At 33.2% G+C, this 285,407-nt stretch overlaps 3 protein-coding genes across 8 annotated transcripts; 1 reads left to right on the plus strand and 2 right to left on the minus strand.

The window, feature by feature from the left end:
- The first annotated feature begins 1,493 nt into the window (after window positions 1-1,493).
- On the plus strand, window positions 1,494-35,750 carry Ipk2 (Inositol phosphate kinase 2). 5 transcript variants are annotated; one of them, XR_015042599.1, is made up of 6 exons: window positions 1,494-2,029; window positions 11,464-11,637; window positions 15,299-15,474; window positions 22,537-22,618; window positions 23,853-23,982; window positions 35,089-35,228. XR_015042599.1 is itself a non-coding variant. In XM_085821970.1 (6 exons), the coding sequence occupies exons 2-6, from the start codon at window positions 1,915-1,917 to the stop codon at window positions 35,586-35,588; spliced, it is 1,047 nt and encodes a 348-aa protein (XP_085678096.1). In that variant the 5' UTR covers window positions 1,507-1,641; window positions 1,891-1,914; the 3' UTR covers window positions 35,589-35,750. The 5 variants fall into 5 exon arrangements, 3 of the variants coding, with proteins under 3 accessions (XP_085678097.1, XP_085678095.1, XP_085678096.1); XR_015042600.1 differs by lacking the exon at window positions 35,089-35,228 and adding an exon at window positions 30,715-30,975; XM_085821970.1 differs by lacking the exon at window positions 23,853-23,982 and having other exon boundaries at window positions 1,507-1,641; window positions 1,891-2,029; window positions 35,089-35,750.
- A 9,812-nt stretch (window positions 35,751-45,562) lies between these two features.
- On the minus strand, window positions 45,563-77,395 carry LOC118205247 (uncharacterized). 2 transcript variants are annotated; one of them, XM_085821973.1, is made up of 7 exons: window positions 77,239-77,350; window positions 66,936-67,177; window positions 65,702-66,193; window positions 59,641-59,729; window positions 52,428-52,649; window positions 51,917-51,986; window positions 45,563-45,911 (listed from the first exon to the last, which is right to left on the minus strand). In XM_085821973.1, the coding sequence occupies exons 2-7, from the start codon at window positions 66,936-66,938 to the stop codon at window positions 45,747-45,749; spliced, it is 1,041 nt and encodes a 346-aa protein (XP_085678099.1). In that variant the 5' UTR covers window positions 66,939-67,177; window positions 77,239-77,350; the 3' UTR covers window positions 45,563-45,746. The 2 variants fall into 2 exon arrangements, with proteins under 2 accessions (XP_085678099.1, XP_085678098.1); XM_085821972.1 differs by lacking the exon at window positions 66,936-67,177 and having other exon boundaries at window positions 77,239-77,395.
- A 7,290-nt stretch (window positions 77,396-84,685) lies between these two features.
- LOC118201125 (CDAN1-interacting nuclease 1) lies at window positions 84,686-183,006 on the minus strand. Its single transcript, XM_085822996.1, has 12 exons — window positions 182,989-183,006; window positions 182,871-182,886; window positions 175,744-175,825; window positions 175,292-175,337; window positions 159,030-159,088; window positions 158,799-158,929; window positions 140,693-140,775; window positions 116,202-116,251; window positions 107,051-107,118; window positions 101,698-101,763; window positions 99,161-99,266; window positions 84,686-85,017 (listed from the first exon to the last, which is right to left on the minus strand). The coding sequence occupies exons 1-12, from the start codon at window positions 183,004-183,006 to the stop codon at window positions 84,870-84,872; spliced, it is 873 nt and encodes a 290-aa protein (XP_085679122.1). The 3' UTR covers window positions 84,686-84,869.
- Window positions 183,007-285,407: the final 102,401 nt, after the last annotated feature.

Below are 285,407 nucleotides of genomic sequence, written 5' to 3' on the forward strand. Positions count from 1 at the left end.
TGTAGTCAAAGTTGTTATCATTTACATTAAATACAGTCTTCCAGGTGTGTGTAATGAATGTGTTTTGTAAAGCTGAATAGATGTAAAGATGGGGGAAAATTAATAATAAAATAATAAATATTGGGGGTCCAGTCACATAACAGTATAAGTCAAGTTTAGAAGCTAATTTTTGCTACAACAGGGAAACTAAAATTTAAAAATTTTTAAATTTAAACTTTTATTTTTTAACATGGAAACCAATATTAGCCTCTACCTTGAGACACAGTAGCAGAAGACACATAAGATCAAGATACATATAATATCATGCAAAGTTATACATTAAACTAAGTAACATCATCTACTGCGGTTTCCAACATATTTATATACTCAGAAAACACCATCAGATAAAATCATAAATCCAAAACAAGGCGAGAACATATCAGCAAAAATAAATAAGTAAATAAATTACGGAGGGTTTTTTTTATTAATTAATTTTTTTTTAAATAAGCATTTTATTTATTTATTAAGTTAATGGTCATAATTTATTATATGTGTACTATTTTATCAATTTGAGACACACTGTATTAATATATGCTTTTAATTTAAATAAATAGGAAATATAGATTAAAGGAGCAAAAACTACAACTCTGTACATTCATTGAGGCCCGAGATCGTGTTTTTCCCTCTCGAGAAATTCCTCAAAGGGGCCCCAATGGGTAGGGCTAACACTACTGATAAGGGCTACTGATAAGGATAGCTTTCCTACGAGATGGTAACCAAAAAAGAACCACATGATTTAAAGCAATTACTAAGTATTCAATGCCAGAACATTATAAAATGAGCATAATAATAATGATCATAATAAATAAATGAATTTAAAGGTACTTTAGTGACAGATATTTGATTTAGCTTAGAGAAAAGAAGTTCTACTTATCTGAACGCTCCGTCTTAGTGCTGCAAAAGATTGCAAGGAAGACAAGACCCCCCCCCCAGGTACAGGAGAACTCCCGGCCTTGAGAACGAGACAATGGAGAGGATATTCGCGAAAAATTTCTGAAATAAATGAAGATTTTCCGGAAAACACCTTTGAAAATTCAGGAGCTCTTCCAAGATCCTGCCTCCATCGTACGTGATCCGAATATTTTCACACTGGCAGGACTTATTCGCACCGTCGGTGCGGTTAGCCACTGCGGCGGATAAGCCTGTCGAACTATGCCTTTCTTTTCTGTCGTATGCCCACCAGCGGCCGAGCGGTAAAGTCGCTGAACACTGGTAGTTCGGTCCGAGGTTCGAATCCCGCGAACGGGCTGGCTGCATGGGTGTTTTCGTGGTTTTCCCCATGTGTAACGTGTATACGAGCCAGTTTCCCTTAGAAAGTCCCCCACGAAAGGCATCCCTCCTCTTAGGCAGATAGCCCTAGTGTGCTTTTCCATAATTAAATACACCACCACCAACACACACCTTTTCTGTCGTACATAAACTTCACTTTTTGCCTACAGAAAGACTTTAAAGTGCTGCAAAACAGGACATCTTGACTTTTGTAAACAAGGAAGGAGTGGTGTAATGGGAACGGGAGAATTGGAGAAGGGAAAAAATTCGTCGTTCTTTTAATTATCCTTGAATTAGATCAGTTGTATTCGTTTTCTTCATATTACATTAGAAGTGTGTTTTAATAATTTTTATTCTAGTACTTCTCTGAGTGTAACTGCAATCCATGTTAACAGCATTTCCTTAACTTACATTTACTCTTGGGCTGTTGTTATTCACAGGAAAACAGCAATTCCTTCTTAGAATGAATCAAAACTTTAAATAATCATTAATAAATTTATTATAATTATCAAATACAGTGAATTTTCTCTTGTGTGAATGCAATTGTATTCATATGCTTTAATTGCTAAAATCTTGTTTAAGAATTTATTGTAATGGAGTGATATAATGGAACAAAACGGACAGGCACTAAACAATACGTTACCAGATTTGCCTCCAGATGTCTATCTGTTTCCCTTACAAATAGCTGGTCATAAACATGGAGAAGGAAAATCCAAATTAGGTTAGTATTATTAAGTGGAACATTGAGAATAGAACATTATTTTTTAATTCGGTTGTGTATTAGAGTAAATAAAGCATATTGCTTAACTAACATAGAAATTGCTTTCAGATTTTGAAATGCCGGATGTGTAAGCTCAAAATTTCCCAGTATGTAACAAACATGCAAAATTGTAATGAATAGAAACCTAAGATGTATTAGGATGTATTAGAAAAAGAAAGTGCATTTTTGGAGAGAAAATTTTTAAATTTGTCATTTCAAGACATTATTTGAATTCTGTTTCTAATCCGTATTGTATGTATAATTCAAATATCCATATTTTAAATTTTTGAATAAATGTAATATTTCCTAAAATTGACATTGAGTATAAAATTTTGAACCACAGTATAAAGTCACTGATTATAACATATACTATACTGCAGTGTAATAAGGTAAGAGAAATAGTATTTTTTTTGGGGGGCGGTGCCTTAACTCTATTGATGGATGAAATTAATTATTATGGTCATAGTTGTAAGTAAGGCAAATAATAATAATTGATTATTTTTATATCTGTCTTTCTGGATTAAAACAATCCGGTTATTTTATTTTGCTTAAATAGTTTTCTTTTAGAAAACAGTCACTGCACAAAATTACATAAATCTGATTTTTTTCAGCTAAACATGCAATTAACAAGTAAATCTCAGAATGTATCTTTAAAAATAAAATGGGGTTAGTAATAGCATGTCATCGGAAGTAAGTAGAAAGTATTAACAATGATAATTAACCCTACAGTGCTCGCGTGGTGTCCAACAGACACCAGCAATGTTTCTTTTTTGAATGGCTTTATAAATGGATGCACAATCAAGCTTGTACTGCCATCTACTTTTCTGTCAACTATACACGAAGAAGTAGAAATCATCGAAACGCCATTTTCATTTTAGTGCTGAGAGGAAGAGGTTATAAACCAATATGCACTATCGGAGTCTAGGAGACGCCATGCGACCGCTTTTGATTCTAAATGTAAATACAGTCAAAAGTCGTTAATCCGGACTCGTCAGGACTTTGGCGATTCTGGATTATAGATCATCAGTTTAAATCTGGTAAGATGGCAAGCAGAAATTATAAAATTAAAAATATGAAACCGTAATTTATGAAATAAAGAACAATTATGATCTAAAGGGTATCAAAATTTACAAAAAGAAAAAGCTTAATATTTATTTATTTACTTTATTAAACATTTCTTTCAATGCAAGTTGTTTAAGTTACTTCGTTTTTTGTGTGTTCAGTTACAAAGTTCCACTGTTCAAGTCCTCTAATTGCTGTGCCGAGAATGCCGACTAACTTGTCAATTGAATTTTTTCATTTTCACTAAACTCTATGTCACTTTCTTCATGCCTTTATCCATTTTTTGCAGCAATTCCACTTTTTGTTTGATGGACATTGAAACATGCTTTCGCTTTATAGATCCTTTGGCAGCTCCAGAATCGGAAATTCTATTTGACATAATCGAAAGTTCAAGCTTACTTTTATAAAATTGCTCTAACAGTCTGCAAAAAATAATAAGCCGGATCCAATTCGAAGATTAAGGAACAACGCAATCTGCAACATTAACTGAATTAGATAATTTTAGCTTAGCTTATACCATCCGTTATACATTAAACGCGTATGCGTAAACGTATTATGCGCATGCACACATGCATATTCGCAGCCGTAAAGGTCTTACGCGTATGCGTAAAAAGTTTGTAGCTTTAAGGTCCGGATTATAGATCATTCCGGATTATGGGTGTCCGAAAAAACAACTTTTGACTGTATTTTAAAATGTATATACAGTACAAAGTCCATAATCTGGACTCGTCGAGACTTCGGCGATTCCGGATTAGGGGTTTTTCTGGATTATAGATCATCATTTTAAATCTGGTAAGATGGCATGCAGAAATTATACTACAAGGTGTGGCTATTAATTTCCAGGACTGCTCTAATAAAATCAGAACAGATGATGTGAAAAACGTAACCTTTTCTATGTTTTGAAGTAATTCCCATCTGTCATAATACGCTTCTGTGCTCTGCTGTATAAGTTGTGGAAACATTTTTAAAGTCCTCTTTCGGAAGGCTCTTCAATGTCAACACCACATTCTTCATGATGTCTTCAACATCCACAAAGACATCCTTTGATCACAGTTTTGAGTTTGGGAATGTTAGATCGTACTCTCCTGACTTGGTCCCCACAGACTTCTTTTTGTTTCCCCAACCCAAAACTGTGATCAAAGGAATACACTTTGTGGATGTTGAAGATATCAAGAAGAATGTGACGTCGACATTGAAGAGCCTTCTGAAAGAGGACTTTAAAAGTTGTTCCCACAACTTACACAGACGAGCACAGAAGTGTATTACAACCAATGGGGATTATTTCGAAACATAGTAAAAGGTTAAGTTTTCCACATCATCTGTTCTGGTGTTATTGGAGCAATTCTGAAAATTAATAGCCACACCTTGTATTAAAAATATGAAACAGTTATTTATGAAATAAAAAGCAGTTATGATCTAAAAGGTATCAAATTTTACAAAAAAAAAGCTTAATATTTATTTGTTTACTTCATTAAACATTTCTTTCAATGTGCGCATGCATAAAGCATATGTGTGAAATGTATACGCGTTCTTTAGGTGCATGCGTAATGTATGCACATTTTCTACGTGCATGTGTAAAGTTTGTGGCTTCGAGGTCTGGATTATAGATCATTCCCTATAATAGACGTCCGGATTACGGACTTATGCACAAAATGTATGTGTATTCTTTACGCGCATGCATAATGTATGCGCATTCTCTATGCGCATGCGTAAAGTTTGTGGCTTTGAGGTCCGGATTAAAGATCATTCCGGATATTGGACATCCAGATTACGGACTTTGTACTGTATTCTAGTATTTTAAATTTTTAAATTATCAACAGCTGTCCTTAGTAGTGTTTTTTTTTTTTTTTTTTTTTACCATTTTAGTGATAATTAAAAGAAACTGTTTGTGAATATTTTTAATTCTAAATGTAAAAAGAATGTATTTCTTCTGGTATTTATAATTTTTATGCGCAACAATTGTTTTTATTAGTTATTTTCTTATCTTTAGAGTCAAGATGACTTCTCAGAAAAAATTCAATATGGCAAATGAACGTGATAGAGAAATAGTACTATGTATGCTGATGGAAGACGATGAATCAGGTGATGAGTTTGATGATTATAGTGATATAGAAGAAGATAAGAGTGGAAACAAGAGAAGAAAACACAGACACTGAGCAAGAATTAGACTCCAATGATAGCGATAGTGATGATTATATTGCAAATAAGTATTTCCGAGATCGCAATAAATCATCAAAATGGTCAAAAGTTTGCCCACCTAAAAATATACTTACTCGGCAACATAATATTATCACTCATTTACCAGGGTGAAAGGTGTCGCAAAGAATGCTCGAACGCCGGAGCAATGTTGGGCAGGTTTTTTTTCGACAAAGGCATGCTATTTAATATAGTTATATTCACAAATGCAAAGATATCCACAGTACAAGAAAATTATTCTCAGGAAAGGGATTCCCATTTGAATGACATAATTGAAATAAAAGTGCTTCTAGGCATATTATACATTTGTGCTTCTAGAAAAGACAATCATGCGAATACCAAAGAGGTATGATCCTCTGACAAAATGGGTATTGAGCTATGCTGTCTAATAATAATGTCTGTAAAACAATTTAGGTTTCTTTTATATTGTTTGAGGTTCGGCAATAAGGACACACGAGACTTAAGGAAGATAACTGATAATTTAGGACCTATACATGATACGGTTTCTTCATTTGTTGCAAATTGTAAAAAGGCTTATTCTGTTGGAGAGTATTCTACGATTGCTGAAAAGTTAGAAGCTTTTAGTGGTAAATGTTTCTTCAGGCAGTACATCCCTAGTAAGCCAAATAAGTATGGGATAAAATTATTTGCATTAGTAGATGCTAGAATGTACTACACTGTAAACCTAGAAATATATGCTGGCAAGCAGCCTGCAGGTCCGAAATTATCAACAAACCAGCAGATGTTGTGAAACGGCTAAGTTCTGTAATCTCAGGAACAGGTCGCAATATAACAATTGGATTACCTCGTTAGATTTAGCTAGCTTTTTGCTTCAGAATAATTGTACTTTGGTTGGAACCATGAGGAAGAATAAGAGTGAAATTTCTCTAGAGTTTATGCAAACAAAGAATCAGGAAGTAGGAACATCATTGTTTGGGTTTCAGAATGACTCAATTCTAATGTCTTATGTAACTAAGAAAAACAAGGTGGTTCTGATTCTCTGCACTATGCATCATGATGATGCAATTGATGAATCATCTGAAACAAATAAGCCACAGATGATAACCTTTTATAACGCAACTAAATCGGGAGTTGATACTGTTGACCAGTTGTGTAGCACTTATAATGTCGCTAGGAAAACGAACAGATGGCCTCTGGTCACATTTTATAGTATGATGAATGTAGCTGCTATAAATGCTCAAATAACATATCATGCAAATAATTTATCAATCAGCACCAAACGCAGTGAGATTTTAAAACTTTTGGCTCGTAATCTAGCTGATCATTCCTTGCGTAGACTTTCTCAGTGTTCATCATTACCTAGAAACCTCAAGCAGGATATTCAGAGCCTTTTCCCAGATGAGGGTACAGTTCAACTTGCAGAAGAGGCTCGAGCTAGTAAAAGGCAGAGATGTCATGAATGTGGCCGTTCCAAGAATAGGTACACTAAGTGCAAATGCCGCAGTTGTAAAACATTTCTATGTTTAGAACACGCTCAGCAAATATGCGCTGATTGCTAATTTGTGCAACTAACTAAATGAGATAATTTCATTTGTATTTGCTTAAGTTGAATAAAATTAAGTTTCACTGTAAACTGAAGTTTTGTTAATTTTTGTTTGTAATATGATGCCACAAATATGCATGTGTTACTTCAATAATTCCTTTGCATTCATAAATTTGAACTAAATGACCTAAATATATACTATTACAGCAAAAATATACCTCGAGTCTGTGAGATGCCGCACGACCTTTAACATAACAATATGCCACGTGAGCACTGCAGGGTGAATGAACTTCAGCCAGGTAATAAACTTTTGTTAGCAAAGGCTGCAGATTTGGCATTGTCTCTTAAAACATTTCATATTGCCTATAATTTGGATTTAACTATGGCTAAGTTAGATTATTAGTTTCATAAGTTATTACAGTAAAATATGTGTGAGCTATTTGGCTAGAGTAGAGAGAAGGGTACTTCTTATATTATCGCGAAGTTGTTTCATTTATGTAGCTTGAGTAGTTGAATGTTATGGAAACCCTAATATGATATAATCAGTTGCATGATTGCGGTAAATTCTTAAGGGCTTGTGGTGTGTGTTGGTTAGGAAGTATATTGCTTGTTTTGTGGTTTAGACGGTAAAATGGCTGAATTAATTTGAAGTTTCTGTACGATTTGGAAAGGAAGAGGAAAAGGGCATTATGTGACTTGTGTGTAAATGAAGGTTTGCTTAGTAGCCATTATTAAGTGTCCTGTTTGTAGAAAGGAAATGCGTATAGTCGAATGTCAGAAATGCATACAGTCAAACGTCATTATGGAGGATATTTTTTACTCTTATTTTGTGAATTTATGTGGTGATGCCAGTATACAGATTCTAGTTCAGATAATTTTATAAAGTTTTTGGATGCTGTTAAGGAATTTTGTTTGACTGAAGATGTGTTAATTCATAAATAAGGAAAGTGGATATTTCCTTTGTGTAGTGGAAAGATGAATTTCCTTTTTTAAGTTATTTCATTGTTTGATTTAAAAAGTATTATTTTATTGAGATTATATATTTTTTTGTTGGCTGCTCCTTTGACTTCTTAAGTGAATATACCTCAATGTGAACGTGGACAAAGTCTTGTGCAATTCTCTGATTTTTTTTAAGTGAAAAATGCATTCTTCCATGTCAGGTTTTTTTTTTTTTTTTTTTTTTTTTTCTCCTGTGTACAGTAAATTTCACCTAATCCCCAGAAGAAAAAGTTACATTGGATGAGATCAGGATGTCTTGCTGGCCATATATGTGGACATATTATCTTGATAATTGGATATTGCATAATTTGTAAAGTGTACGTACAAAATGAAAAGAAGCACTATCTTGCAGGCATTTTCTATACTCCTTGAATATCCTCCTGTCTAGGTATCGAAGTCTCACTGATTGGTTTAGTTGTGAATGATACTGGCTGCCATATCACTGGGCCCACATTTGAATCCCGGAGAAGGTATGGATGTTTGTAAGTGCATAATATTTGTGCGAAATGGGGATAGTTAAAATATGCCAAAAGTCCTCTCAAATAGTTTAATAGTAAGAAAAGATGGGTGGGAGATCCTTTGTTCTTTGGCTGGGCTGCATAAGAACTGGGGCAAAGCTGCACAGTAGTGAGGTGGGATACCTGTCTACAAATGAATTCTAAGAGCATCTGATCTGTTTTGAAACTTTATTCGAGATGTAAAATTGCTTTCAGTGAATATTCATATGCAGTAAAAATGAATAATTACAGACTCGGAAAAGAAAAAGGCCTATTCACAAAATCGTACCATTATGAAAAATACAATAATAAGTAACGTAACGGGACTGAGTTGGCATTTCATAGAGTTGTCTGTGAAAAATAAACACTTGAGCATCCTGAGGAAACTTTATCTGCATATAATTGCTGAAACTGATCTAAATTACTCTTGAAATCTAATCCTGATCAATTACATGATAATTTTCAAGTTCCAAAGAGGCAGTTTGGGATATTGAAAGATAAATTAGATCAGGATATAGAAGTACATCAAGAATGTACAAAAATAATTGAAGAACAGCTATAAGATAGAATTGTTGAAATGTATCAAAATGAAAATCTTGAATTTGGTCATTATATTCCCCACAGGGCAGTGGTGTGGCTGGATGAAGAAAGAATTGTTGAATAAAGATAAAATTGTTTTCAATGCTTCATTTAAAGGAGAAAATTCTAAATCCTTATAAAATTTGTTAGAAGTGTGATCTAATTTTAAATCCTAACATATTAGATATAATTCTTAAATTCCAAGAACACAGTATCATTTTTTCAGGATCAGACTGAGAAATGGATGTATTTATTCATTTTATATGTATGTGTGTATGCACATACACATTTACACGCATACACTTGTGCTTTCATACACACATTTCTGAATTCAGTTCCAATAACAGAAGAATAGCAATTTATTTCTCGTGATAAGTATTACCTAGAGAGAATCATAAATGTTAAAAAAAGTATCATTATAAAATATATCAGAAAAGAACCTGAAAATTATGAAACATTGAATTCATCTTTATATGTTGATGATTTATATTTTGGTTCAGGTGCAGTAGAAAATGCATATTGTCTGTCATCTGATAAGGTAACTATTTTAAAGCATGCCTGTTTGAATTCACATAAATTTAATTCAGATTCTACGGAGTTAAAAAAATGTGCTTAAAAATGTCTTATCAATGAATAATGTTCTTGTTCAAGGTAAGGTTTTAGACCTTCACTGAGATACAGAAAATGACACTGTCAAACTAAAGGTAAAATGGTACTTTTCCGTTTCGCCGGCGCAAATCTCGCCAAGCAGACTTTATTGGCGACAACATACAGTATACACATAAAAAATATTTAAAAAAATGTTAGTTTTAAGAATTCTTTTTTTAAAGGCATAAACATTTTAATATCGCTTAAAATTTTTTAAAAAACCGATAAATAAAGACAATAAATTTGTAAAAAGACATTAATTTAGGAATTTACTACGCTTTCATGGTTCAGCATCCTGATTCGCCAGTTCATATCACGTAACCCCAAGCGATCTCATCTCACGTAAACTACTCTCTACAAAAATCTAATGCTCTCAGTAATTACCTACATTAATTTCAAGTTAAATCTTAATTTGGAACACAAGTTTAAATGCAAGAAATATTTCAATTCGTACGAATAGCTTACTCAGAAATTATGTAAAACTGCAGTACTTTACTTCGCTAATGCATTCTTATTAGAATTGATGAATTTAACTCTTGACTTTACCTTTTCTATATTTTCGGCTTCGGGTAAGCACTGTGATTGCATCCTAATTGACTTAATTACCGAAAATGGCCTTGGACATAAAACTGAACTATCTGATAAAAATTCTATGTAATTATATGTCAGTATTGAAAGAAACAATCAATCTGATAAGAAAATGCTGCGACTTGTTTTGAAAATGAGGCGTAAAAGGTTACCAGCGAGAATATTCCGTTTGGCATCGGTTGCACCATTATTAGCGACTTTATCGCTTGCGCCGGCAAAACGGAAAAGTACCGGTAAAATTTTGATGTCCCGCCTACTTCTACTACATCAGTTTGGATGTTGAGTGAAGACTTCTGCAAGTATCTCCTTCAGATTCTGCAGTCATGAGTTTGGCAGGATGATTCTTGATATTCTTAACATAAGTTCATCTGTGAAGTCCCCTGAATGCAGTGTCATCATCTCTGTACCTTCATGAAAAACTTAAACACTTCATAATGGATGCAGTCTTGATACTGTTTTACTACATCAAATATTGGGTCATTATGAGCTGCTCATATCACTCTAAACCAATTGCTTTTTTCAGAGTACAAAGAATATTATTCCTTTATTTTAAGGTGAATTTACATATTCAGTTCTTGCAGTTGAGTTTCTAGGTCAGGTCCATCGTCAGAATCAGAATGTCCGTTTTCCGTAACATTCATAGGATCATCAGGGAAGTCATCTGTAGGCACACTCAAATTGGAAAAGCATTTTTGTTTGGCAGAAGAGCATCGCAAATCGACTTAGGATCATGAGAGCAACGATAGAGCGACCTTCACCCATGAGGGCTGAAGGCAGAATACTAAGTAAACCTTCATTTACACACAGTCAATTAATTACTTTCAGCCAGTTTACCATATAAACCACAAAATAAGCATTGTACTTCCTAACCAACATCCAACACATACTAGTCCTTAAAAATCTTTTCCCATCATTCAAATTCACCACAATTGAGCAACAAATTATGTCATAATATGGTTTCCATAACATTTAACTACTCAAGTTACCATAAATGAAACAGCGACTTCGAGATAATCCAAAGGGCACCCTTCAATATACTCTAACGAAAGCCAGTGAAGGGCACCTTGATATAATGAAGTTTAACCTCATGGATCCCAGATGAAGTAGTCTTCTCAAATGATGTAAACCCAGATTTTCTTGGCCGTATTTGATTTCCTGTTTGCAAAATGAGTTAGTAGTGGGCAATCATATTCTCCTGCCATTTTGTCCCATATTTTGTTTGTGTTCATTTATTCATGATTGAAACTATTATTTCTTGAATTGGGCTTATGTCACTTTGATATATTATATTTTTCCTTCTGAATTCTTTTCTTTACTTCTAGGTGTACTTAAACATAAAAATGGAAATCTCTTGAAACCTTTAGCACAAGGAGATGCAAGAGCTAGTAGAGAATTATCATTTTATGAGAATGTTTATAGAAATTGTGATCATGACTCTGATTTAAATGAACTAGTGAAGTATTTACCTGCATTTCATGGTACATTGGAAACAAAAGGTAGTAGCAAGTATGGAAATGTAATGTGTTTTTGTAATGAACATATTAAAGTAACATTTTAATTTTTGCTATTATCTCTGTTATGCAAAATGATGTAGAACTATTAGAAATATTGATCAAAGTATTTCACTGATAAGTTAAGACTTCAAATTTAGTTGCCATTGATAAAAAATATGGCTAATCTTTACTGTACAGTACCTCTTGGTTTTTTTTCTGAAAATTCGCCAAGCAGTATTGGTTGTTTGTGAAATCTGGAATTCCGCTGCACTTTTTTGTAATAGTAACCCTTTTGTATGGACCCAGGTTTTTGGTTCTTACTATTCTTTTCAGTTGCTGTGTGTGCTTGCATGTGCGTGGTATTTGAACTTGCTATTATTTTGCTGGATTATGATGAAATTGTGAATTTGAGGTTTTTTATGGGTTGAATGATGGACAAATGACTTTTAATTTTTGCATGAAAGCTGGTTTAATTGCTGATAGATATGAATGAGCCGAAACGACGAAAAATTAAATTGAATTGCTTACCTGGAAGATGGAGAAGATGGTGGTGGGAAGTCTAAACATATGCACGGGAAAAAAAAAGGTATGTTAAAAAATTGATGTTTCATTTATTTATTCACCTGTGTGTGTTAATTTTTGTTAAAAGATTTGTTGTTGAATGTTTTTATGTTAGGAAATATGTATTTTTGGTTATTTATTCCTCTCTGTGTATTTTTGTTCATCTCTGTGTGTTAAGACAGCGGCGAATTTTTTCTGGTTACCATCATAGTTTTAGCTTTCTGATTTTAAGTGAAAACACATTGATGTGTACATGGACAAAGGCAGTGTGCAATGCCTAGATTGGGCAATTCTCTGATGTTTTTTTAAGTGAAAATAAGTCGATGTGTACATGAACACTAAGTTTGTGTAAGTCTGATTTCTTATTTTGTTTTTATGTAGTGGCCATCTTGAAATTGCCGCCAATCTTGGCATAAAAAAAGAAACAATTCACCAAGGGGTACCGTAGAGCAAATTTTTACCGAAAATACTAATATTTTTTTTTTCTGATAGTTTTAATTTTTTTTTAATTATTGTACTGGAAAAGTAAATGCATCTTATCCAATATAAGATGTGCCAAACTCTTTTCTAAAGAAAGATGCACATGCTATCGTTGCATATTGGCCACCATTAAATTAAAGGAACTGTGATATCTTGTTATAGTATTCTGGTCTTCTGTCTAAGTACTGTTAATAAAAACTTTCTTAAATATTTTATTCTATTTTGTTCTTTGCTTGTTGAAATAATTGACCTAAAAGATATATTTCTTTGTGTTTAGTAAAATTTTACCACAATTGAAATTGCCGATGACGAAAGTATATTTTTTCTCTGAAAGTGTCAAATTCAAAAATTGGTACCTTGTCATCGGTAGACTAAAAAAACTAGCTATTTCCCAACCATTTTTACTAACAATACTTCCCAACAAAATTTTATCTATCATTTAAACATATTAAATGTTCCCTGAACGTGTCCCATATTTGAATGTAATTAGTTGTTCATTCATGCTGAATGAGATCATGTTACTTGAGCTATATTCATAAATCAGACTAACAAGTTTTCATTGATGTGCAAACTTGGAGCATTTCTACCTGTTTTAAGTGGAGTTGTTCAGATCGCATTAAGTCCATAAGAAGGAGACAACAGCTAGCTTCCGACTGTTTCTTCCATTGGAAAAGCATATCAATAACTAGTGGCAATTTACACATAAGAAATAACAAAGATAAGAAAAGTGTATTTAGTTTAACTGTGGCCAATAGGCAACATTGGTGCCTAGCTTCCCCCCATCCCATTAAAGCCCTCCATTTGCATTTCTTATATTTTGCCATATTTCCTTGGTGCCAAGTGTCACCAGTTTGGTTTGGCTTTCATGGTAATAATTACCTTTATAACAATCATCTACACAGGCATATTTTTTTATCTAATTATAGTTGTTTTTTGCATTTGAATTTACTATTTGGAACATTCCACAATTCCAAATTCTTATCATCTCATTGATAAGAATAATAAATGACATACTAATGCCAGGTCTGTTGTGTGCTTGTGGAGTACTGCAAAATGGTACATTAAATATCAAGAAGGGTGGGGGCTTTCCATCAATGTTTAAACTCTGATTTCATTTATTTTGTGAATATATCTATTATTATTTTTGTATTTCATATATTTATATTGTGTTGATATGTTCCAAAGAAGAAATGCTCCCTGGTATACTAAATACCGTTTTTTATTTTATACTTGCTGTTTAATCTTATATGATTCTTTTTTTAATGCAGTGTTTAATAATTACTGTTACTTTACTGTTTATTTTAGTTTTGCATATTTTATTTAGTCATTTAAGAAGCAATAATTATAACTACTTTTTTCTCTATATTTTTCTTTCTAATTCTTTCTTCTTTTCCCTCTTCCCTCCCCCTAAAAAAGAGAGCTTAGGAATGCAATTAAACAGAATTAAGGGAAAAAATTACCAACAGAAGAGGAGGGCAAACTTCAAGAAATAAAATGACAAAGCTCTGACATGGTTGCCAACACTCCGGGTTTTACCCTGAAACTCCCAGTTTTTATTCATGACATCTGGTCTCTCAGTTTTTAATTTTTAGCATGTACTAAGTAAAGTGTTTTTCAGTGTTGAAATAATTTAACTTAAAATGTGCAAATTCTATTCATTCCCCCTTAGTGATTTTCAGCAGAGTTTTTATTCTTAAATTTTATGATCTGAATTGTGTTAATGCACTGTATTTTGTAGAACATTTGTAGAGCTGTGTAGACATTTTTTTTAACTGTATATGAAAATTCAATGATGTTTAATTAGATAATTTTTTCATTAATTTTGTTTTACATCAATATATTGTACATTACTAGGTTTATCCACACAATAATGTGTACATTAATTGCTAATTTTATTTTCATCATGCTTAAAAGTACTCTAATGAATTAAAGTTTCCTACCCAATTCAGGATTACAAAATGAAATTAACCTAAGTACATAAAATTTAGAACATCTAATTAAATATTGATATATTTTACATCAGAATCATATAATAAATAGTTGAATAATTTGAATCATGCATTTTAAAATGAATTTAAGTTAATTTCAATTTTTTTTGGGGGGGGAACAGTGCTGTTGCACAGCATGTAAACTTCTCCGAAATTCTCAGTTTTTAACAAAAGAACCTCTCAATTTTTCATTTTCAAAATTAGCAACTATGTTATGTAAAAATACATCTAGTGTCAAGCCAAAATGCACCAGTAATAGCCTCTGCAATCCCAAGTTTTTTTATGATTATTTATTTATTTACATTCAGAAATGAAAATTATGTTTGAAAATTCTTATAAAATGCTTCCTTTTATTATTGTTTATGAACAAAAGAACATATAAGTTGTAAAGGCAACCAAACAAATGATTTTTTTGCTAATTCACGGAGTCGCTAATGAGTTGGAAACTTTTTGAGTAATTAAAAATTATCTATGATTTTATTTTTTTATTTTTACATTTTTTCAACTCTGTTCTTACGAATAAAATTATTAAATAATTTTTCATAAAATTTTGTTGTTATGCCTATTTTTGTAACTAAGTCTTGTACACATTTCTGTGCTGTTAATTTTCAAGAATTTTATTTTCTTCTGCATAGATATGACATACTTATGCCTAGAAGACGTTTGTCAAAATTTCCAGAAGCCATCAGTGCTAGATATTAAAATAGGTCTTGTGACCCACGATCCAACTGCTACAAACGAAAAAGTTCGTTTAGAAAAAGAAAAATATCCACCTGCAAAAATTTTAGGATTTCGAATTCTAGGAATGAAAGTAAAATATTTTTTTTTCTTTCAATCTCTAGATATATATTTTTTTTTAATTGTGCCTTAAAATAATGTATCAAAAAAGTTTAATAGTTTTCAAGCACTATCAATTCTATGTTTTTCAAATGTGAGTAGGCTTTATGAGACTAGAGAAAATAATGAAAGTATGTGTTCTTATAACGAAAATCTTAATAACATGTTTACAAATTTGTGATTTATTTTGTGTGATATTTTAATATATAAATGAGGTAGGAAATCAGCTTCTGTTACTTGTGATCAAAATTTTAAAAACATACAGTGCATTTACAATTTTTTTTTTGGGGGGGGGGGTTGAATTTATAAAAATTTTGAGATTTGGTAGAAGAGACTTAAGTGTTAGTCTTTACACAGATATTTCTGCTTGTACTATGTAATTCTCAGCATTTTCATAAAGTTTCTGGATCCATTTATAGAACCATTTGTTTGAGTATTCTTTAATTTATTCAGCTTTTCTTTGAATTTTTGCTGTAATCTGAAAATAGTGTTCTTTAATGTAAATTTGACTTTAATATAGAAATATGGTTGTGTCTTTGCATAACAAATGAACACATAGAATAAATAATAACACACATGACAAGCTGAGTCCAGTATGCCTATACATCTTTTAACATTGTTTAAACACAGAAAAATATTTTGTGCAGAAGAACAGGCAAATAAAGGTATTTTTTAATATTCTTTTATCTTTTAACAATTGGAAGTTCACTGTAACAAGGACTCAAGTAAATCCAGAAGAAACGTTCTTCTTGTAAGGTGGAGGAAAGCACAATGGATTCATGCCCAAATGCAACTATGAAAGACCATCTAAAGAAGTGGTTAGAAGTTAAACTGATTCTACATTTATTAAAGCAAAAATTATTTTAATTTAAAACAGGAATAAGTCCAGGTCATAGCCTATCAGCAACATCCTAATAAGCTGAGATAAACAGAGTGGCTATCTGTTCAGTGACATTGTTATCGATTCCTTCAAGCCTATCATGAAGAGGATGGAGCGAATTTTGCATAACTTCATGAACCCTGAGTCTTCTGAGGAGGTAAAGGACATAAAATTAGTAACAGAACAACCTCAGTCGATTTGAGGGCAAACAGGTACAGGTCCATCTTCATCAAGAGCAAAGAAATCTGCCAGACTGGAAAGCAGTGGGCATTATAGTCATATATATGCTCTACAGTTAAGCTGCACAAGAAGGCCGCCTCATCTCTCAGCAAAAATATTAATGAAATTCAAAAATTAAGTGAATAGCATTTTAAAAGTATTAGGAAGGACTGGATTGGACTTATTAACCAAACAAGATAAATCTTTGTGAATGTGAAAAGCCTCAAGAAAATCCAATTCAGCAACTGAAGAAACTTTCTGAATGGTTTTTGCAGACCCAATGTCAAAATTATGTTTAAATTTCGAACAATGATTAGCTTTAGGAGATTTGTTAATTTCGCTTTTTTGGACATAGGACTCGTGTTCTTTGATACGAAAATTTAACCCTTTTTTTATTTTGGCCCAATGTATACTTACATGATATACTATAAATTCCCCCAATACTTTAAGAGTTGAACCATGAAATTTATTGATAGATAAGAAAATACCTGAAAATTGGAACTTCTTAAGAATCCGTGCAATTTTATAACTGACGGAAGGATTTAATGGAAGCACGACAGGATTATTAATGTTATTTCTAATAGGGGAATGTGTTCTTTCATGGCACTTTTTAAAGGCTTTATCAATTTTCATGGAAGAAAATCCTTGATCACTGACAACTAATCTCAAATAATTGAGTTCATTAGTAAGCAGAGGCTCTTAGAAACAAACTTTGAGAGCATGAAATACATAATAGTAAAAAGAAGCCAATTTTTGCTTAGCCAGGTAACATGACTGAGCATGGGGCAGTAAACAAACAGAAAAGGGTTTACAGTAAATAGTAATACTGAAATCAGATTCATTGCAAATTATAAGAAAATCAAGGAATCTGATTCAGTTTCAATGAACTGGATGTCTAGATCAATCGAATTCATAATAGATAAAATTTGGGATAAATCTTCTTGATTCCCATCAAAAAGTGCATAAATATCATCTATGCAGTGAATCCAGAGACAAAAAGAAAGTTGAAGTCAAATTATCAAATAATTTGACCTCAAAATAGTGCATGTAAATGTCAGCAAGTACAGGACTGAGGCGATTACCCATAACTAATCCTACAATTTATCAATAATATTCATTTTGGTAAACAAAGTATGTTTGACTCATAGAGATTTTAGTAAGAGAAATTAACTCTTCAATTTCAGTATGTGTTAAATGGAATTCTCAAAGCATAATTTCAAGGCAGTTTAGGGTTCCCTTTAACTGGAACATTAGCAAACATTGATTTCACATCCAAAGAAACCATAATGGAACACAGGGAAGAAAAATCTTTGTTTGTCAGCTACTTAAAAAGAATTTCTTAGAGTGTGAATATTGATAGAAAGTAAAGGAGAAAATCTGGAAACTAAATACTTGGGCTAAAGATATGATGCTGTTCCTAATTTGGAAACTATGGGTCAAAATGGAATTTTGTAAGATGAGGAGTTGAAGAATCTTTAGGGAAGTAGTATGGGCCTTCATTTATCAGTTTTGAGATTACTTCAACATATATATGTTTGCCCATAATAATGATCTGTCCGCCCTTATCAGCTTTGGAAATTATAATACTAGTATTAAAATGAATTTCACATAAGGCCTCTCTTTCCTTTTGGTTAAATTTGAAACAAATCTGCTATTAGACTAGAAGAGAAACACGCTAATATGACAATCAAAATCGTAAAAAACAACCTTATATTTAGCGTAGGTATAATGAAATACTCAATCGATTTCGAGGGCAGCTAAAGGTCCCTCCTCATCAGGAGAAAGAAATACATAGAAAGAAGAAAATAGGAATCACAGAAACACGTGGTGCTTATCAGCACTGCACGTGGTTATAACTAGATTTTTAATCAGAGTTGCACTGGCCGCCTACTTTTACTGAGCCAGGCTGTCTGATCAAGCATAAAGGAATATTAGCGAAGTTAAAATAGGGAGCGAGGGGCAAATGCACATTACGCTCAAAATCTGAACTTCAAATAATGGAAAGCAACCACTGAACGGATTTTTATACCCTCTGGTAGTACCAAGTGCGAGGAGGTAACGCCATCTATCGGCAAAAATAATTGAATTAAGACAGTAGAATTTTAAAGGCATTAGGAAGGACTGGATTGGACTTCAAATCATTAACTAAACTTTCTAAATCTTTGTGAATGTGAAAAGCCTCAAGAAAATCCAATTCGCCTATGGAAGAAGCCTTTTGGATGATTTTTGCAGACCCAAAATCAAAATTATGGTTAAAAGTCCAGCTATGATACGCTATTGAAGACTTGTTAATTTCCCCTTTTTTGACATAAGATTCATGTTCCTTGATACGAAACTTCAACGCTCTTTTTGTTTGGCCAATATATCTTAAACCACACTGACATGATATACTATAAATTCCCCAAGAATTCAAGACAGAACCGCAATCTTTTAGAATCGAAGGGTGAATTTTATTAATAGGGGAGAAACCGACTTGAAAATTGAATTTCTGGAGAATCCGTGCAATTTTATAGCTAACAGAAGGATAAAATGGAAGCACGACAAGGTCATTGATATTATTTCTAACAGTAGAATGTCTTCTTTGATGGGAATCTGAAAATTTTTTGACGGCTTTATCAATAATCACGGGAGAAAATCCACGGTCAATCGCAACTGCTCTCAAATAATTAAGTTCATTGGTAAGCAAAGATTCAGAGGAACAAACTTTTAGCGCGCGGAAAACATAATAGTAAAAAGAAGCCATTTTTTGCTTAACAGGGTGGCATGACTTGGCATGGGGTGGTAAACAAACTGCAAAGGGTTTACGGTACACAGTGGTGCTAAAATCGGTTTCATTGCGGATTATAAGAATATCGAGGAAGGGGAGGGAATTGTTGGATTCAACTTCAAGAGTGAATTGGATGGCTGGATCAATTGAATTCATAATAGATAAATCCTCGTTATAACCGTCAAAAAGTGCGAAAGTGTCGTCATTATAAATTATCTTTTCGTCTTTGGATTCGGTATGTTGACGACACTTTCGCACTTTTTGACGGTTATAAAGAGGATTTATCCGAGATTCTATCTATTATGAATTCAATTGATCCAGCCATCCAATTCACTCTTGAAATTGAATCCAACAATTCCCTCCCCTTCCTCGATATTCTTATAATCCGCAATGAAACCGATTTTAGCACCACTGTGTACCGTAAACCCTTTGCAGTTTGTTTACCACCCCATGCCAAGTCATGCCACCCTGTTAAGCAAAAAATGGCTTCTTTTTACTATTATGTTTTCCGCGCGCTAAAAGTTTGTTCCTCTGAATCTTTGCTTACCAATGAACTTAATTATTTGAGAGCAGTTGCGATTGACCGTGGATTTTCTCCCGTGATTATTGATAAAGCCGTCAAAAAATTTTCAGATTCCCATCAAAGAAGACATTCTACTGTTAGAAATAATATCAATGACCTTGTCGTGCTTCCATTTTATCCTTCTGTTAGCTATAAAATTGCACGGATTCTCCAGAAATTCAATTTTCAAGTCGGTTTCTCCCCTATTAATAAAATTCACCCTTCGATTCTAAAAGATTGCGGTTCTGTCTTGAATTCTTGGGGAATTTATAGTATATCATGTCAGTGTGGTTTAAGATATATTGGCCAAACAAAAAGAGCGTTGAAGTTTCGTATCAAGGAACATGAATCTTATGTCAAAAAAGGGGAAATTAACAAGTCTTCAATAGCGTATCATAGCTGGACTTTTAACCATAATTTTGATTTTGGGTCTGCAAAAATCATCCAAAAGGCTTCTTCCATAGGCGAATTGGATTTTCTTGAGGCTTTTCACATTCACAAAGATTTAGAAAGTTTAGTTAATGATTTGAAGTCCAATCCAGTCCTTCCTAATGCCTTTAAAATTCTACTGTCTTAATTCAATTATTTTTGCCGATAGATGGCGTTACCTCCTCGCACTTGGTACTACCAGAGGGTATAAAAATCCGTTCAGTGGTTGCTTTCCATTATTTGAAGTTCAGATTTTGAGCGTAATGTGCATTTGCCCCTCGCTCCCTATTTTAACTTCGCTAATATTCCTTTATGCTTGATCAGACAGCCTGGCTCAGTAAAAGTAGGCGGCCAGTGCAACTCTGATTAAAAATCTAGTTATAACCACATGCAGTGCTGATAAGCACCACGTGTTTCTGTGATTCCTATTTTCTTCTTTCTATGTATTTCTTTCTCCTGATGAGGAGGGACCTTTAGCTGCCCTCGAAATCGATTGAGTATTTCATTATACCTACGCTAAATATAAGGTTGTTTTTTACGATTTTGAAATCTGCTATTGTTAAAATCCACGTTGCGTGTAACTAAATGTCGGAATGTGTCCTGCATTTCTGAAATTTTAGGGAATTTAAAAGCTTTTTCAATAGGGTCGATAATTTGGGGAAGCTGGGACTGGTCGTTTGAGGTGTAAGCTTTTGAAATTTAGAAACAAGAACTTTTTTATGGTGTTAACAAGCAGTATTGGTTCTAGACGAAGACTTATGATTGAAAGAGGAAAATTTTATGGTAGTTGTAGGAGGATTGGTAATTTTTAAATGAAGGTATCATAATTCATATTCAGTTTTAGACAAACGTGTGTTTCATGTGACGAAGAAGTGGCAACTTGAATTTATGCATAATTTTTTAAATCTGAACAGAAGATTCAAAACTACATTTGAGTTCTATAAGTCTGGGAATGACATTGTGGTGTTTGCATTTAATCAAAAACTGGAGATGGTTCAAGAATTTCATGTGCTTAAGGAGTAACTTAAAAAATTGGTTACTGTCTGTTGACATGATGCTAAAGGGGAACAAACACAAAAAAATTGGAGTAAAAAAAATAAATACAATTAGAAAAGCTCAATACAGTAAAAAAATGCACTAAAATATGATAAAAATGGACCAAGAGAATATAGACAAAAAAAAAAAAAAAAACTATACACAAAATAAATAGAAACTTATCCACATCCAAAAAGGAGAGAATGAAGAAAAGTGGAGAAATAATATATGAGAATAATATAGCAGTTTTCCATTGTGCTGGCAATCATTAATTTATTAAAGGGTAGTGAAATCTTTAGTAGTTTTAAATACAGAAAACATCATTACCAGTAGTGAGAAAATGACAAATAGGTTTAAAAATGAAAAAATTTTGGCATACAATTTAGTGTGAATTCTTGACTTAAAAATTATTGGATTTGAACTATTGAACTTTGTAACTGAACAAGAAATTAGATCTGACCTGTCTATAAAATTAAAGAAAATATATTAGTGCACACACACACACATACAAAAAATAAAAGAACTTAAAGAAATGTTAAATAAATAAATATTGAACCCCCCTTTTTGTAAATTTTGATTCTCTTAAGTCATAAGTGCTTCATTATTTCTTAACAACAATTATTTAACAACAATTTATAATTTCTACATGTCATCTTATTAGATTTAAATTTTGTAATCTACAATTCATCTTACTAGATATGAAATTGCCAAAGTCCTGGCAATTCTAAGTCTTGGACTTTGTATTGTGTGTTATATATGAATCTTATATAAATTGAAATAAAATTCATAGTTTTAAGAACCTATTTCTGTTTTGAAATATGAATTTGTATTATATAAACAAAAAAGAAATTTTTTTTAATGTTTTTGTATGTGTGTATGCAATGCATATTTGTGTGAATTTTTATCCATGTGGGTAATTTTTGTGTAGGCAGTCGTGACTGCAGAGTTTCTTTTTTGCGGTTCATTATATAGACTTTTATTTTCTCATTGAAAAAACTATATATGATGGTGATGAAAAATTAATAGCATTTTTGATTTAATTCATGAAAGAATGCTCATATTAGAAATTTAATTTCATTCTTGATGAAGAAAAGTTTTTTTTTCCCATTGACAAGTAATGCTTTATAATATTAACATATTTTAGGTTTATCTTGATACAGAAAACACATATATTTCTAAGGATAAAATATTTGGCAGGCAGCTGGCTCCTGAGGACATTATTTCTGGTAAATTATTGTTTTTGTATTCCTATAATATGAATAATTAAGTTATAATTTTATAACAATAAGTTTATTACCAGTGATCTCATGTGGTATATAGTTGTTACGGTGAAAGACCGAAATCTGGAGAAAGTCGACTTTCACCAGTGAATGTCAACATTCACATAGTCTCTTGGTGTATGTCCGAAATATTTTCCAAATACTCTTATTTCTGACTTACACCGGTCAATGTCGACATTCACCATGTACTAATGGTGAATGTTGAACATATAGCAATATTATATTTTCTTTACCGTAATTCATTTGCAAATAAACGCACTTGAGACTTGAAATAAGAACTTAAAAACATGAGAACCTAAAACGCACAATACGTTCAAAATGAGAAAGGAAAATAATAGAAGTTAAAAACTTACTTAATTATACAGTACGTTTTGAATGAGAAAATAAAATAACAGTAATAAAAACTTACTAAATTATGTGATTCAAATCTTATTTATTGCAACAACTTAAACTATTATGGCACTTTATGACCTCTCTTTTCGACTTACACCAGAGCATATCTGTGATTGTCGACATACACCAGTGAGGGTCCGAATATACAAGAATGTAGTGCAATATTCGATCTTTCACCAACATATTTGGTGAATGTTAACATTCTCCGGTGAAAGTCGACATTCTCCAACTTTGGTCTTTCACGGTAACATAGTTACTGCACTCTTTCAAAATACTTTATTGAATATCTGCACTATGTTGAATCTTTATGGTACAGTTAACTTTCTATCAGTGGCAATATCCGATTTTGTTATTGTTTAAATTCTACATCAATTGTGTTTTATTAGCTCTCTGTGTTTATGATTTTTATATATAAATATTAAGTTTAATGCACTGAAATATGTGAGCTGTATTTAAAATAAACAGATGCTTACATAGTTCTAGTTGTTCATCAGTCAACATATGTAGATTTATGTCTCAACAATAAAGAAATGTTATAAAAAAACTATTTTAAAAAGCCTTTCATCATTGTTTAACTGCTTTAAGTCATGAAGAGTTGTCAAATTTAATTTCCCTGAAAGCTTAATCTTTTCGGGATCCAGTTTAGACAATTATTCTATATTTTTCCCTTCTTTGTGAAATAACACCCCTCTAGGGATGAGTTCAGTTGCTAAGACTATTATTGCAGATAGGAAGTGGTTTCTTAAATGATGGAGAAACTAGATACGAGAACCATTCTTTTTTTTAGGTGCTTTAAAGGTATGCCAGGACAGGACCAAACTGAAAATATTGATATTTGTTGACTGATAGACTAATACGGTAATGTTGGCTGAAGAAGAGTGATGAAAAAGTGGTGATATATGGTGTCTCCACTTCAAGTTAGTTTTGTTTTAGTGAAGACACTGTTAGCATTGAAATATATTTTCAAAAATATATCATTTTAAAATCAAAATGCATTAAGCACCAAATTTAGATCGTTTATTATCAAAAAAAATTTTTTTTGCTGTTAATAAGTTGTAATACTTCCAACATAATGCCTCCACAGCCAGTTAAGTTATGAATTTTTAATTTAAAAAGCAGTTCCATCATTAAGAGCAAACTGTTCCAGCATATTTTAGAATATAGCATTAGCGTTTTTTTTTTTTTTTTTTTTTTTTTTTTTTTATTATTATTTCAATAAGTATATATTTTGATGAAATGGCATTTTTAGTTGGAGTATGTTTAGATATCGTAATAATTTTTCAAATTTTCTTAATTAGGAAGCAATCCTTTGTTAATTAATATTTCAACCTTGTTACTATCCTTGTTCATATTTAAATAAGGTACAAGAATATTATTATTTTCTTTCTTATCTTTCTTCGAAAGTAGAATCAGAAGTTTCTAAATCCAGAGTATTTGCTTTTCCTGCTCTAAATTTTTTTGATATAATATATTGATTACCCCAAGTTGAATTCCATGAGCATTTTTATTATTTTGATACACTTTCGGTCTTCAGCTTTGGTGCTCGTAGCTTGTTCGTAATGAGCAGCAACACCAAAGAGTTCCTGCCTTAAGGCAACTGCCTAAGGCAGACTACTGTGTGAATGAGAGCATCACTACAGAGATCGATGCTAACTGTGAGACTTCCTTTGGAGTTGTCAATACTGCTAAGGCTTTTGAGACTAATACCCAAGAATATATGATGGAAAGATTTTAAGATCTGGATACATAGACTGAAGCTTCCAACATGCATCTTAAATTATATCAACAGAGACAATGAGCCGCAGACAAGGATTCAGCTACCAAACCAACAGTCAAACTGATCCAGGAAGGCATGAAGCAAATATTCTGAGAGGTAAGTGTAATTTGACTTGCTCTTCAGGCATTGTTTTACCCAAAGGTAAAGTAGATGAAGAGAATTCTAGTGTAGATAGTGATTGATTTAAAATTGCAAAACAGATTAAAATTGATAATTCAGCCAATAGAAACTGTTAATCAATTTAATGTACTGAATGCAGAAAATGTAGATGCTAAGAATAATGAAACCCCAGAGGTTCAAGTTATACAGCAGCAATCAAGTACTTGTCCTCCCCAGGCTATTCCTCCAGTCGTGGTTAACCTGGGTAATCTCTCACGTGAAGAATTCTTGATAAAGCGGGCTAATACTACTGAAGCTAAGTTCCTTAGGAAACTAAATGGAGAACTTCTAAAAATCCTACCACATGCTGAAAACAACCGTCATACCTCAAGTGCCCTTTTCAGAAAACATAATATTGAACACTATGTTTTGAAGGCTAAATATGCCCGTCCTATTAAGGTCGTGATTCGTGTCTTGGCCACTAGTATTAAAAAAGAAAATATCATTGATACACTGACTCAACGAAGTTTTTCTGTCAGCAAACTTGCAACTGATGAGAAGATAGACTAAGGTTCCAATGCCATTATTCATGACTGATCTTGTTAGAAATGAGAATACTGATAAAATATACAAACTAAAAAATGTATTATTTTTTTCGGTTTTGGCTGAAAAATATGTGTCCAAGAATCGGGTGCCAGAGTGCTATAATTGCTAACAATGGCACCATTTGTCAGACAACTGCTATTTCCAACCACAATGTATTAAGTGCTCACTCCTACATAAAATGACAGATTGTTCCCATAAAGGAAGGATCAGTGAACCAAAGTGCAGTACTATCAGGGTCCTCGTTGCTTCTTACTGTGAGTGTGTGAAGTGCCCCAAAAATAAACCCATCCAAAGCAAAAATACCAATACAGTTAGACCAGGCATATCACACTCTTGAAATGGCCAAAAAGCAGAATGCCAACTCTAATTCTAGCTCCGTTGAAAATTTCTTGACTTGGCTACTGCTGTATCTGCTCATCAGGACAATAAGTCTAAAAAATTATAGTAATTCATTAAAAAGTATTCCTTGTGTTAGCAGTTCAAATTCAAATAGCAAAAATCAACTCTCTGAATTTTTAACTCTACTTAAATACAGGACCGAACTTAAATTTTTGGATAAAATAAAATAGCAGTCATAAATAATGTTTTTAAAACACCTGCATTAACTGTAAATATTTTTCTTGGACTATCTAAATTTTTGCTTTAGTTTTCCTGCCCTTATTTTTATCACTCCATTTCTCTCAAAAATTATTTGCCCAGTCCTTTTCCCATTATTCGGCCAGTTTTTCTAAAATTGTATGGTATCTGATTAGAGTCCCACCCCCTAACCAATGCCTGAAGTGCTTGTCCTTATACTTCTCTTTGTAGCCATTCCTGTTACTTCAAGCCTGCATGTGACCGCTAACCAAACCTCCCTACACTCTTGGTTCCACCACCTCCAAGCCACGATCTTCAGTTTAGCACTGAACGACTGTTACAATGTACAATTGCCACTATGCTCTTTCTTTGGACTGTTTACACTCCTGCATTATTCTCTATTGCTAATTACTATTGATACACTAGAATTTTTCTGACAAATACTGGACTGAAATGCAATTGCTTCAGTTTTCAACTACTGGTTGTTCCTCTTGAAAGTATATCGTCGATTTAACTGACTGCTTGGCTAGGGAATGGCTTAGGCTTTTCTCCCACTCCTTCAGCTTCACCTATGTTAGTAATAGGAAAAGCTGTGTTGTTCCACACGGGATATGGCACTTGCTCAGGAACCAGACCTCTGTGTGTTCATTTCATAAGCATAGCATAATTGCTGATTTCCATCAATGAACTTCCCAGCTTTTTTTCGTCAGTAGTTTTGCTGACAATATCACCTTTCAGATGTAATCCATGTTCCTAAGTTTGCAGTTAACTAATTCTATACATATTGTAGGTAGCATACTTCCTAAAATATGTGCAGATCCTATTTTCTTTTCTGAATTAATATTTATTGCAGATCCTATGTTCCAAATTTTCTTTTCTGAATTTATATTTAAGTAATGTCTATTTCTTACACTTATCCATTTATTAAATGTGAGATTAAATTTTGTACCATTTAAATTTTAATTCTGTTAATTCCTTTTTGTTTTCATAAAATTGTTAATATAGTTTATAACAGTTCTTATAGTATTAACAAATTTTGGTATATTTTGGAAACCTCTTGCAATTAATGTCTTTCTTAATTCAATTGAACTACAAAAGACTCACACGCAAACTTGAATTCTGGATAAAAACTTTATTGAAACATTAATTTTTTTCAATTGAAAAAATCCGTAATTTGTTACGTAATATTATGTAAGTTGGTTTAGTAATATTATTTTTAGATGAGTTAGAATTTGCCTTGGATACTTTTCTTTTCAATAAATAACTGTTATAATATATTTTTAAATGTTCATGTAGTTCACTTGTACTTAAAAACTTTAATAATCCTTGTATATGTTTTGCATCTTGCCAACACATTTTTTTCATCATATAAATAGTAAAACCTAACTGAAGTACACTCATTGCCATAAAAATTTGCACACCTAGAAAGAGTTGTCAGAATGAAACAAAATTTTACGTATGTAAGTACTACTTTAATATAAGTTAGTGATTAGAAAATCAAAGAAAAGAGGATAATTTATTGCAGAAGAAAGTGCGCATGAATGGAAGTCTTAGTACTCTGTTGGACCACCTCTAGCGGGAATGCACGATGCGATACGAGCAGGCATTGAGGTGTACAAGTTCCGGAGACATCTCATTCCACAGTTGCTGTAAACATGCCTCTAGTTTGGTCATCTCGTAGGCTGTGCAACTTGCTGTCTCAAATAATCCCAGATATGCTCAATTGGTGACAAATCTGGGGACTACCAAGTCGCTTTGTTTTGTGAACATCAGTGAGCATTTTTGGAACCCATCAGGAACACAGTTTGCGATAATTCAAGCGGTCAGACACAATTTCGAACAAAACAGTACGTGAAATTTGTGGAAATGCCTCTGAAAGAGTTGTCATTGTGAAGCGTCTGTTCTCATGAATTGCTTCATCAACTTTCCTTACCAAATCATCGGTGACAACAGAAGGCCGACCACTCCGAGCCTCAGCGTGGACATTTGTTCGACCTGCATTAAACATTCTTACCCACTTTCTCACCATTCCATCACTTATCGCGTATTCACCGTAAACTTCTGTCACTTGACGATAAATTTCGGCCGGTTTAACATTTCTCACATTCAAAAATTTAATCACGGCACGAATCTCACAGTCAGCGGGAGAACTAATTGTCTTAAACATTTTGAATGTGCACAGCAAACTGAAAACACAACATAGAGCAACCAAAATGGCGACAATTGAAAGTCAGTGAACAAGAAAGACTAGTGCGCATGCGCGGGATGCCTACCACAGCGCTAAAATGAAACGGTACTTAGTTTCCGAATACGCTACGTATTTCTGACTGAAGACTCCTGGGTGGTACTGCCTATCCCTAGCAAATGCAGAAGTCATTTTTCGAATGTTAGCGTAGCATTATTCAGGAAAAGTGATAAGCTTGAAGATCATCATGTAGTAATAGCTATGAGGCTAATGTGAGGCTCTGGTGAAGAAATTGTGGTCTGAATATGCCGGTAAAAGCTGGTTGGAGAAGTTGAGTCACATGATGTGAGGTTAGATTTTATACATGCTTCATATTTGACCCTGACATTATGCAGACAGAGAGAGTAGAACAGGACAGACGTCAGACAGCAAATATTGACTTTGATACTATCACACAGATTTAAAAAAATGTGTATTTCAAATAAGAGTAGATGCCCAGTAAGTTAAACTAAACCCTTTAATTAAAAAAAAATTATTATTTGTAGCTAATACTGAAAATACTGGTATTTTACCTCAGCAAATACGAGTTTAACGAAATTAAAAAATAGCACAAAGTATTGGTATTTGGTCTACCTGTGTACCGGTATTGCAGTCACTAGCCTCCGATATATTAGCACTTTGTTGAAGAGGATACATCTACTTACATGTCTTCATGACTGATAGTATGTGTACGTGATAGTGTCGTTGTCGTTACAACAATGAAGTAGGTGAGACGAGCATTTTCCTGTACATATACATTGGCCAGTTTTTCGTGCATCACCTTGTAGTAAAAGAAAATTTAGCTGCCAGTATTCTATAAAGGCACTTAAAATAATGTAAAATATAACAAAATTTGGAAAGTAGTAAAATGTTCAAATAAATGAAGACAGAGAATGTGTAGTGTGTGTATTAAAGAAAACTAAAAACTTAACATTGGGGAACAACCCTGGTTAAAGTCAAATACAAATGTACGAGGCCAATCCCAAAAAATAAGATCTCCTATATTTTTAGATATACAAAGAACTGTTTATTTTTTACAATTGCTACATCAATTTAAAGATTGAAGAATGCTTTATTTTTCAACATAATCGCCATTTTGGTCGATGCATTTTTGTAGACGCTGTGGCAGTTTTACAATGCGCATGTCATACCAGCTTGACGCCATGCCCTTCAGGAAGTGTTGAACCTCATTTTTCACCTCATCATCGAAGCAGAACCGCCGTCCAGACAATCAAGAATCAAACCGTTGCCATTTGTGGTCTTCTGTCAGCATATGCGGTACCCATCTTGCACACACCTTCCGATATTGCAACTTTTCCGTTAAAATCCTGTGGATGGTGCTTCTGGAAACCTCAGTAACCAAAATGCAGAAAGCATCCAGAGTGATCCTCTGATCTCTATGCATGAGTTCCTCAACTTTCGCGATTGTCTCGTCGGCAATTGACGGCCTCCCGCTCCTTTCTTCGTCATTAATTTCAGTACGATTGGCTGTAAACTCTGTACACCACTTGCGAATGTTTTTGACATCCATGTATGACTGTCCATACACTTCCGTCAATAGGCAGTGAATTTCAACCGGTTTAACGCCTTTTGCGTTCAAAAATCGAATAACTGCACGCACTTCGCACTTGGCGGTAACGTTTATCGGGAGCTCCATTTCGAATGGCTGCCAAGCCAAGACTGAGCATCCGAGCGAAGCGCCTGCATGCTTATGTGGTAGCAGAGAAGGCACCACTCACAACAGTGTTGCCAACAACCGTATTAAAACTTTCTCTACGTCCCGAAAAAATAGGAGACTTTTTTTTTGGGATTGCCCTCGTATGTATTCTCAGCTTCCCATTAGATGTAGGCAGCAGTGTTTATTTGTAAAAGGAACTGTGACATCATATTTTTGCATACGTAGTAGTTCATCTTTGATGTTCATGAATAAACCTTGTACAGAAAAACATTCTCTGTTTATTATTATTATTACTTTGATCTAGTTTATTTAATAGAGACTTATACCTTTTTCTTCAGTTAACAAGAGTGTATAAGACAAGAGAGAGACTGGAAACAAATAACTGATTTAATTAAATCAAACTACATAATGTATTTTCTAATTGTATAATTTTAAATAGATAAAAAAAATTAACAAACATTGCACTGAAAGACTATTATTTGGTAAGCTGTTATTTGCATGAATACTATAATTTACGGCCACATGAAAAAGTATTATTTTCAAAAATTGCTTATTTTAACCATCCGAAGTTCGAACAACTTACTGCCAGCTGTTCACATTGAGGCGAAAAGTTTAAAGTTCTTGAATAATTGATAGGAATTTAGATGAAGGAAAACTCATGAAAAATTTTGTAAACTACATATCTGCAGATTCTCTTGACTGGTGTTGAAGCAGTCTTCCCCCTTGTAAAGCTGTAAGTCTCGGCAGTCTGTTCCTCAGATGGGAATGCACTGGTGAAGACTGATTTCTCACTGAAGAGGACGTCCATCCATCTGATGTTTTCTTAGGAGGTAGTTGAATGGGCCCACATTCTATAGGCCAATGAGTAAACCTAGACAGGACATCGCTGGAGCTTTCCTGGAATATTCCATCTTGTGAATCTAGTGTTTCAGAAGTCACTAACCCGAAGCCATGGTAGATTGCAGGAAAGTGGTATCAACCCTATTGGTTCTAACGGGCACATACGTCCTAAAGATTAGATTTCATTACTTATTCAGTAAGTAGAACTCGCTTTTAAACAGGTTTTTACGTTTGCAGTGTTTTTAAGGAATTAGAAAACAAATATATGTCTAAAGAAACCTGGCCTATTTGCCAAATGTGTCAGGTTGCACTTTGTAAAGACTGCTTTATGTCATCTTATACTTAACTTGTACTGTAAAAATAAAATATTCGGTACATTTCATTTAACTTTAGTATTTATTCACATACAGTATAAGGTTACTATCACAATATCCTAGACAATTACGGCAAATAGTCCCAGTTGACAATATGATTGGGACATATTGTTGTACGAAATTTCCAGGAAATGGGAAAAGTTAAAAACTTTAAACTCATATTACACTTCTTTTAGTATGTTAACATTAAATTAAATTACTTTTCATAGTTAAATTTTGGCTATGCAAAAGTCAGGTCGAAAGGGTTAACAGGATAAACCCGCTTGATAGTTGGTCAGTGCCAACATAATGTAGTGGGATCGGTGTTCGCCGAAAACATCGCGGGCGAAAACAATGCAGGGCAAAAAGATCGTGGTACAAACATCTTGGGAGAAAAGAGAAAATATTGCAGTTCTAAAACATCCTGGTACAAAATATTGCGGTCGAAAATAAAGTTGTTCAGAAACTTCGCAATTTAAAAACATCATCGTCGAAAATATCGTGGTAAAAATGAAATACCTACAAGTTATCGCATGACGATAACATTGCACACATGCATTTTCAGGTTTTAAAAGTTGTAAATGCATTTTCATATAATGATTTGGAATGAAGTAATAAATTTTTGCTAAAAAAATAAGGAAACTTGAGCACTTAAAAATTAAATAACATAGTTAATTAACAATGGTCATTAATAAATTAACCCTTTTTTTATAAAATTTTATTGATAATTTTTTATGAAAAATATAGTCTGAAAATGCTCAGAAAAAGGAAGATAAATAACTGCATGAGGTTACCTCTATAAAAATTGCTTAGTTAGTTATCAAATTATTTTCTTTTACATTTGTTAATCTGATATTGTTTCTGTTTATTTTTGTGTTTTTAACATTTTCATGTATAGCTTCCAATCAATTTTTTGGATGTCGATTTGTTAGCTATGTCGAAAGTCAATTACATAATATATCAGTATGGGATTTTATCGTCATGTGATGATTTGTATGTACTTTATTTTTCACCGCAATATTTTCAATGATGATGTTTTTAAACTGCAAAGTTTTTGAACAGCTTTATTTCCGACCACAATGTTTTAGAACTGCAATATTTTCTCTTTGCTTTCTTTTCTCCTGCGATGTTTTGTACCACGACGTTTTCGCCCTGCACTGTTTTCTCTGCAACGTTTTCGTCCGCGATGTTTTCAGCTGTAACCAATGGGATTACTATATACCTTAACACACCTAACACATTAGGCATACTTCAGAGAATTGGAGATTATTTCCGTGCACATGTTGAAAATATGCTTTTTCGAGCATACATTCTCTTTTAAAGGGTGGAGGCTGCAACATTCAACCCCAGAAAGGGTGAGAAATTTTGGCATTTTTGCCAATAGCAAAACAATATGAACCCCCCTTCAATTCAGCACATTCCATCTTTAATGCTAACCATGCCCCCTACCCAAAAAAAAACTATTTTTGCACCAAAATTTCTTGAGATTGACTGGAAGAGTGGGCATAAAAAACCATAAAATCTTAAAACAGCATCATAAAGTTGATTTTTAAAGTTGACTCAGTTCAGTTTGTGAAATGCAGCTCAAATAAAACAGATTACTGCTCTGATTATATTTTTATTGTACTTCATGTGCTATATATTCAGTCAGTAGTCAGCATATTTACTATTATATAAAGTTCTATTTGTTTTGCTCTAAAGTTATGAGACATCTTTCTACCATAAAATACATGATTTCCAGAAATTCTTATATTCTGGCCTAATTTTTTTTTTTTTTTTTTTCATTCTTCATTTTTTTAAAAATTCGTCTGGACTCTTAAGAATTCTTTTGGCTTTCTAAAATGCCATTGAGCTTTCCACTGCCACCATATTGACATTTTGTTTTGTATTTACAGTTTTTAAACTTTTATATTTGTATATAAGTACATTATTTACTATTTTTAAGAATGTTTTTGGTTTGTTTTAAGCAAGATTCAAGCAATAACATATGCTTTTTTTAATATACAAATAAAAATAGTATTTTTCATATTATTTGTCTATATTTGGCTGTCGCTGATATTTTTAATGCTTTATGTAGCTGGCTTTATTTATTCATTATAGTTATGTAATTATATGTTGGCACTGTTCATTCTAGCAGATTTGGAGCCTTTATATTTCAAGAATGAATCTTAGATTTTAATTATTAAAATAAATAATAAAAAATAAAACAATTTATTTACCTAATCTTGAAAAGCTTTTTTTTTTTTTTTTTTTTTTTATCTTTCATAATTGGCAGGATGCAAATGACAACATTTTAAAGAAAAAAATTAATTAAAAAAAAGAGGAGGATCATGCAAAATTGTAGCTCTTTAGGAAGTAGATACAATTTCACCTGCAGGTGACTGTGTGTATATTGTTCATGAATAGCACTGACCTACAGTGCTACAAATCATCAGCAACTACATCAGCATGCAAGGTAATATTTAACAGCACATCAAACATTTCTGTGTATGGAGCTTCTTGGCCTCTGATGTAATCAGATCTCAGTGCTAACTGCACTAGCTTAATAACAGTTCATATCCAGGGTACACCAGTAGTGATACATTGAGATGTGGATGATTCAAATGCATCACCTATTTTGACAAATCCAAACTGTTAATGCATGATATAAACATTTGAGCATATTATATGCTGAATACTATCGGTGGTATGGCACTTGCATACCTAAAATATAGGCAGGTCTCTAACGCTGTGATTTTCTAGAGGGCATCGGCTAAGTGATCCCCACAAACAAATATAGTGTATTTTATTTTATGTTGTTATATGTTATGTGTTTACTTTATATAGAATGACAACTATACTGATAGCCTATAGGGCTGAAGCCATGCCTGTCAGTTGAAGAATATATGATGTTGTGGGTGATGTTTTTATGGGAATGAAGCCTATTAACCAAGTGGAACAAACTCTAATAACTGTCAGACATTTGAACTAATTACTCATTAATGTCAATTGTGCTGTTTGTGGACAATCATATCAGACTTCATATGCTATGGTCATCATCATGAATGCTGCAAGGATCATCAGAGTGTGGTCCGATGATCATGATAGTTAATTTCATTAAATGCCATGGCTTTCAGTTCTATCAGTCATGAATTTAATCAAATATTTAATTCATATTGGGGAAATAGTTTTCCCTGCACCATCATCTCTTTCCCAAACTCTATAGAAACTGGAAGACCTGCTTTTAAGACATTAGTACCACATTACTAAGATAGCTATTTTGTTTTCACGGCTGCTGTTTTTGGGCCGAAAGAGGCTCAGTACCTGAGGTAAATAGCCATCATATAATTATTCTTTGGTGTATATGAAACTTAAGTGTATGTGGTATAAAAAGGAGCAAATTTCCCATACCAAAAACCACTTTCTCGTAGTAATTCGAGAAATCATAACTTTAATTGATGATGATGTATGTAATTAATCAGAGTAGTGGAAAGTTGAGTGTCATTTATTTCAAATACATATAAAATAAGGACTCAGTATTGAAAATAATTTTTTATGGATATACATATAGCAGTCCCCCTTTTTCTGTGCACATACATGTGTGTGGATGTAGGCAGACAGGTAGGTAGATACATAGGCTACATCTAAATTTGTGGATAAACATAACTGATATTTTATTGCAGCAGGAAGTGTCATTGCAGCGGGAAGTGTCTTAAGTTTAACCTCTGGTTTAGATATATTAAATGTTTTAGTAATATGAATGTGGAATACATTATGCCCCTTTTAAATCTACTGTATATGTATATTTTATATGGCAGTATTATGTTTTAGGTACATTAATAAAAGTATACTATATATATATATATATATATATATATTTTTTTTTTTTAGCTTTGGGAATATTTTTAACAGAAAATGAGCTACTAAATTGTTTGATATTAAGTGGATTTGTTCACAAGTTAGTGCTACTTTCTCAGTGGTTTTCAAAGGAACGAAAATTTGCTTTTTACGGTAGTTCATTATTATTTGTGTATGAAGGCATTACATCATCTTGGACCAAGTGGATTCAAAGTAATATAAGGAACATTCATAGTCCCCAATGCGATAAAGCAAATTTAGAAACATCTATATCAGATGTGGAGAAAAATAAAGTTTATCTTCTACCTAAATGCTTCTGTATGGAAGTTTCAGATATTTGTGATGTATGCAATTTGAGCAAAAATGTGTGTTTAAAAATTCAGTCTACTTGTTCTTTGTTCCGCATTGTAATGATTGATTTTGCTCATACTTTTTCATGTTCTGAAGAGGATTCAAACTATATTTTTGGTCTCAATAATCTTATTCAAAAACTTAAGGATCTACTGAAGCTCAATATTAATTCAATCTTGTAAGCAGTTTTTGAAATTTGTAAAAATATGAATTTTTACTCTTCAGGATTTATACTTAAATGTAAAAATAATTTTAAGTAAAATTTATGTATGAATAAATATTTCTATATATGTATATATATATAATTTTTACTTTTTGGATTTAATAAATTACTATTAAACTTGTGTTTTAAAATCTTCAATTTTGTGTTGTTGATAATACAGAATGGATAGGCACTTCTTTCATGCGAGTTGAAATAGATAATAAAATTAGTATCATTAATATTTCTTATAATAGCCAAATTCAAATCATAAAGATACCTTTTTTGCAGACTATATATACCAGATAAGTCAAAATGAATATAGCGATTACAAATGGCTACTTTAAAATTTTGCATACATACATCATAGATGTTCTATGTGACTTCCCTTGGTCACATGGACAACATCTAGGCGGTAGTCCATTTCACGCCATACATTCTGAAGCATTTGTTCAATCACCAATGCAAGCGCATTATTATGCATACTTTGAGTTCTTCAGTTGTTTGGGGCATGAGAGGCTAAACACCCTGTCTTTCACATAACCTCATAGAAAAAAATTGCAGGGTGTCAAGTCTGGAGATCTCATGGCCAAGAGTAGAAGACATCGTCAGCAGCTCCACTTCAACCGATCCAACACTATGGAAGATGTTGATTTAAAAATCTATGAACCTTTGTACTCCAGTGTGGGGTGCTCCATCTTGCTGAAAGGTGTAATCTGTGGAACAGAGTCTAGCTGTGGCATTAACCATACCTCAAGCATGTCTAGGTAAACATTTGATGTCACTCTTCGCTCACTGAAGAAAAAAGGACCGTATAATTTACATGATGAGATTGCGCAGAACACATTAACTTTCGCTGAGTCGCATTTCATGTTCAATTAAAGTGGAAGGCTTCTCCGTACCCCATATTCGACTGCTGTACCAGTTAATCTTCCCACTTATTTGGAAGGAGAATTCATCGCTAAAAATGAGATGATCAGCCCCATTGTTTTATCTTCGATGCTTTCCAGCATAAACGTAGCGTAATTCATACGATTGCCATAGTCTTCCTGTTTCAATTGCTGCACAAATTGAATAATGCAATTGTTTTATTTGCAGCATCTTTCTGAGAACATACCATACTGTTTTTTGTGGCATTTGTAACTCCCTACTGCCTTTGTACGCCGATTTCCATGGCCTTCGTTCATATGTGCGGTGAATTCTTTTTACATTATCTGCTGAAACACATGGCCTTCCGCTACTTTTCCCTTTGCACAGACATCCTGTTTCTTTAAACATCTGATGCCATCTGCGCGTGTTATTCACATTTGGAGGTCCTTGTTTGTAGCACTGATGAAATCTTCTCTGCACTTTTATAACAGAATGGCATTTTTCAAATTCTAACACGCAGAATGCTTTCTGCATGGGACTTGCTATTTTTACTAATGAGACGCCCGCAATAAACAGGTTTCTTGTCGTCGCAAAGTTTTAACTCGCATGCATAGGCTTCTGCTTCACTGCACCTGCACTTAAAGAAATTTTGTAGTTTTGCGTACATTCTGTGTTACTCTTATCGATATCTTTTCCATTAAATAGTTATAGCCATTTGTAGCCACTATATTCATTTTGACTTGCCCTGCATTATCTGGGTGCAGATTATTCATTCATTGTGGTGCCCATGCACACACACTCAACAGTATACTTAAGAGTGTGTAAAAAAAAAACATGTGCGAGTCTCAGCATGTACTAAAAACTGCTGAATTTTGTCTTTATGTTTAGTTTCAACAAGTACCTCATACAATTTTTTTGCATAATCAAAGGCTTCATTTTGGCTAATCTCTAGGATTTTTTTTTTTTTATATGTGCTTTCATATTTTTTTAAAACTTGATTTAAAATTTTACAACAACAAAAAAAAAAAAAAAAAAAAAAAAAAAAAAAGAATTAAGAACACACCATAAGTACTAAGCACAAAGCTGTGTTAAAATTAAAATATAAATTTACGTTAATCAAAAGGTTTGAACATGCAAATCAACAGTAAAATTCACCAAAAAATATGGAATTGGCATGCAAAATGTTTATGATATAACCAAATGTCAGAAGAGGCACAGAGTGATATTGAAAATACAAGTGAAGAAGGATACTGATAATAATATGTTCCGAGATATCAATGACTTATGTTGAAACTCTCTTGGACATTCGCAACCAAAGGGAATTCGAATACGACAGAATAGCACTTTGAAAAATATGCAGTGACATTCAACAAATATTTAAATGTTTTTAAAAAAATGCAATATTACTGATTTGTTTAAGATATAAACACATACAATATGCATGAAAATTAATAGTTTGGATTATTCATGTTTTTCAGTTATCCACGATCTGCTTCCTCAGCATTAGCCTGGATAATCAAGAGTGCAGTGTGTGTGTGTGTATATGCATATATAGTACCACATTTTTTTTAATTTAAATACATAATTATTCTAAGTATTTTCACAAAATATGCTGCTGAAAATTGATCAGATAGACAAAAAGTAAGAAATTTAGAACCTACTTTACACAAAGACCCAGAAAAGTGAAATTCCTTACTAATAAATTTCAAAATATCCTATAAATATACAAAATAAGTATTAAAGAAATGTGAAATTAAAGCCTAAAAATTTAAAAAAAAAAAAAAAAAAAAAAAACTTGAAAATTTATACAAAAACCACAAAAATAAATAAAGAGGAACTCAATTAAATCTGATGTAACATTATCAAGAGGAGGATACCAAATTTCTTTAATTCTTATGTTGTATATTTATTGGCTATTTTAAAATTTATTAGTATTGAATTGCACTTTTTTGGGTCTTTGTTTAAAATAGGTTCTTAATTTCTTACTTTCTGTATATGTGCAGTTATTAACATTATGCACATCCACTACTCTTAGCCATAGCTAGTAAAGCAATTTTTCCATACCAATTTTGACTTTTACTAAAAGAATGTTCTAAACCTTTAAAAAATTTTAATATTTCTTAAAAATTAATTTGTAAATTGAAATTTACTTACACTTCAAATTGTAATTCTTTTACTTTCTTAGCTCTCTTAATTTAATGTGAAATATAAGAATTTTAATAGGTGTAATTCCCTTTAATTATATATACATATATTGATTGAAAATGAAATTCAAACACCAAAAAGGAGCAGCGCTATATAAATAAAATTTAGGAGGCATGTTTGCATATCTGAAAGATGACATCTATTCGTGTTTCTCATTAGATAAATAAGTGTACCATTAAGTAGCACTTTAAAGAACATGCAAATCACATTTGCTTTAAATATGCTATGTAAATTCTGTGTGTTTTGTTTACCTTCTAGACTGGGCATTGTGAGGAAGATTTGAGCCAACAATATCTTTAAGGAAACAAAGAATTAGTATTAGCAGCTTACCGAGTTTGAATGAGACCATGTTGTAAGACTAAAAGGAGGTGAATTTTCTTTTTGTGATACTGCAGAAAGACTTGGCAAGAATGTATAAACCGTGCATGTGTATTGGCAGCAGTGGGTCATTGGAAGGTACTGTCTGAAGAAGGCTGCAGTCTGGCTACACACATGCTACCATTCAAATGAAAAACCACTGTTATTCACTGTATAGCTGTAGCACATTGCACTGCATCTGCAGCAGACATTCAAGCTTTTGTTGGTACCACATTGGCAGATCAAACTGTAAGTAATCAATTACTTGAGAGACAGCTCCAAGCCTGTAACAGTTATACCACTAACTCCAAATCACCACCATTTGTGACTTTGATGGTGTAAAGCTAGAGCTCAGAGAAGGACAAAATGAATACCTGTTGTATTCTCAGATGTCTGTTATGGTGCTAGTGATGAGGCAAGGTGAGCACTTAGACACAAGCTGTGTACAGTGTAAATACATACAATCTACACCAGACCATACCAGGAGCGATTTTCTGTGACAGCACTTTCCCATACACCTTGACAGCAAATTTGTACCTCAAATTGGTGACTGCACCAGTTGGGCTGCCATTCTTCAGCAACATTCCAAGGGGCATTTTATAACCAGAATAACACTTGTCTCCATATTGGTGCTATCACCCAAAAATGCTGTTCAGAGTGTCAGCATGTTGCTATGGCCTGCAAGATCCTCCAATATTTTTTCCATCGAGCACACATGGGACATGATTGGTTGACAAATTCCAATGTCATCTGCAAACAGCATGAACTGTTGCTGATTGCACTGACCAAGTGCAACAGGTATGGAACTTCATCCCACAAAATAACAAATAGCACGTGTGCAACACAATGCATGTGCATTTGCATTAAACATCATGGTAACTATAATGGTTATTAACATGCCACCATTTCACATATAAAATGGCAGTTCTTTTCTTTGACCTTGAAACAATTCAAATATATATGTTACGTAGACAAACAGTTTGTCTACATTTCATTCCTCTAAACTGATTTCTTTGTATTGGGATTTCATTTTCCATCAGTGTATACAAGCAGCCTTCTGTAAAAATTTATCAAAATATATTAAGTAAAAAAATTATGTATCCACCAGCAAAAGTACATTTTAGATAAATTTTATTCTTTTAAATGAAAGAAAAAAAAATGCATATACATCCAAATGCACTGTGTATAAGTCTCAACAGTACAGTTTTAACTAACTTGGCCCACACTGAGACTTCTCTGAAGTAATGGAGTCAATTCAGTGTATCAGCTTGCTCTGCTATATGTTTTTTTTTTTTTTTTTTTCCCAACACTGTGGAACTTTGTTGGCCAGATGTCTCCATTAGCTCAGCTAAACCCTAGCATGAATGGTCCTTAATAGTATATGTGAAGTTCAGGTCAATTGAAAAAAAAAAAAAAAAAAAAAAAAAAAATCTCTTCCCCCCCCCCAAACATTGTGGAACTCTGTTGGCCAGGTATCTCCATTAGCTCAGCTAAACCCTAGCGTGAACAGTCCTTAATGGTGGATTTAATAACACCACTATTTTTATGAATCTATTCCTATTTTATAAGAATGTAAAAAATACTGCATTCATTACATAGCATGTAAACAAACCAACTCTGAGGAGCATTTCATGTGAAATTCAAATTCTTAAATGCTGTGGATAAATAAATTCTTTACACATCTTAACCACATAAAATCAACAGAATGTACAGTCAGAAGTAATGATTTATCTAAAATGAAAAATTTGGAAAATCGTTATCTGTAAATACAATAAAAAAAGAGTTATGCAGAAAATATTAAATCGCTGAATATGAAATAAATTGGCTTCTTATATAGAGTATTTTTTGTTGAAAAAATATTTATATCGGGAAAACATTCCTGTTACATCATCTGCCATGCTGAATTTTCTAAAAATCAAAATTTTATTTGCATACATCCAAAAATGAGCTTGAAATTTGCAGATTATCAGAATTCTAATGTACAATGGCCGGAATTTCATAAGATTGCAACGATTTTCTTCCTCTCTTCTGTTAACACAAAGATCTAAAGCTTTCAAATTATATCAACCTTAATTTTTCACAAAGAAATCTTTCACACACACATACCAAAAAAAAAAAAAAACTACAAAAGCATTTTGCTATCTATAAGTCATCATCATCATCATAATGGTACAGCCTGATCCTTCTAGCTGGCCATGTGATCAAAAAGTGGGACTGGCCAGAAAAAAACATAAAGTCCAAAATCCGAGTCTTGGTGCTGAATTCCGAAACCCAACTCTTGGTATAATTATGACCAGCTACCCTTTATTAGATTTGCCTTCTTCAGGGAAGGCAAGGAAATAAGCTCTGGGGATTTCAGGTAACTAGTCTGCTAAAGCAGTTATGAATAAGTTAAATAAAAATTTCTTATTTTGGCAATACGAAAAACAAAACACTTTTCTCAACAAAGATAAATAACTCAATTTTTACTTGCTTAAATCCTTTACATCTCAGCTGAAATACATATTTAAAAAAATTTAATTTTGTGTTGCTTTTCAATAGGTAAATGTATAATACAAATACATGATGCAACCAAATCAGGATTTACTCTACAAAAATATGTAAATTAGCCATTTGATGAAAGAAATGCGTTTCTGAAGATTTTGGATAAATGTAACTGCTATTAAAAATCTTTTGAAAGATGATTCTGGTTATTTTTAATAAAATCCGTTATGTCTCAAAGACATCTGAATAATTCTCACTGTAGGATGGCTTAAAATATGACAGTTGATTATAATGATGTTATTGTTTCCTTGGTGTTGACCACTTGTAATTTTTGTGCCTTTCGAAACAATTTCCATAATCCGGAGATTTGTTTGCGTCATCTGTGTATTCTGATGGCTCTATTAGCTGAACACAACTGAGGAACAGCCACATCAAATTTAAAAGCAATGTTTATTACATTAGAAAGTGATTAAATTGTATTAATATGAAGGAAATACTACATATGAAATCACACGTGTTAATTCTTCAATCATCAAAACCAGAAGAGCATAGTTGTTTAGACTTACCAGCACACAAACTGAAAAGTAGCTGAATGGTTCAGTGCACTCTTTACAGATGAGGATTTGAGGTGAAATCTAATGCTAAGCCTGCAAAGACTTAGAAAGATAAAATAACACTAATGGTCCAGCAAAATATCATGAATACCATGCCTTCAATGCTGGTGTGGGCTGGATTTCCCTAGAAGTATAATACAATTCTGAACATCTTTTAGAGAGCTGTAATTGCTCAAAATTATTGGCACAATGAGCGAGTATACTACAGTAGTTAGTATTCCATTTATTCTTATGAGGAATAATAAGAATAAATGTATGTAAGAGCTTTATGCAAATAATTCACATAAAGCAAATCTGGTGAATAAATACCTCTAGAGCTAATGATTACTTGTATAGAGCAGCCTCCATATTCTCTTGACCTCTGCCCTTTTGTATTCCAAGTGGCTGCTTGTGTACACCCTTCACATACTTTCAAGAAGCTGGAAATTGCTTGCTTAGTGTAATGGCAATTCTTTTCCTCTTATTTAGTCAACCACTTAACTGAAGGAATAAGGCGAGTTGCATTTATGCGTAATTTACGCTTTCTTTTAATTATACTGTACATACATGAACAATTGCAATTGTATTTAATTTCCTCTAGTTTTTAAACATGAATATATAATTAAATTCCCTCCTTTGTGCAAAATTTTGAGTCAATTGAGCTTAACTTTTTCAGTTATGTTGAATTTACTGTCACATGCTTTATGTTTACTCTTACTCTGTTCAGTTACATGTGGGCAAATTTATTGGAAAGACGATTGGAAGATATACATATTATTCAGATACTCTCAAGAAGTTCATAAGTTTTAAGCATAAAAATTGTTTTATTTCATACACTGGTAACATTTATGTTAGAAGATACCAAACAGTTAAAAGTTTCAATACTTTTGGAAAATCTTAATCTTCATTCATTTCTTATATATATATACACACTCACATATGCTATTGATGAGCTTCTGTCTCAGGTATATTTGTGAGGAAAAGTTTCCCCCCCCCCACTAGTTAGATGTGCCCATGTATTTAAACATGTTCATTACTTTTTTAAAAACTTTTCTTTCAATATATCATTATTTATGAATTACTCTTGCCCCTGAAAAATCCAGCTGCTTAAAATAGAGGTCTCCAAATTTTTGGTCTCTGATACACTGTTAAAAAAAAAAAAAAAAAAAAAAAAAATTTAAAAAGTAATTGAATAAAGTATATTTTAAGATTATATATTTTCAGTCTCATCACAATCTTCGATAAAAAGATAAGTGTCCAAAGTTTTGAACATTCCATTCATAAGTTATGTTCTTTAGCTACATTATTCTTTATTTTACTAGATATCTATTTCATGTAAAAAATAATATAATTGAACATTTTCCCGTGATAAAAATTAGTGACAAAAGATTTAAATTCCAGGACTGTATTTAATGTGTATATTTATTTAGTTAGTTTTAATTTGGGGACATATATAAAGAAGGGGATGGAGATAGAAGACAATGATGAAGCAGTGTAAAAAAATAATATCAAACAAAGCCAACTTGAATAGTGACAGATAAAAAAAACACCTAACGTTATTTACTAGTTTTTTACCATTATAATGATACATTTTTGTGTAGAAGATGCATTGATCCCTTTTCATGACTTTGTCTTTCACATTATGTTTTTCCCTCAAAACCAACCAAAAGTGAGCATAGTAAGTATCCAAACACATTACACATTTTGTACTTATTGTTATGAATTTTGTATTTTGGTAGCTGTTGTTAATAGAACTATAATTAAAATGTTTTATTTCCCCATGCAATACAGCATGAGACGAGTTGTAAGAGAAAGCTATGCCGGAAAAGTAAAAATACAGACGCATGTGCATTTTAAACATTGAATAAAAGTTTATCTCGGTAATTTATATTTAATTTGAATAAATGTAATTGACTACTATGTTAGATGTAACCAAAAATATACTCTTGTTGTTTCCCAGAAATCTCGAGAAGCAAAAATTACTAGAAATTCCTCGCGACCAATTTAAAGCTATAAAAAAAAGCCAGACAGAGAACATTTCAGCTCAGTTGTTTAGTTAGCTGCTGTTGTTATTTTTGTGAGTTCAGATGGGATTAGCTTTCTGTTTGCATTGTGTTGTATTATAATGTTTTCAGTAGTTTAAAGAATAACTACTGATTATACTGCTGGATATTTTGAACACTTGTACGAATACTGAGAAAAATTCAAGCATTATGTTATATTTCTTTTGATAAGAATAAATTTTATTAACCTTTTATCGGACTTGTGTATTCAATTTATTACGAACCTGTACGTATATATATATATGCAAGATAAAAAATATATATAAACACAAATTATAATTTCAATTAGCAATAGCCCTTAAATGCTTCATTTTATTTCCCCTGCATCATTTTGAGACTAATCCATGTCATATGACTCTTACACTGGTGATATAAATTGAACTAAAACTCAAACAGCCAATAATAATTTTGCAGCAAAATTAATTATTCAATCAAATGCATTGAGAACTGAAATTAATTCATTCTGAACACAAATTACTAGTTTTTTGTACTTCAGCCTAAATAAACTGCTGCACTGCTCTCTTCTTACTGCAAAGCTATCAAAATTATAAATGTTTTGGAAATAGGTAGAAGTAGTATGCCAATTTATTTGTGGCTGCAAAATTTCCCAAAATAAAAATGAATATTCTGCCTTGGGTGCCAAGTTGCTCTATCATTACAGATCAACTTTCTACAGCATCAATATTTCTACAATTTCATTACAGCTACGTTTGCTTCATTACATATCTGTAATATCTAGTCTCACATTTCTTAACATATGCCTTTTAACAGCCTTTTGTTAGCCTCTTCTTCCATATTTTTTTTATATCACCCCCACCTTTTTTTTCCTTTATATCATTAATTTATCTACTAATAATGAGATAAATCATCTGGTTCTCATAAAATTATAGAAGCTATCAAAGTCCTTTAAGACACATATATCACTCTTTCTACAGTCCAGCACAATGTTATAGTGTACATTGTCCAGTACAATGTTAAAAATCTTCTGAGTAAAATGAATATATAGAATGTTTAATTCTCCATATGTTTTAATTTACTTTTCTATACATAAAAAAAAACTTCAGTCTTACATATGTTTTATTTGTGTAAAAAAATATGGGATTCCACTTTTATCGAATAGAAAAAGACTATCTGTATTATATGAGTTAAAGTCAAAATATGTTAAATGCCAAATAACAATTATTGTAGGCACTAAGGCAACAAGAATTCGTGCAATATTCATAAACTTGTAGGACTAGTTTTGAAGGTTCCATATTCAAGCCTTTGAAACTAGTCCTCAAAGTTTATGAACATTGCACTGATTCTTGCTGATTAAGCTCTTCCAGTAACCTTCTGTATTATCACTGAGATCTCAAAAGTAAATTATAAAAAGAATAGTTCCAATATATTGCATATTAAGATATTTATTTTTATCCTTTGCTTTTACAGCATAAGTGCTTCTATAATCTTTAATTAAAATTTATGAGATATATAACAGAATGTGATCTCTAATGATATTTACAGTATTCTACAAGTAAAGCTTGAGAACCTAGATTAATTTAACAACTGAAACTAAAAAATTACATGTTGTCATGTAAGTTTTTTGGAAGACATAATTTCTTGGTTATAAGAACAAGGAATTAATGCATTCAAATTTCCAGTGGCTGGTCCTCTTGGTGTTAGTCCAAGAAGCCCTAATAACCTTGACTTTAGATCCACTTGTTTCAAAACAGATAACTCATCATCAGGAATCATCTGCAAAAAAAATTCCAAATCACACAGTTTAAATATTTTACTGAAATACTTAAAATGCATGTAATAATATAACCAGAAAAATCACAAAGCATATTTTTTATAAATATTGCTGTAATATAGTATTATTCTACATGCAATGTAATTTGGTATGTTTTGCTTTCTGAAGGCTGAAGAAAAGTATAATACATGCAAAACTATATACTTCAAGATTTAATTCACAAAGGATATTTAATGGAAACTGTCTCCGATATTAAACACATGGAAAAACTATGAAAAATACTCTTGCATAGCTAGTTGTTCTCCTAAAATATAAATCCAAAATGAAATTACTAAAGAATAGTGGTCTTATTTACATGGCCACTCATGAATTAACAATGTAAAAGGCGGTGAAAAATAAATGTAAAACATGGTATATAAGAATCATTGTTTTTAATCATCTTTTTAAAAAATTTAAATTGACTTTTTATTTTTAAATAAATGTTTTCTTAAAACTTTATAGTTCAAGTCAATATATTACAGCATTTAGTTACATTAATCTGTAATTAAAGCTTGTAATGCAATACGTCTAACAGAACATTAAATACATAATGTAGCTTTTGATTCTGAAACTCGATGATTTAAAGCAGTAAAGAAATAAACAGGAAAAAAATCAACTGAACATTCATTTTATATATACAGAGGTTGAACAAAAATATGGAAACACTTTTAAAAAAAACATGTTTCTTTGCTTAATATGGTGTACGAAACCCGTTGGCATTCAAAACAGCTTGCAGTCTTCTCGGAATGGATAAATACAGTTCCTGTATGTTTGCCAAGGGAATATTATAGCATTCTTCCTGCAAAACGGTGGCAAGTTCAGATAACGATGTTGGCGGTGGATAACGAGAACGCACTTTCCGTTCCAATGTAGACCCCAAAGGTTCGATAATATTCAGGTCTGGTGACTGTGGTGGCCAGGGGAGATAGGACAACTCATCCTCGTGCTCAGAAAACCAGTCCTCGACAATGTGAGCTGTGTGAACAGGGGCTTTGTCGTCTTGGAAGGCACCATCACCATCGGGGAACAAAGTTTGTACCATGGGATGAACTTGATCGGCCAAAATGTTCACATAAGTCTTGGCAGTCATGCGCCCTGACACAGTTATCATGGGGCTAGCAGAGAACCACGATATGGCTGCCCAAACCATAACAGAACCCCTGCCATGTTTCACTCTTGGCAACAAGCAGTCTGTATTATAGGCTTGAGATGGCGTTCTCCAGACGTAAACTCGGCCAGAAGTGGGAAACAATGTGAAAGAAGACTCGTCAGACCATATTACTCGCTTCCACTGCTCTATAGTCCAGGCTTTATGACTTAAACACCACCTTTTCCTGTTACAGGCATTAGCATCACTGATGAGTGGCTTCTCAATTGCAGCACGGCCAGCAATTCCCTGTTTATGAAGCTCCCTTCTAATTGTTTTGGTACTCACAGGGTTCGGTAACACAACATTCATTTCAGCAGTAACTTTTGCAGCTATGGTCTTCTTATTTTTCGTCACAATTGCCCTTAATGATCGTTTGTCACGATCAATCAGGACACACTTTCGTCCACACTGTGATTTAGCAGATGATGTTTTTCCGCTTTTCAAATATGCAGAATAAATCTTCGATACAGTACCTCTTGAAACACTAAACACCTCGGCTACCTTCCTTACGGAAGCACCTACCATACGTGCTCCAACAATTTGCCCATGTTCGAAGTCTGTTAACTCTGACATAATGCAATGACAACCTCACATAACAGTACTCCGACAACAACTGAACTGTTTAGCACATTTACGAAGTTGTATAGGTGGCGTCAGTAGTCAAAAACGCCAGCGCCACCTACATATTTCATTAAAATCAATCTTTCTTTTCAAACATGCATTTCACAAGGTGTTTCCATATTTTTGTCCATCCACTGTAGATATATATTGGTATGGCAAAGAAATGTTATTTTCATTCTTAATTCATGTATTAAATGCTAATGATGAGCATTACCAATTACCAATTTGATAAAAAAAATGTAAGCTTTGGAATTTTTTTAAGTCTTGATTTACTTCTCAATTTGTGCCATACCAAATTTAGAAAATTTTCAATCAATAACAACAGATGTTATCTCAGCTATGAATAATGTTTCAACACTTACTTCTTTTGCTCTTGTACACTCTTTTAGCATAGCTATGAATAACTAATACTGCAGTTCAGACACTTCTTATAAAGTTCTTCAACAGTGAAAGGAAGGTGATACTGATATTATTAACTTCATTAGCATTCTAAAGAAATTAATATCTGGCTATATTTCTTGTAAAAACATTATAGTCTTTTCGTTTTTCCCTTCCCACTAAATAAATAATATGAAGTATTTTATTCCTGAATGTTTAATATTTTAATTATAATTGGGACTCCAGACTTTAATGATCTCATCAATGCTCAAATACAAATAATAAAATTATAATTATAGTATATTGCACTGTTCTCTCAATCTTATTACAAGAATATTAACTTAATTTCAGCAAAAAATTTGCAAATAGTTCTTCATTTTCCTCATCTGACATCCAACTATTTTCTGTGACTGCCATTGCACAAAATAACATTTTGGATGAACAGAGACTTCAAATCGCACTGCTCATAACAAAGCCATCGCAAATTTATCTTACAAATTAGGAACAATCAGCAACTCTGAAAACAAAAGCTTCAGGTTGCCTGATTAGTTGTTTAGCCAACATTTTAAAACTGATGTTATAAGCAAAAATACTATGTGTGCTTGAAAAAATTTCTTGGATTTGGACCTTGATCTTAAGCTATACTTCAACTTACTGTGATAGAAATGAACTTCAAGAAAGTGAGGTCGAATTTCAGAAAGGTTTTGCTTCAATTTACTGTTATCAATGAATCCAGTAATTATTGAAGGATATGGTAAAAAGATATGAATAAATCACTTAAAAATAGGAAATATATTCTGAAAAAATTTGCAGTTATTAGAACAATCAAAATTTTGGAAGGGTTACATATTTATGTAGAAATTTCAGCTGCCCCTGCTCCAGTGCCTACTAGGAATATTTACAAATCATCTACAACATTCATTGGGAGAAGAAAAGATCACTGAAATTAAAAAATAAATAAATAAATAATAATAAATAAAAAAATAACTAAAAAAAACTGATGAAGGTGATTGACTTTTGAGGCAATTTTTTTTTCTTGGACTATCAGTTCTAGTAAGATTTATAGACCTACAATTACCATATATGTATCTGCTAACTTTCATGATTTTTGCAGTTTTTATGAAAGTTTAGAGTTTTAAAATTTTATATCCAACTCCCCCTCACAAATTTTGTAATTTTTTTGCTAAGAATTATGCTAATTTGGTAATTTATCATCAGATTTGTATTTAAAGTGAATATTTTTAGCAGCAATTAAGTTTACCATTTAAATTCAGTCTCTTTACTGCACAAAAAAACATTTTCCTTTCCTGAGATTTTTCATTGCCAGGTTTCAACATTTTTATGATTTTAAAAACAATTTATGTACAAAAATTTCGATTTGGTAGTTTGAAAACTTGATGACAATTCTTTAACAAACATAGTAAAAGGATAAAAACTTATTAAAATTACATTTTGATTTGCATCTCTCACGTTTTAAAAAATGTCTTTACCTTTCATATTAGCAATTTTCAAATACTTCGCGAAAATGAACATATTGGTGATTTCGCGAGCTGAAAATTTCGTGAATTTTATACAAACAGAACCGAAAGTTGAAAAATTCTAAAATTACATCTTTTGCATAAAGCATTTTAAGAAACTTCCTTTTATCCGAAACGTTCATTCCCCCTCCCCCATCGCTCTCAAAACAACCCCATGATACAACCCACGGTACGGTGATTGACAAAAATGTTGTTCCCCCTGAGATGTTTGTTAACTTTGATCAGACAAATGCAAAGTTTGTGCCTACATCTAATTACACATTGGAAGAACATGGTTCAAAACAAGTGTCTGTAATCAGCATGAAAGATAAAAGAGAGATGACTGTTTTGTTAGCATGTTCCCTTGCTGGAAACCTACTTCCACCACAATTGCTGTTCGCTGGAAAAACAACAAATTGTCATCCAAAGTTTACATTTTCCGCGGATTGGGACGTGTGGCACATCGATTTGATACATCAAAAATATTCTTGTATCTTATTACGACAAGCAGAGAGAGCTTCTTGGGATAGTTCTGCCTCACATTGCATTGCCAGTGAAGAGGTTTTGGGCCAAGCATGAGGTCGAGGAGCTACATCATCTGCCATACTCCCCTGACTTCACCCCCCAGAATTTTTTTATTTCCCAAACTCAAAACTGTAATTAAAGGAACACACTTTATGGATGTTGAAGACATCAAGAAGAACGTGACGTCAACATTGAAGAGCCTTCCAAAAAGAGGACTTTAAAAGTTGTTTCCACAACTTATACAGTCAAGCACAATAGTGTATTACGGCAGATGGGGATTACTTCGAAACATATTAAAAGGTTATGTTTTTCACATCATATGATCTGGTGTTATTAGAGCAATTCTGGAAATTAATAGCCACACAATGTAGAATAAACATGCTTTACAATAAGATTGTGATGACCTTCTCAAATTAAAAAATTATTCTAATCTTGTCACATGGGCATGTATAGAAAGAAATTTCTCCATAAATAAAGATTTTAAAAACTGACAATTTAAAAGATTCATCTCATATTTTTAACATGTATCATTTCATAAAGTTTTCTGGAGTTCAAAGATGAAGAGAAATGACTGAGGGGAAAAAAAAAAAAAAGAGTTTTACAAAAAGAAAATAAAATTTTTCTTCCGAGGGATGTTGCTGAAGTCATGAACAAATTAGCAGATACTTTAGCAGGTATTTAACCCGTTGAGAGCTATGCATATTTCTTACGCAATCCCAGTCAGGCCATGCATGCCGCTTAAAAGTGCTGGTATTGTAGGGCCAGTGATTTTTATCGCAGTAGAAGATAGTTTACGTTTGGAACGTGATTCCTATAGGCATTCATTCAATACGTTACATGCCAAGTCTGTTTTGTTTTCTTTACCGTTTGCCCAACTAGATAAGATTGTATCGAAATGGATTCGTGGCCAGTGTTCCCTTTACAACATACCAGTTCTTGGTTCCAGTTTCATTGCAGTTCTTGGCCCCTTACAGACAAAAATTTTCTTTAGCCTTGAGGGTCAAAATGTTAGTCCGAGACTGTGAAAGCGATAGCAGCAGTGAAATTATTCTTGCTAGTGTCAGCCACAGATGGCTCACGTGGCACTCGAGGTGTTAAAGACTAGCAAGAATATTGATTTACTTTTTAAAGCAAATGAACTTAAAGTAGTTAAAGAAAAGGAAATAAGCATCCATAAGTTAAAACATCCTTAAAATTTTCAGATTAAAAAGATGAAAATATTTTGTAATGTTTTCGATGTTCTTTATATGTTAATGTATAATTGTTCCAATAGCTTAAAGCCAATACAATAAATTACATACGTAAATTAGCTGTTAGTTTAAAGAGTAAAATACCCTTAGAATATAACTTTTAATAACACTTTTTAATGAATATTTTTAAAAAGTAAACCATTTTTTTAGAAGTGACCATTTAAATCTACTTTAAAATATGTACAGCTGTGATGTGTTTCAAGAATGTTTTTCATAATTTAACTACTTGAAAACTTTTAAAGAGTTGATTTCATTCTCAAACTTATGTTAAATATTAGATCATACTTAAAAATCATGCATCCTGAATACTTCTGCTTTATTCTTAAAAAAATATTACAGGAATGAAGGCATTTGCATAAACAACTGCTTTAATTTATTCAGTTTTGTTTAAGGATGTGTTCTTCCTTTTTTTTTTTCAGTGCCCTTAAATGTCCTTAAAAGTTCTTAATGTCCATTTTAAGACAGATGCGTGTAAGAACCACATGTCAAATAATAGGGTAAGAAATAAATAATGAAACAGGGATTACCTTATCACAAACATGTTTGAATATTAGACCATCTGGTCCTACACTAAATACCGAAAATCCATCCAACCATCTGTAAATGAAAAGAATACACAAATATATTTGCAAATTTAAAATACAATAGTATAACTTACAGCTGCATATACTTCCTAAAAAAAAAGTGCCATGAAATTAATACAAAGTAAATATTAGGCATTTGCAGTAATAATATTCCACAAACTGTATAAAAGTATTTTTATTCTAAAATTTTAGATTTCAGTATCACTAGTAAATAAATCCCAAAAATTTTAAATTTCTACTGGCTAAAGGATTCATTTATCTATATCGAATTTCTCACTGATTATTATCAGTCATTAATTATGCTTTTAATTTTTTCCTGTAAATGTATTTTACTTCAACATGAATCAAGTTTACATTTTAAAAATACAAGTAAAAAAAACATTATGATATAGGGGAAAAACAGAATCAAAATTAGAGACATAACAAATATTCAAATTTTTTAAAATATACTTACTCTGTCTCTTCTTCAGAATATTCTTTCCAACGAAGAGAATTCGTTTTCCACAACCTCATCAGGACTTTCGTACGAGTTACACCATTAACACGCCACCTAACCCTGACAGTTCCATCTTCTATGTGATGAGTTATTTTTAAAATTTCTACTTTTACTTTGGCATAATGTATGTATCCATACAACTTTATTAAGTACATATTTTGAACATAAGCTGGTAGACCCCTGAAAAATTACAAATATTTAAGTTTTTGATAGTTAAATGACATTCCTAAGATTGCTTCTATTCCAGAATACTGCAGTCTACTTTATACACTGGAGTGCAAAACTTAAGCAACAGGTGTTCTTTAGGCCATAACTCCACAAATAATCATCTGAGGACATGAAATTCAGAAATGAGAGACAGCATTTTGTATTTAAACGATAACAAAAGAATAGAAGCGCAAAAATGAATACAATGCATACAGTATGGAATCAAACAAAAAAAGGCTTTATTGAACTCATAGTATCGTTACAGATGATTGTCTGCACAAGAGGAAGAACAACAAGCAGATGGTCTTTAGTATGGGATATGCCCTCCTGTTACTGAAATGGTTGCTTTGCACTGTCGCTTCATACCCAGCATCATATTGTCCAACAAATCATGAGGTAAGAGTGTCCATTCCTCAATCAGCATCTGTTCAGTTGTTGGGTGTTCCCCGGAGGATGTAATCATGCCACAAGGAGTCTCCCTAAAGCATCCCACACATGTTCTATGGGATTTAAATCAGGGGAGTATGGTAGCCGATCCATTCTTCACTTTCCAGTAGCTTCTGAAAAACAGGAGTCCGATGTGGCCATGTATTGTCATCCATAAAAACGAAATCTGCTCCAATGGCACCTCAGAACTGATGCACATGGGAAAGGATTACCTCCTGACAATAGCGATCTCCGGTTACAGAACCTCTGTCGAAAACGTGGAGCTATGTCCGCCCGTGCAGCATAATGCTTCTCCAGATGAGAACTCCAGGACCACCGTAACGGTCTCTTTCCATGATGTTGCTGGGATGAAACCATGTCCCGACCTCTCTCCAAATCAACTGGAATTGAGAATCTCTTGTAGCACTAAAATGACTCTCAACCGTAAAGAGGACAAAACTCCATTGATGAGATGTTCAAGTTTGTGCTCCTTGCATCACTCTAAACGGTGGCGCCGATGGCCAACTTTCAAACGGATGCAGTGTTGAAAACGGCAGACCTTCTGCAAAAGGCTACCTTCAGCGTCTGGATATGGAGTCGTTTGGTCACAGTTAACCACGAAACTTGTCGCCCCGTTGCTGTACACACTTATTGAGCTACGACGCTTGCTGACTGGTTTCGGGCTCTTTTTGCCTTCTGGACGATATATCGGTCATCCACAGCAGTTGCTTTCCTGCGGCATCAACCACCAACCTTTCTAAAAACTGTAATTATTGTTTGTAAGGCTTTCCAAGTACGCAAAATGACACTTTTGTTGATTCCAAACTCTTGAGCTACACTAGTGACACTATGCTCCTCCTCCAGCTTTCCAATCATTCTTCCACGTGTGAAGTCATCCAGGTGATTTCTTCTAGCCATATTTCACGAAAGAACTCATTTGTACTTGCATCGAATGTCTTTAATTGCGTCTCCGTCCTTCCTTTTATTGTAGTCTCAAGTTGAGTGCGCCGACTGCACGTGTTTTGTGTATACTCACATTGCCTATGATGTTTTGTTACTGACATTTGCATACGCATGACCGTTCTACTGAATTGCGTATTCATTGTACTGATCGAAAGAACCCCTTCTCTGCAATTTTATGGCTATCTGATTAAAATTTACATTGTTGCTTAAGTTTTGCACAACAGTGTATGATGATTATTTAATTTTTGGGGTAATATACTTAAAATCTAAAAAAATTAATTATGCATTATATAAATTAAATGACAACAAATTAAAATCTTAGTAATTGTCTTTGTATCAGATGCTACCCTCTAATATCCGATTCTCAATGAAAAATGAAGATTTGTTGGCTGTGCAAATGAAGTTAAAATGATTCCTATTTTATTTAAATATTTCTACAGCATCTGTCACATGAATCTGCCTATAAAAGATACAAAAACTCTTTACAAATAAATATAAGACAGACAACTAAAAATTAGCAAATAATGCACACAAAAAAAAAAAAAAAAAAAAAAAAAAAAAAAAGCCTAGTAAATAAATCATTTGTATTTTAAAGCTGAATCTGAAAATGCATCCATGCTCTAATATTTTCAACATCCTAGGTGGTCAACACAGTTGGCATCCCACATAAATGAAATATATTAGTAATTCAAAGCGAAATATAAACATTAAATGAATTTCAAAAAAGTATAAACATTAAATAAATTTCAAAGTGATGTATGGTAATAAACTCTTATAATTTAGTAATTAAACTGAACAACAAAAAAATTATATATATATGTCGTTCGGTTTAATTACTAATTTATAGGAATTCATTACATGCATCAATGTTAAATTCATTTTATTGTTTCATGGGGATGTTAATTTTTTTTTAAATTTTAATATATATATATGCATGCATAGTACAAATAACAAGGCAAGCAAATTTGAGTGCTCAATAATAATTAAAAAAAAAACTTTAATAAATTAAATGAACTGAATTTAGATGAAAGTTATAAAAATATACTGCTGGCCATTAAAATTGCAACACCAGGAAGGAATGATCTGATAAATGTCAAAATCGCATGAATGAAAGAAGAGGTTGGGATATGTAAATGATTAGTATTTCAGAGCAAGTACACAATGCAGGAGGAAGAAATGACATCTGAAGCACTGCACAAAAGAAAAGTTGTGTAGTGGATTTCTCATTCCAAAAGCGCTTTGTAAGGTCAGAGTTTGCTCAGTATATCGTGTTATGCCTCAAATAAGATGAAGAAATGCTTATCAGCAAGTGTCGAAATTTGATATTGGCAGGATCTTTGCCCATCGAGAGTGTAGATTATCGCTCTGCGATATCACCTGCCACACTGGTCGACATCCAAGCATTGTCATATAAATATGGAATTAGTGGATTGCAGAGGGTTATGGTGAACGGCATGCAGGATATCAACGCCCAAGAGGACAGAAATATTGTGAGGTCAAAACCGTAAAGAGGACACAACTGCATTGATGAGATGTTCAAGTTTGTGCTTCTTGCATCACTCTAAACGGTGGCGCCGATGGCCAACTTTCAAACGGATGCAGTGTTGAAAACGGCAGACCTTCTGCAAAAGGCTACCTTCAGCGTCTGGATATGGAGTCGTTTGGTCACAGTTAACCACGAAACTTGTCGCCCCGTTGCTGTACACACTTGTTGAGCTACGACGCTTGCTAACTGGTTTCGGGCTCTTTTTGCCTTCTGGACGATATATCGGTCATCCACAGCAGTTGCTTTCCTGCGGCATCAACCACCAACCTTTCTAAAAACTGTAATTATTGTTTGTAAGGCTTTCCAAGTACGCAAAACAACACTTTTGTTGATTCCAAACTCTTGAGCTACACTAGTGACACTATGCTCCTCCTCCAGCTTTCCAATCATTCTTCCACGTGTGAAGTCATCCAGGTGATTTCTTCTAGCCATATTTCACGAAAGAACTCATTTGTACTTGCATCGAATGTCTTTAATTGCGTCTCCGTCCTTCCTTTTATTGTAGTCTCAAGTTGAGTGCGCCGACTGCACGTGTTTTGTGTATACTCACATTGCCTATGATGTTTTGTTACTGACATTTGCATACGCATGACCGTTCTACTGAATTGCGTATTCATTGTACTGATCGAAAGAACCCCTTCTCTGCAATTTTATGGCTATCTGATTAAAATTTACATTGTTGCTTAAGTTTTGCACAACAGTGTATGATGATTATTTAATTTTTGGGGTAATATACTTAAAATCTAAAAAAATTAATTATGCATTATATAAATTAAATGACAACAAATTAAAATCTTAGTAATTGTCTTTGTATCAGATGCTACCCTCTAATATCCGATTCTCAATGAAAAATGAAGATTTGTTGGCTGTGCAAATGAAGTTAAAATGATTCCTATTTTATTTAAATATTTCTACAGCATCTGTCACATGAATCTGCCTATAAAAGATACAAAAACTCTTTACAAATAAATATAAGACAGACAACTAAAAATTAGCAAATAATGCACAAAAAAAAAAAAAAAAGCCTAGTAAATAAATCATTTGTATTTTAAAGCTGAATCTGAAAATGCATCCATGCTCTAATATTTTCAACATCCTAGGTGGTCAACACAGTTGGCATCCCACATAAATGAAATATATTAGTAATTCAAAGCGAAATATAAACATTAAATGAATTTCAAAAAAGTATAAACATTAAATAAATTTCAAAGTGATGTATGGTAATAAACTCTTATAATTTAGTAATTAAACTGAACAACAAAAAAATTATATATATATGTCGTTCGGTTTAATTACTAATTTATAGGAATTCATTACATGCATCAATGTTAAATTCATTTTATTGTTTCATGGGGATGTTAATTTTTTTTTAAATTTTAATATATATATATATGCATGCATAGTACAAATAACAAGGCAAGCAGATTTGAGTGCTCAATAATAGTTAATTAAAAAAAACTTTAATAAATTAAATGAACTGAATTTAGATGAAAGTTATAAAAATATACTGCTGGCCATTAAAATTGCAACACCAGGAAGGAATGATCTGATAAATGTCAAAATCGCATGAACGAAAGAAGAGGTTGGGATATGTAAATGATTAGTATTTCAGAGCAAGTACACAATGCAGGAGGAAGAAATGACATCTGAAGCACTGCACAAAGAAAAGTTGTGTAGTGGATTTCTCATTCCAAAAGCGCTTTGTAAGATGAGAGTTTGCTCAGTATATCGTGTTATGCCTCAAATAAGATGAAGAAATGCTTATCAGCAAGTGTCGAAATTCGATATTGGCAGGATCTTTGCCCATCGAGAGTGTAGATTATCGCCCTGCGATATCACCTGCCACACTGGTCGACATCCAACCACTGTCATATAAATATGGAATTAGTGGATTGCAGAGGGTTATGGTGAACGGCATGCAGGATATCAACGCCCAAGAGGACAGACATATTGTGAGGTCAAAACCATACAATCACATAACGTAACCATTAGTCAGGAAATGAGCATGTTTGCAGGATACAGAGTATCTGCTCATACAGTGTGTTGACGTTCCCAGCAGCATGAACTATCAATACAGCGACCATTACTTCAAGTTCCCTTGACAATGCAGCATATAGAGAGACAGCGACTCTGGTGTGGCAAACGACAAAGCGGGATACAGGAGTGGCAATGTCGTTTTTTCAGTTCCAGTTCTGTGTTAAGTATTCTGATGGCTGTTTATGTATATGGAGGCCCCGAGGAGACTGCACATCCTCTGCTTGCATTTGATATCGGCATAGGGACCCTGCACCTGGCGTGATGGTTTGGGTAGCCATTGGGTACATTACATGCACATCTCTAGTTCGGATTGACAGTAATTTGAACACAGATAGGTACATTTCTGGCATCTTTCATCCAATGGTTGTGCCCTATATTAGAGGCCTGCCAAATGCCATCTTCCAGCAAGATAATACAAGACCATATATTCCACGTCGTGTTTGGACCTTTCTCAATACACAGGGTATTCGATTGTTTCTCTGGCCTGCACGATCTTCAGATCTGTCACCCATTAAAAACATCTGCCCATGGGGTGCTGAGAGACTGGTCCGCCATCCCTCTTCAGCTAATAATATGGTTGATGAAGTGTGGCAGACTCGAAGCAGCATGAAATGAGTTGCCCATTTCTGTCATCGAAACCCAGTTTGACTCCATGCATAACCAGGTAAGAGCCGTTTTAGCTGCCAGGGGTAGTAGCTGTTTCTATTGATTTCGCACCCCTGTAAACCCCGACACTGCTTACAAAGTTAATCATTTTATCTTCATTCCATACTGTTTACATACAATAAATCTCCTTTTTATATTTGCTTTCCTTCATGGTGTAGCAATTTTAATGGCCAGCAGTGTAGAAAGTAAATTTTGTATCACAAATTGCTTTCTACAATTAATTTTTATTATTTTCAGACACACATGAAATAAATAAATTTATACATGAAACACCATTTACATTTTATTTAAGTAATTTTATTCACATATATTGTACTATGACAAGGACTACAGAATTTCTTTAGTTAATAACTTGCATTACACATCATTTTGAAATAAGTCTAAAATGCAATGTGAACATTGATGTCAACACTGTTCTGATGTTCTTAATGTCTTTTATTATAGTCTTCACTGCTGTTTGCATTTTTTTTTCTTCTGCATTTCTGCAGCCTTGCAGGCAGGACTGACACCAGGCATAGATAAATTATACAGCTCCTTGGAGCACCAGTTAAGCTTTTTTTATGAATGATAACTAAATGAAAGTACACGTCCTTTTGATTAATTATGTTTAATTTACTGCAAATAAATTCCAACTGCACTGATTGCTTAGGAGGTCGAAAATACCAGAGCCAAGCCTGTTTGCAGACATTAAGTCTTTTATTTTCATACACTTTTATAAACATACTCAGGATCTGTTCTGTTCAAGGAATGAACATCATACTAACATTCAGCCATTTTTAAAATAGTCAATTAGAGTCTCTTCAAAAACTTGCTGAAGTATTCTGTGAATTGTGGTATCTTTTACCAAATTTATACTGAAATGTGATGCATCTATACTATTTTTCCTCGCTATAATTTTCTCACTTGAACAAAAATATACCAAATACAGCACTGTAAACAATTCATGCAGAAAGGGGGATTTCCTATGCATCTGGCAATGCAGTTTAACTTAGCATATAAAGCATCATCTAGCTGAGTAAATAGAAAAATATGAGTGAATGGACAGCTTTTTCACACTTTCAAAAAATTGTAGCACTTCATATGTATGAATTTATATCAAATTAATATGTTGGTAAAGATATTAAATGAGAAACGGTCTAAGCACAAAAATACATATATAATCTTCCATATTTCAATATTTATGCTTATTTTTATTTGAAAGCATGCTTTTATTCCAGTTTTTAAAACATTAAATAAAAGTATTATTATTTACATTTTCATTTAACAAATTACACTAATTATTTTTGCTAACAAAATTAATGCAACAATACAGTATTTTGAACTTACTTTGTTGTTACTCCTTTGATGTTATTTTGAAAAATGATATTCTTGTGATATATTGAATAATCATGAGGTTTTTCAAAAAAGTTCAGCAGCTGTAAAAGAATGAATCTGGCTGTGTATAAAAAACACAAAAATTAATTTCTAGAGAAAATGCATAACTACCACTGTTTAAAACTCATAACGGCATTTAACTCTCTAAGCACTACAGCAAAATTAGATTATGAGATCAGATGACTAAATTTAATCTAGTATTAGCTAGTTTTCTAGTATGTTTCTCTAGTGGTTTCATGCAGGAAATCAGTGTATACAGCTAATTAAGCTCTGACTTCTTTTTCTTTCAGTTTTTTCACTAATATATTTATTTTATAGAAATGCTTTAATAAACATAAAAAATTTAAATGACGAATAAAAATGTGTATCTTTCAATTTCAAACTTTTGACAAATTTTATCCAAATTTTAATTTTAGAATTTCAAATTTAATTTATCACTTTATGCAAATAAAAGTATTTAAAAAATTGTACTTTCACATTAACCACATGCGAATGATTAATTACCAGTACGAAGTGAAGAGATTAAAGGCATTTAATTGTTTTGCAAAACTTTTTTAAAACCACAGTTCAGTGTGTAATTGCATTAGAATACTCATGTTCTAGTTTCTCTGTTTGTATGCCAAAATAAAAAGTAATTTTTCCAAAGCAAAGTAAATTTTTACATAACGCTTGATCATTATGAATCTGTGGAACTTATTTCAAAATGAATAAGTCTGTCTGCTATTTCCAAAAATATAGCATACTACTGGAAAATTGATACTGCAGTCTTTCACATCCAGTAAAGTTATATTTCAACAAAGAACAAATTTATTGGTAGTTATATCTATTTTTTTAACATCCCAAACAATTTTTTTTCCCTGGATGTATTTTTGCCTCAGCTTGGTTAGAAGGGTTTTTTTGATCAATTTTAAGAAATGAAGCAATGTATTCCACACTGTGAATCCACCACTGGGCGAGTGATAAGAATGCTAAACATTGGTAATTCAACCTGTGTTCAGATATTTACATCTAACAAATCAGCTGGTCTAGCAATTTCCGGTAATGCACCAGTATGTAAATATATAGATAACAGGGGGGGGGAATCTTAACACTTTTTATAGTGTCTTAGAAAGGGGGAAAAGTAGGGGGTTTTCCGGATTATAGATCATCAATTTAAATCTGGTAAGATGGCATGCAGAAATTATACAATTAAAAAGATGAAACCATAATTTATGAAATAAAGAGCAATTACGATCTAAAGAGTATCAAAATTTACAAAAAAAAAAAAAAAAAAAAAAAAAAGCTTAATAATTATTTGCTTACTTTAGTAAACATTTCTTTCAATGTAAGTTGTTTAAGTTGCTTCGTTTTTTGTGCTAATACTTTCTCTTTAATTCTATAAACAGACATAATTTCTTGTTCAGTTACAAAGTTCCACTCTAAGTCCTGTAATTGCTGTGTCGAGAATACTGACTAACTTGTCAATCGAAATTTTTTCGTTTTCAATAATGCTCTCTGTTACTTTCTTCACTATCGTAAGAGCGCATGAGTAAACACTTTACTGGCTTTACACACATGCGTAGCGGACGCACGCATCAAACGTGCATGCGTAAGTTTGTGGCTTTGAGGTCCGGATAATGGACTTTGTACTGTATACAGTTTTTCTACAGAAAAAGCTACATAAATATTTTAAATACCTTACCTTGACATAAAATTAAACACGAGTTTTTATTTAACATAAAATCTTAAGTGATAAATAAATGCAAAGTTACAGTGTATATGTAAGACAGAAACAGGTTTTAGTACGGCATGATATTAAAATGAAAAAAATCTGTTTTTCAAACTAATGCAAAATAAAACTGATCATGAAACTTATTCTAAATAACAAACTATGAAATATTATTTCATCTGCAAATCACAGAAATTCAGATATATCTTAAGTCTTCAGAACTTTCTACAGTATTCCAAAATTTAAGAATTTTTGATTTACATGTTAAAAATAATAGTGTACTACATAGTAAATCAGCACTCAGGGCAAGGATAATCTGAAAAAGCACCAGTAGTATTAATGTGCATGCATCAAGAAATACATTCCATAAATATACAGGGTGATTATAATTAAAGTTACGATTTCAAAACGCTCTAACTTTAACCTGGCGGAAGGCACACCAAGAAAAGTTACTAGAACGGGTATCACATACCCCAATATTTAAAATACAATAAAAATAGTATTATTTAGTTTTAAAACTTTTTTTTTTTTTTTTTTTTTTTTTTTTTTTGTTCTTGTGTATTATAAATAAGTGAATAATAATTGGGTTTCAAAAAATTAATTTCCAAAATAATCTTAGAGTTAAAATTAAGATAAATAAAAATAATAAACATCATGCCTCTAAGTTTCATTGCATCTCTAATACACCATGCTTTTTTTATTTCTTCACACTTTGAACAAAATACATTCATGTGTTCTTGGCACAGAATGTTTTCCCATTTTAAACATTGCATTCACGTTCTTCCGTCCTTGGCGCGAGGGCAAAAAATTTAACACATCTTTCATACTTAGTTGTTTCTAATTTCATGTATTCGTTTTAATTCTCCATTGAAACTTCTGCTTTTGTTTTGCATGCAGTACGTCAATTTCTTGGAAAAGTATTAATCTCTGATCTTTGTTCAATACCTTTTTCATTAATTGTAATGCTAAGTCCTTCAAAAACAGACTTCTGTTTCTTGTTGGTGGATTAGCAGTTGAATGTAATATAATTCAAGCATTTATTACAGCAACATTCAGTGCAGGAAAGAAAATTACCATTGGCCACCTTCTTGTTATTCTGGCAATTGAATAATTGGTTGATATTTTATCCCCCATATCCACTGCTCCTTTAGTCATATTATTAAAACATATAAATCCTAACGTTTTATTTTCTCCAATAGTATCATCTATAGTATGATCATTATATAATGTTATAATGATCGTTATATAAAGCATAAGAACAGTTTTTCCTTTTTTAGGAACATCAGGAATTAATGTTTTATCTTTTTCGAAACCAAAACATTGTAGAAAATATTCTTAGTTTCATCTTCAGTTTCTGAAATGCAATCTTCATCACTTTCAAATATTTCTAATAAATCTCGCATGCTTTCCATCTCCAGTTCATAGGGACTCATTCTTTTTACCATAATGCAGTTAGAAATTTTTAAGAATTTAATGTCAAGTACTTTAAAATCACTTTCAAGTAGAAATATTTACTGTTACACTCTAGAAATAAATTTCTGAACTAAATATTCAGTCAGAAAAACACTTACACAGACAGGCGCATGTGGTGTGTCATACCCAGTTCCAACAAAATATCGATAAATCTTTTTCTGAAACACACAGGCAAAGAAAAAGCGGTTCTGAAAGTCAAACACAACTAGAAACTCAGCTGCTGACAGCAGCACAGAATTTCAGTTTCACAAGTTAGGAATATTCCACTTTTATGTAGGGTTGGGGTATGATACACCCCACGCGCCTTCCCGCGGGTTAAAACTACTTGTCAGAATGATTTGATATTTTACTAGAACAATCATGAGGCAGTGGAATTTTGTTTGGAGAAAGAAAAAAAAAATAGTTTCAAAATATGCTGATAGATGGTGCTGTCATGGTTCACATTGCTGTTGGTATGCAAATTACTAAGACGTAACATGCGCACTGCAGATATGGCCAAGATAAAAAAAATACAGAGTATTAACAACACACATAACATTTTGCCCGAGTACTTCATCATGACTCTGACGAAGAAGGATTGTGCTCTTCTTGTGAAATGTTTCAGGCCTTAATAGCTACCAGGAAGTTTCGGTCATTAAAAGATATGAAATCTGGCCCAATGGGACATATACGGCCTGTAGAAAATGACAATAAATTCGAAGAGACCGGTTCATTTGATGTGAAATGAGGTAGAGGACGAAAACCAGTTTTGGCTGCGGCAATAGAAAATGTGGCCACAACGTTATAAGAATAGACAAACAGTGATACAGGAATCAGCAACGCACAGGGTATTGGTCAAAAGTTGGATATGCCCATCAGCACGATGTGTTAAGTCCTACGGAACATCTTGCACTGTTACCCATATAAGATAACTCACGTACAACAGCTGCTACCTGCTCACCTGGAAATACGTGAATCGTTTGCACTACAATTTCTTTCCCGGATGGACGCGGATAATGAATGGCCTTGGAATATTCTGCGGTCTAACAAAGCTCATTTCCATTTGCAAGGTTCTGTAAATAGGCAAAATTGCAGGATGTGGGCGATCAAGAATGAGTTCCAGCTACAGCCATTATCTTTTTACTCTGAAAAGGTCACTGCGTGGTGCGGAATAACGGCAGCGCTAATCGCCGGTCCGTTCTTCTTCAAAAAGATTGCACCTGCGTGTCCCATTACCTGCGCTGTTACTGGCAAGCGGTATGAAACACTTTTGTGTAAGCATGTCCTTCCGGTACTTCAGCAACGTCAGTGTGTGGATCGCACAATATTCAGGCAAGATGGCACTCCTCTGCCCATTGCTACTGGTGTGAAGCAACTGCTGATCACTCATTTCGGAGATGAAAGTATCATAAGCTGCCATTTTCTAACAGCATGGCCATCACGCTCTGCTAACTTAAAGCTGCGTGACTTTTGGGATATCTGAAGAATGCTGTTCACAGTGGGTGGACAGCGAATCTGGTTGACTTGAAGGCAAGCATCACACACTACATTCATAGTATCAGCACAGATACCCTCCGATCTGTTGTGGAACATGCAGTTTCGCACTTCCAATTAGCAGCGGAACAAGGAGGAGAGCATATCAAACAACTTAAGTGTTAATCATCCATAAGGTGCTTGTTTCGTGAAGCTTCTCTTGCCACTATCGCTGTTTTCTCTGTAAATATGTATTCTTGTCTTTTCACTAATTAAATTGTCGTAAACCTTTGGAGACTATTGTTTCCTTTCGACTATACACCCACGGCAGCAATGTGAAGACTGACGGCACCATCTATTGACAAATTTTGGAACTGTTTTTTTTTCTTCTTCAAACAAAATTCCACTACCTCAGAATTGTTCTGGTAAAATATCAAGTCATTCTGAGTCAGCAGTCAAGTAGTTTTAAAGTTAAAGCGTTTTGAAATTGCAATTTTAATTATAATCACCCTGTATTTTAGCAAAATATTTCAGTTACTATAAATCATTTAAAAACTGACTGAAAGATGAAAACAAAGCATAACTTTCTATTTGTTGAATTTTATACATTTCTTTAATAACTCTACTTTGATATCAAAAGAATTCCCCATCCCGCATGAACTATTTTACTTCTTTTGGCAATAACTTAAAAAGAATAACTTTACAAACAAAAAAACAAAAAAAAAAAAAAACTTTTTTCTGTTAATTCAAACTCTTTTGAACTTTTTTTTAAAAAATTCCACCATTATAAATTATCTGTCTAATTTTATATTTTAAGCCTTTCATAACTGAAACAAAATCGAAAAAGCAAGCAATCATAAAGCACAAAGTTTGCAGATATTTGCCTATCATTCCCTTGCAGCCGGATAAAGAAGTAGGTGATCGTAAAGAGATAAAATAAAAAGGACTGACAATTTTAAGCTGATATGAATAAAACAGCAAAAAAATTACAAAAAGTGACACATTGATTTCCAAAATAACGTTCTCTGCAAAGAAATTAAAAAAAAGAAGAAAGTAAAACAATCACTTTGACTTTCCTAGAGCTATCAGATTATCTTAACCTAAATTACAAGATTTTAATTACATTATAAACTAAATATTATGGAAAAAATTAATTAAATAAACATTAAAGTAGTTCTATATACTTTTGAACACTGTAGAACTCTTTCAAAATAACTTAATACATTTTTAATTAATGACAAACGTAATTTTTTACTTATATGTATCTTTTTCCTTCGTGTTTAACAAAACAAAAAAAATTGTCAGAAAGCAGACTACATATTCAAAATTAAACACTTTGTAGTTTCTACATTTAGATACATAGACAGAATTTATACTTACAATATTAGTTAATCTATTAATAATAATCATAAGTTGTTGCTCAGTTGGTTTGTTGATTTCATTTTCTTTTACTTCAGAACTGCCGTTTGATAGCAACAAGTGGTTTGATAATTCAGATTTAGTATCTACAGAGCTATTAATAATATCTTCTACTGAAGGTTGTTGTGAAGTTGAATATAGCAGAAGACTTTGGGAACTATTTGCAAAATTGACATCATAACAGAAAGACGATCGAGATAAAATATCTTTAAACTCTTTAGTCCGTAGTAATTCATCCAAATAATTACATTCATTAGGAGTAGTAACTAATCTAAAGTATCGAGCATCTATTATGTTAAAATTATCCTTTAGAAATGCCTCGCAGTGATACAGAGTTTCCAATTCTGGAGACTTATTTTGGTCCATCACCTGAATTTCATATCTGTGGCATCCCTGAAGTTGAGAATTTGTGCAGATTATTCTGGATATTAAGCAGTAGGGAGGATTTATCACCTATAAAAAGAGATAAGTACCTTAATTTCCAAAAATAAATTCTATAGCAAGCATACACTCAAGATTAAAAGTTGAAACTCACAGTTTTAAATGTTTTTTCCTTACCATTAAAGCCGTAAAAAATATCTCGCAAACTCATGATTTTAAAATCAGATCAGACGATGAAAGCCATTACAACCAAAAATAAAATTTCTAAATGCAAATGTTTTATTTAAATTTAGAAAATTATAAATAATTCAATGTTGAAGTAAGGTACTACTAATACCAAACTGTTTAAATTGACACCCAGCCCATTAAGAAAACACAAAAACTAAGAAACTAGAACAATAGTCTCAATAGTTTAATTCGTTTAATCCTTGTATACGGTGCATGAGATTTAGCGACTTTTGGCAACATTATGATGAGCAGTAAATGAGTCATTTTGGTGTTGCTGACAATTTTCAAAATCGTGCCAAGGCCGTACTGTATACTAGGATTTTACCGCTTAGTTGCTATTAAAAACTACAATGAATGCAATTTCAATAATTAAAAAAAAAATAAATAAATAAACTGGTTATTCATTTATGAAAATGAAACCTTAAATGTTTACCTTTCATATAAAATTATTTCATAATTTTTTCTAATGATGTATGTATTCTTTATTTAATCATGTTGAAATAAAATTTAATATATTTTATAATTAAGATTTTTACATTTGTTAAATTCTGCTAATGAATGGTAAAATTTATACCATATGAATTACCATTTACTATATTCCAGGGGTTTTCAAACTTTGTCGACTCGTAGAATCTTTAGAAATATTATGTTTTGGTACGCTTCTGTTATCGGGACCAGACCCAGAATGGGGGTAAGTGCAGAATCACCCACTGCTTGGCACGTTTTTAAGAATTGCATATACAGTCAAAAATCTTTAATCCGGACTCGTCAGGACTTCGGCGATTTCGGATTATCGGTTCTTCCAGATTATAGATCATCAGTTTAAACCTGGTAAGATGGCATGCAGAAATTATAAAATTAAAAATATGAAACCGTAATTTATGAAATAAAGAGCAATTATGATCTAAAGGGTATCAGAATTTACCAAAAAAAAAGCTTAATATTTATTTGTTTACCTTATTAAGCATTTCTTTCAATGCGCGCATGCGTAAAGCACACACTACGCATAGTCAAAACTAGAAAATTGCAACCAGAAAACTATTTGATGTGTATTCGTGATATTTATAATGACGAGGAATTTGATTTAAATCATATCAAAGACGGAGTACATCGAGATGAAATACTACATTTAGTAAAGAATTATAAGCCGAATAAAATAAAAACATCTGCTTTGAAGATATGGATAGTGCTGATAGATCAACTCTCAGTTAATTGCGCGCCGTGATGCCCCCCCCCCCCTGCAGAGCAGCGTGAAATTGATAAACAAATTTCGGAATGGTTAGACAAACAAAGGATCTGCTTTTACCCATTTTTTGCAGCCACTTTTTGTTTGATGGACATCAAAACATGCTTTCGCTTTGTAGATCTTTTGGCAGCTCCAGAATCGGAAATTCTTTTTGACATAATCGAAAGTTCAAGCTTACTTTTATAAAATTGCTCTAACAGTCTCCAAAAAATAATAAGCCGGATCCAATTAGAAGATTAAGGAACAACACAATCTGCAACATTAACTGAAATAGATAATAAGATAATTTTAGCTTAGCTTATACCATCCGTTATACATTAGACGCGCATGCGTAAAGGTACTATACTCATGCATAAATGCATATGCACATGCATGAATGATACACATGCGCAGAAAGTCTGTAGCTTCGAGGTCCAGATTATAGATCATTCCGGATTATGGACGTCCGGATTAAAGACTTTTGACTGTACTTGTTATCCATGTACACATCGACCTATTTTCACTTAAAAAAAATCTCAGGATTGCACATAAATGGCATTGCGCACTCTTTTGAATTTATCCATGTACATATCGACCTATTTTCATTTAAAAAGTCGAAGAAAATTGACAAAAATCCAATTCTTCCTACTCTTGTAACAAGCGTGAAACAAGTAAGTGGGCGATTATTCACTTTACCCCCAGAATGTATGTACATATGTGCATATATGTATATGTGTGTATTCACACATCTGTATATGTACATACATAGATACATGCATACGTGATCACATCCATCCATGCATACATACAATTCTAAATCATGTCCCGATAACAGAAGAGTACCTTTAGTGGCTGGGGTCTGCTTGCATTTTTTCAGACAAACTGTCAAGGCATAATTCTACTGATGCTATCTGAAGTCAGATTTCATTTTGCATTTAATATGTTTCTATATTTTATTTTTGTATCCAAATACATTCGGACAGATTTTTCACTTATGCTACCCCAAATGGTATTAAAATGCTTATAACTGTTTGAGAAACTTCTGAGTATTATGCAAGAATCTAGAACCAAAAACGTTGCTGCTGATATCGTGTTTCAGGGCAACCCACACTCCGAAATTTCTGATTAATTTTCAAAGGTAACTAAATATAGCCTTAATTTTTTTGTTGATAAACATTAGTCAATTGGTATGAGTACTTTATAATTATCTTTTCAACTTTTCGTTTTGATTTAAGGAAACTTGAAACATGAAGACCACTGCTGTATTCATAAATCGTTTTTATGCTAATCTTCCAGGAAAGATAAAAAAAATAAATGCTAAAATAATAAATTACACCTAGATCAGTTAGAATAGTTTAACCCTCTGAGCGGCCAGTGTTTTCACTAAGAAAGCACAAATTTTCCAAAACTACTATGAGAACAAATTATTTTTTTAGTTTTAATGCAAAAACTTTGCTGGTATTTCATACTTGGATTTTTGATATATTGTCTTTGACATGTTTTAATATGCACGTATATATACGTTCTTACAGATATCACAAAAATATTCTTGCCGCCTAGAAGGTTAATATGTTTCACCTAGATAAATAGCTAGAATTCCTTTAACTGAAGAAAACATTAACAAGAATCATTTGAAAAATTTCAGTTCTCTTTTTATCAGCATAAATTTTATGATGACAATCAAAATGACTCTTATAATTTTGGAAAAAAACATATCTCAGTTAAGTAACTGAAAATCATAAATAGTCCATCACATTTTTTTTACTAGGTATCTTCTTAGGAATCTCATTTTCACATCCCATTTGCTTGTTGTCTGTTCAATTTCAAAAAGAACATTGTCATTTTTTTAAATTCACATTTATTAAATTCCTTAAGCTATTTTGCACTTATAAACACCATCTGCAACAATCTGTTCCACTGGACAGGAGACATTATCCAAAACTTGCAGGTTTCTGCATTGTAAATTCAAAGACGCAATAAATAAAAATTCTACTGTTTATGTACACACAATTTTGCAACATTCTTCCACTAAGCATTAGATGCCTCTATTTGCTCACTCAAGTTAGAAATAGTCAAGAATTATAACTTTTTCTTATAAGAAGTAAATATATGGAAACTTATTTTCTGAAATGAGACTAAACAATGGAGGAAATTTTTATGTTCCCATATAAACATAAAACACAGGATATATCAATATATATACACTGCTGGCCACCGTGAATGCAACACCCTGAAGGAAGCATGCAAATAAAATGAAATTTACAACATGCATTAGTGGAGGTGAGATATGCCAATGATTAAAATTTCAGCACAGACACACATCACGTGTGCCTATGGCACCACTTCAAAGCGCTATAAGGCTTGGAGTTTTCGACGATATCAAGTTCGGCAATAGTGTTTTTTTCAAACAAAACAATCAATTATGCCTCATAGTAAACAGCGATCATCATTTGATAGTGGCCTACCGAGAGTGTGAAATATCTTTTAGGGAAATCGGTAGATGTGTTAGATGAAACCAAACAACTGTAATACGGATATGTAACCGTTGGATGCAGGAGGGTACGACGGACCGACGTGTTCACCTCACACTTGCGATCACCTCAGTGCACCACTTCACGTGATGACAGGAACATTGTGCCCACGGCAATGACGGATTGCTCAGTCACACCACAAACCATAGCACAGCACATTCAGTCTGTAACACATCATCTAGTGTCTGCATGTACCATTCGACAGCGTTTACAGCAGAGAGGTCTATCCGCAAGACGTCCATTGCTTCGTCTACCCTTGACGCAGAACCACAGGCATCTCCGCCGCCAATGGTGCAATGAAAGAAGGATGTGGACGGCAGAATTGAATGAAATTGTCTTTACTGACAAGTCACGCTTCTGTGACCGGAGAGCCGGCTCGCTCTCCGGATCTTTCGCCGATAGAAAGCACGTGGTTCGAAAAAGCATTCATTCATGGTAAGTGCATTTTTTTAATTCTTGTTCTTATTTTGTAAAATATTATGTTAATTGTTTTTTAGTATGAATATCTGTCCTTATTGTTGTTGTTTTGAATTGTTTGAAATTTATTTTAGTTTATTTTGTTGATTAGTGCATAGTGCCTAGATTGTGCAATTCGTAGATGTTTTTTTAAAGTTGAAACAGAATGCTGCGTACATGGTATTCTTTGAAATTTATTGATGTTATGTTAATTTATTAAAGCGAGGTGTGCTTAGTTCGTAATTCTTTCGCTGCCTAGATTGCAATTCGTAGATATTTTTTTAAAGTTGAAACAGAACATTGTGTACATGGTATTCTTTGAAATTTATTGTTGTTGTGTTAATTTATTAGAGCGAGGTGTGCGTAGTTCGTAGATTCTTTCGCTGCCTAGATTGTGCAATTCATAGATTTTTTTTTTTTTTTAAGTTAAAACATATTGCTGTGTATATGGATTCTTGTGAAATTTTTTTGGTTAGAAATTTTACGTTTTTGTTATCTAAATTTTTTGTTTTTGTTTCGGATTTTTAGCTCAAATTGTGTGTTCAAAACGTGGTTTTTGCATGTGTGAAAACCGAATTTTTGAAGACATTTTAGGCTTAAAGTTCAAATTTCATTTAAAATTTAGATAGTAATATGGCACCATGGAGTTTCTGGCCAAAAATGTTTGGCGCGAAATTCGGCAACTTGAGGGTGCATATAAGAGTAGTTCAGTTTTTTTTTTAAGTGAAAATAGTAAAAAAATGTGTACATGGATACCAAGTCTGTGCAATTCTTTTTGTCTTGTTATTTTGTTTTTGTGTAGTGGCGATTTTTCGCGCAAAAATCACCGCTACACAAGCCAAAATAACAAGCCAAAGAATTGCACAAACTCGGTATCCATGTACTGCCAAAAGTCACCAAAGGGTTACCCATAAATTTTACTGAAGTTTTTTCTTCCCCCATCGACCTATTTTCACTTAAAAACACATCAGAAATTTGCACAAACTTGGCATTGGGCACTCCCTTGTCTTTGTCCATGTACATATCGATCTATTTTCACTTAAAAAGTCAAGGGAGCAACCAATTCTACAGTAGACAAACAAAAAATACATAATCTCAATAAACTACATTTTAAATCAAACAACATGAAAAAGGAAATTCATCTCATGCATCTAAGCACTACACAAAGCAAATATCCACCTATCTTATTTAGAAATATCTGCATCTTTAGTCTGTCGCACACAAAATTGATTAACAGCATCCAAAAACTTCCTAAAATTATCTGAACTAGAATCCATATATCGGCGGCGCCACATAAATTCACAAAAATAAGAATAAAAAATATCCTACAACTTTCAACCATATGCATTTTCTTCCTACAAACAGGGCACTTATAATGGCTATTACGTAAACCTTCATTTACACAACAGTCAATTAATGCTTGTTTCCCCTTTCATTCCAAATCATACAGAAACTTCAAATTAATCTTACCACAATCAGCCATTCTACTGTCTAAATTAACGGTCACTAACCAGTGGTCAGTGAAAACTTTTTGATGATCCACAGAAAAATTGGGACGTTAATTACATTTTTTGAAGATTCAGTTTAAAAACTGATGAGTAACAAAACCTATTATGGAATATGGATTATACTTTTTTTTTTTTTTTTTTTTTTTTTTTATTTTAGCTATTACGTTTAGCGAAATTCCTTCTGAATTTAGCAACTGTTTAGCTACTTTTGCAGGTGTATCTAGCAACATTTGAAAGTGAGAGTTGGGACCCATGGATATGCTGCTGTTATCAATAATAGCGTGAACTGAAATTCTCTTTCCTTTTGAATTACAAACATATGCTATTGTAATCGTTAATAACACCGTTTTTGGCTCTAGTGTAGAATTGGGTGCCCCTTTGATTAGCGACAATTTTTTTTTTAAATTTTGGCGATGAAACCTCACTTCTGGTTACCATGATAGTTTCAACTTTGTTTTAGCTTCCTGAATTTAAATTAAGACACATTTTAAATTTCCTGATTTTATTTAAATGAAAATAGATTGATGTGTACATAAACAAATTTAAGACAGTGCACAATGCCTAGTTTGTGCAATTCTAAGATGTTTTTTTAAGTGAAAACAGATTGATGTGTACATAGAGACAGAGTTTGTGCAGTTCTTTGACTTCTTATTTTGGTTTTGTGTAGCGGCCATCTTGAAATTGTGCCTTCCTGGCGCTGATCTTGAAGTCAAAAAAGAATTGCCAAGAAACAAGGGGCACCCAATTGTAAACTTTTACCCAGTTTTCCTCTGTGGCAATTGGCAACTTGATAGATTTTTATGAGGACCATCTGCATTCTTATTTATAACTGGATCACTGAAAGTTTCGGCTAATCTTTGGAATATGGTAACAGGTAGTTTGGCGACATTTTGGTAGGCGATAAAGGTTACTACCTAGGACTTTGGGAATAATGTGAGCAGTACTCAGTTCCGATTACGCATTATTTTGTGTGAGGGAAATGAGAGATCATGGGATATGTCATGTGATATTAATGGACGAATTACGGTTCTTTAATCGGAAACGGGGAAAATCGGGAAAAAATCTGGAAATTTTGTATTTAGCTTTATTTTGTGTTGTGTGAAACAGTGTTCATTAATTTTTGGATCCCATGGCCCTAACTAAAGTGAATTCGAAATGGGTATTTAGTGAGATTGAAAGGGATAAGTGTTTCTTTAACGTTGTGCGAGATAGAAGCAAAGATGTTTTATTAAGTTATTTATTTTACCTGGTACCTTGCTGTGAACTATAAGAATGATTTTAAAGATCCTGCAACAGGCGCACATACGCTTGCTTTTTATTTAGCAGAGGAAATAAGAAAAGTTTATTGGACACGTAATCAAGATTCTGAAGAAGATTAGGTAAGTTAGTATTTTTAATTATTTGAGGATATTATTTTTATGCATTGTTCTAAATGTAAGGAGTAAATAAAGTAATATGGTATTATTGGAAAATTGTTATTAGCAATAATTTAGTTTAAAGTAATTATGATTGTAAGCTAATTTTTATTAATTTAATGTATGTGCTTATTTATATTTTAAGTAGTGTTTTTTAATTTAATTATATTTTAATTAAATGATAGTTATTTTGTGAATTATATGTTTGTAGCAATTTGGTATACGTTTCAATGGAAGTAAACGTGCATGGAAATAATTTAAGTATTTGACACTAAGTATTTGCAACCATTTTTAATGTTTGCGTTATGAATTTGTTAGTGACATTTATAATAGATAATTTAGAGGTAAAAGTTTTTGGATATTTTATTTATTTTATATGTGCAAATGTTCATCCTTGGAAAGGGTATATACTTTTTCGCGATCAGGTAATTTCATGTATGTCCTTTTTATCGGATTTAAAGATTCACAAAATTTTCATGCATTTACGTGAAATTTTTCTAATTTATGAGAAAAAAGCAGTGTACATGGATATAGTGAAGAGTGTGCGCAATGCCATTTTTGTGCAATTCTGGGATGTTTTTTTAAGTAAAAATAAGTCGACGTGTATATGGTTTAGTTATATTTTAATTAAATGATAGTTATTTTGTGAATTTTATGTTTGTAGCAATTTGGTATACGTTTCAGTTGAAGTAAATGTGCATGGAAATAATTTAAATATTTGACACTAAGTATTTGTAACCATTTTTAATGTTTATTTTATACGTGGAAATGTTCATCCTTGGAAAGGGTATATACTTTTTCGCGATCAAGTAATTTCATATATGTGCTTTTTACCGAGTTTTAAGATTCACAAAATTTTCCTGCATTTTCGTGCAAATTTTTGTAATTTATGAGAAAATAGCAGTGTAGATGGATAAAGTTAAGAGTGTGTGCAATGCCATTTTTGTGCAATTCTGAGATGTTTTTTTTAAGTAAAAATAAGTCGACGTGTACATGGTTTATGTGTATGTGCGATTCTGAAAAACGCAGCAAGGAGTTTGCGATTCTGCACTTTTTCCCAATTTTGCAGTTAATATTTGTCATGATTAAGCAGTTTTGTTCCATAAAATTTCTAGCATAAGTGTAATTTGGATAGCAGATTGTTGGAAAAAGTGTTTAGTAAATAAAAAGAAAAGAAATATGTCTTTACTTCGTGAAGACAAAATGGCGGCGAAAAAAAAATAGAGGGTTGCTGTAGCAGAGTTGGTCGCCAAAAAATCACCAAGTTACCATAATCCAAAGATTAATCAGTTTCCATTTTTGCTTTGTCTAACAGTTACCCCCTGGGGTGCAACTGGCTGGATCCTATATCCTGACAGACTACTCTGGGAGAAAAGCATTTTGAGCTTGGCAGTTCCAGAACCGGAGGGAAGGTCGTTTTATACGGCCGGACCAAAGGGGATTGCAGAAGTCCCTGAACCGGAGGATCTGGTAGCGTAGTCAATCTGCATATTCCGGGTAATGACCTCCGGTGACGGGCAGCCATGTAGTACTGGCAGGTGCGCATCAACGGCCGGTCAGATCGCCAAATCGAGAAAGGTCTGTAGAGGTCCTCCCTCCGGGGTGGTCTCCGAGACCCGTGGTGTGAAAGCATCCGGTGGCTCGGTTTAGCCCCGGAGGATTTGAGAGTTTTATAAAAAGCCTGCGCAGGGATTTGAGGCACACCGGCATAGCAAGAGTACTAGTTTAATCTCTTTAAGAGGTCTTGTGGACATGTCCGGCCCTCCCGCCTGATACGGAGGTTGATTTTGGGTGTCACCCTAGTTGCATTTAGTTGCAGGAGGGGTTTGCAAATATTGATTGATTGTCTAACAGTTGATTGATGGTGCAATTACTGAGTAAGTGATGATTATTATGTTTACAATAATTAAAAATTGGCAGCAAAACACTTTCAGTTTACTGATATTGCTGTGTGTTTGCCGGTTTGTTCTTGCTCTTCATGAAGTTCCTTTTCAATGATATGGAAATGTACAAGAAGGTAAGATTTTTGTACTTTCCATATAATTTTTCAATGTAAATGAAATATGTGTATCAGTGAGATGTTAATAGTGTTTTAATTATTACTTTTAATCAGGGACGTATTCTGAATTTCCATAAAGGCATGCTGCTGAACACTAAATGTTTTGAAAATTATATTAACAAATGAAAACTAGAATTACATGTATTGGAAAGTTGATTACTTTTTTCATATTAATATGTTGTTTTTAAGTTCTGATTTAAGGGTTTTTTTTTAACTCATATTAGTGGTTCAGCCAATATAAATTTATATATGTAGTGGCCCGTGAAGTTCTAAGTGTTCACGACAGTTGGTCTAAGCCACTAACAAACAATGTACTAAACAAGCAATGTACTTTCTAACCAACACACACCACAAGCACTTACAAATCTTCTCCCATCATTTAAAATTTACCTTAATCTCACAACTAATTACATCATAATAGGGTTTCCAAAACATTCAACTACTCAGGTTACCATAAAAGAAAAAACAATAATAACAACTTCACGATAATACAAGTGGCACCCTTCAGTCTACTCTAACCGAAAATTGTAGATAGAAATAAAGAATTTTACAATTATTTACTTAAAAATATATATAGTTTTCATGTAGGCATCAAAGATAAATTTAATGAATAAAAGAGAAAAAACAGGTAGTCATTATTTACTCTCAAATTTTGGTCCCACTTTGAAAGTTTTTATATTTTGTTAATTTTTAATTTAAATTATTTGTGGTTTATGCAAACTATTTTAATTATTTGAAATAAACATCAGTATGAAAATTTACCATTTATTTGTTAATACATTTGATTTACAAAGTGTAACCATCAGAAATTTCTTACAGATCTTTTAGATCTCGGAGATAAATATAAATTGGAATATATGCCTTTACATCAATCTTATTACTGTTCATGTATGTTTTAATAAATACTTACTATGTAAAATTTACAATTTAGTAAAAAAAAAAGAGGTTCTATTAAAAATGTTTTTATTATGGGGAGAAATACATTTTGGTTCTTTAGCTGCCGATTTTAGACTGTACATTTGCCCCAAATTTAGTTTTAGTTTGAGACTAATTACTAATACATTAACTTTCCCCCCTTCCACTTTTTATTGGTTTCAGTTGAATCAACCATTTTAAATATATTTCAACAAAATAACAGTAAATAAATAAACCACTGAGGACACACATCACATCATACTATTTAATTAAATTGTAAATTACCTAAACCTAAATTCTAAAACCTAAGAACTGTCGGCAAAGGAATAGCCACTAATTTAAACAGCTCATATTTTTAACTAATGAGAAATTTTCAAAATATGGGTTATATAAACTTTGGGAAAGGTTCATGACAAAGAAATCATACACTAAATCCAAAAATTCTTAATAAAGATTACTGCTGTACAAAGAAGCACTGTATTGTGAATTACTGAACTACATAAGGTGTAAAGGAACATTAACTTCAGCAATCCACAGCAAAGCGGGTAAGGATAACTAGTTATCTAAACATGTTTAGGTCTACAATTAAATGAAAACAAACGGCGCAACAAATTACGCCATTACATTTGCGGATCACAGAGCACAACAAAACCATAACATTATGATCCCAATGCTGACAATGAACCCCAATGCTTACAGGGTTATGAGTTAAATAGACTAATACAATAAATTATGCGCATTTTGATTTACCAATAGAATCTCAATCTTTTATTTCCTTACCTCTTTCTTCCATGCAATATTAAAATAATTTGTAAATCGCCATTTCAATCTTTGTGTTTGACAAAATATGCGCGGTGTCCACGCACTACAAGAAATAGAATGTATATTCATAACTACATGTGATTGCGGTTCATAGACAGAAACAAAAATAAAAATCGAACCGCGTTACAGTCACAGTGATAATAATAGACAGATAGACAGACGAAAACAGACAGATGTCTTGTTTTGCACTTGCTCGGAATGAGCTTAGGAAAAATCGCGAAGGAAAAGTACATAAGACGACAATTTCGTATTTCAGGGGAAAAGTTTCGTATATTTTAATATGGAGCAAGGTTTCTAAAATATTCTAAGAAGTATTTTACTGATCTTGATGGCCAAGATATTACTTTCGTAGTGACATCTATTGATGGAAAACGAAAGCGCGAATAACTACTACTACTTTCAGTTCATCCATCGCATAACAACAAATAAAAAGAAAAGAAAAACATAAATACAGTACAAAGTCCTAATCAGGACTCGTCAGATCAATAGACTGCAATAACAATTCTAAAGGCTCATGGTATTTTATGCAACAAAAAAGTGCATTAATACAAAAACAGTGATTTTTTTTGTCACCCCTTCAAATTTGGTACACGGTGCAGGCCGCTCATCCGTCTTCCTACACCACTTCATTACTCTCTTAAAATTAATAAATATACACACAAATATATTAGTAAGTTAACTTTTATTTGGGAAAGTGCAGAATCACCCACTGCTTGGCGAGTTTTTAAAAATTGCATATATTCGTTATCCATCTGCACATCGACCTATTTTCACTTAAAAAAAAAACCGAGAATTGAACCAAAATGGCATCGCGCACTCCCTTGATTTTATCCATGTAAACATCGACTTATTTTCACTTAAAAAGTAAAAAGAAAATTGACAAAATCCATTCCTTCTTACTCTTGTAAAAAGCGCTAAACAAAGAGGTGAGCGATTCTGTTTTCTTTACCCCTTTTATCTTATGCATAATGATATATTTGAATAAAAATTGCGCACAAAACCATTTTATGCATCATTTTAAAAGTTTTAACATGAGGACAGTGGTGTAGCTAGGGTGGGGCAAGGAAGGGACATCTGTCACCGGGCGCAGCATCCAGGAGACGCAAAACCGATGTTACGAAATTTTAAAATGAAATGTTTTCCATTCTTGGCACACAGAAAGAAGCAGAAATTCTTTAGCTGTCCCAGAGCGCTCAAACCCTAGCTACGCGTCTGAATGAGGAACTTGCCGAAATGTAAACGTTAATTTACCATCTGGTTCCTTAAATGAGAAAAGTTTAGAAAGTTGTTTTACTGTAACTTTGGTTGCAGAGAAAACTTTTGCATTCGATTGTTTTAAAACGCTTGCAAGATAAAAATTATACAAAACAATGCCCTTTAAGTATTATTTTAAAAATGGTCGATTTATTTTAAGATCTCAAAATAAAATATTTCATTTTTATTATAATGTTGCATTATATTTTGTTTAACTTTATTATTATGCTTTATTTCATTGTTATATATCACTTTTTAATTATATATTTTAATTCATTTTAATTATGAATGTTTCTAATTATTGATTTAATTTAACTGAATATCGCATATCATTAATGAATTTATTATTTTAGAAAATTTTAGTAATTCTAGATCTGTTTCATTACAAAAGCTTTTTACTTTCTTGTATGAAGTAAAGGAAGTATTGAAATAGTGAAAATTTTCGAGTATCGTATTTAAACGAAAATATTCATTTTGATCGCTTTTGAATGCAATTTAACGATGTCTTTGAGTGACATCTATACGCAAGTACACAATAAAGGGCTCTTTTTCTCCAAATGAATTATAAAACTGATTTAAAATGGATTCAGAAGAAACCTTTTTCGTGGCATCTGTACGTAGGTACGTATTTCGCATAACTCAAAAACAAGTAGCCTCAGAACATTCAAATTTTGTATAATAGGACTGCTTATAACATGTGTGCATCTCTCTTTTTGGTTGCAATCGGCAACACTAAAAGTATATAAATATATATTCCCACTCTCTTACTTGGTACAGTCAAAAGTCGTTAATCCGGACCTCAAAGCTACAAACTTTCAACGCATAATAAGTTCACGCATGCGCATATGCGTGTATGCATGCGCGTTTAATGTATAACGGACGGTATAAGCTGAGCTAAAATTATCAAATTATCTATTTCAGTTAATGTTGCAGATTGCGTTGTTCCTTAATCTTTGAATTGGATCCGGCTTATTATTTTTTGCAGACTGTTAGAGCAATTTTATAAAAGTAAGCTTGAACTTTCGATTATGTCAAATAGAATTTCCAATGCTAGATACTGCCAAAGGATCTACAAAGCGAAAGCATGTTTCGATGTCCATCAAACAAAAAGTGGAATTGCTGCAAAAAATGGATAAAGGCATGTCCTTTGTTTCTCTAACCATTCCGAAATCTGATTATCAATTTCACGCTGCTCTGAGGAGGGAAACGTCGTGGCGCGCAATGAACTGGAAGTTGATCTGTAAGCACTACCCTTATCTTCAGGGCAGATGTTTTTATTTTATTCTGCTTATAGTTCATTACTAAATGTAGTATTTCATTTTGATGTACTCTGTCTTTCTCTGGTTGCAATTTTCTAATTTTGACTATGCGTAATGTATGCTTTACGCATGCGCGCATTGAAAGAAATGTTTAATAAAGTAAACAAATAAATATTAAGCTTTTTTTTGTAAATTTTGATACCCTTTAGATCATAATTGTTCTTTATTTCATAAATTACGGTTTCATATTTTTAATTTTATAATATCTGCATGCCATCTTACCAGATTTAAACTGAAGATCTATAATCCGGAATCACCAAAGTCCTGATGAGTCCAGATTAAAGACTTTTGACTGTATTTCTTTGTTATAGTGTCTCCCAAGATTGAATCATCAGTCAACCGAGATATCTTGACAAAATCTGGCTGTGTGTTTTTATAACTTGTTTTGTGATCATATACTGTACTGCAAATGGAAAGTCAAGAACAAAATGTTTCAGACGGCAATTTATCTTACCGAGATCTTGAGTCCCTAGTATTTAGTCAGAACTTCAGAATAGCTCTACTGAAGACCAATTTGGTGTAACAAAGACACTCTATAAAGTTCTTTAAGGTTAGTTCAAAGCAGATGTAGAGAAATGATACAAATCCTATGATGCTTATGACACTATATAAAGTTCATTAACATTCATTAAGCTAATGCTCAAAGAAGATGTAGAGAAATAATACAAATCCTATGATGTGTATGAACAAGGCATGTAGCCATGGCGGTTGCTCTGGGCACCCTAAAGTCGCTGAATTATGAAAAAATAAATAGCAATTTTAAAAACTTCTGAAGCATAAAACTATACATATATTTTTAATTAGAAACAAATTTTAAATTTTTCTACAAATCACAGAAAACATTTCATTTTTTGGCACAATTTTCACTGACTAGCAAGAATTTTATTTAAGCTCACTGATTTTGTTCTTAGTTATAAAGTCTGAAAATGAGAACTATGAGCAAGTAAGGCATAAATCCTATGAAGCCAGAAAATATGAACTTGGGAAGATGGGCATCTCTTTCAAGTCCATGAAGCTTAGGGTCAGAAAATATAATCACCTTTTTAATTCTTAGGGGTCCTAAAACTTTCTTTCCTCTTCATTATATTAGTATGTACTTCGTTATACTCTTGTACAAGTTAAAAGAATATTTTAGATGTAAAAGGGAAATCGTATTTGGCATAAGCTTCGGTTATTATTATTTCTTGCATTAAATCTTTCTTCAATTTGAATTATAAGCATAGCAAACCTATTAAAAGCTGCTTTTTGATAAAGAAGACAATGTATTTATTTTATAACCAAATTTCACAAAATATTTATTTCTCACTTATTCAAGAATCTTTTTTTCGGCCACAAATTTTTAAAGTATCCATTAATTTCAAATTTATGTATAGGGCCATAAAGCTTCTCTTAGGTTCACATATGTTTCATTTTAGCATTTTACAGCAAATCCATGCCCATTGTGGGAGTTGCATTATTAGCATTGCATGTATGTCAAAACTGCATTTCTTTAAGTTTCTGTGGGAAAAGTGAGTGAAGGTAGAGTTGAGATTAAGAAAATACATATAATTTATACAAACTTAAATATTATTGTAAATGAAAGGCAAAAACAAATACAAAAAAATTAACTGGACGGATTTCTGTTACTGCTTAGTAAATAGATACATGAAAGAATTAATTTTTTAAATAGCTGGTGATTTTTGCTTGAAATGTTCCAAGGAAAGGAACAAAGTTTTTCAATACCTCTCATAAAGTGTCTTCTTCTTTATTTGGCTCAATCTCCGTTACAAAAAATCAGATACTTGTGCCTTTTTTTAACAATTTGCTTCACTTATTGTTTCTAGAGTTTCTTCATCTTCTTCACTATTGTTGCTTTCACTGTCGGCTGGTGTAATAAAAGCATAGAGTTCTTCATTTACTTTCACAATCATCATTATTAACTAATTTTTTATATTCTAAACATGAAAATCTTTCACAGCCTATTACTTTTGCAATTCGTATGACTTCTTTGGCTTCATTTTCAATCAAGGGAAATCCTTTACAATTGTTGACATTTTGCTGATGCTGATGCAAGCATTCATTGATGATGAATTCATTTTTATCCATATGAGTTTAATAATTTCTAGACATCTTATGCTGAATTGCTTCTAAGATGCCATTAGCGCACCATGCTTTCCTCCATCTAGTATTTTAACTGCAGAGATGTAAACATGAATATAACATGGCTTTAAATGTTTTTATAATTTCTTGATCCATCAGTTGAGATTAAGGAGGTGGTGTTCGGTGGAAGGAATAAAACCTTTACATTTGGATGGATTGTTATGAGGACTTAACTACCGTGTTCTGAAACATTATCGAGAACTAAAAGAATTTTAAAACTCAAGTTATGCTATTCTAACTTGTATTTGACTTTTTAATGAATGAATTTTCAAACAAGTCATTACAGAGGTCTATCACAATGCAGTCGACATTCTGCAGTGTCCTGCATCTAATTGAAACAGTTAAGTTGGATAAATTAAAAAGACAATTAAGATCTAATATTTTTAAAACAACCCTTATATTTTATTTTATTACTTTTAAATTCCCCAACATTACATGGATGTAAGTATCCTGCATTCAGAAATAAATATTTAGTTGATGAAAGAAACCTCTGAATTCAGCAACAAAAATTTTTCTTCCAAAAATAATTTATTTGATACATAAGAATATTCAAATTTTTTCTAATTTTCTCTATTTGCACAAAAAATAAATTATATATATATATATATATATATATATATATATATACAGTCACACAAGTCTACATACACCCATTAAAACAAAGATTTCTCAAACAATATTTGAATTTGAACTGTTGAATTATATTAATTGTCAAAACACTCATAAAAGTATTTCCCTCAAAATAACAGCTTAAATAAGGTAAACACAGAAATTATATACAGATTTGTTGAAACCAGCACATCATAAAAATTAGCATACAGTTTATTAGTTCTTCAATAAATTTGCATATGTGACTGTTAACTTCCCTTTTAGATTTATAAGGACACCTTAATCACACGTGAAAATCAAAATCTTGATTCTGTTTTCCAAAGGCGAAATGAAAGCACGAAAAGAAATTTCTTTAGATGTGACAAATCTTATTATACTTATTATAAAATTAAGACTAGAAATTTTTTTTATCGTGAAATAGCTAAAATTAATGGAAAAAATGATGCAACTGTACAGACTATAATTAAAAATTACAAGTAAAGGGAAACATGCTCAACAGATCTTGAAGTGGTTATCCAAAGAAAGTTAGTCAACAAGAATCAAGAACTCATGTAAAAAAGATCTAAAAGTAAGCGTTTAAAAATCAATGAACATCTTCAAAGGAAAAAGGAAAAAAGGTCAATCCAGAAACTATCTGTAGAATTCTTCGATCAGTGAGATTTAATGTCAAAGCTCCCAGTAGAAACCACACCAGATACTGACTTTCAAACAGTGAAGTGAAGTGTATTCAAAATAGTTCTGCCGCAGTAAATTTAGATAAAAAGGGTTCTACTGCACATTGTTTACATTTTATTTTTAACTCTTTATTCAAATATAACCATCACAACTCTAAACGTAAAATAATCAAATTGAAATAAAACCAACATTCTTTACACAGGATGTTATGATATACTAAATGGCTTAGAAACAAAAAAGCAAATGAAATTTTTCATTAACAAAGAAATTTTAAATTTCTGAACCGTTTTTACTTTCCAAAAAAATCAATGAACATCTTCAATGGCAAAAGGAAATCTCAGAACACTCAAAAATTTCTGTAATAAGTAAAAAATTGTTAACCAAATGAAGGGGAAACAGTATTTAAATTTTAAGACAAATTGAAATCATGCATAATACATGCATGCAAGTTCTTTTCAAAAATAATGTTTTAATAAAAACAACTTTATGCAAAGAAAAAGAATATTATTTACTTCCAGTAAAGTTCTAGTTGCTTTCACTAATTTTATTTAATAACATAAAACAATATTTGTTACACACAAAAACTGGATAATTAAATACAGGAAAAGTTTGATCTTTGTCCATTACAGAAAAGCAAATGCTAAACAATTTTTGGTTGCGATGTAGTATGCAATCTATTATTTTTAGTTAGTTGGCTTTATAACTACAGATGAAACTGAGTTGAGATTTGTAAATGCTTCCATTTTTTTTTAAGTATTTTGTAAAATATAAATTGCTAGTTAAAAAAAAATAAATACTTTTTAGAATTAAAAGACTTGTAATAAGACTACCTTGGAAAATTGTTCAACTATTCTATTTATTATTAAGTACCATTATTCAAAGATTCATTTAAAACTTACATTATTTTAAGGGAAAATGGTTCAAGTTTCCTATAAAACCATTTTGGAGCATTTTACAAGCAACTCTTCAAATTACACATATTCTTAAAAGCAGTAGATTGCACACTACATCATTACCCAATTTGTTATAGTAAGGTATACATGCCAAAGATGCCTATTAGCCATCATTAAATTAAATGCGTTATTTTATTATCTCTTCTAATAGTATTCGTTTTTAAAATTAGTATTGTCAATAAGAAGTTTTCAAAGTGTGTCATACTATTTTGTTCTCTGTTTACTGAAATAACTATTAACTGTTTATTATACTAAGCTTACTGAATAGAAATTATACTATTAACTTAAGAGTTAGGAAAAATTTTACTACAATCAGAATAAGATGATAAAATTTCCAGATTTTTACTGTAAGATCAAGTTAGCATATATCTTCTATAGAAAAATGTTTGGCATATGTTGTTCTATAATATGAAAGATCCCAAAGCGATAAAAAACAACATTATGTTTTCCATAAAATATTTTCTTACATTTTTATTTCTTATTCACGCTTAATAACTATATTACAGTTTCATCTGAAAAGAAAGCAATTTTCATATTACATATAAAAGGCCTATCATCAAAAACTTATCAAGCCTGCTTTAACATCTCATTGAAATTATATTAATTTAAATATATTTTACACAAAAAATAATGAATAAACTTAAAGGGCATAATTTCTTTTTGTAAGAATTGATGGATTCATGTAATCGATTTGCATAGGAAATGAATCGCTCAGCAATATCCCTTGGTCCTTTGTATTCAGTTCGTCAACATAGCCAGCCCAGTAGATAACAAGCCCTGGCCCAAACCTATGAATAAATACAAATTGTTAAAAAAAAGTTCTTATTGCTTGTTCAGGTACCTACACAAAAAAAGTAATTTAAAAAACTCTCAATCGCAGATTAAGAACCATTTATAAATGTCAAATTAATTTGCAATTAGCTAGTTTTCTAATCTATTGTATTTTTCTTTTATATTAATTCTATGTTTTTAGAGTCTACACTGCTTTTTTGCAGTGTTTCTTTAATTCACATTTGTCCTTTCCTATTTCTTTTTTACTCTCCTTTTAGAGAAATATATTGTTACGAAATGTCCAGGTGCCATAAGAGAGCTTCTCCGTAAAGCAGGTTCAGGGTTGCAAGAAAATGGCAATGGAAGGCAGGGTTGCCATATTTGGCGAGAAATCACCCATTTGGAAACATAATTGGTGATATGCCATAGATGGATGGAGAACCTTCTGGAACAAATTCTTACTGGTTTAGCCAAGAATGTTCTTGAACAAAGCCAAAAGCTACATAAACCCTGCTGGTACGCGGAAGAGTTTGTCAGTGTCAAATCCATCGAGTTGATAGTCAGTCAGTGAGTGCCTAGTCGAGTCAGTTAACCACTTGCCTGATTATCCCGAGTTATCTCGGGTTCGTATATATTGCAGTTAATTATTATCCCGCGAAAACGCGGCAAAGCAGAATTTGTTAGTACGATTTGTTTTATCACGGTTTTACTCGGCCTGGAGGAAATGAAAGGAAATATTCAGCTTTCATTGGCAGTTTGCTAAATTTTGTTGGTTGCGTGGTTCTTTTGAAGGGACTGGTCACGTGTTTCCCTATTGTATAGTATACATCGGCTTGTGGATTAGTAATGTATAAAGAAGGATAGATGCACTGAAAAAAATAAAATAATGGTGATGATGCAAGAAACCAATGATTTTTCAGATAGTGATTATGAAGAGGTGGAAAAATTCTTTTTAAAAAAATCAAATTCAACGAGACAGTGTGCTCTGTGCTCCCGTAAAAGAGATTCCAGCGGTAAGCCAGTAAGAAAAGAGACCAGATAACAGTGTAGAATGTCAGATGTCACTTTGCGTTGTTTCTTGTTTCAAAAACTATCATACAAAGACTAATATTTAACTTTTTTTTGTTTGCCCGAGATAATTCGGGATAGTAAACTAATATTAAAACTAAATGCTTTTACACCTTCAAAAATTTAAAAATTCAACTTAAAACTTACATATTTTGATTTGTTTCATTCTGTGGTATTTAATAATAAAATAAAAAAATTTGATGATTTTTTGCAATTTTTTTCAAAAAAATTTAGAAGGGAAGTGGTTAAGAGTCAGCAAGCATCATGTAGTCTACTGCCGAGCTGGTAATCGAGTGCACCGAGAGTCTCTTAAGTGTATCACGAGTTAGTGCATCGTTGAGTTTTATCTTGGAGTGTGTTGAGCTCCGGAAATGACTGATCCGAGTCAGGAACTGTACTCTACTGTATCGTCGAGTGCATCGCAAATTGTAGCGTGGACAGTCTCGAGAGTACGTAGAGTTCTGAGAATGACCCAGCAGAGTCGGGTGCTGTACTCTGGTACTTCGCCGTGAAGCTATCTTCACTGTTATAGCCTGAAGGCTGTGTCATTGACTGTTTCAGCGTGTTTATAGTAAGGCTGAAAGGAAAGCCAGACTGGCCGAGATAAAAGCCAGGCGAGAAGAGATGAAAGCAGATCAAGAAGAAATAAAAGCCAGACAAGCAATCTACAAGAGCAACTGCAATGGATGGTAGTGAAGCAAAAGGAGATTAGAAGTGACATCGTGGAGTTTAGAAAGAAAATTGGAGCCAGAACAGAAGATGTGAAAATGACAGAAGTGGCATCTGAAGAATCAAAGGATGAAGAAATGAAGGAAGTAGCTGGTGAAGTGTCCGAAAAAGATAGAGAAATAAAGGATGAAACATCTTACGAGATTGAAGAAAGAGATCGAAAAGATGAAGATAAAGACGGGAAAGACGCTTCTCATCCTCAGGTGTCTGAAGTTGAACTGGAAGAAAGATAATACTGGGCTTGTAAAGCTTCTGAAAGAGGTGAAGAAATATTTCATGGAAATAAAGTTCTAAATTCTCAAGTGCCTGAAATAGAGGTGGAAGAAAGTGAAAATGCGACTGTTAAGTTGGTAGAAACTAATAGTGAAGTTATGAAGTCACAGTTAGCAAGTATTGAACCATCTGAAAATTAATGTGATGCAGAGATGGGAGAAGCTAATATACAGCTTAAGCAGTGTTTGAGTATTGCTAGAAGATACAGCCATATTTCAAGCTACGTGTGTGCCTCATAATGCAATTTGTACGAACACAAACTTGATTCTAAACCAGGATACTTCTGTTTGTAAAGAATCGGATTTTATCCATAACTATAATGCCAAATTTGGAACTGCTTCCCACGAAATAGAGGTAAATAAGCATGTACCATCTGCTAAAAATACTGAGGTGAACTGTATACATGATATACATGATGCGAATAAACTACAGAGAGATGAATGAACTATTTTAGATCTTCCTGTGAATGGAAAGTCTGAAATGACTGAGTCTTCAGACTGTGATATGCAAAACAAAAATACACCTGAGAATTGCAGTGGAAGAGTATTTGACCCGGGTATAACTTAATGAAAAGACCGAGACTGAAATTCATTCTAAACTTTGATTTGTATAGTTTAAAATTGTCATGTGGTTAATTTGTGTATATAACTCATACATAGTGTAAATATTTGTTTCTTTAGTTATTTATTTGTTTTATTACGTTTTCTTTGTATCGAATTTGGCTTCTGACCAAGGGTTGCACAGCCCAGGAATGTGCAGTCCTTGTGGGGGGCAGTGTTATGAAATGTCCAGGAGTGGTAAGATAGCTTCCCCGTATAGCAGGTTCAAGGTTGCCAGAAATGGCGAAGGAAGACAGGGTTGCCACATTTGGTGAGAAATCGCCCATTTGGCAACAAAATTGGCGATATGCCATAGATGAATGGACAACCTTCTGGAACGAATTCTTACTGGTTTAGCCCAGAATGTTCTCGAACACAAGCCAAAAGCTATATAAACCCTGCTGGAACGCGGAGAGTTAGTGTCAAGTCCATGAAGTTGATAGTCAGCGAGTGCTTAGTCGAGTCAGTTAAGAGTCAGCAAGCGAGTGTCTCGTAGTCTAGTACCAAGTTGGCCATCGAGTGTATCGAGAGTCTCTTAGTGTATCGCAAGTTAGTGCATCGAGTTTTATCTTAGTGTTGTGCTCCGGGAATGACCGAATGAATGGGAGTTGTACTCTAGTGTATCATCGAGTGCATCGCAAGTTGTAAAGTGGAGAGTCTCGAGAGTACATAGAGTTCCGAGAACGACTGAGCAGGGTTTTTGCCATGAAGCTGTCTCCACTTTTATAGCCTGGAGGCTATGTGGCTGATTGTTTCAGCATGTTTAAAGTAGTTCTTTGACAACTGTAAAACATGAGTCTTGAATAATATTGGCTAATAAAGTGTGTTTTGATACTTCATCAAGTGCCATCATTATTCACTCCAAATTCATGAATCCGTACATGTAGAAAAACATGTAACAATATTTTCAAAAATTTACTTTCACACTATAATTTACAAAATTTATTACTTGAAAATAATTAGGAAAGTAATAATTTTTAAAGAATTTAATTATATTTTGTTAGCTACTGAAATATACAAGTCCATGATGTCACTGTCTGTTGAAAATTGTTCATTAATGTCACCATTTTAAATAAATAGTTGCTGTTGGTGACTTTTTTGTTTCAGGTTAGAATAACTGACATGAACTAGTATTTTCACATTCTTTTATCAATATTAAGAAAATATTGTTATATTACATTAAATTTAAATCATGACATCACACATATTAACCTGGAATGTCAAAAGTTTTTGTTTTCTGGTTTGGGGAATAAAAAAAATTATTTCTGAATTGGCTGCTGCTTGGAAAGAATGAACTAATTTCTTTCCCACTGAAATGTTTTTAGACATTTTCATTTCAGGTATACATAGAACTTGTATATTTTGCTTTGGCCACAACCCGCTGATTATTATTATTTGCAAAATGCAACACATATTAGTCAATACATCGGTCTATATTTATGGAGACGTAAAATCATTAGATATAATGTCTGAATTAATCAAACTTCCCTTCAGCTAGCAGTCTTCAAATGCATGATTCACTTTTAAAAGTGAATCATGGATTTGAAAATATTTGGTAATAAAAACATTACCTCGTACTGCAATAATGATAGAATGGTATGCAAAATCATGTGAAAGAGGTGTAAACTATTATTAGCCTTTTACCCTATGAACGGCATCACCGCTTATTCAGTCACAGGATATTTTGTCACTTGGTATATATTAGTTCAGAATGTAAAATATTTTACTTCTTTTCTTTCTTTAATGATGTAAATATCATCTATGGAAAGAAAGTTTATAGTCTGTGGAAGGAATAGAAGTTTATAAATGCTGCTTAAATACAGTTCTTTATGACCAGATCCCAAAAGCCATGCCTAAGAAACAGTACATAACTCATATTTAATATAAAGATATTTTATGCAGTTATGAAACATATTGTAATGAACTATCAAACAATACAAATTATATAATCATTATAACATGAAATGCCCAACATATGCAATAACTATCTTAAAAAATTAATAGCCATCATAACCTATGTAATAATGTAATAATCAAATGAACTATGTAACCATGAAAAATCTAATTGATGTGCTAACCTCCAGTAAAATAATCATCACAAAATCACCTATGTAATAATCAAATGAACTATGTAACCATGAAAAATCTAATTGATGTGCTAACCTCCAGTAAAATAATCATCACAAAATCACCTATGTAATAATGTAATAATCAAATGAACTATGTAACCATGAAAAATCTAATTGATGTGCTAACCTCTAGTAAAATAACCATCACAAAATAAAATGTCTAGAGATTTTCATGCACTAGAAAACGACACAAGCATAACATTTTGAATGCTGAATAAAACATAATACAAAATGATAAACAGAAATGATATTTTAACACTGAACTACATGTCCCACACTGAACTACATCACATATGTAATAATGTAATAATCAAATGAACTATGTAACCATGAAAAATCTAACTGATGTGCTAACCTCCAGTAAAATAATCATCACAAAATAAAATGTCTAGAGATTTTCATGCACTAGAAAACGACACAAGCATAACATTTTGAATGCTGAATAAAACATAATACAAAATGATAAACAGAAATGATATTTTAACACTGAACTACATGTCCCTCCCATTAAAGTGAGATTTTTAACCCATATTAAGATCAATGAGGACTTCTTTTACTTACATTTTTTATGATTTTGTTTTCCTGATAAGAAAGACTATATAATTAACATTGTCATTTAAAATTTGTCATTTCTTTTTTATTAATACAGTACACCCCTTTAACATGAATTCGCTTAAGGTAAACACTTAATTAACGTAAACAAAATTCTGGTTCCGGCAACAAGGTATATATATATGATCTTATAGGAAGTTTTATCAGGTAGTGCAAATTTCAGTTAGCACATATTAAATTGTTTCCATTGCATAATTAAATTTTTTCATTTAATATGAATTTTAAATTTTGGTAAAAGTTTACTATTGGATGCCCCTTGTTTGTTGGTGATTCGTTTTTGACGCGAAGATTGGCGCCAGGAAGGCACAATTTCAAGATGGCTGCTACACAACACCAAAATAAGAAGTCAAAGAATTGCACAAACTCTGTGTCCATGTGCACATCGATCTGTTTTCACTTAAAAAAACATTCTAGAATTGCACAAACTACGCATTGTGCACTTCCTTAAATTTGTCTAAAAGATTAAGTCCAATTAAAATTTAAATAAACTGTATTTACAAAAAAATATTTACAGAGATTTACTGGGCAGTAATTTAGTTATATATGAATTTTCAGTGCAATCCAACATGTATTTACTCTCAAAAAGTTCTAACAGCACTGTTCAACAGTCCTGTAGATAGCACACTGGTAGCTGTCAGGACACAACAACTAATGTTAAGTTGCAAACAATAAGAGTGCGAGTCATAGCCAAGAGGAAGCAGACAGGCAAATACCTGCAAACAAAACTAAAAATCCTAGAGGAACTAGACTGTAGTACATTGAAGAAAAGTACAACTGCCGAAAAGTATGGACTTGCCAAATCTACCTTATCCACAATGCTTGAAGACTGCAGTACTTAAAGTGGAACCTTAATTCAGTTAAAAATAAAAGAGATTGAAAAAAAAATCAAAAAGGTTTCAGATTTTAAATTATGTCCAAAGGAGGATTTTTCATAACATCTTGTATGCTACCTTTATTTAATAAATACTATGTTCTTCGCACTTAAACCATAAAATTCAGTTCAACAGCACTATCGCAAAATAATTTTAAATCGAGCATATCTTTAGAATTTCCGATATACAGTCTCATGCCCTGGAGATATAAAAGTTTTTTTCTGTACTACACTGCCATTGCTCACTTTGAAATCCTTGAGTTTGTTAATCAAAAATTAATTAATGTTTTACAAAATATGAAATAGTTAATAAAACAAATTTCAAATTTCAAATTTGGGCTTCCAGATGCCCATATTCAGTAGGATTAGGCCATTCAAAATTTGATGGTTCTAGGTACCATTGTTTTATCACAATGTGAGAAACTTGCATATATTTATGCAGATTCTTCATTATTTAATTTCCTAAAATATAATACAGGGCGACAATATTTGGTGGCAAGAGCTTGAAAAGTAAAACTGACATTCAGAGTGATTCTTTGCAAAACAAAAACAATAGTCCCCCAGGGACAAAACCCCTTATAACAAAAATAAAAAGAAAAAAAGAAAAAAGAAAGAAACACATTTCAGTTGTCTGTTTGTACCAGTTGCAAAAGAGACACTCAATTTTATCATTAATGATTTTCGGTAAAGCAAAATTGATGAAGAAGGGGCAAACAACTGGTTGTATGAATTTGACAAAGTGAGAGAAAAGTATACCTCATGTGATGCTACAATATAGATGAAACTGTTCTTTTTTACAATCTTTTGTAAGTTGCACCTTCAGAATAAAAGGTGACAAACAATATTTAACAGTTATCTTTGCATTTAATGGAGATGGCAGTCATAAAATACCATCCTTGGATGATCAGTAAGTCTGAGAAACCATGCTGTTTTAAGAACATAAACAGTTCTTTACCTTGCATCAATATACTCTCATAACAAGAAAATTTTGATCGACAGTTCATCATAAGTGGCTTCTCCATTTTAATAGCCAAATGGCGACTCAGAATAGGCATGATCTTATGACACTGTACAGGTGTACAGCCCATAACATATGTAATCTGAACTTAACAAATGTAAAAGTTCACTCACCACCTTCAAATTCAACAAGTTGTCTTTAATTAAGACACAATAACACGCCGAATAAATACTAATTCAGAAGTCAAACAACAAAAATCAGCGTTATATTTACAAAATTTTCACAGGACTAGTTTCGATGGTTTTACCGAACCACCATCTTCAGCTGCAAAACCGCAAATGAACAAGATAGGAAATAATGATTAGATAAGATAAGAAAGCCTGGACAAGAATAAGCAAGTGGTGCCATCTGTTGGCGAAACCAGAACAAAACATAATTTCTCTAAAAGCCGAAGGCAAATTTGGATTGGAATTAGGATCGTTAACTACAACAGAAAGATTTTTATGAATGTGAAATGCCTCTAGAAAATCCAGTTCTCCAATGGAAGATGTTTTTTGAATAATTTTAGCAGCAGAAAAATTGAAAGTGTGATTTTTGGACCAACAATGTTGAGCAACAGAAGACTTCTGTGTTTCCTTTTTTCTAACATATGCCTCATGTTCTTTGACATGAAATTTTAAGGCTCTCTTAGTTTGGCCAATGTAAATTAAACCACACTGGCAAGGAATCCTATAAATACCCCAGGAATTCATATCCGGAATGGGGTCCTTGAGTATAGAAGTCCGAATTTTATTGATGGGAGAATAAACAACCCGAAAGTTAAATTTCTGCAAAATATGTGCAACTTTATAGCTAATTGATGGAAAGAAGGGAATGACAACAGAATTTTTATAATCTCCTAAAATAAGAGTGTGGCTTTTAGCGTTTTGAGATGAGAATTTTTTAACTGCTTGATTAATAATGTTGGGTGAAAAGCCCCTGTCAATAGCTATTGCTTTTAAATAATTTAGTTCTTCATCAAGGGCTAGTTTGGAGGAGCAAACTTGAAGAGCACGGAAAACATAGGAATAAAATGAAGCTAACTTTTGTTTAGTCGGATGACATGATTTAAAGTGTGGTGGAAGGCAAACCGATGAAGGTTTACGATAAACTGTAGTACTGAAGTTGGATGTGTTACGTGTGACCAGAATGTCGAGAAACGGAAGAGAATTGCAAGTCTCAAGTTCAAAGGTGAACTGAATAGCAGGATCAATAGAATTCATTGTTGAAAGAACTTTATTTAAATCATCTTTATTACCTTCAAACAGGGTAAAAGTATCGTCTACGTAGCGGAACCATGCCCGGAAGTTTAAAGTTTCAAACAATTTTGATTAGATAGGATAAGAAAGCCTGGACAAGAATAAGCAAGTGGCGCCATCTGTTGGCGAAACCAGAACAAAAACATAATTTCTCTAAAAGCCGAAGGCAAATTTGGATTGGAATTAGGATCGTTAACTACAACAGAAAGATTTTTATGAATGTGAAATGCCTCTAGAAAATCCAGTTCTCCAATGGAAGATGTTTTTTGAATAATTTTAGCAGCAGAAAAATTGAAAGTGTGATTTGATTGAATTGAAATTGTGATTGCTCCTATCGAAAAAGCTTTCAAGTTCAGTAAAGTTTCAGATTCACAGAAAGAAATGATTAGGCATCTTATCGCTCATAATGTGAAATTCAATAATAAACCTTTGAAACCAAATCTAACTGCGAGGGAAAGAGCTACAATGCGCGAAATTCATTCTAACCCGGATATTATCATTTCAAAGGCCGACAAAGGTGGCCAGATAGTCGTCATGGATAAGAACACTTACATCGATGGTGTCACTAAACTCTTAAACGAAGGACCATATAATTCGATCTCTAAAGATCCTTCACCTTCGGACTTGTCGAAAATAAAAACTGCGATCAAATCTTCGCAAATCATTTCAAGCAACTTAAAACATTCGCTTATCCCATCTATTGCGAATTGTGCCAGATTATATGCTCTTCCCAAAATTCATAAAAGTGGTGTTCCTTTCCGCCCTATTCTATCAAATTTAGGTACTGCCTCGTATCCATTAGCTAAATATTTAGTTTCTAGATTTTCCACTCTATTAGACAATAACATTTACACAAAAAATTCAATAGAGTTTGTAAAAAAGGTTAAAAACATTTCTCCTAGTAATTTACTCATGGTTTCTTTTGATGTAAAATCATTATTCACCAATGTCCCAGTGGAGGGTGCATTAAGATGTCTAGAAACCAGACTTCGCGAATTTCATTTCTCTTGCATCGAAATTGATGAGCTAATTTCTCTCACTCAACTCTGTTTGAAACAAACACATTTTGTTTTCCAAAATAAATATTACAAGCAAACTGAGGGATTAGCCATGGGATGCCCCCTCAGTCCCATCCTGGCTGATATCTACATGCATTATTATGAATCAAAATTGTTTGAAACTTTAAACTTCCCGGCATGGTTCCACTACGTAGACGATACTTTTACCCTGTTTGAAGGTAATAAAGATGATTTAAATAAAGTTCTTTCAACAATGAATTCTATTGATCCTGCTATTCAGTTCACATTTGAACTTGAGACTTGCAATTCTCTTCCGTTTCTCGACATTCTGGTCACACGTAACACATCCAACTTCAGTACTACAGTTTATCGTAAACCTTCATCGGTTTGCCTTCCACCACACTTTAAATCATGTCATCCGACTAAACAAAAGTTAGCTTCATTTTATTCCTATGTTTTCCGTGCTCTTCAAGTTTGCTCCTCCAAACTAGCCCTTGATGAAGAACTAAATTATTTAAAAGCAATAGCTATTGACAGGGGCTTTTCACCCAACATTATTAATCAAGCAGTTAAAAAATTCTCATCTCAACACACTAAAAGCCACACTCTTATTTTAGGAGATTATAAAAATTCTGTTGTCATTCCCTTCTTTCCATCAATTAGCTATAAAGTTGCACATATTTTGCAGAAATTTAACTTTCGGGTTGTTTACTCTCCCATCAATAAAATTCCAACTTCTATACTCAAGGACCCCATTCCGGATATGAATTCCTGGGGTATTTATAGGATTCCTTGCCAGTGCGGTTTAATTTACATTGGCCAAACTAAGAGAGCCTTAAAATTTCGCGTCAAAGAACATGAGGCATATGTTAGAAAAAAGGAAACACAGAAGTCTTCTGTTGCTCAACATTGTTGGTCCGAAAATCACACTTTCAATTTTTCTGCTGCCAAAATTATTCAAAAAACATCTTCCATTGGAGAACTGGATTTTCTAGAGGCATTTCACATTCATAAAAATCTTTCTGTTCTAGTTAACGATCCTAATTCCAATCCAAATTTGCCTTCGGCTCTTAGAGAAATAATGTTTTAGTTCTGGTTTCGCCAACAGATGGCGCCACTTGCTTATTCTTGTCCAGACTTTGTTATCTTATCTAAACATTATTTCCTATCTTGTTCATTTGCGGTTTTGCAGCTGAAGATGATGGTTCGGTAAAACCATCGAAACTAGTCCTGTGAAAATTTTGTAAATATAACGCTGATTTTTGTTGTTTGACTTCTGAATTAGTAAGTTGTCTTTAGCCTTTGAATCAAGACATGCTCGCATGAACCGGTCTCATTGCAAATAACCTGTGAGAACTGCAATTCACGCTGCTGAAAAGGATAAGAAAATGCCCAACTTGGAGTGTGATTGATGCAATGAAAGCTATCGCTGCATACTGGAAATCCATGTCATCACAATATATACAAAGCTGTTTTAGCAGAGCCTGGAAACATTAAGATGTTAATACTATTGATGAGTTAGATGGTGATAAGGATACCACTTCACCCAATGAATGGAATATTCCAGCAGATCTTGTGAAACCTGGTGCTAATTTTGAGGAGCTTGCTAGTGTAAATGACAATGTTTTCAAGTATGCTCCAGTGGAATCTGATGTACAAGCAGGTGCATTTGAAGTGCAAGAAATGTCACCGGAAAAAAGTGAGGAGGACAATCTCATTCTCCCGACCCCCCAGAAAGTGTTACAAGCCTTGAACAGTTTAGAACATTTTGCTGCAACATCCAGATGCTAGTTTTATGGAAGCCATGAGTACAGATGGCTGTGAAGTTACCAGGCATTTTCATTTCCACCTGCAGCAGCAAAGTATACATGAGTTTTCACCAGAAAATTGTCTATGAATACATTTTTATCAAGTTACAGTACAATAATTAATGTAGTACTGTAATGTTTTCTAACATGTGAAATATACTATAGTATGTACATAACCTGTATACTGCAAATGGTTAATGTGTAGAAAAAACCCATTTGAAAAATAAATCTGAGTCCCCAGTTAACATGAATTTTTTATATTTTGGTACCTTGAGATTCCATTAATGAGGGTTTAGGTATTTAGCTTAAATTTCTATCCAAACATTTTCGACATTTCAGATGTTTTTGAAACCTTATATTTTCTTGTTTACATATACATACACTTTTTTTATAACATTACATGAGTTTGTTTCCTCATTGTTGCAAAGAATTCAAGGTCTTTTTGCTTTAGATGAGAGGGATTTGTGCTGAACTTTTTAGGAAATTAAGCTCTTATTCATGTTATATATCAGGTTACCTGCCAAGCCAGCCAAATCTACCATTAGAAACAGAAATCAAGATAAATATCTGAATATAGTGCCTTATCCAGTATGCATACTTGATCGTACTTGGCGTACTTGATCTTCTACATGAAGTCATGACCAGACTAACTCAAGAAGCACACTACTACAATGGTAAATGTAAGGAACAAAAACTGGAAAAAATTATGTATGACCATGTTAGCCATTAGTATGCATTATAACATATGAAATAAGGCGATTAATTAATCAATAAAAAGAAAACTTGTTAATCAGTGTCTAAAAGATGCCTAGCAGTAGGTAGCCCAAGTGGCTATTTAGAAAAATAAGCAGACAAAAAGCTAAAAAATTAGCTCTGAAATGAAGTCCTATATACAGGGTGATTTACTATGAGTACAACAAACTTACAGGATTGTAGGGGCAAAAAGACGATTTGGAATAACATAGCACTACAGGGTACGAAATGCCTTCTACCCAAGTCCTGGTGCGTCTCGTATCTCCCCAGCAACTACAGAGATGCGAATAACAAGGTCTTCAACTGAAACAATGGGATCTCGCACACCAGTGCCTTCATTTAACCCCAGAAGTTCAGGTATGATGGGTCTGGCAATCTAGCAGGCCAATGAACAAGAGCACCACAATCTATCCAATACTGTCCAAACATAATGTTTAGGTGTTGGCCGATTCCATTGTAGTAGTGTGGGGTAGTCCATCATGATGGAACCACATTGAATAATGTAACAACTAAGAAACATGTGATTCTTAAATTAGTCTGGTCATGACTTCATGCAGAAGATCAAGTACGCCCTACCATCCAGACAAAGGTGAAAAAGGTATGGTCCAAGAAGGTAGTTTCCAACAATGTCGACTCAAATACTGACAGAGAAACGGCTTTGAGCTGCATGTATTCATGTACTACAGGGGATATCCAAAGCCCCAAAATGGGCATTATGTTGACTGAATGTTTCCTCTCTTGTGAAAAATGCCTCATCTATGAAAAATACCGACATAGCAAATGCGCCATTTGCCACACTCTCTTGAAGATACCAAAATGCAAAATTCCTTTGGAGTGGATAATCTGCAGACTCCAGTGCTAGGACATGTTGCAAATGATACAAATGCATTGATTTCCTGACAGTATCCTCCATACTATGGATTGGGACAAACTCAATAGTTGGGCTATCACTCAAGTACTCATACTCAGATCACCTTCTGCCAGACATAGGACACTCTTCTCACTGTTTGGCATCCTTGTCTTTCACTCTTGATTCATGGTTGGTCTCATGAAACAACCAGTGTCACATAAACTTCTAGGTAGATCGTATGACGCATGAGTGGGGAAACGTTCCTGGCACAGGCACAGAGCACAATGCCATACCTGAGGTCCATGACACCCAGTTAAACATTTGAATACTCATCCATCCTACTGACTTGCATACCAGTTTGCAAATGCTGGCTTCCAATATGATCGCTGGTCACGTGACTTCTCGTTAAATACCCTCCTACTGCATGACGAAGGTGTTTTGGACCCTGCAATGCTATGTGATTCCAAATAGTCTTTATGCCCCCCTACATCTGTAAGTTTGTCACACTGGTAGCGAATCACCCTGCACAGAGAGACGAGGGAGAAAGGAATTACAAAAAACTTTTTAATATATAAACGCTATCTAAGCCAAAGGAATAATTGTGCTTTAGCTGCAAAATTATATTATAATCAAATTATATTAAATACCAAAAATATAACCTTCCAAAGTATTACAAAAATGCAAAAGAAAATGTTGAGAGCCAGTAAAACACAAAAGCAAAGTAGTCTAGGCCAAAGCAAAAGTAACTCAATACGACTGTTCTAATATTTTGGTCATTTCGTCTAGACTACTTCAATTTCGTTAATATTCTCATTTTGTTTTTCACTGATTTTCAACTTTTTCGTTTGCATTTTTGTAATACTTCGGAAGGCTATAATTTTAGCATTTAACATAATTTAATTGTAATACACACATATATATATAATAAAATACTTGAGTTATATCCAATCTATTTATTTAACACTAGTTTAAAAAAATTCAAGGACATTTCGATTATTGGTTTCTTGGTACACATAGTACTTTGTGCTCGCTTAAGAGATGTGATTTAATTGAGAAGCACAAGGAAGCTAAACTGCTAAAAGTTCACAAGCAGAAGATGTTGAAATTTTATCATACATTTAAATATTCTTACATTTATATTTTAAATTAATATGTGCCAGTGTTGTAATAAAGTAAATCAAATATTCTCTAACCTATTACAGTAACTGCAGTACTGGTTTTTGAGATATTCCTTATGCCTTTCTTCATCACCAAATGATGCCTTGCTCTCAATCCAGTTGATAACATGTCCTTCAACAGCTGGAATAGTTAAGCATTAAAATATATGAATGCAGTTTATTAAAATAAGTCAAATGGAATTCATTACTATACACTGGAATAGGAAATATTGGAAAAAAGTTAGCAACATCAATAAAAACTAAAAAAGAAAGCTTTAGAAAACTTATTGCATTGAAGTTGAATGCAAATAAGCATGATCATTCATTATACAATAAAAGCTCAACTACCTGTAAAGCTCGGGAAATGTCCAATTCTAGATAAATAAGCATAAAAAAAATGCAGTTTATGGTAGAAAAGCCAAATAAATGTTTTAAAAAAATCCTGCCTAAAATTATTAACAAATTTATTTTATTTATCAACTTGAGCTATACAATTTGAGACAACAATCTGAATATCAACAGGTGACTGATATTCATGTTATCTACTGCATTTCAGACATAAACAACAAAGTAAAATATCACATTTGATTATGAAGCTCAATAGACAATGAAAACTGGCAGAGATCTCAGCAAACTTGCACCAGTCATTCTGGCAGAAGTTTGAAGCAACAGATTATTCTTTAGTTACACAATCAATACGTTACAAACATAATATATTAAACCTTAAATCATTTGTCATATTTTTTTACATTCACATCCAGTATTTATTCATTTTCACATAAATCACACTTTTTTAATACCAGGATCCCATAATTTAAAAAATACTCTATGCTGTTCCAATTCAAAAAAACAAATCCCAAATTTTAATCATTTTTCCAAAATGTGATTGAAAAACAGACATAGCAGTTACTTCATATCATTCTTTTATAAAAATCAAATTGGCTTATTGAGAATTAATTGGGTTTACACAAATACAAAGCATTATGTCATGCTTATCCATTATTGGCACTGCTTGGTAACAGCTTTTGTTTGATCTTGAATAGTAGTTCCATTTGTATTTTATAGTGGAGATATAAATTTCTTACTTTTTTAATTTTACATAAAACAAAAAATCAACAAATCTAGATGTCCAGTATCTGGAATGAACTAAAATCCAGAGTTCCCTAGCAACAACAATTTTTTTTTTTTTTTTTTTTTTTTTTTTTTTTTTTTTTTTTAAAGGAAGTTTTTTCCAAAATGAGAGAGAGAAAATTAGATTCCAATAGTTTCATAACTTATGCATGCTCAGTAGACATTTTTTCATAATAAAGCATATGTAGGGTTCTGATTCTTAACTTCACATCAGGACTAAATAAAAACATCTCTATGTTGAAAGAAACAAAATTTTTGAGTAGCATAAGTCTGTATGATCAATAATTTGGCTTTGTAGCCATCTTGCTGCTCACCATGCATCTCAAACCAAAAAACATTCTGTCAGTTTATTGCTGAATTTAAGCCTACTGATTATCACATAACCCTATGCAATCTGATGAATATTTTTTTTAAATTATTTTTTGCTTTTATCATCACATGATCATGAACTCATAGGAGCCTGAAAAATCACTCAAAAAGTGATGTTTAAAACAATTTTTGTTTTAATTTAATTTGTTTTTTGTTTGCTTTAATTTGAATACTTAACAAATATGGTAACCTATTACGATTGGCAAAGATTACAAACTTCTGCCAAATGCATTGTAAAGTGGGTTGACAAGGAGAAATTTTGAAAAATAGATTTCAAATTCATATGCCATTTAGTACAATTTTAAGAATAAGTGATTTGTTATTCTGATAAGCCCTTTCCATTATGCACCTGCCATGCCTTCTGGCATGTGCAGGTGATGATCAATTGACCATAACTTGTCACACACTGTGTGTGTTTGCTATCTATAAACTATTCTTATAACTAAAAATTCTTATTGCTTTATTAAAAAAAATAGATTTTTATATTACGTCCAAAGGAGTGTTTTTTTAATACTTTTTGTGCTACCTTTATTTATTAAATATCACGTTCTTTGCACTTAAATCAGGGAAATTCAGTTCAACAGCAATATCATAAAATAATTAAAAAAGAGCATATCTTTAGAATTTCTGATACACAGCCTGGCATGCTGGAGATAAAAATGTCCCCCCCCCTTGTACAGTGTTGCCATTGTTCACCTCAAAATCGTTGAATTTGTTAGTCAAAATTTCATTAAATGTCTACAAAATACGAAATAGATAATAAAACCAATTCCAATTTATTAAGGTATTAGATCATTCCAGATATTACGCATCCCAATTTTGGATTTTGTACTGAAAAATTCAGATGATCTTTAATAATAAAGAACAAGAATAATAAATATTAACTTTTTCAAGTTAATCTATGAAATATTATATAGCAAATATAACAAAATTCTGCAAATAAAATATTTAAAATATATGAGTATGATAAATGAGAAATATATGAAATATTCACAAGCTGTCAGGTGGTCAGATTGTAATATAAACATTTTTATAAATCAAGCAAGTCTAAAACTGATCTAAATATGGCTTACCTATTGGAACATCAAGTTTTATATCAGGAGTTTTATCATAACCTTTCTCCCGTAACTCTTTTTCCTCTGAAAACAGAATACGCAATTAAAAATTACCAAAGAAAAAAGAACTGATACTTAATAGTTACGCCGGTAACCAAGGTTAGTCAACAAATTGGCAATATGTAACATAAAAATTTGAAATGTTGTAAAAGGCTCGTGTAGAGACCACTTTAACAAGGAAGTACTGCAAAACTATATACACAACACATACTTTTCCTCTTATAAAAAATTATTATATATTTTTTTATTACAAAACAAAAGCTACTCAAAGGAAGCACCGAAGAATTATTCTCCGCACCTCTTTTGAGTTGCTACTCTGTTTCATCTGCAACCTCATAGATAAAATGCATGTTATTGAGCTCTGTGTTCATGAAATGATGCAGACTGCTCAAAATTTACATGGGGAATGATGATACGAGGTTGGATTCAAAAGTTCCTGGACTGAGTCTATAATGTTAAAAATATTATGAATTAAATTGCAGAAACACATGCTCCTTCGAAATAAGACCTTTGTGCAATAACACACTTGCCAGGGCTCGTAAAGTTCATCACCCCATGTCTGGAATTCATTTTTGGCCATGTCCGCTAATTCAGCGTGCAACGCACATTTAACTTCATTTGAAGATTGAAATTGAAGGTCCTGCAAGCATCTTACCAATTCAGGAAATAGGAAGAAATTGCAGGGTGCAAGATTAGCTGAGTAAGGAGGTTGAGGCAAAACAGGTGTTTTTGTTTTCGCAAGAAAGTCATTATCGAGCAGGGATTGGTGAGCAGGAGCATTGTCATGAAACAGCACCCATGACTGCTCAGCCCACATTTTTGGTCTCTTCTTCCGGATTGACTCGTGCAAATGACGCAGGATTTTGATGTAGAGATCTTTGTTCAGAAAGCATCCTTCAGGGATAAATTCTAGATGCACTAAGCCCTGGATATCAAAGATTACCTCTGGCATGACCTTTCCCTTAGAGCAATCTTGGTAGAATTTCTGCTTCGATGAAGATTGTGGTGATTTCCACGTTGCCGATGCTCTCTTTGTGGGTCATACAAACACACAATTTCTCGTCTCCAGTAACAATTCTGCAAAGAAGAGAAGGATCTTTATCAACAGCTGAGATTAAGTCTCCCACTATTTTCATTCAAATTCCTTTTTGATCCACTTTTAACATGCGGGGAACGATGTGTTGACACACCCTATGCATGCTAAGATCCTTAGTCAGTATCCGCTGACATATGGCCTCTGATATCCCAACTGATTCTGCTATTTATTTGGCCAATTGTTAGCTGCCTGTATGCACCTACCACCGCAGACATCTTTTTGATGTTTTCATCAGTGCGCAAAGTCACGGGAAAGCCACAGTGTTCGTTGTCTTTGAAACTTTCCATGCCTTCTCTGAAATGACAATGCCACTCGAAAGCTTGCATTCTCGGTAACGTTTTACTTCTGTACACATGTTTCAACATTTCGAAAGTCTCTGTAGCCCTCTTTCCCAAGTGAACAGAAAATTTGATATTGATTCTCTGCTCAACTGATGCCATTTCTTTCTATCACCAGTTACTAAACGCACCTGCCTACATACTTCGACCATGTGGTTTGAAACAAACCACTTTTAGAAAAGGGAGAGAACGTAGTAACACAAAAACATTCTCGTACTTGCACTACTGCAAAAAATTTTTAGACTCAGTCCGGGAACTTTTGAATCTTACAATGTATATGGTAACAAAACACTTTTACCAACTTCTCAACAGTGCCCTGTATAGCCTTTGCATGCAAATTTTATTAACAAAATCTGCTTCTTTCGGGCCTCTCTATCTGTACATTTTTGCTACATATTTTTTAATCAATCTCTCTCTTTATAAAATTATAAATTTATTATTCACTTTTTGCAATTTATTACGCATACATATATATAATGCTATTGAGCAAATTGAATTACTATTAATGCTAAAGGACACATTGAATTCATATTTTCTGATTTCAAATCTTTTGTTGCTCTAATGTTATAGATTTTATGAACTCTTCTTTTATGTTTTTTGGAATTGAATTTTCATTTATTACGTTTTCATATGTTATTCAAATTCTGTTTACACTTTTTTTTTTTATCTCAGTCTGCATAAATAAAAAGTAATTTTTATTAAGTTTTTAAGCTCTTTTAGCTTGTTTATGGATTTGATGCTATAATTTTGCAATTTTTTACTCCAGCCTTTCATGTCTTTGATTCCATTCAAATTCTTTGATAGAGTTATCAGACAGAGCCCAATTCAAGGCTGATACTAGGATGGAAATTTGAAATTTTCACTGTTTAGGAAAAGAGGAATTAGTGAATAGGTTATTACAGGCTTGAGCTATAAAAATGATTCACCATCTAAGAAATAATTTTTATTTTTTTTTTATTTTTTTTATTTTTGTCAGTTTGTTTCATTTGAGTATTTAAAATGCTTGGCAAGTTTCGTCTTCTAAATAGGAGGGGGTTGCAATCTTATTTTTTTGTAGGTTTTCAGTTATTGTTTGTAAGGGCTACTGCAGCTCGACTTTGCAGAAAACTGCACAAAAAAAAGGGGACAGTTCTATACTTCCTGTTCTACTGGGCCGATTGAGGGAATTCAACTTGAGTGTTTCATGTCTCAAAAGCGCAAATTAGGATGTGTATTAGACTTACATATATTATTGTTCTGATATCGGTATTTTGACACAAAATCGTACTTTATCTGAAATCACATGACAATTTTTTTCCATATTTCAATTTTACAACTCAAATTTGCCAAACTAAAAAGTTTTGCAAAAATCGCACGATTAGTTTTTAAAAAATTAGTTTTCAAAATTTTAGCACCTCAATGTTAATTAAGTTTGATATATATTTGTTAATATCTCTTTTTTTATTTTTATTAAACTTATTTGACTCTTCCTTTCAAATTTCAAAATTTAGGTTCATTCCAAATAAAATTCACCCATTTTTCGTAATTCATTTTTTAAATAATTTTTATAAATTTTTCTAAAAGAATTTTGAATTATAACCTATAAAATTATTGCCATCATCATAAAGTAGATGTATTTCTAAGCATACCTGCAAAAAAAAAAAAGATTTTTTTTATTCAAAATTCCTGATATACGTGAATTTACATTTTGGCACGTTTTGAAATTTGGCATATTTGTTGAAAGCGATAAAACATCAAATGTGGTTTAGACACTTTGCTAAAATTATTTGGAAGTAGAAACACACTTTTTTTCTGCTCATGCACAATGTAAAAAGGTAAAAACGAGGTTTTCCCCACTCCAGCATAATGGAAGGGAAAGGAAAATTGGTTGCCACATATTAAGAGGTTCGCCAAGTGCATTATGCTTGGCGCAAACTGAAAAAATTGTGCCAAAATAAATTTTTGAATACCTCCGTAAATTTTGCACCAAATTTTACAAAATTTAATATCTAGGCATAATTTGAGTCGTAGAATCAAAGTATGGAAAAAAATTGGTATGTTATTTGACAAAAAGTCCGATTTTGTGTCAAAATACCTATATTAGAACAATGCTATATATAAATCTAATATATATCCTAAGTTGTGCTTCCTAGACATGAAAGCGTGACTGCGATAATAACGAAAATTTGGTTTACACACTTTGTTAAAATTATTTGAAAGCATGAACAATAACTTTTCTTATGCTCGCAGACAATGAAAAAAAGGAAAGGAAAATAGGTTGCTATAAGAAATTCAACAAGTGAATTATTCTTGACTCAAACTGGAAAAAATGCACCAAGATAAATTTTTTAATTTCTCACCAAAAATTACAAAATTTAATATCTAGGCATAATCTGAGTCATAGAATCAAAATATGTAAAAAAATTGGTATGTTATTTCAGTAAAGTTGGATTTTGTGTCAAAATACCTATGCTAGAGCAATGCTGTATATAAACCTAATATATTTCCTAAGTCGCGCTTTAGTGACATGGAAAACGCAGTTTGAATTTTTTCAATCAGCCCAGTAGAACGAAAGATATAGAAGTGTCCCCCCTTTTTTTTGTGCAGTGTGTATGTATCGAGGGAAATTAAAACATTCTTACTGGACATTTTTACACAGATTAATGATAAAATTATCTTCACTTTTCATATTTACCAGAGAGAGGAAACTTTGTACATTCTTTTACTTGACTATTTTCATTCTGTACTGTGGAAATTTTTTGTGTCATGAATTGATCTGTAGGCCAAGTGGTAAAAATAAAGCTTTCTGTTTCAAGTTTACGTGAATATTATTTGAAAAGTGCAACTAAATAGATATAGACATGGAATACAGTTCCTGGCAAGTCAAATTTGCAGTTGTTAGCCCATGGGAAAATCAAAACTCCATAATTTTTATTCACTTAAAAAAAAAAAAAAAAAAAAAAAATATTTTTTAAAAAAGGAAAAAGTTTAAAAAGGCCAAGCATAAGGATGCTGAAGAAGTGTAGCTGAAACATCACTTTTCAAAGAAGTTACAATCTGTCATTGTCAGAACAATTGCTACTTATAAATATGGAGACTTGTAACTGGAAGAATGTATCTAAACCATGACTACTGCACTAATTTATTTATTGTGTAACATTATTAAAGTATTGTTTAAGTAAAATAGAAGTTTAGTAACTGTACATAGTGATTGTAATTATTTATTTTTCTCTGGAGATGTTAAAATGCTATTCAGCTCTGTTTTGTGGTTCATCAACTCAATTTTACACTATTTCATGAAATGACCCATTTTTTTGCTTATCAGATTGGATATGGTGAAACCAAATTTCTATTCCTTGAAGTTCGTTACAGGGTTCAATTGCATATCTATATCTATAATGAACTGAAATATTTTATCTCATATTTCCTTCAACAACCTAGATATTAATTACATAGTTTAAAATTATGAAATCAAACAATGAAGTATAGATTTTCATGCAAATGAAAGTAATAAATGCTGTATTGTTATAATACATCCAAAAAATATGGCATTTAAAAGATTCAAGAATTTCCTTTTAATTAAAAACAATTTTACATAAAAGAGTATAAATCTAATATTTAAGATTTTTATATTACAATCAAATATAACTGAAATAGATAAAGTAAAAAATATCTTATTTTTATCCAATTCCTTTATACTGCATTTCCGAACAAAAGAGATGTGAAATGAAAAGAGCAGTAACAGTTTCTGGAAACAATATTCAGTTAAATGAAGTAAGAAAGACTTCTTCCCATAGCATTTAAATTAGTGAATTTTCTTCTAAATTTAAGTTTTATTGGAGTAATTCAAACATTTAAAATGAGCAACAATTTATGATTTGAATTATATGCATGATACCTGTATATGAAATGCCAAGTTTTGCAAGTTCATCTTTTAATCTGAATTCAAATTCATCTCCAATACAACTAAAAGAGAAGAGGAAAAACTGAAAATATTAAATAAATAATTATCTAAATAATAAATATGCAATGAATAAAATAATTTTATTATGGCTAAAAACTGCAATTTCTATATATTTGCTTTTATACAAGGATAAGGGTTTCGTTAAATAATAAAATACTCTTTCTTTAACCCCTTAACTGCCGCGGGTGTATATATACGCCTTTGCTCAGCCGATGCGTTAACTGCCCCAGGCGTATATATACGTCCTTCCAAACTGCTATCATTTGCTTTACGCTGCTACCCGTAAAATTATTCGCAAAGCTTTGGAATGCAACACCACAATGACCTTGACAAAATATGCGAAGGAAAATACTATTTCAGAGAAGTGTGGGGAGAAATTGGAGAGAGAGGTGTGTCTAAAGCAGTGAAAGTAATGACTGCGTGGTATTGGCTAGTGTTGTTTGAGTAAAACGTTTTTTTTTTTTTTTTTTTTTTTTTTTTTTTTTTTTTTTTTTTTTTGTCCTGTGTCCTCCATTTTCGTTTACTTTTTGTAGTAGGTTCCAGGAATAAAGAAAGATATAACGGATGTTTCAAACCCATTTATCTTTTTTGAACTGCTCGTGCTTCATATTGTTACTGAAACTAACCGTTTTGTAGACGAGTATATGAACTAACACCTTGCAAACAAAAAATCAAGAATAAAATCGTGGCATTCAACCAGTTCAGAAGAAATATGTTTTTTTAGGCATACTTGATTTACCAAGGTATAACAATGAAACCTGATATTAGACTTTACTGGTCTAAAAATGAATTGATCGAAACTCCATTTAGGGACATTTTTTATTATAAAACCCTCATTTTTATTATACTTACATCTTTTTATTATACTTTTACTCAAATTTTGTGCATTCATTTTTTTCTTTTATTTTTTATTTTGTGAAAGTAAACAGTTTTTAGAAAGTAAAACTTGCATTTATTTTCCCCCTAATACAACGCATAACTGCGCGCGCCTGTGTGAAAAACCGTGGCACTGGGAAATGAATCTTGTACGTTTTCCGCGGCAGTTAAGGGGTTAAAACATAAAAGTCAAGCTTTCACAAAATTTCAAATCATTTAACGAGATAAACTTTATAACAGAAAAGTACAAAACATGCAGTTAATAATACTGCTTTAAATAAAATTCTTTTCCTATTTAGAATCAGTATTTCTTATTGATTCTACTCAGCTTTACACACCTCCATTTTATTTTTTCCACTCTATAACGAAACATCTGTAGAAAGTACTGATTCTTAATTTAACTTTAGCACTAAATACATACATCATTATTGAAGAAACAATCATTCCACCATAAATTTGTGTGAGCAATACCTTGGCTCCATAGCTAAATTATCTGATTGACATACATCTCAAACCGAAACATCGTTGATCACCTACTAATATTGCATATAACTGAAAACAACCTGGCGAATCATTATTTATCATATTTTGCTTTCATCACCACATGTTTATAAACACATGCCAACTTGAGTAATGACTCATGCAGTGATGCCTAAACAATTTCTTTTATACTAGTAATTGAATAACAAGTGAATAACATTTGCCTTTCTGATAAAAAAAAAAAAAAAAAAAAAGCACACACACACAAAATTTCCTAAATGACCAAATATAAACTTGCCTATAAAGTGACTGATTAACTAACAGTAAGAGATCTTTTAGCTCAAGAAACAAAGGTTTTTAACAAAAAGTTATGTAGTAATTGAGAACAGCATAGGAGATACAAAGACATGCAATTACTGAAAGAATATTTTCAATAATTCAAGTGCAGTTTTATAAATTAAAATAAAGATGCCTACCTATGTCACAGGAATGATTAGTTATCATTTCATAGGAAATCACATAGCAGAAACTTTTGATTGTGATAAGATGGTTAAAAAAATAAACTTGGAAATGATTTTCTTACATATTGTATAAACATGAGTTATCTTCTTTTACATTTTACGTTTCAATATTTAAAAAAAAAAAAAAAAAAAATTTAACCCAAGTCATAGCTGAACCTATTGATTAGAACCATACAGAATACAGTTTGACAAGAAATTTTATATAAAACAAACAATATAACTATTTCCGTAAAAAAATGAGAAAATAAATTTCCATACTTTCTGCTGTGCTTATATATAAAATGATAAAACAAGCAAATTCAAAAGTAACAAAATGTTAACTTCTAAAGAAACTACTTTTTTATGATACATATGGTACATATATATATATATATACAGTGGTGGCCAAAATTGTGGACACTTTTGCAAATTTTTATGTTTTTGAACTTTGTATGCTTATAGAAAACGTTACGTTTCACAAAATGCAAACTTGTATACATCATTTTAAAGAGAATTTATTACTGAATTCAATACAAAACACAAAATTCAATTATTTGCAATACAAAAAAGTTAAACGATAATAGCTATCGATATACATTAGATAGTGATGATTGCAGTGAGTTATCAGTACTTAGTAGGGTACCCTTTATTTTTTATTACAGCTTCACATCGACGTTTTGTTGAGCTGACAAGAGTTTTAAGCTCTTCTTTCGTTATTACATGATGCCAGGAAACAATTATAGCCTATATTAGTTCCCTTTTATTTGATGTGCGCCTCATTCGGACAAGAGTTTTCAAACGGTGCCACAAATTTTCGATAGGATTGAGGTCAGGACTGTTTCCTGGCCATGACAACAATTTAATGCTCTTTGTACGAAACCACTCATTTGATATTTTGGCCGTGTGGCAAGGAGCAGAATCCTGCTGAAAAATAAACGAAGCATTGTTGGGAAAGAGATCTCTGATGGAAGGTAAAAGTTTTGGTTCTAGAATAGTGTCAATGTATTTTCTGGCATTCAGTGTCCCATCGATGACATGAAGGCGACCAATACCATCTGCTGACATGCATGACCAAATCATAACACTAACTGGGTTCTTCACAGTTGCTTGAATGCAGTCAGGATGTAGCTCTTCTCCTATTCTATGTCTTACATATTTTCGCCCATCACTACCGAATAATGATACCTTAGTTTCATCACTCCATATAACTTGTGACCACTGATCATCTGTCCAATTAATATGTTCCTTTGCCCACTGTAGTCTTTTTTTTTTTTTTTTCGTTGCTGAAAATTAAGATAAGGCTTTTTTCGTGGAATTCTACCTCTCAGTCCAACATCTGTTAATCTTCTCCTGATTGTTCTTGAGCTGACAGAAACACCAGCATCATTCAGATCACTTCTGATGGCCGCTGATGACATTTTTCTATCTTGGAGACAAAGTCTTTTTATTTTCTGTCATCAATAGATGTGGTGCACCTTTTTCGGCCTTTTCCTTCTTTGTTTTTTTATTGAATTTGTCTTCTGATATTGTAAACAAAACTTTCGGACTCCAGATGTAGTCACTGAACCACCCACCTGTCTTGCAATTTCAGCATCGGAAAGACCACTTTCTCGTAACACAAAAATATTACATCTCTTTCTAGGTGTCCAATCTACTCTTTTATTTGATGTCATTTCTTCTTGACTAAATATTAAAAATTTTTACAAAAATTCCTATTTGTAATTGCTGTGTATAAGAAACAGGTCCTCCTTCTACAGAACAAAGAAAAATAATGAATTGTTTCAAGTGTAAACATGATGTCAGCTTCAACTGGCAGGTACTAACATTTGATTGGTTCTCAGAACAAGAACAGTGATTGGCCAGGAAAGCTAGACATTACAAACCACTTCATAACTGTGTTTTTTATTTATATTAAAGTACACATAACTTTTTTTGTATTGCAAATAATTTAATTTTGTGTTTTGTATTGAATTCAGTAATAAATTCTCTTTAAAATGATATATACAAGTTTGCATTTTGGGAAACGTAACATTTTCTATAAGCATACAAAGTTCAAAAACAAAAATTTCCAAAAGTGTCCACAATTTTGGCCACCACTGTATATATATTCACATGTACTAGATCCAAATTTATACACATTAAATAAGGCAAAGCCATTTTAGATAAGCCATAGTAACTACTTTTAACAATTAAAAGAAAAAAAAATATCTGAAGGCATACAGATTTTAATACTAAGCACAAAGGGGTGTTTTTTCAATGTTTTGTGTGTTACCTTTATTTATTAAATATTTCTTTTGCACTTAAAACACAAAATTCAGTTCAAGAGCAATATTGCAAACAATTTTAAAATTATTTTCCGATACACAGTCTCACATGCTGGAGATAGATTTTTTTTTTTTTTCACACATAGAGTGCTGCCATTGCTACCTTTGAAATCGTTGAGTTTATTAATCAAAAACTCATAAATGCTTTACAAAATGTGAAAAAGATAATAAAACAAATTCCAAATTTGGGCTTCCAAATGCCCATATTCAAGTGGAGATGTATGTTATTCAAAATTTTATGGCTCTAGGTACCCTTGTTTTATCACAACGCGAGAAGCACACATACATTTATGCAGATCTAATTATGCATTATCTAATTTCTTAAAATATCATACGGGGCTATGATATTTGGTGGCAATAATTTAAAAAGTGATTCATTGTTTATAGTGAATCAATGCAAAATGCCAAAACGAAATTAATAGTCCTTCTGGGCAAATTGCCTCTTTGGGCTATAAACACAGATAATGTTACTGAATTCTTCATTTCTTGTCAAACTGTATTCTGTATGGTTCTAATCAATATGTTCAGCTATGACTTGGTTAATTTTTTTTTTTAATATTGAAACGTAAAATGTAAAAGAAAATAACTCATGTTCACGCAATTTGTAAGAAAATCATTTCCAAGTTTAGTTTTTTTAACCATCTCATCACAATCAAAAGTTTCTGCTATGTGGTTTCCTATGAAATGATAACTAATCATTCCTGTGACATAGGTAGGCATCTTTATTTTAATTTATAAAACTGTACTTGAATTATTGAAAATATTACTTCAGTAATTGCATGTCTTTGTATCTCACATGCTGTTCTCAAAACTACATAACTCTTTTTTTTAAAAACCTTTGTTTCTTGAGCAAAAAGATCTCTTACTGTTAGTTAATCAGTCACTTTTATGGGCAAGTTTATATTTGGTCATCTAGGAAATTTTGTGCGTGTGTTTTTTTATCATAAAGGCAAATGTTATTCATTTGTTATTCAATTACTAGTATAAAAGAAATTGTTTAGGCATCACTGCATGAGTAATTACTCAAGTTGTCATGTGTTGATAAACATGTGATGATGAAAGCAAAATATAATAAATAATGATTCGCCAGGTTGGTACATATATACATATATTAATGTGATAAAGAAGTTTTAGAATGAGTAATCACTTCCAAATGCAATGCATCTATGCCAATATATATATTTTTCAATCCTAGAACATATTTTAAAGACATTTTTATGAGATCCCTTCAGAACTACTCCCAAAGTTTATTTTATTAAATCAACAGATTCAAAATGATGATCATAAAAGCAACAGTTTTAACTGGGAGAATAAGAAGAAGTTGCATAATGTCATATCAGTTAATACAGAGCCATATCTTCAATTTTTGGTCAAAAATTCTTAAGAAAATTATGAGCAAGTGCATTATTAATGTGCAAGATCCCCAGTTTCCCATCATAATTCAGATCTCTCTCTCTCTCTTTTTAACTTACAGAAACATTGCAAAACATTAAAACAATATTCTCTGTTAACAATTTGGTCAGTTGGCTGAAATTCAAAATGCAGATTAACACAACAGCCAAAGAAAATGGGCAACATTACATCTTTTTACCAATTTTGATATGATCTTGCTTTACCTTTCAAGTGTCATTCACTTGATTATTGAGCTACCTCTATATTAAAAGACAGATTTGCATTTACTCATGAGTAGTACAAAATTTTTAGAATGATATACTTAGAGAAATATTTCCTTAGCCACTCAAACACAATGTTTCTTGGAAAAATTCAATGCTTTTAAAACCAATTGGGAAATCAACATGCTACAAGTTCAACTAATCTTTTAAAAATTGCTTGACAGGATTCAAATAAAATAGCAACTTTTTCAATAATATCCTCGTACAAAATAACTGGTTGTAACAAAAGTTTTCTGCCAGAAAACATTCTTAATAAAGTTAGGAGGGAAAAAAACATGAAAGCAGTACCTTTAGTGTGGGTAGTAATGGCCATCTAAATCCGTGATTTTCTGCAAACGTTTTGGTAGTTTTTCAAGCCCAGAAACTTGGTGGCTGAAAGTGTCGGGGCTATATGGTGGGTGAGGCAAAGGATCCCATTCAAGTTCCGTACAGAGTCCAGACGTTAACTGCAGACACATGTGGTCTTGTATTATTTTGATGGAACATTACCTTTTTTACACTGGAACTCAGTTCAACATTTTTCCTTAATAGCAGTATTAACACCGATTAACATCTCGCTGTATACCTTACTGTTTAGGGTTTTACCTTTTCCCAGATACACTTTATGGATAATACCATGGTAATCCCTCAAATTGTGCTTTGCAACACTGCTGATGGCTCAATGGATGCAGACCAACCCCTTTTCGGTCTATGTTGTTGACGTAAATCCCCTTTTCATCACAATTGACAATCTGGTTAAGAATTTTGTCCTTGCCTTGATATTCGAGCAGATTTGTACAGAACATGTCTTTTCTTATCTGCCTGAGTTAGATCTTGCCACATCCAGTGACTGAACTTGTGTGTTGAGTTTATGCGATGCAGAGTGCGGCTAATGGATATGGCACTAATGTCTAACTCCTTAGCAAGCTCTTGAATGATTGCATACTGATCTTTTTCCACAGGTTCTCGCAGGTAGGCCTTATCAACATCAGTATGTTGGCCATAACATTCTGCCTCTTGAATATCATAGTCCTTGTTCTTGAACTTTCGGTACTAAACCTTTACAGTGTCATATGATGCAACATTAGTGCTTAACACATCATTTGGTGACATTCTCTAGCTCACTTTTTGCAACAGAACTTCAAGTACATGTTGGTTCTAATATGCTAGCATAACAGTTCCATTTCAGACACCTCGTACAAAATATTATTAAGTATGCCAAAGCTAACTGTTCGCACAGATGATATTTGTGGTGATGGCAAACTTTCATTAAATCTCTATAGTTAAACAATGATTGCTAAATACCAAACCTCTGACTTGGTCAAAGTATTGTTTATCAGCTGAAGTAGATGGTCTATCAAAGCAAGATTAATCTTTGGTTCATTCTCTGCTTTCAAACCTTTGATGCAACGAGTCAAAATTTGAAACATACATAATTTTTTTTTTCTTCTGCTCTGCATTGCTTATTTGATGGTTTAACTCTGAAAACATGTTTCTAACACTTAATGGAGGCTACAAATGGCAGCACTAATTGATTTATGTATAAATAAACTTCAGCTATATGCAAGTAAAAAATCTTAAATTTTCTCACTCAGTGTCCCAAAAATGCAAATAATCACTCTGGTATAACTTATGAATTTTTTATTTACACACTTTTTTAGTTTCAAAATTCCTAAAATCAAGAGAAATAAGTAGCAAATGTTGTATAATTTTTAATAATTGTAGAGCAAAACCATACTCGCTTAGAGTAAATAAGTGCATACATTTTTGTTGTTGTTGTTGTTATTAAGGGGTAATGTGATCTGCTTTTTACATAAGTTTTTGGAAAAGCTGGTGTCCTTTTTGAAGGGAATTAAAAAAAAAAAAAAAGAGGACAGGATTTTTATTCTTTTAGCATCTTTTTCTAAAGATTTCTGTGTCGCTGCATACTGTGTATATAACTCCTAAAAAAACGTTCATAAGCAATTTTTTCCATATGCATATTTTTAATGAATTATTCCCAATACTTTTTGATAATGGTAGTATCTTTGTCACATAGATTATTTCTTTCCTAGTAATGCATTCAAACATCTATGTAATGTTGCTATTTTTCATGTAATAAATAGCAGCATGATGATGATGCAGATCCACTTTGCTCAATAAAATATACGGTAACACAAATGACAAAGGCTAGTTTTCCTATCTGAGCTTTAAGTTTGCTGTTTAAAGTTTTTAAAAAATAATACCAAAGAAGCGCCTCTTTCGAACATGCTATTTCTACTCTCCTTCACAACTTAATTTTTCCTTTAAAGGTTTTTATATACATTTTAGTTTTAGTTAATTGAAGTTACCATAAATAGAAGTTTCATCACAGGGTTTTTAGTACAGGAATTATCTGAAATAAGGACATGACGTTGTAAGGATCTTAAGTTTTACTAACGTTTATTTTATTTTAAATCTTTACTATCACTTCTTATTTTCTACTTCCGGCCAGAGTTATAAGCGTGAAGGTTTTTATGCAAAGTTTGTCTGGCGAACGCCAAGTATTTAAGTGTGGCCTTTTTGCCAAGCGAAAGAGAGGAAGCAGTGAGTTCGAAGCAGGCCGCTTACCTTAGAAGTTACGCAGTTGCTATTTGCCTTCCAGGCCAGAGGTTTTAATCCTCTTAATAAATTAAACGTATTGTAGTGTTCACAGTCTCTGTGCTACATACGCTTCCTGTTATTATAAGGCCAATCTTCCACGTGTGTTATTCTAAAGTTAAATTAGAGTTTAGTTTTTTTTTATACCTTTTACGTTAGACCCCGAGTGGAGGGTCATTGTATTCCGAAATACGGAAGTCATTGTATATAAAGAAAAATAAAGGGTTTTGTATACCCTTCGTCTGTATCCTGTCTACTTACTACAATTAGTGAACATAGCTTTAGTAAGCTCTCTGTTCCTAGTCAGGTCATTGTATGTTTCCGAAGAAGGTTAGAAGAAACATTGAACCTGATAACGTCTATATGCTTATAGCCTCATTTCTGACTAAAAGTACCCAAAAGATCAAATCTGAAAGTTTTGTACATCTCTTCTTTTACCATTAACTGTTTAAGAAAAAATTTTAAGCTCCAATTTCACAGATAATATAGCCATAAACATCCATGTTTTATCTAAGATTTTGCTAAGGCACTGCAGAATCCTTAATAGCTGTAATTCATTATTATTTGTGATAAATATACTCATAAAAATAATTTCATGCAAGAAGCATTAATGAATTAATAGATAATACAATACCTCTTCCACATATCAGAAATAGGGCCATATACTTTATCATGCACATTACACTGAAATAAAACACATTTATTAAAAAAAGCATGCACATTGTACAAAGGTGAAAAGTAAAATACATATATAGTTCAAATGTGACAAATGCAACCTTGACTGAATTATTCTGCCAAATCACTTAAGATTCACTCAAAAGGAATGCTAATTATATGCCGCAGGGTAGGGAAGGTTACATCAGAATTAATTCTTCACCAGGAAAAGTTAATTTACTATCGAAGAAGAGAAAGTCCTGATGTCATCAGGAGACCTATTGTCAGTCGTCTTTCTTATTTTCAGCACCTTTGTTTCACATTCGCAGAAAAACTGCAAAGATTCGCAATGATTGCAAAAAATTTTGATTTTTTTCATACTTTATCAATTTTACCTGAAAAGTGCATATTTCATTTTTAACTTTTAAAAACACGATCACTAAAAATAATGGAACTATCTTTTCTAGTGGAAGCATTCTTTGCATAGATTAAAAAAAAGTCAACAGCTTTCCACCCCATTTAAGTGTGATCCGCCTTGATCACAATTGATTTAACAATTTAACAGAACTTTTGCCAATATTGCAATGTTTTATGCAAGAATACGTTTCGTTCTTCTTTCCTAAAATAAATTTCTTTTTTTCTTTCTTCCCCAAAATCAAAATATGTGTAATAATTGATATAGATTTTAGTGCAAAAATGAAATATAATAATTATTTATTATAATTAATTAACACTAACAACCAATTATTATCATATAATTATTAAAACTAATTATTAAGAAATATGTTTTTCCAATGTGTATTACCCCTTCAGAATGGATGTATCATATATGCATCAGTAGTTAATCCTCTTACAAGACGGCATGCCGCTTAGCACAACTCACCTTGGTGACAGTGTGTTGTTGCAGAAGTACGATCTCGCACGATGGGATATTTTGCATTGCTAAGTCTAACTTTATATCAAGAGATTCTGAAAATTTTTTAATTAAAACCTAAATGCAAAATAAAATATTTGACTCATTTTGATGAAATCTAAAAAACTTGCATAAATCTCTACCTAAACATACATAAAAAATAATAAAATATATGATCAAATATTATAGTATAAATGATTCAGAAAGGAGACAGTATGTAATAATTTAATCGCTATCATTTCATTCATCATCAAACACATTTTGAGGTCAAACTTTTTAATTATTCCATCCCAGCAGAATAATTAATCCTAGGAATCTCCTCATTTTAGGCACTTCTAGAAGAGCATGTCGATTTTGGATGAAGATGGAGTTTCACTCATTTTTTAGTTTATAGAAATTATTAGTTTCTTCAACTATTATGTTCATTAGATAATTGAAAAAAAAAATATGATGAATGAAAAAATGAAATCTTTAAATGAATTACCACACGACTTCCTTATAAGGAATATTGAATTAAATGCAATTTTTCCTGCATTTCATTTTAAAATATTGAATTAACAGTTAATGAATTTTGAATTAAATCTACTTCGTCGATAGCGCATAAACCACAATACAGTCAAAAGTCGTCAATTCGGACACCCATAATCAAAGCAAAAATCTTTCTGCGCATGTGCCGCATTGACGCATGCGCATAGGCATTTACGCGAGCGCGTAAGACCTTTACAACTGCGCATATGCGTGTGAGCAAGCGCAGAATACGTTTTCGCGTGCGCGTTTAATGTACAACGGACGGTATTAGCTAAAATTATCTAATTACCTATTTCAGTTAATGTTGATGATTGTGTTGTTCGTTAATCTTCGAATTGGATCCGACTTATTATATTTTACAGACTGTAAGAGCAATTTTATAAAAGTAAGCTTGAACTTTCGATTATGTCAAATAGAATTTCCGATGCTGGAGCTCCCAAAGGATCTACAAAACAAAAGTATGTTTCGATGTCCATCAAACAAAAAGTGGAATTGCTCCAAAAAATGGATAAAGGCATATCCTTTGTTTATCTAACCGTTCCGAAATCTCTTTATCAATTTCACGCTGCTCTGCGCGGGATGGGGGGGGGGGGGGCGTCGCGGCGCGCAATGAACTGGAAGTTGATCTGTCAGCACTATCATTATCTTCAGGGCAAATGTTTTTATTTTATTCGGCTTAGAATTACTTACTAAATGTAGTATTTCATCTCGATGTACTCCATCTTTGATATGATTTAAATCAAATTCCTCGTCAATATAAATATCACGAATACAAATCAAATAGTTTTCTGGTTGCAATTTTCTAATTTCGGCTATGCATAATGTATGCTTTATGCATGCGCGCGTAGAAAGAAATGTTTAATAAAGTAAACAAATAAATATTAAGCTTTTTTTTTTTTTTTTTTTTGTAAATTTTGATACCCTTTAGATCATAATTGCTTATTATTTTATAAATTATGGTTTCATATTTTTAATTTTATAATTTCTGCATGCCATCTTACCAGATTTAAACTGATGATCTATAATCCGGAAAAATCGATAATCCAGAATCGCCGAAGTCCCGACGAGTCCGGATTAAAGACTTTTGACTGTATTATAAATGCACTTTTTAAAGTTCACTATATTTATTTACCATAGTGAAACTTCGGCACTACGTTCACTTAACAACATTAACATTCATTTTATAACTCAGAGTGCACAAAAATTATATCATCTGAAGAATTACTACAAGTTCTATTCAAATACTATAACAAATCTAAAATGATGTATAACAGAAATTTAAAAACAAAGAAAAAAAAAAGAACAGTTTTTCACAGCCAATTCAGCGATGCTTACCTAATGTGCATGCACTATTAATTAATTCAGTTATCACTTCGCGACAAGTCAAAACTACATAAAAATTCAAAATATTTTCATTAAAATTTGAAAGCTATAGAAAAACATAAAATGCCAAATACAGTTAAAACAATTAAAAAGACAATTTTTACAACTAAAATTACAGTTTCTATGCCAAAACAAGCTAATAACTTAAATGTTAATTCCAGAATGAATTAAGCATAATTTAATTTGCAATAAGAATATGAATAAAAGAAGACATTTCTTTGTTGTTGCGAAGCTTAGTTTCTCTAGATTGACAACAAATCACTATTTTGCTGTTTCAAATGTAAACAAACATGGCTGCCATGGTAATCAGAAATTAGGCTTAGCCGCACTTAAAAAAACTTTTAAATTGTTGATAATTCCACAATTATTACATGCAGGTTAATTAAAGGCATAAAAATCTTAACCAGAACAACATAATTCAATCATTTTTAAAGCAAAAAATGCACAATTTACAAACATATGAGAATAAAGAAACTGAGCTCACTGAGTCGAGTTAACAGAGTGGATATATATATATATATATATATAATATATATTTATATACTTTTTGGTACCACCGATTGCAATCAAAATGGGAGGTGCGAATCTACATGTTATAGCAGTCCTATGTACAAAATTTAAATGTACTGAGGCTACTCACTTTTGAGTTATGCAAGATATGTACGTACATTTGTACGCACGTACAGATACCACGAAAAAATCTCTTCAGAATTCATTTTAAATCAGTTTTATAATTTTTTTGTGGGAAAAGAGTCCTTTATTCTGTCTTTACATACAGATGTCCCGCAAAAACTTCGTTAAATTACATACGATAGTGGTCAAATATTTTCTTTGATATTTTCTTTGAAATATGTTACCCGAAATTTTTTTACGATTACAATACTTCATTTTTACTTCATACAAGGAAGTAAAAAAATGGTATAAAAAAAAAAAAATTTCATTTTTATAACTTTGACTTACGTTTACTCTGCAATTCCCGTAAATTCATAAGGCTTCAATTACTTAACAGATCAATTTCATGATGGAGTAGCCAGTGTTCTGCTGGATTGTGATGTGAAAGTAAAACAAACTTCCAATTCAATCTTCAAGGAAATTTCGGTATTAAAAGAGACACTCATGGGCTTTACAATTCGAATATACTCTTCTTCCACTAAAAATGTCTGTCTCTTGGACATCACACTATTAGTTTAGCTCTATTACGAGTGCAAAAACTTATATCTGCAATCTAAAGATGATACAAACTGGAGTTTCTAAAACCATAGGTCCACTCCCAATCTTCCCATAGGAATAAAACAAATTTGAAGCATCGGAAACTGTTCAATGTTTATTATCACGTAAAGCCAACTGCATGTCAGCTGGGTATTGTTTACTTTATATCATCTGCTCGTATATCTAAACGAATCACCAGAATCAGAAAGTACTTTACGGACACAAGATCAACAATGTATATGTTCAAATAAACTAATCGTATTGAAGACAGAGTGCCATCTAGTGATTTAAACAAATTCTAAAGGAATGTGTATGTTTGAGAATGAATATATGAAACACCCATCTGGACAATCAATGTAAGCGTGATGTATCACCGCTGCTAGCAACATTTGGGACTGATGCATATGACATACCCATCTGCAGAGGGTTTTTTAGTTCAGCAACATGACATTGTGAAGGGGTTAATGCACATGTATTTTAGCTCAAAGATAAAAGATATATATTAATTCATTATTACAGCATAATCATAATTTTTTATTATTTTAAGTTTATAATCAATTACAATAACTATTATATTAGAATTCATTATAATGATAATATAATAAAAATAACACAATAAAATATATAATAATTAAAATAACCATTATTTTACAATAATAGTTGTTACATTTTATCATAAAATTACACATATACAGCATAATTAATATATTTACCAACAAATAAATGCACAAATTAAATGCAATGCAATTAAACTGTTATATTTATAAATTATGACCAGCTTATTTAAAAGTAAGTTTCTGCTTCCTTAATTCTATGCTCATTGACTCGCGCTTCAAACGCAGTGAAAAAAAGGAAAAAAATAATGGAAAAAATCCTTACTACATGATTAATGGATGTTCATTAACCCACCCTTTTTTGTGAATAACTGTCCGAATGGCACGTTTGCTTATGCTCATGGTAATGGCTCATGGCACAGTTAAACTATATTACTAAACATAAAAACATTATACAAGCATCAATGATAGAATACTAAAAAACAAAAACAAAAAAATTACATTAAAAGAAATATATAAATTCATTATCACTGCATCAAAAAATATTTAATAGAGATTGATGGCTCTGAACTTAATTTCCTTACAGACCAATCCTAGATATATACTTACAGTCCTAGATATATACTTACAGTCCTAGATATATCCTTATATATACTTACTAGATAATTTTATGAGAATAATTTTTATCCTTGAGGAAAGAACAGGTTTCAGAACACAAAATTTATCTTTTTATTGGACCCAAAGAGCAAAAAAACTACTCATAAATGCAAACTGTTTGTACTTTTATACATGAAATTCGTGGATATATTAGAAAATAAATTTACTAAGATCACTTTCTAACACATAATTGAATCGGAAGACATAAAAAGGGGGCATGTGACAAAGGTCAGATTTTACAGAAGCAACTAAAAACAAAAAGTATCCCAATCCTCACAAGAATGTCAGAAGTCAACAAAAAATTGCGAGATCAATATAACTAGGATCCATGTAATTCAGTGTTTTTCAAATATCTTCTGATTTTCTTGTGAGGAATGGAATCATTTACTGCTGCTTCTGTAAAATTTGGTTTTTGTCATGTAGCCCCTCTTTACATGAATTTCAACACAAATCTAACATTCTCCTAAAATTTCCCCTAAACTTTAAGGAATAATTTTAAAACAAAAACCATTCACATAGTAATTAATAGTTCCGTATTGAGCAGAACAAGAACTAGTAGTTGTAACTTCTATAGCAGGCCTTGAGCAAATGCTAATTTTTTATAAACAGTTTTCATAACATTACCTACTTTATTTTCAGAAACTTTATAATTCTGACTATTGATCCTAGTAAATGTCTGCGAACACAGCCAATAGCTTTCCACCCCCCCCGAAACTTATGTACAATAGAGGAGTAAATATCATACATGCATCATACACTACAAAGTTAACTTCTGTATGACTTTCCTTAAGCTGCACTGATTATTATAATTATACACAAAACACTTTCTATTAAAAATATTTAATTTATTTTGTGCCTTTTGGATCCCATAAAAAATAAAAACAGTGACTGCCCTGTGACAGCAAATTACGATAAAAAGTACATATACAGTCTGTCACAAAAAAAAATATATGCATCCAGAAGGAAACGAACTGCTATCACGAAACTTAATATGTATGCAGTGTATGAGAAGACAAACAGATGAATACAAATTCAGAAGAAAATATTTTATTAAGAAGTTATAGAATGAAAAAGGTTACAAATCAGTAAGTAGGATAGCCGCCACCTCTGACAGCTATACAAGCCAAAACATGGCATTGAATCAAGTAGGTCACCTATGACTCTCTGCCGAAGATCATGTCATAATCTCTGCAACTGGGAAGTTAATTAACCAATATTCCGGGACTGCTGCATTTGCCTTCCAAGCATGTCCTAAATATGCTCCATTGTGAGAGGTCTGGTGAACTGGCAGGCCATGGAAGTATGTCACATTCTTGAAGACATTGTTGGGAGAGTCGTGTAGTATGTGGACGAGCATTGCCTTACTAATAAATGACACCTGGGTGACTTGATAGCATAGGCAGTACAACCAGCATTAAAATGTTGTCCAAGTACCTGTGAGCTGTCATAGTGCCTTGAAGGACGACTAGATGTGATCATGTGTCCCAATTAATCGCTCCCCCAAACTGTCACACTTTGTGTAATCGCTATATGCCGCTCGACAAAAAATGGCAGACCAAACCACTAGCCTGACCGCCTCTACCCACGTGTGCATTGGTCATCAGCACTGAGACTGAATCGCGATTCATCGCTAAAGATCACACGCCTCTAGTCAGTCACACTCCAGCTTGCCCAAGTTTGGCAAAAATCCAGTTGGCACTTCCTGTGATGTGGGATAGTAGTAGGCATCTTAATGAACGTCGGTCAGTTGTCTCCAAATGGTTTCCCTTGATACCATCAGATGACAGGAAGGTTTTAAATGGCATTGAATCGATGCTAGCGGCGTTACTGGAGCAGAAATGGCCGCTCTCATGATTATGCAATCCTTGCACTTATTTGTGTTCCTGGGATGCTCTGACCCTCTGCGATGGTAGACTATCCCTTCCGTAATCCATTGTCACCAACACCAAGCAACTACTGTATCACTTGGATTAAGGTGGCAGCCAATATGCCTGTTCGACCAACGAGGCATCTTTAGTCACAATACCGTCTTCTAAATTTACAGATTCATTTCAATAGCACTATGGCGCAAGCAAGCATGCTTTTTAACTCTCCCAGTTGTGCATAGCACACTTACCCTTGTCTCTCATTGCTGCTGAAATTTAAATCATTTGCATATCTCTTATCGGACTACATTCCTGCGAGTTTCATGATTGTGGCTTGATTCCTTCTGGGTGCATATATTTTAGTGTGACAGAATGTATATAATACATACGAAGTGAGTCATAAAGAAGGAAGAACAGGTCTATATCTCTCATTACAGTTGGTCAATGGACAAACTCTAAATTGCATTTTCCAGCTTTCAAAAGCACAGTTTATTAGATTTATATAGAGCATTGATCTAACATTTTTTGGCATAAAATAGAAGCTTTTCTAGAAACAGCATGCCAAATTTTTTGCATAATTTAATTCTATGACTTAAAATATACATAAATATTAAATTTTTTAAAAATTATACAAAGCATTTTGGAGATATTTAAATTTAAAAGAGGGAGGGGCATTAAAATCTGATGAACTTAATACCAATTTTCTTTCTTTCTTCTTTTTTTTTTTTTTTTTTTTTTTTTTAATTTCTTCTGTGTATGACAATATGCTAAAATCTTTTAGAACTTAAAAACTCAAATTATTTATTTTGCATTTTAAACATGAAATTTTTATAAAAAATGTTATTCATTTGCATAAGCAGCATTTTGTTCGACGACTTTTTGTCATCTGTCCAGCAACTAAAAAATTACCTTTAAAAAAATTATTCATGTTTATTCGGAAAGACGTTACCAAGTACTGTTTGATGGCCTTCAAATAAGTACACTGGAGACCATTCAGAGAGTTTTTAAGCAACCTAAAGAGATGAAAATCCGAGGGGACAAGGTCTGTGAATATTGGGTGGGTAAACAAAAAACACCTCAGCTTTTTCAATAAATCTTTATCTGATAATCATCAAAATGTGATGCTGAATATTGAAATGAGAAGAAAATGCCTCAATGATTGGTCAGTTCTGGGTGCTTTGCTTCAATTTCTGCTTTTAAAACTGACATTTGGGAATAGTACTTTTCCGAATTTATTGCCTGAGCCTGATTTAGTGGCAAAATTCATACTACAGAATTTCTTTGTTGTCCCCACCATACTTTAAAGCATTACTTTTCTGGGGTGCAGCCTCATCTGATGTTACTAAAGGAGGTTCTTTTGCCTTACCCAGTGATCTTTTGCTTGTAACATTACTGTTCAGTATCCATGTCTCCAGTAACAAGTTGTATCAAAAAAAGGTTGGTTGTCCAGAGTAAGGATCACCTTTGAAACTGAAATTTCTTGGCTTAAACAACTCAAACAACCTTAAATTATGTCATCAGAAACAGCACTTTGTCCATACACAGCATAAATTTTATGAGCAATCTGACTAGCATTTTTTCCTTTTTTAAAATAAAAATAATATGACAAAAATGAACTTTTGAGTTCTCTATTCTTAGCACTGCATTGAAACAAAAATTATAACACTTGCTAGAAAAAAATCATATTTAAACATCTGCCTCGATTCGAGGCCACTTCTTGTCAGCAGTAGCAAAATAATTAAAAGAAAAGGCACTTAATTTAAATAACCGCAGAATTTTCTGGATGACCCAATACTTGCATATCAGGGCAACTACCTTAATGGAAGTTGTCATATTTTCAAAATACATGAAATCTGATGATTACACACATAACAGTTCTTCAGATTTAACAAACAATATTGCTATTTTCAGATGTTTTTGTCATACTCCAATTTGCAACAATTTTAATACACAAATGGAAAGACTTTTTGAGTTAAATTCAATTTTAAAATGTACAATTTTTATATCTGCCTGAGGTGAAAAGAATCAAAGTAAAATTTCAATACGAATATCACATTTTGCTGCAAATTCACTAAGAGCAACAGATGCTTTGAATCTATTCTTAAAGCAATAGTTGCAAATTTCTATCAGAATAAAAATTAAAAGTATCCATTTTTAAGTAGGTTTTTTAAGCATTTTCTCCTTTAGCACAGCACATCTGGTTGGCAATCAGAAGTTCGGTATTTGAATCTCGCTGAAGCAATGTGGATTTCTTCGATATCCTTGCTTTGAAAATTTTTAAACAACTTTACAAGTCACACCCAAACTAAAAGGTGTTGGACAATAATTTATAACCACCAGAATCTGGTGATTAGGCCCCTTCTTCCCAGCAACCCTTTAAAAGAAGGATAAAAGAGAGGTATCTTTAAAAGAGATATGTTCTCCTTCTTTACCAGTTTCCTTCGTTGTGTAACTGGACAGTATCTCCAGCTGGCAAGTGCAAGGTGTGGTGTTCAAATGCCAGGGCAGGCACAGCACATCATTACGTCACCTGCATTGATAAAACTAATGACGCTAAAAATTGATTTTTAGGATAAATTATAATACATATATTAACAATATATAATAATTTGTACACATTTCATAAATTTTTGTAATAATGCATCATTATTCTTTTTCTACCAAAAAAAAAAAATCCCACTCTGCCACAAGGGTTGCACTAATACAATAAAATCTCATCTATCTGGAAAGCTTGCAAAATGGCAAATATTGGATAAATGAAACTCATATAAAAAATGCTATTAATGTAGAAAAGCCCCATGACTGGAAAAAGAAATTTCAGGTCTAAAATTATAAACACAGCCATCATATTTGTCATCAGCTTCAACATCGAAAGCCTATATTTAAGCCTATATTGGGGGCGGGGGGAACTTATTCTTATGTGTATAAGCTACACCCTTAATTTTTACTGCTAAAATTCAAAAAGAAAAAAAATCTCGAGTGTGAATCATGGATAGCATGTCTACTATCTACTATATATATATATATATATTTTTTTTTTTTTTTTTTTTTTTTTAGGTGTGAAAGTTGCTAAAATGAAACAGTACCACACACGGAGACAAAATTTTTATTATTGGTCAAAAGAAATATGTTTCTGTGCTTAGTACCTCTTATTCAGTATCACTGTTGGTACCACTAGAATAGTTGCCTGCCCCACCTACACCCCTATTGTTGGTATTGATATACGACACTTATCCTCAGAGCCATCTAGAACATTGGATATTCCATACTTGAAAAATTTTTTAAAGAGTGTTTCAGGCTTGATACTTTCCCAGGCAGTGAGAATATATTCACAGATACACACTGCATATTTCTACATTTGATTCTTCTTTTTTATTAAAATCATGACTTCCTGGATTCATCCAATTATTATGAAGTCTATAGAATAATTTTTTTAAAGAGCAATTAACAGTAACATCAAGGCAATGGAGCATAAAAGTTAGGCTTCCAGGGACCACAGCTACATCAGTTTTTAATTCACTTGAAAAGTTAAGTGACATCACAAGTTGTCCCAAACTATGAGGCTAATAAGTTTCAGCAAGCCACTAGATCTTCCATTGCAAATCCAGTCCAATGTGAGATTCTCATGCAACTAGCTCTTTTCCCGTGCATGCACAAAAATACCTTGAATACAGTCTTGCTTCAACACAATGGACAGTGACATTCTTCTATCTGCCAGAACAGCCAGCATAACTGTACATCACTACTTCTCACCACTTGCAGTCTCCAATCTTAATATACGAGCTTCTTGTACAACTGTACCAGGCACAGGCTTGTCCCAGTATCTGTGTGACTGATTTCAGATAACGTACACCCATTAGCTTATTGTTTGCAAATAAAAAATCTCTGAAATTTAAAAGTTTCATCATCAAAGTCTGCCGGAAGACGTGCAGTTGTTATCCAGTGATGTGACAAACTATTCCCATGCATAAAACATGGATACCATCTTGCACTTGCTCTAAAATCATAGCTTATCTCTATCTAACCAGCTCCTTCAAGTGCTAGGAAACATATCGCATCAACAGTTACAGCATAACTACAACCTCTTTTGTCATTCACATACTCTCTTCCAGAGATATTTTTAACGCCTCTGACAGGGTATTTCACACATTGAAAATCGGAAATACACTTTAAAAAACTAGCCAGACATATTTTCATGCACTGAATTTTTAACAAAGGTTTAGCTTACAATATGCATAGCGCCCCATCGAAATCAATAAACAATATTTTTTTTCTATTCAAAACACCACCGAGACATTTTCACTTGACTTCTTTGCGACAAAGAATATAGGCGCGGCCCTGCACGGCATGGTGCTGACTCAGCGATCACGGCCAGAGGTTAGAAGAAAGAAGCTGACTAATGAAATTGAAGTTTCATTGTATATTTATGAGCACTGATTTCATCACACATTCCATGTTACTCAATGGTCATTCGAATAGTAGAATTGGTTATCGACACACATGGCATGGGAGTTCGGTGAAATTTCACATTACGAGCTGGAAAAGTCTTTTGCACTCTTTTCAGAAAATTGAAGGCGAAGTAAAAGCATATGTAAAGGTAATTAAGTTTTTTCAAACTTTTCTAGCATTGTTTCTAATATGCCTTTAAATTATTTTTATGCTTACAGTGTTTGCATTTTTAATTCTTTCATAATTCTGTGCTAGTCAGGAAAAAAGTCGAAATTTTACAGAGAACTACCAGTACAAAAATAAAATTTTAATTCCAAACTTCTTTTTAAAAAATCATGATCTTCACTAGTCTTACAGTGCAAATCTGGGTGTTTTATTGCTTTTTTCTTAAAAAAATTGCAATTTATCATGTTTTTCAGTACAAAAATTGGAACTGCATCGATAATTGTCGGCTGTGATAAAAAGACATCTTGCGATCTTCTAGTGGGCAAATCGGGACTTAACATCCTGGTTATACGAAATTAATTGTCTAAGAGTCCCCCCATGTGAAAATCGATATTTAGCTGACATCTATCTATTCAAAAATCAGTATTTTGCGTAAATTTTGAGATTTTTACCGATTTTTGGGCAAAAATAAGTACTTTTTCGGATTGTACAAACCCTGCTGTAATTTCTTTTTTCTTTTAATTTTCTGTGCGAGAGAAGTATAACTTTTATTATTATTATTATTTTAATTTGATGGCGCAAGATCGTCTAACTCATTACTGATTTTAAATATATGTCGCTCTTAAAACGATTGTAATTTGTATTCGTGCTTATAAGATAAATTCCTTTCATATAAAAATTCATATTTTAAGCGAAATTAAAATTGCATATGAAGAAAATTTTAAATTTAAGAAATTCCATACAGTCTGCAAAACGAAACAAAAATTTCTACAAGTGATAAGCTTTTAGGAGAAGCACATCAAAAATATTTTTTTGTTTCTAATTTTTTAAAACTATTTAATTTAATAGGGTGGTCCCCTTGAGACCGAAGCAATTATTCCAAGGAAAAAAATTAATTTAAATATTTAAATACGAGTTCTAAATCCATCAAGGTGTTTTTTATAAAAAAGCCGTCAAGCCAAGTGTCAACCAGCTCAGAACCATCAGCTAAGAAACCAAAGAGTCATGAGCAACCAGAAGGAACTACTTCTAAACATAAGTTTTTAAGTAAGTGGCTTAAAGAATTTTCTTGGGTCCTCTTCAATAAAGAGGAAAATATAATGTTTTGTAAAACATGTCGATCAGCCAATGGGAAGAATAGCGTGGGTGTAATGAGTTCATCATGTTTCCAAAGAAGTACTCAGTCTTGCCATGAAAAAAAACTACGGAACACACGCTTTCTTTAAATGCCAAGAAAGATGCTAAAGCTCTTGAAAATATCATCGAAAAGGAAAAATCTACAATAATAGATGGCGATTTGGCAGTGTTCAAAACTATTTACACTATTGGAAAAGAAGAACTTCCTTTAACGACATTTAAGCCTTTAATGATGCTTATGAAATCCTGTGGAAATGAGACTGTGAAAGACACTCACTTGAATTTATCTCAAAATTCAGTTACAGTCATAACTAGAGCTAATTCGAAAGTATTAGAATAAAATTTGGATGAGGATGTTTCACATAGCCCCTATATTTCTTTAATGTTAGATGAGTCAACAGATATTTCAGTTGATCATAAATTAATTATATATGTGAAATATTTGAAAAACAATGAAAGTCAGAACAGTCTTTGGACAAATTTAAAACTATTGGGTGAATGCAACGCAGATGCACTGAAAGAAATAATAATAAAGTTTCTCAATGAAAAAGTACCGTTATCAAATGTTGTTGGCCTTTCAACAGATGGTGCTGCTGTTATGATAGGAAAAAACAATGGACTTGGCAAAAAATTTCAGGATATGATACCTGGTTTATTGTACTATCACTGCATAGCTTACCGTTTAGCTTTAGCTGTTTCCCAAGCTGCTGATGGACTATCCTGATTTCAAAGCTGCCAGAGAATTTTAGGCTCATTGTATGCTTATTTTCACACGTCCAATATTAGGACTGTAAAGCTGAAATTGATGCAAGATGTGTTAAATGAGCCAAACATAACTCTCAAAGACATAAATGCTGTTCGGTGGTTGTCACTTGCGAATGCAATTGATCATATCAGTTATGATGCTGTGATCCTTGCCCTGACAGATATAATTGTAAACAGAAAAACAAGAAATCCTATGGAAAAGGGCTCAGGACTACTTAAACAATGCTCACAACTTTCATTTGCAGCCACCTTGTCATTTTTGAGAGATGTGTTACTGATTATGAACAAAGAATTTTTCAGAGCAATGATGTGGACTTCTCCGTATTGGTTAATAGTCTAGAATCAACTATTAATCGCATGCAGGAAATGAAAAAGGAGGAAGGTCATGGCACTCATCTAAAGGAAATTTTAGAGTCTGCTCTTAATAATGGGTATCATCGAGTTCAAGATATTAAATTATCTGTTTCTACTAAATCTTTAAATGATTTCATGAGTGCTAAAATGATTTTTGGAGTGCACTGATAGAGAATCTGGAAGAAAGATTTAATTTGCAGCAGATGCATCTTTTGCAGGATTTTGATGTTTTGTTGAATCCCTCTTGTGTTACAAAAACAGAATCATCAAGATTGAAGTCCCTAGATAATGTTATTAAACATTATGATAGGCCAGATTCTACTTCGTTTTGGGGTGTTTCAGGAGAAGAGTTAAAGCAAGAGCACCTCTTGAAATAGAGTGTTTTTATGCACGCTACAGAGAATTCAAATTTAAACAGTTTGCCAATTTGTTGTTCTCATCGAGTTTAGATGTTGAACTCTTATATCCAGGATTTACAGCCCTGGCACAAATAGTCATGACTATACCTTTGTCAACGGCTGTTTGTGAAAGACGGTTTTCTACTCAAAATAGGATCAAATCAAATAGCAGAAATAGATTGGAGGAAAAACAACTGGATAGTCTAAGGAGAATATCTGAGCAAAGCCCAGATTTCAAAGAACAAATAGGAAATGTTTTTGGTGATTTTAATTTTGAAGGAGCAGTAACCTTGTGAAAAAATCAGAGGAAAAGGAGATTAGAATTATAATGTAACCAAGGAAAAATGTTTTTTGTAACTTTAATTTTGAAAGAGTTTTGATATTGTAAGGAAATCAGCTGTAACATTGTGGAAAAATCAGAGGAAAGGGATATTAAATTTGTAATATTAAATAAATATTTCATTTAGAACATTTAATGCAAAATAAATTCTTTTTTTTACAATGTTTAATATTTTCTACTAATACTTAAAATCTGCTATAATTGTCAAAAACCAAAATAGCATCCTCCTTTTTTTCTATTTCATTTTGTCCATTAAAAAAAAGTGTTTTTTTATAGAAAATCTGTGTCTGTATATGTAGTTTATGCTATTTCCATATTTCACTCCTTCTAAAAAAGTCAAGTATTTTTACTCTTCCAAAAAAATTCTAGGAATAACACTGCTCTCTTCCAACTGCCAATACTCAGCTGCTATTCCATAAAACATCTTCTTATTGCTGCTGTTTCCTTGAAATCCATTCTTCTGCTTTTTTTTCACCATTGCGTGTTGGATTCATCTAATATGATGAAGCTCGGTTCCCATTTTCCTCAGAGAATTTGATAACTAGCAGTTAAAAATGTGCTTCCTAGATAAATCATTTGTCCAACATTTTTCTTCCAATGACCCGCAACCACAACTAAATTTGAACAACTCTATGTAATGTTCATCCAACAACAACAGATTTTATCCTCAGTCATTAAATTCATGTGACACTGTGTTCCCACACATTTGTAACTATCTGTTTCTAATCATTCATGTGCATATGCTGTACCACTAATTTTTGCCTGCTTTCTTGTGAAAAAAATAGTTTGGCTTATACATACAAGAATATAATGCATATTTAGGCACAAAAGCCAACATATTTTTGGAGGCTTTAAACAAACATATGAAAGAATAAACACAACTTATTATATGAACACAATGTATCCAAGATCTAATCAAATTTGCACCAATCATTCTGACTGAAATTTGAAAGAACTAATCAATCTTTATTTAGTTAAATAATCCCACTATGGATATTGCATATAAAAAAACTAAAACCGCTTGTCAGTTTTTCACATTACATCATCACTGTTTACTCAAACTATATGCAGACTGTGCACATTAAAGCACACGTTTCTTGATGTCAGGATCACGTAATTTAGTAAATACTCTTTTGTATGCTTTTCCATTAAGGATAGGTCTAAAATTTTAATCATTTTTTGAAAAGGTAAGGGAAAACCAGATAAAGTGCAATTAACTTATATCCTTCTTCACAAAAAACTAAATCAGCTTGTTGAGATTGAAGCAAGTTTTTTTAAAATAAGCTGAAGACCTTATGAATACGTGTGGTGCTCAATTATGCTATTTTGTAACAATTTTCATTTGTTCCAAGCCATAAGTCCACATAAATTTCTAAAATTATTTTTAGATATTCCAATTGAGCTTTCCAGCATTATTTAATGCTAGATAGTCAGGCATTTACTGCCCATAAGTATCGAAATCAATTAGTTAAATTTCATTGAAAATAAGGTGAAATGAAAAGTAAACCTGAGTGAAAGAAATTAAACAGTGTAAAATGGAACAGTACTTAATATTACTTTTAAGAATATGATAATTTTGAAATTATCAACAAAATTTAATATTTAAATTTACATATATCCCCTTAAAATCTTTTAATAAAAAATTCTAATTTTTGGAAAAAATTATAAAATATATTTGTTTTTAAATACAAAAATTAATTTTTTAAAGAAATCAGAAAAACTAAATTTTATCTGGATTAAACCTAAATTTCAGATTATAAAAGAATAAGAAAGTTAAAAAGCAATATTATCATACCAGATTCAATTAACATTACTAAGAAAAAACTTCGAGCACTAATTTGAAAAAGCCATTCATATGATTTTTACAAAGCTTAGCAGTTTGGCATGATCTGAGACACTGAAATATGAAGGAAAAAAATAAAAGCCATAATACTTCAGAAAAAGATCTGATTTTTTAATCAAAACACATATGTTAGATTCATATTCACTATATGTAAATCTAATATTTATTCTAAGTTGTGCATTCAAGGCATGAAAAACATAAGTTGAATTTTGTCAACTAGCCAAATAGAATGGGATATATATAGACTTCCCTCCACTTTTTCTGTTTCACTGTGTAATCAAACCTCCCTAAAATGATTTCCAACTTCTTCAAATAATGTTGTAGGGTTTATATTTATTTTAACTAGCATTTATTTTAAGTTTAAACTATCTTCCCTGTCAAGCCTTACTTTCCCCTGGAATTGCCAATGCCAGAGTATGTAAATTTTAGTAGAACGCGCAAAGTATTCAAATTGTCAGCGGAAGTAATTTGAGTTAAATAGAAGGGAAACGAGTTCGAATGTGTGCTTTCTTGCTTCACGAGCGTGAAGGTGGCTAGGTAGAAATTGAAGAACCGCGCGTTTCTGCTTGTGTGCTTGCCTCGGCAGATAGTTGAATCTTTCAACTTAATATTCAGAAGTTTGCTGAAATATCACCGGTATCTTAGAACGTGGTTAGGTTAGTTGCGTTTAGAGAGCCTCGTAGGTAGTAAGCCTCGTAGGTAGTAAGCCTCGTAGGTATTATTCATTTTTAGTTTCTTATTTTTATTTTACCGCCGGGTCGCGTAGTTTGTGAGCATCAAGTGCACGCATCTGTAACTTCTAAAGTAGAATAAAAAGGGAGTTAAACCCTTCTTAAGAGTTTTGTGTACTTTCCAGTTCATAGCAGTCACTATTATTGTTGCGTGTAGGTTGGGGCCGCACAACACCACAATGTTTATTTATGTTCCTAACAAATGCAGGTCACTTTCAAAAGTAATCATTAGAAAAAATTTTACTCAATTCAGCATTACAAAACTTAAATCCAGTAATTAATGAAATTTTTAAAAACCTACCATGATTCTTTTGACAACAAAATAATTAAACTATGAGCTGTTATATTAAAGATGAACTTGGAATAATTAAAAAAATTAAAGTCTGAAGATTTATATTACTTTTAAGATAAGTTATGTACTTATAAAGTCATTCCTGATCATCACTTTTTACAATCTAGTGCTGATTCTACAAAAGACGCTTCATCTCAGCATGGCTCGAGTCAATCACAAGAATATGCTGATGTTCCAGTACATAATTTACTTTTTACTTAGCATAAAATAACTACAATATTTATACTGCATAATGTTAAAATCTACTTTTCATATCAAAAGGCTGTTCTGAAAAAATCCATGTTGTCTTTCAAGAGAGGAAATTATTATGGTCCTTGTTTTTTAAATGCTAAGCTGGCACCAGAAGTATCACCAAGTTCATGTCATGTTTACTGCCACATACAATTTGTAGCCTCCATATTTTACTATATCGATGCATTTCCTCATCCCAAGGAGTTTCGTCACATGAACTCTGCAAAGTAAGACTCATGAAGATGGTGAACAATGCTTCATTGAATTTTATTCTGCTACCACCATATTCTTCCAAAATTTTGTGCTTAAGCAGCTGATGTTTGGTCATCAAAATGATATTTACAGTTCATAATAAAGTATCTCTAGCCTGCTTCCTCCAGTTCCTCTGTTTTATGCTCACTAACAGTCTTAAATAAATTGTTAATCCCTCTTGCGTATACAAGTTGATCAATTTGACCATTAGTATGGCTATTCAGAAACAAGATGAAAAAGAAATTCATCCTTTTCTCAGCATAAGCCAACAAATGTCAAATATTGCGGAAAAACCCTGCCTGCTTTGTCCCCCCCCCCCATGAACAGATTTTTATTTATGATCACATTTTTTTCCAAGACCACCACCTCATTTCCTGTTTCAGGGGTAAAAGCTCTATGAACTAGCCCTTCTCTTCTATGTCCTGGTTCAGGCACTAATGATGAAAGGAAGGAAGTTGCGCTACTGGCATCATCTATTGATGAAAAATGAAAATAACTATGAAATAATTTTCTTAAAATATGAGTGCAAAGATGGATTGGAACTGAAACTGTTAACTAGAATTGAAAATTTTTATGAATGTGAAATAGCTCTAGAAAGACTAATTTGATAACAGATGTTTTTTTGAATATATCAGCTGAAAATGGACAATGTGGTTTTCTGACCAACAATGCCGGGCAGCAGAAGTTTCATATGTTTCCTTTTCCTAACATGTCTCATGTTAACGAGACCTATTTCAGGACACATAATACAAGGCATATGTTAGGGGAAAAAGAAACATATAAATCCTTTGTTGCCTGACATTGAACAGTCCCGGATCTAGCGAGGGGCAAGCAGGGGTTCTTGCCCCGGGCGGCAACTCTCGTGGGCGGCAAATTCAAATATAACGCTGGATCGTATTTGGTATGTTGTTCGCTAAAACAGCTCTCTAATTTTAGTACAATGTTAATAGTTTTAAGACCAAGTTTAAAAACCTTTTTTAAGAAGGTTTATAATTAAATACTAAGAACCCTTTCAAAGAAACATGAGTTAAAATAAAGTACAGCCGATTACAACTATAAATATAAGATCAGAAAGATGCAAATAGAGGGACTCCAAGCGTCACCAATAGAATCAAACTGACCCTATCAGTAACGTCTGAAGTCTCTCTATCGTTTCCTGTCTGGTCGGGGTGTATTCAAATGAGAAATAGGACGATAGCTTGTTGAAGGAGTCGCCTGGTTTCCATAGCAAAGTCTGCTGGGAAACGGAGAAGCATTGTAACTATTTGCTAAGATCTAATCCAAAAAAATTAACCTTGGGCCATCCCGGACAAATGAAATAATTCAAATTAATATTCATCGAGTATACACAAGACACTATCATTATGTCTTCAAGATGAAGCAAGGCATTTAGATTTCTTTGCAGCCAGTTGGCAACATAGGCTCACCTTTGGTTTGACTCAGAACAGTGGAGTGTTATTTTTAAGGTTATTTTTTAGTTTTCAGGTCTCTTCTGTACTCTTTTTTTTCCTGTACTTCCTAAATAAATGGTCGCGTCTTGCACTATATTTAGTGAGACGTGACCATTTATTTAGGAATGTTCAGTGTAATTACATCAATTCTTAGTTATTCTTACTAAGGCAATTCTTAGTGAATTTTATTTAGATTAAAAGAAAACATCTGCGCTCTGAGGGGGAGAAAAGCGGAATATAGAAAACAAGACAAAGATAAAGCCAAACAGAGAAAACAAATTTCAGCTCAGATGAAAAAACAACTTTAAGGAAGAAGTAAACTGTCAGACACTGCCGCAATTCCGATTATGCTGAGATTCTACAGGGTATTAATATTTCTTTCAATTTGGACAACCAAACATGACTGCCTATATCATCCCCAAACAATCTACAAGTCAGCATTTGGAAAGAATAACCTTCTTCATCGACATCAAACGAATAGCTGGAGGACATGAAACCATGATATAAAGATCTCTTCATTTAGATGGGAGCGGGCAGCAGAAAGACGAAAAACTAAAAACCTTTCATTTGTTGGACCCATGCAGTTGGCTGGTCATAGAAAAAAATAAAAGATCACCAACAGTATTTCTTAAGCAGTCAATCAGTATTATTAGCCAGTAAACATCCAGAAAACACAAACCTCAGTCCCATTGAACGTGATGGCAGACATTTGACATGTAATACAGAACATTAATAAATAATGAAAATCTTAGGATATCTTGCTTCACATATTCTAAAAACAAGAATGCAATTTTTTGTACTCTCTGCAACATTTATCAGAAACATGGTGCTGCTGCTACACCATACTACAGGATTCATTAATTGGAAAAAAGTTTTGAGAAACTAAACTGAGCACGAAGAGTCTGGAATTCACAGAGGTGCATCATTAAGTGGAAAATTCGAGTACAACAAATGAAATCGTGCCAAGGCATCGATCACTACACTGAGCGACTCATTCACACAGAGAAAGAAAAATGGAGAGAAATTCTATATAGTCATGGATGCGGTACTGTATCTTTCAACAAACTGTCGTTCTTTTCTTGGGTCTGATGATATCCCAAGTAGCCTGTTCACAAAGTGTCTTCGATCTAGCGAAGAAAATTTTCTTAATTTAATCTATCTGCTTGATAAACATAATTCAACTTGCCAAACATAATTCATCAAGAACCAGTCAAAGCACCAAACAAAGGTAAAGGAATCATATTTATCAAAGATAATTCAAAATGAAGTTATTAACTTAAAGGCAAAACAGTCTGAAGTAGCATTTTAAACGATATTAAAGAAGCTAAATGCTACACAATAATGCTTGATTACACTCCATATCGGAAAAAAATGAACCAGGTGATTCAATACGTAAAAACGTGTGGTGATACATATCAGATAAAGGAAAATTTAACTGATTTCGTAGAAGTTGGTGGGAAGATAGGAGAATGTATTTCTTAATGCATTGTAGAAAATTAGTGTGTTAATTGACACTTGATCGTTTAGATATTGGACAATGTCGGTGTCAGTCTTACGACAACGGGTCTAATATGGCTGGCATTTCTAAAACAGTACAAGATAGGATTACAGAAACGAATAAGATGGAGGAATTTGTACCATATTTGGATCACTCATCGTATCTTGTCAGTGTGCATTCTACTTCTTCGTGTCCAGAAGCAGTTAATCTGTTTGGAATTACTCAGAAAATACTTCGCTTTTTTGTCAGATGCACTACTCGATGGTATAAAATGTACAAAATACAACTTAAAAGGAAGCAACCAGACAAGATGGTCAGCAAAATATGTGGCTGTGAAAGTCCTTCTAATGAATTTACCGGAAATATTAAAATATTTAAAAGAAATTAAAGATATTTCTCTTGATGCGGAATCAAACCACGAGGTAGGACATCTGGTACATGCTGTGAAAATTTTTCAATTTACTATCAACCTGAAAATTTGAGATATTTTTTCAGAATTCAATCGAGTAAATATAGAAATTCAAAAGGAATTCCTCTTCTGCGTTCTGTGTAGGTAATGAAAGAACTGACCAAAACTGAGGAATTATAAAAAATGAGAGAAAAATTCTATGGAATATCGGATACAAGAGTCTAAAACAGTAGCCGAAAAAATTGCATTTGAGTCTATTCTAACGAAGAAAAACTTCCACGGCACAAAAAGCAATCTGATTAAATGTTTGAGGACGAATCACGAACACTTCAACCTGCTCAGATCAAAGTTTCAGCAAATTAAAACGCATTAAAAAATATCTACGATCATCGGTGAGCCAGGACCGTTTATCAAGTCTCGCATTTCTGGCAACCGAAAATCAAACCGCAGATCAAATTATGACAATTCCATGCCCTTATTTGCAGAACAAAAGGCTTTCAAAGTAAAATTTTAATTTTCGTTACTAATTCTGTGATATTTTAATAGCGTTAATCCCTTAACTGCCGCGGGCGTATACATACGCCTTGCTCAACCTATGCGTTAACTGCCCCGGACGTATATATACGCCCTTCCAAAATACTATCATTTGCTTTGTGCTGCTACCCGCAAAATTATTCGCAAAGCTTTGGAATGCAACACCACAATGACCTTGACAAAGTATGCGAAGAATGATACTATTTCAGAGAAGTGTGGGGAGAAATTAAAGAGAAGGATGTGTCTAAAGAGGTGAAAGTAATGACTGCGCGGTATTGGCTGGTGTTGTTTGAGTAAAATGTATTTTTTTTATTCTGTGTCCTCCGTTTTCGTTTACTTTTTGCACTAGGTTGCAGGAATAAAGATATATATAACGGATGTTTCAAACCCATTTATCTTTTTTGATGAACTGTTCATGCTTCATATTGTTACTGTTCGTGCTTCATATTGTTACTTGATATTGTGCTTCATATTGTTCGTGCTTCATATTGTTTTGTAGGCGAGTATATGAGCCAACACCTTGCAAATGAAAAACCAAGAACAAAATCATGGCATTCAACCAGTTCGGAAGAAATATATGTTTTTTAGGCATACAGATTTCACAAGGAATAACACTGAAGCCTGATATTACACTATACTGGTCTAAAAATGACTTCATCGAAACTCTATTTTAGAGACCTTTTTTATTATAAAAACATCATTCTTATTATACTTACATCTTTTTATTATACTTTTACTTAAAACATTAAATTTTGTGCATTCATTGTTTTACTTTTATTCTTTATTTTGTGAAAGTAAACAGTTTTTAGAAAGTAAAATTTGCCCTTATTTTCCCCTAATACATCGCATAACTACGCGCGCCTGTGTGAAAAACCGTGGCACTGGGAAATGAATCTTGTACGTTTTCCGCGGCAGTTAAGGGGTTAAGGCAGGTAAGAACTTAAAACTGCTTATGGAATAGGAAGTATGAAAAACAAGACAGGAAGCACGAATACTCTGAGTTATAGCCCATATTCTGTATAATCTTTTCAGAATTTTTCCTTTCCGCAATAGCCGATATTTTGTATGCAATGGCCCCATTAGTAGCTGAGCAATAAAAGCCGCTGAGCACTAGCAGTTCGGTCCGAGGGTCAAGTATATGTGAATGTGATGGCTATATGAGCATTTCCGTTATTTTCCCCGTGTGTAACATACATAAGAGCTAGTTTCCCTTACAAATTTTTTTCCATGGGGCATTCCTCCTTTTCCATGCAGTGCCTAATGGCGAAACACATAGTAAATAATCAGACAAATGTCCTCAGCAGTGGCCGAGTTATTAAGACCGCTGAATACTGGTAGTTTGACCTTGCCTGGGTTCAAACCCAGACGAACAGGCTGGCAGCAAGGCTTGTTTTCATGGATTTCCTCATGTGGAACGTGAATACAAGCCAGTTTCCTTTAAAAAGTTTCTCCACGAAGGCACTCCTCTAAGCAGATAGCCCTCCTGTCTTTGCCATATTCATATAATCTAACCTAACGTAATTTAACCTACTGGTTAAATTACGTTAGGTTAGATTATATGAGCAGGTTGCAATAACACGGAATATTGAGAAGCTTAGATGCCCCTTCCCCTTAGAGAGGAAAAACGAATGGCTTCGAGGACTGAAGTGTTAGAAGCGCTTCAGGAGAGTTAGGATTAGGATTGAATCTGAAAGCAAGCTCACCAGAAAGGCGGTTCTCCTAGGAGGGGACGATTTTCTAATTATGTAACTTTGGTACGTATTTTTCCTTTATAACAAAAAAAAAAAAAAAAAAGAATGCACGTAAGGAATTTAGTATAAAATGGAGCTTAGATTTTTACCTCAAACCCTACCTATTTCTGTATTTATTAAACAAATTAAAACTTGTTAGAGAAACTTAAAGGATGATGGGTGAGGGCGGCAGTTTTAGCTTCTGCCCCACATCAGAAAAATCAAAGATCCGATGCTGCATTGGATCAGATTTGCCATTTTTCAGTAGTTAAAAAATAATAATAATAATAATTCTGAAAATCAGTTTTTGTAGAGGCATTTCACATTTATAAAAAACCTTTCAGTTCTAGTTAATGATCCAGTTCTAACTAATCTTTACCCTCAGCTTTTAAGGGGATTATTTCATCGTCTTCATTTTTCATCAACAGATGAGACCAGTAACTGGACTTCCTGTTGTTATTCTTTAAGCACAGGGCTTCTCTTTTATCATTTGCACTTTTGCACCTAAGGAAGGAAGATCTATTAAACCTCCGAAACTAGTCCTGAAATTTACGCTGATTTTTGTTGCCATAACTCCTCCAATAAGTGAAATTTATATGCTTTAGTATTATATTTTACAGTATTATTATTAAGGCCACAAATTTAAAAGAGTTGACAAAACAGTTGTTTGCATAAGCAATTATATTCTCTATAAAATTAAGAAATGTAAACTTTGACACTAACCATTGATATTTCAGCACCAAGATGCAAATCTTTTATTAATGATGTATTCTTTAGCATTTCAGAAATTTCATCCTTCGAGCATTCTGAAACAGTAATTATGATAGTTAATAGAAGCATATACCTGGTTAGCTAATTCACAGACATGAACATATACAGTATAATACAATTTATTTAAATAATTCTTAAAGTGTAAATTATTTTAACATTAAGCAAAGACAAATGATTTTATACATATTTTAATTAATTCTTAGGTTCCCTTAGTTTAATTTATTACAAACTTTGGCAATGGAAAATTTATGTAACATTAAAAAAAATTAGTCAATTATAAATTTTTAGCTTTACATGCATACTTCAAAATACTATCAACGGTTTAAACAATTACGTCTAAATGTACCTGTTTAAATTTCTTTATGCAAGTTATTGAAAATAAATTTCTGCAGAAATATTTTTTATTTTAAGTTAGAAATACAAGATATTCATCTTTTAAATGTTTTAAGCGATATTTGTTTTAAAATATAAACAAATATTTAGCTAAAATGAAAAAATTAAGGATCATTTTTACTTGATGATCAATAGCAACTTCCTGTGAAATTTTTTAGGAACTAGAAATTTTCTCAAACTTTGAAAAAAGCAATTCTTTGACATGGAATATTTGAAAGGAGAAGCAAATCTGATGACAAAAAGTAACTTCTCAGGCCTTCTTGTAATTATACATTTAGTCTTACAATTATCATCTAAAAAAACTGCAATTAATTTCATTTTTAATTATTTGAATGGTAAGCAATATTTTGTTATGGTAATGAGATATTATGACAAAAGATGTCCATTTTTATATTAAGCAGCAATTTAGCACAGATTTAAAAAAATTTAGGGAAGTTTTCAGCATTTTGCTTTGTTAGCAAGAGAATTATTTTATCTTTGTAATGTTGTTAAAGCATTAAGCTTCTTTTCAGCAAGAAAATATACTTCTCAGAGTCTTATTTAAATTTCAATATTTAGTGCAGTTAATTTGGAGAAAAAAATGAAGCGGAAAATCCTAATTATGAAGCTTCTTTAGGACAGAATTTCAAAATTTCATTTTTTATGATAGACTACTAAATTTTAAACTAATTTTATATATATAATAATATTGAGGGCTGCATGTTCAAGGCTATCTGTCTGAATAATCTCTCCAGATCAACAAGAACAAATAGACAATTTATTATGAATAATAATGATACGCAGCAAAATAAATAACAGCAAATATCTCAAAGAGAATGAGGATTTTAACACACCTTAAGCAGAGAATGATTAAACTTGTTCTGTGCATACTGTTGTATTAAAGCATGGGAAATGACTAAATTCATTTTGTGTAGATTGTTATTAAAAAACAGGAGACCATAAAATTTGTTTTCTACGAATTATTGTTATCAGTGGGCTTTTTAGTGACAAAGTAACAATTTCCTAATAACCTGCCTCTTTTACAGTAAATTCCTAAAAATGGATTACAACAGAATACAATGTGTGCAAATAGTTTGTCAAATTATTCCTACGAGAATGAGCTAACTGATGATGATTCTAGTAACAATGAAATTATATGATATCCTAGGACCTTTTTTGACGAAGAATTTCAAGCAGATTCTAAAGAAGAATGGTCATCATCAGTATACAATCCACCAGTCTGGGAAGAGTTTTTATGCTTCTCAGGAATAAACACAGATAAAGTTCTAAATAGTGTAAAGTTCTGAATAGTACAGTGCTACAATAAAATATGAAATTTATCACTGAAAAAGCATGACAGAAAAAGTAAACATGTGGCAGTATGTTAGCCAGTCATCAAATCCCAACTGCAAGCACATAAAGGGACATGCAGTCAATAATCATGATGCTGGCCCAAACCATGATACTGCATCTCATATATCGGTCCGTTTCATGGATATTTTTGGGATGATAAGCAGTACCACTCTCATGCCAGATCAGTTGCCGTCTACAAGCTGATGACAGACTGATGTTACTCTCATCTGAGAATATACCACAAGACCAGTTTTGTTCAGTTCAATTGCAATGCTCATGATATCAATGCAGATGGGGTGTACGGTGCTGCCTAAACAATGAAAACCAAACAATAGATCTACAAGTATATAGTAGGCCTCCTTCTTCTAAACATCTGGCTATGGTATTTTGGGAGATCTGTCATGCTGTAACAGAAAGAAAGTTGCTAAACTTGGCAACCATTTGGTGACATTTTGGTTTGTTCTCTGTATAACTGTAACTGATCCCTACATGCAATTGTAACCGCATCTGACCCTTATATGTAACTTGAACCGGATATACCTTCCAGTAATTTCAAGAAGTGGAAAGTACTAGAGATTTCTCAGCAACCAGGGAAAAACATATAAGACAAGAGAAAGCATCAGTTTCTCAGTTGTTTAGTTCAGCTTTGAGTACAGAGTATTTAGATATCTCCGCATGAGCTTGTCTTTCAGATGTGCTTTGCATTATGATATGTTTAGCGTTCTTAGCAGTTTGCAGCATAACTGCTGATTGTACTCTGTGATACTGAAAAGACCTGTAGAAGTATTTTTGCAGAAAATTCCAGAATTGTAAAATGTTTCTTTTGGTAAACTAAATTTTATCAAGCTATAATTGTTTTTGTGTGCATTTAATCTATTACAAACCTGTACGCATGTAACAATACATTAGAAACCTATGTAAAAACTATAAAAAATTTAAATACTTTGTGACAATGTCGTGTGTGCTCTGTCAAGTAAATATGCAGTGTAACATAGTATATGCGTAAATTTTGCAATGCACCCTTGCACAAGGGGAAGTGCTTTGAAAGATATCACGCTTTAAAACATAAAATTTTTTATTTTTGAAAAAGTGTTTTTATTTTGTTTAACCCTTTAATCCTTTAATGAGCAATGGTTTTGTCAAGAAGCAAAAATAATTTTGTACACTAAAAAATCCCCACTCTCTGATGAGAGTCTAATGATAAAATTACTGCTTAAGTTGAGTTAAGCAATTCTTGAATTACCCCATGAGAAATATCGTAAATTCCGAAAATTACTCACAGAATAAGCTGCAAAATCCAGTTCTGCTACCACTCATAGCAACTCATATTCAGCTACTATTCATGGCAAATGAGTTCTCTTAGCTCTTATAGATGTACAGTACAATGTCCGTAATCCGGACTCATCGGGACTTCGGTGATTCCGGATTATAGACCATCAATTTAAATCTAGTCAGATGGCATGCAGAAATTATACAATTAAAAATATAAAACCATAGTTTATGAAATAAAGAGCAATTATGATCTAAAGAGTATCAAAATTTACAAAAAAAAAAAGGCCTAATATTTATTTGTTTACTTTATTATACATTTCTTTCAATGTAAGTTGTTTAAGTTGCTTCGTTTTTTGTGCAAATACTTTCTATTTAATTCTATAAACAAGCATAATTTCTTGTCCTATTACAAAGTTCCACTGTTCAAGTCCTGTAATTGCTGTGTCGAAAATACTGACTAACTTGTCAATTGAAATTTTTCGTTTTCAATAGCCTCTCTGTCACTTTCTAATGGAAGCGTGCATGGATAAATGCTTTACGAGCATGCGAAGCGGACGCACACATTAAAACGTGCATGCGCGAGTTTGTGGCTTTGAGGTCCAGATTATAGATCATTCCGGATAATGGATGTCCGGATTACGGACTTTGCACTGTATTAATATGGTGTTACATACGCTTCATGAAAAATAAATAAAAAAAGCTTCCCAAATCTAAGCTGGCAAACTGGCAAAAAATTGCCAAATGCTACCAATTTATGGACACACCTTATTACCAAACCCATCAAGATGTCTTTACCCATACCTCTTGTTCTAGTTAGCTAACTGATGATGATTCTAGGCAACTATTTTGAATGTCAAAATACATTCTATTTTTACAATTTAAATGTTGTTGGATTTGGAAATGAATTATCTACAAGCCTTAAGAAATAAACACTTATATCCAAAACATGCCGTCATATCATCAATCACAGTGTAATAAATTACACAAAAATAAACCCTAACAGTAATAAATAAAACAATTTACAAAACATAAAATAGTATACAAAAACAATGCCATCAGATGAATTTAAGTATTTACAGATATTTACAACAATAAAGTCATGATTAGTCGATATAAACGGGCCACAGTTGGATGATTGACAAGGTCGGACGGGGCAGAATTTACAACAAATGCAACATTTAAAACTGTCAAAATATATTAACTTCAAAAATTACACAATAATAATTTGAATAAATTATAAATTTATAATATATCGATCAAACGAAAAACCTACAAACAACTACAAAAAGCAATCAGAGCTGATGAAAAGTGTTAATAATTGGGTTTTGTTTGCCAGCTGTTTAACCCCTTCGCGCCGACTGTCACGTACACGTGCCAGCAACGAACACACTTATCTACCGGCTGACACGCAGGCGTGCCAGAGCATTGTTGCATTTTCTACCTACTGTCACGTATTTGTGCCAGTACCTTGGAACGTTTTTCAAACTATAATTTCTGCCACAAGATGGCACTGTATGTCCATATGGTTTCAGATACGTGTACATTAGACTTTCTACTCGAAATGAGAGAGGCATGACTCACATACACATGTTTTTGATTATATAAACAAACGGGGAACTAAATGTTCCGAATGGCGTGATTTATGACGTCTCTTTAAATCGCACTTTATTCGCACGTGGTAGTTGTTTATTGTAAGTAGAAGTTTTATATGCGCTAAAGCGTTGAGTATTTCCGTTTACAGCTCAGTTTTTAGAAAATAATTAGATCTTGTTAGATGTGAATTCCTTCCGTTTTTACCGTTTCAATGTCGAAGCGTCAAAAATGTTTAACAGAGCATGAAATAGCAGAAATGATGCAAAATATTTCAGATATTGATTCTGAAATTCTGATATTCTGATATTGATTCTGAAAGATTAACTGAAAGACATTTTCCAAAACTTTGTTCAGAAGAAACTGATAAAAAAATGAGACAACGATGCTTCGTTCGTTCACATTCCCGGAAAAGTCCTCCAAAACGGCAAATGAGTTATTACGAGTTCAAGGAATGTAACATAGGACTGTGTGTAGATCCCTGTTTTAAAATTTTTCATACGAAAAGAGAATTTTAAGTAATATATTTAGTTTTCAGATGTATAATGTTAAAAGTCATAAAATGGTGAGTAATTAAAATAAAATGTGTAAAATATGCATTTAAACAAGAAATAAGGTAATTAAAGTATATATATAAAAATATCTATAAAGCATAAGCCCTTTAAATACTCTATAGAGCATTATTAAACAATGCGTTGATACTTCGGAAATTTCATGGATTTAGGCTTAGTAGCAAAAAAGCCCCCGGCCCTGGAGAGACGCTCGCGGAAGACACTGCCGGCCTCTGCGATAAGCACTTGTTTTCGCTACCCGGCTCGAAGGGGTTAATGTTTTCTCCAAATTAGATATCGCAGAAGTAAAATCTCTGTTGACGAAAATTCCTCCAACTGCTCCACTTATTTTAATGCTATCTCCAAGGCTTTGTGTGAAAAGGGCTCCAGGTTTTTGTGTGAGCTATCTCTAGAGCTTCAGTATCAGAAATTTTGCCTCCACTTTCTACCATTACTACTCCTTTCATTACCTTTTGCATCTTTCTTATTCAACACCTCAGTGAACTCCTCCAAGCACTTCTCTGGTCAAAATATTTGCCTGAAAAAACATTTTTAGACATATATAAAAAATTCTTGGATTTTTTTTTTTTTCTTCTTTTCACAATAACTTTAATCTTTCCACCTTATCACAGATTACCTGTGACCTTACCACAGACACGGATTGTTATTCGTTATTTATTTTGCTTGTAACCAGGTGCTGTAGTTTCAGACTTAGATGCAAATGTTTTAGTAGGCAGCATCTTGTAATTTAGTCTTGTCTCATTGCAGTTGAATATTTGGTTCAGGACAAGCTTCCCTTATCCAAACACTTATGAAACTTACCTCTGAAGCTTTCCACTGACTCATCATTTGCTGAAAGTTTTTCTCCACATGTCTCATGATTTTCTCAACATGCTGCCATATACCATATCTTTTTTGCTTAATGAGTCACCGAATAGCTGCAAAGTTAGGATCACCCTTAATTCCTTTTGAAATTTCAAGGCTTTTTCCTGCAAGATTGGTATTGGGATAACTTTATCTCTGTGTTTAATAAACCAAAGAAACAAAGCTTCAGTAATCTTTTTGTATTCACATTTTTTCATTGTTCTCTAGTGATAGCTGTCACTTGCTCAGAACACCATTTTGCTACTCCTTTCAGTTCCTTTTCCAGTCTTATGATCATTTTTCCTATGTTATAATCCTATGCCACTTTTAACAGTGTTTCATCTTTGTCCAATCTCTTCAAAACTTTCGGATTTCCTTCCACAGAAATAGATACTTTTTCCCTCTTTGAAGTGATCACAACACATCACAGAATGTGATATTGTTAATACAAGGTAAAAATACTATACTGTTAACAAATATTGTCACAGGAACAGAGAACAAACTAAACGTCAATTCATTGACAAATATAAACTGGTACAAAAAGCATGGTACCAAGGTAAACAAACTGACTGCAGTGTAGGGACTCATGCTAATGAAATGTAGATAAACAATGAAGCGTGAATGCTGTTTACTCGTGCATGCTCGACAACATGCAGTTTTTTATGGATTTATCTTTTTGCTAACTAGGTCAAATTAAATGGTGGACTGGAATTCTACTGTACTAATTTCAATAAATTGAAAAATATTATAATATTCTAAACTTTCCAATTTATATCCTGCCGATTTAACATCACAAAAAAATTATTAATTGCAACTCCATTCTTAACATATTCAAGTTTTAAACACGACCTTTTAATTTTAACAATATATGAACAGCAGGACATAATGATGCATGTGATGATTTCTCCTATAAGCAAATAGTTGTGGGTATTTGATATGTATTTTATTTTAGGCATAATGTTGCAGGTTTACATATATTGTATTCGTATGAACATAATACATATATATATATTGCTTTACTGTGTTTATATGACCACAATAAAGCAAAACTTACTGTGTTCATATGAGCGTGCATGAACGTTCGTATGAATGTTTATTTGTATGAATGTTTACTGTGTTCATATTTATAAAAAAAAATTCAGCATGCTAATTACTGAGATAGGTACCTCTGCTATTTAATAATTACAAGCATAGCTTTTACATACTGACAGCTGAATTAATAGCAAACTGAGAGGTGGCTTGCAAGACAGAAGCAAACATGAGAACGGTGATTTTAGGATAAAAAATCTGATGTGTACACCACATGACTTCCTTGTATGGAATATTAAATTATACGCATTTTTTTCTTGAATTTCATTTAAATTGAGTGGATTGAATTAAATCTACTTCGTCGACAACGCATAAACCACAATAGAATAAATGCACTCTTAAAATTCATTATATTTGTTTACTATAACGACACTCTGAATGCACAATATTTATATCATTTGAAGAATTATCATTGCCACATGTTCTATTCAAATACTATAATATGTTGTAATTAATAATAAGCTAAAACGATGTTGTAATAATAAGCTAAAACGATGTATGAAAGAAATTAAGCAAACAAAACAGAAAAGAAACAGTTTTTCACAGACTATTTAGTATTTCTCATTCAATTAATTCAGTTCTCACTTTGCGACAAGGCAAAAATACATAAAAACTCAAAATATCTGCATTAAAAATTACGAAGTAAATCTTAAACACTTATTTCCTCGAAAAAATTCCAGAAAGGATTAAGCATGATTTAAAAAATGAAGGCATTATTTTTGTGTTGCGAAGCTTAGTCTCTCTAGATTGGCAACAAATCTACAATTCTGCTGTTTCAAGTGTAAACAAATATGTCCACCAAGTTATTTAAAACTTAACCGCACTTAAACAGCTTTTAAATTGTTGATAATTGTACAAATATTGCTTCCAGAATTACGAAAGGCATAAAAAAACCTTAACCGGAAGATAAAAACAACATAATTCAATCATTTTTAAAGCAAAAAATATACAATTTACAAACATATAAGAGTAAAGAAACTGATATCACTAAGCCGGGTAACAGAGTGGATATATATATAAATATATTTATATACGTTTGGTGCGGCCGATTGCAACCAAAATACAAGGTGAACATCTACATGTTATAGCAGTCCTATATACAAAATTTCAACGTTCTGAGGCTACTCGTTTTTGAGTTATGCGAGATACGTACGTACATACATTCGTACAGATGCCATGAAAAATTCTCTTCAGAATTCATTTTAAAGCAGTTTTATAATTTTTTTGGAGGAAAAGAGTCTTTTATTCTGTCCTTACGTACAGATGTCACGCAAAAACATCGTTAAATTGCATTCGATAGCGGTCAAAATGGATATTTTCGTTGAAATATGCTGCTTGAAACTTTTCGCGATTACAATACTTTTTTACTTCATACAAGGAAGTAAAAAGGAAATAACTAAATAAAAAGAAGACCTATGGATCCATTAAATAGAATTTCATCTTACATATACTGAGTGGCTAAAATATTAGAGATACTCAAAGTAACATATTGGTCTACCTTTAATTTTAACGACGCCTTATATTTTTCGGGGCATGGACTGAAGAATGTACTGATTTCATTCATGAGAAATATTAGCCCAAGCTGATATAATGATAGTTCATTTAGATTAGAGGGTTGAGTTTTTAAACATTGAATCTTTCCATTTCACCCTACAAATGCTCAATAGCCTGAGGTCAGAAGACAATACTGACAATGAAAGCAATTTGAATCTGAAATCCTGCTTAATCATCTTCAATTTGAGACCAATCATACATTTCACAGTTCTGTGAGAAGCAACTATCAGAGAACAATGTAGCCATTAAAAGTGTACATAATAAATAACGATACTGAGATAAGCTGTGTTGAGAGTTAATTTCAGATATATCAAGAAAACCAATGTACTTCAGAAAAATAATCTCCAGACCATAATTCCAAAATCAACATTTTAAAGCATTATCATTAGACAAGAAAGATTCACAAACTTATTCTATTTTTGCTATTGTTACGAAATGTAAAGGCGCTGTAAGATAGCATCCACGCAATGCAGTTTTAGGGTTGCCTTAAAACGGCAAGGGAAGGCAGAATTGCTACATTTGGCGATATACCATGGACAGATGGAGAATCTTCTGGAACGAATTCTTACCGGTTTAGCCCAGAATGTTCTCGAACACAAGCCGAAAGCTATATAAACCATGCTGGTCTGCAGTCAGTTAGTATCGAGAGTGTGCTTCATCGAGAGAGCAAGTTAGAGTGCCTCGTCTCGCGAGCTGATAGTCAGTCATTGAGCGAGTGTCTCGAAGTCTAGCGCCAAGTTGGTCGTCTAGTGCATCGAGAGAGTCTTTTAGTGCATAGTCGAGTTTTGTCTTAGACTGTGCTGAGTCGAGAGCTATACTCTTGTGTATCGTGGAGTGCATCGCGTGGAGAGTCTCGAGAGTACATGGAGTTCCGAGAACGACCAAACAGAGTCGGAAACTGTACTCTGGTGCTTTGCAGTGAAGCTATCTCCACCATTATTGCCTGACAGTGTGAAGGCTGTGTCGTTGATTGTTCCAGCGTGTTTATAGTAGATTTTCAACGACTGTAAGAAGTGTTATTGGAGCTGTCCTGATTAATATTGGCTAAAGAAAGTGTTGTTACGTCCGTCTGAAGCCAGATGGCGCTGCCATCGCTACTGTTTACAAAAAGAGTGTTAATTACTTTAGGGTTGGCTTCAATGCCGAAGCAGAGAGTGATTGTGGTAGCCTGAGCGTCTTCCAAAAATTAATATAATAAAGATATGTTACAGAGTAGTTTGTTAATTAGTTTAATTAAGAGTTACAGTCCATTTAGAATTCGTCGGACCATTTGAGTGGTCCAGTAGAGCCGCAGCGATATCAGCTAAGTAAATATTCTAGTGTAAAACAGTGAGTTGCCATTTTGTTTCTATGGAATTTGTGTTTGTGAATTATAGCCAGTTGCTGAAAGAAAGGGGTAAATAAAAAATCCTTGACACTCTATTCATTATTAACTGTTGCATTTAGTAAATTCTGAATTAAGTTTGTGTGATAATTTGTTACTGATAAGTGTAGCCAAAATGGCTACGAAACTGAAAGATGTTCTCACTAAAAAGAGAACTCAAAAAACTATCTTATCGAAGTTGCAAAAGAAACTCTGTGAGCCAGATTTAAATGTTAGTGATTTAGAATTGTTAAAAACTAAATTTAACAATCTGCAAAATGAATTTGATAATATTTTTGATTCTATTATCAATTTAAGTAGTGAAGAAAATATCGAAAAAATCTTCAGTGAGCAAGATGTGTGTGTGTGTGTGATTATGGCAAAGCCTCGAGGGCTATCTGCCTAAGGGGAGGGATGCCTTCGTGGAGGACTTTCTAAGGGAAACTGGCTCGTATACACGTTACACATGGGGAAAACCACGAAAACGCCCATGCAGCCAGCCCGTTCGCAGGATTTGAACCTCGGACCGAACTACCAGTGTTCAGCGACTTTACCGCTCGGCCGCTGGTGGGCCCAGTGAGCAAGATGAAATCAATAGTAGTATTATTGATATAGAATTTGAAATAAATAATAGATTGTCGAACGTTGTTAAAGAAAATAAAGTAGAAAATGCAGTAATTTCTGAAAATACTGTTGTTTGTTTACCTAAGATTTCATTACCAATATTTTCAGGAGAAATGCATTTTTGGCTTTCCTTTAAGGATATTTTTAAAGCGAGTATTGATCAAAACCCAAATTTATCAGATGCTGTAAAATTGCAGTATTTGAAATCAGCACTGAAAGGAGATGCCTTTAAAATTATCCAAACGATAACTATAATGGATAATAATTATAAGTTAGCGTGGTCTCTTCTTGAAGAAAGATACTCGAATCCTAGAGAACAAGCTATGCTCATCTTAAAAGGTTTATGAGTATTCCCATTATTCATAACGAGTCAGCTTCTGCGATTCTAAATTTAATTGATGTTACAAGTGAAATTGCAAGATCGTTAGAATGTTTAGAACAAAAGTTAGATGGGGTTTCATCTGCTATATTTGCCTTTATTCTTAGCCAGAAACTTGATCAGATTACTAAGTTATGGTGGGAATGGAATTTAAAGAAAGAAAAAATACCGAACATTACAGAGTTATTAGAATTTCTAAAGGATCATGCGAGGACATTAAACGCTTCTAGAATTCCGGTAATGTCTAAATCAAAAGTTTCAGTAAGTCAACCAAAGGTTTCTTCAATGGTTTCATGTGTGACTGAGAAACGTGCTTTAATTTGTAAACTGTGTAATGTGGAACATAAATTATTTAAACGCCCTAAATTTCAAAAATTCAGCTTAAAGGATAGAGTCGAGTATGTTAAAAAGCGCAACTTATGTTTCTGCTGTTTTGGAAATCATGGAGTGAGAAATTGCCCTTCAAATTACTCTTGTAGGCTATGCAGAAAAAAGCACAATTCGTTACTGTGCTATGAGAGAGAAAAAGTTTCAATTTCCCAAAATACAGACAATTGCGAAATCGCGTCTCTGTCGGATCAAAAGTCAGACGCCAGTTCGCCTACGGAAGTAGCGAAACTGAACTGTCATGCAGAGCCATTTATAAATAAGGATATAGTGAGTGTTTTATGACAGCTAATGTAAATAAAAATTTTAATGCAGTCAATAGAGTCCTACTATCAACAGCGATTGTTTATATTAAGGGAAATGGAGGAGAAATATTTCCAGCCAGAACTTTGCTTGACAGTGGAAGTATGATTCATCTTTGTTCATCGGAATTAGCTGAAAAGCTTCATTTGCAAAGAGAAAATGTAAACGTATCAGTAGGATGTTTATCTGGGATTTCAACAACGGTGAAATCAAAAATAAGTGCAGTTATTTTAAATAGAGGAAACACATACAGTCGTAAACTAGATTTTTTCGTAATTCCGAAAATTTCTCATTTAATGCCTTCTAGACAAATTGAAGTCTGTAATATTGAGATTTCACAAGAAGTTACATTAGCTGATCCAGACTTTCACAAACCGGGTAAAATTCAGTTACTTCTAGGATCTGAAGTATTTTTCGATTTGATAAGATCCGGGCAAATTTATGTACCAAATACAAATTTAGTGTTACAAAATTCAGCATTTGGGTATTTGATAAGCGGTAGCATTGAAGATTTACCATATGAGAAACAATTAATGCATTGCGGGTTAATTTATGACAAAGTCGAAGCACAGTTGAAGAAGTTTTTTGATTTGGAATCAGTTCGTATTAGAGATGATCCCAATTCTTACGATGAAGAAAAAGCATTAGAGATATTCAACAAAACTGAAAGTTTCAAAGATGGTCGGTACATTGTTAACCTGCCTTGGAAGAAAAGGTGGGAACATCTAGGCGACAATTTTGGTGTCGCAGAAAAAAGAATAAAGATCCTGATGAGAAAATGCAGCATGATAATGCATTATACTTAAAATATAGAAAAACTTTAGAAGAGTACCTAAATCAATGGATAATAGAAAGAGTATTAGATTCTACTAAACAAGTAAACAAGCCAGTTTTTTATATGCCGCAATCAAGCAGTTTATAGAGAAGAAAGCATTACGACAAAAATGCATATTGTATTTGATGCGAGCTCACATGAAATAGGTAGTTTATCCTTAAATGATTGTTTGTGGCCAGGTATTGATCTGAATCAAAATATATTTCACTTGCTGATATTTTAGACTTAATAGAGTTGCAATCTTAGGAGATATCGAAAAGGCATTTTTACAGATCGTGTTAGCTGAGAAAGATGGAGATGCAGTTAGATTTTTATTTGTTAAGAATATTGATACACCTTTGCAGAATACCGAGGATCAGCTAGAGGTGTATAGATTTAAGCGTGTGCTCTTTGGTGTTAATTCCAGTCCTTTTTTGTTAGCGGCAACTATAAAGCTGCATATCCAAAAGTACAGAAATGTGTATCCCGATACCTTTCAAATTCTTGATACATGTATGTATGTTGATGATCTTGTTACAGGAGCAGATGATGTATCAGAAGCCTTAAAAACTTCAAGGGAAGCAAAGGCAATTATGCGTGGAGCTGGGATGAATTTACGCAAATGGGTGACGAATGATAATCATTTAGCTAAAAAATGGAAAGAAGAAAATTTTGACATTCATCCGCTAAGCTCAAATGAAAAGATACTGAAGGTATTAGGAATTCAATGGAACATTCAGAAAGATAGTTTGGGTATAGAGATTTCTTGTTTGACGGAAATTTCAAGGAGAAAGAAAAGTACCAAATGCTTCATCCTCCAAACAGCTGGAAAAATATATGATCCTCTTGGACTCATCACACCCTTCACTGTTAGAATAAAACTTTTACTACAAAAGCTATGGTTACGTAAATTACCATGGGATGAAGAGCTTCCTTCTGATTTGAACGACGAGTGGTCTCAATGGTGTAGCAAGCTTTCAGAACTTAGTAACATTAGTGTTCCAAGATTTGTTTTGGATTCTTGTGATCAAAATATAGAGATCCATGTTTTTTCTGACGCAAGTCAAAAGTTGTATGGTGCAGCCGTTTACGTAAAGGTACAGAATCAAGAAAAAATTTCTGTGAATTTGCTGGCTTCCAAGAGCAGAGTTTCACCTGTCAAAAAAGTTTCCTTGCCTAGACTTGAATTGATGGGTGCACTGATTGCTGCAAGATTGGGAACGGAAGTTTAAAAAGTTCTAGATCGTAAAGGTTCATCTAGTATCTTTTTTTTGGAGTGATTCTAAAGTCAAACTGTATTGGATCAAAGGATCAAGCAGAAGATGGAAGTCTTTCATTCAAAATCGCGTTGACGAGATTCAGAAGTTGACTAATCCAGATTCATGGTTTTATTGTTCAACCAAGGACAATCCAGCCGATCTTCTAACACGAGGAGTTAGTGCCTCTTCTCTAGAGAACAATTCTAAGTGGTGGACTTGTGCATAATTTTTTACAGAGACGCATCTTCCCTACAAGTGCTTACAACCAATAGTTCCAGAGGTTGAGAACCTAACACCAAGTGAATGGGAATCCTTTGTGCAAGAAAGCAAAAGTTCTAGTGACATTAATGACATTTCTGAGAGAACTATGTTGATTGACATGAACTCTAACGTTTTAGACGAACTCTTGAATATTAGTAGCAATTATTATAAAATTATTAATGTTCTTTCTTATATTAGGTTTATTTGTAATTGCAGGAAAGGTGGATCAAGAAAGGTAGGCCCTCTTCAACTAGAGGAGTAAGAATAGCTGAGGAAATGCTTATTAAGCATGAGCAGAGGGTCCTATTTTGTAAAAAGGACATAGCAGGTAACTTAAAAAATTTACATCCCTTTGTTGATCATAAAGGAATAATTCGTATTGGTGACCATCTTGAAAAAGCTTCTTTACCATTTTCTCAGAAATATCCTACAATCCTACCAAAAAATTATAAGCTAAGTAAGATTTATTTTTCTAGTGTCCACAGAAGATTATTACATGTTCGCCCCCAAGGATTATTGAATGCAGTACGTTTAAAATTTTGGCCATTAGGGTGGTAGAGATTTGGCGTGAAAAACAGTGCATCTTTGTGTGACATGCTTTAAATGCAAACCGATTTTGTCTTCACAGATTATGGGCAATTTACCATATGAGAGAGTTAATAGATCGCCCCCATTTAGTGTTTCGGATTGGGATCTATGCGGTCCCTTTTATGTGACTTACAAGCATCAGAGAAAGGGCGTGCTAAATAAAATTTACATTTGTGTATGTATATGTTTTGTGACACAAGCTATTCATCTTGAGCCTTTGTCAGATTTAACTTCTAGTGCTTTAATTGCCACTCTTAAGTGTTTCATGGCAAGACGTGGCAAATGTGCGAAAATATTCACTGATAATGCCCCTAATTTTGTAGGAGCAAATTCTCTGTTGAAGAAATTTTACAATGTAATTAATTTTCCTGATAAAACTTTGGCCTCATATTTCACGTCCGAAAGAATAGACTGGAATTTTATACCTCCCTATAAAGTATAATTTTATACCTCCCTATAAAGTACCCTCCCTATATATAAGTCCCCTCATTTCGGAAGGCTATGGGAAGCCGGTGTAAAATCCGTAAAGTATCACTTAAAGAGAACGATAGGAAATTTGCGTTTTACATATGAGGAGTTTGAAACTATAATTGTGCAGGTAGAGGGAATACTGAATTCGAGACCTCTTACACCTATTTCCAATAATTCTGATTGTTATGACGTTTTGACCCCAGGTCATTTCTTAATAGGGAGATCGATACAGGCGATTCCGGAGCCAATGATAATAGACATAAATGAAAATCGGTTAAGCCGATGGCAGAGAACAACAAAAGTAGTTCAGATTATTTGGAAAAAATGGTCAAATGACTATTTAGGAACTCTGCACCAGAGAACCAAATGGATGGTAGAGAAGGACAATATTTCTGTTGGTACAATGGTACTCGTCAAGGAGGATTATCTGCCAATTTGCAAATGGATATTAGGTCGGGTTATTAAAGTCTATCATGGATGTGACAATAAAGTAAGAACAGTTAAAATCAAAACAAAATCAGGAGAATTGAAAAGAGCGATAACAAAGATCACCGTTCTTCCGATAGAGAACTGAAATGATATTTTTGCATATGTATTGTATTGTTATAGTATTGTAATAGCTGTAGTTATAGTAATAGTATATTATGTTGTTTATAAGTATATTAACTTTGCTTAAGAATGTTTGTATAACTTCTTGAAATTACAAAATTTCAATCCAGAGGAGTGTTACATCCCTCTGAAGCCAGATGGCGCTGCCATCGCTACTGTTTACAAAAAGAGTGTTAATTACTTTAGGGTTGGCTTCAATGGCGAAGCAGAGAGTGATTGTGGGAGCCTGAGCGTCTTCCAAAAATTAATATAATGAAGATATGTTAGAGAGTAGTTTTTAAATTAGTTTAATTAAGAGTTACAGTCCATTTAGAATTCGCCGGACCAAGTGTGTTTCGATACTTCATCAAGTGTCATCGTTTTTCACTCCAAATCTACGAACCCCGTACGAACGTGAAGGAAGAAAATAACGTAACAACTGGTGTCAGGAAGAGAAAAACGTAACACTATATTATGATATACTAGGTACATGATGGAGAAGGAAGAAAATCTATTAAATAAAGCAATTTTTTTTAATTTGTCAGATGTCCAATTTTGGGGCTAACGGGCCCACAATAGACTGAAACAATTTCTGTTTTCAGTAACAGCACAGTCATTCTTGACTGATCTCTTACTATTAAAACACAACCATGGCAAAGGTTCATCGCACTGTGCATTATGATTTTTGCCAACAGCCATTTTCTAAATAACCAGGACAGTATTGCACTAAAAAAACATAAGTTATTTCAGAGATTCTGGAACGGTCTTCTTGCACCCATGAACATGTTGTTTCAAAGCCACTCAAGTCTTATCTAATTTTAACCCTAACCACAATGATTTTCTTCACCAGAAGTGAGTATCTTATATAAGCAGTTCCCGTTTGATGTTTAACTGACAGATTGTCCTTATTAAAGTTACGAGTGGCTCTAATACATTGACCACTCAGGCCACATTTAGAATATTTTGGCAATATTTTTGGTAATTACAATAGTTTGGCCACATTTAGAATTCACCTGTAATGCTACTAAAATGTGAAATTAAGAATTTAAAAACCTAGAAATCAAACTTCTCAGACAAAATATTACTAGAATAAATTATAGTTTAACTGAAATACATTATAAATATACTTCTCTGAAGAAAGAACTACAACCAATTTCTTTATAAAATAAAACATTTTCTAAACAATTTCAAACTTTTCCTTGTTTCTTATAATTTATTTAAATGCAAATCACAACTCAACTGCTCTTTTTTTTTTTTTGTTGTTGTTGTTGTTGTTGTTTGGTGTGTGTGTATGTGTGCATGTGATGTATTATTAAGCATTTTCAGTTTCTTGCAGATTAATTTTTGATAGCTTTCTGGGTTTTTCTACTCATTTTCTTGAGAGAATAATATAATTAATATAACATTGTTTGTAAGTAACGAAATGCACACTTTTAAACTAAATTACAACAATCAAACAAGAATATAAGTAAAAATAGCCTGTAATATTATACTGATTAGTTTACTCTTTTTATATTTTGTGGATATATATATATGTACGAAAAATAAAGAATACATAAAACATTAAATTAGCAACGTAAATTAATTTCCCTTCTCTATTTTAAAAATAGCTATATCTATTTGCACTGTGTCATTTCGAGAAAAATCTATGTCATATGACTCTTACGTTTTTTCTGGTGATGTAAATTGAACTAAAACTCAAGCAGCCAATAATAATTTTACAGCAATATTAACTATCCAATCAAAATGCTTTGAGAACCAAAACTAACTTGAGATTTCATCCTGAACATAAACACACTTGCTTTCCAAGGTTTGGCCTACCTAGACTGCTGTCTGTCTGCTGCTGTTTTCTTGCTACAAAGTTATCAAAAATGTAAGCCTTTTGGAACAGGCACATTTAATGTGCCGACGTGTGTGTAGCCGCAACATATTGCTGAAAATAAAATTGAAGATTTAATCTGCCTTTCCAATTTCCTAGTCATTATGGATCAACACTTCTACGCCATCAAAATTCCTCCTCCTGCTCTTCAGTTACTTCTGACTTTGTTTTTATTACATATATATATATACATACATACAAATAATAATGACTAAAAATATGTCAATATAATGGCACAAAGAAGAAGAAATAAAGAGATTGAAAAACTTACAAGAGGTTTAAATGGAATTAAAGTAACAGTAAAAATAATTCTCCTCCTCAGAAATAACTCAAAATGATACTAAGTATTGAAAGGCTGATATAATAAAGAAATAACAGAAATGGTACAATAAAAATAGAAATTTACTGTACATGCTAGAAAGATAAATTATCAGTTGTTAAAATTTAAAATGAATAGATAATGTATATAAATGAATAGGTAATTAATGAAATCAAACCTTTTCCATTAGATGTCATATGATGTTCAAAAATCATTTTTGCCATTAATGCAGGGCTAAAATCAATTTCATCAGCAAGTTTCAAAAGAAATCCACATTCTTTTCGGTTTTTGATGGTTTGTTCCAAATACCTACAGGTAATTTTTTAAAGTAAAGTAATTGAATAAAATTTTTAGAATGCGATCTGATAGAAAAGTTGCAATTATATTAGTAGGTATAAAAATATCTTACCAATGATAATACTGCTCTATATTGGATCGAATAACATGAAATTTAGCTTTAGTTTTCCTCTGAAATAAAAAAAATACAATAAATATTGCTGCTTTAAAATCATTCAACTAAACATTGGGAGAATTTATACACTGATGAGCCAAAACATTATGACCATTCCTATATTTTTCAATGAACTCGTTTTGATGACATGGAGAGCACATGATTAAGTAGAAATGGTATTTAACTGCCGCTGGAGAAGGTAAAGAATCATTCTTGCATTTCCGAGTGATGGGAAAGGCTGCTGATCTAAGTGAATTTGATAGTGGGCAGATTGTAACAGTGTGAAGACTCAAAATGAGTATCTATGAAACTGCACGACTGGTAGGTTGTTCGAGATCTGCTTTACAGTTATACAATCAATTATCAGTATTTATGCAAAGTAGATAAATGACAGTGATACTAGCAGTAGTACCAAGGTCCTTTGATAGACGTCATTTTCTTTGATGGATGTCCACGTGTCATCAAAGAAAAAGGACGTTGGAGACTGTCTGACTTGGTGCAGCAGAATTGGTGCCACACACTAGCTCAGTTGACAGCCGACACACAATTTAAGTGTTTCAGAGCACACAGCAGACACTGTTGGAGTGTCTGCTGCGCATACTTGCCAACCTATAATACTTAAAAATCAGGAGATTTTTCTCAATAGCAAAGATTTTTTAAATGGTAAAAATATATTATGAAATAATGAATTAACTTTACATAGTTACTAATTAATATCTAAAAGATCAGTCACTACTTCTTAATTGCAAACAGTACAAAAATACTTACATGTGATATATATATATAATTTGCGCCTTTTAACAAAAAAAAAAAAACTTTAATCAGTTTTTGTACAAATGTTATTAACAATGGCAGATTTTGCTTTCATTAAGAAACTTTATATTTTTGTATATAGCAACTGCCACGCAGGCCTTCTTTTGCTAAAAAAAGTTTTTCTAATGTGACATTACTAATATTAGATCTAAATTTAGTCCTTGCTTTTGCAACAACACTGGAAATCCTCTTGTATCCGCATTAATATGGGGAATTGTTAGGATGGCCAATGTTAAGGCCCCTTTCCACTATTGCGTATGCGGTGTGTTTCTCCAATCAGTAAGCGAATTTACTTTGACTGACATCTGCAATCCGGTCGATGTGCAATGACAGATGAAGTTCAACTTCTATCTGTATGCCTGCGGAAGCGTTGGGGTCACATGGTAAAAAAGGAGCAATCAGGTGTTGTCACCAAAAACTAATGGCGGCAGAAGTAGCGATGAACGCTGGATCAGAGAAAAAATGTTTTGCTAAAAAATACTTATTTCTGAAGTAAAACTATAGTGAGAAATCTGCATATGAAAAAGACAGCAATCAAATGAATTTAGTTTAAAAAAAAAGAAAAGAAAAATAAGATAACTGCAACTACAGCACTAGTTCGCAGAGAGAAGTGATTACTTTCAAGAAAATCAAGTACAAAAAGTATAATTCCAAGTCCATGAAACAGCAAAATTTGTCCTGACAATTATTTTCCAATTTCACATATACATTTACTTTTAATGAAAATGAACGTTTAGCTGTATCAAACTGCTATAGCAAACCAGATAAGGCATTAAACACTTTTTTTTCTTTTGAAACTGGTAAAAACTAAAAACATTATTTATAAATTAAATTTGATAGCCTTTTAAATATTCTGCTGCATTAAAAAGTATGTTAAAATTGTATTTCTCTATAAATATACCTTTTTCGCTAACATATATTTGTAAACACATCTTTCATTTGGAATATATTTTTAGCAGTCCGTCTGACTTCAATCGGAACACTAATTTAAATTATATTTTTGTAAGAAACACTCTAGAAGCTGAAGAACAAACTCTGGTAAATTTTTTAGATGATAGCACACAGAAATAAAACCAAAAAATTTAGTTTTAAGAATTCATTTACTTGATAAAGGAAATAAGCAAAAATTGCTAATCACGTTCGTGTCATGGTAGCTTAGTGGCAAAACTAACGGGAGTGGGGTTTGCACTTTTGGAGTTGTGAGTTCAAATCCCGTACTCTTTTTTCCATCCTGTCTGCAACTTTCTTAGCTCCGTGTTCCAATTTAATCTATATTGTGTTTTAAAATTTATTTTTATTATTATGTGCATTAAATATAATGTTTTATTTATGCTCTTATTTATTTAAATTTTTCCTGCAAGAATTTGTTTTAAAAGTTATAATACGAATTTAAAGACTTTGGGATGTTTCCAGCTCCAAACTTTCACTACCAATTAACATGAGACAGTATTAACGCCAAAAACATTTTTTAATTAGTATAATAATTGCTTTAAATTTAATTCAATCCTATCCAGCTGAAGTGCAGGAATTCATTTAATATTTCCATTTTTTTTATATTATGTGTGTATATATATACACACACGTATAAGTTAAAGCTATAATAAACACATATAAGTTTTATATATGTATATATATATATATATATAAAAGCTTCATATAAGTTAAATATATAAAAGCTTCATATAAGTTAAAGCTATCAATTACATTCTTTTCTTCTTTTTAATTTTAAATAACTGTTCAATTTACAGAACTAGTTTACAATGAGAGGGGGGGAACTATGCAGAACTAAATTATATAACAAGATTTAATGATGAGATTTCAGGTCAAAATAGAGAAAATAAATAATAAGCCATATTTATTATATTCACTTGGCTATTTTGCTAAAAATAAATACAATTTATTTTTCCACTCATATTAATATTTAAATAATTTAAAAACTACTAAAAAATAAACTCAGTGGTGTAACAGCCCTAATGGGCCAAGGCCTGCAGTGTCCGAAATCTGCTTTCTTGACTGTGGGCCCCGGGGTGCTTAAGTATATGCCCTGAACAAGTGGTCAGCTTAGTCACAGAACCCCCAGTGTTTAGTCCCCAAGCGAACTTGGTACTCATTTTATCGACCCCAGTGATGGAAATCAAGGGATGAAAGGCTGAGTTGACCGTGCCCAGCCCAGGAATCGAACCCCGGACCTGTGGTGCTGCTGCGTGATGCGCTAGCCCGCCACTGGGCCTTGATTTAAATAATTTAACTTAAATCAAAATTCTGAACATTTTCTAAATTTTCATTGTATAACAGTTTCCCCTTAACAGATATTGCAAACAAAGTAATTTAAGTAAAAAAAGGAACTTTTCTGAAATCAGAAGACGGGAAATTGCTTCATGCAGTCATCCTTTAACAGTAAAAGCTTAACTAACAGGCACACTCGGAAATTGCAGAATATTTGAAAATTCCGTTTAGTTGAGCATAACTGGTAAAAGTGGAAGGGGGTGTAGATTGCAACCATTCTTTAGATTTTTCAACTAAATAATGCTTTTGAGATTTCAATATGTGCATCATATAAAAAATAGCCCAAAAGTGAAAAATAATCTGCTTAGCAAGCACAGTAAAACTCTTTTATCCCTGCAAAATATTGCAAACGTTATTGCACAACACATGCACCTTAATTCTTCTGCACGTGATATTATGCAATCGGAATCAACAGCTGCCAGTATTTGAAGAATAAATAACTAAATAAAGGAAAATGCCCATTTGCTTCAGCCGGTTTTCACTGTCATGTGTCATATTTATCATTGAGCAGGACACATCACGCTCTGCGCGATATCCCTGCCATATTCATATTGATTAATAAAGAGATTTACCAATCTGTGGTGTTTTTCATTCTAATTTTGAATAGACTGCGTTAAATTTCTGAAATAGAATCATTCTTCGCTTCAGTTGGTAGACCTCAGAACTTTTAGTCCTATTTAATCCAGATTGGAAAGTGACCCCCCAAAAAAAGTCAGTTTGCTGCGAAATGTAATAGTTTCAATATTCGAGATTTTGCAGAGAAAGGGGAGAACCCCCAATTTCCGTACTGTGTAATGCATTGGAAAAAAAAAAAAAAAAAAAAAAGAAGTATTCTGACTATTTGATTACTTTCACTTTTTATGCCATTCCGAATATTATTCCTTAGAAAACTAATCTGTGTTAAAACAGACTTACCCATTTTTGAAGTTTATCTATACTTCAGCAGTTACTGCAAATATATTATTATAAATATTCGTACATATGCTCATAATACAGTCAAAAGTCATTAATCCGGACTCGTCGGGACTTCGGCAATTACGGATTATCGATTTTTCCGGATTATAGATCATCAGTTTAAATCTGGTAAGATGGCATACAGAAATTATAAAATTAAAAATATGAAACCGTAATTTATGAAATAAAGAACAATTATGATCTAAAGGGTATCAAAATTTACAAAAAAAAAACCTTAATATTTATTTTACTTTATTAAACATTTCTTTCAATGTAAGTTGTTCAAGTTGCTTCGTTTTTTATGTGATAATACTTTCTCTTTAATTCTATAAACAGACATAATTTCTTGTTCAGTTACAAAGTTCCGCTGTTCAAGTCCTATAATTGCTGTGTCGAGAATACTGACTAATTTGTCAATCGAAATTTTTTCGTTTTCAATAACCTCTGTGTCCCTTTCTTCGCTATTGGAAGCGAATTATAATGACGAGGAATTTGATTTAAATCATATCAAAGATGGAGTACATCGAGATGAAATACTACATTTAGTAAAGAATTATAAGCCAAATAAAATAAAAACATCTGCCCTGAAGATAAGGATAGTGCTGACAGATCAACTTCCAATTCAATGCGCGCTGTGGCGTTCCCTCCCCCCCCCCCCCCCGCCCGGCCGCAGAGCAGCGTGAAATTTATAAACTGATTTCGAAATGGTTAGATAAACAAAGGATATGCCTTGATCTATTTTTTGCAGCAATTCCACTTTTTGTTTAATGGACTTCGAAACATACTTTCGCTTTGTAGATCCTTTACATATTAGTAACTATATATCGGAAATTCTATTTGACATAATCGAAAGTTCAAGCTTACTTTTATAAAATTGCTCTAAAAGTCTGCAAAAAATAATAAGCCAGATCCATTTTGAAGATTAAGGAACAACGCAATCTGCAACATTAACTGAATTAGATAATTTTAGCTTAGCTTATACCGTCCGTTATACATTAAACGCGCATGCGTAAACATATTTTTCGCATGCGCACATGCATATTCGCAGCCGTAAAGGTCTTACTCGTCAACGAGACGCATGCGCAGAAAGTTTGTAGCTTTGAGGTCCGGATTATGGGTGTCCGAATTAACGACTTTTGACTGCATAAGCGTACCGATCATAATAAACGCAAATATGAACTGACCACTTGGAACGAGAATGTAAATTATTAAAATCTTGATATAAATTCAAATGTGTGTAGTATTGAGTGGGAGCGAAAGAATACCAAATTTTCGACCGCTTTCGCAATTCTTTGACCAATAGAACGACGTGCACCTGTCTGTACTCATGCATACCAAAGGTTATGTTAATGCAGAGAAAGGGATGAAAGGCTATTTCTGGGAACATGATTCACCATCTGACATTCCATATAAGGAAGAAAAGTTGTTTATTTAGTTTCAGCTTCGGTACAGGGGAAAAAATGTGCGTTTGTTAAAAAAAAGAGCACTAAAAGCAAAATGGTAGCACTAAAAACAAAAAAATAAGTGCTTTAGAAGAAAAGTAAGCACCTATACGGGCTTTTGTATTTTATTTTCAAATATAAGGACTTATAAGCATTTATAAGAACTACTACAAACCTTGTTTATAAATTTAAAATAATATTTTATGGATTATGAGTAAAATATAACTGACTCCACATAGTGCATTTTAAAATAAATGAGATTTCTAATAAATTATCCTGCTATGACACTGAAGAAATTGATGCTAAAATTTTATATATTACCTGTTTTCTCTCCAAATTTGGGTATATTTTTAAAATACACAATCTCATATGGCAGTCAGCGGTATACAAGCATAGCAAATTTTGTGAACCTTTCTTTACAGTTTCTGTGTATTTTTAAAATACCAACTATTTTTAAATGCATTTAACTTTTTTATTTGTTTTTCAGTAACAGTACATTTTAGTTTTAATTATATGTTATTTCATTAATATTTAAGGTTTCTAAAAACTCAAAGAAATTTTTTAAAATTACTTCAGCTTCTGTGCAATTAGTGATGTTCATAATATGCATTATAACCTTACTTATCTAAAACTAAATAGTGTACTTTACTTTCACAGTTCATAAGCAGAAATAAAAAATTTCCAATAACACTGAATTTAAGTAGCTTAAGAGTCTGAATCTCGTAAGTTAAATACAAAGACATCTGGTGACAATAAATGCAATCGACCACCAAACTTCCGTATGCATAAATCACATTTGCTGACATTTGTTAACACATTCACTGCCAACCATGAGTTATCTCGTATGTCAAAGTTTGTGTTTAGGCGCTAGCTACGAGTTAATTCGTAGAGCCTTTTTGCTTTATCTACGCCACATATGATCAAACTCATAGTATTTTCATGTTCTTTGAAGGAATCTGCCTATGGGGATTAGACAAAACACAACAATTTGGCATAATTCAAGAGATTTATTAGAATTAATATAAAGTTAATATTAGTAATTATAAATATCATAGGAACTGTAAAAATAATCAAGCAATTTATAATAATCTTTGTTAATTGTAAAAATAATCAATCTTTGGTCATAAGTAACCGCCAACTACGAGTATATTTGTAGTTGGTGCTGTCAGAAAACATTTTATTGCAAAAACCGCTATTATATAACTCGTATAATTAATAATGCAATTAAAAATTATATGTATTGTTGATATTTATTATTATCTTGAAAAGAGTTCTGAAAGGATGGAGAAATTGAAACAATTCCAATAGCTGAATAATACTGAAATTTAAAAAAATTTGAAACATGTATGCACATACTGTCTATTTTAAAAGAAATGTTTATCCAGAATCCTCGACAAATAGAACCTGCTTCTTCCATTTTTTAAAGAAAACGTAAATGCTGCTAGAGTTAAGATAAAAGGCTGTATTGAAAGTTATAAAATACCTAAAATGGAGATGTAGTTATTACTTCCACTATTAAAAACAGGTTTGAGAAAAATAAAATAATTTCTTCACTAGCGAGCAATTTAATTGGCAGTTCTCAAAATACTACAAAATATAAACGTAAGTTGTTACAAATTTCTCTCAAAATAAAAAAAAAAAATTTTTTTTTTTTTTTTTTTTTTTTTTGCTCAACAAGGGAAACATTTTCCGATTACTGTAAGTTTATCTTGTGTGAAGAACGAATATTTATGTTTTCATCCTCGGACTTTACTACATTTGCTGCCAAGTGACATTTCCAAAAACAGTTCCAACACGCGAACAAATTTGAATTAATTGCAAAATAAAAATACAAAACACATATTTATAGGAAAGATATTGAATTTAGATAATTTTTAATTGCTTTATTAATTATATGAGTTATAACATGGTCAGTTTTTGCAACAAAATATTTATGACAGGCGCCAACTAATCATAGTCAATTTTTGCGATAAAATATTTATGACAGCACCAACTACGAGTATATTCATAGTTGGCAGTTGCTTATTACGAGGATTGATTAGTTTTACAATAATTATTATAACAAATATTATTATAAATTGCTCGAATATTTTTACAGTTCCCATGTTATTTACTTTATAATTACTTATATTACACTTTTATTAATTATAATAAATCTATTGAATTATGCCCAATTGTGGTGTTTTTCTAATCCCCAAATACTTTCAAAGAACATGAAAATACTATGAGTTTACCTGCATGTGGTGTCAGTAAAACAAAAACTCTCTACAAATTAACTTGTACCTTCAACCTATGAAACAACTTGGTTGGCAGCGAACATTTTAAGCCAAGCTACATAAAAATCATGAAAAATTTTAATAAGAGAAAGTCGGGACAAATATGTTGTAAATCGTGATAGTGGGAGAACGGCCAGAAATCGGAAGTCTTTTCCCTAAATCGCGAGAGTTGGCAACTCCGGATGTGGGACTGTGCAGCAGATGTCCTACTTGTGTGGCTCTGTTAACCAAGCATCATTGTTAACTAAGCCAACAGTGGGCCCAGTAACATCAAAAATGGATCACGGGTAAGCGGAAGACCTTTGCCTGGTCAGATGAATCATGATTTATCATCAAGGTCGATGGTCGTGTCAGGATGTCTTCCAGGCAAACAGTTGCTACCCCCTTGTACAGCAGGCCATACACAGGCTGGTAGTAGCAGTATTATGCTTTGGGGGATGTTCTCATCAGTGGCTCTAGGACCTTTAGTTGTAGCAGAACAAACCATGAAAGTTGTGGATTACCTGAACATAATTGCAGACCAGTTGTACCCTTACATTGTCTCTGCCTTCCCAGCTGGAAATGCAATCTTTCAGCAGGACAAGGCCCCATGTCACGAGGCTCAAATTGTGCTGAACTGGTTAGAGAAGTATAAGGATAAATTCCAATTAATCACCTAACTTGCTGGACCTTATCCAAGTACAGCACATTTGGGATGTCACAGAGCAGCAGCTTAGAGCTCAAACACCACCATCTCGACATTGCGTGACCTCGCTGCTTAGACATTTGGTACAACCTGTCTCCAGTCATCTACCAAAAACTTGTGACATCCATGCCAAGGTGAGTTGCAGCTGTTTTGCAGGCTAAAGGTTGTGCAACATGTTATTAAGTACCTAGTCATAATGTTTTGGCTCTTGAGGGTATATTAATTGATGCCTGTGGATTTTCATAGCCAGTAACTTATTAACAATGGGCCCTCATATCTTCTTGAGCAATTATTTACTTATCAGTATCTGACTAGCTGCTGCAACATATATGATCATATTCATCTATCATGCATTTAATTTTATTCTGTTTTTGCCTGTCAGTTTTATATTTAAATGGCTTTACTAACTCATGAAAAAAGAACCTATTTCACTTTTTTTAAGTATCTTAAAAAAAAAGAAATTGGATTATTCCAGTTTTCCTCTCATGAAATTTTATATCACTTATGCTTCGATAAATGAAGATAAACCATAAGAATAATAGAAATGGAAAGGAGCTGATCATATTTAAAATTAATGTAGATTTATTTTTAGTTTGTTCTGATATAAGTTATACATGACTGCAATACTGAGGCAGATATTTACTGGCAAATTATCAGCACTATGGAAATAATTGATTTCATTATTATATAAATACCATGTTTTGTACCATTAATTCTAATAAAAAAGATTTTAAACTAAAATAAAAACATTTTTAGGGCTATTCTAGAAAAAAAAAAAAATAATATTAGTAAGAAGAATAACCAGAAAAATTAGCAACATGCAAGTAAACAACCATCTAAAAGTAAAATTTTATTTTAAATTAATCCCTTAAATGTTAAAACAATGCAATCTGTTTGGTCAAAACCTATTCTACGCTTATTTTATAAGCTAATTAAAAAAGTCTATATAATTTTGTTTTTAAAAATTAGGGTTTCAAAATTATTTAAAATTTAATGCTTTACAGGAAGCATACTAGTTTTATCAAACTACTAATTTCATCTATAATTAGTGGTAAAGATTATCTGTTGTACATTAGGATTAAAAAAAAAGTATGACTAAACCTACTGAACTAATTAACTATTTGAAGACCAAGGCATCCCAGATGGCCCTTCATTCAAACAACCACAACCGTCCTAAGCAGCCAAAATTGTGATGTTCTTTTCTTCCCCCCAAGCTATGCAGTAGCAGGTACAGCTCCCTCAAATGCATTGTATCAGTTTACAGCAGAAAGCTAATCTAAAATGATTTATTTGTGGTTTCTTATCTTTGTTAAGAAATAGAAAGGAAGTCATTTTAAATCTTCACACCTCTTTGTGTGTTAATAGGCGAGGAGGGAAGGAAACTGCCGTGAACCTCGGAAGGCATTTCGGGCGTTTCGGTATTGCAAGCATACAGGAGCGAAGGCTTCGGTTTTCAAAGAGTTAAGAGAAACTTTAAATATTAAAATGGCCATTTATTTCAACATAACGCAAATTTACATTTTATAAGAATATTTATACAAAAAAAGAATTATTTGCTTAAAATATCTAGAACAGAACTTTTTGAAGTGATGGGCCACAGAATCTTACAGTAGCCAAGGGAAAATGCGAGATTTTCATTACATAAAATTGAATGTAATGAATGCTATCATTATCTGATGTGGGAGAGAAGGGGTAAAAGATTATGCAGTGACATTAAATTGAAAATCTTATTCAGAAGAAAAATTTAACAAATTTACATAATGGAAATAAGAGCTATACTGGAAGGTTTTGTAGAGGAGTAGTCTGTCACAAAATTTTAATTTTACTTCAATAAATTAATTTTATGAAACAAAATTCAGAAATGAGATGAAATAGGAGTTATAAGTCCAAATACAATAATTCTTAAGAAACCGCATCGCGCCTAATAAAAGCAGCACTTCTTTTTTATTACCCCCTTTATTTTTAAATATATATATATGTGTGTAAAGTTAGAACCAAGATTATCTTGAAGTTCATAGTTCTCACATAAGCTTTGTTGCTGCCATGTTCCCTTAACTGCTTTTAATATGGCATCAAAAGTATTTTCTGGTTTAAAGTCTCGTCAAAAGTATTTTCTGGTCTAACTTTTATACACTTGCCAGCATTCTGGTGTTGGTGTGTTGAGTTATGGCAAAGCACACGAGGGCTATCTGCCTAAGGGGAGGAATGCCTTCGTGGAGGACCTTTTAAGTGAAACTGGCTCGTATACACGTTACACACGGGAAAAACCACGAAAACGGCCATGCAGCCAGCCCGTTCGCGGGGTTCGAACCTCGGACCGAACCAGTGTTCAGCGACTTTATCGCTCGGCCACTGGTGGGCCTGCTAGCATTCTGAATAAATCACCAAACCCTCTAACACATAGTTGATGACTTTTATCATAAGAAAGGTTGTCACTCTATTCAAAACCTGAGCAAAAAAGAATTCACTAGATTCTTGGCATAACTTGCCAAATATCCAATATTATGGAAGAACCCTGACAGCTTATTTTTTTCCTCCATACAAAGACATTTTCATTTATGAACACAATTTTTTCAGGGCGATCTTTCACTTCTTCTTGTCAAATTGGATGCAGAAATCATATCTATGTCAAACTGTTCCAGCCAATTAGTCGTATTTTCATAAAGGCTAAGTTGCTTCTCCTATGACTTAATGTCAGTAGATAAATCAATGCACCGTTTCAAACTATATATGACACCACAGATCCTACTGTCAAAACGTATGCTTTCACTGATATTCTGTTTTATTTAATTGCTATTTTCGCATATTTCAACAAGAAGTAAAACATGCCTTTTTTGGAAGCACGATATAGCACTTTCCTTTCTTTTTTTAAATCTAAGTTTTAACATTTTTTAAAAAAGAAAATATGTTAAAAAAGTATTCAAAGCTCTTTTTGTAACAAGAGAATTGTGAATGATCATGTATTGCTAACAGCTGTATGAAAAAAGAAAATTTGATAATATGCAACTTAAGACACAATAACACGCCGAATAAATACTAATTCAGAAGTCAAACAACAAAAATCAGCGTTATATTTACCAAATTTTCACAGGACTAGTTTCGATGGTTTTACCGAACCACCATCTTCAGCTGCAAAACCGCAAATGAACCAGATAGGAAATAATGATTAGATAAGATAAGAAAGCCTGGACAAGAATAAGCAAGTGGCGCCATCTGTTGGTGAAACCAGAACTAAAACATAATTTCTTTAAAGGCCGAAGGCAAATTTGGATTGGAATTAGGATCGTTAACTAGAACAGAAAGATTTTTATGAATGTGAAATGCCTCTAGAAAATCCAGTTCTCCAATGGAAGATGTTTTTTGAATAATTTTGGCAGCAGGAAAACTGAAAGTGTGGTTTTCGGACCAACAATGTTGAGCAACAAAGGACTTCTGTGTTTCCTTTTTTCTAACATAACATTCAGGCAACTTAAAATAACATTCATTTCATAACATTCAGGCAACTTAAAACATTCACTTATCCCATCTGTTGCGAATTGTGCCAGATTACATGCTCTTCCCAAAATTCATAAAAGTGGTATTCCTTTCCGCCCTATTGTATCAAATTTAGGTACTGCCTCGTATCCATTAGCTAAATATTTAGTTTCTAGATTTTCAACTCTATTAGACAATAACATTTACACCATAAAAAATTAGATAGAGTTTGTAAAAAAAGTTAAAAACATTTCTCCTAGTAATTTACTCATGGTTTCTTTTGATGTAAAATCATTATTCACCAATGTCCCAGTGGAGGGTGCATTAAGATGTCTAGAAACCAGACTTCGCAAATTTCATTTCTCTTGCATCGAAATTGATGAGCTAATTTCTCTCACTCAACTCTGTTTGAAACAAACACATTTTGTTTTCCAAAATAAATATTACAAGCAAACTGAGGGATTAGCCATGGGAAGCCCCCTCAGTCCCATCCTGGCTGATATCTACATGCATTATTATGAATCAAAATTGTTTGAAACTTTAAACTTCCCGGCATGGTTCCGCTACGTAGACGATACTTTTACTCTTTTGAAGGTAATAAAGATGATTTAAATAAAGTTCTTTCAACAATGAATTCTATTGATCCTGCTATTCAGTTCACTTTTGAACTTGAGACTTGCAATTCTCTTCCGTTTCTAGACATTCTGGTCACACGTAACACATCCAACTTCAGTACTACAGTTTACCGTAAACCTTCATCGGTTTGCCTTCCACCACACTTTAAATCATGTCATCCGACTAAACAAAAGTTAGCTTCATTTTATTCCTATGTTTTCCGTGCTCTTCAAGTTTGCTCCTCCAAACTAGCCCTTGATGAAGAACTAAATTATTTAAAAGCAATAGCTATTGACAGGGGCTTTCCACCCAACATTATTAATCAAGCAGTTAAAAAATTCTCATCTCAATACACTAAAAGGCACACTCTTGTTTTAGGAGATTATAAAAATTCTGTTGTCATTCCCTTCTTTCCATCAATTAGCTATAAAGTTGCACATATTTTGCAGAAATTTAACTTTCGGGTTGTTTATTCTCCCATCAATAAAATTCCGAGTTCCATACTCAAGGACCCCATTCCGGATATGAATTCCTGGGGTATTTACATGATTCCTTGCCAGTGTGGTTTAATTTACATTGGCCAAACTAAGAGAGCGGACTAAGAGAGTTACAAAACGGATTAAAATAAATACAAAATTAGGCCGTCCGGGTGCCCATGTTCGGGTGGAGGATTACGTTATTCAAAATTTTATGATTCTAAATTCTGTTGTTTTTTTCACAGTGCGAGAGAAACATACATGAATTCATGCAGATTCTTCATTGTTTAATTTCTTTAAATTTAATACAGGGCGATAATACTTGGTGGCAACAGTTTGCAAGGTAAAACGGACATTTATAGTGAAACAAAGCAAAATGCCGTTTCGAAACTAATAGCTTTTCTGAGCTGCCTCCCCTTTGGGTTAATAAAATAAATTAGCAATAAATAAGAAAACTTATGCAGAACTAGACATAAATTAAAAAAATAATCACTATAAAATACTAGCACAATTAATTATTACAGTCAAATACAATTATTAACATTAGAATAAATGCATAAAAATTATTAAAGTGTTAATTACTATGATGTATTATGAAATATTATTGAAATAAAACTTCTTTGTAGACTATTATGCTATAATATTCAGATATACTTTTAAAAAAAGCAGTACAAATAAGAATTTTAAGCAAAAACTTTCAAAAATCCATTTTTTTTTATTTTAGTCCAACTATTGTTAAGTTTCTGCAAGTCGTCCCTACTCTTCCGGATGTGGTCAAGGTGATAGCCGGCAATACGCCAAGGCAAGGGAGAAAACCCATTTGGGTTGGTCTATTTCTTATAAGGTCCATGGATATATATCAAACAATGCTAAATTAACACAATAATTAAAAGTCTATATGAGATCTTTAAGAATCGAAAAATGAATTTTACTGATAGTGAAAAAATAACTTAAATATTGAACTTACAGAGAAGTCGAGAAATTTTTAATTGATAGTAAGTTTGAACAATTATTGGCCAGCTAAACGTTACTGTCAGCTTTGTGTTCTGTCGAATAAATGTGTTGATAGTTAAGTGTCCTGTAGTTAAATATCTTGACAGCTAACTCTCTGTGTCAGCAAAATGTCCTGTCGGCTAACTGTCCGTGTCGGCTAAATGTTCTGTCGGCTAAGTGTCCTTTTCGGCTAAGTGTCTTGTCGGCTAAATGTTGGTGTCGGCTAAGTGTCCGTGTTGGTTAAATGTCCTGTCGGCTAAGTGTCCCAGTCGGCTAAATGTCCTGTCAGCTAAATGTCCATGTCGGCTAAGTGTCCCTGTCGGCTAAATGTCTTGTCGGCTAACTGGTGACGGTTAAGTGTCCTGTCGGCTAAGTGTCCGCGACCGAATTTTATAAACAGACATAATTTCTTGTTCAGTTACAAAGTTACGCTGTTCAGTTCCTATAATTGCTGTGTCAAGAATACCGACTAATTTGTCAATCAAAATCTTTCGTTTTCAATAACCTCTGTGTCACTTTCTTCTTTATCGGAAGCGAATTATAATGACGAGGAATTTGATTTAAATCATATCACAGACGGAGTACGCCGAGATGAAATACTACATTTAGTAAGGAATTATAAGCCAAATAAGATAAAAACACCTGCCCTGAAGATAAGGATAGTGCTGACAGATTAACTTCCAATTCATTGCGTGCCGCGGTGTGAAATTGATAAACAGATTTCGGAATGGTTAGAGAAATGAAGGATATGCCTTTATCCATTTTTTGCAGCAATTCCACTTTTTGTTTAATGGACTTCGAAACATACTTTCGCTTTGTAGATCCTTTACACATTAGTAAATATATATCGGAAATTCTATTTGACATAATCGAAAGTTCAAGCTTACTTTTATAAAATTGCTCTAACATTCTGCAAAAAATAATAAGCCGGATCTAATTCGAAGATTAAGGAACAACGCAATCTGCAACATTAACTGAATTAGATAATTTTAGCTTAGCTTATACCGTCTGCTATACATTAAATGCGCAAGTGTAAACGTATTATGCACACACACATATTCGCAGTAAAGGTCAGAATTAACGTCAACGCGACGCATATGCAGAAAGTTTGTAGCTTTGAGGTCCGGATTATGGGTGTCCGAATTAATGACTTTTGACTGTATATGAAAACAGTTTTACTACGGAACATTCAAAATACATAAATATTTCGGTACTATTCGGTTTTGAGGGCCGTAAAAAAATTGCAGCGAAAATGTATGCGCAAAAGTGCCAAATCTAGCGTACGTGCTGATTTCAGATTGCGTAAGTTTATATAGTTCTGTATTTCTTAAGACGCCATTGAAATACTAGTTTAACTTTTAAATCATTTTTTGATTTTAAATCCTTTTTTGATATGCTATGGATTTAACAATATGGGAATTGCCACGACGAAAAGTCGACAATAGAATTTTGGGTAAAGTGCAGAATCACCCACTGCTTGACGCGTTTTTAAGAATTGCACATACTCGGTATCCATGTGCACATCGACCTATTTTCACTTTAAAAAAAATTCCCAGAATTGCACAAAAATGGCACTGCGCACACCCTTGACTTTATCTATGTACACATCGACCTATGTTCACTTAAAAAGTAAAAGAAAATTGACAAAAATCCAATTCCTTTTTAAACCTTGTAATAAGCGGCAAACAAGTAAGTGAGCGATTCTGCACTTTACCGAGAATATTTTCAAAGAAAAGGCCTCATTCATTATAGAAAATTACGTTTGAACAACCAACGAGATGAAATTATGCTTTAGCAATAAGTCGGTAGCGAAATAGTGATGCAGGCATCCATTCAGTTATGTTTAGCAATTTTTATATAAATTATAATAATGATCTGAAATAGTTATTTACTCTTATGCTTTCATTCAGTCCTGTTTAGCGTTTTTCATATAAATTATAATAATAAAAAAGTATTATATGAAATTAACCTTTCATCTAAATTAAAACATCAATCTTAAATAGTTATTTACTATTATACTTCCTTTTTTGACGCAATTATTAGGGTTGCCGCAATTATTTTTGGCAGCATTGGCATTAACAATAGTTTGGCGATTTTTTACAGCCCTCGAAACCGAATAGTACCAATATTTCTTTCAAACTAGGATTTTTTTTTAAATAAAGCATTAATATCTCTTTGAGGACATTTTAAAATCATAAATACTTACTTGACATTCTTGGAATACAATATTTTCCAAAGTTTCTTCAGATACACTGAAAATTTTTAAAATGAAAGGCTCAAATGATGTTTAAAATTGAGATATATCATAACAGATAAAATTAATTAACATAAAGTATTTGTAATATCTTTTATTCAACAAAAAGGTGTACAAAAATTTACAATATATTGGCAGTATACAACATTGAATTTTTTTATGCAACAAAAAACTTCCAAAATGCAAATATAGAGAATATGTGATAGGATGTGATTCTTACAGACAGAGGAAGACCAAACATGTGTATGCATAAAATGTTAAATAATACAATAAAATATTAGTAGTTTAACTGTGTTATATTAATAAATAATTGAATCAATATTCAAAAGACTGACAATAAGCATAAATGTTGAAAAACCAACAATACATCACAATAAACTTTTTTTTTTTTTATAAACACTTACTAAAAATACAAAACCGGGGCGGGAGAGAAAAAGAAGCTAATATCACAAAACTCAAGAAAGACTGCAATATATATACACTGCCCTGCAAAAGTTAAAGAACAGCATGTTTTTAAAAGCTCACCATTGCAAAATATATGTAACATTTAAATTCACAGCTCACACACACGACAGTACCAAACTTTAAGATAATATATGCAAAAATAATAGCTACTACTTTTATTTTATAGAAATGAATACTTATGAAGGAGTTAGAGAAAAAATACAAAAATTCTAATTTTTGTTCACAAGTGATGATTTTCAGTTGTTATTAGAGTTTTGTGGATAATATCTAGGAGAAGTTTGCCCGATTCGTTGGCGGGCGATCGAACGGATCAAAATGGGTATGTCACAAGCTCATGCTGCTAGACGTCTCAATATCTCTCGTAGCATGGTCCACCGACTATGGAATCAGTTTAAATCCGAAGCTTCTGTATAAAGAAGACATATTTCAGGCAGGGCTGTGCAGTCGGAATCGGAATTTTAGGCAGATTTTGAATCGGAATTTTAGGCAGATCGGAATAGGCAGATTTTGGAGTAAAAATAGTTGGAGTTGCTAAAAACACTCCGACTCCAGTTTATGTTGGACATTTGGAATTTTAAATGAAATTAAAGTGAATTAAAAAAAAAGATTTAACGAAAAATTTAGTTATTTTTATTTATGGACTATATACATTAGTAAATAGTTATTTTCTATTTTATTGACATATTAATAAATAAATACAAGAGATGTGATATTTGCCATTATTGATTAAACTGCTTCATTTAGTTACAATTCAGGTAAGCAACAATAGCAGCAAGAACTCCCAAAATTGATGCCATTCTTAGGAAGCGAAAAGGAAAAGGAGCAATTATTGCTCAAGCAATACGATGGGGAAGTACATATTTGATGACATAGAGGTTGTTAGAATTAAGAACTTTTTAGAAGCTGTTGATAACTGTAATGTTTCACTAACAGAAAGACTGTGGAATGATCTTGCAGAATTGCAAACTCTTCTTTCCACACTGTACATAGCCACAAAAAAGCTACAATCTGAAGAATTAACAGGAGGCGAAAATGGAAGACTGTGATGTTTGTTCTTTCTGAAACGGAGGGTTTATTGCAGTAGGAATCACTTCTTCAATGAAGAAAAGAGAAACTAGCTTCTTAGACAATGAGATCTTGCTAGGTTCAATATATCTAATCAAAAACAGCGAATTTTGTTGCATGATGAACAAATTAAAAAGGCAAAGAAAGCCATCTATGAACTTTCATTAAGAATGAAATTATGGTTGATCTTTACATTATGGTAACTTGGCGATTTTTTGGCGAAAATTTGGCAACCAATTCTCCTACAGCAACCCTCTATTTTTTTTTCCCCGCCGCCATTTTGTCTTCACGAAGTAAAGACATGTTTCTTTTCTTTTTATCTACTGAACACTTCTTCCAACAATCTAGTAGCCGAATTACACTTATGCTAGAAATTTTATCAAACAAAACTGCTTAATCATGACAAATATTCACTGCAAAATTGGGAAAAAGTGCACAATACCATACTCCTTACGCGTTTTTCAAAATAACACACATAAACCATGTACACGGCGACTTATTTTTACTTAAAAAAAAAATCCCAGAATTGCACAAAAATGGCATTGCGCACACTCTTCACTATATCCATGTACACTGCTTTTTTCTCATAAATTAGAAAAATTTCACGAAAATGCATGACAATTTTCTCAATCTTTAAACCCGGTAAAAAGAACATATATGAAATTACCTGATCACAAAAAAGTATTTACCCTTTACAAATATGAACATTTCCACATATAAAATAAATAAAATATCCAAAAACTTTTACCTCTAAATCATCTATTACATCATACACATCACCAACGAATTCATACCGCAAGCATTACAAATACTTAGTATCAAATATTTAAATTATTTCCATGCACGTTTATTTCAACTTAAACGTATACCAAATCCCTACAAACATAAAATTCACAAAATAACTATCATTTCATTAAAATATCACTAAACCATGTACACGTCGACTTATTTTTACTTAAAAAAACATCCCAGAATTGCACAAAAATGGCATTGCGCACACTCTTCACTATATCCATGTACACTGCTTTTTTCTCATAAATTAGAAAAATTTCACAAAAATACATGACAATTTTCTCAATCTTTAAACCCGGTAAAAAGAACATATACGAAATTACCTTATCGCAAAAAAATATTTACCCTTTACAAATATGAACATTTCCCATATAAAATAAATAAAATATCCAAAAACTTTTACCTCTAAATCATCTATTACATTATACACGTCACCAACGAATTCATACCGCAAGCATTACAAATACTTAGTATCAAATATTTAAATTATTTCCATGCATGTTTATTTCAACTTAAACGTATACCAAATTCCTACAAACATAAAATTCACAAAATAACTATCATTTCATTAAAATATAATTAAATTCAAAAACACTACTTAAAATATAAATGAGCACATACATTAAATTAATAAAAATTACCTTACAATCCTAATTACTTTAAACTAAATCATTGCTAATAACAATTTTCCCAATAATACCAAATTCCTTTCCACTTTACATTTAGAACAATGCATAAAAATAATATCCTCAAATAATTAAAAAATACTAACTTACCTAATCTTCTTCAGAATCTTAATTACGTGGCAGATACACTTTTCTAATTCATTCAATAAAATTATTGAAAGATTTTTTCTGCGAATTTTTCCTCCATGCTTCCTCCGCTAAATAAAAAGCAAACTTCTCTTTATCACAATGCCTAAATACCCATTTCGAATTCACTTTAGTTAGGGCCATGGGATCCCAAAAATTAAACAACACTGTTTCACACAACACAGAATAAAGCTAAATACAAAATTTCCACATTTTTTCCCGATTTCCCCCCTTTTCCGATTAAAGAACCGTAATTCGTCCATTAATATCACATGACATATCCCATGATCTCTCATTTCCCTCATGCAAAATAATGCGTAATCGGAACTGAGTACTGCTCACATTATTACCAAAGTCCCAGGTAGTAACCTTTATCGCCTCCAAAATGTCGCCAAACTACCAGTTACCATATTGTAAAGATCAACCGAAATTATTTCCAAACAATTGGAATATTCAAATCAGGATAGTCAAACTGCAGACATTGCAACTGAGTCTTTATCATCTTCCAGTGATGAATTAGATTTTGAGAAATATTTGGATAATACTAAAAAGGTTTAGGCAAAGTGAATGAAAATAAAGAATCAAGAGTCTTTAGATATAAAAATGAAAAAATACAAACAAAATTTCTATGTGGCATTTGAAGAAATGAAGAAATATGATTGCTCTTGCAAAACACCTCTTTTTGAACTTATATCTAGCCTGAAAAGTTCAAAGAAGTAGCCCTAATAACTCCCTCCTACTCAAGTCAGTGTGGAAAGACTCTTCTCAACTCTGAAGTTTATCAGATTGGATCTATGGTCCTTTGTCAAAGAAGATCTTGCCGAAGCTATACTGTTTCTTAGAAATTACAAATGCCAGTTTTTCCATGTCATTCCATTAAATTTTTTCTGTAGCATATATTACTTCTTTTATATTAAAGTCAGAGTTGGAGTTGATCATTTTCCCTACAGGCTCCACAGCCCTCAGTACAGGTCACTTCGACGCCAGCGTTACAACGCGTGGTCAATTCGACACAAGGTCGTTTTGACACAGGGTCAATTCGACACGAGGTCGTTTTGACACAGGGTCAATTCGACACGAGGTCGTTCGACATCATATTTTTTTTGCTTTTATTTGACGCCATACTTTTCTTATTTTTATTTATTTTTAGAATAAGTTTGCATCATCATTCAAATAAATTTGGTGTCATCATTTGGTGTTTCACACCCCACATTATGGGAATTCATAGATGGTCTCAAATGTGTTCAAAAATCAATTGATCAATGTTATGAACGATTTGCACCTGGAGATGAAGCGCCGCACAAACGGAATAGGTAGCTGTGTGCTGATATGAGAATTAAAGTAATAGTTGAAGATTTTGAAAATCGAGAAATAATGGAATAACTGAAAGGCGTGGCGCATAACTTTGCAATTGATTAGTATAACAGTTCTGTGATGTAAACTTATTTATCTCTACTCTTATTTATGTGTAATCTTATCTCTAATCTTATTTATGTGTAATCTTATTTATCTGTAATTATATTTGTCTGCAATATAACTACTTTGTAAACATATGCTTATTTACCATTTGTGTGTTTTGCCTTTTTGATGCTGTTTTGTGAAATAAATAAATTTAAAAAAAAACCTCCCTCATGTCCCGGGGCCTTGACGTTGGCTAGGGGGCTTCTCACTAATCTGGGACACAAACAAAAATGTAGAACATTTTCACACATATATTTATTTCAAATATGCATGCAAGCAATCGCTAATTCAATAAATAAAAATCAGTCATATTACTTATTTATATTACTTCATATTTATTCTAAAAATAAATAAAAATATGAAAAAAATATGGCATCGAACTGCCCCTGGCGTCGAAATGTACGGCAGCGAACTGCCCTAGCGTCGAAACGACCTGCTTCGCACAGCCCTAGTTTCAGGCAAACCTAGAGTTACAACACCTGAAGGAGACTGTTATTTAGCTTTTTCGGCCCAAAGGAGGAGTAATATTACTGTGCCTCAGCTCATTTGGTGGCAACAGGAACAAGAAACACAGCTACTACAGTGTGCAGACGCATACACAACACAGGTCTGTATGCAAGACGATGAGTTGTTTGTGTCCCCTTGACCCTAGGACACAAAGGTGCCCATTTATGTTGGGCAAGAGAACACGTTTCCTGGATCGGTCAAGAATGGGTGTCTGTTCTCTTTACAGATGAGTCCAAGTTCCCACTGGAGAGTGATTCAGGTTCTCAGCTGATTTGGAGGGAATAATGCACCAGATACGATCAATCCCACATTGTGGAAAGACACAGTTACATAGGTAGTGGAATAATAGTTTGGGCTGGGATTTCTCTCGGTGGTCACATTAGCCTGCATGTGTTACGTGAAGGAACTTTGACCAGTGGGATATTAAGGCGAGATCCTTGATCAATACGTCTGCCTACATGCTGCTGCTATTGGTCCTGGATTTCTTCTGATGGACGACAATTCACGATTGCACCGAGCTCAGGTTACTGAAGAATATCTTGAGGGTCATGGTACGGAGCAGATGAAATGACTAGCTCAATCCCAAAACCTGAATCCGATAGAACATCTTTGGGAGACAGGTTGCTGCTTTAACCTTCCAGCACGCGCGCTTGGCAATTTTACATGAGCACGCGAGCATTATATTTTTTACCACATCCGTTATTTTACCGTTTTTGGGGCAAAAAACGACAGGAATGAGTGAATATTGATAATAAATTTGTTAAGAAATAAAATATTAATCTTATTATTGAAAAATAAAAATGATATCACATTCAAATGTAAGTAAATTATTTTCAAGTTCTTATGTGAGTGAGATGGAAATGCAATGATGTATTTCATTATAGAAAATTTTAAATTTATTATTTAATAATTATATTCTAAAATCAATGCAAATTTTAATATTCATCAAAAGCAAGTATAGACAATTTAAAAAAGAAAACACCTTGGTAGGAAAAAAGTAAGTTTAGCATTACTTACTTCTGCAAGGAAATTTACTTCTTCCTGGTTACAAAAACGCACTTTAAACTAACTTTAATATTTTTATTTATTTCTAAAAAATAGAAATAAAAGAAAATAAGGAATGGAAATCACTATTGCTCTTCCATCCAAAGGTTTCCTTGTCTTTCTTTTCTTCATCAGATAAATCTTGAAGAATGCGAGCAAAATCAACCGGTTGCACATTATTTTTTTGCCATGAAAACCGATATAAAATTTACAGAGCCAAATATATTCCAATTAAAATAATACATAGCAATTAATAACACAAAATTACAAAATATTTGAGGAAAAAATATTTTCTGAATTTTCACCCACGGCCACGCGCGTGTCGTAAATTTTACAAAAAAGCTGCCACATAGCACAAAACCTCCGTAAAAACAAAAAAAAGGCAAATAACTTCCTGTTGGCACATTCCATGATGTGGGGAAGGGTAGAAAGGGGGAATAGAAATGACCTTCAGGCATCTCATCTTCCATATGCGAAAAAAGTGCATTAAAAACTGAATTTGTCATAAATTTTGCGCATGCTGGAAGGTTAAGTCCTCCTCCAAGGTTGTTAGATGAGCTTGAACAAGGATTACTCCATGCCTGGTCATTGTTTCCCATTTCACTGACGGACAACTGTCACCAGTGCGATGTGTTGACTAGGAGAAATCTAACAGAAATTTCCTTCCATATGCAAAAAATAGATTTTATAAATGATACTTATAGGCCAAAAGATTACATTTAGTGCTGCTTGAATTGAGAATAACTGATTTGTTATCCAGTTCCCAAGCCAGATGCCTGAGTTGGTGCAGCTGCACTGTAAAATTTTCAGAAGCACCCGGCAACAAAATTAAGAGATAGCAAAATCTTCTAGCAAAGGCACTGGGATGCAAAATTTTTAGAATTTCTTCTATACATAACATATTCCCTCCACTGCATTACCAGCATTCTGCAGGATGATTTACTGTCATTTACTGGTTATTCAAATTTTGTTCATAATCCAAGGTTTCGCTCTACTTTGGCAGAATCTTGTTAATAATGATCCGGATGAATATTTGCATCTCTTTTGATAATTCTCTTTTGAGATAACTACATATTCCCTCAAAAAATTTAAATAGCCATGTTTCGTACTTGTTACTAATATAAAAGCATCGAAAAAACAGAATCATTGAACAGTATGAGTCATATATTAGTTAAATTTAAGGCAAAATTCGTTTTTTTTTAGGGGGGTTGCTTATTTTCATCGTTCTTTTTGTTATTATGCAGAATATAGATTGAAGCCATATAACATCATTCAAGTCACATCCGTAAAAAAAAAAAATCTTTCAAAGCACTTACCCTTTTTTACATAAAGGTTATTTAAACCACGAACAATTTCCAGCAGCAAAAAAGAAAAGTGATACTTACTCGGCAAATTCAGCGACTAGTTCTTCTATGCAATCCCTTTTTTTCAGTTCTCGGTATCTATTAAGAATTTTTTTATAATAGCTTAATTTCATAATTACAAGTTCTAATTAACTTATACCTTGATGCACAATAACATGTCAACTAGCATATTTAAAATTAGTTCCGTCATAAAAACGAAAGGACGTTGCCATATTCATGTGGTCGCCGTAAAATACTGCTTCTTCAAGTGATGCAAACCACGGTGGCGCAAACACCAACACCGGCGTACCTGATCTGTGATCACTAAGGCTCTAATAAGGCTTCTAGCAGCTCTATAACGACCTACCTCCTTGGAGTAAGTAGTTACTTCAGAATTTACTGCGAAGTAACAGAGGTGCTTCTAAATGCTGAGGAATAGTCACTAAAATGGCAAAAGTTCTAAGCATAAATATATTGTGGTCACATAGCACTTCTCTTACAAACGAAGTATATAAAGTGAGCTGTTGAACTGGTGAGCATGCAAACAAAAATAAAGTTAAACATGTAAAGGCAATGCGAGTCATAAGCGCATCATCAATAATTTTAAAATAAAAAATCATAAACGGATTCAAAATGCAAAAAGGAAATCTAGGTACCAAATACACACCACTTGCTAAATTACGGGATACGTACGAACAAGTCATCTATATATTAACGGTAGTTACCAAATGCATACAAAACCAACCAACTACTGACAACTTCAGCACAAGTAAACCATACTGAGAAGGCGTTCAAACCAGGACTGTCATTCTACGCTACGAGAGTCGACAGCAACTTGTGGGTCGCCAGCTGCGTATTTCCAAACGCTACCCCAATTTTCGAATTTTTGACGTCACGGAAATATCGATTAGTTTCACCTGGCAAGACGGCGTACCCCACTTTTGACTACTACGGCGCGTTTTCGAAAGAATTGTGGTGTTGATTAGTGTGTTTGGGTGCTAATTGTGAGATTTTCGCAATTTAAATTATTATGACAAGGAAAATTAAGCAAAATCTTTAGTGAATAGTTGTTTATCGCCGTAGTGTACTTGAGGAAAGAGGTGAATAATTCACTGCTGATGCATTAACAATATGAAAAATTTGGAAGACTCCGCAATAAATGTGATGCATTCATCGCAAAATTCAGCGAAGCCAGTAAAACAAACGAGTGTTCGCAAAACTTATCCACATCTGAAGTCACTATACAAAAATTGTATGTGTGCCAACCCAGATATTTTAATAAATAAATAAATTTAAAAAAAAACTTGCAGAAAACTTTAGATCAAGGAATAAGAAAGAATTGCAATGCCTCTGTGTGCTTAAAAACTACGAAGCATTCTGCAGACTATACCAAAATCAAGGTTGACAAATAGATTAATAAATTTTAATGTTTCTTTTAGTGTATATATTTCAAAAGTATTAAAATAACTTGGACAGTTGTTTAATTGCTTAAAAGAGCAATAAAGTTCATTTATAAAGATATACAAGGAACTTCATAATTATCAAAATATTTCATTGCTTTGGTGAAAAACTAAAATTACCTAACTTTTATAACATTAAGTATCTTCGTAACTGTAGTATTATGCTCTGTTTTATAACTTTATTCATTTGTTATACATTAAAATATTCTGTTTTATTTACTAAATGTGTAATCAATTATCAGGATTACTAAATGTGTTAAGAATTTCCATACATGCTTGTGCAGTGTGATTGCATGTTTGTGTAATGAACTTTGATTTTCATGAACAAAAAAGAAAGTTCAAGTGTGTGTCTGTGCAATTTTGACGATATAAATACTGAAATGTGTGTACAGTAAAAATTCAACTAAAAAATATTCGGAAAGCTCTTGAAATTTTGGATAGCCAAGTGTAATGACCTTGCGGATTAATAAGGCACCATGAGGAAAACGACACCAACATTTATTAAAAATTAACTTTCACAGAATAATGAAAAAAAAATTAACATTTAAAGAATAGTGGCAAACTCGGAGCACTACCTCGCTCCTACAACATAATTAATCTACAACCTGCCTCCTCTGAGGCTAACATGCAACTGTCCTCTCTCTTACTTGCTGGGCTCTGCCAGGCAGCTGATTGGCTCACCGCTGCCAGATACATGACACCCCCCCCCCCGGTAAGATTGTGCTACGCCAAAGCGAAGCAGAATCTGAAAACTGAACCAGCAAATACAAACTTAAATTGTATACTCCACATACCAAATTAATTCAAAATATAGGAACATGTATACATGACATAATAACATACTTTGAAATAAATGCAATAAACATTCATCTCACAACAGATGAACAGATGGCTTGATACAATACCGGAGTTCTGTAATAAAACATATATGCAATACTATTTCAAAACACACTATTATAATGCAATACTAAATGGAAACCAGTAATTTGATTTTCAAAACAGATGGAAAGTAGCTCTCGTATAATTCCGGAACAAAAGAAAGTAACTAATGCAAAGTTTTAAAACATATTAGTTCATACTTAGTTCACACCTATTTCATTCACCCACTAGTCTTGAAAGACCATCTGCATTTTTTAATTGTGCACCAGGGCAATGAGAAATATGAATATTATAGCGCTGAAGTGCCATTGCCCACCTCTGTAATTTTCCAGGATCAGGTTGATGTCTTCCAGCTCCTATTATATGTCCTAAATACTTTATCTCCGAACGTGCAAAAACACATTTCTTCACGTTCACCGTAAACCTGAGATCACTTAATGTAGTTAGCACAGCATCTAAATGTTTGAGATGCGAATTACAATCTGGTGAAAAGATAGCAATATCATCAATATATGCTTTGCAAAAATCACTATGTTTTCTTAAGGCATCATTCATCACTCGCTGAAAAGTAGAAGCTGCATTTTTTAATCCAAAAGGCATCACTTTCCAACGATATTGGGAACGATGTATCTTGAATGATGTTAAATCACGACTTTCTTCTTCTAAAGGTATTTCCCAGTAACCTTTCAAGACATCTAAACAGGTGATAACATTCGCGTGTCCAATTTTATTGATTAGATCAGTCACATTCTCCATTGGAAAATCAACAGGTTTGGTTACTTGATTCAACAACCTGAAATCAATACATAAACACATACTTCCGTCTTTCTTGGCAACACATACGACTGGGTATGCTATTTCAGCTTCACTTGGCTCAATAAGACCCAAGCTCTCCAATTCCTCGATCTGTTTATCTACTTCAGGTTTCAAAGATTCTGGGATCTTATAGATGTATGGCTTTTTTCTTTCAGCTCCAGGTAACAACCGAATTCTATGTTCACCAACTCTGGCTATTTGGATCTCCCCAGAAAATAACGCGATGTGCTTGAGTAAGAGCTCGTGTAATTCCTTTTGTTTGCTATCCTCTAAATGACTAATATCCACCTCGATGTTCCTTCTAGTTACTGCGCAATCTCCTTTATTTGGAGTGGTATGAATTTCCCCAAACTCAGAATCATCTTCAAATATCACTCCCACAGTTTGTGCTCGAACATAAAATTTTCTTATTTTGCTCACATGAACATGCCTCACACTCCCATCGGGTAATTTAACTTTGTAAGAATGAGGATTCACTCTTTCAACAATTTCACCTGGACCTGTCCACCTAGCATATAGCTTGTTGCTAGAGTCTGGTATAAGTAAATATACTAGATCACCATTTTAAAATTCTTTCAAACTTTTGCGACGGTTAAAATAATATGCATAAGCTTCTTGTTTTTCCGCGGCAGATAAAGAAGCGAGCTCAGATGCTTTCTCTAAATTTATCTTTAATTCTTGTAGATAATCAACTGCTGCTATACTCAGATTAAGAGGTAATGGTATTTCACCGGACCATGATGATTTTAACACAGCTAAGGGACCTCTAGATTCACGACCGTACATAAGCATAAATGGAGATACACCGGTAGTGCAATTTGGAACTTCACGATACGCAAAAAGTAAATAAGGCATGTGCTTGTCCCAATTAACAGGATCTGTGCGAATTAACATGATGTAACATTTGTTTAAATACCCGATTCCATTTTTCCACTGAGCCGTTTGATGCTGGGTAACCAGGTGTCGAAAAACGAGGATGAGTTCCTAACCTTTTTTCGAATTCTTGAGTTAATTGTGAGGTAAAATTAGTGCCTTGATCGCTACAAATTATTTCTGGAATACCGGTTCTCATAAAAATATCTAAAAGAGCCTCACAAGTAGCTTTAGCAGAAAGACTTTTTAAAGGTATGACTTCTGGCCATTTTGAATGATTATCTATCAAACACAAACAATATTTATGTTTCCTTCCTGAAGGAGGTGAAATTTCACCAATAATATCTATATTTACCGTATGAAAGGGATATGGCGCGCGAACAATAGGAGTAATCGGAATTTTATCCGATTGTCTTTCCGGACTTTTTAATTGACATCTTTCGCATGTTCTACAATAATTTTCTACATCTTTGGATATGTTCGGCCAATAAAATGAAAGCTTAATTCTTTCTTTAGTTTTCCTCATACCTAAATGATTTCCGAATATGGAATCATGAGCTAATTGAAGGACTTTATTTCGATAATTCTCGGGCAAAACTAACTGTTGTATGTTTTCCCCACAAATTTTTTCTTTATGAAATAATAATTCGTCCTGTAAAAAGAAATTATTCTTTCCTACTTCTGCGTCCTTAAAAGAATTTATTAACGTTTGGCAGTTTCTCTGATCGACCTTAAATTTATTCGATTCCGAATAACTGTTTAGTCTTTCATCATTCTGATTCGCAACTGAGCTATAAAAAAGATTTACATTTGACAGTTCAACGGCGCCAACCTCAAGTTGTTTTTGTTTATGAGTTTCCGGTTTCGTCTCAGGGAAGACTGTTGATTCATTCTCGTCTTCAAATATGCGATCCCATACATCTGGTGTAATTAAACATTGAACATTTAGCTTATTTGTCAACGCGAAAAGAGCTTCTACGCGCGAATATAGACAACTGTTTGGTTTTTTGTAATAAATGGGAATAGTTGCTAACGTTGCCTCTATGACGTCGCCAAATGCGGAACTTAAAATGATTTTACCCTTACTTTCTATTTTTAAATCAGGAATTAATGTAGTGTTCAAAATTGGTATTTCCGTACCTGAATCTTTTATAGCTTCTACTTGCTTCCCTGCAATGTAAATAGTAATCTTTTCCAAGGAATAAAAATTACGTTTTCCGTCGGAACACTCGGGTTTTTGTAAATGTTTAGAATTTACATTTGTAACAACCGCATTGTCCTTCGGTTTAGTTGAAGTGTTAACTTTCGGTTTGACCGGGAAATTATCGTTCTGTTTATTGGACCTCTCAAATTTATTTCGCCTGTTCGGGCAATCCTTAGCCAAATGTAAATTGCTACTACACACATAACATTCTCGCGGTTTAAACGAATGTTTCTGTTCATTTACCACTAAATCTTTTCTTAGCGCTGGTGGAATATATTTAGAGTTTTTGTTGTATGAAGAGTTTTTGTTGTATGAATCACGAAAATTAGCGCGTTTTTCACCTCTTATGTCATCAAAAGATTTACCTTTCGCGATGAAATAAGTGTCGCATTCCTTCGCTAGTTCTTCTGGACGTAGCCAACTTTCACCTTGTCGAACTGCAACATGGCACGCTAAATCACTATCCAATGTTTGAAAAAGTTTGTCAGAAATTATTAAGTTAATTAAAGACTCAAAATGATTGACGTTTCTACTTTTACAATAATGGATCCAACATGATCTTAAACGAGAGGCGAACTGCAAATGAGTTTCCCCCGTCAACTTTTGAGCTTGGCGAAAATTTTCTAAACATATAATTGGCGATGGTTCATATTCCTTAAGAATTAAAGATTTAATTTTTTCATAATCTTTCAAATCATCATCTTTAATATATACTAGAATATTAGAAGATTTATCACCTATCAGTTTAAGTAAAATTTCAGACTTAAACTCATTTGGTACGTTCTTATGCTTAAAAGCCCTTTCTATGGAATCAAAAAATAAGTTCCATGCTTCACCCTTTTTAGGTACAGAAATCGACAATGCTTGTACAGCTTTCAAAAGCTTATCTAATGAAAGTGTATTTTCTACGTTATTACTAGATTCGTTGCTACTTTCGATTTGCATTAAACGCAATTTCACAATTTCTTCTGACTTTTTCCTTTCTTCAACCGTAGTATTAAGAAATTCAATAACAAAATCTTTATCTTCCAAATATTCTTTAAAACTTAAAAGCTTATCTTTTAATTCTACAACTTTTAAACTAGAATCGGCTTCTTCACCTAGTTCCTTCAACACCGAAATCAAATCACTTTTAACTACTCCTTTAAACATATTTAGAAGAAATTTTCCTTAAAATTACAACAAAAATTTCTCACCTTTTCTTCAAAATCCAATCGGCTTCGTAAGCTCTGGTTCTCGAAATCGAGAGCGTGCTGTAATGACCTTGCGGATTAATAAGGCACCATGAGGAAAACGACACCAACATTTATTAAAAATTAACTTTCAAAGAATAATGAAAAAAATTAACATTTAAAGAATAGTGGCAAACTCGGAGCACTACCTCGCTCCTACAACATAATTAACCTACAACCTGCCTCCTCTGAGGCTAACATGCAACTGTCCTCTCTCTTACTTGCTGGGCTCTGCCAGGCAGCTGATTGGCTCACCGCTGCCAGATACATGACAGTCAAGCATATAAAAAAATAAAATACTGTAATAAGTGAATGGAAGAATAAACTACTAGTCTAAAATCATAAAAACAGTTCATCTTATTTGTATCAATTTGACTATCAAAAGCCAATATTTAATATTATGCACGATTTTGAAAAAAATATATGCTGCTGATCTTTGGAATATGATAACGGGTTATTTTTACAATGGTTGTTAAGACTGCAAATTGAGACTTTAAATATGAACAATAGTATAATCTGAAAATTTGAAGTTGTAATTTTATATCCAACACTCTCTGCCAAATAACTTCCATGTTTTAAGCAATTATAATACATATTTTTAACCACTTGTTATTAATTTATAAAGTAAATTCTATAATTTAAATTTTATTTACTTTCATCTATTTTAATGTTTGCCATTATAAATTTCATACTACATTTTTAAGATTTCATTGTTGCTAATTAAACTTCCTTTACAATTTATTTAGTTATTTTATACGTACATTTGGTGGTCGTGTGTGCTTAATGCATGATATAATTAAAGAAAATAAGAGTAGACAATCTCCTATAACAAAAGAATATATTAAGTACTAAATTACAATTTAAATTACATTGAAGAGATCAACACAGAGCTCGGAACACAGTTCATGCTACCTTCGCGTACCGTTGTGTGACGAGAAGTCTGAGTGAGTAAAGATGTCGCTTTGCTGCTCCGATTAAGAACTGGATTTTACACGTGGCGCCATCTCATGAATAGAAGTTGAAGTATCTGTCGGAACGCCACAGTACTCCCCACCCCCAAGTACCATCGGTACGTTATAAGTACTTTGGGTTAAATTTAACCTTTCTTCCAGATCTGGTAGTTTTAGGTTGCTCTTTAACGGGATGTAAGCTTTCTTCCGGGAGTGATGTTGATGAGGAAGTTGTTAGATCTTGCATTAGAAATGCTGGTTTGAGACGATCGATCCCAATCACTGATTGTTTACCATTGCAGATGATGGTGAAATGTTTCGGTGTTCGTTTGACAACTTTGAATGGACCATCATATGAAGGTGTTAAAGTTGGCTTAATTGCATCATTGCGCACGAATACGTGCGAAGATGTCTCAAGCGCAGGATGTACAAAATAGCTTGGCTGGTTATGCGAAGATGCTGGGGTTGGCGAGATATTGCTCATGGTCTCACGTAAACGTTGAAGGAATGTTGGAGGGTCAATAACTGGAGTAGATTCTGGGTGAAAGAATTCACCTGGCAGACGGAGGGTTGCACCATATAACATTTCAGCACAAGTGCTACCAATGTCTTCTTTGAATGCTGTGCGAAGACCAAGCAAGACTAGGGGTAAGGCTTCTGTCCAGTGTGTGCTACTGTGGCACTTCAGACCTTGTTTGAGAGATCGGTGAAAGCGTTCCACCATCCCATTTCCAGATGGATGGTATGGTGTTGTGCGAATATGGCGAATGCCAAGAAGAGAGGTGAGGGATGCGAACAAGTGACATTGAAATTGTCGGCCTTGGTCAGTAGTGATGGTGGTAGGCATGCCAAATCTTGAAAGCCACTGGGAGATGAATGCTCGAGCTACACTTTCAGCGGATATATTTTCAATAGGAATGGCTTCAGGCCATCTTGTGTACCGATCAATACAAGTGAGGAGGTAAGTGTAACCATTTGAAGGAGGCAATGGGCCAACCAAGTCTAAGTGTACATGATCAAAGCGTCTTGCTGGAAGGTTAAATTGTTGAATGGGACTGTGAGTGTGACGGGATACTTTACACCGTTGACATCTAATACATGAACGAGTCCATTCTGTGATGTCTTGATTCATCGCTGGCCAGACAAATCTGTCTGCGATCAGCTTTTTGGTGGCACGGATTCCAGGATGTGCCAAATTGTGCAAGGCATTAAACACTTCACGTCTAAAATTGACAGGAATATAGGGACGTATTCTATTGTTCTCTATGTCACAGTAAATTTTAAGCGTTGGATCAATGTGCAGCGGTTGTAACTGAAGGGAGGTTTGTGGATTTGAGATTAGGTTCTTGAGTTTGTTAGAACACTTTGCATTTCACTATCTTGTCAGTAGATGGCTGCACCAGTCCAATACATTGGATTTGAACTTAGCATTTCAGTGGCCTGGTGATAGCCCAGACATTGGTAAAAAAATCAATTTAAATTATGAAAGAAAAGTGTAATAATTATTTGTCATTGCTAATAACTGTAATAATGTGCATTTAATTTTTTAAAATTAAGTGTGTGAATTTTCAGAACATTTTTGTTTTGCTGTGTTATTGTTTTTAAATTTTCATATGTAACTGTAACATTGACTAAAGAGTTGTTGACCATGTGTTTTTTCGTTCACCACGTGTGTTGGTGTTGGATGTGCTGAAGGTGGACGTCTGTAATTTTTTTCTGTATAAGTTTTTAGTGCTGTTCATGATTATGAATAAAAGTTTGCAATGAGTTGAACTAATATCTGGTGACCCGTGTTTTATTAGGAACGCTAATCTTTTAGTTTGACTAAAATTGCAAACATGCCATTGGACAGTGAATCTGCATCTACTTCAAAACTTGAAGCTAGTAAAGTGAGTGTTAAGATACCGCCATTTTGGGTAGAGAAACCTGAAATGTGGTTTTTCACCGTAGAGGCACAGTTTAAAATCAGTGGAATTACTTCCGAAGACACAAGATTTAATTACCTGGTTGCACAACTTGAACCCAAATTTATAGAAAACATATGGGACATCATTCAAGACGACACGCCAAACAAATATTCAGTCGCTAAAGAAAGACTTCTGAGCACTTTTAAAGAAAGTGAAAACAAACGCATCAAGCGATTGCTAACTGGACTAGAATTGGGAGACCTAAAGCCCAGCCAACTACTCCGAAAAATGCGTGCCCTTGGAGATGCTGATGATGTGTCTGAAAAAATTCTGAGAACCTTATGGATGGAGAAACTGCCAGACCAAGTAAAAAACATTTTAATTGTTAGTGATGAAGGTACTGATAAGTTTGCCACAATGGCCGATAAAATTCTTGAGATGAATCCCCGGATAGAACTTGCAAGTGTGGTCCAAGAAGCTGGCCCATATGATATGTTGCTAAAAAAATTTCTTCACTTGAGCAACAAATTGCGACTCTGAGTGTTCAACACACAAGAGACAGACGACGAAGTCAAAGCCATCAAAGAAATAGGAGCCGCAACAGATCCCGCAAGCGTTTTGACCCAGATGGAAAATACTGTTTTTTCCATTTCAAATTTGGAAAAAAATGCTACCCTGATAAATGCAAACCTCCCTGCAGTTGAAAGCAGCCGGAAAACTGCAACTAGCAGTAGAATCAGCGGCAAGCCCTGCTGCTACTGGAAACATTAATTGCTGCAAATTTCGCCTTTTTATCAAAGACAGAAAAACAGGAATCAAATTTCTTATTGACAGTGGAGCAGATATCAGCTTGATTCCAGCTGATACGAAATCTAAAAGTACCTGCACTTCATACAAGCTATACGCAGCTAACAGAACTGAAATCCCAACGTTTGGAAGTAAGGTGTTGACCGTGAACCTCGGACTACGTCGCCCATTCCAATGGCCATTTGTTGTAGCAAAAGTAAACAGAGGCATTTTAGGTGCCGATTTTCTGAATCAGTTTCACTTACTGCTTGACATTCGTCAGAGAAAATTAATTGATGGTGTGACAAATATGTTTGTACATAGTGATGTAATGTCAGTAACTGAAAATACTGCGATTAGCACAGTGAGCAATTCTGTAAAATTCTCTGAGCTGTTGCGAAAGTACCCTGGTATTACGAAGCCCAATTTATTGAACACCAAAGTGAAACATAAGGTCCAGCACTATATTGCTACAAAAGGACAGCCAGTTTACTCTCGTGCTCGGCAGCTTGATGCTAAGAAACTGAATTTGGCAAAACAAGAGTTTCAGTTCATGTTAGACAATGGCATAATCAGGCCATCTAAATCACAGTGGGCTAGTCCTCTGCATCTGGTTACAAAGAAAGATGGAACTTTAAGACCCTGTGGTGATTATAGACGTCTGAATGAGCAGACTATTCCGGACAGATACCCGATTCCTAGGATTGAAGATTTTCATTTAATCTTGAGTGAGAAAACAATTTTCTCAAAATTAGACCTATTCAAAGCATACTATCAAATACCCATAGCTGAGGAGGATAAACCAAAAACAGCCATTATTACACCATTTGGACTGTACGAGTTTAACGTTATGAGTTTTGGTCTCCGAAATGCTCCCTCAACCTTTCAAAGATTTGTACACGAGGTGTTTCGAGGGCTTGATTTCTGTTTTCCTTATCTTGATGATGTTTTAATCGCCTCGTCATCTGAGGATGAGCATAAAACACATCTGAGCTTAATTTTCGAAAGGCTTGATAACTATGGCCTGTGCTTAAATGTGTCAAAGTCCGTATTCGGAGTTAAAGAAATTGAATTTTTGGGGTATCTCATTACGCCTTCTGGTTCGCAACCTCTGCCAAACAAAGTTAAAGCTATTCTTGATTATGAACTGCCATCCACTCTTCATGGCTTAAGAACGTTTTTAGGCATGGTAAATTTTTATAGGAGGTACTTGAAAGATGCAGCGCAGACCCAGGCCATGCTACATGAAATGCTTAAGGGAGCAAAGAAAAAAGATAAAAGTAAAGTACCTTGGACTGAAGAAAGCATAAAGCAATTTGAGAAGTGCAAAACTGACTTGGCTAATACTGCCCTGTTAAGTTATCCAAAGTCTGAATGTCCATTATCTCTGTGCACTGATGCCTCAGATTGGGCAATTGGTTCAGTTTTGCAACAGTATGAAGATGGTAACTGGAAACCAGTTGCATTTTATTCAAAGAAGCTAAATGGGGCTCAAAGAAAATACAGTACATATGATCGTGAATTGCTTGGAATATATCTCTCTGTGAAGCAATTTAAATACATGCTGGAAGGACGAGATTTTCAAATTTTCACTGATCATAAACCACTGATTTTTGCATTCAAGCAAAAGAATGATAAAGCTTCACCTAGGCAACTGCGTCAGTTACAGTACATCTCCCAGTTTACTACAAATATACAGCACATTAGTGGAAAGAACAATATTGTAGCAGATACTCTCTCCAGAATTGAAGAGATATCTGTAATTGATTATGAAGAAATTGCAAAGGCACAACAGAATGACCCTGAGTTGAAAGAATTAATTGCAAGTAACACCTCATTAATTTTCAAGGAATATGTACTACAATCTAAAAATGTCCTATGGTGTGATACTTCAGCTAGCAATATTCGCCCATATGTACCTCAAAGTTTTCGCAAGAAAATTTTTGATCATATCCATAGTTTTGCACATCCTGGTGTCAGATCCACTGTAAAACAGATAACTGCCAGATTTGTATGGCCCAGGATGAAGAAACAAGCAAGTGATTGGGCTAGAGCTTGTCTGCAGTGCTAGAAAGTTAAAGTAACAAGACACACCAAATCGACTTTTGGTACATATCAAGAACCTGATGCCAGATTTAGCATCATCCATATTGATTTGATTGGGCCTTTGCCACCATCTAATGGTAAAATTTACTGTCTAACATGCATTGATAGATTTTCCTGTTGGATGGAGGTAGTCCCATTAGAAGATATCACTGCAGAACTGGTGAGTAAAGCTTTTTATGACCATTGGGTGAGCAGATTTGGAGTGCCACAGTGTATTGTAACTGACCAAGGTCGCCAGTGTACCTCCCAAATGTTTAAAAATCTTGCTGCTATTTGTGGTGCTAAACTTCTGCATACAACGCCCTATCATCCCCAATGTAATGGGAAAATAGAGCGCTTTCACAGGACACTAAAGGCTGCAATAAAAGCTCACAATAATGTAGAATGGAGTGATATGCTACCCACTATTTTGTTGGGTTTAAGAGCTGCTATCAGAGATGGTACAAACTATTCTGTGGCTCAAATGGTATATGGTACCAATATCAGGATTCCTGGTGAATTTTTTGAAAAACCCAGTGTCCACGTTGAACCTGACACATTTGTGTACAATCTTCAGCAGCAGATGGCCCTAGTAAAGCCAATGAAGTCTGCAGATACATGTCAGTCTTATCAAAAAGTTTTTGTACATAGAGATTTAAGGACCTGTACTCATGTGTTCGTTCGAGTTGATCGGGTGAAAAAACCACTAGAGCCTGCATATGATGGCCCATTTCCTGTAGCAGAAAGACATGATAAGTATTATTCTGTGCATATTAAAGGAAAAGATGTTAACATCTCTATTGATAGGCTGAAACCTGCTTACCTTATGAATGCAGATAGCATGCCAGAACTACCGAATCAGCTTCTTGACGATGATGTCAATGGTGGATCCTCAAAGGAAATGCATCATAGTAATTTCCCCACAAACACTCGTTGTGGTAGAGAAATAAAACTTCCTGTTAGGTTTCGAACTTAAAACTAAATCACAACTCTTATCTCTTGTTACTGCAAATATTATTATTCATGATCTACTTCCCCAATTAAGGCTAATGTCATATCGTATTTATCTCCTTCACAATAATGTATACTGATTTTATAATTTCTAATTTATGTATCTTCTGTAATATACCAGAGTCATAGTGGTGTAGATATTGAGCAATATATTACTGTTCATGAATATATTCAGATATACTTTCCATATTGTTTTTACTGTTCTAGAAATTTTTGCTTCAAATTTTATATGCATGTAATAGCTGTAAGGGTTGGTATTATTGTGTTTTGGAATACAGTGTGTTTTTGCTTAGGCATAACATCTGCATTACCTCCTTAGAAGCTATCTTATAAAATACAATTATTGTTTCAGTTAGAATATTTCAGTGCTATATAGTGTAGTGCACATATATCTATGTATTATGAGATATGTCTTTTTCACTAATTTGTTAATGTTAGATTGCAGTATTGAAAATTAAGAATTTGAGCTGTATGTAAATAAGTAGTGTTCTAATCATGTTGGTATTAGGCATATATGAGCTTTAGAGCAAATATAATTTCTATTCAGCTGCAGTTTAATGCAGTACTAATACCTGTTTTTCAGAAAACTAATAATTTTCAAAGAATATTAGTTGCTAAGGTGTATATTCAGGATAGTGTTGCATTGAGTCAGTCAGGAGTGAGTAAAATAAGAAAAGTGCATTTGGTGTTTAAAATACCTGCTATGAAATGTGAAAAATTTAGTAATACTGATCAGATTTTTATTGGTGTTAACTATTTTCATGTCACTGAAAGCATATCATTGAATTGTTCAGTTAAGCCCAGATATGGAGTATGTATGTATATATTAACTTTGAGATATAATAATGAAATGTATAATGAATGTATAGAATATTGAATGTGGTATCTACAATTATGTGGTTTTCCAGCATGGAACAAAAGAGATTAGTGATATATCTTGAAGTTCCAGCTACCTTAATTATTATTTGTATTTTAATTTGCTATAACTTTACAATTCAGAACCAGATGCAAGCTTAGAAATTCATTCTTTTATACGTGAAGTGCATTTTGATCATGAGATGTAGTGATCACGTTATTCGATTATTGACCTTACCAATGCAATTTAAGTATCGTAACTTAGTTACTGGTGAGGGAGTAATGTTAGAACACTTTGCATTTCACTATCTTGTCAGTAGATGGCTGCACCAGTCCAATACATTGGATTTGAACTTAGCATTTCAGTGGCCTGGTGATAGCCCAGACATTGGTAAAAAAATCAATTTAAATTATGAAAGAAAAGTGTAATAATTATTTGTCATTGCTAATAACTGTAATAATGTGCATTTAATTTTTTAAAATTAAGTGTGTGAATTTTCAGAACATTTTTGTTTTGCTGTGTTATTGTTTTTAAATTTTCATATGTAACTGTAACATTGACTAAAGAGTTGTTGACCATGTGTTTTTTCGTTCACCACGTGTGTTGGTGTTGGATGTGCTGAAGGTGGACGCCTGCAATTTTTTTCTGTACAAGTTTTTAGTGCTGTTCATGATTATGAATAAAAGTTTGCAATGAGTTGAACTAATAAGTTCCTCATCATGCGATTGAGCTTTTGCAATTTCAGAGAAATCTGGGGTAGTGAGGTTGATATTGTTTACCCGAGACAAGGCATCAGCGACACAATTATCAGTACCAGAGACATATCTGATATCTGTACTAAACTGGGCGATGAAATCCAGATGTCGAAGCTGACGAGGAGAACATGAGTCAGAGTTTTTTCTAAAAGCGAAGGTTAATGGTCAATGATCGGTGAAAATGATGAAGTCGTGTCCTTCCAAGTTGTGCCGGAAGTATTTAACAGCACAGTACACAGCAAGTAGCTCTCTGTCATATGTGCTGTATTTCCTTTCTGCAGTAGTAAGTTTTCTGGAAAAGAATGCCATTGGGGAAAGTCCTTTAGTGGTATGGGCTTGAAGCACTGCTCCTATGGCCGTGTCAGATGCATCTACCATTATAGAGAGCTGATCACTAGGTGAGTGATAAGAAAGTGTGGCTGCATTTGCCAGATCGTGTTTGCATTGCACGAATGCTGCAGATGCAGATTCAGTCCAAGGGACAGCTCGTTGATCGTTTTTTTTTTTTTGCTATTCTTCAGAAACTCATGTAGGCAGGCTTGTGTTTTTGCGGCATTTGGCAGAAAGCGTCGGTAGAAATTTAACATTGCTAGAAAACGCTTCAGTTCAGAGATGGTTTTGGGCTGAGGTAGGTCGTTAATTGCTTTGACTCTTTCCGGTAAAGGTTTAACTCCGTTCTGGGTGATAAGACATCCAAGAAAGGAAACTGAGGGTTGACCAAGTACACATTTGGATGGATTTAGTTTTAATCCATGATCTTTAAGGCGAGTGAAAATCTGACGCAGATGTTTAAAATGTTCTTCCGCATCTGTAGATGCAACCAGGATATCATCAAAATATGGGATGCAGAAATCGAGACCAGACAGTACTTGGTGTATGAAACGCTGAAATGTTTGGCCAGCATTGCGAAGGCCAAATGGCATATATAAGTACTCAAACAGACCAAATGGTGTAGTCACTGCGGTCTTAGGCACATCTTCAGCATGCACTGGGATCTGATGATATGCTCTGGCAAGATCGAGGGTAGAAAATATGTTTGTTCCATGGAAAAGATGGGTACAGTCTTGGATATGTGGGACTGGATATCTGTCAGGGACTGTGACGGCATTAAGTCGACGATAATCTCCACAAGGCCGCCAGTCACCATTAGACTTTTTAACCATGTGAAGTGGACTGGCCCATGGACTTTTAGATGGGCGAATGGTTCCCTGTGCTAGCATGAATTCAAATTCTTTGCGAGCAGCTTTTAGCATCTCTGGAGAAAGACGACGAGGCTTGGAAAATACAGGTGGGCCATGTGTTTCAATGTGATGATACACTTCTGGCTGATGAGTATGCTGCCCTGATTTGGATGGGTTTAAAATGTCAGGGAATTCTGCTAATAACCGATGAAACCGTGTGCTGCCCGATAAAACACTTATGTTGGTAGGTACGTTTGATACGTGAGAAGCTTGGCCCTGTGATGTCAGCTGAGTTGTAGCATCAATTAAGCAATTATTCTTGACATCCACTAGAAGGTGGAAATGTGTCAAGAAGTCGACACCAATAATTGCTTGAGTTACATCCGCAATAATAAAAGGCTAGTTGAAAGTCCGGCGCAAGTTTAAATCAAGTGTCAATAGTTTGGTGCCGTAGGTTGCAATTTGGGTACCATTGGCTGCATACAGTACAAGTTTATTAAGTTGGTGAGCATTTGTTTTAGTTCTCGGGAGCACTGATATGTCAGCTCCAGTATCTACTAGAAAACATAACTGAGTTGAACGATCAGCCAGTACTATTCTGTCGATGTGGCGGACATTCTGTTGGCCAGCAGAAGACCGCCCATTTAGTTTCCCGCTTGTACAAAAGTGCATGGAGGGGCACACTTGCGAGCTTGGGAGCCAAAATTCATATGATAAAAACATATGCCACTTGTGGGTTCTTTGTACTGCGTTCGAGTATTGTGACGAGATCGACTCCTGCTTCGGGCACGAAATTTATTACGTGGGCCCTGATTTGATCGATTGTATCTCCGTGAAGCATGAAGACTTGTAGAGAGTTCAGATACTTTTTTGGTCAATTCAGCCACTTGTTGTTCGAGGGATGAACTGGAAGGTGCAGCATTAGCAGCACTGACATAAGCTGGAGTAACAAGTTCATTAATTTTGTCAGCCATTGCTGCTAAACGGGTTAGATCTTCATTGGAAGCAGCAAGAATTATTTGTATGTTATTAGGGAGACGCGAAAGCCATAGTGACTTCAACAAGTCGTCACTAAAATGGCTTCCTGCCAGATCACGCATTCGTGACAGCAAGTATGAAGGTCGCTGATCTCCAAGTTCAAGTCCTTGTAGTAAAGTACGTATTTTTGAAGATTCACTTTCTGAATAGATTTCAATGAGCCGCTGTTTCAGTTTGGAGTATTTATCACAATCAGGTGGTTTGAGAATTAAGTCATGCACTGAATTCAGAATATCAGACTCAATTGCTGCAACTACATGGTTGAATTTTGTAGAATCCTCACTAATGCGAGCGATAGAAAATTGTGCTTCGATCTGAGCGAACCACAATGAAGGATTATTTTTCCAGAAAGGCGGTGGCTTCACCGCAACGCGTGTGATTTGTGGCTCTGGTGGAATATCGTCGGGCATACTGATAGATAATTTTCACTTTAATTAATAAGCACTTATCAGCACAAATATTGTAGCATGAGGATACACTATTGATATTTTACCATGATAACAATAAATATTTTAACCATGCAGAAAAAATTTACGTAATGATACACACACAAATAATACAGGGTCAGCAATTACACACACAAATAATATTTTACCGAAATGCATTTGAAAAGAAACCCTTATTTGAGAAAAAAAAATGATGCGTTCATTTTGTATTGCGCACACACAAAATCACCACTTCACACTGCTAAGGCACTTTCGAAGGAAAAAGGAAATCACTCCTGTAGCACATGGGAAAAAAATTCACACCTTTCGAACACTGAGGGAAGAATTTTGCCGTAGCACGTTGCAGAAAAATTACGGATGTAGCACATTTAGCGAAAATCACTGTTGTAGCACATTTGGCACGAAAGTTGAATGATCAAAGAATTATTGCACGACGGCGAAGTCAGCGGAACGGAAGAGATCACATTGATGATTTGCTGAAGCTCCTTGCAATGATATGCACGACTTTGAAAAAAAACACAAGCAATATATATCAACACTTCTAGAAATAATTGAAGGGGTACGTTGTAGCATACGTTTAATGTCCATATTCGTTGTTATTTTTAGTCAGTTCTTCAGAATGCCTTGGATGCACGTGGCTTAGGGTCGTTGAAAATCCATCGTCATTAGCGTGCTCAGACAAAAGGTCACCACTTTTGGTGGTCGTGTGTGCTTAATGCATGATATAATTAAAGAAAATAAGAGTAGACAATCTCCTATAACAAAAGAATATATTAAGTACTAAATTACAATTTAAATTACATTGAAGAGATGAACACAGAGCTCGGAACACAGTTCATGCTACCTTCGCGTACCGTTGTGTGACGAGAAGTCTGAGTGAGTAAAGATGTCGCTTTGCTGCTCCGATTAAGAACTGGATTTTACACGTGGCGCCATCTCATGAATAGAAGTTGAAGTATCTGTCGGAACGCCACATACATTTATATTTCATGTAAGAGAGGGATTTATGTGCAATAGATATACAGTAAAAATCATTTAACACAAAACAGAGGGGACTGAAATATTTTTTCGTGATAAAGAATATTGAAAAGAAAAAAAAAAAAAAAAGCATATATTCAACAAAATTAAGCTTATTAGAATACATATTATTTACATAGATATGTATATATGCATATTTTTAATAAAAATCAATGAAACAAAAACATCCACAAGAACTTAATGGAATTTAATACAAAATTTTCAAGTTTTTTGGAAAAAAAAAAAAAAAAAAAAAAAAAAAAAACATTTATTGAGTTTTGGGAAAATAATCTGATATTTTTCTTTGCATTGTCTTTTTTAGCATTAAATTGTTCAATGTCGAACATTTTGCTATTCATTTCACCATTGGAATGTGCGTCTATATAATTGTCCATACTTTTTATGATGTTCCTCATTTAAGATGATGTGGGAACAGGAACTACATTATTCATTTATTTTCGTCATCAGAATCTGCATCAATGATATTTTTTTACTTTTGAACAAACTCCAAAATAACTTTGTCTGCCATAATTGGGGCTGTACACACATTATCGTAAACTACTGCAACGAATTCTTCCGATAGACAGTAAGACAGTTCATTAATACAGAAACTTTCTCAAACATTTCATGAAGTGTCAGCTCAGTTTCAATATCCTACTTCTCCATTTCTTTTGGCGCCAAAGAACGATACTTTTGAGAATCGTGTATAATGAAAAGAATTTTCATTCATGCTTAGAATCGCTGAATTCCATGCAATGCATCATATGCACAAAACTCACTAATTTTTACTCATACTACCATGTACTCGTCACCAAATTCCAAAGCTAACTGATGAGAGATGAGATGTTTGTAGAGGTGGAAGGCAAAAGTAGCATAGATAAACAAAACTGGCTTGTATCACAGGCTATTTCGAGGGTATTTCAAAGCCAAATTAGCCTCTTTTCTAAGGAAACGTGAAACCACCTCTCTTTCATTTCACACTCCGCTTAAATCTTCCCTGCGATGCCAGTGTTTTCTGTATTTTGTTCATTTCCAGAAAGGATACCTTTTCATGTTAAAACAATTTTTGTTGTAAGAGAAACAAAATGCTTGAAAATACATAGTAGTTTGTCGGGACCGTTGCATTATTTCGTGTTAACCAATATTTCGCCTTAAGTGTTTTCACGTTAAACGTATTCCACTGTATACAGATGTGTTTGGACTATGTATATACAAATATTTTTTTTTAAAGGAAAATTTATAATCCTTCCAAAAATTTTCTTGCATTATGCTGCTAAAAATTGATCAGTAAATATACAAATAAAGAAATTTAGAACCAATTTTTCAGAAAGAATAAAAATTGAAATTCAAATTAACTTGATAAAATCCTGTAAATGTAGAATATCAAATATTTTTTTTAGACTAGTAAAATCTTTTTAAAAGATATTTTAATGATTTTACTTTCTCCCCCCCCCCTTATTTTCCTTTGCTACTGCTGTTTGATAAGAGGTTCTAGTAAAGTTTTGTGTTAAGATTATTTTGAACTTTAAAAGATTTTCCACTGCAGGATTTTAATTTTTTCTACACTTTTAAGGGCATGTTTTCTTTCTTTTTTTTTTTTTTTTTTTTTTTTTTTAGATTAGAAAAATATTTTTAAATCGGAAGATATTTTCAATGATTTTCCTTCGCTTTGAGGAGGACTATAATATTTTGGTGAACTATTAAGATAAAAAATATATTGAAATGGTTCATCAGCTGATTCTGGATACATAGAAGCAAGGATTTTGTTTTAAAAGGGGAAATGTAATTAAATTCGATAAATTCGACATACCTCCTCTTGACGATATTATGTTAAAGTTGGTTGGATTCCTCACCTTTCTTGTTCTTTTATACTTCTTTTTTGTTTTTCTTGTGATGGTTTATTTTAACATGTTGACTGCTGTGGGGATCACCGATGACCAGCACTCGATTTGGCTACAGCGCCCCAGGTGCCACCGGCAATGCGACCAATAGTAAAATACAAACTTAGAATAAATATTGATACTGATAAATTTTTAAATAGTACCATTGTTACTATAATGGTTTGAAGAATAATAAATCGTAAAAATTTAAATTATAAATCACAAAAATGGTCTACATATGTTTGGGGGTCGCCGGTGACGGCCAGCATGAAAAATGCATTAAGCACGATTATATATAACATTATGTTCTGTAGCTAATATTTCAACATAATATATATCGCATAATAAAAATTTCAAGTTGGCATCATGGGCAAATCACGTAAAATGCGCGCGGCAGTCAACGTATTAATTTTTACATTTTAAAGTATTCTTATTCTACATTTAGATAGGATTTTATGAAGATCATTTGAACTTCAGTTTTTTAGTCTTTGTGAAAAGTTGGTTCTAAATTTCTTTATACATATATATCTCTAAGAACTCCTAGAAAAAACTAATTCATATATTTATTTATCCCACATTTTCATTTTGAAACATTTTAGTACATGCTTTTCTTCAATATTTTAAAAGTTGATTTTTTGTTAACTGAAATATGTAATATGGAAAAATTCTATCAAAAAACATAATTCAACTCAACCAAAACAGGAGATAAATAGAGATGATAATAATGTGAGGTATTTGATCCTCTTCCCCTTATAGTCATTTCAAACATTTCAGCGTGTTTTTCCATTCAGCTGAAACAGTAAAAATATAGAAAAATTCCCAGAGAAACATGATTCGGCTGAGAAACAAAACAGGCCAAAAATGGGTTGCCGTCAGGAAACTGGTCTAAAACAGGGCTTCTTAAAACTTTTTTTTAGTCGTGACCATTTTTTATCACAGATTTTTTTCATGACCCCAAAATATTTACGAAAATTTTGTGGGACCCCATAAGCATTGCAAAAATCCGAAACGCACGAGTGAAACTGTCAGTTTTTTCATTTGTACTGTAAGATAGTATTGCAGTTTTAGGTTATTATCTTTAATATCTCATTTTAAGACAATGTTAAAATTTTAATTAAGTAACAGATGAAATGACAGCGTCATGTGCAAAGCAAGTAAAATGAACATTTATATTATAAAAAGAATGCATTGAAACATTTTTGTCTTTTACTTTGTCTGTATTGTCTTATCTTTATCTATTTTCAGATACATTGTGTAAACATATTGGGTAATTAAAAATTATTATATTGAGTTTAAGAAATAACAAAACTACTAAAAATTTTTGCGACCCCCTGCTGTAGATGGGGGTTGCGATCTACAGTTTAAGAAAGTCTGGTCTAAAATAACGTTACAATATTTGATCTTGCTAGAACATTGGTTAACTGAGGCCACAGCCAGTGTGGTTATGGCAGGTGTGCAAAATTTTGGAATTCACAGAAATATCAAGTAGCAAAATTTTTGAAATTAAAAAAAAAAGTGAAAAAGTTTTTAGAATTTAGGACCCACAGAGATTTCATAGCACAACAAAATGTACCTGATGAAGCTAGGACTCCAGTGCATGGTAATATTCTTGTAAGGAGTGTATGCCTGAATGCAGAGATGCATTTTGAGTCATCATCGCTAGGTCACCAGCCTACACAGCATTGTGTGATATGTCATTCATGCAAATAAGGAATAAAATTGATTGCACTTTAGTTAAATAACCTAACTTGTTCCTTGTAAGTATTATGCAAGAGTACTTTAATTGTTGAATAAGAATACAACACTTGCTTTCTGTTCATCTGAAATCGGATAGATTTTCTAGCAGTTATTCCAGCAGAAGTTTGAAGGAACTGATCTTCTGTATTTAATTAGATAATCAAAATACACAAGCTATGGACATAACATATTAAACCATAATTCACTTTTCACATTGGACAGCCAATGTCTTTTTTTTTTTTTTTTCTTTTCAAAATGCAATTGATAACTTGTATTGTTTTTTTTTACAAAATTTAAACCTGGGAGTCATGAACAAATTTGTGGGGTCACCAAATTCAAAGAAATTTATTTGACAATAAAAGATATACAAAATTTGAAGAGAATTTTTGATGTTTTTTAACATTTCCATATTTTAATTTCGATTTTATTGCTTTCCACTTGATTTGTGTGTTATGCTTGATGATTTCCAAACAGCTCGAATCAAATTTCAAAGCAATTGCATACGCGCTGCTAAGATGTAGTTTTTTTTTACTATCTTAGTAGTGTATTGCATGCAATTTGTAATTGTAATACGCATCATTTATAAACTATGTTTCTTATTTCTAATAAAATTTGTTGTCAAGTAAGCACTTAACATTTCCTAAGTATTGGAAAATTCAGTAGTGTCTAAGGATAATAAAAACAATTTCGTTTTAGTTGCAATTTTGTTCCTGATGGTTAAATGGCCCAAAATAGATACCCAATGTTCACAAGAGAAACAGGATGGATGTACCAACATCAAAAAAACTATTAATGAAAATGCAAACAAAAATGAATCCACTGGTTCTCTTTCTGCTTCTAAAAAAAATTGAGTAAATATCAAGAAGAGTTTATTTTATACTGTTTTACATGTTGCATTATTAATGGAAAATGAATAGCCATTGTGTGTTAAATGCAGTAAAAACTTGGCATATGGAAAGCATGAAACCTGCAAAATTAAAAACACATTTAGAAACGGTATTTTTCCGTTTTGCAAGCGCAAACGATAAAGCTGCCAACAATGGTACAACTGATGCCAAATGAAATATCTTCGCTGGCAACCTTTTCCGCCTCATTTTCAAAACATGTCGCAGCCATTTCTTATCAGATTGATTGTTTCTTTCAATACTGGCATACAATTACATAGAATTTTTACAAGATAGTTAAATTTTATGCCCTAAGACCATTCATGGTAATTAAGTCAATTAGAATGCAATCACACCACTCACTCAAAGGCGAAAATATAAAAAGGCAAAATCAAGGGTTAAGCTAATACTTTGGCAAGGAGAATTGAACAAAAACGACAGAAACACGTTCTTCAGAATTTACTAAAGAAAATAATACAGATTTCTTGTTTAAAACAACATATGATAAAACTGACAGAAAATTTTTTGAAAAATTTCCAAATAAGGAATTAGGTTGGATCTGTGACCCATTTTGCCTTTGGTATTTTCAATTCCAATGTATCTCTAAATGAAAAAGAACAATTAATTGATATTTTAAGTGACAGAATACTGTGTGTTCAAGTTAAGTCTCTAACTTGCCAAAAATTTTAGCTATCTACTGGAAATGAATATGCCGATTTAAAAGGAATGAAAGTAAATTATTACGTTTTTTACATAAAACTTCTAAAATGCTTATGTTACATCTTTCTGTTATATAAGCATTGAAAGTGGTTTTCTCACTGAAATAGAAATAATTTTTTTACTGAATCAACATGGAGAACTTTTTTATTGAAATATTTTTTTCTCTGTGACATTAGTTGCATCTACTACAAACTAAAGATTAAAGAACTGTTTTTAAAACATTTTGAATTCGTTGTCATATTGATCTATGAAGCACTAGATTAGTGAATTTTTATTGCATTATTGACAAATATAGTTTTTAAACAATCAAAAAATTTTCTGCGGAGATAATTACTTGTCAAATATGAATGTGTTTTCAAGCGGAAATAAATAATGAGTTGTAAAAAGAAAATTCAGTTAGAACATTCACATCTCTAACAGTAATTTGGATTGATTTAATCTTTATAATACAATATATTTTACAATGATACGGCAAACTCCAATGTGAAAGATTATGCGAAGATTACGATAGTACCTAGAGTATTCAGCATATCGTATAATCCTATAACCAGATAATAATAATATTAAAATAAATTTTATCTGAATGAAGTTTTCTTATTACAGAAACAGTAAAATTATGCCATTACATAAACGAATGCACTTTCAGACAATATACTTCATACAGTTCACAAGTGCAAGCCACAAGTTCTGTTTATGTTACTTCTCGCCCTTCAGCGCATGCTCAAGAATTACCATCCAGGCGAAACTAGTCGATTTGTCCATGACGTCAAAAATTCGAAAAGTGGGGTAGGGTTTGGAAATACGCTCGCCAGCTATCCCTGCTAGTGAAAAACAGGTCTGCCCGATATTCTATATTCTCTGAGTACGGAAATTAGCGAAAGCGCGCAAAAAAGTATTGTGGCGTCGTCAATCAGGGTGGTTGTGCATGGACCTTATAAGAAATAGACCAACCCAAATGGGTTTTCTACCTTGACCTGGCGCATTCCCGGCTGTCACATTGATCCAGAGGGGTAGGGACGACTTGCAGAAACTTAACAACAGTTGGCTATTGCAGCGCGTACGTGATACAGAGTATAAGCAGGCGCTGCTTTCTGAAACTCAAATTCACTAAATGTTCTTAGTAGTAGTAGTAGTAATTTTCAAGAAAAAGGCTGGTGATAGCGTCTCATTTCAAAAATTAGAATTTTTAGATATTTTTATTTTTGAAACTGAGATTGATTTTTAAAAATTTAGCATGTTTATCAAGCATAATTAATGTTCTAAATAATTATAAAGCTGTTGCATGCCTTCAGGTCTGGATATTTTTTTTAGCTTTTACAATGCTGTAAGGAAATTTTTATCTACTTCTTTTAAAAAATAATATTTTAAATCTGAACCAATAGAAAAATACAGACAAACAATTTTCTCTTACAATTTTTATGCCTTTTATTGGTGTAAATAAGTAAAAAATACTAAAATCCCAAAAATGGATTTTTGAAAGTTTTTGTTTAAAATTCTTTATTTTACTGCTTTTTTAAAATTATATCTGAGTATTATAGCATAATATTCTACAAAGGAGTTTTGTTTCAATAATATTTCATAATACGTCATAGTGATAAACACTTTTAGCACTTTAATAATTTTTAAGCATTTATTCTAATGTTAAAAATTGTATTTAACTGTAATAATTAATTGTGCTAGTATTTTATAGTGATTATTTTTTTTAATTCATTTCTAGTTCTGCATAAGTTTTCTTATTTATTGTGAATTTATATTATTAGCCCAAAGGGGCGGCAGCTCAGAAAAGCTATTAGTTTCGAAACGGCATTTTGCTTTGTTTCACTATAAATGTCCGTTTCACTTTGAAAACTGTTGCCACCAAATATTATCATCCTGTATTATATTTAAAGAAATTAAATAATGAAGAATCTGCATGAATGCATGTATGTTTTCTCGCACTGTGAAAAAAACAACGGAATTTAGAGCCATAAAATTTTGAATAGTGTAATCCTCCACCCGAACATGGGGAAATGGACGGCCTAATTTAGAATTTGTTTTAATCCATTTCATATTTTGTAACTTTAACGAAGTTTTGATTAACAAATTCAACGAGTTCAAAGCAAACAATGGCAATCCAGTACAGAAAATAAAATTTTTATCTCCAGAGCGGAAAATATAAAGATATGCCATTTTGAAATATTTTGTGATATTGCTCTTGAATTGAATTTTATGTGGTTTACTTGCGAATAAAATAATATTTAATAAATGAAGGTAACACACAAAACGTTACAAAAAACGCTCCTTTGGGCGTAATATAAAATCAAATCTGTGTGCTTCCAGAGTTTATCTTTTTTTTTCCTCATTTACACACAGAAAAGTTTATGCTTCGTATTTTATGAATTACTAAAATGAATAATCATATTTTAATGTTAATAATTAATTATCAAATAATCAAATAAATGATCGCCTTGTTATGTTATAATAATTTTAAAAACTACTGCCTGAAAAGGCTCATAAAATCAAAGAAAATTATTAGATCTTGTTTAATTTTGCCTTATTTATTTCAAAGCATCATGTGCTATCACTATTATTTAATTTTACCTTATTTATACACAAAAATAAGTTCATAAGTTTCGCGTTTAGAATGTTTACCGTTTAACTAAAGTAAAGAAATTTATACAAAATTACGCTCGAAACAAATGCGCAAAATGCAGTAAAAAGTGCTTTTATGAGATATATTAGATCTTATTTGCAAAAACTGTGACTTTTATAATCTCATCACTTATACAACGTATCACATTTAATAATTAAAAACAGTTATGTGATACAAACGCCATAGGTTTCCGTATTAAAGTAAGCCAGATCGTCTCTACTCTTTCTTGCGGACATGTGGGTGACGCACGCTCCGCCCACTGGGTTGGTCTATCTCTTATAAGGTCCATGAGCAAGGCATGATGACGGGAATCTTAACCCTTAGCCTGTCGAGTGATTATCTGCGAATCTCTTTAAAACTGTCGCTAGTTTTGGACCGAACTTTCCGTAAAATGTCGCGAAAATAACCCTAAACCTCTGAAAATTGTCAAGCAGTTCTTTTGTTATTTCCCATCCCTCCCAGAATTTTACTTCAATGATTCCGCTAAGTGAGATTGATTGCTATATATTGTTAAGTACCTGTGAGCTCTCAAGAGAATTGCAAAAGGCTAGACTCTCCGTGATGGTCGTCTTAATGCCGCAGGCTACAGCTGCGAAACTTGAAAGTTTCCTTCCCTTAAACAATCTTATCTCTACATATCTTCTCTACATATAATAAAAGAAAGAGTCTGTCTGTGTGTGCGCGCCTTTCGTTCGCGCTGCGCGTAAGCTAATAGACCCACGGCTACGAAATTTGGTACATAGGTACATCTACACAAGAGCCAGTGCACCTAGAAGCGATTTTTTCGAAATTCGAATTCGATTTTTTTTATTTCATGTTTTGTAACGAAATCGTGTCATTTTGAAACATAATGGGCTATAGGAAAGTGAGATTTTACTCTACACACTCCATTTTCACCTCGTCATGAAACGTAGGCACTTAGCTATTTTACGAACTTAAAATAAATTTCGTGTTTCAATAAATCGATTAAATACGAATTTATTTAACAAAGGGAGCTTAACACTTTTTCAATGGGATTTTTTCTAAAAAAGTTTATTTTTAAAAATGTACAGATTATTTTTCTTTGATTTTTGGACACGTTAAACTTTCATCCTTGCGAATGCTTTTACAAAAAGAATTTTGGAAAAATGATAATATTTTGTATTTTTAAAAGATTTTTTAAATGAAGCTTCCGAGTACATTTCTCACATCTTTAAAAATGTGATTTGGGCAACAATTTTCCTGTTTTATTGTTGTTGATAGATTTTTGATGAAATCGCATCATTTTGAATAGTTTTATTCTTTTAGAAATATGGGTTTGGCAACAACTTTTCATCGTATTTCTTATGTCACTGTTTTTAAGAGATTGGCATATTTCATTGTCATTTTTATATAAATATAATATATTTTTATTGATTTTTTTTTTTTTTTTTTTTTTTTTTTTTTTTTTTGATAAAGTTGTTCTGTGGAGTAAAATTCTGCGCGGAATTTTATGTTTTTGGAGTTGCTTTCATGTCATTTTTTTTTTGCTTATTTCACTGTTTATAAGATATTGAAAAGTTTTACATGATTTTTGTTCTTCTACGGAAAGTTGGTTAATTTTTTAATTAAGATAATTAATATTTGTATTAAGGGATATAGCTTATTTCATTGTAATTTTTTCCCTTGAAAACATAAGATAAAATATCATTAATTATACTTTGCTTTTCAGAATTTTTTGTTTTTTGCATTCCTTTATTTTATTTATTGCTCATTTCACTGTTTTTAAGATATTGAAAAGTTTTGACTGATTTTTTTAGGAAACAAAGTTATTAACCTCCTTTATACCATTTGAGTTCTTAAGATTTTGCAAAGGGAATTTGGTTAATTTATTTATTAGGATAATTAATATTTGTATTAAGGGACATTGCTTATTTCATTGTAATTTGGTTATACGTAATAACTTTTTTTATGAAGTTGTTCTGCAGAGTAAAATCCTACGCAGTTTTTAAATTTAACGTTTGGAGTTCCCTTCAGCCATTTTTCCGGTACATTTAAAAGCCAGACGAAGGCTCGCAGCGAAGCTGATAGTTTTCAAATAAATTGGTTTTAAAATTTACCCAGTTAAATTTTAAATTATTACGCATTTTTAACCTAAGTAACCTAAATCTGTATGTCACTGATTATCACCGGAATTTCAATGCAGACTGATTAAACTGCTACCACTAAAATTATATTCTGACAAATATCTGGTGCAATTTTCATTCCTTCTGAGATATTGCTGAAACATTTCGAATTATTTCCGATTTTCTGTATTTTTGTCATTAATTAAAAATCTTTAAAACCTTCTGCATTTTCCTATATTCTTCAACTGCAGGCAACTAATAATTATTTTAAATAATTTCTTTTTTCCTTAATTATTACGTAGTTTTAAGAGAGTAATAAACGAAATATTTGGGTGTTTTTAAGGGTTGTAATATTAATATTAAATTTGCATTTTACTTTTTCATATACATCCAAGATATCCAGAAAGGGAATTATAACATGAAATCGTTTTCAATGTATCATAAATTTATGGATTCAAATTAAAAATTCTTGCTTTCCTGTCCAAGAAACACTAGTAAATTTTATCTGAAATAGGAAGGATGAGACATATTAATAACAAACAAAGCAATTAATTTGAAAGTCAAAGAACAAAATCAGCGTTATATTTTCAAATTTTCACAGGACTAGTTTCGATGGTTTTACCGAACCATCATCTTCAGCTGCAAAAGCGCAAATGAACGAGATAAAATATAATGAAAATTAGATTGTGAAAATTTGAAAATATAACGCTGATTTTTGTTGTTTGACTTCCAATTTAATGTTTGTTCTGCTTGTTATTGTATCTTAATTAAACAAAGCAATGTTGTTACTTATTAGCTTACAATATAATTTATTCAATATGGTATTTTTGTAAAGAAAGAGTGTTACTGTACATTTGGTAAAGTATAAATAAGTATTTCATTTAATAATTATAAAAGTTATTAATTATTTAATAATTAATCATAAGAATATGAATAATTAAATATTTTTTCGGAGATATATTTTCCGGCGATATTTTTTTTCCTAGGGATCCCAGCATACATTTTTGAAGCATTATGCTCTAAATAAATGTCTTGTTTAAACATAGCATTTATTGTTGACAATTCTCCAACCAAAGGAAATACCTTACTAGGGAGGATATTCAAACAAAAATTTTTATTAGAATAAATATTTTCGTTATTTTAATATTACTAATAATATACAAACATTAGTTTAAGTTCACTATAGTTGAGTGAATAAGATTGCTGGATGTTGGTATTTTGTTGTTGGCAACCGAACAGTTTAGCTGCTTGTGGTATTTATGATTTTCTCGATGCGTAACGTGAATTCAAGCCAATTTTATTTAGAAAATTGCCCACGAAGGTGTTCTCCTTAAGCAGATAACCCATGACTTCTTAAAAATCGTAAAATATAATCTGTGGATATTTTCCGTTATACGATAACACGAAGAAAATGATTTCCTATACGAAACGTATGATCAGCGCTGTTATTGCCCGCCGTTTAATTAAATGCATCCATCTTATTCCTTACAATTAATTTTCCTTTTTCAAAGAAAGTTTGATTTCAGTAAAATGTACTATTTACAATGTGTCATTTTATTTTGCTCGTTTTTTATGCAAATATTCAAATTCAGATAGATATTGCGTAAGTTCAGAAAGCCAACTAGTCTCCAAGCGGTAAGACAGCTGAGTACCGGTAAATTCTAGCGGCTGCATGGGAGGCTTAGGGGTTTTTCATAAGTACAATTGATTATGCATTAACAGTTTGTTTCCCACACACACACACACACACACACACAAAAAAAAAAAAAAAAATCTACTCTGAAGACTTCCTTTCCCTTAGACAAATAGGTCCTGTGTGCTTTATCATAATCCAAAATCTTAAGCGTATAAATCTTTTATCATAGCCGATGATGACGATAAAATATTTTCTACCTGATGTGTCAAGTTAGCATAATTGTATATTTCTAACGAAAATTGTTTGGTTCATGTTACCCTATAATGAAAAAAAGATTCAAATCGGTTTTTAGCTTAAACAGTATTTTCATTATTAATTATATCACGAATTTTATCAATAGTATTCTTAGTATTAATTGCAGGCATGTATTCAAGAATATAATATACACAAAGCTGAGTGTAATGATTACGGCTAATTTTTATATAAAATTTTATAGTATAAAAATTTAGGTTCATAGGTCAGCCATATTTGAAAGAGTACTTGTGTATTATAAGAAAAGAGAGAGAGAAATTTAAGAATCAAAAAATTTACCACGAAGTAATATGAAAATGCAATAGAATACAAAAGAGTACAATACTATTTCATGTTTTGTGGATATACTTGAAGACAGAAACATGTTTCAGCTGTATTCGTTCATCGGAGAAAAACTTTTCATATGAAGCTATTTTTTTTAATCTTTCACTATACAAGTAATACAAAAGCAGTATAGGAATTTCTTTTCTTAATACCCAACCGAAGAGCTGAGGGGACGTACAATGATTAACATACAATGGGTGCCTTGAATTATTTTGCTTTACATGCAGTTTCCTTATATATGTAAAACAAAATAAACTTTCACCCATTCCAAGATTTCAAGAACTCACAGAGAGAGAGAGAGAGAGAAATATCTATAACAAATTTTATTGCTGTCTGACTTCGGGAACATCTTCCAACTCAAGCTTTCAAGCTTCAAGCTATTCAAATACGAACGCTTCTCAGAAAAGCCATTTGGACCGCATCTGCTTTGTTAAAGAAAACCTTTTGGGGGTAAAATAATCCACTTCATCGGGTTTTTCAAACAAAGCAGTCAGTGATCCTGTTACTACCTGCTGACCTAGAGAAATTTCTCACATTCGAAAAAAACGAATTTCATATTTTTAAGAATTTCCATTCTGACAGCAAGATTTTGTTATTTTTCATATATAGATGAAAAGAAATTAATTTGTTTTTAATAAAGAAGAAAAAATTAATAAGCTTATTTAAATTTTTTACACAGCACCGAGTAAGGAGACGAAATTTAATTTTCTTTATAAATATTTTTCTCAGACAATACTTTAGTGTTTTCCAAATTACGAGAATAGCGCGTTAGTGCATGCATTTTCAAATCAGATTTATTTAATTAATATATATGGATATGCCGAACAAGCATACTTTCGCACACATACACTGTATATTAGTACATACATAAAAATGAAATAAAATTTGAAAACAAGCAATTTAAAAACTACTGTATTGAAAAATTATTGAAAATTTGTTTTTACCTCATTTTTTTTTCGTTATATACATTTACTTCAGTTTTTTTATATGCATTTACTTAATTTATTTTCTTATATGCATTTACTTAATTTTATTTTGATATATGCATCTGTTAGTGTTTTTGAAAAATTTTTAGATTTTTTGAGTATGGCAAAGGAAACGAGATCTATCAGCCGAAGGCGGTGAATGTCTCCATGGACGACTTTCTAAGTAAAACGTACTCATGTTCATGTTACACATAGGGGAAATCACAAAATTCAACCAGTTCGTTTGTTTGGGTTCGAATACGAGTCGAAATAGCAATAATCAGATATCTTAGCCAAGAGGCCATTGGTTGGGTTTGACAGATTTGGAAACCTAATAAAAAGTATTTAATAAATAGATTATTATTAAACGAATCGGATTTATATAAACCAAATAAAATTCTTATATCGAACACAACTAAAACTTGATATAATTTACACTGATAAACTGATGTGTAATAACACTGATAAATTAAAATACTAAACGGAATATACATTAATTCTACATAGATAATTTTTTGTAATTTATTTCGCTGGGAATGTCTGGCCGCAAAATTCTGATTATATATACCCTTATTTTAAGGTTATCACATATCTGATGGTTTGACTTTTACCTCAAAGCACAAAGAATACACAAAATTCAGTAAAATTAATAACTTTATTTCCATGTTGAAAATTCTCTGAATCTTTTCAAATATAAAAGCACAAGCGCCATGCTGTTTGCTTTAAATAAATATATGCAGCAACGAGAAGATGCGCTTTTGACAGCAACTCGTTTCGAAAATCGAAATTTTTTCTAAATGTAAGAGATTTGTCGCTTAAATTAATTTTTCATTAAACAAAAAAACAAAATAGAATCGCATATTATTAAAAGAATTTTATTGATAATTCAGATTTTGAAAACAAGAACATTGTTGTTATAAAAAACAAAGAAAAAATAAACAACATATTTCATTCAACGGGGGCCAACTTTGGTGCATGAACTTTTCAACATAAAAATATTTGAAGCATGTTATGGATAAAGGTTTATTTGATTATGGCAAAGTACTCGATGGTTATTTGCCTAAGGTGAAAGATGCCTTCGTTCGAGGACTGCCTAACGGAAATTAGCTTGCATACATGTTACACATATGGAAAACTAAGAATATCATCCTGCCAACCAGCTCGTTTCCCGGGATTCGAACCCCGGACTTTTTGTAGTGCGAGATTGTTTCCCTTAGAAAATCTGTCACGAAAGCATACCTCCCCTTAGACAGATCGCCTTCACGTGCTTAATAATCTAACAAGCCAAACCAAACACAACCCGAGCGAGGACTCGTAGTCAAGGCACGTCATCATGAAAAGCTAAATAAATTGTCTCATATTCACATTAAACATGCGCAACAAACATTCGCTAAAACTGGTATGCAGGCAATCCATTCATCAGGATTTGAACCCGCTTCAAACTATTAGTATTCAACGATTTTACCGCTACTTCGTTGGCGGCCTTTTGTAGTATCTATAAGAAAAGTAATCGCAAAGACACAATCATTGCGTACCGACGGATGAACTAAGTTCGGAATTTAAAGAATAACTTTCATTCGTGCTATTGCTGTTAGCATTGACATTTGGAGAGATGTTAATTTATTTTAAATTCTTTTAATGTAATTAATTTATATCTTTAAATAATTGATCTTCTGACTGTAATTTTTTGTGCGCAGTATATCTAACCCTTCCGTACACTAACTGTTTTAATTAATTTACACTCCATTAATTTTAAGAGATTTTATATCGATAGATTTCTTTCCAAAAATGTTTCAAGGATTACATATTTTTTTCTTTAGATTTCAAAACATTTTGTATTTAAAATCTTAATAATAAAATTTTTAAAACAAATATTTCTAGAAATTCCTTCGGCGTATTCATTTATTCCATTTAGTTGAAGTTTCGAGTAGAATATCTTCCTTTCAACTTTCATATAATTTTTATATGTCAGTTCGCCATTTCTACGGAGCATAGAGCCACACATACGAGTACAAAACTCAGGCATGCTGAAAGCACAGTTTTAACATTTAAGAATGTAAAAAGAAGAATATAACATTATAATAACGCGCATTTGAAATACGAAGGCAAACAAGAAAGCTGGTTGCAACATTTTATATTGTTTCCTGACGAATCAGAAATTGTAATCATTTTTCAATACAAAAATAAAATATTTGATTCTATAACATATAGGCATAAAGGCGTCCTCCGTTACAATTCTTATTTTTTCTTGTTTCTACTAAAATTCGGCAATGTACTATAACAACGTCGGATCCTGTTTGACTTTCATTTGTATAAAGTACCATAAGGCAAACAGTTGTAAAACGATTTATCTTCTTTCGCAAACTTTTAGTCGGCACACAGATAATACATACCTGCTGTCTGACAAAGATACTTCACTCTAAGGACTTTTTCCTAAAGTGCTCTTTTCAAAGAGACTTCACACCCTATTAAGACCTTTGTGTCAACTGACAGCCGCCTGCAGAAAGGTAGGGGAAGGAAGACCAGATCGCGTCGTCTAAACACGTCTTAAACAATCTTCGCGAAATTCGGGCTTCGTGTATACACGTCTTAAGCATTTTTCGTGCGATTTGAAATTCGTGTAAAGACGTCTTAAACATTTTTAAAGAAATTCCAAAAACGTTTAAACACGTCTTAAGCAGTTAAAGGGTTAAATCTCACTATACTACAAATCGCCCTTTTACCCATAACGGAGCTCTCGAAGTCACTCATCAGGATAAAGCAAATGTGTTTGCGACTTATCTAGAGGAACAATTTATACCCAATGAATGGCCAAATAATAAGGACTTTGAACATAGCACATTGACACATGTCAAAGACGGGTTATATTCCCCCACTGCTAGAAACTTATTAAATTCACCAACCCAGCTGAGATTAAAGAAGTTATCAAGAAACTCCACCCCAGGAAAGCACCGGGAATAGATGGCATCACAAATAAAGCTATGAAATGCCTTCCCAGAAACACTATCGGAATAATAGCAAGTATTTTTAATGCTTGCCTTACATCCTCATACTTCCCCAAATTATGGAAAACTGCTAAGGTCATCTTAATACCAAAACCTGGAAAAAAACCACTCACAAGCTGACGGATACATTCCCATTAGTTTACTGCCTGTATTAAGTAAAATATTTGAAAGAATTATTCTCAGCCGAATGAAAAATTATTTTCAACTTCTTCCGCCGCAGCAGTTTGGCTTTAGAGAGAAGCTCTCGACTGCAAAACAACTTCTTCGTATTACGGAGTATTCTGGAGCTGCTTTACATAATAAATTGAATGTTGTTATCCTAATGCTGGACGTAGCGAAAGCTTTCGACCGTGTGAGTGACTCATTGCAAACTAATCACCAATATTTTGAAAGAGAAATTCTTCTGATCATCATCTCATTTATCTCGGACAGGACTTTTAAAGTGTACGTGAAAGGAGCTTACTCCTCAGAACGTAATATGCAAAGTGGACTACCTCAAGGGTCTTGTTTAGGCCCTGTTAGTGATGAGTCGGTACTACCGAACCGGGTATTTTGTAACGGATACTTAGTTGTAACGGGTACTGAAAATCGGTACATCCAAGTACCCGTTACTTCAGTACCGAAATCGGTACTTTTCGGTATTCGTTACTTCTGTACCGAAATGGGTGCTTTTCGGTATTCGTTACTTCTGTACCGAAACGGGTGCTTTTCGGTATTCGTTACTTTGTAACGAAAATATGCGTCTCTTCTCGGTATTTCGGTATTCGTTACTGGAGGATCGATGAGGGTTCAGCTCACTTCGGTTTTGGTACGAGGACAGTAGTATTTGGTTGTATTTGCGAAATGGTGATATGCGCTCCTTGTGTCCATGAATGGTCTGCTCCTCAGACACTTCCGTAGTTGACATGTTTTCTTATATTCAAAATCTTACTCCGTACAGATAAAATCAAACACGTGGTGACGTGGCAGAGTTCCTTCAGGGCGCAAAATCGTTAGCTGCATATTTCGGTACTAAAAATCGTTACTAGGGCACTTCGATACTCCAAATCGTTACTAGTGTACTTTGGTACTCCAAATCGTTACGAGGCTACTTCGGTACTCCAAATCGTTACTAGGGTACTCGGGTACAGTAAAGCGTTACTAGGGTACTCCGGTACAGCAAACCGTTACTCCGGTATTTCGTTACTTCGGTACTCCAAATCGTTACTTGGGTACTCGGTACTTGAAATTGGTTTTCGGTACTTTTCAAAGCAACGGTTACTTGAGTAAAGGGTATTTTGTACCTGGTACTTGTATGTACCCGTTACTCTCGTACCGGGTACAAGAATGTACCGAAGTTGCCCATCACTAGGCCCTGTACTCTATTTATTTTATGCTGCAAATTTCCCTAAACCCAAAAGTAACGACTCCATCCTTGCATGTTACGCAGATGATACTGCCCTGGCAGTTATGTCTGCGAACATTAACTTCGCTATTAAGAAACTACAAGCTTTCATTCCAAGTATTGAGTCATGGTGCGCGAAATGGAAAGTGAAGATTAATGCTCAAAAATCTCAATTATTGATCATTCGCAAAAGGAAAAGAAATAAGCAACTGAAGAATCACCTTCTCCTCTTTAATGAAACAGTTCCTATAGTGAAAAGTGCCAAATATCTCTGAGTCACTCTTAAAGATCGTCTTACCTTGACTGACCCTATTGACAATGTTCGAACCACTTCACTAAAAATTATCAAGTGTTTGCTTTCTATACTCAGTAAATACTCTAGAATGGATTTGGGGGAGGAAAGACTTGTCTATCTCTGCACAATTAGACCTATTTTGACTTATGCATCTCCTGCCTGGGCGACAGCCAAAGACTCAGATGTAAACAAACTCCAAATCGTTCAAAATAAACTCCTGCGTATTATCGCGATCGCACACTATTATGTCCGCCACAAGACCCTCCATGAGGACCTCAAAATCGATACCATCACAATACATCTGCGAAAACTTAACGATAAATTCTTCAAAAAGGCTCAGGAGTGTAACTTCATGAATCATTTCAACATGTTTCATTATGAAGTTCTCACCGATGATCTCTTTCTTCGACCTTTCGCAGCCTACATACTCAGGGGAAACGAAACTTTCCCCACCTAATACCAAGTTAGTGGAAATTTTGATCTGTACATAGTGATTTTACTCTTATTTTCTTTTACTTTACTCCAGAATACTGCTTTTCTTCAATATTCAAGAAGCACTTCTAAAAGTCAGCGCCTGGGAGAGTGACCTCCCACGTGACCTAAGAAATTGAGCTCTGTGTTCAGCCTTGTTGTAGGACTTTCTGCATTTTTAGAACTGAAATTTCTGGTATTCATCATATTGAAGAACATGGGAAAAATAGTGATTTTCCACTATTGCAACCCATTATTTAATTATTTTACTCTTTTCATCAGTTTTGGACAAGTTTACGCTAAGCGAATCAGAATGACTGATTCCGCTCACGTGATATGTGACTTATTCTGAGTATACTCTGGGGAAGACATCTTGAATTTGTATATATGTATTTTATGTTAACATTTGTTCTGCATTTATTCTGTTATTTTGTAACCTTTACTAAAATTAATTGCATATTTGCTTTCCTGAAACATCTTCGACTGTTATAATAAAAACATGATTCTGTTTTCACCCCCCATCACGTTATCATGGACTCAGAACTTCAGCTTACAGGACTGCTAGACTGTAATATGTGATGAAATTTGGTTTATTGCGTATGTTGTTACTCTGATGATTACTAGAAAATTTTCTCTTTTATGTAATTATTTCTGCAATTTTGTACATTTAATTTTTCTCCAGCATTTCTAACCTGAAATCTCGCGACGTATTAACGACTACTTCACACCTCACATGACAAGGTAGTCACGCCCTCTCAACATCTGCAATCCTGACTTAGGTCTCACTCATGCATTCTCCTACTTTTAGCGTTCTATAGCAACTAGCTCAGACAGCCAGAACAAAACTTGCAAATCCTGCAAGTTAACCAGCAGAACTTGGAACTTGGCATGATGACGTAATGCAGCTTGCAAAGCAGCAGACGAGCGTTGGAAGTGCTGGAGACGAGACGCGTCAAGACGCAGAGCGAATACCTTCGACAAGGAATGGAAGCGGACAGGCGGTCGGCAGATCCTCCAAGATGCTTGCCCATAGTTAGCCAAAAAGGGCAGATGGGCCCTTGAATGTATTTATTGAGGACTATGTGTTAGTTATCGTCATTGCATTAATCTGTAAAACTGTTTGGACTGAGTATAATTATCGAGAGATCACCTGCAATATTAATTTTTACTTAACTTACCTTTTTATTACTTTTATTTCTTATTAGTAAAATAAAGCATTTAATAATGCATAACTTCTGCTGTACCATGTTTTTTAAAGTAAACCTGCAATAATAAGTAGTGCCCGAAATCTGCTTTCTTGACCGTGGGCCTAGGGGTGCGTGAGCATATGCCCTGAACAAGAGGTCAGCTTGTCGTAGTACATCCAGTGTTTAGTCCCCATGCGAACTTGATACTCATTTTATCGACCCAAGTGATGGAAATCAAGCGATGAAAGGCTGAGTCGACCTTGCCCAGCCTGGGAACCGAACCCCGGACCTGGGGTGCTGCTGTGCGATATGCTAGCCACTGCGCCACCAAACCTCATAAAATTTAATATACATTTATTTATTGGGTTCTATATTTTACATTATAAATTTACTTTTAACTCGCAGATTCCAAATTTAGTGGAGAAACAAACAATTGTACTACATAGTTGCACTACAGTTGCAATTTTCTGTTGAGTTCAGAGAATTTTTTTTCCAAAAAGTCTTGTAAGAAGTATAAACATTTTGTTATTCCTTGCAAATTTAATTGAAAAAAAAGGTTTCACACTTTTATTTATCATTTCTGACTGTATAGTTTTTTTTCTTTTTATTTTTCTTTCGGTTGAAATATTTTTTCAGATATTTCCAATTTTTTTTAGCTTATCAGCAGTTAGTTTCTTTTCTGAACACACCACTCGTTTTAAATAAATTAATAGATTTTGTTTGCCTTTCAGACTGCGTAATTTTGATTGCGCAGTTTAATAATATCCTAATATCAGATGCAAAAACAAATAAAATTAACTTCAAGCTCGTACCAAAATACAACATTGCCAAATATTTATTTGATTAGCACGACTTTTAATGAGTTACTCGGGAGAAAAGCGAGGGTAATTATGTAAATTTATACGTTTGTAATATAAAATGTGAGGCAGTTTCCTCTAGAAAGTCCTCTCTGCAAAAGCCATCCTAACCCACATAGTCACACCATGCTGTACCATAATCTAATCATAAATCTGCTAAGCCCTATACCTGTCTATACTGCAATTTTAATTACCATTATTGCCAACCACTTGGTTGTTTTATATTCATAGCTATCATTAATGCCAACCATGTAATGCTTTGCAGACAGGTTTTCCTCATATTATTTTATTTATTACGCTTTTTTAGTGTTTCTCGTAAATGCAATTTAAATAAGAAATATTTATTATCAATATTTTATTAATTCTCAGTATTTTATAACATAAATTATGTTTGACACTTCTGTAATAATATAAAATCATTAAAGCCCATAAACACGGCGTTTGTTTCCCACGAACAACTGTTTCGGACAATTTTTCTGCCTGGTTTACTACTGAAAGAAAGACGGGCGACTTTTTCCTTCCTTTCCAAAAACAATTGTAAGTTGTTCGTTTTCAACCAATCGGCTATCAGCTTCGAATGCTTGTTTGTAATCGCAGTGGCTAACCGCACCGACGGTGCGAATAGCTAAGAGACTACTATTAAGGGACCTTCTCCCTCTCGAAGGTCACGGCTATTACCACCACCTACGTCTGCGCAGGTACCAGGATTTTACGCCGATTTCCGTACGGCAGGAGCGAAAGTTGTTAATAGTTCACCAGCAAGAAAATAATTTGTAAGTAATAATTATCAGTTACAAAGACGAAGTCAATCTATATACATGATAATGCTCAGAAAATGATTAGATAAAATAGGGATTTAATTATGGTTGTAATTGCAAGCGAGGACATGTAATTAATTAAAAAGTCTTTAATGTATTGACAAAAAGAATTAAATTACAGAAATTAAATACTACAGAAATTACTTAAATCTTTTTTTTAACGGAGGAATTTTTATGCAAACTTAGACCATAGTCTTATAGCATAGAACTGTCAGAATTTATTATTCAATAAGAAAACTTACTGAAAATTGTGATATTCTTATATATTCATCACTTTTTCAGTATCCCCTCATGTTTATAGGTTCAAATGCCATATTTCAAAATCAAAGTTATTTATGAAATAAAACCATATAAAATTTGATAAATTATTTGTATATGCAAATTTTCAAATCTAAATCTCTTACATTAAATTATTTCTGTCTTTTAAATTACATCCCATTATTTATTTCAATTTAATTTATTAATGTGTTTGTACTAATATTTAAAAGTTTTTGAAATACTTTTTGTGTCCTGAAAATGCCAAGTATTTCCATAAAAAAATAAACAGGCGTACAAAATTGTTAATAGCCAGTGTTATATGATTAATTGTTCATTTAATAATTGATTTAATCGCTTTTAACTTATTTCATGTCTAAATTTTCTACACAGAAAGCCTCTGTCTAATTTTTATTTCTTTTCTCAGACAAAAATTTTCAAAGAGGAATGAATCAAAGTATTGATTGTGCAAAACACATCTTTGAAGCTAAATGCATTCTAAGAAGTACAAAAAATGTAAACAAGATTTTGTCCCCCCCAAATCAGACATTTAAACTATTCAAACCGTTCAGGAAAAGGATAAACAATGCGAACACGAAAATCTGCCCTTTTTTATATATATACTGTTACGGATTTGGTATTTAAATAGCTTATGTTAGTTGAATTGTAAATTAAATGGTTTTATTTCCTCAAACTCAAAACTGCGATCAAAGGAACACGCTTTGTGGATGTTGAAGACACCAAGAAGAACGTGACGTTGACATTGAAGAGCCTTCCGAAAGAGAACTTTAAAAGTTCTTTCTACAACTTATACAGCCAAGCACAGAAGTGTATTACGGCAGATGGGGATTACTTCGAAACATTATAAAAGGTTACGTTTTTCACATCATCTGTTCTGGTGTTATTAGAGCAGTAGTCCTGGAAATTAATAGCCACACCTTGTATAATAGAGATGGAATAAATATAGAGGAAAATTATAATAAAGGCGCATCCCAAGGGTCTGTCCTTCGTACCACTTTATGGAATTTGATTGCAGATACAGCCTTGAACTTGAAATTTGATAAGGGAGTAAAACTACAAGCTTATGCTGATGATTTTGCGTTACTTATCTCTGGAGGAAGCATATTAGTTACAGAGAAGAAAGCGAGAAAAGCTTTGGATGTTTCTTCAAGTGGGAGTTTCAAGTGGGAGTGAAGAAAATAAGTTGGAAATTGGTGAAGCCATAACTTTTCCAAAGAAATCGAAGCTAGTTTGTCTACCTTCAGTATCATGGAAAGACAGGAATAATATTAGTTAAGCCAGTATAAAACATTTGAGAATAATTATGGACACAAACCTCAGTTGGATTCCACATTTGGAAATGTTAAGTCAAAGGTTTATAAAATTGTTAATTAATTAAATAGATTGATAAATGAAGCTAATTATAAAAATTAAAGCATACTCAAAGAGTTGTATAAAAGAGGAATAGAAAGAATTATCTTATATGGAGCTCCCGTGTGGTGGAATAGGAAAGAAAAGACAAGACTTAAATTATTACAGATCCAAAGAGTAGCACTGCTATCTATTACTGCGGGCTACAAAACACTATCAACAATTATACAAGTTCTAGCGGGAAAAAGATATAATTTATGGTGATTTGCTTGTCAATCACAAAAATATTGATATAAAAAAGATAAATATTATTACCATCCTGCAAAAATAAAGAATATAATATGGGAAACATTCCACAAGGATGTGATTTAGAGATATTCACTGATGGTTGGGTGAAGGACGAAAAAGCAGAAGCTGCCTTTGTGGCTTATTATAATGAACAAAAATGTGAAGATAAAAGATACAGACTTAATGAAAAAAGTACAATTTTTGAGGCTGAATTATCAACCTTTAAAAAAGCTTTAGAATGGGCTGATATATGGATAAAAGAAAATAATTTGGCAAATTGTTTGTTTCAGTCTTCACAGACTCTCAAAGTGACCAAAGCAATGAATTCTAGAAAATGTCTTTTTAAAAAAGTAATCGGAGTAAGAAGTAAAACTATGAAATTTATAGAAAAGCATAACTTGAAAATTAATTGGGTTAAACGTCACACAAATCCCAAAGGGACTGTGTGAAGCTGCAGAACAACACTGCGAAGGAAGCAACTAAGAACGATAATATAGATATTTTTTCCACCATACCAATAGAATACGTGAAAACGTTAATGCAAAAAGAAAAATTTGGCCACCGAAGTTCATTAAAAGCATTTCTAATATCTACTAATATCAATGCAGTATGTAAATTATTCCTTTTATTTTCTTCCACAATTCTTTTTACATTTTCAGTTGCTAATATTGTATCTTTCCCAGGCGTGAATCCATACTGGTTTTCATTGATTAATTTATTGTTTTGCAGATGAAAACATAAATCAGTTTGGCCAAAACGTTTCCTAAGGAGGACAGCAAACATAAAGTTCTATATGTCGAAGGATTAGTTGAATTTTTTCCTGGTTTTGAAAAGAGAATTAAACAGGCAGCCTTCCAAACCTTAGGAAAATATCCCTCTTCTAAAAATCTGTTAAACAGATTAGTAATCAAAGTCTCATTCACAAAACAAAGTTCGTTAAACAGTTCCAAAGGAATTCCGTCAGGTCCAGACGCCCTATTTCTTCTTATATTTTCAAAAGCGTTGGCAATTTCCTGGAATACAAAGGGAACATCCTTTTTCATTTTGAAACTTCTTTTGCCAGTTTTCGAATTTTCTTAAGATTTTCATTTTCTTCTTCATCTATCTTAAAATGAAAGTCTATAATACCTTTTATTGCTTCTTCAATGTTATTGGACATTGTGCCCTCATTCTTCTTTATTACTGAAATAATTGCAATATTTATGTGTTTGTCATTTGCTTTTTTTTTAATTGAGTTCCAAAGGGACTAGGAGTCGTAATGTTGTCCCATATTTATTCTTTCAATAATGTTCTTTAGCTTGTTGTATATTTTTTCTATACTGGGCAAGAATCCTTTTGTAGTTAATTCTATTTTCTGCTCTATAACATTGCGGACACGTTTGAAACTTCTTTCTCTTTATTTTAAGTTTGTATTCCACCATGAGGAATATATATTTTTTTATATTCTTTAAGATTGAAATTTTTCTTATGTATTGTTTCAGCATAGGTTTATTTATTGTTTATAATTTCTAGGGGAGTTTCATCAGTGTCTTCTGACAGCTTTAAATCTTTAACCTTTTCACTCAATTTTCTTTATATTGAATTTTCCAGCCCTCCCATGGTCGAATTTCAAAAGGAATTCTTCAGCTGTGTATTGATATTGGACATATTGTACTGCTCTAACAAGATGCCTACTCTTAGACCAAATGATAGTATACACGATAGATGTGCCTGATACAAAAGACAGCATGAATCATTGAGTAGATGCAAACGGGTTTCTAATTTGATGATGATTTTAAAATAATGCTTGAGTAAGACGTTCACGTCTTAAATGCTGGGAATCTTGTAGCATTCGACATATAGGTTTTCTACTGGTTACGTTCTAAAACCTCCAGTGCAGATCCGAAGTGCTAGGCGAAAGGGAAGCCAAGCTTCAAGAAGAAGAAGAAAGCCTCGCTGATAGCAAATAGCTGATACAAAGTCAATTTTTGAATGGATAAGGGTTCTGTAAATACGAAGCACTGAGCTGCGATCAGCTCTGCAGAAGGTATTCGACAAGACGTTCAGAACATTCATAACTTTTAAACATTTCTTTTTTAGAGACATGGCAAGGGAAAGCAAAGGATGTTTGTGGTCGAAAAACATAATACAGAATTTTACTAGCTTCTTTTCTGAAGGAATCAGCAGATACTACAAGGATCATTGGGATCAGAACGAGGAATCTTTGTGCAACAAAAGGGCACGCACACAGCCTTTTGTGTAGAAAACCAGAAACCATTCTCCTGCGACCATTTAACTAGACTATTCAAAGATGTTTGCAATTTTCTCTCGATGTTTTCAAGTCTGCTATCTGACAACAAACTTGGAGGTCATCAAAGTAAAGCATTTCATGGACTGTTTGAGGAAATTATTTAAAGACTTAATTTTTAAGCTAAAAAGAGTGACACTTAGCGCATTACCTTGCAGAACAATCTCTTCTTGACTAAACACACTAGAGAACACAGAGCCACTCATCACGTGAAACCTTCCATCCTATAAGAAATGCCTGATAAGAATCTGCAGATTTTCTCGTAAGCCACTATTGTATAAGTAGCCAAGCATGCTGTACCTCAATGCAGTGTCATAGGCTTACTCTGTATGCGAAAATATAGAAAGAAGGGATTCCGTTATACGCACGCTTTACGGATACCAGTTTCTAAGAGCAGAATATTGTCAACATTTGCCCTTTCTTTTCTAAATCCACTTTGATAAACGGAGATGCATTTATTCATCTCTAAAGAGTAGACCAGGTGACTGTTGAGCATCTTTTCGAGCAGTTAGCAGTGGCAGCTTGTTAAAGTGATGGGAGGGCTACTAGAGAGATTCGTTGGGTCTTTTTTCCCTGGTTTGACTGTAGAGATAACAAAAACTTTCCACTTTTGGAAAATACATACTCTGTTGAAATTATAAAGGGCTGCCAGTGACAAGCGGAGGTGTTTTAATATAGGATAACTATCCCCATCAAGCACAGGACATGATTTCCTTTTCTGTGACAAAGCTCTTTTCAGCACCAGCATAATTTGATTTTGATTATAAAGTTCAGAAGTGAGAGAGTTGAAATCAGTAGACTGTTTTCCAGACAACAACTTAGCAGACAGAAATGCAGGATGATACTAGTGTTATTATAATTATATATATTATTACATATATATTATAACATATATGTTATTATAGCTAGGGTAGGGTTTCAGCTAGGGTTCGTAGCTAGGGTTTTCAGCGCCCAGGGACAACTGAAGATTTCGCGCCCCGTACTGGTTGCCAAGGATGGAGAACATTTAATTCTTAATTGTCGTAACATCAGTTTGGCGCCCCTTGGATTCTGCGCCCGGGGACAGATGCCCCCTTGACTCCCTCTAGCTATGCCCCTTAAAGTACAAAAAATCTAAACAATATTCCCCCCCACCACCAATAAGTCATTTAAACTATTCCATCCGTTCAGGAAAACGATAAATATTGCGAACATAAATATCTGCCCTTTTTTATATATACTTTAATAAAAGGAAATGCGTTCCTTCTTTTTATATATAGAAGAAAAGGAACCCATTTTCCTTTCTAAACTTTTGAAAGTCGCCAACGCTTAAAAAATGATAAACTACGCCAAGGTATTTTAACCAGCCCTTAAAAACATAGATTCACTACAAGACTTAGGCAGTGCACGTATCTAGAATCCGTTCTTTTCGATTGGGTTCAAATGACGGATCCAACAACTCAATGCGTATACGTGGTTAATGTTGGTGCGAATAGCTCAAGCAAATGATCTCTAGATTCTTTGGCTCAAGCGGCTAATCACACCGTTGGTGCGAATAGCAACGGCCGTTTGTAATGCGGAACCATTTTCCCCTGTGTTAACCCCAAAGCGATCTATGGTGATTGGCTGTTGTGGCAGAGTAGAAAAATTGTTCTAAACAGTTGTTCTTCCGAAACAAACCGACGTGTGATAGCAAACTGAGACAACCATTTATATCCCAGTATGTAGAATAAATGCATTTGAAAAATCAAATTTAAAAGACCCTTTGATTACCAGTGATTGAATGGTCTACCTCATCCAAAGATCGTTTCCAGTTAATTTTCAAGCTGTGTAAACTCTAAATTTGTAACATATTAAAATCAAGAACTGAAAACAGTGCGCAGGATTGATGCTAATTAATTTTAACAAAGAACACTGTCTACTTTAGGACTGGCCTTTGTTATATGTCTTATGTCATGAAACAAATTCTATTCCGTGTAAACTTAAATTGTTCTTTCACAAGTGAATACAGTACTCTTTTCATATAATGGTAGGCTTTTTAAAGCTCCATCGAAATATGTTATACTAAAAAAAATATTTATTTTGTGTACCAGGGGAAAAAACAACTTAATAATTATGCTAATTCAGAAGTCAAACAACAAAAATCAGCGTTATATTTACAAAATTTTCACAGGACTAGTTTTGATGGTTTTTACCGAACCACCATCCTCAGCTGCAAAACCGCAAATGAACAAGATAGGAAATAATGATTAGATAAGATAAGAAAGCCTGGACAAGAATAAGCAAGTGGCGCCATCTGTTTGTGAAACCAGAACTAAAACATAATTTCTTTAAAGGCCGAAGGCAAAGTTGGATTGGAATTAGGATCGTTAACAAGAACAGAAAGATGTTTATGAATGTGAAATGCCTCTAGAAAATCCAGTTCTCCAATGGAAGATGTTTTTTGAATAATTTTGGCAGCAGAAAAATTGAAAGTGTGATTTTTCTGCTGCCAAAAGTAGGGGGCTTTTCTTTTCTCATTAATACAAACATCTTCTCAATAGAAGTAGAGCTTTTCGTATTTAATTAAGTTTACTTGTGATAAATTTGATTACAACAAGAATAAAAAATTTGGAAAAGATTGCCTTAATTTTATTGTAAACTTTAAGCATATTCATGAAAGTAGCAAACGTGATATCTGAACCTTTAGCATTTTTCTTCACTGCGGCTTCTGTCCTCTCAGAAGTTTGAACAGCAAATAATCTATTGTTGGTAATATTTCTGCTTTCCTATAGTGCAGACTTATCAGCACGAGGAACAATTTCTTTGGCGATAGTTTCTCGTGCCTGGTTATTCAGCTTTTCATTTCTTCGTATCGTGTCAAATATTACAATGCTAATGAACTCTCATAGTAGTGGACTAATTTTTAAATTTAGTATTTTATGTCTAAATCACTCGGACATGTGAATAATTATAAATTTTTCTATTGGTTTCGACAAAGATTGGGCACAATTCACTAGTAATCTGGGTGATTACTCCCTTGAAACTTCTGTGGAGATTTTGAAACTAATAAATCATTAAAATACCGCTCAATCATGACATTTTCGGGAACTCTGATATTTTAAGAGGCTATCACTTCTAGGGACACACGCGGCTATGCGGGACAGTTCCGAGAAACGAGATTCTAGTAGTACTGTTTTAAGCGGAAGGCTTCCGAGAAATGTTTCGTCTAGCTAGGAGGAACATATCCCGGCCATGAGCAACATTTTGAAACTTTTCCGAAAATGTTCCGTCTGGAGACGTGTTCCTCGTACGTTCAACCAATCAGACGAAAGTTCTGCTTCTGAAGGATCACGGGTAACTTTCAATATGGCGATGGCTCTCATTGTGAAGTTATGGACGGTGGAAATAGAGCACGATATAATTATTGCTGTTTTGTTGTAATATAACTGCCTGAGTCATTTTAAAAATGTTTATATATTCATTAAATATATGATCGTGGAAATTTCAGAGTTGACAGCATTTTACGATGTTCTTGCAGTTCGGATTTGTTTACAAATTGTTCGTCGCCAAATTTGCCGTATTTCGTGCCGATCGTGTATTATCACTGTTATGTAATAGAATTTTATTTCGTAAATTTAAGTTGAATAATTTTTTAAAATCCGTTTGTATATGCGCGGCTTTTCTCGTAATTACTTATCTTTGAAATTGTTAATTGCATCATCAGTGACACATTTTAAACGGCATAAAAGATGCATAAAAAAAGAAAAGCATAGTTTATATGTAATAATGAGAATACTCATTAAATTTGTTTATTATTTCCATGTTATTAATGAAATACTTTTTGTATTATAAATACATTAGAAACTACACTTTTATTGAAAATGCTACATATTGAAATACTGGAAATTTATGGATTTATTATTATGCATGATGAAAAACATTTATACATACATTCATTAATATAAATCTTATTCATTACATTAATACTAATAAATATATCAACAACTTCTAAACCATCGCATCTCTCTATCTGTATGTAAATATATGACTTATTACATGTGTGGAATATTATAGAATATTAGAATATATGTGTGTACGAATACAAAAATAAACATTGCCAAAAAGTTTGTTTGACGTTACTTCTAAGTCATATAATGATCATGTAATTGTCAGCAACTGTAGTCATCAGTTCTTTGCAAATAATTATGGATATGTAATAATCAGTTGAAAAATAATTTATAAGCATTTGAGTACTAAAGAGTGTACACATTTTGTTTTTGGGTTAATTCATAATTATATCATATGTATGATCTACTTAATATAAACATGACTAATAAATAATAAGAAATGTAACAGCTATGCATTTATAGCATTTGATTACTTAAAACAGTGCACAACTGATTATCACCTTCATGTGTGTTTACATAATGAATTGTACTTTCCAGTTATGTGCACAGGCCTACTAGTGGCCGAAGCGTCGTTGAACACTGGTAGTTCTGTCTGAGGTTAGAATGCCGCGAACGGGGGGCTACATGGGCGTTTTCTTGGTTTTCCCCATTTATAACTAATATACGAGCCAGTTTTATAAAATCTTCTACAAAGGGATCCCTCATGTTAGGCAGATATCCCTCGAGGCTTTGTCGTAATCACATAAAACAAATTCATGATGTGCACCTCCTAATTTCTAGAGTTGGTATAATTAATGTGTTTTAGGTGTATTACCGAGTGTTCTATGGGATAGAAACAACTCGCACATGTTTGATTGCTCATGTATTCATATGCTTTATTTAATCTTCATTTTGCTGAATAGTATCTGCTGGCTGTGAGGACGTAAATATCAGCCATATAGAATTTTGTCATAGGAAGGTCTTTTTTTTTTTTTTTTTTTTTTTTTTTTTGTTTGTTTGTTTGTTTGTTTATACTTATGCACAGAACAGTAATTATGAGGCATAAAGTTAATCAAGAAAATGCTTTCACCAGGTCACAAATTTTCCAGTGAGCCATCAAATTTTCATTGGAATGCAAACATCAGAAAATACACATAAGTAATATCTGATAAACAGACTTATCCAGCACACGTTTTAAACTAGTCTTAGTGTATACAGAAGTGTGTTGATCTGTTACTTAAAGTGCCAGAGTGGTGATCAAAGTGATTAACTTGATAGCAATCACCTTTCTATTATCTTCCATAACTAACAATAAAGTTTAAAACGAAAAACGTGTGAGCGATATAAAACAACACGAAGAAGCAAACGTCACTTGAAAGGAAACGTCACTTTCGCCAATCTGAGTGATAACTGATTCTTGTTTTTCTTTCAGCCTGTTTACCAAGGGAAGATGGTAACCCTATTTCGCAGAAAAGCGATTTTCAGAAGTGTTCCTTCAAACGTTTTGTTCCAGCAACAAATATCGTATGTGATAACGTTTTTAGGATCCAACCTATAATGCTTCAGTTGAAAAACTTGAATGTTAATCAAATGTATGAACTCCATAATAATATTCATAGCGAGAAATCTTCTTCATACGGTAGCATTGATACTAACAATGAAACCCATTTCTAGTAAAAACTACATTGAAGAGTTGAAAATTCTAGCTGACTGAATTTCTGGGGCGACTCTTGCTAAAACAGCCATTGTGATTATTCGGAGAAGCTAGAAACGGCCTACAATATGCAAATTCCAGACATCAACAAATCCATTTTATTGGCCATTTTAACAAGAAATTAACTTTTTGTCACGAAAGTGCAGCTTATTTATGACATTCTGGGAAACTTTGAAATTTCAGAACCAAACCCGTAACGCTCGGAGGGTTGAAAAAGGTGTTAAATGGTTGAATAACTTGAATCCATAATAATATTCATAGCGAGGAATGTTCTGCATATTATAACACTGATAGCTTATTCATGACATTCTGGGAAACTTTGTAATTTCAGAACCAAACCCGTAACGCTTGGAGGGTTGAAAAAGATGTTAAAATAGTTGAATAACTTGAATGTTGAATGAAACAAAGCAACTTCATAACGATATTCGAAATGAAAAAGATTATGCATGTGTTGGTTATTGATACAAACATTGAAACTCTTTTCTAGTCAATTGAAGAATTGGAGATTCTAGCTGAATGTTTTGTGCTAATTCCTTGTTAAAGCGATCATCGTGTTCATTCGAAAAACTAGCAAATTTGAATAAACAACCTACAATGTGCAAAACTGCAGACGTGATAAAAAGCTAGCGCAATGGCCACTTTAACAAGAAAGTAACTTGCATCTCATAGACAAAACTATGGCTCAAAAGGGCAATAAAATATGTAAATTTTTTATAATTGGAAATATAGGATGAATTAATTGAATAGTGAAAATGAGGAACACTTTTAAAACTGAAGATAAGAAATCAAAGTACTATGCCGTAATAGTTGATTATTGAGTACTGTTCCTGATGTAATGCAAATTATTAATTTACTATCATGCCGCGCTAATTATTAGATAATGGTCTATGTAAAGACCATTATCTAATAATTAGATAATGGTCTATGTAAAGACCATTATCTAATAATTATATGTATGTTCCTTTGACTTCTTACCTTCATGACCGCCTACTGATGCGTCACTGTAAATCATACTAACGGGCCAGCTAAATTTGTTAGACATCGATATTAAAAACTACACAGGTCAAATTTACAAATAAGACCAAAATTATGATATAGCCAAAGACAGGCATAAGTTAAGGGACAGATTTAACGATGTTGAAACATGAAGTATTAGCATTATCCGAAATTAAGTTTTACGTTGATACTCAAATACAAATTTTCTGGAAGATAAAGAAAATGGAAATGATGTTTGACGACTGCAAAACAGAAGAAAAGGGCAATTTAACTTAACAATTAGCAGATTTTAAAAGAAATATATTCTATATTATTTTCTAGAAAATTTATAGCGGAACTGACATGAAATACAAACAAATTAGTAATAATAATACAAAGAAATTGACCAATTATTTTCTTACAGAAGTGAGAAAATGTAAGTCATATAGGTAAAATAAAAAAAAAATTACTTCAATGACATTTATGTTGAAATACAATAAGATGACATCATTTCAAAATCGTAAAAACAACCTTGTATTTAGTGTAAGTATATTGAAACACTCAATCGATTTCGAGGGCAGCTAAAGGTCCCTCCTTATCAGGAGAAAGAAATACCTAGAAAGAAGAAAAATAAAGGAGAAGGAGTCTCAGAAACACGTAGTCCTTATCAGCACTGCACGTGATTATAACCGGATTTTTAATCAGAGTTACACTGGCTGCCTACTGAGCCAGGCTATCTGATCAGACATGTAACACAAAGGACAAGAAAATTAGGGAAGTTAAAAATAGGGAGCGAGGGGCAACTGCACCTTCACGCTCAAAATCTGAACTTCGAATAATGGAAAGCAACCACTAAACGAATTTTTATACCCTCTGGTAGTACCAAACGCGAGGAGGTAACGCCATCTATCGGCAAAAATAGTAACTGAATTAAGATAGTAGAATTTTAAAGGCATTAGGAAGGACTGGATTGGACTTAAAATCATTAACTAAGTATGCTAAATCTTTGTGAATATGAAAAGCCTCAAGAAAATCCAATTCACCCTTGGAAGAAGCCTTTTGGATAATTTTTGCAGACCCAAAGTCAAAATTATGGTTAAATGTCCAACTATAATACGCTATTGAAGATTTGTTAATTTCGCCTTTTCTGACACAAGATTCATGTTCCTTGATATGAAACTTCAACGCTCTTTTTGTTTGGCCAATATATCTTAAACCACACTGACACGATATACTATAAATTCCCCAAGAATTCAAGACACAAACGCAATCTTTAAGAATCGAAGGGTGAATTTTATTAATAGGGGAGAAATCGACTTGAAAATTGAATTTCTGGAGAATCCGTGCAATTTTATAGCTAACAGAAGGATAAAATGGAAGCACGACAAGGTCATTAATATTATTTCTACCAGTGGAATGTCTTCTTTGATGATCTGAAAATTTTTTAACGGCTTTATCAGTAATCACGAGAGAAAATCACGGTCAATTGCAACTGCTCTCAAATAATTAAGTTCATTGGTAAGCAAAGATTCAGAGGAACAAACTTTAAGCGCGCGGAATACATAATAGTAAAAAGAAGCCATTTTTTGCTTAACAGGGTGGCATGACTTGGCATGGGGTGGTAAACAAACTGCAAAGGGTTTACGGTACACAGTAGTGCTAAAATCGGTTTCGTTGCGGATTATAAGAATATCAAGGAAGGGGAGGGAATTGTTGGATTCAATTTCAAGAGTGAATTGAATGGCTGGATCAGTTGAATTCATAATAGATAGAATCTCGGATAAATCCTCTTTATAACCGTCAAAAAGCGCGAAAGTGTCGTCTACATACCGAATCCAAAGACGAAAAGATAGTTTATAAAATAATTTCATTTCAAAATAGTGCATATAAATGTCAGTAAGTACCGGACTGAGAGGATTACCCATAGCCAATCCTTCAACTTGACGAAAATATGCATTTTGAAAAACAAAGTGGGTTTGACTCAGAGAAACTTTAGTAAGCGAAACCAACTCATTAATATCAGTATGTGTGAAGTGAAATTCCCGAAGCCTAGTTTCAAGACAATTTAGTTCTCCTTCGACCGGAACATTAGTAAACAGTGATTTGACATCAAATGAAACCATAATGGAATGAAGTGGAGAAATAATTTTAAGTTTATCAATGACTTCAACAGAATTTTTTTACAGTGTGAATATTGTTAGCAAGTAAAAGAGAAAATCTGGAAACTAAATATTTGGCCAAAGGATCAGTTAAAAGTATTAAAATATAATTTCAACTTTTCAAAGATATCTAAACCTTCAATTCCTCAAATCATCACCCCTATAGAGAAAGCCTTTAAATTCTCCAAAATTTCGGAAACGCAGAAGGATACAATCCGCCACCTAATTACTCATAACGTTAATTTTAACAACAAATCTTTGGGTTCGAATCTTAGCAAAAAGGAAAATGAGATCTTACGTGAAATTCATTCTGATACTAATATTATTATCTCTAAAGCTGACAAGGGCGGACAGATCGTTGTTATGGACAAACACACATATATTACTGGAGTCTGTAAACTGATAAATAAAGGCCCATACTGCTCAATCCCTAAAGATCCTTCAACTTCGGACCTCACGAAAGTTAAAAGTGCTATCAAATCTTCTCATATTCTGCCAGCGCAGTTGAAGAAATCGCTTATTCCACCTATTACTAATTGCGCTAGGCTTTATGCTCTTCCAAAAGTCCACAAAACCGGTATTCCTTTTCGACCAATTGTATCCAGAAAATTCCTCCTTCGCACGGACCATGCCTCATTGGCCTGGCTTTTAAATTTCAAGAATCCTGAGGGTCAAATAGCCAGGTGGATACAGAGACTCCAAGAATATGACATCACTATCTGTCATCGTAAGGGATCATCACACGGGAGCGCCGACGCCCTGTCTAAAAGACCTTGCAAAGAAAGCTGCCGATATTGTTCCAGGGTGGAAGCGAAATACGAGCTGCTGACTCCGGTCGCAAGACAAATTACAACATCAACATCGGCTGATCGAGACCCGTGGAGTGATGATGAAGTCAGGAAAGACCAGCTGGAAGACCGCGACATTAAACCCATAACTGATTTAACCCTTTAACTGCTTAAGACGTGTTTAAAAGTTTTCAGGGTTTCCTTTAAAAATGCTTTAGACGTCTTTACACGAACTTAAAATCGCTCGAAAAATGTTTAAGACGTGTATACTCGACGCCCAAATTTTGCCAAAAATGCTTAAGACGTGTTTAGACGATGCGCTATGGTGTTCTTTCCCCTACCTTCTGCAGGCGGTTGTCAGCTGACACAAAGCGCTTAACGGGGTGTGAAGTCTCTTTGAAAAGAGCACGAAAGAGTCCTGAGAGTGAAGTATCATTGTCAGACAGCAGGTATGTGTTATCTGTGTGCCGACTAAAGGTTTGCGAATGAAGATAAGTCGTTTTACAGCTGTTTGCCTTGCGCTACTTTATACAAATGAAAGTCAAACAGTATCAAACGCTGTTACAGTACATAGCCGAATTTTAGTAGGAACAGGAGAAAATAAAAATGGTAACGTAAAACGCTCTTTTGATTAACTCATATGTTATACAATCAAATATTTTATTTTTGTATTAAAAGTTGATTACAATTTCTGATTCGTCAGGGCAAAAACATAAAATGTTGCAACCAGCTTTCTTTTTTTGGCCTCGTAATTCAAATGCGCGTTATTATAATGGTATATTCTTTTTTTTTACATTCGGAAATGTTAAAACTGTGCTTTCAGCATGCCTGAGTTTTGTACTCGAATGTGTGGCTCTGTGTCCCGTAGAAATGGCGAAGTGATATATAAAAATTTTATGAATGTTGAAACGAAGATATTCTATTCGAAAACTTCAATTAAATGGAATAAATCAATATGCCAAAGGAATTTCTAGAAATATTTGTTTTAAAAATTTTATTATTAAGATTTTAAATCAAAAATGTTTTAAAATCTAAGGAAAAAATACATATTCCTTGAAACGTTTCTGGAAAGAAATCTATGGGTATAAAATCCCTTAAAATTAATGGAGTGTAAGTTAAGTAAAACAGTGTATGGAAAGGTTAGATATACTGCGCACAAAAATTGCAATCAGAAGAACAATTACCTAAAGAATTAAATTAATTACATTAAAAAAATTTCAAATAAATGAGAAAATAAATTAGCATCTCTCCAAATGTCAATGCTAACAGCAATAGCATGAATGAAAGTTATTCTTTAAGTTCCGAACTTAATTCATCCGTCGGTACGCAATGATTGTGTCTTTGCGATTACTTTTCATATAGATACTAGAAAAGGCCGCCAACGATGTAGCAGTAAAATCATTGAAAACTACTAGTTTGAAGCGGGTTCAAATGCTGGCGAATGTATTACCTGCATACCAGTTTTCGCGAATTTTTGCTGTCCATGTTTAATGCGAAAAAAAAAAGAAATATGAGCCTATTTCAGTTAGCGTTTCATGACGACGTCCCTTGACTACGACTCTTCGCTTGGGTTTGGGTTGGCTTGTTAGATAATTAAGCACGCGAAGGCGTTCTGCCTAAGGGAAGGTATGATTTCGTGACAGATTTTCTAAGGGAACAATCGCGTATTACATAGAGTTAAAACCATGAAAATGCCCATGCAATCAGCCTGTTCACAGGGGTTTGAATGCGGGTCAAACTACCAGTATATTAAGAGATAGCTCTTGTATATTTTGCCATAAGCTAAATAAAATAATTAAACATTCTCGAAATCGCTTCACATTACTGAAATGGCAATAACTTCGTATGCCATTTCAGTATACCTTTGCTACCATTTTTCCTCTAATATGAAATTCTGAGCTTTTCCGTTATCGGACAGACCACCAGCGGCTGAGCGGAGTCTAACGGAACAACTGGGGTCCGGGGTTCAAATCCCGGCGAACGGGCTGGCTGCGAGGATGTTTTTTTAGGTTTCTATATAGTTCTCGAAGGAAAGCATCCTTCACATTAGGTAAATAAGCCTCGAGTACCTTGCCATAATCAAATAAACCATCATCCATAAAACATGCTTCAAATATTTTTCTGATGAAAAGTGCATGCGCCAAAGTTGGCTCCGTTGAATTAAGTATGTTGTTTATTTTTTCTTTGTTTTATATAACAATATCTTGTTTTCAGAATCTGAATTATCAATAAAATATTTTTAATAATATGCGATTCTATTTTGTTTTTTGTTTAATGAAAAATTAATTTAAGCGACAAATTTCTTTCGTTTAGAAAAATTTTCCATTGTTGAAAGGAGTTGTTCACAAAAGCGCATCTTCTCGTTGCTGCATATATTTATTTAAAGAAAACTGCTTGGCGCGTATGCTTATATAATTGAAAAGATCCAGAGAATTTTCATCGGGGAAATAAAGTTATTAAGTTTATTGAAGTTTGTGGATTCTTTGTGTTTTGAGGTAAAAGTCAAACCATTAGATATGTGATGACTTTAAAATAAGGATATATAAAATCAGGATTTTGCCGCCAGATATTCCCAGCGAAATATATTACAAAAATTTATCTATATAGAAATAATGTATATTCCGTTTAGTATTTGAATTTATCAGTGTTATTACACATCAGTTTATCAGTGTGAGTTATATCGAGATTTAATTGTGTTCGATACAAGAATTTTATTTTGTTTTTATAAATCCGATTCGTTTAATAATAATCTATTTATTAAATACTATTTATTAGGTTTCCAAATCTGTCAAACCCAACCAATGGCCTCTTGGCTAAGATCTCTGATTACTGCTAGTCCGACTCATATTCGAACCCAAACAAACGAACTGGCTGCATGGTTGGGTTTTGTGATTTTCCCTATGTGTAACATGAACATGAGTACGTTTTACTTAGAAAGTCGTCCAATTCCTTTGGCTGATAGATCTCGTTTCCTTTGTCATACTCAAATACACTGAAGTGACAAAAGTCATGGGATACCTCCTAATATTTTGTCGGTCCTCCTTTTGCCCCGCGAAGTGCAGCAACACGACGTGGCATGGACTCAACAAGTCGTTCGAAGTCCCCTGCAGGAATAGCCATGCTGCCTCTAGAGACGTCCATAATTGTGAAAGTGTTGACGGTGCAGGGTTTTGGGCACGAACTGACCTCTCGATGATGTCCCATAAATGTTCGATGGGATTCATGTCGGGCGATCTAGGTGGCCAGATCATTCACTGGAATTCTCCAGAATGTTCTTCTAACCAATCGCGAACAATTGTGGCCCGGTGACATGGCGCATTGTCATCCATAAAAATCCCATCGTTGTGTGAGTACATGAAGTCCATGAATGGCTGTAAGTGATCTCCAAGTAGCTGAAGGTATCCATTTCCAGTCAATGATCGGTTCAGTTGCACCAGAGGACAGAATCCATGCCATGTAAAAACAGCCCAGATCATTATGGAACCACCACCAGCTTGAACAGTGCCTTGTTGACAACTTGGGTTTATGGCTTCGTGGGGTCTGCGCCACACTCGAACCCTACCATCAGCTCTTACCAACTGAAAACGTGACTCATCTGACCAAGCCACGGTTTTCCTTTCGTTTAGGGACCAACCGATATGCTCACGAGCCCACGAGAGTCGCTGCAGGCGATGTCGTGCTGTCAGTAAAGGCACTCGAGTCGGTCTTCTGCTGGCATAGCCCAAGGAAGAGAAATTACGCCGCACTGTCCTATCGGACACGTCCCTCGTACGTCCCACATTGATTTCTGCGGTTATTTGATGCAGTGTTGCTTGTCTGTGAACATTGACAACTTTACGCAGACGTCGCTGGTCTCGGTCGTTAAGTGCAGGTGGTCGGCCACTGCGCTGTCTATGGTGGGATGTTATGCCTGAAATTAGATGCTCTAGGCACACTCTTGACGATCTTGGATCTCGGAATGTTGAATTCCCTAACGATATCCGAAATGGAATGACCCATGCGTCTAGCTCCAACTACCATTCCGCGTTCAAAGTCTGTTAATGTGTGCGTGTATTTAATTATGGCAAAGCACACGAGGGCTATCTGCCTAAGGATAAAGACCTCCACGAAGGCATCCCTTCCCTTAGGGATGCCTTCGTGGAGGTCTTTCTAAGAGAAACTGACTCGCATACACGTTACACATGGGGAAAACCACGAAAATGCCCATCAAACAGCCCGTTCGCGGGATTCGAACCTGGGACCGAACTACCAGTGTTCAGCGACTTTACCGCTCGGCCGCTGGTGGGCTCAAAGTCTGTTAGTTCTCGTCGTGCAGCCATAATCACGTCAAAGCCTCTTCACATGAATAACTTGAACACAAATGAAAGCCCTGCCAAAGCACTTCGCATTTATACATTTTCTACGCGATACTACTGCCATCTGTATATTTGCATATTTCTATCCCATGACTTTTGTCACTTCAATTTAATCTAAACATTTGTCAAAAAGACTAACATCTGCATATAACAAAATAAAATTAAGTAAATGCATATAACAAAATTGAAGTAAATGTATATAACGAAAAAAATGAGGTAAAAACAGATTTTTAATCAATTTTTAATACAGTAGTTTTTAAATTGCGTTGTTTTCAAATTTTATTTCATTTTTATGTATGTACTAATATACAGTTTATATGTACGAAAGTGTGCTTGTTCAGCATATCCATATATATTAGTTAAATAAATCTGATTTGAAAAGGCATGCACTAACGCCCTTTTTTCGTAACTTGAAAAACACTACACTTAAAATATTTGAGAAAAATATTTATAAGGAAAATTAAATTTCGTTTCCTTACTCGGTGCTGTGTAAAACAATTTAAATAAGCTTATTAATTTTTTTTCTTCTATATTAAAAACAACTTTGTTTCTTTTTCATCTATATATGAAAAATACCAAAAGCTTGCTGTCAGACTGGAAATTCGTAAAATATAAAACTCGTTTTGTTCGAAGAAAGGTTTCTGGGGAATTTCTGTAGGTCAGCAGGTAGTAACAGGACCACTGAATGCTTTGTTTGAAAAACCCGTCGAAGTGGGTGATTTGACCCCCAAAAGACTTTCTTTAACAAAGCAGATGCGGCCCAAATGTCTTCTGAGAAGCGTTCGTATTTGAATACCTAGAAGCTTGAGTTCGAAGACTTATTGTTCCCGAAGCAATCAGTCAGACAGCAATAAAATTAGTTATAGATATTTTTCTCTCTATGCGTTCTTGAAACCCTGGAATGGGTGAAAGTTGATTTTGTTTTACATATATAAGGAAACTGCACGTAAAGCAAAATACTTCCAGGCATCCATTGTATGTTAATCATTATACGTCCCCTCAGCTCTTCGGTTGGATATTAAGAAAAGAAATTCCTATACTGCTTTTGTATTTCTTGTATAGTAAAAGATTTGAAAAAAATAACTTCATATGAAAAGTTTTTCTCTGATGAACGAATACAGCTGAAATCATGTTTCTGTCTTCCGCATATCCACAAAACAGCATGAAGTAGTACTGTACTCTTTTGTGTTGTATTACATTTTTATATTATTTCGTGGTAAATTTTTCGATTCTTAAATTTCTCTCTCTCTCATAATACACAACCCCTCTTTCTATGGCTGACCTATGAACCTAAATTTTTATGCTATAAAATTTTATATAAAAATTAGCCGTATTCATTAGACACAGCTTCGTGTATATTATATTTATGAATACATGCCTGCACTTAATACTAAGAATACTGTTGATAAAATTCGTGATATAATTAATAATGAAAATACTGTTTAAGCTAAAAACCGATTTGAATCTTTTTTTCATTATAGGGTAACATGAGCCAAACAGTTTTCGTTAGAAATATACAATTATGCTAACTTGACACACCAGATAGAAAATATTTTATCGTCATCATCGGCTATGATAAAAGGTTTTTACGCTTAAGATTTTGGATTATGTTAAAGCACACAGGACCTATTTGTATAAGAGAAAGGAATTCTTCGTGGTAGATTTTTTTTAGAGAAACAAACTGTTAATTCACAATTGCATTTGGGAACAACCCCTAAACCTCCCATGCAGGAGCTAGAATTTACTATAATTAATTTAATTTGGGCTGTCGATTCAAAAAGTCTGTAACCGACTCCTTCACGGCGTCGTCCGACACGAATCTGGTACCCTTGAGATGTTTTTTCAGTTTTCCGAAAATGTGAAAGTCGCATGGCGACAAATCTGGGCTGTATGGAGGATGTTTCAGCGTGTCCCACTTGAACTTTGCCAGTTGTGTCTTAACCACATCAGCGACGTGGGGACGAGCATTGTAGTCTAGCAAGATCACACCATTCGTCAATCTTCCAGGTCGTTTGTTCTTGATTGCGACACGCAGCCGATCCAGCGTTGCACAATATCGCGAACTATTGATAGTCTCTCCACGTTTATCAAATTCAATCAGTAATGGCCCCTGACGATCGAAAAAAAAGTCAATAGCACCTTTCCCGAGGAAATGACAGCCTTTGCTTTAATCAGGGGTGGTGAATTCAAATGTTTCCACTGTAAGGCGTGTTTCAGGTTCGTAGTGGTGGCACCATGATTCGTCTCCGGTCACAATTGCAGACAAGAAGTCGTCAGCCTCATTGTGATACCGGATAAGATGAGTCAAAGCAGCGCCGAACCTCTCCGTCTTCTGGCGGTCGTTCAAAATCTTGGGCATCAATTGAGCACACAAAAGCCGATAACCGAGAGGATCATGAATTATGGTGTGAACCGAACCGTGACTGATGTCACACGCTCTGACAGTTCATCGATGCTTATCCTCCATTCTTGTCTAATCAGCTCATCAACCTGTGCAATTGTGTCGGGGGTGATTGCAAGGCGGCTTTGGCCCGGTCTTGGATCGTCTTTGAAACTTTCACGTCCTTCTCTGAACCGTTTGCTCCAACACTTCACAGTGGCCAATGCGATGCAATGTTCACCGTACACAGCAGTCATACGGCGACTAATTTCATGTTGGGAAACACCTTCAGCTGTCAAAAACCTGACCACACCACGCTGTTCCTCTTTTGGAGCGTCCATTATGTACGTACCAGTCTAAGAGCGCCTTAAAGAACTTTAACCTCACACTTTCGCGGCACTTTTGTAAATGAAGGCTGTCTCTGTGCTACGCGCATGCGCCGCAGATAATGGACCAAACCATTCTTGCTGAGGAGGGGTTGGCTCACTTTCATTTGACTCGCCCTTATATTTTACACTTTTTAAGAAGTTATGGGTTATCTGCTTTAAGAGAACACCTTCGTGGGCAATTTTCTAAATAAAATTGGCTTGAATTCATGTTAAGCATCGGGAAAATCATAAAGACGACAAGCAGCTAAACTGTTCGGTTGCCAACAACAAACTATCAACATCCAGCAATCTTATTCACTCAACTATAGTGAACTTTAATTAATGTTTGTATATTATTAGTAGTATTAAAATGACGAAAATATTTATTCTAATAAAAATTTTTGTTTAAATATCCTTCCTAGTAAGGAATTACCTTTGGTTAGAGATTTGGTGGCAATGATTAATGCTATGTTCAAACAAGACATTTATTTAAAACATAATGAATGCTTCAAAAAATGAATGCTGGGATCCCTAGAAAAAAATTATCACCGGAAAAGATATCTCCGAAAAAATAATTAATTATTCATATTCTTATGATGAATTATTAAATAATTAATAACTGTTATAATTAGTAAATCCAATGATTATTTATACTTTGCAAAATGTACAGCAACATTCTTTCTTTACAAATATACCATAATGAGCAAATTATATCGTAAGCTAGTGAGTAACAACATTGCTTTGTTTGTTACTTATATATCTCATCTTTCCTATTTCAGATAAAGTTTACAATTGTTTCTTGGACAGGAAAGCAAGAATTTTTAAATTGAGTCAATAAATGTATGATACACTGAAAACAGTTTCAGGTTATAATTCCCTTTCTGAATATCTTGAATGTATATAAAAAAGTAAAATGCAAATTTAATATTGATATTATCACCACCTCAGCCCTTAAATAACACCCAATTGTGTCGTTTATTACTCTTAAAACTACGTGATAATTAAGGCAAAAAGAAATTATTTAAAATAATTATTATTTGCATGGAGTTGAAGAATATAGGAAAATGTTGAAAGTTTTAAAGATTTTTATTTAATGACAAAAATACAGAAAATCGGAAATAATACAAAATGTTTCAGCAATATCTCACAAGGAATGAAAGTTGCACCAGATATTTGTCAGAACAGAATTTAGTGATAGCAGTTTAATCAGTCTGCATTGAAATTCACGTGATAATCAGTGACATAGAGATTTAGGTTACTTAGGTTAAAAATGTGTAAGGATTAAAAACTTAACCGAGTAAATTTTAAAACCAATTTATTTGAAAATAAGATTGTTTTAGGAAAGTGAGTTTGTAGAGACATTAGATTAATTGGAAGCCAGAGAGATGAAAAATATGCAACCGCCTTCGCCGGGAATCGAACCACTGACCTCTGGAATACCGGCCCAGCGTGCTACCGTTATACCACGAAGGCACGCTAGGGAAGTAGGAGAAATAACTTATAAGTTTCGCAGCTGTACCCTTCGGCATTAAGACGGTCATCACGGAGCTTCTAGTCATGACAGCTCAATTCTCTTGACAGCTCACATCTACGGAATAATATCTAGTAATCAATCTCACTTAGCGGAATCATTGAAGTAAAATTCTGGAAGGGATGGGAAATAATAATAGAACTACCTGACAGTTTCCACAGGTTTAGGGTTATTTTCGCGACATTTTACGGGAAGTTCGATCCAAAACTAGCGGTTTTAAAGGGATTCGCAGAAAATCACTCAGCAACCCTAAGGGTTCATGGAGTCATCAAACAGAAAACCTACCTGGCAGGACATTTCTATCTGTCGTCCTACAACAAAACAATACTGGGCACTCTGGGATTCACTTCACATTCGAAACGGCGTCTTATACCGGAAATTCGAATCGGATGATGGGAAGACGTTTCTGTGGCAACTGATACTTCCAAGATCCCGCATTCCTGATGTCCTTAAAGAACTACAAAGCAGCCCTACAGGAGGCCACTTTGGAATAATGAAGACCTTGTGGAGACTTCGTGAGCGCTTTTACTGGAATAATGCAAAGGATAACGTGCAAAAGTGGTGCCGATCTTGCGATGCCTGTGCAGGTCGGAAAGGACTGAGGAAACGCAGCCGAGGCAAGCTGCAACGTTACAACGTAGGTGCGCCGTTTGAACGTATCGCCTTTGACATCTTCAGACCTCTGCCACGAACTACTGATGGCAACAAATACATACTCGTTTTCATTGATTACTTCACCAAGTGGTCTGAAGCGTATCCTATTCCTGATCGAGAAGCTGTTACAGTAGCTGAGGTGATGATACAGCACTGGATTTCCAGGTTCGGAGTGCCTCTTCAGTTACATTCCGATCAGGGAAGGAATTTGACCTCGGTAGTAATCAAAGAACTATGCAAACTACTCGGCATTGACAAAACCCAAACGACGCCATTACATCCCCAGTCGGACGGCATGCTAGAGAGGTTCAATCGAACCATCCTTAATAACCTCTCATTAGTGGTTTCCAGAAACCAGCAGGACTGGGACAAGAAATTATCGCTGTTTTTACTGGCTTACCGCAGTGCTGTTCACGAGACTACCGGCTATTCCCCATCACAGATGCTCTTCGGTCGTAACCTTCGTCTGCCTTGTGATCTCTTATTTGGTCGCCCTCCTGATGCTGCTTCATCGCCTGAGGAATATATTCAAGATCTCCAGGCCCGGTCTGAAGTGATGCACAACTTTGCACGAGAGCGAGTCAACTTGGCGACGGAGAAGATGAAGACCCGCTACGACACAAGAACTACTGAACATCAATTCCACGAAGGAGACAAGGTGGGGTTGTGGTATCCGACTCGACGGAAAGGATTTTGTCTGAAATTACAGTCACCTTGGGATGGGCCGTACACGGTCCTAAACAGGCTGAATGAAGTCGTGGTTTGGATCCGTAAGTCTTCGAACTCTAAGCCTAAAGTCGTTCATTACGACAGCTTAGCTCTTTACTACGGCCATAGTACGTAATGTAAAAATTGTAAATATTGTAAGACCATGGTCATTTTTGTTTCTAAATGTGTATTTAGCATTTGATTTGTATTTTGTATTTGATTTGTATTTGATAACATTTGATTTGTTTTATTTATTGCATTTATTGTTCATGTTGTTTATTATTGTAATGCAATGCTTATTATTGTAATGCAATGCTTATTATTGCATTTATGCCTTAGTTGTAAGTTTGGCTTCCTGTCCAGGGATTATACTGCCCGGGACGTGCAGTCCTTGGGAAGGGGGCAGTGTTACGGATTTGGTATTTAAATAGCTAATGTTAGTTGAATTGTAAATTAAATGGTTTTATTTCCCGCGCAGTTACGCGCGTGACGAATATTAAAAGAAAGCTAAGACGGAAAATTGAAAATCCAAGAGCGCGTGCATGTAACATTAAATAAATATCTCGCTTTGATTTCGAGAAAGTACTAGAAAATTCTCGCGTGCGATTTTAAAATCCTATAAAAGGAGGAAAAGTTCTCAGTTCGTTGTAGTTACTTAGTTTGTTGTTGTTTAGAAAACTGCTCTTGTTGACTAGCGAATTCGCGGATTAGCTTTCTTTAGCTGTTTTGAATTACGTTCTCTTTGAACGTTTGAATAGTTAGAAGATAACTACTGTGATATATTGTGATACTGCACGATTATTTGAGGACATTTAATCATATTTGCTGTGCTAATAATAAATTTTTGTTTATTTTTCATCGGATTTGTGCATTCATTTCATAACGAACCTGTACGCATGCAACAATTTTTTTCTGGTCCACGAATGTGGGCGTGGGTTCGAATCCCACATCTCACACCAAAAATTGTTGCGTGCGTACGGGTTCGTTACGAAAAGAATGCACAAGTCCGATGAAAAATGAACAAAATTTATTATTATCACAACAAAATGCTTAAATTTTCTCAAGTTATGATGCAGTATTACAATATCTCACAGTAGTTATCTTCTAACAATTCAAACGTTCAAAGAGAACGTAATTCAAAACAGCTAAAGAAAGCTAATCCGCGAATTCGCTACAGTCAACAAGAGCAGTTTTCTAAACAACAACAAACTAAGTAACTACGACGAACTGAGAGGTTTTCCTCCTTTTATAAGATTTTAAAATCGCACGCGAGAATTTTCTAGTACTTTCTCGAAATCGAAGCGAGATATTTATTTAATGTTACATGCACGCGCTCTTATATTTTCAATTTTCCGTCTTAGCTTTCTTTTAATATTCGTCACGCGCTGCACTGTGCGGAAATAAAACCATTTAATTTACAATTCAACTAACATTAGCTATTTAAATACCAAATCCGTAACAATATAAATACTTGAATTATTAAATTTAATTAGTACAAAGAATACGTGCTAAATTATTATTTAAAATTTTGTTAAATAATTAATACTTAAAATATTTTTTATAAATATTATAGCAAAATATTTAAAAATGAAACTAATCTATAAAGTGAGTTATTAAGTTATGCATTTTATATATTTTAAAAATATTTCCGAAAATTAATGCAAATCGCATGTTAGCAATTATTTCACTGCTGAAGTATGACTTTATGTATTATTTTTGAAGTAAGAACGAATTTATTTGAATTAATATGCTGACATAATATGAAACATTTTACTGCATACAGTGCAAAAAGTACAATTTTCGCGAAGATATGATTGTGCGAGGAGATGTATTCACGGAAAAAAATGGGGCGATTTTAAGAATTCCGAGAAAACGTCCAATGTTAAATGACGATGCATATCCATACATATTTAACGGCTGTCCAATATACATGACGGAAAACTCACCGACAGTCAGGAGAAGCAGAACAAAAAATTAATGGTAAAGGAGAAAGAAATCTTAACACTTTTGATGGAAAACGGCAAAATTAATGTCTTTGATAAATTACTAATAAATGTTGACATCAAAATTACAGAAACTGTGAATAAAAATACGAAATTCATTACCATTATAAAAATTCTGATGAACTGTTTTTTTATGTTTTTATATTTTTGTCCCTCTCCATGCATTCAATAATGCTTGGTTTAATCCTATTACACAGTACATTCGAGATTTGGCGACATTGACATTACAAACATTTTAGCGAACCCGATAAATATTTTTTTGCAAATATAATCTTGTGAACATTGTTCGTAATTCTATTCAGTGGAAATAATTCTTCTAGGCCATATAAAAAAGATTCTATTAAATTATCAGAAGAACCGTCGAAAAGTTTAATGCAATCGTATAAATCGCTGAAAGTTACACTGCATTGCTGTTCAACTTTGCGCGCTTTGGATAGCTGACAAATTCGAACAAGTTACTAACTGCGCAATTTCTTTCAGACACCATTTTATTTTTAGTGAATTTTTTCTTCCCGGTTTTCTAATTCACCGTCGGAATAGTTATACCGGAGAGCTTCAATACAGAAAGAGGACGATTTACAGGATGATGGCCAGTTTACTTTGAACTCAGGAGAAATCATCGTGGGAATACAAAATTTGTGCTTATTTTGTTTGTGAACATCTGCTCTACAAGTCGACACTAAAATTTTGAATACATCGTTTACAAAATATCAGATGCAACGTGCTACAATCGTCCAGTGAAATAGTGTTCTGGATTGGATCCTAGCAGAGCTAAATGGCGCATATCGGTGTGTACATGGGCAAAGTCAAGGGAATGTGCAATGCCAAGTTTGTGCAATTTTGGGATTTTTTTTAAACTGAAAATAGGTCAATGTGTACATTTGTACAATGTATTTTTTACAATGTATCAATAATTTGTACAATGTGTACCGAATTTGTGCAATTTTTTGACTTGTTATTTTCAAATTGGCGATTTTGAGAACCGCGCGAAGCAGTGGTTGATTCTGCACTTTCCCAGTTTGTCGCCAAGTGTGTGGGCTCTCCTAAGATTTTACCGTGTTCTGTTTTGGTGTTTTATGTGTTTCCGGTAATTAAAATTATATGGTGGTGTTCTCCAATCTTCAGTTGTTCCAGCGGTGCAAAATTTGGGTACACGGATTAGCGTTGTGCTTCGGTTATAACGTCTAAGTGCTATATCGTATATCATTCATATTAATCGATTATTGCGTTCATAGTGAAAGGTTGGTGCTCAGAATTAATGTATAAAAATGTATATATATATCCGTATATGATCGAAAAAACAGTGTTAAGGAAACATTAGCCTTACAATAGAATATTGTAACTTATAGGTATGTGATATTTAATTGTGTAATATTAAAACACTAAATATTTTTTTAATGATTGTAAATTGAAGTTTTATTACTTGTCGTTTGATATCTATTCTTCCAAACACTGTGTAATTCGCCCTTTTTTACTTTCTTGTACGAAGTAAAAAGGAAGTATTGTAATCGCGAAAAGTTCCAGGCAGTATATTTCAACGAAAATATCCATTTTGACCGCTATCGAATGCAATTTAACGATGTTTTTGCGTGACATCTGTACGTAAGGACAGAATAAAAGACTCTTTTCCTCCAAAAAAAAAAAAAAAATTATAAAACTGCTTTAAAATGAATTCTGAAGAGAATTTTTCGTGGCGTCTGTACGAACGTATGTACGTATTACGTATCTCGCATAACTCAAAAACGAGTAGCCTCAGAACGTTGAAATTTTGTATATAGGACTCAGTGGCGTAACTAGAATTCTTGGGCCCCTATGCAAAAGCATTTTTGTGCCCCCTATTAAATTTACAGTACTTTTAAGACGGGTAAGGGGGTGGATATATATCCTGCCACTTGTAAAAAAAAAGTGAAGTGCACAACTAGCTATTATAACACTCCCAAATACAAAATTTCAACGCTCTACGGCTGATCATCTTTGAGTTATGCGAGATATATATCTCTATCTCTCTGTACACATACGTATGCACGTATATGCGAACGTACAGATGTCACGAAAAAAAATCCCTTTGAATCCGTTTTAAACCCATTTTGTAAGACTTTTTGAAAGGAAGAGCCCTTTATTCTGTCCGTACGTACAGATGTCACGAAAACAAATTTTATAAATGGATTTGGGAACGGTCAAAATGGATATTTCCGTTGAAACATGAATTCAGTGTTCCTTTTGGTATATGTAACACTGAATTCAACTTTTATGGGGGCACCTTGTCCTTGCTCATAGTATTTATAAAAGAATGCGTATTTTTTTTTAAGTTTAATTATGTGAATGTAGTTTAGCAGAACATTCAAGGGCCCCTTAAGCTTTCGAGCCCCTATGCGACAGCACTCTTTGCATACCCTTATTTACGCCACTGATAGAACTGCTATAACATGTAGATGTTCACCTCGTATTTTGGTTGCAATCGGCCGCACCAAACGTATATAAATATATTTATATATATATCCACTCTGTTACTCGGCACAGTGATCTCAGTTTCTTTACTCTTATATGTTTGTAAATTATTCATTTTTTGCTTTAAAAATGATTGAATTATGTTGTTCTTATCTTTCGGTTAAGATTTTTATGCCTTTCGTAAATCTGGAAATAATATTTGTACAATTATCAACAATTTAAAGCTGTTTAAGTTTGGTTAAATTTTAAATAACATGGCGGACATATTTGTTTACATTTGAAACAGCAGAATAGTATATTTATTGCCAATCTAGAGAGACTAAGCTTCGCAACTACAAAAATAACGCCTCCATTTATTATTGCGAATTAAATCATGCTTAATCCTTTCTGGAATTTTTTCGAGGAAATAAGTGTTTAAAATTTACTTGTATTTTTAATTGTAATTTTTAATACAGATATTTTACGTTCTTATGTATTTTTGCCCTGTCGCGAAGTGAGAACTGAATTAATTGAATGAGAAATACTAAATCGTCTGTGAAAAACGGTTTCATTTTTGTTTTGTTTGCTTAATTTCTTTTATACATCATTTTAGCTTTATTACAGTATTTGAATAGAACATGTGGTTATGATAAGATAATTCTTCAAATGATATAAATTTTGTGCATTCTGAGTTATAATATGTTAGCTTCCTTTTGCAGTTAAATTAATCACTCGTAAAATGGTTGTAAAAGACAAACATTTATTTGAAGATAAATCTTAATAACCTATACGTAACGTATTCGTAAACGTACATAACATAACAAACGTACTTACTGCATCGTACCGTTAAACATTTTAAGCGTACATCATCTGAAAGTATATTTTTAAAATTATAAATAGAACGACATCCAGAAATTAGCTGTTGCCATTTTCTCAACAGATATTTTGTCTAATAACAATTAAATAATTTACAATCGTTCTTACATTCGACCATCCTGACTTTTCAATTGTCCTCAATTGAACCAAATCTTATCATGCATTAAAACGATAAATAAACAACAACAAAAATATAATAATAGGTAGGAAAAAAAATGAAATATAATTTCAAAAAAAATTCTATAAGTCCTATACGAAGTCTCTATAGCGCAATGGTTTGCGCACTGTTCGCTTGGGCCTTTTAAATTCATCATCGTCTTCGTCATTATCGTCATCGTCGTCATTGTCATCATCATCATTTGCTTCTGCATTTTTCCAAGATTTTAGTTGACTTACATGAGCAGTTGATGCATAAAAGCAACCATCGCAGGCTTCTTCTAGTTGTGATATTCTATAAGTGTCGCCCAGAAGTACTTCTGTCACAACCATTGGACCACGATACTTAGGTTGAGTTTTGGTTGGTTCTCCTGGTGTAGATTTTGAATTTCTTTTAACTTGCTCAAATGATAGAGATCCCGATTTCTTCTTGTCATAATAAGTTTTCATTTTTCCTTGTTCTCTAACAATCTTTTCTCTAGCTTCTTTTTGTAGTTTTTCTGGTTCCTTCCAAACTTCTGCTTCTTCGTCAGCAAGAAATCTCAAAACTCCATCTTGAAATCGTGGTACATATCCATCAAGTATTTCAAATGGTGTTTTCCCAATAGTTTTATTGATTGTGTTATTCAAGTTTCTCTCAACTTCTTTAATTCTTTTGTCCCAATCCTTTTGATCTTTACTTTTCATTGATGTTACTATCGTTGATAAAATTGTTCTGTTCGATCTCTCCACCATGCCATTCCCTTGTGGGTGGAAGGTCGAATTTAATGTATGAAGAATTCCTTTTTCCTTGCAAAAATTTTGAAATTCCTTTGAAGTAAAACAAGAAACTCGATCTGATATTATACGATCTGGTAATCCAAATTCTTCTATGAAACTCATCAATGATTTCAGTACGTTCTTCGAAGATGTGTTTTTCACAGCATACAATCGAACGAATCTGGTCATATTATCAATGACGACTAACAATTTCTTGTTTCTTTTAGAACTTGTGATGAAAGGTCCAAGATGATCAATGTGTATTGTTGCAAAAGGTCTGCGGCCTGGGGGTATAGGATGCAGAAGACCCTGTCTTTTTCCACCGGGAACTTTGTTGATGAGGCATTCGAAACATATTGATATATGTCGACGAACATATCTCTTCATAGCAGGAAACCAGTACAGTTCTTTGATTTTTGAGACAGTTCTATCAACAGCAAAATGTCCCATAAGGTCATGAAACTTCACAGCTATGCTTTTTCTCATGCTTTTAGGTACGACGTATAATAACTTCTTCTTTTCTCCATCCTCCATAATACGGAACAGTCTATTCCTTTTCAAAATATAATTTTCTACATTTTGATTTTCTTCTTTGGTTCTTTCACTTGGGTCTTTCTTCAAAATTGTTATTAATTCTCTTAACTTTTCATCTGCATGCTGTATCATAAGAATTTGTTCGTCTAAATTTAAGGTCAGACAAACATCTAAATTATCTTCTATCAAAGAATGCATGGTGTCTGACGAATTAATAACAGGAGCTCTACTGATTGCATCGATATGAGACATTTTAATTCCTGGTTTGTGGCGTATTTCAAAATTATATTCTTGAATAAGGATACTCCAACGAGCAATTTGGGGATTGCTAGATTTCTTTGCATTCATGTAAACTAATGCTTGACAGTCGGTAACTACCGTAAATTCAATTCCGAGTAAGAATTGTCGAAGTCTATCTAAAGTCCAGACAATTGCCATTAGCTCAAGTTTACTCGAGTGATAATTCTTTTCAGCTTCCGTTGTCTTTTTGCTCACGCAGTAGACAAGATGCCATTTGCCGTCACTTCCGAGTTGAAGTAACATGCCAGCAATACCCTCTGAGCATGCATCAGTATGGACTTCTGTTTGAGCATTAGGGTTGTACAAAGCTAAAATTGGTTGATTCGTCAGTTCATTTTTCAGCATTGTAAAAGAATTCCGCTGACTTTCTTCCCATCTGAATGTTTGATTTTTCTTAGTTAGTTGAGTCAATGGTCCAGCTTTAATGGCATAACTTGGAATAAACCTTCTAAAAAAACTTGTTAAACCAAGAAATCGTCGAACTTCATGAAGGTTTTTAGGTTCTGGGAATTTTGATATTACTTCAACTTTTCTTGATCCCAGCTTTATTCCGTTTTTATTGATTATAAAGCCTAAATATTCTATTTCTTGTTTGGCAAATTCACATTTCGGTAACTTAAGGGTTAGTTTAGCTGCACGTAGTGCTTCGAATACTTTAATTAATTTCTGAATCATTTCTTCCCAAGTCCTTGCTGGAGCAAGTATATCGTCAAGGTAGCACAACACTTCTTTATTACATAATGAGGATAATGCATGATACATCAATCGTTGAAATTCCGCAGGAGCGTTAGTCAAGCCAAAAATCATTCTTTCAAATTGTCCACTTTCATCCGGTGTTACGAAAGCAGTTTTCAATTTTGCACTTTCAGTTAATGGAATCTGTAAATATCCGTGTGCTAAATCTAGCGTTGTAAACAGACTACACTCATGCAATTGTTCTAATAAATCATCTATTTTAGGCAGGGGAAATTTATCCTTTATAGTTTGACTATTGAGACGTCTGTAATCAACAACTAATCTGTATTCACCGGTCTTTTTCTTTACCAGTATGACAGGACTAGCATATGGGGATCGCGTTTCTGTTACATCTATTTTAGGCAGGGAAAATTTATCCTTTATAGTTTGACTATTGAGACGTCTGTAATCAACAACTAATCTGTATTCACCGGTCTTTTTCTTTACCAGTATGACAGGACTAGCATATGGGGATCGCGTTTCTGTTACAATTCCATTTTCTTTCCATTCTTGAACTATTTCTTTGATTGCAGCTCTTTCAGAGGCATTTGTTCTATAAGGCTTCATACATACTGGGTTTGAACCTTCGATTTCTTTAATGTCCATTTTTAGGAGATCTGTGCACCCTAGTTCTGAAATATTTAGTGCAAAGCAATCTCTGTATTCATTCAGAAGACACAATTCGAGATCCGAGCCAATTTTAACTTGGCTTAAACTTATAGGAACTTTTATGTTGCTAATATTTTCCGTTTTTGCTAAGTTCGAGCTCAATTCAGAAATTTCAGTATTTAAACATAGTTCAACTTCTTCTGCTCTCCCAACGCATTAATCTTTTTGGAGCCTAACACTTCTATCGCCAACGTTAATCACTGGTATACAAGTTTCGCCATTTTTAATTTCTAATAAACAGCTTATACCTTCGGAAGGATTTTCTATCATAATTAATCCATTATCTACAGAATCTGTTTGAGAACTGACAAGACTGATCGTATTTTTCTCTAATTCATTTTTCTCAAGAGCTAAAAGGCAGAATCGATTTATTTTTTCATCAATTTGGAAGTTACTAAATAGTTCATCTTCCCTATACCCGAAGTGAAATCTTTTTCCTATTCTGACATAAGCGATGTGAGGTAGATCAAGCCATGTCCGTCCGATGATTAGATCAACTGGCTGTGCATTATCAGGTACAAGGTATATATTTATGCTTTGGCCTTTTACATTATCAACTTCAATATCGGCTTTAATCATTCCTATGGAGGTCACTGCAGGCACCCTTTGATTTCCAAAACCGTACAATTCATTCATAGCAGGTTCTGGTTTCACTTTAAGTTTCTGAGCAACTGAAATCCTTAAGAGACAACAAGAACTCCCCGTATCAATTAAAGCCTGTACTTCTTCAGAATTATTCAGTTTTGCTTTCTTCAAATATGAATTGCTCTCTTCTATATTTTCGCCAACTTGCTCAACAGAATAATTTTTATCATTTGAATGATTATTTTCAGCTTTAGTAACACAATTTTTTGCTTTATGAACTGTTTTATTACATTTTCGGCATGTTACTACTGGTTTGGGCAGCGGACAGTCCCTTGAGATGTGTCCAAAATTATTACAGCTGAAGCATTTTGGTTCACCTTTTTCATTATGTGTGATAGCGTAGAGTGTTTTCTTTTCGTTCATTGTAGCAACTGGACTATCTTTAAAAGAGTTTCGTTTGTCGTAAGACCCTTCTTTACGCGGTTGTTTATTGTTGAAAGTTGACTTCAAGGTATCATAATCATCTAATTTTTCAACTAAATCAATTGGTGAAATCAACTCAGACCATATGTCAACAAAATGTTCTTTTACTTCTGGAGACACTTTACGTTTTATCTGATCTGCTACAATAAGGTCACTAAGTTTCTCAAAAGTATCTACTTTAATTCCGCTTATCCATTCATTAAAAAAATTTCTTAACTCATACGCAAAATTCTTCCATATGTTTCCTACACTCTTATTGTGCGTAAAAAATTTTTGGCGAAATTTTTCAGGTGTCATCTTGTACCGTTTTAATAAGATCCCTTTAACTTCTTTATAATCGTTTGCAATTTCATCGGTTTCTCTGGCGATTAACTGAGCAATATCATACGGCAATAAGCCAAACAAATGAGTAACCCATGTATTTTCTGGTATTTCAACTTGTTTAGCCAAACGTTCAAACATGATTAAATATAAACTGATATCATTCTCGTCAGGTTTAAATTTTTGCATCAAACGATGAAGCTCTAACTTTGGATTCATGTGCGTACCACTAGCATTTTCATTGGTGCCAGAATTTGTAGATCTACTTTCTGCTTCAATACGTAGTTTTTGCAGTTCAAATTCAATTTCATACTTTCGTTTTCGTTTCTCATATTCTTCTTTTCGTCTACGTTCTTCAATTTTTTCTTGACGTTTTCGTTCTTCAATTTCTTCTTGACGTTTTCGTTCTTCAATTTCTTCTTTTTCCTTTCTTTCATTTATTATAATGTTTAACCATTCTTTGGCGCATTCTTCATCGTACTGTTTGCTAGCCAAAATTATCTTTTTCAAATCGCTCATTTTATGACTCTCATTTACATCTTCTCCCAATTCTTCAGCTAATATTCTTAAATCGCATTTCTTTGCCTTACCGAAAATAGACATTTTCGTACTCATTAAAATGCAAATTATATATATATGCTATTATTATTAACTTCCAATTAGACAACTTAGTAGAACACAGTTATTGGTATTTTATAAGTTTGTTTGACGTTCTAAATATATTTCAAAATTTAAAGAAATGAAAATAATAAACTCTCTTTCCAAAATGATAAAAAAATAACAAAATTAAATTCTATAATAAATATGTTACATCAATTAATGCACATACCTTGAAATTCAAATTCTTTTCAATTTATTTACGTAATAGCAAATTCTTGTAGCTTTAGGCTTAGGTTTCAGAATAATCCCGCTTCTGATTTATGTTAGCTTCCTTTTGTAGTTAAATTAATCACTCGTAAAATGGTTGTAAAAGACAAACATTTATTTGAAGATAAATCTTAATAATCTATACGTAACGTATTCGTAAACGTACATAACATAACAAACGTACTTACTGCATCGTACCGTTAAACATTTTAAGAGTACATCATCTGAAAGTATATTTTTAAAATTATAAGTAGAACGACATCCAGAAATTAGCTGTTGCCATTTTCTCAATAGATATTTTGTCTAATAACAATTAAATAATTTACAATCGTTCTTACAAATATGAACGAAATATTAAGCGAACCTAGCGCCAGACTGTCGCTATGGTAAAGAAATATAGTGAATTTTAAAGAGTGCATTTATTCTATTGTGGTTTATGCGCTGTTGACGAAGTAGATTTAATTCAATCCAATAAGTTTAAATGAAATGCAAGAAAAATGCGTATAATTTAATATTCCGTACAAGGAAGTCATGTGGTGTACACATCAGATTTTTTAAATATTGCCGTTATGTATGTTTAACGTTATGTATGATTATCTCAAAGAATGAATGTTGGAAATCAGGTTTTACTTTTTATTAAATTTAAGTATATTCTATTGCCGTTATGTATGTTTATTAGATTATCTCAATAAATGAATTTTGGAAATTAGGTTTTATTTTTTATAAAAATTTAAGTATATTCTATTTTCTTCGCTTACTTTTTATGTGCCTGTTATAACAAAGAAATTCATAATAAAGAGCAACAAAAAGTTTCATCGGGTGCTATTTAAACAAGAGCTTACTTTAACGTTCTTAGCTGACTATCGTATACTATATTATTTAAATTATTTCTGTACAGTATCAAAAGGAAAGTTATTGATTATAAAAAGTGCATGAAATGATCATTGTAATCTACCACTATTCTAAAATATAGAAACTAGAAATAAGCAAATACATTTACATATGATCGAAAGAAATGGTGTTAAGAAACATCAGCATTACTAGTAAATACTGCAGTTCATAATTATTGTACTTTTAATTTTTTACTATTTAAAACACACAAATATTTTTTTTATTAATTGGAAATTTTAGTTCTGTTAGCTCCCTTCTGCTGTTTATACTTTCAGATACTGCTAGTTCATAATTTCTCTTAAATAGTGCTGTCATGCACGTTATTTGTTAGGTTTATTATTTCATTTTGGATATGAATATGGGAATTTTTTGTTATTATATTTAGGTATATTTTTGTATGAAATATTTTGATCACATTTATTAACCTTTATACAATCTTTCATTTGCATATCTTGGAGGGAAAAAGTTAATGGTTATATTTTTTACTACGAAATGCGAATAAATTTATACTTGAGTTCAGGTAAAATACTGATTATGTTACCTTAAGAACCGCTTCCTAATTTATCATGACAGGGGCAATTTTCAATGTCTCTGAGATTTAACAGAAACAAATGTGATAATGCTCTTATAATCAGAAACACTCTTTTTTTCCCACATATATAGCTTTACTTTTATTTATGTCTGATTGAGTTTTAGGTACTTAAAACCTACTATTATTGTTATATATTTATAATAACCACTTTCATAATTACTCTCACTTACATACTAAAGAATTAAGAAGAAAAAAAAGATGAAATCTGAAATAATCGCGATTATTTAAGTTATGCGTAACTTAAAATTTAAGTTATTTAAAAAATATAGTTTAAAGTACTGAAAATAATTAAGGCTACTATTAATTATGCATATTTAGTGTAAAGAAAAAATTAAAAAATATAGTTTTAAGTACAGAAGATAATTAAGGCTATTATTAATTATGCATATTTAGTCTGAAGAGGAAAAATTGTATTATCTTCTGGTTTTCAGGAAATGATAAAATATTTAAACTTTAGAAAAATACAAAGAATACAAAATTTTAAAAAAGAAGAAAAATATATTTATAAAGCTTATATTTCTGCATAAATCAATGTGTAACATAAGGACATAATAACGACGTTTTCACAAATGTTGCGAAAAAGTGGAATTCTGCGAACATTTGGGCGTTTTTAAGACGTCGTGATACGATGCTTTCACAACCGAAATATAACCCGAGAAAGACGCAATAACGACGTCTAAACCTCATCTGCAAAGACGTAATAAAGACGTCTTTGCAACGGTTGTAAAACAGTGGAGTTTCGCGCACATCTCGGAGTCTTAACGACGACATATTGCAACGTTTTTGCAACATCATCCGCGACGAGTTTGCAATTGCGTTCCGACGTTGCCGTGATACTTCGGATATATATGTAATGTTTTCAGTTATTCCATCACATCGTGGGCGAATGGTGAGGCTATTCCATTACACGTTCTGGCAGATGGTTAACGAAGCTGGGGTGATTGAAACACGGAGAAAAATGACGACTCAGGACTTTTCACTTTTAACAGCAAGCATATCTTTATTTTAATTTATAGCAGATGACTTTTTCCAGATGAAGTTAATCAAATAATTTATTCAGTAATTGAACTATTAGATACGACTGACTTTAAACTTTAATACATCATGACGTTCTAACAAATAAAGAGGGGCATAGCGGAAGTGTTAGTAGGACGAAGGCGAGAAGGCATCTGTGTAGGAGAGCTTATGACGCAGCATTTATATGAAAGGTTATGTAACAGAGTAGCTTCTAGAAAAATGTAGAAAACTTATGACGCAGCATTTATATGAGGAGGTTATGTAATAGGCGTGAATATTCTAGCAGGTACTGGGTTAGGGGACGATCCTGAATTGCAGAAAAGTAATTAAAGGTTGCTGGTTCGCAAAGAGCAAAGCCATTGTATTTTTTTTATTATTATTTTACATATATATATATATATGAAATAATAAAAGCAAGGAAAGGTAAAGACGGAGCATTGTTGATGCGTAGTTATCCTATATTGAAGAGCAAGTATTCTGATTGCGTCGTAAGCTAATGTGTTGACTTCCTAAATGAAACTTGGCAGTCGAGGCGATTTTAATTCCATTTTTATGTCCAATTGACATTATGTGGCCACAGATCACTTGACACCCTAATCGTGCCTGTACAACAACATTTACATTATTGATACTATTGTATATATATATAATGAAATTTAAAAACCTAGATTAAAATTTGCGCGATGTGCTATACATATATATATATAATTTATTTGCTAATGAATTATTGAGTTTATTATCTCCTCAGATAAGGTTAGTAGAATTGTAGTAAATTGAAGTAACTTGAAGTATTTGTAGTAGAATGAAGTAACTTGAAGCATTTGTAGCAGAATGAAGTAATTAAGACAAATAACACGCCGAATAAATACTAATTCAGAAGACAAACAACAAAAATCAGAGTTATATTTACAAAATTTCCACAGGACTAGTTTCGATGGTTTTACCGAACCACTATCCTAAGCTGCAAAACCGCAAATGAACAAGATAGGAAAAAATGATTAGATAAGATAAGAGAGCCTGGACAAGAATAAGCAAGTGGCGCCATCTGTTGGTGAAACCAGAACTAAAACATAATTTCTTTAAAGGCCGAAGGCAAATTTGGATTGGAATTAGGATCGTTAACAAGAACAGAAAGATTTTTATGAATGTGAAATGCCTCTAGAAAATCCAGTTCTCCAATGGAAGATGTTTTTTGAATAATTTTGGCAGCAGAAAAATTGAAAGTGTGATTTTCGGACCAACAATGTTGAGCAACAGAAGACTTCTGTGTTTCCTTTTTTCTAACATATGCCTCATGTTCCTTGACAGAAGTCTTCTGTTGCGCAACATTGTTGGTCCGAAAACCACACTTTCAATTTGCAAAATTATTCAAAAAACATCTTCCATTGGAGAACTGGATTTTCTAGAGGCATTTCACATTCATAAAAATCTTTCTGTTCTAGCTAACGATCCTAATTCCAATCCAAATTTGCCTTCGGCCTTTAAAGAAATTATGTTTTAGTTCTGGTTTCACCAACAGATGGCGCCACTTGCTTATTCTTGTCCAGGCTCTCTTATCTTATCTAATCATTTTTTCCTATCTTGTTCATTTGCGGTTTTGCAGCTGAGGATGGTGTTTCGGTAAAATCATCGAAACTAGTCCTGTGAAAATTTTGTAAATATAACGCTGATTTTTGTTGTTTGTCTTCTGAATTAGAATGAAGTAACTTGAAGCATAGTAGAATGAAGTCCGCAGAGAAATCAATTAATATTGCTTTGGGATACAATACAGAGAGCAGATGAGCAAGAAACAGTGCTTGAACACGTGTAATTTTGTATGAAAATCATTGCAGGATGTTTCGTAAAATTTTACGAACTGCGCTGATAGGCTTGATAAAATTATAATAAATTAATGTTCGAGATGTTATAATAGTGATTTTAAGTTTTCAGATTACAAGATCGTTTATTTGCTGATTATTTTACATCAACAACGCTTAGAATAAGTTATTTTATCATGAAAAAGCATTCTATCAATTTATGCCCAGGCGCATGCCTTTATGGAAGATTTTTGAGGAAAACTGGTTCGCTTTTACTTCGCACTTAAGCACCATGATGCCAGCCCGTTCAACTGCTAAGGTGGTGATAATAGGGGGCTTTCCTGATATGTAACTTTAAAGATCGTGACGAAACCAGCACATGGTAAAAAGGAATCTCCGCGTCCGGCAGACAAAAAACGATAACCATAAAAAACATATATTAAAATGCATTAAATATAAATTAAAACAAATAATAAAGTCTAGTCTTTTTTTAAAATTAAAATACTTTAAATAAGAATTTTTCCTGTGAACTAAGTTGCTATTAAAATGAAATATGTTCAAATAGTTTTTAGCGAACATAATTACAGTATGAACATTCATTTAAATTTGGTGAACAGACAGTGAAAAAGATTGCGATTTGCATAAACAGTTGTACTGTGAGATTTCAACAAATACTGATGAATAGCATGAGAATGAGCTTTCTTATATGAGCTAAAAAATTTCTGTTTTCGTACTTTTGGTTAACTCCTCCTGAGTTGATATTTTTAAGCTTATTATTGATTTGCGTGTCCTAGAGAAGCTGCTGTTTTTCCAGAATTTTCTGCCTGATGAATCCTTTAATATTTGCCATGCAGATTCTTCAAATTTAATACAGAGCGATAATATTTGGTGGCAACAATTTGAAAAGTGATACAAGTTTATTGTGATTCCAAGCAAAATGCAGCTTCTAGAATAACATCCCAATCGGGACTAACGTCCTTTTGGGCTGATACTTTCAATCGGGAATTCTAAAGATACGTTGTTTTTAAATATTTTGTGATTTTGCTGTTATGTGGCGTAAGTGCGAAGAGAGCGATACTTAATAACAAAGCTAAAAAGACAAAAAAAAAAAAAAAATTATGTGCTACTAGGAGTGAGTCCAAGAATAGATTGTTAACTTACGATAATCAGGGAGAGAATAAAAACACCTTAAACACCGTAACTGCCATAATATTTTTTTCTGCTCGAGATTTCAATTACTGTCTTTACTGTGATGTCATCAGCTTCGTTCTCTTTTAAATTAAATTGTATGGAAACCAAACAGGAAAAAATCCTCGACTTTCCTATTGTAGATTTAGATTTCGACAAGTGTAGAACTTGAGTTATCTCAGAAAGACTCCAAATATCGTAAAATATCTTACCAAGTAGAGCCTGTATGAAGAATATACTTCCTTCAAAGATATGGAATAAAGAACTGTACATTGAAGTTAATTTTTATGTAAGAACCGAGAAATACTGCTTTAGGTTAATGCTTTTGATGATACTTCCACTAGCAATGCCCCAACCTGACCATGGACTTTGAGACACTGATGAATACAGAAAGTTAATTATTGTGTTCATTTCAATGCTAAAAAGAACAGTTGCTTGTTCATGACATCGTTAATGCCCCTCTTTCGAAATGACTGTAATGTAACCTAATAGCACGAATTCGGGCATGCTTTCAAGAAAAGATATCGAGTATTTTCGAATATTGGATATGTGATGATTCTCAAGAATTCTGAAGGCAAAGAATAGTACACATGAATATCGAGCTATGACGAAGGAATCGTATGAATCATCAAGCGTGAGGATCCGAACTGAATGCTTAGGTCGTGACAATGTCTTTAAATAATAAAAGAGAGAGAATTTCTCCAGCTTCAGCTGAAATGACGGATGAAAGAAGTCAGCATATAGGTTTTAAACAGGAGATGTTAAAATGGCTCCCGAACAATCTGTAGAATTTAACAATGAAAATGATTCGTCTTCGACAGCCCATATGACCACGCTAGTGCCTAAACAACGGAGCCGTAACCAAGTTCGAACCTAACAGGTGCTCTGTAAATATGGATCATCGACCAATGAGCTGCATCTCAAGCTGTATTTGACAGAAAACATGCTTCTCTCAAATATAAAATACGCAAAATAGCGTAATATCTGACATTACTTCTAGAAATTTTGCTTTTGATTTTTGGAACTAGTGCACCTTCAAGATGTAGTCCAGGCTCAGGATAGGGTTTCCTGTTACGGCACAAGTGCACGCATATGGTCTTTCTGTTTGGAAACACAAAACGATGTTGATTTAACCACTGAACAATCTTGTTAATTGCTATTTGCAGCTCTCTACCTATACATGTCATGCCTGTACTTCGGCAGCTAATTTGTAGATCATCAACACATAAAGCTCAGAAGACGACAGGAAAAAGCTCTTTTAAGCTCAAATTCAGAAAATTTTGAATCATGAAAGCTCTATTACTCCAGCTAACTATTCGAAATTAACTTCTGCTTATGCGTGAATGCGTATCTGATATTCACGTGGGATAAAACTTTATCAAAGCACACACTTTAAATTGGGAAAAGGAATCATTAAGTAAAGATTAGTAAAATGTAAATATAAATTACAAAATAGGAACATAAATGCAAATTAATATGGAAGAAAATATTTCGTATCAAGAAATGATTTCATTTGTTTCGTGTAGTAAAGATTCAAATGCTTATGCGGCTTTTAAAAAAATAATGTAGTAGACTTTCAAATATACGCACAAACTAGGACAATAACCTATCCTAGTATATTAAAAAATTCAGAAATTGAAGTACTTTTTTTTCCTGTTTATCAAATACTGAAATGCAGATTTAAAAGAGAATTACACTTAGAAAAACAAAAAATACTTTATCTATCAGGGAAACAAAACATAAAACTTCTATTTTTTGACACCAATTAAATAACGAAATAAAATTTTAATTGCCTAAACTCACTCCCATTCGAACTTAATATGTAATTTAGTCTGCTTTTTACTGCATTGAAATTATGAAAAGAAATAGGTTTTTTTTTTTTTTTTTTTTTTTTTTTTTTTTTTTAAATTCCGTAAGACGGAACACATAACCTGTTTGTATACAAATAAAATCCAATCAAATCATTCTGTATTTACTGAAGCAAAATAATAATAACATATGACTTTTACTGAAGCAAAATAATAATAATATATGACTTTAAAAATTATCAGTTAATGACTTTAATTTTACATGAGCGGATGAACAAGCGATCCAAATAATTTAAATACCAGATACCTTGAGCTTAGATGCTTGGTATTATATTGCATTAAATTAAATTTTTTAAAATTGAAAAGAAAAAAACTTTGGACTCCTTTTTAATCGTCTTCAGTGAAGATATCGTTGTTTCATTTTAAGGTCTTAGTACCCCCCCCCCACCGGGGGTCGACGTAGAGTACTCTGCGAAGCACTGGCTAAGATCTGTACCTAGGCAGGCACGGCCGCATATAAGCAAAATGTACACTGCTAGGACAACGGCTTGAATTTGGCCAATGACAGTCCAGATGAGGGTCACCATTAACTCCGCCCACATGAGTGATGTCATATTTCTGACGTTTGTTTACATTCTACTGTTCGGAGTTACGAAGTACGATTTTTCAATGTACATTTAGTTTTTCGGATATATATATATATGCGTATATAATGATTTAATGTTTGCTTCGGAATATTAAGGATTATTCTACTGTTCCAATACAAAATTAGATCTAGTCAGATGGAAGTTACTGATGGCTGGACGATACATGTAAAGTGTGGTTTACAAATTATTCTGCATATTGATAATCAGAAACTTTTAAGTGATAATGACTTAAATCATCTAATGTATAAAATGTACCCGCGGGAATTAAACCAAGTGAAGTTAATGTTAAGTTAGTGAATCCAAATGCTATTTTGTGTCAGTAATTAATGCAGTAAATATTTTGAATGAAAATGCCACCAGTAACTATTGCAATGAATTGACATATCTGTGTCAATAAATCCTGAAAATACATTTCATATATATCTCTTTGAATATTTACAACATTATTAACTGTGCTTTGATTAAGAAATCAATATGCTTTACAGGATTCAATATGCTTTCTTAGAAATACACTTCATTTCATTATTAGAACGTAAAGAGTATAAAAGATGAAAAAGTGTGTCCACTCTAATGAACATATTGAAATGTAATTTAGTTGTGAAACTACTGAAGTTAAATGATGAACATGTTATTTAATAAGAACTGAATATATTTAAGGTATGCTACCAGCTCTGATATTTCAAGACTGTTGGATATGCTTATCTATGAAGATTAAATCACTATTAACTGACAAATTATGGTTCTGGTAAAGCATATATCATATTTGGAATCTTAGAAAGGAAGTTCAATGTTTTTCTGAAATGTAAAGAAAATAATACTGAATAACTATAAGTGCTTAATGTAATAGACCTACTGAAATCTAATTTAGCTATAAAACTGCAAATGCTAAATGATGCTGAACATAATTTAGCAAGAACTGAATTTAGTAAGATATGTTACCAGCAATGATATTTCAAGACTATCGAAAATACCTAACAATGAAGTATCATTTTACCTGTTCTAAGGTGTAATGCTGAATTGAATAAGTATACTTTTATTTCCAGGAAACAGACCTTCAAGTGAATTGCTTGAATTAATCAAATTCAATTTTAAAAAATCACTATTAACTGAGATTATAATTCTGGTAAAGTATATATGATATTTGGAATTTTCATTGTTCAGTATGCATTCTTAGAAAGGAAGTTCATTTTTTTTTTTTTTTTTTTTTGAAATGTTAAGAAAATAATAGTGAAGAACTGTGTGTGTAATAAACCTACTGAAATCTAATTTAGTTTTAAAACTGCAAATGCTAAATGATGCTGAACATAATTTAACAAGAACTGAATTTAGAAAGAATAAAGAAAGTTATAATACCTATTTCAAGACTATCGAAAATGCCTAACAATAAGGTATCATTACGTGTTCTAAGGTGTAATGCTGAGTTGAATCCAATAAGTATACTTTTATTTTCTGGAAACATACCTTCAAGTGTGAATGTGTGTTTATAGTTCTTTGCATCTAGTTAAATAAAGTAAAACTTACATAAGCCAAAACTGAATGGTAAAAAAAAAAAAAAATTACTTAAAGTTGTACTTCAAATTTTACATTTTGTCGTAGTATTAAAGACTAATTACCTAGATTTCCACTGATGGTTGGACTTGATAAAATATGTCTTGAACCGACAATTTTTTTTCTGAGAAAAAGCATTTAATATTGATTTTCTTACATTAGTATGTATTTGTAACTGTGAAGTTTGTGCATTTAAAAATTGTAATGACATGCAGATTATTATATTTTCATTTATTTCCAATTTCATTAAAAGTATTTTTTTACAATTTACTGCCTGATTTTATACATTATATGTATGAGTAATAAATAATTATTGTAAATATGCTATGAAACTTATATTGTGATCTTTATATTGAATTAATGGTGGTGTATTGAGAATACGGCAAAGCACATTAGAGCTATCTGCCTAAGGGGAGGGATGCCTTCGTGGAGAACTTTCGGTACTATTCGGTTTCGAGGGCCGTAAAAAATCGCCAAACTATTGTTGACGCCAATGCTGCCAAAAGTAATTGCGGCAACCCTAACGGAAGAAAGGAAGTATAATAGTAAATAATTATCTAATATTGATGTTTTAATTTAGATGAAAGGTTAATTTCATATAATATTTCGCTACCAAGTTATCGCTAAAGCATAATGTCATCTTATTGGTTGTTCAAACATAATTTTCTATAATGAATGTTGCCTTTTCTTTGAAAACATTCTCGGTAAAGTGCATTGTTTGCCGCTTTTTAGAAGGGTAAAAAACAATTGGATTTTTGTCAATTTTTTTTTTTACTTTTTAAGTGACAATAAGTCGATGTGTACATAGATAAAGTCAAGGGTGTGCGCAGTGCCATTTTTGTGCAATTCTGGGATTTTTTTTAAGTGAAAATAAGTCGATGTGTACATGGATACCGAGTATGTGCAATTCTTAAAAACGTGTCAAGCAGTGGGGGATTCTGCACTTTACCCGAAATTGTATCGCAGAGTTTTCATCATGGGCAAATCCCAAATTATTAAATCCATAGGATATCAAAAAAAGAATTAAAAATTAAACTAGTATTTCAATGGCGTCTTAAGAAATATAGAACTATATAAACTTGCGCAATCTGAAATCAGCACGTACGCTAGATTTGGCACGCTTTTAAATGAGCGTGTTTCCTAGATTTGGCGCTCTCGCGCATACATTTTCGCTGCAATTTTTTTACGGCGCTCAAAACGGAATAGTACCGGACTTTCTAAGGGAAAATGGCTCGTATACACATTACACATGGGGAAAACCACGAAAACGCCCATGCAGCCAGCCCGTTCGCAGGATTCGAACTTCAATCTTTCTATATATATATTGAAACAACTTATATATTATGTATGTATGAGTCATGCATCAACTCATGGCAATTGAAATTGAATTGTTAGTAAGCAATTAATGATAATAAGATGCATTACTGATGTATCTAATAAGATGTATTATTGATGACAGTACATGAAATTAATCAAAACTGCAAGATATCTGGTTAAAAGATACTATTCTATTTTCGGAACCAGATTTTGTATGGATGTATGTATTCATGTTACGTGTGTGTATGCACACACACTTATACACACGTCATAGGCCCACCAGTGGCAGAGTGGTAAAATCTTTGAACACTGAGTTCGAATCCAGGCAAATTGTTTGGCTTCATGGCCGTTTTCGTGATTTTCCCCATTTGTAAAGTCTATACCAACCAGTTTCCTTTAGAACGTCTTCCACAAAGGCATCCCTTCCCACAGGCAGATAGACCTAGTGTACTTTGCCATACTAAATTAAAATGAAACCAAAACCACTCGTGGATACATACATTGCATGTCTGAATCCTGTCCTGATAACAGAAAAGTACCGGTTAAAATTGGGCTTTTAAAGATATGTGAAAAGAGTTTTGAATTAAAATCCAGACTATAATTTCATTGTCTTGTAATAAATACATTGGACTTAAGATTGCACTGTAACTATTTAATATGAGTTCCACTAAGCTGTCAATAACGCTTTATACTTACATTAAGTACTGAAATCAAGATCAGAATGTTATGAATTAGTATTATTGTTCGCATAAGTGCTTCAAATTTAGAAGTCCATTCTATTATCAATAATTTAATATCCATTCTTAATAAATAAGAACAATATGATACTAATTATTACATTTATTTATTTACAAGTTCTATGAATTGCAATAATTTCCTTTTTCAATATCTTCTTTCATAAAATACTTTGTCTATAATTCCTTTTTTAAATGTTAATTTCTCTTCATCATAAGTAAAATATATGCACACATTATTGATGAAAAATGATTTAATTAAAATGTTCAAAGTATATGCTACAGAAAACAAACATATTGATATCTAAAATACATTTATTAAAACTTATTTATTTATTATACTGAAATAATCAACTTCTCAGATTAATAGATAGAGTTTGAAAAGCAGAGGTCTAAGAAATTGTGTAACATTTATTTACATATACATAATGATCACAAGTTATCTTTTACTCAGACATTTCATGCTAACCTGTTTTTATTGCATTCGAGTTTTAAAAATAAGTATTTTTAATGATTTTTCTACTACTGTTTCAAATTCTGATTTTTATGCCAGTCAGAAATGATTTTCTTCGAGTATACAGAATTAAATTATTTATTTCTGGATTAGTCATCGAGTAATTTAAAATATAATACTTAGTACTATTACAAAATTTAAGAACTCCAACTTTTAACATGCTGCTTTTTATCACATAAAATAATTAACCAAAATGTAAACTTGTAATATTGAAAAATTTCTCTCTTAAGTAAAATTATTACTACTACATAATTTCAGCACAAAACTAAATATTACAGTATATAAAAGAATATAGTGTATTGCCTGTAAAATTAATGCTACTTACATATTAACACAACCACCTTAGCTCAATTTGGATTTAACACATGAAGAGTAAAAATTATTCATTGGGTGCAAGTTGGTCGTTTTCACAACTTTTCTTAAATAGATATCCAAAACAGATATTGATATCTCTCGTAAGTTGGCTAACATTATCAAATTATGAAAAGAAAACATACTTTAGAATTTAAAATATAAATTTTAATTAGTCAATAAGGAAATAAAGCATGTCATCTCCAAATCTTTCTGTAATTGTTTTGCCCTGTTCTTTTCCCCAAGCGGTTTGTTTTTGCTTGAAAAAAAATTAAATAATTTCAGAGACTTGGCATCACACAAACTTCAGCAGCATCGGCTACCTACCAAATGCATTTCCTTTCTGCTTCTTTTAGAAATTTTGTGGCAAAATTTTGTTTTCCTGTAGAGTTTCCACTGTAGTTTTCTCCATTGTTGATAAATTCCAAAGAGCACATTTTAAAACTAAGGCAAAAAATATCACAATTTGTTCATAAAAAATGTTGAAACTTGAAATACAACACATAATTTATACGAAAATTGCCCTATTAAAGGAAAACATTGCCCTATTAAAGGATTGTTATGAGCTTGGTTGCTAGAGTTTGGCACATTTTAAAAATTTGACGAGTTCTACTGAGGTGGTTGCAAGTAATAAATTAATTGCATTGTAATACGTGCATTTTTACTGTTAGGAATATAAAATTTTTACTTATAATAAATATCTAAATATGCTAATTATTTATTTGCCCTCTTATGTAATTTTGATAAATTAGCCACTATTTATTTTACATCAGTAATCTTCAGACTCATTTTAAATTTAGTTTCAGTGTGAATTTCTTTTGTTCTCTGCTTTTTTATGTTTAAATTGACGTCATGTAAAGCAACATAAAAAATAAAACTATTAAAAAAATATATGAAAAGCAAACAAATGAGCAGATATGAAAATTTATCAGTTCAGTTTCATAGATATTCCGTACAGTAAAACCCCTAAGTTAATTAATAGGTGGGACTAATGAAAAGTACAACTTCACACACAGGATCTGTCAGAAAAATACATAGAAACTTTAACAGATGATATCTATATATTGGTTTCAAAGTTGAATTATCTTTATAATATGTAGTACGATATTTCCTTAACATGTTCTTATTCTCACATATATGTAACACATGACAGTGAACCAAAATGGATTTGGTGGACTTTGAGGGATGTTGTGTAGCACAAGAAATCGATTAGGCTAGAGGTCCTTCATCAAAACATTATGGCAGAATGTGCAGCAGTTGCCTCAGACACATCGACTAAACATTGTTCAAATAACTGCTCAGTACTGTGCTATATCTCTAGCTGTTAATGGCTACTGCTGTGACATGTATAATTTAATTAACTTATAATTAAGTTCAATACTAAAGCACAATAATTTTCTTTTATTATTAAAGTGTGTGCATTTTTCTGATAGGCCTTTTATAAATATAGATGAATTTTAGTTTAATAGGACCGAGGGCCAGACCACCAGCACCCGAGTGGTAAAGTCGCTGAATACTAGATATTCAGTCCAGGGTTCAAATTTTGCCAAATGCGCTGGATGCATGGGCGCTTTCATGGTTTTCCTCAAGTGTAATGTGTTTAAGAGCCAGTTTCCCTTTGAAAGTCCTCCATAAAAGCATCTCTCCTGTTAAGCAGATAGCACTCGAGTGCTTTTCATAATTAAATAAACCTAACCAAAACAAGGGCAAAAAAATCACTAAACCGAGGGCACTAAATCATGCTACTTGGCCGGTCAAAGGGATAATATGTGTTGCGATGTAATGTGAATGAACTCGATACACGTCCTCGTTTTAAACACAGAACGTATATTAAATAATTGCACAAGTATAAACAAGAAAATGACATATAAAACTTATAAACACGAAAACAGAACAAAAATAATGAAAAATAGACAGCATTGCAGCTGCCTTGCAAATGCGTTCGTTCGAGTCCGACTGTTCCACTGAATTCAATGTTCTTTGGCATAGTTCCAAAAGCGAAAGTCAGGTTGAGTTGTTCTGTTCCGGCGCACCGGAACATCAGTCCTGATATATGGGCAAAGGAGCTAATTTATGAATGTTTCTTTTGAAAATAGAGTTTTTAGTTTTAACCGTGGCCATACGAACCAGTCCGTCAGCACCATGATGAAGTTCGACCACTTGTCCTAGTGGCCAAGAACCTGGAAGATGACCATCATCTAGTAACAGGACGATGTCTCCAATTTTTATATTCGGCTGAGTGTCCTTCCATTTCTTTCTGGTTTGAAGAGAAGATAGATATGCTTTGGTGCATGACTTGCAGAAGTCCTTCCGCATCTTTTGAAGGAGATCCCACCTATTCCGTATATTGGCAAGACTAGTAAGAGGTAATTTAGGAAGGGAGAGGAACACGTCTCCTGTAAGATAATGTGAAGGAGTGAGAATATTAATGCAACCAATGTCAGTATTGTTTACACTACATAACAGACGAGAATTTAAAATGGCTTCTATCTGAGCCAATAGAGTTGTCAATTCTTCGAAAGTAAGTAGAGTTTCACCGATTGCTCTTTTACAGTGATATTTGGTTGATTTAATTGCGGCCTCCCAAATTCCTCCGAAATGAGGAGATGCTGGAGGTATAAAGTGCCATTCTATTGATGCTTGAGTTAAATGATGAGCAACGGCTTCGTTCTTAGGAAGTGAAGCCCACAATCGTTGTATTTCGCTGAGCTTTCGATTAGTCCCAACGAAGTTTGTTACATTGTCGCTGTAAATGTGACTTGGAGCTCCTCGTCTAGCACTGAAGCGACGCAAAGCAGCTAAAAATGCATCATCGGTTAAATCGCTCACTGCCTCGATGTGTAGTGCCTTAGTAACTAGAAAAATAAATAGAGCAATATAACTCTTGGTTGATTTTGTTCCCCGACTCTTGTTGAATTTGATTCAAATAGGACCGGCATAGTCCACTCCGCAGTTGAAGAAAGGCCTCTCAAATGCTACACGATGCTTAGGTAGATTACCCATAAGCTGAGATGCGGTGGATGCTTTAAATTTGAAGCATTTGATGCATTTGTGAACACATTTATTAATGAGCTTTTTTCCACCTATGATACAATATGATTGTTTGATAATGTGGGACAGTAATGAAGCACCAGCATGTAAATAAGTCACATGCTTTTCTTTAACAATGAGCTCACTTATCTTGTGTTTAGCAGGTAGAATCACTGGGTGCTTTTGATTAAAAGACAATTCTGAATTTTGTAAGCGCCCTCCCACCCGTAAAAGACTGTTTTCATCTATAAATGGGTGGAGGGAATGTAGCTGACTTTTTTTAGGCAACGATCTTTGATTTTTAATGCATTTTAGGTCTTCATTAAAATTATCTTTCTGAACCCACCGAATTGTGATTATTTCTGCATTTTTAGCTTCCGTGTAAGTGAGTGGAGAAAAGGAATCAGTTATAAGTGTTTGACATTTGTTATTGGTTTTGCACTTATTGATGAATCTTAAACAATATGCTAAAATGCGTATAATCTTAGAAAATGATGAATATTTTTCAAACAAATCACTATATGACACTATACTTGACATAGCATTATGAAATGAAAATATAGAATCAGATCTTTGTTCAGCTTTAATTAGATCCTTGATTTCTTTAGAAGCGGATTCCTCTTTCGGCCAGTGAGACGAATCCAAAAAAAAAAAAAAAAAAAAAAAGCCAACCTGGGCCATTCCACCACAAGTTGCAATTAGGAAGACATTTGGGATCAATACCACGCGAAGCGATATCTGCTGGGTTCTTTCTGGAAGGGACATGCCTCCAGTATTTTGTTGGAAGTACTTTGATTATTTGAGACGTTCGGTTTGCAACAAAAGTCTTTCATTTACGGGGATGTGCCGAAAGCCAGAAAAGTACGACTTTGGAGTCAGTCCAAGCGTAAACATCAAACTTATATTTTTTGAGAGTGTTCATGACTGCACGATATAACTTTGAAAGCAAATGAGCACTGCATAGTTCCAATTTTAGGAACAGATACTTGCTTGATAGGTGCGACTTTAGTTTTAGAAACTAAGAGAGAAACCTTTATTTCATTTCCGTGTATTTGTTTGCAATATATTGCAGCAGCGTAAGCAAGTGTTGAAGCGTCGCAAAAGCCGTGCAATTCAAATGTGTCAGAGGAAATAAGCGTGACACCTCTAGGAACGGTAAAATGTTCAACTGCATTGAAAGATTTCTGAAATTTAAACAAATCTTCAGCAAGACTTTGTGGAATAGGAGAATCCCAGTTCCCTTTTGTAAGCCAGAGCTTTTGATAAAAAAATTTCAATACAACAGTACATGGTGAAATTAATCCCAATGGATCGAAAATGCGTGCCAATTGGGACAAAATGTGTCTTTTTGTCAGCGGTGAGGTGAGTGCAAGTGTGGGTTTGAAAATGAATGTGTTTGTTCAAGAGTTCCAAAATAATCCTAAGACTTTCGTGCTTTCCTTATCATTAGAAATTATTTCTAAATTAGTGTCCGTTGAACAATTGAACAATGTTCTTGAAATTTTGCAAGAAATGCATTTGAATTAGAATTCCACTTTCGTAGGTGGAAACCGCGCGTTTGTAAAATATTGACAATTTCCTTACAAAGTGATATTGCATCACTATCGGTACTTGAACCCGATAGCAAATCATCCATGTATACATCGCGTACAGAACAGCACTATTTTGTGAATAATCTAGTGCAATTTGCTTAATGCACCTAGTGGCTAGGAAAGAAGCTGGAGCTAAACCATATGTTACGGTGTTTAACTTGTATGTGCCTATTTCTTCGTTAGGATTAAACCTCCAAAGAATTTGTTGGTTGTTCCGATCCTCATCGGATACTAAAATTTGACGGTACATTTTCTCTATGTCTGCTGAAAAGACTATTTCCGGAAATCGAAAATTAAGTAAAATTTCGAAAATGTCTCGTTGCAATTTAGGACCAACACCCAAGATTGAATTCAATGATTTATCGCTGGAAGTTTTACATGAAGCGTCGAAAACGACTCTTAATTTGGTAGTTGTACTAGACGGCTTGATCACTGCATGATGGGGAAGGAAATATTGCTCATTTTGAAATCTAATTAAACAGTTTTGTGTGACCAATTCCATATGACCTAAATTTTCATATTCATGCATAAAATCCTTGTATTGGTTTTCAAATTCCGAGTTTTCCTTAAATTTACGTTCCATAGCATATAATCGAGAAAGTGCAGCTGGTTTTGAATTACCTAATTCAGATTTAGAATTTAAAAATGGCAACTTCACAACAAAACGACCATCTGAATTAATTGAGTAATTTTCCTGAAAATGCGTTTCAACAAATTGTTTTTCAGGTGAGAAAAATTGCCGATATACCTGATGAGATTATCAGAGATTTAAAATCTATTGATCCAAAAGCTAATGAAAGTGAAATTTCACTTTTGCTGAAAACTCAGACCATTGTTTACATGTTTCGTTGTCAACCTTCTGTAATGAAATACAAATTAGCCAGACATCCCTTTCATTAGCTTTTGGATCAATAGATTTTAAATCTCTGATAATCTCATCAGGTATATCGGCAATTTTTCGCAAATTAATTGCGTTTGCATTAATTACACAAGATTGATCGGAAAAAGTTTTGATTAGTGATGTGAAAATTTGTTTTTTCTTATCATACCTAAATAATAATTTTCCCCAGGCTTCCATATAACTATTTTCTGAAATGGGAATATGTTTAATAATAGAAGCTGATTCATCAGTTAATAAACCCTTTAGATATTGAAATTTGGTACTATTCAGTTTCGAGGGCCGTAAAAAACCGCCAAACTATTGTTGATGCCAGTGCTGCCAAAAGTAATTGTGGCAACCCTAACGCAAGAAAGGAAGTATAATAGTAAACAACTATCTAAATATTGATGTTTTAATTTAGATGAACGTTTTATTTCATATAATATTTCGCTGCTTATTTCGCTACTTTCATATAATATTTCGCTGAGTTATCGCTAAAGCATAATGTCATCTCGTTGGTTGTTCAAATATAATTTTCTATAATGAATGATGCCTTTTCTTTGAAAACATTTTCGGTAAAGTGCAGAATCGCCCGCTTATTTCTTTGCCGCTTTTAACAAGGGTAAAAACAATTGGAATTTTGTCAATTTTCTTTTACTTTTTAAGTGACAATAGGTCGATGTGTACATAGATAAAGTCAAGGGTGTGCGCAGTGCCACTTTTGTGCAATTCTTGGATTTTTTTTAAGTGAAAATAAGTCGATGTGTACATGGATACCGAGTATGTGCAATTCTTAAAAACGCGTCAAGCAGTGGGTGATTCTGCACTTTACCCAAAATTCTATCGCAGACTTTTCATCATAGGCAAGTCCCAAATTGTTAAATTAAGTCGATGTGTACATGGATACCGAGTATGTGTAATTCTTAAAAACGCGTCAAGCAGTGGGTGATTCTGCACTTTACCCAAAATTCTATCGCAGACTTTTCATCATAGGCAAGTCCCAAATTGTTAAATCCATAGGATATCAAAAAAGGAATTAAAAATTAAACTAGTATTTCAATGGCGTCTTAAGAAATATAGAACTATATAAACTTGCGCAATCTGAAATCAGCGCGTACGCGAGATTTGGCACGATGTTAAATGGGCGTGTTTGCTAGATTTGGCGCTTTCGCGCATACTTTTTCGCTACAATTTTTTTACGGCCCTCGAAACCGAATAGTACCTGAAATTTTTGAATATTGCTCAAATTTTCATTGTTATGCACTAATGATACATATAAGTTATTGAAAGACATCCAGTTTTTGTAATTACCATTGAAAGACTGCATATTTATTCTCGGCAATTTAAAATTATTAGCAGTATTTGTAGTACTATAAACTGGTATTTGACGTTCATTAACATTAGTAACTTGCATATTAACAGTAACATTTAATTTCTCAAGTTCTTGTTGTAGTTTGGCTTTGGTTTCATAATATTTTTTCTCAAATTCTTCCATTTCAGAACTTTCCGGCGGAAGTTCTGCATCTGCCTTGTCAAAATCAGAATAAATGCTTTCAATATTTTGAAGTTTATTCATCGAATCGTGTTTTTCGAATAATTGCTTATCGTCATTAATGAAATTTGAAATTCTGGCAAGAGCAGCTTTCGCTCTACCTCTATTAATTTTTGCAATCTTAACCTTGTCTTCCATTACGACGTAATGGTGCAATGAGGAAAACCAAAGTCAAACTTGTAAAAAAGAAAAAAAAAATACTTATCTTGCTTGGCCTTTAAATGAAGTTCGAAGCTAAAAGTATCCAGTAATATCCAGTACTGTACCGAATGTAGAGTTGCAGTGCTGACGAAACCGAAATCAAAATTCCTTTAATCTCGCCGGTGCCTCCAAAAAATTTATGTTGCGATGTAATGTGAATGAACTCGATACACGTCCTCGTTTTAAACACAGAACGTATATTAAATAATTGCACAATACAAGTATAAACAAGAAAATGACATATAAAACTTATAAACACGAAAATAGAACAAAAATAATGAAAAATAATGCAGCTGCCATGCGAATGCGTTCGTTTGAGTCCGACTGTTCCACTGAATTCAATGTTCTTTGGCATAGTTCCAAAAGCGAAAGAGTCAGGTTTTAAAATTAATACACTGCATTTTTGTGGATGCCAATTGCCTCGTATTCAGCTTACATTTCTAATTAGCATCTATGTACCCCAAAGCCTTTTATCATTTGAGCAAAGGGGGATCTTTTGTCAAACTTGTAACTATCATATATTTTTCTGGTGGATTTAAAACTGTGTGACTTCACGTTCCCTTAAGTCAAGGATGAATATTCCATAACATGTGAAGAAAACATATATTTATTTTCTCATATGTCGAATTTTGTTTCAGTATTATACTCAAATATAAGACTTCATACTGTATTTAAAGTTTATATAATGCCAGAGCCTGATCTTTACATTAAAAAAAAAATCACATCACAGGAAACGAAATTTGAGATTAACATTGCATGATATTCAAATTTATATAATTTTAATTTCAGCTTCAACATTATTCATTTCCTAGATTAAATCTTAACATGGACTACACTTGGAAAACACTTCCTTCCCTGCAAAAAAAGGGCCCACCAGCGTCAAGCGGTTAAGTCGCTGAACACTGGTAGTTCGGTCTGAGGTTCGAATCCGCGAACAGGCTGGTTGCACGAACGTTTTCATGGTTTCCCCCATGTGTAACGTGTATACAAGCCAGTTTCCCTTAGAAAGTCCTCCATGAAGGCATCCCTCTGCTTAGGCAGATAGCCCTCGAGGTATTGCCATAAATCACATAAACCAAATCAAACCCTGCAAAAAAGTTAGGAACAGATTATCATTTTAACACAGTAAACCTTTTCTTTGTAATCACTTCTGAAACTGACTCCTTCTCCTCAATATACAAATTCTGGTACTGAACATCTTTTTGAAATGACAAGCTGTACACAAAATTAAAGTCATGTAGAACTGCTGGTGGTCATCTTAGAGAGGGTTCACTGTATTTATTAAAGGTCAGAAATTTATTCAACTATTTTTAAAAATGCAAATTAATCAACACAATCTGGTATTAAGTACTTTGTTTCTTTAAGCATAATTAATAGCAACTTCCGAGTTTGATTTAGTATGTATAATGACAGTTTATTACATTAGCGAATGTCATTTGCTTGATAAATATGAAGAATTTCTTTTGAGGAGCTTTTTTGCTTGGAAGGTTGGTTTGGTTTGTTTGATTATTAAAAGCATGCAAGGTTTATGTGGGAGGGATGTCTCTGTGGAGGATTTTCTAAGGGGAAAAAACTCTCATATCCATGTTACGCATGTGGAAAACCAGGTAAGTGCTCATGCAGCCAGCTTGTCCAACTGGAATCAAACTCAGATCGAACTATCAGCGTTCCAGTCACTTTACCGCTCAGCCACTGTTGGGCTACGTGTGGAGGGTCATGAAGATTAGGCTAGGTTAGGTTATTTAATTACGGCAAAGCCTCGAGAGCTATCTAATCTGCCTAAGGGGAGAGATGCCTTCGTGGAGGACTTTCTAAGGGAAACTGGCTCGTATACACGTTACACATGGAGAACACCACGTAAACATCAATGCGGCTAGCCCGTTCGCGGGATTCGAACCTCGGACCGAAGTACCAGTGTTCAGCGACTTTACCGCTCGTCTGCTGGTGGGTTCGAGGACCATAAAGGAGAATAATTACATGCACTGAAAACTGAATTCTAAACTAAATGTATAAAAAAAGCAATGGAAATTCACTTATCAACACTAGTTCTTATTAAATTAAAATACTGCATAAAATAAATTTATAAAGCTATTGAATGAAAATTTTCTGTTAACATATTTCAGACATGTGTAAGGAATAACAGATTAATTATTTCTAATATTATTAAGTAATTTTCTTATAAACGAATTAAAAAATAAAAACAAGCAAAAGCTTCTTTAGAGAAATTATTCTACTATTAAAAATCATATACTGCTGGAATTAACATCCCACTTTATCCCAAATTAAATAAATGCATTTTTAAGTGATAAAACAAGTTGTGCAGAAGTATTAAATATGAATACAATCATCTTAATTATTTAAAAAACTGAATGGGAAGATGTGAAAAATTAAGAGAAAAAAGCTTTGTAGATTATTTGCTAGAAATCTGATATTCGGAAAAATGAATACACGCATACACACACACTCACTCATATTTATATGCATAAAACACACACTATTGATAGATATAATTCACATATGATTAATTATATATTGAAAATATATGTATGTGTGCATGCGTATGTATACACACTCACGCATATAGTGAGAAATTTTGTAAAGTTTGAGACATAAATTTATATTCCTTATGGAACAGTAAGGAAATAATACTATAAAGGAAAATTTTAAAAAATAGTATCACTAGAACGAATGGTACTATTCGGTTTCGAGGGCCGTAAAAAATTTGCAGCGAAAATCTAACAAACGCGCCCATTTAACATCGCGCCAAATCTAGCGTACGCGCTGATTTCAGATTGCGTAAGTTTATGTAGTTCTATATTTCTTAAGACGCAATTGAAATACTAGTTTAATTTTTAAATCCTATTTTTGATATATGGATTTAACAATTTGGGAATTGCCCATGACGAAAACTCGGCAATAGAATTTTGGGTAAAGTGCAGAATCACCCACTGCTTGACGCGTTTTTAAGAATTGCACATACTCGGTATCCATGTGCACATCGACCTATTTTCACTTAAAAAAAAAAATCCTAGAATTGCACAAAAATGGCACTGCGCACACCCTTGACTTTATCTATGTACACATCGACCTATTTTCACTTAAAAAGTAAAAGAAAATTGACAAAAATCCAATTGTTTTTACCCTTGTAAAAAGCGGCAAACAAATAAGTGAGCGATTCTGCACTTTACCGAGAATATTTTCAAAGAAAAGGCATCATTCATTACAGAAAATTACGTTTGAATAACCAACGAGATGAAATTATGCTTTAGCGATAAGTCGGTAGCGAAATAGCGATGCAGGCATCCATTCAGTTACGTTTAGCAATTTTTATATAAATTATATAATAATGATCTGAAATAGTTATTTACTCTTATGCTTCCATTCAGTCATATTTAGCCTTTTTCATATAAATTATAATAATAAAATGTATTATATGAAATTAACCTTTCATCTAAATTAAAACATCAATCTTAGATAGTTATTTACTATTATACTTCCTTTCTTGCCGCAATTATTTTTGGCAGCATTGGCATCAACAATAGTTTGGCGATTTTTTACGGCCCTCGAAACCGAATAGTACCGAACGAATTTACATTGCAAAGTAAAAATGTTTTTCATTCAAACAACGCACTTCTTACGCCGAATAGCAGAATGTAAACAAACGTCAGAAATGTAACATCAGTCATGTGGGCGGAGTTAATGGTGACTCTTATCTGGATTGTCATTGGCCAAATTCAAGCCGTTGTCCTAACAGTGTACATTTTGCTTATATGCAGCCGGGCTCCGGTGGGCTTCGGCGCAATTTAAGCTCTGGTGGATTCGTATAAGTATATAAATATTCTTAATGAAAACCTGAAAGCATCTGCAAGAAAACTTGGAATACAAAATACATTCAAGTTCTATCAAGATAACAATCCTAAACTTACAGCTCTTAATATTTTCTTGTGATTAATATAAAAATGTCCCAAAATTCCTGAATATTCTTCGAAACCTAATTATATCAAACATGCAAGGAGTAAATTGAAGAAAAGAATAAGAAAACATGATATTTCTTTATGTCATTGTTTAATTAACTAGTTTGACTACAGATTATTTTTATTAATTGCTGGTATTTTCGTTCTCAATTTTAAGTTTTAATTTTTCCTATTTTTTAATTCAATGCCTAATATTCAGACATCGTATTTAAGCGTAAGAGAAGACCTAAACTTTTTTTTTTATATGAATAAAGAAAATTTTTCTTTGGGTTGTTTTCTAATGTGAATCATGCTCTGTCTGGTTTTATTCATTCTGCATGTCTTCTTTGTTCCATCAACTGAAAAAATAATGCAGCCGTCGTTCTTTAACAGAAGAGCTGTAACTCGGCAACGTCATTTCCGCTTTGAAGAGGAGATGAAATCTAACTAAGTGTAGAAAAAAAGCTAACTCATCTCATAAAGTAGAAATGCTCTCTAGAAAGAAAAAAAAATTGCACGTGAAATAAAAAGACGGATGAATGCAGGAAGTAAATAACATAAAATAAAATGAATGAAATATTCCGAAAAACTCCAGCAAATAGCAGTTTTAAAATTAGACGGATGTAATATTTCTCATAAAACTTCCTAACAGTATAATTTCAAATTTATGAGTTTATTTCAAAATATGGGTATTTATTTTTATTATTACAAATTAAGTTTTTTGTTTAAATGAAGGAATTGGAAAACCTTTCTGCCTTTGCTATGAGTAAACAACCTAGTCCCATCGAAAGGTTTCAACATCTCAGGCAAAACAGCTCCTTTAAATACTTTCTAATCCTCGCATTATTTTTTATTTTGAGTACTTTAATTTTTAGACCCCTTTGATGGTCTGTACTTGCTAGGCATTCAAACCAACCCTCTTTCCAATAGCCATATTACTTCACTGGCATAATTCCTCTATGAACTTTTCTACGCTATTTTACACTTTCGAAAAAAAAAAAAAAAAAAGAAAAAAAAAGAAAAGAAAAGATTATTACTGCTATTCTGGAATAGGGCTACGCCCAGACGCCCAATACTAATGAAACCTCGTTCACCGAGAAGAAGACCTCTTTAATTCTTTGCTTCAAGCAAGTGCCTAGCCAACCTTTGACATGAGTCTGATAAATAATATTGTTAAAAAATTGGAGACTTAAATAATTTGTATTTTTAATTATCATTAGATTATTATTAGAGACCTAAACAATTTTTTTTATTTACAGCGACCTAATGAATTTTTATTATCGATTGGTTTTCAAGTCTAATTCATTTATTATATGTAACCAAAAAATATTTAATTTCATAGAATGAATATATTAAAATTGCAGCTCCTACTAATTCAATGGAACTTGGAGGAATTCAAAATTTGTTTGAACCAATAATTATTAAATTGTATAATTCTTTAGGATTTTGGGAATCAATAAAATAACAATAACATATAAAATCTAATTTACATTTTTGAAAAGATATAAGAAATGACATTGAGAAAAGAAAGAAAGGCAATTTAGCTGTTTTAGACTCTCAAAGTTTTTCAGCCTCTGTACTTAGGAAAAAATCACCTGTTTTAATGCCTAATATTTAAAACAATGTTTTTAAAAATGTGCAGATCCATTCAAAATAACACTAAAATAGAAAAATCTAACAGCGCTTTAAATCAACATTAATGAAAACTTCAGATGTGAAGACCAAATACTTCAAAAGACCAATTCTAATACATATTACACAAAATGCAGGTGAACTTCGATTTGTCCAGAGTGAATGAACAGAGGGAAAAAAAAATCGAGTAATCGAAAATTCAGGTTAACCACGCGTTTGATAAGTTGTGCTTGAAGAAAATCCAGGCGCAGCGTACAAGTGCAGATATGCATAAAATATATTTGATAAATCAAGGCAGAAATGACTGAGTGCATATTGCGATAATTATTTTCATATAAAAGTGCTGAAGCATAATCAGAGTCAAGAGGTCCAAAATTTTAATCCTATATATATAGTGTGTTAAGAATAAATTCACAAAAAAAAGGTAAGCGGACTGTAATATCACTTATTTATTTTACATAACACTTTCAAATACACTGACTACCAATAAGTATTTGGACACCTATGCAAATAACGATATATTTGCGGTCCTAAGGTACGTCACGGACTCCGCCGGTATATATCGTGTAGGAAACAGCATCGGCTTTAGTCGCATGCAAGATGCCTCGCAGTTCGGAGCTCTCTGATTTCGAGAAAGGTATAATTATCGGGTATCACAAATGTGGCCAATCCTTAAGGGACATATCTAGCGATCTGAAGTACCCAAAATCGACAGTGGTGTATGTGATTAAGAAGTGGAAGGTGAGCGGTGATTGTGGAAATGTGCCGCGAGTCGGCAGACCAACGAAACTGGGAGATAGAGACCGACGAGTGCTGTCCAGAGAAATTCGGAAGAACCGCACCAACCGATGGCCTTCATCCGCGAGGAGTTTCAACATTCATCCGGGAGTATTGTGTCAATGAATACCATCCGTAAGGAAGCACATCTGCTTGGTTTTCATGGTCGTGCTGTGCCCATAAGCCTTTGATCACAAAGTCCAACCGCGCTGCTCGGTTAATGTGGTGCAAAACACATCGAAATTGGACCGTAGATCAGTGGAAACGAGTTCTTTGGAGTGACGAATCAAGGTTTACCCTTTACCATTCGGATGGCAGGGTCTGGGTCTGGCGTCTACCTAGAGAACGTCTCCTGCCAGAATGTATTGTGCCAACAGTCAAGTTCGGCGGAGGTGGAATTATGGTCTGGGGGTGTTTCTCCTGGTATGGGCTGGGACCCTTGGTCCCCATTCATGGTAAGCTAAACTCCGATGCCTACTGCACTATTTTAGATAATGTGCTTCCTACGTTGTGGCAGGTTTACGGGTTTGACCCCTGTTACTTTCAGGACGACAATGCCAGTTGTCATGTTTCGCCGTTAACCAAGGCTTGGTATGGTGCCAATGGAGTTCATCGAATGGACTGGCCTGCCCAGAGTCCAGACCTGAATCCTATCGAGAACCTCTGGGACGAGTTGCATCGCCGAATTCAGGGGTGCACTACCCGTGCAAAATCGGTGAAGGAACTTCTATGTCTTCTCTGAGTGGAATAAAATACCACTAGCTGTCATACAAAGACTTGTGGAAAGTATGCCCCGGAGGGTCCACTCTGTAATTACCTCTCGTGGAGGCTCTACTAACTATTGATTTCGAATAAAGTTAGTTTTTCTTTTCTATACTTATTGGTAGTCAGTGTAGAAGGAATGCCGTCTACGTGACGGCACAGCACACTTCACTCTTAGCACTGTAGCAATTAAAAATAAACAAAAAAGAATAGAATACAAATCACATAAGTTATGAGTTGAAAGTTCGTTACCATAGCAACCAGAATTGAATCATCAGGCAGCAACGCCATCTATTGTTGCAAAGACACTCTAGTAATTCGTTTGTAACAAAAAATACTAAACATAGTGTAAGATTTATTATTTAAATTAATCAATTATTTATAATTTCAGCCTTTACTATAATTTCTACATTTTGTGTCCTCATCAGAATATAAATGAGTTACAAAGTATTCAAGTTTTTCTATTCTAAGACAGAGCGTATTTCTGCCTCTCAAGGCCATGTGTTACTTAGTTTTGCCTGCTCCGATAAGTTTTTAATTACTCGGCTTTGCTCCGATAAGTTTTTAATTACTCGGCCAGCATAGATTTAAATTTAATTGTATTATCCTATTGTGAGTAATTGTGAAATTGGCTGTTATTTTATTGCATTGCCACAAGTTATGGTTGATTCCGTTAGCACAGGAACGTGCACTTATGCTCAGAGTTCTGTTTAAATAAAAAGGCTTGTTTAAACCTTTTCAAATCTCTGTAGTTACCTCAGATATAACGATAATTCACTTTACGTCTGTTAGAAATTTGGAAATAGTTTATGCTCCCAAAGCAAGCCAAACTCTATAATTGTGACAATCATAGTTTAAAACTCATTGCCAGTTAGTTTTAATTTCCGTGCATCTTCAGGATATTCATTCAGAGCAGAGATCTGTGCAAACTGACTGGCTCCATTTTGAGTTTCTCTTCCAGTTTAAGCAGTATGGTTTAGAAGTTGTTGTGTTGTGACTTATCTCACTTGTCTGATAGTCACAAGAAGAAAAAGTCGACGAAATTCGTCATGGCAAGCAGAGGAAGATTGCGCCTGTCGTTGGCAAGAGCCTTGAGCACCGTACAAGTGACAGTACTACGTCGCTCAGTTCCGCCTTCAATTTTGACGGAGAGCACCTCGGGGACACAGGTCCGACGGTCTTCCGTTCCCCCTCTTCCCCTACCAGAACTCTCGCGAGATGACTTTCGGCTCGCCATGTATTTAAAGTGCCCCAATTTCCCAAAGACATAATGCATTTACAAGCAACCAAGCCTAGCGCACCGTGTTGCTGTCTCGTTGACTGTGAGAGCCGACTGCAATAACATTTGAAAAACTGCCGAGAAGTTTGGCTGAAGTTGTTAAGAAAAATTACAATTCTGAAGCCAAGTGTTTGTAGATTTGAGCTAAAATACTGTTTGTACCAATTCGGAATCTTCGCATAAAAATAAGTGGCCTGTAAATCGTACTCAGTGACTTTAGATTCTTGCTACTCATAAGTTTTACAACATCGACTAATAGTGGCGAAATAAAGTTCTGTTTACGTTTTGTATATGAATTATATATCCTTTGTTTTAGTAGCGTCAGGGCGATAACTTATGTAAGAAGTACTGAAGTAACTATTTGAAGGTATTGAAGTAATTTTTATGAGAGCCTCTGGATGTTAACGGCAAATTTTATTTCTCACCTCAGAAGTT

Source organism: Stegodyphus dumicola, chromosome 8 (genome assembly GCF_044657685.1).
Source record: "Stegodyphus dumicola isolate Sdum_Otavi_A_Nest chromosome 8, ASM4465768v1".
NCBI classification, from domain to species: domain Eukaryota; kingdom Metazoa; phylum Arthropoda; class Arachnida; order Araneae; family Eresidae; genus Stegodyphus; species Stegodyphus dumicola.

What these genes read in the sequence shown, in the direction of transcription:
- Ipk2 (XM_085821969.1), top strand. Translation starts at nt 1,915, where the DNA reads ATGGAACAAAACGGACAGGCACTAAACAATACGTTACCAGATTTGCCT. An exon ending in TGGTACATTGGAAACAAAAG is followed by an intron (nt 11,638 to 15,298) that starts GTAGTAGCAAGT and finishes TCTTCTGCATAG; the next exon opens with ATATGACATACTTATGCCTA. An exon ending in TCCTGAGGACATTATTTCTG is followed by an intron (nt 22,619 to 35,088) that starts GTAAATTATTGT and finishes TTTTTTTTTTAG; the next exon opens with CTTTGGGAATATTTTTAACA.
- LOC118205247 (XM_085821972.1), bottom strand. Translation starts at nt 77,349, where the DNA reads ATGAATATACATTCTATTTCTTGTAGTGCGTGGACACCGCGCATATTT. An exon ending in ATCAAAGGAGTAACAACAAA is followed by an intron (nt 52,650 to 59,640) that starts GTAAGTTCAAAA and finishes GTAATTTTTCAG; the next exon opens with GGGTCTACCAGCTTATGTTC. An exon ending in TCAAACATGTTTGTGATAAG is followed by an intron (nt 45,912 to 51,916) that starts GTAATCCCTGTT and finishes TTTTTTTTGCAG; the next exon opens with ATGATTCCTGATGATGAGTT.
- LOC118201125 (XM_085822996.1), bottom strand. An exon ending in ATAGAGCAGTATTATCATTG is followed by an intron (nt 158,930 to 159,029) that starts GTAAGATATTTT and finishes AATTACCTGTAG; the next exon opens with GTATTTGGAACAAACCATCA. An exon ending in AAAACTTGATGTTCCAATAG is followed by an intron (nt 99,267 to 101,697) that starts GTAAGCCATATT and finishes TAACTATTCCAG; the next exon opens with CTGTTGAAGGACATGTTATC.